This window comes from Chiroxiphia lanceolata, chromosome 6, assembly GCF_009829145.1.
Source record: "Chiroxiphia lanceolata isolate bChiLan1 chromosome 6, bChiLan1.pri, whole genome shotgun sequence".
NCBI lineage: Eukaryota > Metazoa > Chordata > Aves > Passeriformes > Pipridae > Chiroxiphia > Chiroxiphia lanceolata.
The window spans coordinates 52,901,291-53,117,244 of NC_045642.1; the positions used below are offsets into that span (position 1 = coordinate 52,901,291).

Genomic DNA, 215,954 nt, shown 5'->3' on the forward strand with positions numbered 1-215,954 from the left:
GCATCCAGGAATGAACCTCTCTGAATTTTGAGAATGTTTGGATCTCACTTTGCACCTGAATTTGGTAATTGTGTGCTCTCTGCCCCGGCGAAGTGCCCATGAGATTGTACAACTGAAACCCAACTGCAGCTTTGGCAAAATTACAAGTCATGTTGTTGTCTGAGAAAAAATTTTTTTAGAAATAAATGCATATATGTATTACTGGACATGGTACAATTAATGGATATAATGAATTCCTCTCAAGGTTGACTTTCACAAATCCTCTTGTGGATGTTTGTTTTCCTTGAAAAGAGGTAGTTTTGTGGAAAAGCCCACTGGAAAGCTCTAGAATTTCCAAGGGAAAGCTCTGAGCTGGACACATTCAGTGGGAAGAAATGACCACAAGACTTGCTGCGCCAGCCTTTAGCTCCAGACATGGCACTAACTCTCTGAGTAGAACGACTGGATGACCTTGAGCTCCTGAGAGGAGGATATTTACAGAGGATGTTGCCCCAGGCTGCGTGCCTGTTTAAGGAGGGCATCCTCCTCCTAACATGAAATCTCTGAAGCCACAAAGAGAGTGGGCCCCAGGGCAGTTGTTGCAACAGGATCCAGAGTTGCAGATCCATCAGGGTTTGCCATGCAGGAGCTCCCAGTCAGGAAAGACACAACCCTAGGGACCAGTTTTCTTGTGCAGGTCTTGGTTGGGCTGTGCAGGAGAGTTTTCAATTAGGGAGAGGTGCAATGGGGAGCAGGAAGACCAATGAAGCCAGCAGGGTGGAGATGGCCCTGGTGGGTCAGGATTTCCCTCCGGGCAAAGAGCAGGTGAATTGACAAGTCTACAGTCAGATGTGTCCATACAAATTAACAGCTTTAAGTCTCTTAGAAGATATAGTTCTGATTGCAATATAGTGTAAGATTTATCCCAACAAAATAATTATTACCCGATCCAGTCAGTTCGTTCTGTCAACACAGTGATCTGGTGGCCAATCCCTGAATGTTGATGAAGAAGCCTCAGGGATTCTGATTCACAAGAAAGATTTTTAACACTTTTCTCTCATTTCTGTGCCATTAGTGACCGGCAAGATTGGCATCTGTAACAGTGCATAAAATACCTTCTTCTTTGCTCTCTTGCTTCTTTCTGTAAGAATAAATGAAATGGGCAGTATAATCGACCAGTAACCTCACTGCATTTCTGCATCACTTCTCAACCACCTAATGGGCAATTAAGCCCCCCAGCCCTTTGCAAGGGTAGACACTGCACAAGTTTATGGGCAGCGAGATGTTGCAGCTTGCCCAGGGATGGTACCTGTGCTCAGGAGGCAGTGCAGGTACAGAGCTGTGAGTGGTATAAGTCATCCCCGTGCCTTACCCGGTGGTTTGCAGTTCCTCATGGGCAGCTTCTGGGGCTGGATGTGTCAGTGCTGGGGCATGTGGTGGCTGCAGTTTGAGCTCCTTTTTAGGACTCATGGCTCTGTCTGCAACATCAGGGGCCTCCTTACGCTGTGCAGCTGACACACCCAGAAGACATCTTATTTTAGTTTTATATCTCAACCATAGCATGATTTACATAAATTTCTTTGCCTGTTTGATTTGTGCCTGTGTAAACCTATCTTAAGGAAATTACATTAAAAAAAAACAGATTATCAGTGAACTCACATATGGATTTGCTATTTTAATCGTGTCTTAAATTCTAGTATTACCATGAAACTTTCTAGTTTAATAAGCATCCTCCTAGCCTTATGCTGTCTCCCATATGTTCCGTGTGCTGGTCAGTGACCCACACTCTAAAGGATTAGTCGGATGATAGTAATAAGAAAATAGGTTTTATTTTTGCTCATTATTTCTTCATAAGTTTGCTTCCTTCAGCAATCCCATCACAAATTATGTGGATGAGTTTCTCCAAGCCACTGTCACTTGGGGGAGACTGCATATCAGGTCTGTGGTCTGACACAGTTGTTTGTTTATATAAACAATATATATTGTGCCTTCTAGGAGATTTAGGGTAATTGCTCATAAGAAAGAACTCTAAGTTTTGGGTTCAAACAAATAAGGAGACTCCTTAGATATAGGGGGAGCAGCTTCTTTAGGGGACCCTCTCTGTCTGAAGTAAACTTAGATTAATTGGTGAGGTGGCTTGGGAAGAGGATGGTGCAGACTTACCATGGGACAAGGAAGGCACAAGCTGAGATATGTGCTTACAAGGCACAGAAGAGGTGGAGGTTCCCTCCTGGCCATTCAGTAACTCTGACCCTAATTATTTTTTTAACATCTTAATGATAATTGAAAACAGCAGTTATCAGCTATGCATCAGCTACCAAGAAACAAGCATGGCCTTGAATAAAAGGCATACACATTATTACTACCATGAGTTTTGTTGCTGTCATATTATTGTTATTGTTATATATTCTATTTGCTATGGAGCTGCAGTGGGCAGCAGCAAGGCTTGACAAGCCAATGGTAAAACAGCTCTGTAGGGCATCAAATCTATGGTCTTGATCTTTGCAACATTTATGCTTGTGGCACATGTTACTACTACAGTAAAAATAAGTGTTGTATTGGTGTGAGCATATAAACTTTTCAGAGAAATGGAAATAAAAATGTAAAGTATTTCTATTAAAAATGTTCCCCACTGCTTTGCTCCATACCATGCACTGTGGGCATATTCCCCTGAGCCCTCACATAGGCTCTGCTGTTGGCACTGCCCACAGCCCACCTTCCCCAGCCACACTGCTCGCACCTTCCTAAAACTGCCCCTGCACACAGAGACAGAGGCTACAGCTTCCCTGCCCTTGATGGAGGTGAGTCTCAGGGAGTGATTGGAGCAGTGTTAACTGGGACACAGACACATGGAGGGAGGGAGAGGGCCAGAAGCCATTGCTGTTCCAAGCACAATATGCACACACACACACCAGCTGCCTGGAAACCCACTGCTTTGCTGTGGGATTATGTGGTTGTTGGGTTTTTTTGTGTCCCAGTTGCGTGGTGCAGAACTGGGAGAGACCTGTGGGAGATGGACTCAAAGACAGTTTGAAGAGCCTTTACTTTCAAAAGTGTCAAGTTCTGGTGACCTACATATCGAAGACCTGAGAAACAACTGCAGAATTTTGTCCTTTATCATGCCAGATCCTTGAGAATATCCAAGTGATACCACTTTCAAGATAATCTTTTTCTAGTGGGTGGTGCATAGGAAGAGGCAGAGACATTGATAGGGACAAGGGAAGCTCCAGTCTCTGGACCTGGTGAAGATCATCACCCTGTGGTTCAGGCTGGACAAGGGAGCTGGTGGGAGACCAGATGTCTGGGAGAAGAGCAGAGTGTCAGGGACAGGACTGGGATGTGGAGTGGGGAGGAGAGTTGCATGGAAGAAGCAGAGGACTGGGAGGCAGCCCAGAGCTCCACGGGTGGGTATGGGGAAAGGACGAGGCTTGATAGCAGGGTGAGAGATTTCGCATAGGTGAGGGGGACACTCACAGGGACATGTGGGAATGGGGACGGAGCACGAAGCACAGCCGCCCTCCCATATTGGCTGAAAACACCATTCCTGCTCCTACGCCCTTCCACGAAGGCACTGGTTCTGAACGCCGGTGTACAGGACCCCCGCAGCACTGTGCAGAGGAGAGCTCTGCAACCGCGGCACCGCCCCGCTCCAGCCGGGCACAGGTCAGGGACCAGGTTCCCGGCACGGGCAGGGGAGCGCGGAGGAGCCCGGATCCGCCGGTCGGTGCCGCTCCCGGTGCGCGGCCGCTCCCACCTCACCTGCGCTGCCGGGGGGACCTCGGGCGGGGCCGGACGGGGCCGGGGGGCTCCCCCCGCCCACCCGCGGCGGGGGCGGGGAGGGGAGGGGCGGGGCGGGGGGGCGGCGCGGCCCCGCCGCGCGTGGGAGCGGAGCGGCGCGGGGCGGGCGGCGGCGGCGGCGCTTTGTCCTGCCCACACACACAGGCACAGGCAGCGCAGCCGGGCGGGAGCCGGCAACATGGCCGGGCCGGCGGAGGGGCTGCCCGCCGCCGCGCTGCCCGGCTAGCGCCCGGGGCCCGGCGCTGCCGCTGGGGCGGCGCCGCCGCCGGAGCCCCCACCCCGTCCCGCCGCCGCCGCCCGCCCCCGGCCCCGGTCCGGCCCCGGCCGCCGCCGCGCCCCGCCGGGAAGATGAGGTGAGTGCGGGCGGGGATGCGCCGAGCGCGGCGGGCACGGCGCCCGCGGAGCCCCCGCGGGAGGTGGGGGGGGCACGGCGGGTCCCCCGCGGTGGTGTCACGCCGTGGGGGGTGGGGATTTCCTGTGCGAGTGGAAGGCGGGGGAGAGGTTAAGCAATGCGGAGCTTCCTAGTCCTTCACCGGATGGATAGTAGGAGTGGGTGGTGACGTTTTTGGCATGTTTGACTGTCAGTGCCTAAGTCCATCTGACAGATTATCTCGCGGTTACAAAAGGCTGTGAGCGCCTGGGAAACGGAGCCGCGGTGTGCGGCCGGGATCCTGCCCGGTGCTTCCCTGCCCTGCAGACGGGGATCCTGCCCTGTGCAGCTGGGATCCTGCCCTGTGCAGCTGGGATCCTGCCCGCTGCTACCGTGCCCTGCAGACGGGGATCCTGCCCGGTGCAGCCGGGGATTCTGCCGAGACCCTCCTTGGGCGAAGGACGCTCAGGCGGGGAGGGCCGTGTGCGGGGAAGGAAGGGAAACGGGGAGTTCACCGGAGGAGCGGAGATGGGATATTTCTCGATAGCATCCAGCATGGGTCGTGCCGGATCTCCTGGAGTCTCTGTCTCTCTCATGCAGCGGGTGCTACAACTCTAGTTTACCCGAGGTCGGTTTGTCGATTGTGAACAGGAAAGGCAGAAAAGCCCCACCAACCCACAGATTTTCTGGTGGAAGGATGAAGGGGAAACGTTATTTGTTTTGGTTCATAATCCTCCAAACCTCTTGCTTTCCCCATTTATTCGAGAGATAGCTTGCTCTGACAGTATCTCAGAGCAACCCAGCCCCTGATTCATCTTTAATACTAGTGATTTTTTCCACTTAATTATTATCTTTAGCAAAGTAAAACTGCTTTGGGAAACCTTAAAAATGGAAATAACAGTTTGAAGCCGTATATCTTTCTGTGGTGCCTGATTCCTGAATTGCAAGGTTGGCACTGCTCCTAGGAAGTACAGTGGGAGTCCAAAAAAATCTTTGCCTGCATTTTCAGTTACATTTACTCCTGGCACTATAATGTGTCGAAGGCTTGGAGCTGCATCGGTTTATTTAGCCCTTTACATTGGCATTAGTTTTCTTAATTTGCTTAAAATTGCATCTTGGGCAGCACTAAAAGCACACAAGGCTGCTGTGTCATGTCTGGTGGCATGGACCCCTCCTATCTCCATACAAAAGGTGTGTCTGTATCAGTCTTACCTGGTCTGATCGCAGTGCTGTTGAGAGACCCCCGGGGATAAGTCATCAAACACAACAGATGGCAGTGAAGTTTTCCCTTGCTCCATCCTGTTCAGTCAGTAGCCCAGCTGGGAGAGCTCTTCCCCCATGAAGAAGGATTGAGAGAGCTCTTTCCCCACGAGGAAGGAAAGCTGACTGATTAGCACGTCTTTCACCCTGAGGAGGCACCATGGGCAGGTTTGAAGGCTGCAGCAATTTTGAGTTTCTCCCATTGAAGGTATCCTGCTCCATGTGAACTTCCCTAGCTGGTGGTTGTGCTTTTTGTTGGAAGAGGTAGCAATAGAGACCAAATAAGATAGTTGGTGAATTTAGGGTATCATAATGTACCCGAAGTAATCCCCACCATGAGACCTAGGATGCTCTCAGAGGAGGTGAACCACAGGGCATTTTGGAAAGAAAAAGCAGCTTAACTCCAGGAGAGGCTTCAGGACTTCCCCATATCCTCACTTCTGATGATGGTGGATGGGGTGCTTCTCTAGGTTGGACACCTAACACCAGGCTGCCTCTGGTCTAGTGGGGTAGCCAGAACCCAGAGCTGGTCTGTGTGTGCTGCTGGGCGTGTCCTTGTGCAGCAGCCCTTTCGTGCTTTCCCCATGTGACACTTGGCATCTGCAGGTGTATCACACCTAAAGTAGTCTTTTCTTATCAATACCACTTCTATACTTTTATGTACATGATTATTTTGGGGTTTTTTAGATGGATTCCTGTTTTTAAAGGCTTCCATTATCGACTTTTTTTCCTCTTGCATATACAGGCATTTCTGAATGGGTTGTGCTTGTCAGTAAATATATGGCTGTAAATCACCTAAAACCTTTTCCAGTAACAATTTGTGTTTAATAAATATAGGCTGTATAATTCCAAAAGATCCTGGCAGGCTATACAATCATTTAATAAAAACCTCCTTGAAACATTTGCTTAGCCATGTGTGTTTTATTTATATCGCTTTTCGTGGTGAATAGATTACAGTGCTATTCTTTGCATTATTGCATTTATGTGATGGTTTCCATTTTTTGATAATTCTTTATGTCTTCACTTCAAAGGTATGAAGTGTGTGCATAGTGGCTGTACCATACATCTTAGTAATGAACCAGATTACAATGGATGTTCTGTCTCAAAAGTGGATTAGGATCCTTGGGTGGAAAATGTCAAAGTGCAGAGGTGTTATTACTTTTTAGTACATAAAAATACTGCTTTAGTATAAAAAACGTAGAGGTTATTTGACAGCAGATATTAATTTATTCTTGGAAGTAACAGAATTAGCTTGTATTTGGGAAAATGTCTATGAATATCACTGTAGATGAAAATAAAATTTTTACATTCTGTCAGCAGAAGTGTAACCTCTCATTTCTTAGTCATACCTGTAGTTTATAAGGCATCTCTGTTTCAGTGATCTCTGTTCTTAAAAAGAAAAAACAGATATAGCATTTTGAGTGTATCCCTGAAAAAATCCATCTCTCTCTTTTCCATGGCTGTGGTGAGTGGACAGTGGCCTCTCTGTGCTGCAGTCCCAAGGCAGTGATGGGGGGAAGCCTCCCACTTTAAGCACTCCATTTTTTCTAAACAGAACATACAGTCAATATCCAGAGATGGAGCCAACCTCTAAACAGGATTATTCAGATTAAAACTATACCTCCTTACTCTTTTGTGGTAACATGTGCTTTAATCCAGGCTAAGGTAATGAGTTCAGCATAGAAGTTATGGGGGAAAGTGGTGTCACTGAGCACCTTAACGTTTGGCTAAAGTCAACCTTTTTGTTCTGACATTTCTGTATAGCTGCCAACTGGAAAACTGAAAAAGCTGTTGTGTTTAGCTCTAATTTAAAGGCATGGAGAAACACTGAGAAAAAGAGGACTGAGTATTCATAGTACAAACCTGTTTTAGTAACAGGAAGGTGTATACTTTTCTTAAGCCTTTTGTTTTCAGACATAAGCAAAGTCCTTACATTTTTACTCAATGTATTGAGCATTTCAGTATCCTCCACATTTTCTATTTATTAAGCAGTTCATGAGATAACTCAAGAGTCTTGCCAATGCTTTCAGTTTGAGTGGAGGGTAACTGGAGCTGTATGTATGCAGTGTTATTTTCTAACTTTTCTTTTTCTTGACTGTTTCTTTCTGTTTGCATCTGTAAAAAACTAGAGAGTACATGTCAGTTTTGTTTATACTGTCATCAAAGTTGGGGTTACCAACCCAACTGGACTAATGGTCCGTGTAGCCCAGTGTACTGTTGGCGGTAGAAAAGCAGGAGCAACCCCTGAGATGGTTAATAAAATCAGGTTGTCTATAAAATATCATTTAACCTTGTCACTTAGTGACTTTCTGAGCTGGAGCAATATGCTTGTAACTTACCTAATTTTTTTTTTTCATTTGAAAACTCTGTCCTGCCGTGTTCTGACTCCTGCCTTGGCATCGTGGTGTGCATGCTTGTGGATTCCTGGGGTCAGCTGGGAGTTGTCAAACCACCTTCTGCAGAACAAATTTAGGTTTTCAGCCTTTCAAACTGAATCTGTGCTACACAGTTCTGCCAACGTCACTCGATAGGAAAACACCCAGCCCTTTGGCTGTCATGGTTTTGTCAGCAAAATCCCAAGTGTGGATACTCTGCTGCTGACAGAAGATGACTTTTGTTAGCTCAACCTTGATCTTTAGAGGGCTAGTTTAGCTCTAGCTGCAGATAAACCCCTTGTCAGCAGATTTTGGACCTCTGCTGAAGGTTGCTGAAGGCTGTGGCCATGTAAAGGCAGCAGCAGTGGCTCATTGAGAACCGGGCGATGCTGGGTTTCCATCAGCAAACCCTTACTGTCAGGTCGTGGAACAGGCAGGTCAGTTGTGCCTCTTTCATACTAACTGTTATGCTGTATACTTAAAAATAAACATATTTTCCCCTCTCTAAAATAAAACGTAGACCCTGGACATCTTTTTTGTGCATTCCCTCCTTTTTTGAGGTGTTTTCTCTTGTATTTTTTTAGTGGTATAACTGAGGCTGAAGGTAATCTTTCAGATGTGTACAGGTCTGTTTAGCTCAATTGTGTGGTTTTGTGTGCTGTGTCACTTCTGTCCTTTCCTGCATCACTCAGATTGTGTTAAACAACAGACACTCTAATGCAGAACAGCTCCATTAGAAGTGTGTCACGATTAAAGGTGTCTGCTTAGTCTGTCTTTGTACTTGGCTGGGTACTTCCTTTGGGAAGTACAGTACTTCTCTCTTTTGAAGTATTTTACTTTAAATATTTGTATTTCTTGTAAGAAATCATCAAAATCTTTCCAAAGTGCAAACACTGTTCAGTCTCAAAAAATTTCCTGTATCCTGCAAGTTAGCAGTTTTGTGATTTCTTTCTTCTTTCTTGCTCTGTCATAGTTTTGCTCAGTTCTGAACACTGTGTAAGGAGCAGTACGGAACTGCTTTAGAAAATATTTCTAAAGCTACTGCCATAATGAATTGAATTCTAACCAGTTTTCAGTCCTAATAATTACGGAATTGGAAGAAAATAAGTTAAATGAACTACAGATTTTCTTTATCTGAGAAGGGCATTATACATACTTCAGGGTTCTTTGCTGAATCAGAATCTTATTATCATCTCATCCTCTCTCTATTTGAATTTAAAAAAATACTCACTGATGTTTTTGTATTGTCCTTCATTGCAGTAGATAAGCAGTAAAAGCTGTTCCAGTCTACATTGGTATTGCTCCCACATATTTCCAGTTTTCTTTATAGCCACTGCAGAACACTAGAGATCCACAGTGCTTCCCCTCCTTTTTCTCAGCCTTGTGCCTGGGCTCAGTTTCTCAGGAGCAGGGAGGAGAGGTGGAGTAACTGTGCCACTGTTCCTTCACCTTACCCCATTGTTCGCCCTCAGGCAGATTTCATCCTCAGTCACCTACCCCAGACTTCCATTTCATCTGCTTTTTGATCTGATGTGCCATAATGAGGGGAAGCGACTGAGAACTGCCCTGCTGCAGCTCAGAGCTCCCACCGAGGCACATTTGATGGGCACACCAGTAAAGCCCTTGTCCCTGTAGCAGTAAGGCTCTGATGCAGCCCAGGGAGAAGACACCAGACCTCCAGACAGGCTGCCAGGAGGCCCCTGGGGTGTAAATCAGGGCAGGACACAGCCTTGCTTGGGGTGATCTACCTTGTTCCTGGCTAATTAGCCCACGGGGAGCTTTGCACTGTAAAGGCAGGCTGTTTCCCAGAACTGGGCTGGTGGAGACATTTCTACCCTGAGCTGTAGGAACCTCATGGTTCAACCAGCAGGTTCTCATGGAGACAGTTCTGGGCTCGTGTGTGCGTGCACATCACCCAGTAACACTCAAAGTGTGTTTCAGTCTGGGTTGTGACCCTGTGAAACTGAAAACAGTTTAATTTTTTTTTTTTTTTCATTGCTGGGGTATTTAGCACTGCAGAATGTTCCTTCCTGTGAGACTTTGCATTTTTGCATTGAGCAAACGCTTGGAATAGTACTGACAGTCTTTCCAAAACTATTCATCATTTGAGAGTTATAGAAGCATTAAGGATATCTATTTTTATTAATCAGAGGAGACAGACTGGGCAAATCCTTACCAAAAATTTGAGCCTGGAAACCTCCTTGACATTTCCAACTATCCAAAGTGCCATTCTGTAACATCACAACAACCACTGAAGCATTACATTTCCCTGGATACTTAACAGTCCTGAAGTCACAGAGACATGTGGGGGCCAGAAACTTTTGATTTTCCTTCTTGATGTAGGCATTCAAGCCTTACATTTGTTTCAAGATCAGTGCTAGTTTATATATTTCTTTTAAGTTCCCATTCCTCTTCCTCTCAGCTGTGCCAACTTAGACACTTGTGGTTTGGTAGGGTGAACTGGATCATGAAGTCTTTACATAAAAAGACAGAAGAAAAGAAAATTCACACTTTCCATGTGCAAAGGGTGTATATATATGGTAGGAGCAAGCAGGAGGCTGAAAGGTTTAGGCAGTCCTCCCTAACACCACCAGAAGTGATCATGAAACAGTTTCTTAAGAGAATGCTATTGCTACAAATTCAAATTTGTCTTTTATTGAGATAGTGCTCCTGCTCTTCCTCTTATGCACTGCAGACCCTCCAACTCAGACTCTCAAGTGCTTTGAGCTACAAACTGTGTAGCCTAGCTGGTAGTGTGGATGAGCATTTTCTAGCCACATTCCCTGTCCAAAAAAGGTATTTTTTACCTGAGTTCATAGTGGAGGTGTTTTTTTCCCCCCCTGGGTTATGTATACTGTTTACCAGGAATTAAACACCTTTCTTCAAATCAATAAACCTCTCTCCCTGACTGAATTTCCTGCAGGCTTTCATGTGATCACCCTCATAGTCAGCACTGGGGCTGGTCCTGTTATGCAGAATCACAGAATGGTTTGGGTTGGAAGGGTCTTTTAAAGATCATCTGCTCCAACCTCCCTGCCATGGACAGGGACACTAGACCAGATTTCTTAAAGCCCCATCCGGGGATGGGGCACCTACTCTCTGGGCAACCTGTTCCATCTCATAAAGAATTTGTTCCATATGTCTAATGTAAACTTGCCCTCTTTCAGTTTTGAACCTTTGCCCCTTGTCCTTGTCACCACAGATCCTGGTAAAAAAGTCTCCTTCTTTCTTGTAAGCCCCCTTTAAGTACTGAAAAGGGCATTAAGGTCTCCCTGGAGCCTTTTCTTCTCCAGGCAACTCCCTTAGCCTTTCTTCACAGGAGAGGTGCTCCATCCTGCTGTTCATCTTTGTGACCCTTCTCTGGACCCACTCCAACAGGTCCATGTCTTTCCTGTGCTGGGGACCCCAGAGCTGGATGCAGCACTCTGGGTGGGGTCTCATCAGACTGAAGTAAAGGGGGAGAATCACTTCCCTTGACCTGCTGGCCAACCCTCTCTGATGCAGCCCAGGATCTGATTGGCTTTCTGGGCTCTGAGCACACAGTGCCAGGTCATGTCCATGTCATGTCATGTGCTGGTTTGTTCTGTGGAAGCCCTTGCCCACTGAGTGCAGATCTCATTTAGGTGAGCAGTTCATTTCCCAGGCAGTAGGTGTCATTCCTGCAGCTTGAGATCTCACAGTTTTATTTCTCTCTTTCTTCAGCTTCACAGAGGTGCCAGGATGGATAGACATGTTTTTCTATGAGAAAAAAAGTAAAAAAACAAACATAAAAGCAAGCTGTGTAGTACTGTGACTTGTAGCATGCCACAGGTGCAGACACAGGTAGATGCTCCAGCAGTTTGTGTCTGTTTCTGCAGCAAGGCCCAGTCTTTGTCATTGGGGTGAGCTCCATAGTGCAGGCATGCTGTGCTTCCTCAGCTGGTCTGTGGCTGCTAAATCTCTTAACCTTTTTGGCTTCGTTGCTTTATCTGCTGGAGAATGACAATATTTACCTGAGAGGGAATTAAGATGATTAAGTAGCTGGGTCTCAGTCTAGCACAGGATTTCAGGCTTAATTTGGGTCCTGTTAAAGGCCTTGCTTTGCTAGATTTGAGTCTCCTGTTCAAATTTCTGAGGATGACAAGCGTATTTATAATAAATGCTAAGCATTACAGCAGAGTTCCTTGTGTATTGTCATCCATTCATTCCTTCCTCCTCTTTCTTCTTTTCCTATTCCTATCATTTGCTGCTTCTTAGTCAGGATGTGTGTTGCTTCCTTCCTGTGCTTCCCTCCTTTATCCCCTGTCGGTAAGCCACTCCCTCAGTAATGAGGAGATCTAGAAAACACAGTGAAATGGCATCAGCAAGAAGCAGGGCTGTGCCCACCATGATCCCTTGAGTTGCATGCTGTATCCCTTTTTCTTCCATGGCTGTACACAGCTCAGGGGGTTGGCTGCAGCGATGTTCTGTGGGTGTGTACTCACCTGCAACAGGAACAGCTAAACACACCCAGGACTGTTGAATGCTCATGATGAAAGGGAGAGCTTAAAAGTGTACATTCAAGTGTAAAAGCTGTAATGGGAAATGTCTGTTACATGTGTGCTGGATGAGTCGGAATATGTCTTCAGCACTGAAAAGACCAGCTCTACTCAATTCATGGTTTGTGGCCCAGAGGACATCAAAAGAGAGATCAAAAAATGCCTACAAAAAATTTAAAAATCAGAAACGAGGCAGTTAAAATCATCCCCATATGCACATATTTTCGTGCAGTTTGTATGTGTGTAACCCATTCCTATTAGCTCTTTGCTGTTATTGCCCAGTTAAAATATTTTTGATACTAAAGTAATTATATTTTTAGTTGGCTCTGTTTTTTCTGTCAGTCTAGTTCCCACCTGCCAAACAGTAGTGGGATTTGAGATAATCTGTGAATTCCTTTTTGAAAAGGATTTGTGATTTAAAATGAGAGAAATACTGGACCAGCATATTTTGACAGAATGAGGTAACTTTAATATTATGGCTTTGTCATGAATTAGTGTTGAGTACTTCAACACATTAGCATGCTAATCTTTCTTTTAAATAACTAAATACATCACCTAGGTGAATCTAAGTCAATTTTTGATCCCACAACTGTTATGTTGAGAAGTAAGGGTTGAATCATCAAAATTAAGAGCCTTCTCAGGCAGTTAATTTCTTTGACTAGCCAGGTGAGTGGAAGAGAGAAAACATGGACTTATATATTCATTTCACCTGTATACTTAATAAAATATCCTATATCTCTCCTTGTTTGTAGTTTCACCTGTCTGGTAGTAAGAACCATCTGTGAGTAGGTGGAACGAGGAGTTACATCTTTTCATCACACTTTGGCACGTGCAGTGTTGTCCATTAGAGGAGCTGCCTGAAGTGCTGCTTTGTCAGCTGCCACCAAAGTGATCTGTAACTCCAAACACTGTCTTAGGACTACACTGGTGGCCCAGCATTGTGATGGATCCTCCCAGAGCCTGACCTGCTGCCGCTTGGCTTTGTATTTATTTGTTTTAATTGGAGCTGAACTGTCAAACACTAGTTCAGAGCTTGTGGAATCACACACAGCTGCCACCAGGACTGCCATGGTGAGGGGTGATGCCCAGGGATGTCTAGTTCATCACACACCCAGGAGCAGTCCAGAGGCACTCGCCTCTATCTGCATGGCAGCCTGGAGGCAGCCATCCACCTCCATCCTTGGGGATTTCAGCTGGCCACATCTAATGCTGGAGGCATGAAGAAAGCCGGCTGATGCTATGGCATTAAGGTCCTAATCTTGAAAAGACTTGAGCACATTCTTGACCTTATTAATGGGTCCTTGATGTTTGTGAACCTAATGGCCATTGTAGTAAGACCACTGACCGTAATAAATTTAAGTATATGTACAAGTATTGATGGGGTTGGGGTCTGATGGAACAGTGAAGGCTCGCTTCTTCATTCGAGGGCAGAACTCAGCACAGGAAATTTGTAGCTTTTAGGAAGGGAGACAAAAGCTGCCCTATTCCTGTCCTCTGTATGGAAGTCTTCACTTTTAGCATACACAAATAGGAACATAACTATCTCTCGTTTAAAGTACTCCCCAGCCCCCAATAAACAGTTATTAACTGAAGACCTGACAGTGAGTTAAAAAGAACCCCAATCTTTGGGGTAGCAGAGGAGGCAGGTGAATGGTACAAGGAGCCGGTTTGCTGGGAAACAGTGTGGAGGGCTGGAGCTGGTGGAGCTGTCCTGGTGAGGCAGGTGAGGTGGGTCCTTCCCTTTTGGGGGTTCACAAGCAAAAATGGAAGTAAAAAGTGAACAGAAAAGATGGTCAGAGTGTTTAGTGTAACTTGGGAGTGAATGTGTGTGTGTATGTGTGTGTGTGTGTGTGTGTGTGTGTGTGTGTGTGTGTGTGTGTGTGTGTAGAGGGGGGTCCTCCAGAGGTTGTTGTATTGATCCCAGGGAACACCCCCTCATTTTTTGGTCCTCAGGATGTTGCCCAGGGGGGAGCTGCAAGGACCTGCTTGTCTCTTCTGTCCTGGCTTGCTAAGCAAAAATAGTGCCAGAACTGCATGACTGCAACCCTTTGCAGGATCTCAAAAAAACCTGAGCCAGCACACTGTTTAAAAATTTCATGGTATTAAATATGAGAATGTTACAGAAATAGCAGAGGGGACACTGGGCTAGGCAGCAAGCTAGGGAATATGGGAACAAGTTTGTAAGAGCAATAATGCCCACAGGGACATTTCTCAAGCTATGAAGCATGTTCAGAGGTGTGCGGGGCGAATGCCTCTCATCATGCATTTAGCTCTTACCACCGTCCTGAGTACTGGTGCAGGTCTGGTTTGATCAGTTCTCCCAGTTTCCAGATGACTCAGTCTCCTGAACCAATTCACCGTGGAGCTGTGTAAATGTCTGTCAGCACCACACCAGTGGGACTGGGAGAGAGGGCTGTGGTGCGACCAAGGTGCACCAGGGCAGCCCAAGTGGAAATGATGCTCCATGTCTGATCCTCCTCTCAGTCGTGACTTCATACTTCCAGGAACTCACATTTAGATCACTGCATGGTCTGATTAACCCAGTGGTTTGCTGAGGATTTCCATGCTAAATTGCTGAAACTATAGTCCTTCTTCCTTACGCAGGAATGCTTTCTGTGACCTCTTATTTTTGACACTGGTCTCCAGACTCTGATCTCATTGTCACTTTGGTCAAAGTCTGTCACTGCAACCTTGGTTGCACCCTGATACCAGCTGTCATCTGTTGTTGCCATCAGGGTCTCTTCATCATCCTTTTGCTTCAGAGGTTTGGACACCTTTTGTGACCTTTAAAAGATGATAATCCTGAGTGGACACAGCAAAACAAACAATGCAGCTAAAGGCTCCCTTAACAAACATTTTTAGAGGTATGCCTGGGTATTAGAGACTGCGGTTAAACCTGACCTTGCTAGAGCCCTCGGCTTCTATTTGAATGCAGTGGGATTATAATCTAATATCAGTTTCCATTTCTGATTCCCCAACATCCATGTCAGTATGATAGGCCTGAACTGCAGTTCAGCTTCACAGATGGTACCTGCATCACAGAAAATATTAGATGACTGGTGCCCTAAATACGACAGAGTGCATTTGTCTACACATCTGTGTAGACAGAAAAATCTCTTTAATGGTAAAACACATAGTCACGTAAGAGGAATGTGACGGGAGTTTGCTAGAAGACTTGGTGGTGACTTTTTAAGTGTTGGAGCAGGATAAGCAACCTTAGAAGATCTTAAGACTGTGAATAAACATGGCAAGTGAATTTAGCACATCTGCCTAAAGAAGCAGGCTTTTATGATATTTTGTTGTTTTATTAAAAACAAGAACTTTGATAGCTGCTGTGTTTTCCCAATAGTACCAAACATGTCAAATATTTTAGTGACCTGATATTTAAAAAATAACCACATCAAATGCCTCAGCTTCTGTCAGGATTGTCTCATTTTCCTTCAGGACATGCATTTCTCATGGCCCATCAACATCTGTTCAGCTATTGCAAATGCAGGAGGATGAAGAGTTGCAGGGTCTGATTTTCTCTGCAGCCTCTGGGCACCAGAGGAACTTTAGAATAAAGAGAGAGACAGGGGAGAGCCTTCATGGAGAGTGCCCATGTAGCATCCCTGCCAGTGTGTCCTCAGTGGGATACACAGCTTCAAGTACCTCTTTCATGGGGAATGAATTCGTTGAAAGCTCAAAACTGTTGATTTGGGGGAGATTTTTCCAGCATCTCCTCTGTTTTTTTGCTGTCTCTCTCTATTCTAAAGCTGCCTTAACAAGAATGTGAATGAAAATTAATCCAAATTACCTAAAATATGAATGTAAAGTAAATTAGGTAAACTATATTAAACCATTGTATATATTCTCTGATTCAGCATTCAAGTGACCTTAATTTGATTAAGCTTAATTCACATCAAAGTAAATTATACTAAATATGAAATAGGGTTGATTTAATTAATAATGAGTGTGTCTGCAGGGATCTAATGTGGTTTGATTCATTACGGAAATGTTAATTCAGATTACTTTTCTAAAGTTTTCTCATGTAGATAAACCTTACAGGACAGTTTATTAGTTATGCCTAAACTGGTGTAATTGTGTGTTTATTCCCCCTTGACTCTAGAAGGACCTTCCCACCACTCTCCTCATATGGGACTTCATGAGCATTTTGTTGTGCGATGTTTTGTTAATTTGTTTATCCAGGCAAAGAAAATTCATCAGTTGGTTTAGTCACCTTTTTGCTTGATTTGTTTCTGCATGATGCTCTGAAGGGTAAAGACAGAAGTGTGAATGTGTGATCAAGGTGAAGAGGGTGGGGACTCGTTTCACCCCAGGTCAGCCCTTTGTGCAGGAGACACTCTGCTTCCATCAGTGCTGGAAACCCACTCCACTGGGTTACATAGCACATGGACAGAAGACATGAGCTTTGCTGAAGTTGTTTAAAGTCACATACCACCAAATTTCATTTTCTTGATCTTTAGGTACAACTGTGATGTATTGCTTGGCTTTGGCATGTACTGTTTTCCTTTGGTTTTTCCTCTCCTTGTGCCTATGTAGTACTACAGCTTGTACTTTCTGAACAGCATCACCTGAGTAGCTTGTGCTCTCAATATACACAGGCTCTACTGACCCACTTTCTGATTGCTTTTCTTCCTTTTCTGTCCATGGCTTTGAAGTTCTGTGAGTTTATTTTTTACCGTATGATTATTACAGGAATGAACACACCATAATTGCAAAGGTGGGATAGCTGGAGTGGCTGAGGCCTGTAAGTCTTTGTGTAGAGTGTTTTATAAGGATTGACTTTGTTTTCAAAGGATTGTGCAAAAAAATTCTGATTTCTTAGTGCTGTGCTTCAAGTGTAAAACTTGAACTAAAGCACCTGTCATCTTCAACAATTTGCCAAGCTGAAACTATCAGAGAGCCTTCAGGAGAAGAGCAGATAATAAATATGAACTAGATAGAGCAAAGATGGTCTAATTCTATAGCTTGGGGCTCTTTTTTCCTCCTTCTTTTTCGTTCTTTCTTTCTTTCTTTCTTTTTTCTTTCTTTCTTTCTTTCTTTCTTTCTTTCTTTTCTTTCTTTCTTTCTTTCTTCTTTCTTTTCTTTCTTTCTTTTTCTTTCTTCTTTCTTCTTTCTTTCTAGTAAATTAATATTGAAAAATAGAGAAATTACCCAAAACATGTCCTAAATTTCAACACAAACCCTAACTTAGATGCAAAAGTTTCTGAACTTTGGAAGGCGGGATGAAATATAATACTGTGCTTCAAAATTTATTGAAGATCTATCCCCAGAGTACTAGGAAATGCTGGCTGTGCCTGTTAGAATCTTCACGCATTCTAGGTTCAGTTTGAACAAGAATAACTCCAAAATAGTGGCCAGAGCTGTGCTTTCAGCCTCTAGAAGCTTCCTGTGGTTCATTCTGTCTAGAAACCAGACTTTGAAACCACGGAGCTGTGCCCATCTCATCCTGTTTTAGTATCACGTGCACCAAGACACATAAACAATGTGCTTCTTCATGAGGCAAGAAAAATCAATGAGGCTTTGAAGAGACATTGCTCTTTAAAGTCATGGCATTATTTGGGAAGTTGTAAGAAGCTTGGCTGTCACAAGAGAATATTTTGGCTCTGTGACAGTTTCCTTTGTACGGTTCTTCAGAGAGGAATCTCCTGGGTTCGCGCAGTGATAACTGCAAGTGTTGTGTGTCTTTTTCCCTCCCCAGGAATATCCTTGTGAGTCCCCTTCCAAACTTAGAATATTCTGTGATTTGTGGAGGGAAACCTGATATGTTGGTCAAAAGAGGCCAAAGACCTTCTTGGACTTCTTTCTTCGTCAAAGTATGTAGAGGAAAAAGCAGTTTTTCAAAGGTTAAAATGAAAATCGTGTATTTCAGTATTCCTGAGCAAATTCACCATGTTTTTGTCACAATTACTTCTCTATATCCTTTTTTTCCTCTCATACTCATTTGTTGAGTGCTGCCTTCTGTTATGTAAGTGTGGGATGTTTAGGAATAATCTGGTCTGCATCACACTTTTGATCCTTACACTCCTTGGGAAACATCTCCTTATGTCCAGTGCTTGGGAACTGTGGTGGGATAAAAGAGCCTGCATGATAAGATAAATTATAAACTGAAGGGAAAGTGTCAGAGACAGAGCATGTTAGACTTGGAGTTGTTTGAGGAGAAAGAGAGGGGAGAGAGAAGCTAGATTGTCTCAGCCGCATTTTGAACGGGTTTCAGAAGAGGTAGTTGAAAAGACAGAGGTACTTAGAGAAGAAAGGTGTGATTATAAGCTAAAAATCACTGGGCTGTTTCTGAATCCTCTTTCCATATGATACACAGGTGGAATATAAAATTACTGCAGAGACTAAGCTGCACAATTTAGTGAAGTCTGGAGAGGAAAAAAAGGACCTCCAGGCCACATTGATGTTGGGAGACCTGGGGCCACTGATGAGCAAAGCCATATGGATCTGTATAACATGGATACCAGGAAGGACACCCCTCAAGCATCGACAATACTCTTAAATAATCACAGGTTTTGGAGCAGTTGAGACGTCAAGGGGTGTGGTCTGGTTGTGAGACTAATACCTACTCTTCAGATTTTGCTCCTATGAAGGCTACAAAATACCCTTCTCCCCAGGATATTGGATCCTCCCTCCACATTTCCTTGCTGGGTTTCCCTTGACTTGTTCTTGCAGTTCCCTTTGTCGTACTGACCCGACATTCATTGCAGCTCTTTTCTGCTCTACCCTGTGCTTTTCTGTTCCTGAGGAGGTGAATAGGCGCTGTACAGACTGAGCTCTGTCCCCCAGCCCTACACTACAGTGACAAAGGTTAGTATTTGCTGGTGCTGGGTTGTCTTTGGAGAAAGGGCAGGTGGAGAGGGCAGTGTGCTGGAGCAGAACCCAACCCAAGGGTCCAGCATACTACTAATGTCACACTTATATTGTGTGCACCTAATAGCAGCGTGAGGGTAGCAAAGAGGGGTAGTGCCTGTGGCCGTGGATGGAAAGGAAGATACGAGAGAGAGCTTGAGCTGTTTGCAGTGAGTGTGGGGAATGCGTCTGGGAATGTGAGATGGAAGGAGCACGTGCCAGGTTGGGCTGATCTGTGGTGCTCTGAGATAGAAATGTGAGTTAAAAATGTTGAAGAATAGGGATTCCTGTCTGTGAGTGGAAACTTGGAAGGAATTTTTGTGAGCATAGGGGAATAAGTTTTGGATAGTATTTGAGGTTTTGTGATCATTTCTCATTTCATGAGTCTTTGTGAATTCATTTTCAGAGCCTTGCTCTTCTGTCTTCCTATCAAGGTCCTTGGGATGCACTGGTTGCTCTGTATTCACTTCATTAGAAATTAGCTAAACTGGGATTTGATGGGATGTTTATCTGGGATGACCTGACCATTTCCTTCAGGAAATCATTCTACTTGAAAGACAAATGTATCTCATGTAAAGGACAAGTTATGCTCACCTCTCTTTGCCTCAAAAGCTGAGGAAGTAGGATTTGACTCATGGATAAATATTAATCCTGAATGTGTAAGTCAGTTGTCTGAACTGAATTGGTGCCCAGTTCCATTTCAAATTATCTGGCGTATCCAAGTGATGGTGTGTGGCTGATGGCCATGGCCCTGTGGTACACCAGAGCCCAGCTGGATACCAGACACTGTACACATGCTTGGGACACCTGGGTTTGAACTGAAGCAAAGCTAGAATGGATTACAGTGGGAAATATGCAAATTTCATCAGTGAACACTGTTGGAGGAAAAGCTTCTGTTTTCTGCAGTTTGCTGTGGGTCTGGGTACAAATATGAGCCAGTGGAACTAGAGTCAGATCGTTGTGATTGCAAAACCCACTCTCTGATTTCCCCTTCTGTCCTGCCTGGTCCTGGATACCTTCTTTGTGCAATTTTGGAATGAACAAAAGTGTATCGCATTGCTTTTTCCAAGGTTGTGACCTGGTTGTGAGACAGATTGGATGTGTTCTTCATGACTTGCCTGTTTGTCTAGCCTAAGTGATGAAAAGGTCCCCCTCAGCACAGGCAGGGAGGCAATTGTTTGTTACTAAGCTTGATTCATGATAGTGTAGGGCAATTTGTACTACTGCTCCTTGCTTGGCTGTAAAAATGCTAGTAGCTCTACCATAGGTAGTTAATCACATTGTATAGCCTAAGTAGGTGTTTTTTTTAAAGGCAGAGTGAGAAAATGGGATCATTCAGTTGAGGAATGATAAGCCATACAATTATAGCTGGGCAAGTACCGTGCACGTGTGACCTCCTGCTCTGCTCTCCCTCCCAAGTCGTCCTGGTTTCTTCTGGTTGCAGGAAAGTGTCAGACCTAATACAGTTTCACTGAAGAAGCCTGTGGAACTTCTCCAAGGAGTCCTGCAGGAGAGCAAAAAGCAGAAACTGTGATATTTCTCATGTTCTTAAACAAAACAAAAAACCCTCCAGTTTTTCAATCTTCAGTCTTTCTTTATGTGATGAACAAATGAGGGATAGAAACACAATAATCCAACCAATACTTTGCAATGTAAGCTGCCTGCTTTGGTTTTGATTTGCCATAGAATATCATAAAACATGTCTCCTTGCTATATTCTAGCTCAAAATCGTTGGGTCGTACTGGTGCTCTGCAAAGAGATTGTTGAAGCTGGCAGATACCCACTGAACCATTGCAGAGGTCAGCATGGCCAAGCCACATGGATTTCAGAGAAAGGCATCCCTGAAGTGTCTCCTGGGTTGTAGAATATACTTCTGGCCACCTATAACTTTCCTCCAGCCTTAAAGGAAGAAGGCAGCATGAAGTCTCAATATTGTGGTCTAATTTTGTCAGTGGTTCTTGTTAAAGATGATGTACAATCTTCCTCCACTATGTGTTGCTTCCCTTAGGGAGCATGCGTTGTGAATACATAAATTCCACATGAGATACCACAAAGGGAAGAGGTTGTGGGAATGACCTGACGTCGCTTGTGCAGCAGTGGGTGTAGCAGCCAGCCACACTTTGGGAGCAAGATGTGCTATGCCCAAGGGATGGGAAGGTCCTGCTCACAGAACCACACAGAGGTTGTGGAGGTTAGCAAGGACATCTGGAGATCATCTAGTCCAACCGCCTGCTCATGACCTTGTCCGGTTCAGTTTTGAATATCTCCCAAGATGGTGATGCCACAACATCTCTGTGCCAGTGTTTGACCATGCTCAGGGTAGAAAAGTTTCTTCTTTTGTCTGAATTGAATTCCCTGTGTTTCAAAATTTGTACCTGTTGCCTTTTTTCCTGTCACCTTTCACTTTTGAGAAGGGTCTCACTGTCTTCTTTACTCCTCCATCATGTATTTTTACACAATGGTGAATGCGTCTGTAGTCGTGTGATGGGAGATACTGTCAAAAGCTGTACTGGAGTCAAGACTTGTCAGTGCAGAGTAGGCCAGAACCTGGCCAGTGTGATGATGCTGTCACCTTTCTCTGGGTAGAAGAGCCAGCTCTGGTGGCACCCACACACTAGCATCTTTCTCCTGCCAGCAAGGCCATTTGGGTTAGTGTGTAAAAATGCTGATGAGTGCTAGGATGTCCGAAGGAGTCCTGAAGAAGACTTGGAGAGTCAGAACTTTGTGTGTTCTCAGGGGAGTGAGAAAATGTTATTCTGAAATGCTACAGCTTAGGACTGGTGTTGCTGTCATAAGTTTTTTCTAAACAAAGAATTCCACAGTATATATGAATAATTCCTGCATATGCTTATTCTAATATCTTTTGCATCAGTTGCAAGGGAAAGAAAGTTTTGGTTTTGTTTGGAGTTTTTGTTTTGTTTGTTTGTTTGTTTGTTTGTTTTGGTGATTTGGTTTGGGTTGGGTTTTGGATTTTTTTGGAAGCAGGGGCAGAGTACATCTTAATGTGAGAGCAATGCAGCTAAGTTTTGGCAGATTCTCTATCAAGAGCACCTTACACTGCATAATTCCTACATATAGCACCTTCCAGTACCTAAAAGGGCTAAAGGAGAGCTTGAGAGGGGCTTTCTACAAGGGCTTGCAGCCAAGGGGGAATGGCTTCAAATTGAGAGAGGGTAGGTTTAGTTTAGATATTAGGAAGAAATTCTTTACAGTGAGGGTGATGAGGCACTGAAACAGGTTTTCCAGAGAGGTGTTGGACGCCCCATTCCTGTAAGTGTTCAAGGCCAGGTTGGATGAGGCTTTGAGTAACCTGGTCTAGTGGGAGCTGTCCCTGCCCATGGCAGGGAAGTTGGAACTAGGTGATCTTTAAGGTCCCTTCCAACCCAAACCATTCTGTAATTCTGGGTTCCAAATGAAATTCTGGGCCATGATCCGATCTGAGCTTTGACATTATGTCTATGTAAAATCCCTGTAAGCTAATAGCTCCTAAGACCTTGGTGCTGCAGAGCTTGCTCAACAGATACATTTTACCCACGGAGTTTTATCAACTGCAGTGTGGTTACTTTTCGCAGAGAGAAGCAGAGATATAAAACTTAGCCTACATTTTTCTCTTGTCTACATCATACCATTTAACTAGAGAGTTCAGAGGTACAAGAATACTCAGCAGTTACTAGCAGCACTCTCCTAATGTTTACCAGAGAAGATGTCTAATTGACACTGATATTTTCCATGCAGAATAACTTCTGCTTTTCCAATATTCTTGATAATGAGTCCCAAATTCAATAGGCATTTATGTGCTCATCTGTGTGTGGGAAGTTGTTTGGTTCATGTTGGCTGCTACTTTTGACTGCAGCCATGCCACTGTACAATTCAAACAGATTTCAGTTGTTTCAGTCTTATAAGATCTAGGTCACTGGCTTTCTTGAAAATGACGAGAAGTCAGGGTGTGTGTGGTGGTACCTGAATATCTGTGTTTGTATTCATGTCCGAAGCACTCTGGTTTGTGTTTGTTGAGATATGATGTATACATCCCACATAAACGTCCAAATGCTTTTTTGTCAAAGTGTGTTTTAGTGGATGAAGTGTATTATTCAGACACTGTTTTCAATTCCACTGACATTTCATTTGATAGTGGCGATAATACCAGTCTAGTTTTAGTCTCTTGCTTTCCTTTTTTCCCTACTTAATCCCTCGCAACTTGGAAAACGTCAAATTGACAGATTTCAGCTAGTTTTAAGAAAGTTTCCAAATGAAAACCTACAGTTCCTTTTATTTTCTCTGACAGAGTCTTCTATGTCTTTTTTTCTGTGTTTGTACAGGTACTAATCAGTGAAGCTGTAGCAGGTATAAGAAACTGGCTGTGAGATGACTATTGAGGCATCATCTTTATTACTACAGGGACTTCTGTGTGCAGTATGATTCAAATTTACCTGTGCTGAATTGAAAAAAACAATGGTTTATAATTGTTTATCTAGGAAAAATAATACTTTACTTCATTGCACTTCCAATTTGTATAGCCCTCTCCTTTTAGTTGGAAGGGATTTTTATTTTTTTTTTTGGCAGTGGCACCTTCCACTACACCAGGTTGCTCAAAGCATCCAGCCTGGCCTTGAACACTTCCAGGGTTGGGACATCCACATCTGGGTAACATGTCCCAGCACCTCATCACCTTCACAAAAGAATTTCTTCCTAATATCTATTTTTAATTGACCCTCTCAGTTAGAAGCCATTGGCCCTTGTTCTGTCACTACGTTTTGTATTGTTTTAAAAACTTTTTCATAAATAGGCAGGAATACCAAAATCTCGGTGATATCAGCTAACATTTGCAACCTATACAGGCTGGATCTTAATTTTTGGATGTTTGGTGGTTTGACCACATTTCTTCTTTTACTAATTTGATATTAATCTCAAATATCCTTGTCTGTTGCTGTTGTTTATGAAAACTGATTTTCCATTTTCAGCTTTATGTGGCAGTCAGCACCATACAGTCCTACACTTGACTGGATATTTCAGGCACTGTTGCAGTGATCAATAACTTAATAATCCGTATGGAGCTTTTAGTTTTCATCCTGACTGGCTCAGTTCTGTTGGATTGCAAGTTGTGACTTGGTGCTACCCCCAAGGGCTGATAGAAAATCAGTAAGAATCCCATTCTCTCCGGTTCACTCCAGTGCATCTTCCCTAAAGCACTAGAATAAGGCAGATGTGGCTCTATTTGGAAAAACATCCCATTTCAGCCCTGTGAGATGCTCGTCTGCACCTGGTACAGGATATCTGTTAATGAGAATGGTATGTGACACTCCCAGAATGATAAGAGTAAAGCCGTGGGAGAAGAACGTGGGGAAGACATCAGCCATCCCTGTGGTCAGGCCAAGCCTTGAGATTTGCAAAGCATGAAGCATATTTGGGCCAGATCTGGGAGGGAGAAAATTGATTTTCTTCTGTGCAGGTATTCATTGTGCTGTGATAACTTCGAGCTATATAAACGATGTAGGATTTTTTTTTTTTTTTTTGGTGAAGGTTAATGTCAGAAAATCAACCTGAAGACCTGGGAGTGAAAGGAGCAGTCTAAAATGTATCAGACTATTCTTGTGAATCAAAATTCACGGTGTATTTTAAGGCAACATGTAATAGAAATCTCATTGGTGAAAGGAGGAAAAAATGTTCACTTCTGCCCCCACCCACCCTTTCCTTTAACAGCTGAAGCTTTGAGTCAGTATTCTAATAATGAATACACCCTGGTTCAGTAAACTTTAGGGCACTGTAATTATTTTCACAATTTCCCCAGTACCTGAACAAACTAAGGCAACCATTCCTCTTCTATTTCAATAAACATTTTAAATCTTATTTTCTTAAGCCCAAGAAAGAGTTTTGAACTCGGAGACAATCCTAGGAGATTTTTCAGCATATTCTGGGATGCTGCCTGTGACTGCCACATCCTCCACTGTGCAGAAATGTTGGAGCTGCAGTGGATGAGCACCCATTAGATACGCTCTCGTTGGCTCATTTCCCATCTCCTTTCTGTTTTCTTCCTCATGAATTGAAGTGAACACTGAATTTTTCAGTGCTGTTGTGGTTTTTTTTAGAGTGGTCTGAATATCAGTTCAGCGTAATGATAATACAGGTTTAATGACAGAAGTCCGCTGTGTTAGTGGCTTTTTCCTTGCTTCAGCAGGGGAATAAGTAGTTGCCTCATTAAAATATCTCAGTCTGTTTATGATCAGATAATGTCACCAAGCATCTGCCAAAGGCTTTAGTGGAATCTAAGGTAAAGAGGACAAATACTGATACACTGCTATACTGAATACCAGTAATGCAAGATGTTATACTTGAGGAAACTAGGTTCTTAGCAGAGTATCAGCACAAGGCCTTTGGATGCCAGTGAAATACTAGCTAAAGCCAGAAATTTCACCATTATCCTCTGCCTTGTTCTGGTTTGTCATATTTCCAGGCTTTTTTTGCAACCTTTGTTTCTTTGTCAAGCTTTCATCAAGGATAACCACTTCTGTCACAGTCTCACTTGTTTGTTAGAGCCTGGCATTAAAATTACAAAGTGTTTTTCCAAAAACTACTGATCGACTTCAGTGGGAGGGACCCTCATTGTCAAGTCTTTTTGGCCTCAGATCAGAAGGTGGGGTCTGGGTCCCACAGTTCCTGTTACATTAATTGTCCCACCCAATGTTTAGTGTAATTTTTCTTTTCTGTGTCATAATTTCATTTTTTGGTAAACCGTGGGACATTTTTCGTCAAAGGTCTGACTGCTTATACAGTCAGGCAGGGAATAAACAATTCCTTCTTGTAAAAAATTTTGTTGCTGGTTGTGATTTCTGACGTAATCTCTGTCTGCTTCTCAAGACTTGCAGTCTGGCTCAGGGCACAAGAAGTTACAGTCTTTGCTAAAACATTATAAGGAGGCATTATAGCCCTGCATTTATTTATTTATTTATATATTTGGCCATTGCATGTGTTCATGTGATTTTCTGAAGCCCCTGTGAGTTCTGTTAGGTAATTGCATGCTGAGCCTCATTCATGTCTACAGTAGGACTGAGATCTTACTATGGAATATGGGAAGTCCAGTACTTAACCAGAAACAGGGCTATTGGTTGTCTCACAAGATAGAAGCCCTGCTGTTCCTGTCTGTAAAACTATCAGCTGTTGTGAAAGTGCTGGCTAAGAAAAAAAATTTTAAGTTAAAAGATGTTTTCCTACTGAAACCTTTCAGCAGTTGACCTCTACTGAATATGAAAGCTTTCTGGAGGATATTTTCCTTTCTAATCCTTCGCAGTGAACTTGTTGATGACAGAAGCCTTGACTTGAACAGCTGACTATTTATCTGCATAGTGGCTGTTGAGAAATTGCAGAAATTGGAAGATCAGGTAGTGATTTTGTCAACTTTGTTTTGAAAAGAATACTTAGGATCACAGTACTTATATTTGCTGTTAATTCTGTAGGAGGGCATTATTTTCTATAGCATGAAAAATAAACACTTTTCAAGTGAAAAAACAGCCTCTTCCACTTGATTCAAGTTAGAGGAAGATTGAGGTGAACAAGAAAACAGAAGTTCAGAATTCCAGCCTTCGCCCATAAGGAATCTTGGCTAGCTCTGACTTCCAAAGTAAAAAGACTGTTTCCTACTAAGTCAGTAGCAGAACACTTGCTTGCAAGGGGTACCTCACCCGTGCCCGGCTGCTTGGGTGCTTATGTAGTGAGCATACTTGTAGTGAAGTTCAGCCTGAATATGGAAGGTGGCTTTTCCTGATGGTTGCATTGTTGTCCTCTCTGGTAATTTGAATCTTCATTGGGCTGTAGCCAGAAGCACCTACCCTGCAGTCCTTCCTTTCTGGATGCTCGTGGAAGAATTAATTTCTGTCAGATGGTGTGACTGCATGTGTTTTGGTGTTCCTACAGTGTGCCTTTATTGTCACTTAACAGTATCAGATTGTTTAAAGGAAATAAAACAAAACCCAAGTCACTACTACATTAAAAACACCATGTCCCAAATAAACATGGATTTTCTTTATTTCCAGTGCTGGGATTTTTGCCATGAGTACCTTTTGCTTTCATTCCAGCTCTTTCTGTCTATATTTTTCAGAGCCATGAGATCAGATGCCACAGTTACCATGGCCTGTCCCTATCTCTGTGTCTAGGAGATGTGGCAGTCTGTACTTGGATGCTTTTCCAGCCTCCAAATCCCATAGCTGGGTGGGCCAGCCACTGCCTTAGAGCACAGTGAACCTCAGGACCTGTAGTTGGGTTCGGGTGTTTCAGACTCCAACCAAAATCCTCCATGTGAGAAACTGGAAACCAGCCCTAACAGTAGAAGTAAGAGGCAAGATGAGGACCAGGCCCAGAGGTGACTCTGAATTTGCTGTCTCTCGTGACTTGCCCAGGCGGCATGTTCTCCCACTGCCCCACTATCTCACCTTCCCATGGGTGGGGCTGGTTTTCCAGGGTTTGAATCTCCCTCATTTCCAGGAGTCCTCACATTTCATCTGCTCTCAAGCCAGTGGCCTAGTGGCAGAGCCTGTTGCCCATCTGCCTGGCTGATGCTGGCATCCTTAGGTGGCTGCACACTGTTGTGGCAGTGATGCTGAGGCTGATCTAGTGTGCACACTGTAAAACAAACCTTCCCTGTCCCTTCTGTTCACGCTGCCGAGTTTGCCTGGGGCTTCCAGGAGCCTTGGCAAAGTCTCCCCAGTCCCTCTCATAGCCAACACCCATGCAATCCCTGAGCAAACTGATGGTGGTAGTCATCCAGCCTTGCACATCCAGGATTGCCAAGGGGCAGCTATGGAGATGATGAGCTCTGGCTCCTGGTGTTTTGGGGTCTGTTCCCAGCACTGTGAGCTCTGTTTATTCAACCACTGCGTGCAACGCTGCCGGGCCATGTTATTTCAGAGCAGCAGATATGCTTCCCTTGCCAGGCTATTCCAGGAGCACTGTCCATGTGCTTCCATGCTCCATTGGTGGGACCTCCCTACGCAGAGTAGGTGCAGACTGCACCCCTGAGCCTGGGCTGCCTCGTGGCTCCCGGTTACCCTGGGAGCAGGTTTTGGCAGTGCAGGGTGGCTGACACTGGGGTGGTGTGGCCACTACAGTGGTGGTGTGGACGACACAGGGGTGGGTGACTGTCACAGGTGGTGTGACACTACAGTGGTGGTGTGGCTGTCACAGGGGTGGTGTGGACGACACAGTGGTGTGGACAATACAGGGGTGGTGTGGCTGTCACAGGGGTGTGGCAGCACAGGGTGGTGTGACTGTCACAGGGGTGGTGTGGACAGCACAAGGGTGGTATGGCCGGGCCAGGGAGGTTGGTCCTGTGTGTTGCCCCTGGGGTGCGCAGTGTTTGCTCTAACCCCACGCTCACTGCGCTGTTGCCATGGAGATTGCGTGTGCTGTTGCTAGGCAGCTGAAGCATCCTTGCTTGCACACTGCAATGCCACGAAACGTTCAACTTTCCTCATTCCTATCTCCCTTCTGTGATCTTGCAGATATGACTCCTTTGGCTCTTACCCTGCTTCATTCAGTTGTACTGCTGCGATTTCTTGATGTTAACCCTATAAACCCTAAAAAGCCCGCATGGCGCTGCCAGTGGGGTTTATGGCAATGAATTCAGGGCTGAAGGAGTTAAAGTGGTTGGGGATAGACTACAGAGGAAATGATTTCTAGCAGATAAACTACTTTAAATGTTCTGGCATTCATGGAAGGGGAGGTTTGTGGATGCAGTCTTTTGTTCCATCACTGATGATTTAGATGAATAAAAACACAGACTAAAATGTCACTGCAAGGTAAGAAAATCAGCTTGAATGGGCCTAATTAATCTCTTCGGTTACAATATATATTTAGTTTTTTTAGTGTCCTCTGCTTGCATTTGCTAATTTTGATGTGGCATGTGAATGATAATTCAGCTGTGAAGCCTGTCGTGTACTGTATTTGACTTATTTGGCTTGAATAATAAAGATATCAGCCTGTATTCTTGGAGTATACTGCATTAATCAGACTTGCAGGAATGATCACATGGTACTCTATCGCCTTTTCCTGTTAGCTGCTGCTTGTCAGCAGCTGGCTGAGCTGTAGGCTGCAGGCCAGTATCTGCATACCCTTTCTCCTCAGAATATTTCAAATATACTGTCTCGTCATTATGCATTTTGCTGCAGTTTGACAATCTAAATGGTCCTCCTGCACGTAAAGAAGATTATTTTAAATTTCAGAGCATTTGTATAGTTGCTAGGCCATGTATGCATTTGAAGAATTCAGGTAGGCTCTCTGTTTTATACATCAATGTGCTTGGTTTTTGTTCTCACAAGGTTTTTGCTGTGTAATGTCAGTCAGCTCTACAGTTAGTCCTTCAATGTGCAGATATTTATTGCCTTTTAAGATCCCTACCCTATGCATGGGGAAAAGTGCTTGAAGGGTACGATGCAGGTAACGGGAGCTAACTGCATGATGAAGTGCAAAGCTGGGTAATTGATTATATCTTGCACAAATTTCATAGCCTTGCAGCCAGAAGCAGCGAGTACAGTGTGGCTATAAATATAAACCAGAAACTGTTCTGTTTAAAAGGGTCTTTGCTATTTTTGGTTCTGGAGAATCTGACAGATGCTCCTTCAAGATAAAATACTGATGGTGATAGAGAAAATTGATACTTGGATTGTACACAGGATATATTTTATGCTGCTGCTGCAGAGTATACATGTCTTTTTCATAATTTTGTAGCTGCAGAATTCCTTATGAATTGCATTTAAAATAAGAATATTGTTCAGTTTGTTGGGGTTGGTTTGTTGTTTGCAAACATCTGAGCAACTGTGATTGTTAGAATATAAAATTAGCACCTTTTATTTGATATTGGTTCTGCTCAATATTGCCTCTGCCCCCTCTCCTCCTCCATCCCCACCCCCAATATAACTCCATCCTTATGTGAGTATTGAGGTCTGTTAAAACCATAACAGATTTTTGAAGACATGAAATAGAATTTCTACCTTCACTAACAGACTTAAGTATTTTTCTGTGTAATAAAACAGTTTAGGACTTGAAAAAATTCTGGTCAGTAGTTGTGGGGGAGGGAGCGTCTCACTTTAAAAAAAATTTTTTTTGCTTAGTGTGTTCAGTTCTTATAACTTGTGTTATAAAGTTGTCCAGATAAAATGATTACAATGTTGCAACAGCATTAGGCATCACCTCATGATGTTTGTCTGTATATAATTTTTATAATGTATCTTAAAAATACCCTTTCCTTTTTGGTTCAAAGGAATTGATTGTTTGACCAAGTATGTAACTAGTGGAGAGGATGGATTCTTTGTATACTCAGTGAGAATTATGTACCAAATATTTTAAAATTAAACTTTCTAGCCTCAGATTAAATATTTTTAACATGATTTTTGCCCTTTGTCAAGCATTGAAAATATTGGCAATTTCCATTATTTTGTGATTTGGTGATGGGTTCTATGTGTGAGTGGTATCAAAAGCAGTAAAAGCAGGTACAGGACACCCCCTGCCTCCGAAATGTCCTGATTCCAGACATGAGGGCTGGGGAGGTGCAGGCTGACTGTGTGTATTTCTCCTGTTGTGAAGTGCAGTATGATGCTGTCTGAGGGAAAAGATTTTACTGGAAGACCAGATAATGCTGTGTAACTGCTGTTGTCATAGGGCTGTCAGGAGATGCTTGGAATCTTGACATGGCTCAGTGTTGGCAGTACATTAAGGTGTAAATGGGCCCCAAACTTACCGTGCCACGTACTGTGCCCACCCAGTTGTTTGTATTTCAACTGGTTGGTTGGGTCCTATTCTTAATTGAGTGAAACTCTCAATGAGAATGAGAAAAAAAAAAGGGTGTTTTAAAAATTATGCTCTAAAAGCCTTAACTGTCTTTCAGAGGCTTTCCCAGACATCTTGGGCCAGAAAGACACCTACTTTTATGGAAGGAATGATCAAATGCTGATTACACACCCATTAGGCTTATTAAATTACTTGTCATCCTCTCTTGATTTGAAAACAGCATTAACATTTGATGTGCAGACAGCTAGACATTTTCTTTTAAATTTTCTGCACTGTTAGGGCTGGGTTTTCTTTATAGAAGGATTTAAATGGCATTTATTTTATTGGGCATTTCCATGGTGTTAAGGTTGTATCTGCATGTTGATGGTTTTTGTTATGGTGTGATTATTCTCATGCCCATGGCTATTTTAGATTTAGATGGGATCGGAACATATCTTGCAAAATAAAAAGGAAAAAAGGGTCTAGTTGAGCAGTGGGGTGGAAGTCTCCCTCCCATGGGCTCCTGGAAGCAAAGTGGATGTAGCAGCAGAGGGCACTCTTCTCTGGCCTACAGGCCCCTGCTCCATGGTGGCCCCACACTCTTCCATGTGCATAAAACACAGGCTTGGACTTCTCTCTCATCTTGACCTTAACCTGAAGCAGATGTTCATTGCATGTTGCTGTTTGCATCTGCCAGTGCAGCTACAGGGTTTGGGTACCCAAGTGTCTAGAGAAGTGGTGAGCCCAGTTCTCATGCAGACCTATGCATGACATTTCTGTATGTGTTACTCTGCTTTTTTTTTTTTTTCCTGTCTCCACACTGGGCCTTAAAGACCTGCAGGACTCCCCAGGTGGGTGGTGGGGACTGTGGCACCCTGATCCCATGTCAAGAGGCATCCCTGCAGTCTGGCTGCCCGAGTTGCCCCAGCAATTTCAGTTTGATGCAGCCTTCTTCACTTCCCTGGCAAAGTTGTGCCAGGTTATTTTTGTGAGGTGTTAAGCAGCCGCTGGACCTCTCTGCGGAAGTGTCTCACTTAAGGTCTGTAAGTGACCCTGGTGTGGTGTTTGTGAAACATTTGTTTGTAAAGGCCTTTGGGATGAAATCTTACCCCCGTGGTTAATGGCTGGATGAAGAGAGACTTAAGCCTCTGAGAAAATAGGGGGTAAATCCATTGAATAATCTCATAGTTCCTTATATTGGTCAAGCTTCGTTTATCTTCCTCTTGGGAAGAACCTAATATCTCCTGAAAAACTTTGATTGCTTGTGAAGCAGGGGTTAACGGAGCTAAGCCCCTTCTCAGTCCAAATGGGCTTCTGGTTTCCGTGTGATACTGGTTGGGCCCGTTTTGTTGCTGATTTTCAGCACCGTCTTCATAAAACCCCAAAGCTCACATACATTCAGTTTATAATTGGAGGTGAGATTGTTTGTCAGCTGTGCTTTTATGCTCTCCTGCTGACCGCGCTGTGGTAAGATGACTTTGCATGTGAAGCCATCGGGAGGATGGTGCGCTTGGCCGCGAGCACTACTCCTCATTTGGTATCTTCAGCCCAGATTTAGCTCTCTAGTGGCAGTACACAAATGCATCTTCTTTTCCTTTGTTGCCATGCCTTTATGTTTCTGGGATATTACTTGGTATTCTTCGCAGTGAGCTGGTGTCTGTCTATTTCTGCTACACCGCCCACCACGGCATCGCAGTATTTTTAACTGCATCTTCTCTTCCCCCATCCACCGAGCAAAACTGAGAACGCTACAGGAAGCAAAATGAGTCTCTCAAAGCGAGCTGGCTACGAAGAGAGGAAATGAAACCCACCCATGAATAGAAAGCAAAGTTCAGAATGAACATGAAGCATTTGGGTACCGTGGTGCATGTGGAACCTCTCACCTGCTGATCCCCAAAGCAGCAGCAACATCAGATGGAGTCTCCTGGGAGCAGGTGATCCCCTGTGTCTTTGAGCAGATGCAGGCATTGAGTTTACCATACCTATAAGTGTGTCATGACTGAGTTTAGCTGCACAACTGGATCAGCCCCCAGGGATTATGACATCTAAGTCTCTAACTTCATTGCTGCCAAGTGAAAAACTGAATAGCCCAAATTAGTGAAGAATTCTGGTTTTGATATGATTCTGCAAAAATCAATGCTGGCAGCAGTTGCCTATCAAACACCTGCTCTGACTTTGACTGTAGCATTCTGCTCTCTGGTGACCAACACTGGGACCCAATGAAATGAAGCTGCATCAGGGGAAGTTCAAATTGGACATTAGGAAAAAGTTCTTCACTGAGAGGGTGATGGGCCACTGGAACAGGTTTCTCAGGGAAGTGCTCATAGCACCAAACATGTCAGAGTTCAAGGAGTGCCTGGACAATGTTCTCAGTCATATGGTTTAGTTGTAGGTAGTTCTGTTAGGAGCAGGGAATTAGACTTGATGATACTTGTGGTTCCTTTCCAACTTGAGATATTCTATGATTCTGTGATTTCACTGCTGACATTTTAGGTACCTCTAGGGTAGGTGGTGTATTTATTAGAAAATAGTATAAAGGACAAGCATGATCATTTTGTAAAGGCAGACATTATTGTAAATGGCAGGTGGCTTTTCCTTCCCCCTTTCCCAAGAAACAGTAAGATGATCTATCAAAGGGACTAAACGCTGGTGCTCCGAAGGGAGGCAGGCCTGTCTCCCGTGGCTTTTCCTGCTGTTTTCCTAAGGAGGTCTTTTAAATAATCCTATTTTTCGGAAGTGCAACTGCAGTTTGAATAGACGAGCAACTTCAGGAAGCTGTAGGTGACATGATAGCAGACATGGCTTCACTAAGGGCAAATCATCCCCAAAAAATATGATGGCCTTCTGCAATGAGGTTACAGCGTTGGTGGATAAGGGAAGAGTAACTGATGCCATCTACCTGGATTTGTGTGAAAGCTTTGACGCTGTCCGGCACAACATCCTAGACTCTAAACTGGAGAGGCATGGATTTGACAGATGGACCACTTGAGGGATAAGAAATTGGCTGGATGGTGGCATTCAAAGAGCTGTGGTCAACAGCTCAGTGTCGAAGAGGAAACCAGTGGTGAGTGGTGTGGAGTGTTCCTCAGGGGACTGGCACATATTTATTGGCAACATAGTGGGACTGAGTGCACCCTCAGCCAGTTTGCTGATGACACCAAGCTTTGTGGTGCAGTTGACACACTGGAGAGAAGGGACCTTGACAGGCTTGAGAAATGGGCCCATGTGAACCTCATGAAGTTCTGCACCTGGGTCGGGGCAATCCCAAGAACATGAAAGGTGTCCCTGCCCATGGCACTGAGGTTGGAACTAGATGATCTTTAAGGTCCCTTTCAACCCAAACCATTCTATGACACTATAACAACAGAAAAGGATTGTTGTTCTTTGCTACAAGAAATATGATCATATTGAAGAGTAAGAAGCATCAAGAGAGTTGCCAAAAGACTTGTTCCAGTTTCTATAGGAGTGTAGCTTTTGTGTAGAGGTGTATTGGTATTGCAGCACTACGGAGAAATGGAACAAATTGTTGTTGCAGGTTGGTGACTCTGACCTTACAGGATAGATGGAGCAGCTAGCAAAAAACATGTCAAATAGCTCAGTTAGTCTTTTCTGACAAGAGGAGGAAAAATTTTGGAAGTAATTGTTCCGAGGTCAAAAGATGTGAAAGTGAAAGGGAAAAAACAAGTTTCAAATGGAGAAAACCCAAGGACGGTTTTATTGGCAAACCATAATGAGTTGCAGGATCTCCATCCCTTCTAACCTTCATTGCTAAACTCACCGATTGTATTCTTGTGTTCAAAATATCCTGTAGGTGCTTAATAAATAACCACAAATGTGGGAACCTGGAAGCTGCAGACCTGCCAAGTCTCTGCTTGCTCAGCATTTTCTCTTCAATAGACTATGTCCACCAGCAAACTAGCTGGCTGTATTCCTCCCTTTTGTCCTTGCATGGATACAGCCAAATTCGTAAAATCATGGAATGGTTTGGGCTGGAAGGGACCTTAAAGATTGTCTAGTTCCAACCTGCCCGCCATGGGCAAGAACATCTTCCACTAGACCAGATTGTTCAAAACCCCATCCAACCTTTCCTTGAACACTTCCAGGGATGGGGCACCCACAGCTTCTCTGGGCAGTCTGTTCCACTGCCTCACCACCCTCACAGTAAAGAATTTCTTCCTGATATATCTAATCTAAACCTACCTTCTTTCAGTCTGAAGCCATTCCCCCTTGGCCTATCACTACATGCCCATGTAAAAAGTCCCCCTCCATCTCTCTTTTAGCTCCTTTGGGTACTGGAAGGTGCTATAAGGTCTCCCTGGAGCCTTCTCCTCTCCAGGCTGAACAATCCCAACTCTCTCAGCTTGTCTTCATAGGAGAAGTACTCCTGCCCTTGGATCATCCTCATGGACCTCCTCTGGACTCACTCCAACAGGCTGATATCCTTCTTATGCTGGGAGCCTCAGAGCAGAACACGAAACTTGATAAAAATACATTGTTGAGACAGAAGTTTTGGATTATCTGCAGGAACTGGCAAGTCTGGTTGTTCAGTTTGCAAATGTGAATATTCCATATGATGAATCTCATCAGAGAAAATGCATGTGCCTGGGGGGCAAGTTATGGTTCCTCTTAAGATCTATAATATCCTTTGCATCATTCCTCACTTAAGAGTTCACCATTTTGTGACTGAGAGGCTAAATTTTATCTTTTTCTTTTCCCCCTGAAACAAACTTGCACTAAATTAAAAAAGGAGGAAAAGGAACTAGTTCTGCATTTTTCTTTTCCTGAAGGTGGTTGCCTCAAATCTGCCCTTTGATATTGGAAATTGATTTTAGATCCTTGGATTTTGGACAGTTGTTATTTATCCACACAAGGCATACACCCTGAGGAAATGTTGCTTCCTTAAACAGCAGATTGAATCAAATGTTTTTGCTGACATATTTTTCCCTGTGCAACTGACACTGCAGTTGCCACATATTTCAGTGGTTTAGCACAGAGACATTTGAAGAGGAGAGAAATGCTTCTAAGGAAGTAATGTGAGAATGCTGTTGCTGGGAATGAAGATAAGCACGTACTATTCTCATAGTGGCTATGTTGTAATATTTCTCCTGAAGAGGAAAATAGCTGGAGATCCTTTGTGAGAGATGGTGGAGTCAGGTTCTGGCCAGATTTTAAGGGAAAATATTCTGATGCCTGGGTGTATAATTTCAAAATATAAATATGAAAGAAGGAGGTTTTTCCCGGGATATTCACTGGATTGGAGGAGCTTCACTATCTATGTTAGGAGGTAATTTCCAGTCACATTAAAGTCAGTGTAAATTGTCTGTGATGTGTGTATTTAGTGGGTGAAACATGGGGCTGTCTGTGGAAGTATGGAGTGTTCCCATGTTTTCTCAGGTCAAACTGTACACCCTGCAGAGCAGCAGTCTTACTGGTGCCAAAGGCTTGGTTCAGCTACTTGAGATCTACTGCAGTGTAGTTAATTTCCAAAAGCAAGGAATTTCCTCTCGTTCCCTTTGCCTTCTAGGCATGGTAACCTGTTTTAGCATTCTCGTGTTGTCTCTCTCATCTCTAAAACATGTTTATCACCTCCATCCCCTCCTCCCTTTTTTTAACTGTCTCTCTCATCTCCAAAACATGTTTATCCCCCTCTCCTTTCTTTAACCAACCTTGTAGTAAATATTAACAAACAAAAAGTGGCTGCTGTTGTTTAATGAGGATCCAGACACACTTTTCAGAACTGAAGGTAGTATCAAGACCATGGAATAATGATGTCAGCTTTAAATGAAAACAAACACGAGTACAGATGGTTTCTTTAAAGAAGAGAATTTGTGATAATTTTTAAATCCACCTATGGGTATCCATTAGAGCAAGTCATTCTCAGTCCTGTCTGCATTTTCTAAGCCTTAGTGTAAAGTCTATAAGATGATGAAGCACTTTAGCTGAACTTTCATGGGAAAACAAGGCTGCTACATACGCTTTTACTTGCAGTTCCAGGTTTGTAGGGGTGGATGCTTGATTTTACTATCCTGCTGTCTTCCAGAGATCCCTGGTCCCTGCTCTAATTTCAGCTACGTGGACAGTGTGAATGTCCAACTTCCCTCTTGCCTTTCTTGTGCACCAAGGCCAAATGGATCAAATTGCTGGTCTTGTTATTTCTACTATTCCTGTGGTAGATACTGGATAAATGGGCTTCTTCCTATGATACATTTTAATCCTTAAAGGTCATCCTTGCTTTTTAAGGGGAAAACACTTTTTTCTCCTTATTCTAGCATGAGTTGGTCTGGACTCCTGACCTTGTTCTCCTGGGAGCTGGTTTGATTACTGCAGGAGTCAGGAGTACAGAGCTGAATGGGGTGACCAGTGCCTCTCTGTACACAGGAGGAAGGGTAGGACCTCCCAGCATCTGCTGCTGGGAGAAGCTGACTGCACAAACACCATCCTCAGAAGCTGTATGTTCATAAACTAAAGGTGGATAAGATGTAGTGCTTATGAGGAGAAAAAACACTGACACAAAAGGTGATGCTTCATTACTAGAATCACTTTTCATCTGAGGAACTCACTGTTCTTTTAAGGAATTAGCCTTTTACTTTCCCTTCGAGATTTTGTGCAAGAATAGGCAGAAGCCAGGGAAAGTTGCTCCCCGCCATTCCTACACAAGAGCCTGTGCCCAGAGCTGTATCTCAAACCCTCCTTCAGCTGTAAGATTTCTGAAAGCCTGGTGCCATTTGTCCTTGGAGACTTTCTGCATGAGGTGTGTCTGTTCACTTATCTCAGATTGGGATCATACAAACTTCTGTGTTTTAGATCAGCTGCCTGTAAAAAGAGGTTTAAACCCCCATGATTTAAGTGGCTCATACAAAGCTTCATGAAAGTTTGTTAAAGCACATACATGGGAAAATAAAAAGGAGGTGACAGGATAGATGAAAAATCAAAGTTCGAAACAAATGTCGAAGTTTGGTCGTATTAATGTGCTTCTGTGTTGGTGCATGAGATTACACAGAATTAAAGTCAAATGTTTAGAGTTTCTTCCCTTAAAAGTGATATCTATAGCTGCAGATTATTTGCTGATCAGAAGGTGGGGAGTTTCTTCATGCCACATTGGGAGAACATGGGTTTAGTTCATGCTTTGGACAGCACAGCAGACTGGGTCTGTCTCCTTTAGAAACCATTGACTCCTCCTGCTAGACAATAACATGGCTTAGGTAAGGTTATGAGAAGAAAAAATGTCCATTAGATGTTTGCAGTATTACCTTTTAAAATCAGGTAGAGAAAGCTGACACTTCGTTATTCTTTGTTGCAGCTAGCATAGGGAAGGGTGAAGAGTCTGGGAAGCAGCATATTTCTTTCTGTCTAGGGGCAAGGAAAGCAAAGATGAGCTCTGAAGAAGAAAGGAAGTGACCTGAGTGAGAGAAATGTAGAGGAAAACTTTCCCAAGCAAAAGATGCATGAAGCAGATGAGTTGATGTTGCAAAGTGCCGTTAAATTCGGGGGGATAACGGCCCAGCAAAGATTGCTGGCTGGGCTCAAGGATGATGGCTCTGTTTCACAGATATAGAGCTGAGGGATTGAATCCGAAACTGAATGTGGATAAAGCTATTCCATTCTTCTTTGGTGAAAATACACACTTTGGTACTCTGTTTTAGTACGATTGTTTTGTTGTGGATGGGTCAGCAGTGTGGTGTCCCCTTGTTGGGGGGGAAGGCTTAAACTGGAATTCTGCTTTGTCTGATTCTGGATTACTTGGGATGAAAAACTGTTCTTGCATTCATACAGGGTTGGTTTTAAATCCAGATTGTCTTAGGCATTTAGCTACAGAGCATGAGAGATTGTGCTGTCTTTAGGGATACTAATGTATTTCCATAAAATATCTATCCTAGTGCTGTTGTAGTGATCACAATCTAGGGATATAAATGAGCAGTGTTTGAAGGGAGAGGGAATGTATTTATTAAACCCACTTCTATAACTTGCAAAACCAGGAAGATTATGGTTACACAACCCTTTACAGATCTGCAATGAAAGTTTCAAACAAAGAAATTAGGAAAATATGAAAGCCACCCAGAAGAAAGGCAAATCTCTGAAGTAAAACCTCTGCTTTTCTTTTCATTTAAGTATAAATTGTTAGCAGTGGCATAAAGCCTCAGACTAGTTTCCCATTAAATTTGTCCATGGGAGGGAAGGAAAGTGGGGAAAAGCCAGGCTTAAAGGAAATAAAAGGAGAAAAAGATAGGTAAAAATTTAGGGGAAAAGATGATTGAAACTTTTTTCCCAGACCAAAGGAGGGGTTTGTATCAGAAAGCTTGTCCTTTCCTCTGACTCTAAGAATTGTCTAATAAAAGAACTATTCCTGCCGACCTGACCTCCACAGATTGTCTTTGCTTGATGAGACCTCACTTTTTGATGCCATTTCATGTAGTTAACACAGTTCTGCCCAGCCATCACATCTTGGCTGCTGTTTGGCAAGGGCCTGTTTCTTATAAAGTGGCATTAAAATGAAAGTAACAGATAAGACTCTTTTTGACATCCATTGCAAATTATTTGAGATCAAAGTCACATTCTTGTTTTAATTGGGGAATGGAAATATAAGAACCATATTTCAAAAATCAAGAAAAATTCGTTTTACATGGATCACATTTTCACAAGAGGATGTATCTGCTCTGATTAGTCCAGGGAGGAGGACCAGCTGGATGCTATTTATGTAGAAAATTTGCCTTTGTCTTTAAAGGCTCACATAGACATGGAATACTTGAATTATTTGAAAGTTTATGTTTGCTTTTCAGTGCTAAAGAATGTGGAAAATGTGATTCTAAACTTGTCTGTGCGTATGGCAGAATGGAGGGAGCAGGCATTTTGACTCTAACATTGTAGAAGCTGCTATTTTCTTACATGTATGATTTTTCTTACATGTATGATTTTTCAGTGCATCAGTTGCATCAAGTTAAAGGAAAACAAACTAATAGATGAAGACATCTTCCACAGGAACACAGTAAAACTGGCAGGCTACAATATTTCCTGCAGGATTTCTACATCATCAGTAAGATGTATCAGTACGTGTTAGCAATTGGCAGAGCAATATAGGTAGGTGATGGTGGTCAAAGCACATACACAAGAGGGATAACGTCAAGAAAAAATTCACTTGTACCCCAGAAGGATGCTGTTAGAGCAAATGAAATGCGTTTTGCTTGTGACTCTGTCACCAGAGAAAGAGGTTCTTGCCTAGAGCCTGTGCCTTAGGTCACACACTACTACTGTAGTGCTTGGGCATAAATAAATGCATGTCCCAGTTAAGCCAGATAATTGCACCATCACTGTTTGTCCTTTAAAAATAGAGAATGCAGCCCAAGCTTCACTGTGCTTTAAAGCAAGTAAGGCAATCTGTTGAGTCAAATGTAGGTGTGCTGTATACCACAGCTGGACTGGTCCTGTTATGGTATTGGGACATTTCTGTTGCAAGAGGAACAGCAAAGGATTTATGACTTCTAGGTACTAGTAATGTAAAGGATAGGGAAAAACCCATCACCACCTTTGGAAAAGGATGGCTCTCAAAGCTTGAGGATGACACTTCAAAGACTGTACTGGCTTGTTAGGCAAGATTATTAGTACTAATAGGAGGTGATGCATTCATTTCAATAGCTCCCCTATAGCAATTTTTAGCTGCTCTGTAGAACTAATGGTATTTTCAAAGCTCACTCACACAGCACAAGTTCATTAAACAAAGATAGGCATTTATTTAAATGATTTATAAAAGTGAAGTGTGAAAAGGAGAAGAAAGAAAACGTGCTATTACAGAGGAAGGTGAAAATGAAGTACCCACAGGGTATAGCCCATGTAAGGTATCTGGGTAATTTGACATGAAAACAATCTGATTTTTGAGGAAGATCTTGACACTGCTGACCAAGATGTAACAATATCCTAGTTTTGAAGGTTGAAGTGAGAGGAAATCAATTCTGAAATACAATGTGATTTCCTAGCACAGAGACTTACGAAGCAGAGGGGTTGTTCGGAGGGGACACAGTGAACTTGGCATCACCTCAGCTCCCACTGCAGTTCTGCTCCTTTCAGGTACAATTTTCTTCCCCCAGAAGAAAATCACATCTGTGCCTGAAAGTACACAATCATTGGGGGGGGGGGGGGGTGAGCTCAGTCCTTGCAGCTTCCCACGTTCCTTCTCAGCTCCAGGCACACTTGCATGGCTCTGAGTCTGCATCAGGATAACCTCGTTTGCCAAATACCGGGGATTTCAGCTGGCTGCTCTTGTGTGTGTGGGTGAGGGGAAAGCAAGGGGTCAAATAGGGACCAGTTTTCCCTGTAGATGCACAGTTTGGCTCCTGAGGTCTGGAATGTATTTTGCTTCGCTTTTTTTGATTTATTCTGTCTGAAGTATCTGAGGTCTGGCTGGCTGGCCAGGCAATGCTGAGGATGGCAGCCCCAGCTCAGGGCTCAGGCAGGAGCTGGGCAGCCACTGCCTTGCTGCCAAACACAGGGATTGCTGCTTTTGGGGTCCCACCAAGCTCAGAGAACCTGCTGCAATTTTACTTCTTGGGACTTTCCCCACCACTTTCCCCGATATGTGTTGTAATCCAAGTACAGCACTGAGCTGCTTGTGCTTCGCCAAATTAAAGTTTCTGGTCCTTTCCCAGGACCTCTGAGGTTTTAAAATCTTTATAGTCAGATTGCATGCTTGTAAATTACATATGTTTAAATTAAAACAACTAATCTGTAAACTCAATCAGGTCTTTTAGTTGTTTCTCAGTATTTTAAAAGGCTTTATGGTGGGTACCGTGAATAGAAACTTGAATTTTAAAAATGCATTTTGAGACATACAAACCGATTCATATTGAGTCCATCTGGGAGAGGAGCTATTGAGAAAATCCAATGCAAGGGAAGCAAAACCCTGCCATTGTGTTGCTACAGTGGAAAAATGCACACCATACTGCAGCTTTGCACTTGTGGTTTAAGATGATGACGAGCAGAAAGCATATTTTCGGGGCTTTCTGTGTTGAGAAGATTACTTAAACCTAGATTCCTTCAGATGTCTGAGCTCAGCCATGGAAGCATTAAGTAAAAAAGTTAGAAACTTGACTAAGACTGCTCACTGAAACCATTATTAAACTTTAAAGAAGGCAATGAAGCAAGGATTAGATGTAGCTGGGTGTGGAAAATAGCTGTGGAAACAGGTGTTGCTTGTCAGTTTGAGTTTTACTTCGATGTTCAAGCAAGATGAGGCAAGCGAGGACAGAGCTGGTGAGCAAGTGGAGCAGTGCAGGTGCACTGAGTTGGCTGGAATTGCAGCCTCTCACACCAGTGCTTGCTGCAACCCCTAGAAATGTGCGTCACTGGAAGCCATCTCTCCGGGAACATGGGCTGGAGGGGTCATCTGGTTTTTCCTGGTTGTTGTTTAGCGTGCATACTCTAGTCTTGAGTAAAAAACCTCTGTAAATTTGAGAGGGGCCAAATCTGACGGTTGTGCCAGAGAGCTGAGGATTTGTCTTTAATGCTTAGATTTAGTGCAGATACTACCAGATGTGGTACATGTGTGCCTGCACACACGGGGCACAGCGCCCCAGGCTGTGAGCAGTGCAACAATGTACCTGCCAGGGGCTCTGCCTGCTCCTCACTGAGGGCAGCCCTGGGCCAGGGCTGCAATCTCAGGGGGCAGGGCAGCTCCATTTAAATGAAGTGCAACAAGGGAAAGTGCCAGATTCTGCACCTGGGGTGGAGCAACCTCAGATGTTCATACAGACTGGGGAATGAGATGCTGGAGAGCAGTGCCATGGAAAGGGATCCAGGTGTCCTGGTCAAAGGCAAGTTGAATGTGAGTGAGCAGTGCCCTGGCAGCCAGGAGGGCCAACCGTGTCCTGGGGGGCATCAGGCAAAGCATCACCAGCTGGGTGAGGGAGGGGATTGTCCCACTCTGCTCTGCGCTGGGGTAACCTCACCTTGAATATTGAGGCAGTTTTGGGCATCACAATATAAGAAATATATTAAGCCACTAGAGAGTGTCCAAAGGAGGGCAACAAAGATAGTGAAGGGCCTTGAGGGGAAGTCGTTTGAGAAGCAGCTGAGGGCACTCGGTCTGTTAATCCTCGAGAAGACTGAGGAGAGACCACATTGCAGTTACAACTTCCTTGTGAGGGGAAGAGGAGAGGCAGACACTTCTCTGGGGTGACCAGTGACAGAACCCAAAGGAATGGCCTGAAATTGTGTCCGGGGAGGTTTAAGCTGGATATTAAAGAAAAGTTCTTCCCCCAGATGGTGGTTGGGCACTGGAACAGGCTCCCCAGAGAAGTGGTCACAGTATCAAGCCTGACAGAGTTCAAGAGTGTTTGGATGATACTCTCAGGCACACTCTTGGGGATGGTCTTGTGAAGGGCTAAGAGTTGGACTTAGTGATCCTTGTGTGTCCCTTCCAGCTTGGCATATTCTGTGATTTCATGACACAGAGGCTGCAGACCAGTGATGTGATTCCCAGCTTTGTGGGGACAGGGAGAAGGTCATGTCGTAAGGCTGGTGGGAAGCTGGTCTCTGTTACTGTCTGCAGGCTGCTTTGGCTGCAGTGCGTGTCCTCCACACCATGAGTGTGGCTGCACTTGTCTGCCACAGCACACACCCTCCTCCGGAGGTTTTCCTTGTTGTCTCCTCCCCCTCAACACGGGAATATCCAGCCAGCAGCCTGCAGGCTGCGGGAGCTCCCCCTCTTTGCTCTACGCAAAGTGCTGGGCAGGATCAATCCTGTGGCTTTTCCTGGGTAAAGGTACTATTTGACAATAATTAAAATGAGCAGAAATGTTTTCATCCATAAATGTGAAAGAAAAGGGAGGTTGCTTACTAGTCTGTTAAAGACAGAGAATGGAGGTAACAGGGTGTCCCAAATCGTGAGAGTGGCACTGATGAGTGAGATCCAGGCACTGCTCCATGGGTCTCTCTTGTCCAAGGATGCCTTCCCTCTGAAACGTGACATGTGTGTATATATTCATATGCGTACTTACATACCTGTTTACTTTTGTGTGTTTGTTTCTACACTGTTCTGTAGATGAAAACCATTTTCAGATTAAAATAAAAGTGTTTGTATTATGTGAGCACTTTCCTTGAACTTTCCCTGGTGGGTTTGTGAGAATAGAGGATGGAGACAATGACACTTCATTTTAATTTCTAGCCCAAGTTATTGTACAGTGATTCAAGTGTGCCTTCTAGACAGGAATTATTCATATTTGTCCATTAGATTTGGCTGCAGGTTTGTTTACACTACTGCAATTAAAATCTATTTGTCAGCTACACTTAATGGCAGAATGTGTGGGGTTTTACGTATATATATATATATATAACTATATATAGTCATATATAGGCAGAAAACAAAGAATTCTTTTCTCATTAGTATATGATTATAACAGGCAACAGGAAAAGGGAACATGCTAAACTTGAAAAGTGTCAGGTCAGATGATACAAATCCCAAATAGCCACAGAAATATGACTGAGAAGGACTATGCAAAGAAAAGCACGTGAAAATTAATGTCAGCTGTTTTAAAGGTAAATTTCAGATAAATATTCTCTTTGTAATGGTAATCATGAAAGCGTTCATATAATAGTTAATAGTATCACTGGTTTGGTGAGGAGCACAGAAAGTCCAGAACACTTTAAAGATCAGTCATCAATAATGACAGCATTGTTGCAGAATTGTTATAATTTATCCCTAGTTTTCTGTTAGTAAGAAAAATGAGGTTAAATGACATGCCAAAGGTCAGATTCCAGATTAGATGTAGAGCTGGGAATAGGCATCATGACTCAGGCTCTTTAAACCCATAGTCTTAATTTAAGTGCTTGAAACAGAAAGAGAGACCTTGCCTTGTTGGGAATTCAGATTCAAGATCACTCTTCAGAAATCAGATTGTCTTCTACTTTTTTTTTTTTTCCGCAGTGGAAATTAGCCCCACTTTCAAACCATGAGAGGATAAGTAGTGCTGTGAGTGCAGTTGTGCAGATGTCTGTGTTGGGCTTCATTTCTCCTAACTCTGACTGTCTACATCCCTCCTGGTCTCTGTAGGCTCCTTGTGTAATCAATGGAGAGAAAAAACTGCTGCTGCCGTGATTCATCTGACCTGTTTTAGCCACCTACTTTAGGAGTAAATGAAGCATGCTCTAGAAACACTTGTATTTCTTCTGATTTTAAGGGAGTCCAAGTGAAGAACTGACAGAGATTGTCTGGACTGGGCGAGGTGAAGCACAACTCGGAAGAGTGTAAGCGACTCCAATATGTCCTCTGGCTCAAATTGTGGCTTACAGGAGTTTAGCTCTTTTATGGTGGGGTTTTGCATGTGGCACTTTCATTTGTCTTCTTTACCTCAGCACCTGGCCCCTGTGTTTTAATGTCCGTTAAATTCAATTTGTTTTAGAGTACAAACATGGGAATGGCTCAGGTACTGTCTCATTGACTTGGGCAAGACCACAGCTTTGAATTTGGTTTATTGCTTGAATGCATCCTTTTGTTTCAGGAAGTGGAGTAAACAAGCTTCCCTATAAAATGTAGTGTTAGTCAAGAGAGAACTTGGCTTCTGATTGGGGTAAAAGCAGAAAAATAGAGAATGGCTTCAGTGATACTTGGGCTGTTTCCCACAGCTGATTGCACCTCTTCCAAGGATCACCTACTGCCCTCTTGTAGGGAACATTTAGTGGTTGTGTTCATTGTTATCCTGATTCTTTATCCCCTGGGATATTCATGTTCTTTCAGTTTACTTCAAATTCTCCTTGAAATATATTTCAAATGCAGTGCCTGTGATGGTTACACAGCTATCCAAAGACCACTTTCACAGGGGTGAAAGGCACTACTGCATTAGTATCCTCAAATTAATTTATCCCAACTGATATTGTGCGCCCACATATATTCATACAGACTATTAATAAAAGCCTTCTCTGTACGTTAAGTTGTGTGATGTGCCTTGTGGTTTGCTGGCATTTTGTTGTGCTCTGGCTCTATAATGTACGTGTAATAACACTTAAACCACAGAAATGTCTGTATTTAGGTGTCATGAAGCTTTCCACAGGAAAGATATGTGTAAAAGTCCAAAGAGCTACCTGTTCCTGGGTAGTAAAACCTATCAAAATGAGGAAGAATGAAAATAGCTTCCTTCATGATCTACCTCTCTGCCCATTGGGATGCTAGAGAAGTCATGGAGAGAATTGCAGGGGATTTCAGAAGGTTCCTGATGTAGTAAACACTTGAAACACAGAAGCGGATACGTTAAAGTGTATCTGAGCTTCTTCTCGTCTATCCACTACACTGTCAGTGTACCTTTTGTCATCTCAGTTGGGTGTTATTGTCTTTATGCTTTTAATCAATTAGTTAATGAGGCTGGGATAGCTGACATTTTCCTGAAACCACTTGTTTTTCTGGAGTGTTTTGTTTTAAATGTCATCCTAGACCAGCCTGGTTCCACTGATGCAGTAGTTTGCAAATACTAGAAAGGAAATTCCCTTCAAGAAAATAATCTCTGTGCTCCTGTTTATGTCACCTTGTCAAAGTCTCAAATTGTTCTGTTTTGTGTAGAGTAGCTGGGGATTTTCTCCATGCAGTACTACTTTACTCCTGCACTGGGTCTGGCTTATAATTCATTAACCAGTGAAACAGCAGGTAATAATGAAAGCAAACAGCTTAAGCATGGAGCTTAAGCATGGTTCATACTTTCTGAAAACTTGGGCAGATGGGCCCATTTGATGCAGTTTACATTTTAAATTCTTTGTTATAGAGATAACTGATAACTTTTTGTTTTAGAAGCTGAGCTCTGGGACAAGAAATCTCATATCCATTCTTACACCTGAGTAAGCTTTTGCATCTCACTACTCTGAGCAATACTGCTGTGCGTTGAAAAGCACATGTGAATATCTGGAGCCAATAGTTACACCAGCCAAGCCTATGCTGAACTAAAGACTACAAATCATGTGTCCCAGGAGCTGATCTCTTCTTCCCTTCCTCTTGCCAGCTGCAGTGACTGAATTTGTGTGTTTCCAGGGGCGTGCTTCCAATGTCTTAGCAAATATTAAGCAGAAGAATATGTAAATAATTTTAAATGTTTCTGTGCTAACATCTGTGTCACAGTTATCAGGTGGTAGTTGCTGTGCCTTTAGTAGGAGTGGTTTGTTTTTTAGTGTTTTGTTTAATTTGGAAATGAATTGATAATTCTCTTCTTGCCAACTATGGCACATGAGAGAATGAACTTCATAGTGAAATTTGACTATAATAAAACACATAGTCTCTTTGACTTAGTTTTAAAGGAGGCAGTTGTTTAAAGCAGCTGGTTAAGTACACAGATGTTCTGGTTGAGGGCAATCCAATATTGAAATGGCATAATGTGGCAATAAACTCTCATTTTAAAATGAATGGCTGACAAAAGAAATATTTAGTTAAGCACCCTACGCTTAATTATAGTGGCAGATATTTTTCTTCTGGAAGCATGTGCCTGAAAGGTGCTGAACAACCGAGCCTTCTTTCTGGCAGAAAAATGCTGTGTTGCAGTTCCTTAAGAAAGAAAAGATGCATTCACTGGCTTGCTGGGCTCAATTCCCCTCTGCAAGATTGCTGCTGCAAGTGAAATGACGATGGTTATGCAAAGAGCCTTCATTCATCTACAGACATAAGAAGTGTTGTGAAGTCATATAAGAAAAGAAAACTGAAGGTACTATGCTTGTGTCAGGGTCCTGCTTCTCTACAGGGACCAGTAGAGTTGAATTTTTAAGCTGGGATGGAGATCAGCTGCCTCAGTGAGTTTCCTTGTGGAGACAGCTTTTGATCATAATATTTTACTCATCTTCATGAATGCCTGCCCAGTGAAGCATGGGAAGTGTTGGGCTTTCTCTCCCCGCTGCAGCAGGAGAGGTCAACTTATGCAATTTCCTTGCACTTCATTTCTTTGAATTTGCACAGCTGTCCTCTTGGGATTGCAAAGTCCCTGGCCCTAGGGCCTGCCAGTTTTGGAAGCTCCTAAATGTCAAGTTTAATCTCACTTTTCATTTTAAAAAATACAAAGTTCCTTGACTTTTTGCTTGCAGAGAAAATGGAGCAATTCCCAGTCAGTCAGATGTTGGTGCCATTATGTTTCTGGGTATGAGGTAGGAGAGAGAATAAGATGTGAATATTCCATATTCCTATAACAATAAAATGAGGCATGGTGCTTTCAACTGCGCCAATTAAATAGTAACTTTCTTCCTTATCACAATGCCCCTGCTTTACACATTCCTGTTCTGTTCTGCAGCCACTAGCATCAGGAGCTCTTTGTAGCCTGCCCTGGCCATTCAGACACCATTTGCCTGGTATTGCCTGGTTCCTGAGGTGAGAGTTCCCCACAGAAGACACCCAAGAGCCTATGGGAAAAGGGGGGACTAGGGGACCAGAGTAGCTGACCCTGTGGGAGTAGAGTACAGAAGAGAAGTTGTGGGTATTTTCCCATTCCCTCTCCTGGCTGCCCCATTTGAAGCCATTACTGGAATAAGGCCCCAGGGGTCTAGACAGAAATAGAAGCTAGGTAGGTAAGTGGCATGAAAAGCTTAGCCTAGGACTGAAAGCAGGAAACCACTCTGCCCTCTTCCATGGCCTCCCCTGTGTGAGTCTCCAAGGCTTCCTCCCTTGATGCAGATAATTTTTTATCCCTCCCTGAGCCCATCCAACTTTTAGTTCACAACTTTTAGCCCCAGGGCTGTAATTTCTGCCTACCTTCCCTCCCCATCAGCTATCTGTCATTGACTTAAAGTGCTAGTAAGACCCTATGCAGCTGTCAGTGGGGATGTAGTTGCTGGTGTGTCAGGCTGTTTTTGATGCTCCCTGGCAGCGTGGGGTTATGCAGAGACTATGAAACTCATCTGGACAGAGAGCAGTCAGCTAAGCTGAACCTGGTGTCTGCACTGGCATGATCACGGCTTTATTAGTGCCACGATAAATTTTAACAGAGTTGTATGCACAGAACTTGAAGTCAGACTTCTTGTTTGCAGGAGAGGCGCAGTGTTTGTCCTTCTGCCAGCCTTGTCAGTGAAACAATTTGTCTTTCCCGTACCAGTGTGCGTCACCCAGTGTTGTTTTGATTAACTGCTTACATTTTCTAGAATTCATCATCACAGAGAACGCCCCTGTGTCTGAGTACTGTAACCTTGCTGGCTGCTTGCATGGTCTTGGAGGCACTGATAAGAAGAGCCTTGTTCTTACAGTGTTGTGTCTTGGCCCAGCCTTTAGAGAGCATGAGGTATGTATGGCATGTAGGAGCACTCTGAGCTGGAAGGATGAAGGTAGAAAGCATTGAACTCAGGAACTTCACCATTTTAGTGCAGAACATTGTCAGATTTATTCTGATTCCCACGCCTGTTGTAGAGACCTGGAGTCAGGATGGATTTCAGAAAGATGGTGGAATGTGATGGGTGGATTGGGAACAGGGCCTGGGGAGATCTGGGGTTTCTTCCTAGGCTTGTGCTAAAACTGGGGTGACTCTGGGCAAAACAGATGCACTGTCTCCAAAATGGGGATATTGAGACTCCTGGAGTGTAAACCTGCTAAGTTGTGACACTCTTCTTTTGGAAACAGCTCCTACTTAGGTGTTTTTCTTTTGGATTGACCCTCCTGGACAAAGTTACATATATATCTCTGTGTCACACAGTTTTATAATGTGACTTCCTAGCAAAGCTGACCTGTGTTAGGAGGTGAGGATATATTGACTTTAACACATTCATTCAGATTTGACTGCCTTTCCAGGAAAATATTTAAAAGTACCTTCTCCAGATAAGAGGTTTTCTATTGCTAGATGTCTTGAAAATGAATGTGCTACCTCAGGGCAAGTGCAATATCTTCTCATTGCTCATAACATGATTACTTTAAATCTTCTGCCTTTATTGAGAAAATCATCATCCTTGTTGAGGATCCCTCCGTTAGTGTATCAGGAAGGCTGCTAGTAGAGAAGTAGATGAGTCATGTGAAGCCTTGTGTCTCCTAGTGCATGTTTACAAACCTAATTTTAGTCAGTCTACTCTGTTCTCCTCTGCCAAAATTAGATAACATTGTTACAGCTATGCAAGTGTTTAAATAAAAAAAAATTCTCCTGATAAATATAATTAGGAAAAGTGGTTCCCTTTAGCTGTATTTAGCTGTATTCAGTCATGCGTCACAAATACATCCTGTTTGGGTTTTTTTTTCAAGGTACCTAAATTTTGGGTTCTAAGACTGCTCTCAGACCCACTGGCTTCATCAGGCTTGTGCTGCATCCTTGACTGTATATGCATCCAAATTTGTGTCTGACATTTCCCGTGTGTCCTCTTGCTTAAAAGTGATTGGTACTACAAGTGTGTTCTGCATCTGTTAGATTGGTATTTGAGCACCTCTTACTAATGAACTTAACTCCTTTGCCCCTGGGAAGCAGGGGATCTAAGCCTGTTAGTCTTGCTCTCTAGCTGATCAGTTGGCCTCCGTGAATTTGACGCTGGGTGAGAAAAGTTGGATTCAAATCAAGACGTGGACCCCAGTTTAACAGAGAAGTTGTGTGCGTACTTCTTTTCAAAGTGTGTACTTCAAAGCTTTTTGATAAGTTTGGAGTTAAACATGTCTTCAGTTCTTTATCAAACTGCATTTAGCTAATTTACAAAGTTATGCCTCTGTTGGACTGTTTTGCTAATTTGGAGTCCTGCTTCAGGAATCTGATCTGGTGAAGTTCACTATTGCTGAGGTTTGGTGGTAGAGGTTGGGTAGTAGGCACACTTGTATATCCAGATAATTTGTGGTATTGTGTGTTTGCTTTCAGAGATGTGCATCTGCCACAATCCAACACTGTGAGTAAACAAACACCCTGGAGAGTTTGTTGCTGTGGTAGGTGAGAGAAAAGGGGGAATGGGAGACAGACAGAGGTGTTTGTGTGGTCACAAACTGAAGTGAATATGGACTGAGACAGGAGCAGAAACTGATATGAAACATCAACAAAATGCATCCGAAAAGGAAGAAAGAAACTGATAGCCTTTGCAAATTGACTATTAAATGCTACATGTGATGCCATTGCATCTGATGCCATTTTGCCATATTAGTTACTTCTGATTAGATTTGTGAGATGCACTAGATGACAACAGTCTATTTAAACATCTATTCATATTTGTGCTAATGTGTTTTAGAGTCCTATGTGTATTATATTTGGAGTTGTGAGGACACACAGCCTCTGTTCTTTCTTCCTGAAACTCTCGCTCTGATCTTCGAGCCCATGGCACGTTGCTCCTAGGATCTCCTTGCCTTTTTGTCTAAAAAGGACCAGACTTGGAGTCTCTGGACTTGTGTTTCTGTCCAAATGTTTGTGTTGGAGGAATGAACCTAAGTCACAAAATCTTCTTTACAAGATGAGACTTCTTGCTCCTTCCTCATCTGTCTGACAGCATATGGGTTATGTCAGAGCAAGGTGCGCTGCCTGCATGTGGAAAAGGTAGCTAGCTCCAAAGTGCAGCGAATGAATGTAGTGGTTAAAGAGAAGAAACAAGAGTGGCCTGTTCCCTTGTGTGCAGCCTGCATGGGGAACAAGTGACTCATGCTTTGGACGCCCATTTCACACTTCCCTGCAGCTGTGCTGCATCTCACATGCCTACAGAGCTGTCTTGCAGGGCTTCTCACAGCTTGGGATCCCACAGTTGCAGCTGATCTGTGACCAGTCATCCAACGAAGCTGGAGTGTGGGGCCATGGAGCAGGAAAAATGCTGGGACATGGTCCAGAAGGAGACTACTGCACTGGAAAATCTCCTAAAAATGCTTAGCAGGATCTTAGTACTAAAGAGCACCATCTTATCTCACAGTCGGGAGTGAATGTGGGATCTTGTCCTCTGGGGTAAAATGGAGGTGGGGCAGGGAGGTTGAAATATCTCCTCCTTGACCTTATTGATCCTTCAGACCTGCCCTCTCTTATCCTGTGGGGTTTTCCCTTTCCTTCTGCTGCCAGCACCATGCTACGTGCTGAGGGAGGGCAGAGCCCTTGCTTCCATTGCACCTGTTTTCTGGGTAAACAGATTCACTGCTGCTGACATCGGTCCACAAGCCCCTACAGTCTGTTGAAGTTCTGTTTAAATAAACAAAGCATATTTTTGGTTGTACGCAATGTTTGGCTGTGGCAGCAGAGAGCTCTAGCAGGTGTCTTCAAGGCCTCTAGAAATGAGACAACAACCCCCAAGTGGAATATGCAGTGGGCTGCTGCTTAGCTAGTGGAAGCTCGCCAGCCTCCACTGGATTTGACCCAGGATAACTAGATTAACACAAAAACAAAAAACCCTGCTTGTTTTCTTTCTAACAAGCAATGTCCCCTTCATTTCTATCTCTCACCAATCTGTCCAGCCCCCTCATGCTGCATCTTTCCCCAGCTCTCTTTTCCTGATCTTCTCCCTCCTGCCACAGAGAGCAGACCTACAAACGTACCAGTCCTGTTGCTGGAGTAACCCAAGAACAGTTTTGCCTTCCTGCCACTTAGATATTCCAGAAAGCAAATGCTGCCTTTGGTTTTGCAAAAGGCTGGTGGGAAAACTTGCAGGAGGCAGGTGAGCTTCTGTAGCACATCAGCTGGCACCAGCAAGTTGTGTAGGAGAGGTGTTGGGATGGCACTGCAAGAGTGATCCTGTGATGCTGGGCTGGACATGAACTTAGGAAGAGCTTGAGAAGCACAAGACCCTGGAGCAGCACATTTGCAGGTCTCATTCCTGCACTGCATGCAGTAGCTGGGTATTTGCCTTCTGGTGGTGAGGGTGAAACTGTCTACATCCTATTGAAGGGCCCATTAGAGTTATTTCAGGCACTGGTGGTGCCTGCACAATCCTGCATGTCCATCAAGTGTTTTGCTGCATGAAGGATGTCTTGAGAACCTGCAGAGTCGGGAGGGTATCACCTGGCTAACATCAGCCAAGTTAAGAAATAAAAAAAATAATTCTTTATTCTCAGGATTTATTATAAATGGATAAAAAATGAGCAGGCAGTTAAAGAAGGCATTTAAGTGTGAAACAAATAGAGAAGGTAATGGAGTTAACTGGAGATTAAAATTGATCTTTAATAGTGTATTTGTAATTATTTGTATTTATCACGATGTCTCTGTTAGTGGGGTATTATTAATGGTATATCAGCAGGCTTGGTTACAATGAGGACTTTAAGCAAACAGCAGCATCCTTTATTTAAAAAGGAGTTTGAAATATGAAACACAGCAGGAAAAACAGGTGTTGGGAAAATTGGAGGCCAAGAAAGCCATTATTAGATTATTTTCTGCCTTCAGTGGATCTGATTATGTAATCATTATTCTGAACACTTTTTGGAAAACATGGGAGGTGTGAGAGATTTCTCCTTGAAGTCTTATTGTAGATGTTGATATACATGTTTTAGCTACTTGTCAAAGCATGGCCAAGCAGCTTCAGAGACTGGGAGAAGGTTCTACTTTATTAGAAGCAGAGGTAGAAAATCATGAACAAAATTGGAAATCAGTACCTTTGTTAATTGCGAATTATGGAAATGAATTAATATATAGGTCTCATTCTGAACCAAGAGAGAAAGCTATTATCAAACATATGCTATTATTAAAACTAAGTAATATGGAAATTCACCCAGGGTGGAGGACCAATGCAAGAAGGCAGCCTAGCAGAAGGATTTTGGGGTTGGATTTTATGTTTGATAAGCCACAAATATACAAAAGGTAATATATAACTGCAATTTATATTTTTTAGTCTGAGAACCTTTGTCAGTGTGTACCACAGCTAATTGTTTGGCTGGATGAAGGTTTTTCTTTGCTTGTTTTGTATCTCTAAAAAAGAATTGTAAAAATCTACTTTCATTTAAGAATATTTTAGTCAGTTCTTCATGCTGGCTCTTGAAGTTACAAAGAATGTCTGCTCATAGAAAAGGTGGAAGTCAGAAAGTGGTGTTAAACCACTGTAGCCTCTTCCTGCAGAAGTATGGAGAGGACTGCATTCACTCCTGTTAGTTCTCGTGCACCAGCTGAATAATGTAAATTCAAAATTTGGAGACTGAATAGAATGAGCATAAAGTTTTTGGGTTTACTTTCTCTCCCCCTCCGTGTTCTAATTATGAATGGAATTATGAATAAAAATGTAATATACTAGCACTAAAGCTGTGGAGGAGACCAAGCTTAAAGTCTGTCAGCTCAGTATTATGGCAGAGGATATTTTATATTTATTTTGTAATATTTTTAAAGTTAATATTTATATGGAACTTAGGCAGTTATGTAAGGTTATTCTTACTGTCAATTAGAATTCCAATTTCCATCACTACACAGTCTGGCAAATCAAAACCAGAAAAAAAGTCTATGAAATGCGAAATGTACATAATTAATTTTTTACCTGAGTTAATGTCAAAATTAAAATTCTGAATAAAAGTATGGTTAATCCGTGTAATTGCTTATTGTGTTTTGATACTGAATAATGTATTCTCATGATCACATGAGGAAGCACCAAGTTTCTTCTAACCAGTAAGAGTTTCCTTTAGGAAAACATCTTAAAAAACCACAAATGCAAACCAAAGTGGAGATAGTGCAGGACACCCTATATTAATTCATCTTACCGATTTAAATCATAATGAATATCAGTGATACAAATCTACCTGTGTACTTATTGCTTTTGCAAGAACAACCTGTGGGCCCACTTGGAAATGGATGTGGGCTCGGGAGGAGCCTGGACAGTGGGGAGGGAGGTGGTGCCCCAGGCAGTGCACCCCAGCTCGCTGCACCTCTGCATGAATTTCTCACTTCCAGAGAAGAGAGTTGGCCAGGACAGGGATCTGCAGCGCAGACTCAAGGCAGCTTCTGCAGGGGTTGTGAAATCACACTCTTCAGTCCCCCTATGAAAGTAGCCTTTGCTTTTGTTAGAAAGTTTTTTAAGTATCCCAAACTGCAACACAATGCTTACTTAGTAGATTAATTTGAAATAAGAGGTTTGCTATAGCCAAAAATTATGATTGTCGTTTTGTTCATCCATAACAGTTCAATTTTTCTGTAGGAGAAATAAATCACCATTATGTGCTGATTTCTCTTTATGCTTGTTTATTGTAGTGTGATGGTTTGTTCTGCTTTCAAGTGCCATTAATCCCCAAGAAGTAAATCAGAGTTTCTGAATAAACTTTTTTTAGTGTCAGGTTTGACTGGGGTTTAATCCTCAGCATCATTAAAAAGGCTTTTCTTTTTGTGGGGGAGCCTTGTTAGGAATTACAGCATGCAGATAGTAAAAGTTCAGACATCATAGTTGTCTCCTGTTAGTACCTTTATTCTTCTTTTTCCCTTCTTCTGCCATATGTAGCTGTCTGGGGCTTGGGGTGAGGTTTCCTACAGATGTAGTGGTTTGACTGAAAAGGATGAGCAGAGGAGGAACTGTGTTATCTGATTCTGGCTTTGCTGCTCACCTTTGCAGGCTTTGGGTGAGTTTTCCGGCATCACCACCTGGAAATAACCACATGTAGCGTTTAGTCTTGGGTGGTGTAGTCTCATGTCTCTGTGCAATGGAAAGTTTGAGCTTTCTGTGCAGGTAGACTCACTTCGGAGCTGACAGCAAGACAAAAGCGACTCATTAAAACAAAACAAAACAAAAAACCAGCACTCAGTAACGCAGACGTGCCAAGAACTACCACAAACGACGTTTCCTCCCATGCTTCTTTACCTGCTTTTCCCAAGCAAAGACTGTAGCATATCAGCCAAGAGGCAAATAATTGCAAGCATTCCCATACTGTGTCCCTGAGACGTGTCAACAGCAAGGAGTCCTGTTTGATGGATGAGGGTGCCTTTGGGAGAGGGGGAATGATTCTCTTCTCTATTCTCTTCCCTGTTTCTGGAAAATGCTACCAGAGTATTGTGGGCTGATCCCAGTTTAAATTAAACAAAATTGAAAAACTGAGGCTGTGTGTGCAGAAGTTGTTTTCACTCTAGTCAGCTACAAAGAAAAGCTCCATCAGGCCATCAGGCACTTGGAAAGGTTTCATACCTTGGAAGATTGCTGGTGGTAGAGTTCCTGTTCCGTTAGAAGGATGGGATGCTCTGATGGTATTTGAGGCAGTAACAAACCCATACACAGAGTGGCAGAGGAGCCCACACAAAGAGGACAGCATATATTAAAAGACTTAAACTTTCACAGGAGGAACTGGATTTTTTTGTAGCATTGTGTAAATTTTACTTTCTCCTTGATAAAAGCAGCTCATGACCTCTACAATAATAGTTTTTTGCAGTTTAGGGCTGGTCTTCACATCTCACAATGATGATGCAGTACTGTGTTTTTTTTTCTGGATGTTTTGTTTGTTGCTTTATATCTAAAATTTCTACTTAAATTTAGCTTGATGAAAACTACCATTATCCCTCGGTTTGGGAGAGTGGGAGAGCCTTTCTGTTGACTGTAATATGATTGAGGTGCAGGTTGAGACACTGAATTTGGTGTGGGTGTGTGAGGTGGATGCAAAATGAATGTGTGAAGTGGGCAAAAGGATATCAGAGAAGAAGAGCTGGATACAGAAAAGACATAGTTGGGGATATCTTGCAAAATCCTCACAAGTGCCTCATGCAGGAGAGATGTCCTTGTTGCTGGATAGAGTTTACCATTAGATTTAAAGAATGGTTATTCACACTTTGTTTGAGACTACTACAAGGGATAAAAAATTGCACATCTCTTTCATGCTGTCCTGAAATGCACCCTCCGATCTGCAAAAATAAAACAAGAACTGATGACTTTTCAATATGTGTTTATATCTACTATAGCACTGTTTATATCTACCATGCATAGAATAACCTTGCTGGAAAACTCCAGAAAATGTAAATGATGTGCTATGAATAGGCGAATGATTCCTAAGCAATAATGTGAGCTAAATAACATTTGTACCTTAACAAACTGCCAAATCTGCAGTGAAATCTGGTAGCTGAATAATGCATTGGGTTTGATGCTGCACCTGGCTCTGGACATAGAAAGCAAGATTATTGAGCCCTGAAGTGGGACCGCTCTGTGGAGGATGACATTGGAGGAGGTTCAACCATAGCATCTCAGTGGAATCAGAAGGCAAATTTTCACTACAAAGCCGTGCTCAGGACAAGCTCATTTGGCCTTCTCTAGTCCTTTCATATTCCTTTTTCAAAACAAAGCAGTCTTTCAGGACCATTTGTTGAAAGCAGAATGTGCCACCGCTGCTGGCTTGGGCTAAAAGGCAAACCATCCTCTTACAATGAAGAGCGCACTGCAGTAGTGCCTACCTTAGATGAAGGAACACAAACATAACTGTTTGTCTTATTATGGCTTTTGAGTGTTTCTTTTCTACTTGTTTCTAATTGAAGAATTGCAGTAAATCATTATAGGATTAATATATCTTAAGAAATAACTCATTATATATTTTAAGGGCTACTTTCTATCACTCTCTTTGTCATCAGAGCTGTTTCAGAACATATTTTCAGCTGTATCAACCACAGTGGATATTTTAAAAAGTGCTTTCTTATTATACCATTCTGCTATTGACTCGAAGAAGGGAAAGGGTAAGGCCAGCTTTCCAACTGGTGCATACTCTGTCTGCTTCAATGAAATCCATATGTTAGTCTCCACCTTCTCTGGCCTGGGGTTATCTTTGTGAACTTTGTATCAGAAGAACATCGCATCATTACAAGCATTTGAAAAATTATTCCCTAAAACCAATGTTCTACTTTCTCTTAAACTAGCATTTAAAAAAATATTCTCAACATTTCTTTCCTCTAGAAAAGTTAGTGGCTATTACTTGTGAGAGAAGTACATGTGAAATTATTTTCCCCGGTGACACGGTTTCATCTGTACTACGGTCCACATAATTCTGTTCTTACCATAAAGACATTCCAGAGGTTACACCCAAGATAAATTTATCTTGATGTACGCTGTATCCATGGAAATATGGGGGCAGGGTGAGTGAGCAAAATCTGGCTGCTGCTGTGGCTGTGCACATGCTAGAAAATCTGCTGGCAGCAAATGCGGCACATGGCGAAAAGTTAGTTGCCCTTATTCTGTCCTTTCTAGAAAGTCAGAGCAACGAAGGCAGCCCTGGATCCCCTGAACCGCCAGTGCCGACCACAAGGCACATGGGTGTGCTCTGCTTGCTCGTGCAGCTGGATGGAGCATGCAGTGCTCCCCACGCAGCACCAGCCATCACTCTTCATAATGTCAGTGTCTCACGGGAATGATTTCTCACTGAGCTGGACAGTATTTGAGTGGAAACACAGCGCTTCAGAATATACCTTTGGTGCTACACTAAAGGTCATCTCCGCTGTCGCTCTTCTCGCTTTATGTAACCCGGCGTTGAGAAAAGCAGCTGCACTGGTGCTGGGGCCAGGCAGCTGAGAAACACACTGTGTAGCTATAGGAACAGAAACACGTGTGTGTCCCTCTAATACCCAGGTGGTAACTTCAGAACTGCTCAAGGGTCATATCTTCATCCAGCGAACTGAGAAAAATTGCCATCCACTCTCTCTGCTTCCCTCAGCAATTGCTTGTTGTGGACTTTCTACATCTTTCTCCAACAATGGTCTGCAACCTTGAATCGTGCTAACAATACACATCAGATTGATGGTCTTGCCATGTGTGGTGGTTAGCAGGGGTGCTTTAGTGCAGCCACCATCCTCCTCACGGAGATTACAGCCATCAATTTCCATCTGCTTTGAGCCTCTACAACATGATTCCTGGCTATAGGAGCGTCAGTTGGTTCCCAAGGCTGAGCGGGTTTTCGTTTGGCAACCATTCCTTCACCCCCAGCATCAATGCTATAAAGACATCAGCAGCAGGTAATTTGCCTTGGCTCTATAACATATGAGCCTGCAATTACATATTTTCCTCTACTGCGTTAGTTTGGTACCCAGATTGGTACCTTTTGAGACTTCACGGATGCCTTATAGCCTTCGGTCCAATAGCAGAGTCATCTCATTTGCTGGTTAATTGTAAGCATTATTGTTCAGCACTGGGTTTTTGAGAAAAAAAGGAAAGCTTCAGATGTTAACTAAGCATGGTGTGAACCAAGCCTGGAATTTCAGGAGGACAATGGGAGAAGCAGATCTGTTCACAGGACAGTAGGCTCACAGCCTCAGCAGCTGTGAAGCAACATCCCTTCTTGGCATGGCAGGCTTAGCACATGCAAAACTTTATTGTCTGATTTTGGAGGCCTCTTGAAACTTAAGCCATGTGTTACTGTCACCCTGCACCCCATCCAGCACCAGTCCCTCCTCCTTAGCCATGTTTGCTCTGCTCAGGCAGACGCTGAACCCCAGTAGTGGGTTGTGAGTGTGCAATTCTGTCAAAACACTGGCTTCCTGGTGTGGGTTCCTGTAGCATTCTTTACATAGCCCTTTCCATTACTGTGAGCACAGTCCCATTATGAACACTGGAAGTTAAAGAGACCTAAGAGATTTCCCAGTGGAAATCCTGAGAGCTGTGAACACTACTGCTTCATGTACGTGACTGGTGTTAGGGGGAAGCTGTGGTCTAGTCCAGGTCCTCCAGATAAAAAAAAATTGGATCTGAAACCCTGAAGTTGTTTCTTCATCTGTGTTCCCTCCACCCCCTTTCCACGTAGCTGCAGGTCTCCATTAGTATGTGGTTCCCACTTCATAGCTGAGCTGGTCTGCAAGCACACAGAGTAGGAGCTGCTGCACATTAATCTGGATTTGAACATTGATTTCTGTCAGGGAAGACGTGTTGCCAGGATAAGGAGGAAGGAATGGGATCCTGACAGGGAAAGGGGGCACCCTTGATGAAACAGCTGGGGACTGTGGACTTGAGGCTAATCCCTCTTGAAGCGTCGGACACTGTAGGCTGCAGATACGTCTCTGGTGCAGCAGTAGATCCCTAAGCTAAGTAGCTTTGAGGCGAACCTTGTGAGGGCTTTTCAAACACTCCTTCTCAGGATGTTTCTAAACAATGCCTGTGATTACTCCAGAGCCATGACTATAACACTTGGAGGAAGAAGAAAGGCTTAATAAACCCAAATGTGTTTGTTAGCAGTAATTCACAGCAGGCTCTGTGGCTGAGCCTGCCAGCTGCCAGTCTGCACCGGTTTCATTTAGCCAAGCCTAAAAGCAGGAGCAATATTGGCTCTGGAGGAACCTACTGCTCCCTTCTATTGTCTAGAGAAATAAATTACTTTATAGTAATGCCTGGAAATTGTGTGCCAGTCACACGCTAAACAGATAAAGAGGAAACAGAGTACAGATTTGTTCAATGAATTTGCAAAGCTTTCTCACTCAGATGCTGTACTATAACACTTGGCTTGTGCAAGTGCTAACAGCAATGCTGGAAAATAGAGTTTATTTCTTTTTACCATAGTGTGTTCTACATCCATTAGGAGCTGCAAATGTTCTAGGATAAATATAGCTTGTTCCTTTGCTAATGCTGAGCCTGCTATGGCTATGAGAGATCTGATTGCTGACATGTCAGAGATGGGTCTCAGACACCATCATAATGCTGTCTAAATGTCCTAACTGAGCCATGCATGATGGCATTACATGGGCTGATTCGGTCCTTTCACAGGCTGCTTCCTGGAAATGTTCAGGGAAGATATATACACCATCCTTAAGTTGTGTCCTGCAATGCTCATCCACAGTTTTCCATCCAAATCTTCTTTCTGCTGGCTCCAGAATGGTTGTTGCTTTTGACCCCTTCTCCAAAGACATGGTCAGCTCTGTTCTTCAGGAGACCTTTCTCTGCAAGCAGACAAAGGACTCCATGGACAGCAGCAAGAACTTGGCATTTTTGAACTGACTTTTCTCGTGTCACTTATCCAGTGACACATCTCCCCTTTAGTGCCAGTGTACCTGCTGTGTCACCCTCCTCAGCTCCCTTCTCTTCCCAGCCAGCACTAACTGCAAACCATCTGCTGCGGCCTCGTGTCTTGTTGCTGCCATGTGTATGTCTACCCTAGGCTCTGGTGTTTGTTGTTTCTGCCTCTAGAGTCCCCAGATTACACTTAAACAGTCTGACTTTTGGAGCAGGGAATTTCGGGGAATGGAATGGAATTTGTCCTTGCAAATCAGGAAAAAACCTCCCACAAAATCAATGGATTTCTGTCACTATAAAACAAATTCAAGGGAGAAGAATCTCCTTCCTTTCTTTGCATGCCTCCATCTTTTTCCCCAAAGCATTGTAAACAGCAAAACTGCTTCTGGTAAGCACTGTCCTGGCGCTGGGAATGGCTTTGTGTATCTACTTACAATTACTGTGGAGATCGATAGGGAACAGCACCAATTGTGCAGTGAAGAGCAAATGACATGGAGTTAACTTTCCCTCCCCTGCTGGGATGTGTAGTGTACTGTGGCCGTTTCTGTATCTTCTTTATACAAGAGTCATTTCAAGCTTGATTTCTCTTGATTAGCAATAAAGAAGGTACAGATTTTTCTTTACTGAAGCAACCCAGAACGCTGCTGCCTTTCAGAGGTGTGTCTCCTTGTAATCTACCCTCCAAGCATGTTTGCAGGCTCACAGATCCCTTCACCATAATGCATTTTAAGTTCATCTCGTTACCTTTCATATATGTATATATATATGTCTATGTGCTTTGTTTGCAGCTGTATGGGGAAGACAGATGATCTTCATGTGCCTTCCCTTGGAGCAGTGCTGGCCACATGGGATGTCATGCAAGGAAAGCAGAACAGTCTTAAAAGATGGGGAAAAAAATTAAAAGTATTAGTAAAGGAATGGGAAGCATTTTGTGCAATCTACATATAAACAAAATGTATATCGTTGTAAAGGGGTATTTTCTTAATTTTTTTAAGCTTAGACAACATGATGCCTGCCAGGTTAAATTGTTTCCTTCAGAAGTCATTGGCAGTAGCAATTGAATTGCAGTGGTTTCAAAGGCTGGACTGAACAGTGAGATAAATAACGGTTATATTTTTTGTTTCTGCATTATCATATTGCTCTAATTCAGCTTAATGAGTCAATTATCCACTTACAGAAATTAATTGCAAAACAGGCTCTAAAAGTGTCCAGGATGGCTTCTGTCAAGCCAGCATCCTGTTGTGGGATGTGATGAGTGACACTGAACCTCTCTCTATCTCTGTGCCTGTAGGAGACTTCTTTCCTTGGGGTACAGGTGGTGAAAATGGAGAACTTCAGTCTTGGATTACAGTACAAATCCTCCTGTCAGTCTGTTGTGCTTAATGTTCAGCTTCGCCTTGGGAAGCAGGCTTGGGAACATCACATATTGGGGAAAAAATCTGTGAGGAGCTTGGAGCTAATGGAGCTACAGCACTGAGGACTGGCTGTCATTCCAGAGAACTTGGGTGCTCACAGAGAGGATTTGCTGCAGGGGTTTTGATCTGTAAAACATGAAGTGCCTGTCTGCAGCAGTGGTGCGGCTCCCTGTCAAGGGAATGGGATGCAATAGATCAGAGTTAAATTAAAACTCATTCATAAATGAGCAGTGGTATCTGTTGTCATGCTTAGGTGAACTTGACACATATGAATGTCCGAACCACAATCTCTGCTGATTGTTTTTATTTTAATAGTAAGTGAAAAGCCCAGAGAGTATAAATTGCTTGTGTTTCTTCATGGCAAAACCAGATTACATACAACCTGCAAGGAAGTACTATGCTCGGCTGAATAAAACTGATTCATGTGTTGCCTGTTAATCCTTCAACATTAACAGACTGAAGCTGGGGTTGGTTTTTACTGTGGTTTTTTGGGTTTTGGTTGGGTTTTTTTTTCTCCTGATTTGGGAGTTGTTTTTTATTATCAGTAAAAGAAGTTAAGCATTGAATTGATTATCTGAATATTTAAAGGCTGAATCGTGCATCGCCATGAATGCTGTGATCTTTAGAGGCACTGACAGCTTTCCCTCTGGCTGTTAACATGTCTGCTTTATACAACACAAATGTCAACATCACTACTCCTCTAATTAGAGCAGTAGGTCAAACAGTGTCTTTGTCTGTAGAGGAACCTGAGCCATTAGCCATGTTAAGAAGAAACCCCTTTGTTAAGCTTGATTTATCGTTTTGAGATTTGTTTTATCCTGTGGCAACCTACAAATGCTGTTTTTCAGAGTGGGGCATTTTTGCTTTCTGCAGAAAGGGAAGTGGATAGAAGAGGTTGTCCCTCGACCCATTCAGCCTCCACCTGAGCTGCAAAGCAAACCTCCCCCAGCAATCCCAGCTCGCCACAGGTCTGGCCTGCGTGAGAGGGTGCATTGGTTTAGTTCTGTTCAAACACAATAAGTGTATGTTCCCAGAGACGGTTTAAGTTATAATAGTACTGTAAGCTGTAGAAGCTTATAAAGGTAGAGAAATACAGTGCTATCCCTTTTCTGTAACTGTTGCTAGGCAAAATTGCCAAGACCGTGCTCGTTGGGATCGTTCCCTACTGGAGGGACCAGATTGGTTTTGCCTTTTTGATTTGCTTTAGGTAGAATTTAGCATCATTTCCATAATGATAAATCTTTCATTTAAGACCAAGAAACCAGTGTTGCCCATCTTGAATATCCGAAAGATGTAATTGGTATTTACAGTTCGTTCCATTTGTTTTTCTGACAATGTCTTTGATTGCTTCTCTTTCACTGCACTACACATCTTGCTAAACTGAAATTGCCTTATAGAAATAGCTTGAAAATTACTTCAAACAAGACATTGGGTTTAACACTTTTATTTTAATTCTTTGAAAGTATTTAAATTTTTTTAATACATTCTTAAGAAATTCATTTTTATATAATGTTTTTTATTTTTGTTATCTTGATTTTTGGTGGCTAAGTAGTTGGTGAGTCTCCAGTGGAAATCGTCAGATTTCAGAATTGCAGGATTTTTCCTTAGAGTAATTAGTAGTCAAATGAACTAACAGAGGCATGAGCTACCGTATATGCTTTAATTCAGCGAGTTGTTTCTGTGGAAGGAGAGTGCCAGCAGTAGACAGGAGGTCACAAACATCTTTCTGCCTTAAAGAAAAACGTACTGAAGAACAGTGCCTAGGAAAGATGGACAGTGGGTGGTTTGGGTGTGGTTTCTCTGGTTTATGTTCTCGTTAACATATGGCATAACCACTTGTGTTTCCTTTCCTGCCCATTTCCGCTTCCCTACAATGACCACCACATGGATCAGGGTGGCTGTGAGTAACTCATTCGCCTGTACCCTCCAGCAAACCTGAAGCACATGGAAAACACAAAAGATAGTATTCTATTATCCATCCCCTAACCCATCCTGGGGCACGCAGTATGCCCAAAGCCTTGTGGCACTGGTGGGCATCACTTGCTTGTCTGGGGCTACCTTCTCCAAGGAACTGCCTGCAGTTGGTCCCTGGGGTATGGATTGGGATATGCTGCGTGCTCCATCTGAGGATGGTGTGGAGGGGTCTGCCTGCTGCCTTCCCTCAGCTGGTTGCCCAAAGCACTGCTCAAATGCTTTGCCTCTCCCAGGATTACCTTGGAAAGGAAACCACCTCCTGAACACCCCTGCAGGATGCTGAAACATGCTTTTAACTTGTGGGGGGAAATCTTGTCATATTGAATTGGTAGGTGGAAACCTGAAATGGCTGAAAGTGCTTTCAATGCTGCAGTGAAAAAAGTCTCTCTCTCTGCTGTGCCCCCCAGCGCAGCACTGACACGCTACCTCAGGGAATTTGAAGTTCTGGAGGTTTTCTGTGTGTTAGAGGATCTGTGCTTTGCTACAATGGCTCTTTGGTGGGTTTTTTTGTTTGTTTTGGTATGGTTTTTTACATTTGCTCAGTGACTGTCATTCTACAGAAGATTAAAGCTGTTCATTATCCCAGATAGAAGCTGTATTCGCAGATTTATGTTGCCCTTCTCTGAAGAGACACTGCTACTTCTGCCAAATTAGCTGCAGCAGATCTATGACCTGGAGGCTGCTCTTCAGTAGGCTGGAATTAAACCATCCAACACACATCCAACATAAACACTGCTCCAATAAAGAAGCTCAGATGGAGGATATTGGGTGCCAAGTCTCCCTTGGATTTAAGAGTGGTACCTGAAGTATATTTAGAAATACCAGTCTTAGCCTTAAAAAAACAAATGAAACTGAAGTAACAGAATTGTCCTTAATTTGTTTTCACTATTGCAGGACATACCTATCAATTTATGACTTTCAATTAGGTTTTCCACTGCTTATTGGATATAAATTGAGAGACGAAGGCATACTATTTCCTCTTTTCTGTTTCAGAATAAGAATGTCCTCATATGTGCACCATAACATTGCAATCGAAAAGGATGAAATAATTTTGACTGTTGTTTGTGTGTAAAACAAGTCTAATATGGAGATCATGCATAAATGTACCGGTTTCTTAGTTTACATAATAGTTTAGCTCATATGACTCAGTACAAGTATGTCCTGTGGGCTATCCTGGCTCGTGGTCAAATGATGCTCTCTGCGCTTTTGAACAGAGGAGGCACAGAGAGGGTCACAAATGGCTACCAAGTTGGCCAGTACCTTTAGAAATGAGCTGGGGAGCTCTGCTGTTTTGGAAACGTGAGTCTCTGCAGCTCAGGCTGAAGATACCGTCTTACCCACCTGGTTATCTGCGAGTAACACTGCTCAGCAGGAGGCATTCCTCTCTCCTCGCCCTGCAGTGCTGGCTCTCATGCACCTCTCCACGCAGTGTCTCTAAAGGCACACTTCATTGCACACTGTGCTAAGCTTTATTATAATGAGCTGAGTGCTCATTAAAGCTTCACAGTTATAAACAGAGCTATAATTTTGCTTGAGGAGCACCGTAATATTAGTTTGGCACCTGGAAACAAACCTTATCTCAAGCTGGGTTATGTCAAAATGTAAGTGATGGTACTTATTTGTAACAGCTGAAGTGGATGATAGAATTGCAAATGTTTATAAAATGTACAGCTGAAAAAGCAAAGGAAAATGTAATTCTACAAACCCCCTGTCATTCTCTCCAGCCATTCAACCAGCCCTCTGCTTCCTGGCTCTTTGATGTCATGGCTGTACATAGGGACTTATGCCTGCATACTTTGGTTTCAGAAAGCTTCCATCCTGATAGAGAAGACTCACTTACCAGAGACCTCCAAGGGTTTTCATCATACTCCCTTTTCCTTTTGTGGGTTTAAGCAACCAACTAAATCAAGAAGGCATTCTTAATTCCTCTTGATAAAACCATGGTCTGCCTCCCTTCTTTGGAGTTGTAAGAGTTGCTGTGGCAAAGAAGTTACCACACCATTTCCACCTGCCTGTGCAGAGAGAGCTCTGTCCATGGTTTCTGCTGCTCAGGGCAAAGGGGCTCAATCCACTGAGCTCCATAATGTCTCTGGTCTAAGACAAGCACAGATACATTTAAAGCATGAGTCCATTTTTGACATGTGACTGCGATTGCCCCAGGCTGATGCTAAGTTTGAAAAGACTGAGCCCCAAAACCTGTCTTAAAAGGATACTGGTAGAATAGAGTGGAATAGCACCAGTAAAATGGAATTTGCAAGAAACCCCTGTCTTTTCTGAACCTTATGCTCATCCAAAGGTTTTTTTAGTTGACTCAGCACCAGCTAGGAAAGCAAGTGTGGTACTGATGTAGGAGGGAATGGTGGGTCCCAGGGCCAGTTTACTGAGTGTGGAAGTATTCTGCCTGTTTTCTAGGGGGGTTCTATTAAAAACTGCAGTGCCTTGAGACTCCACTATCAGAGCTGGGCACTGAGCATGGCAACACTGAGCACAGCACCATACATCTAAGGGCTATCAGTAGCTACCTCAGACATGGCACAGACCAAGAGAACCTGCATAGAAAGCAAGATATGGAAATCCTGATGTATCTGCATGTTTTATTCTTATTCTCATTTTTAAAATGGTGTGAACCTAACTCTAAGTGGCAGTGGAAGTGAGAGACTGAGAGCAGTGAGGCATCTGGCTGTGCTGGCACACCAATTTATGGCTGTTGCTTTATTCTATTTTCCCTTTTGTCTTAATCTGAGGCAGGCAGGAGGAGTCTTGAAGAGCAAAACTCCTGTATCCAGAAAAGATATGGGGGGGTGTGGAAAAGCTGGCAAATGATAGAGTCCTCTAGCTGTGTAACATCAAGCTGGAAGCTGGGAACCAGTCCCTATGCAGGCTACTGCACTGTCAGAGTGAGGCGGGGAAGTTTTGTTTTCACATCACATATTTCAGAAAAGCATTCCCCAAATCCATGGTCTGATTTACAGCTGTGGTTGTGTTATCAAATAAATAAAGACTATTGTTTGGATGTTAGAAGCCAGTCAACCTAAGCAGAAAGAGGTGAGACAGGCAAGGAAGGCAGAAATATTGAAGAGGAAAGGTTCATGGCAAAAAACGGAGGCAGGTGTTAGGAAAACGGTTCTTTGAAACTTATGCTCCTTAACCCAGTTCTAGTGCCCTTCATGGGGACACAAGCTGGATTTGATTGAGGCTCTCAGAGGTCAGTGTTTTTTATCCATTAAGCTGTAGCTGCCTAAACTGAGTGTGCAGCCCAGGAGACAATTGAGAGCTTTGCCCGGTTTGTATTCTGTTTGCAGTTCGGGGAGTTGGTTTCAGCAGACCAAATAACACTGTTACGCTGCTCAGCTGATAAAACACCAATTATAAAGTTCACTGTGAGAGATCTTGCCGTGAGCTGACTGAAGGGTTCTGTATCAGTTTAGATTTTGGTTAGTTCTTCAGGGTGTAGAGAGAAGTCAGCATGGATGTAGGGCAAGACATCTGAAGCTATGGCAACTAAATCTTTTAAAAGTGTTGTGTTGGTTTTGTTTTTTTTTAATTAACGATTTAATCATAATGGAACTTTGGATACTGATTTCCATATTCTTGTTGGGTCTGAGAAATAATGGTCGCTGCACTTGAAAGAGGAATTTGCCTTTTGATCCCGCCTGGCTATGGCTGTTGGCATTACTGTGGAGACTGGGCTGCCTTAACTTTGACCAGGAGAAAGATGCACTGCGAGTGGTATGCTGCTCCTTCTTAGAAATCCTCCACCACCTCACTTCAGTCCTGAATTTGTTGTCTTGGGAGGTGATGGAGCTGTAGAATGTTCAGAAAGCCATTAATAGGAAAGGCAAGCTGAGTTACGCCTGAAACTTTCCGCATTCTCTGTATCCTTTCTCTTACCTGTCCTTTCTGTAATTTGTTGACTTGTGAGTGATTTTTGGTTGTCTTTTTAATTCTTTTTTCTGAGACGTTGTATCAGTTATGCAAAAGAACAGGTTAAAATATTCTAGTGTTGTTACAGTAAAACCAGGGTGCTGTTATGAAAAGCACATCTTGACACAGAGGCTTTTGAACACTCCCAGTCAGTGTAATGGCTCAAGGGCTAAACTAATATGTTAAGCTTTGGGTGGAAGGGTTATCTTTTGACGTCTGTCTGAGGTGCTGACAAAAATCCTCCAAGTTTTAGGCAGTGAAAAAATGCCAGACAACTAGAAAGCTATACTTTTGGAAAATGCCTGTAATTCCCACTATGAAGGAGAGAGCAAGATGGGGAATACAGGAACGCTAAAAAACTTTTACCTGTATGAGGTGTGACTGTTTGCTGCTACTTACCAAGTGTAGATTTGAAATCAAAGGAATTTATAGAGTCCTTTTTACTGAGACTTATATTTCTCATGGTTATTTAATGTTGATTTGGTTCCTTATTCTTAATCAACATTTACTTGAGGAAAATTCATTTCATACCCCTTTAAACTATTAGAACTTTCCAAATTGGCAGAGGGACTTTAAATTTCTAGTATACAGTTCTGGAAAATTTCCTTACCTTAGACATTAGATCATTTTCTTTTTCTCAGTAGTTTTTCAGTCATGATACATTCCACACTGCTGGACACTGGTTCAGTAAAAATAAAGGATGCTGCTTCATAAAGTCCTAGACCTGCTTCCTTCTGTGGCTCAGAATGATCTGTATTATTTGTCATCTTAGGGTGCAATGGTCTCCAAAGTGAGCTGTGTATGACATAATCCACTGAGGTATAGGAAGAAGATACTAAAACTTCAGTAGTATTTGTATATAATTTATAAGGAAATATATGGTGCGTGAAAGTTTTTCTGATGGGGTGTGTGGTGAAAACACTTTGGAGACCATTGTTCTAGTGACTCTAGCTCATCTGCAATAAATGTGGAAGAACCTTTGTCAACTCTGACTTGTGAAAGCTGTCACAGAATGTGTTGTGTGTGTTGTAGACACGAGTAATTTCATGGCAACCTGTGACATAACCTGTGAGGATGATGATGATCATTCTTTGTGCTGGTCCCAATGCATCCTTTGTGATTGAGTTCCAGCATTTTTGTACCTTCAGGTTTTGTTGTTACAGGGAATTGCTTTCATAAGGTTTAATGAAATCAGCAACAGGACACATGTAGCCAAAGTGCCTAAAATGTACTGCCTAACATGCTTTTAATAGAAGTTTAGTCCTGGATACTATTACTTATCAACATCAGCAGTAAATTGATACTGTGTTTGTCAATAGCCTGACACTGATTTTGAAAGGGGATGTGCATGCCATTGTGGAGGCTTTGGTGGTCATCAGCTGCAGATGGACAAGCTGATGAGGGCACCAGTGAAGGTGAGCAATGATTCTTTGGGAGACCTTCCCTACCAACCTCTCTTTAGTTTGCTTTCCTAAGGAAATAAGATTTACGCAGTTACTTCACCTTTCTGTCTGCCTGTCCTTTTACTTCTCTCTACCACCTTCCCAGTAGCTGACCAGCAGATTCAGAAGTATCAGTCTAGTTTGGCAGAGAAAGAAAATCACTGTTTTGTGAGACTCACCAAAAAGGAGATTGATTCAATCTGGAGTCCTTTGTGAAGTAAAGGCAGGACGTGGTCAGTTTGACCAGCCATTTGCTGCCAACCTGCAGGTGTTTAGTAGATGCATAACTCCTGAGAAGTGGCACTCTGTGGTGTCTCTGCATGGTGATGGGAAAGTTACAAGGTACATAACAAAGTCAAGAAAATAATTTTAGAAGAGATAAGGAAGGTTGCTAGGAGAAAAAGGGTACAAAGTCACAGTAAAGCAAGAATACTTCTGGCTTTATTTGACAAACATTGCACACAAACAAGTCTGGTGCACAAATGTGCTCAGGGATCCTGTTTCAGTTTTGGCGCTCAGAAAATGTTTTTATCTGCTAGGCAGTGAGGACAAATCTTTGCCAAGAAGTAAGGGAAGGAGGGAATGGAAGGGGCTGCCAGGATAATTTTTTTTTTTTTCAGTAAGTATTGTCACTAGTTTTGGACAAAGGATTTGCATATTGCACATCTCCATTCTCTAGCTCTCCTTGTGTTTACCAAAAGTAATCTGAAAATTATTCTTCCTGTGAAATTCAGGGGACATCCTGCCACACTGATTACCACATGTAATAGCCTCTAATAGAGATATTTGAGTACAGTGTATTTACATTTGGTGCTGTTTTATACCCGTCTTGAAGAGGGCATTACCTTTTCCATGATGGAAAGCTACAGACAGTCAGATCTGCAATGTTCACAGAATGAAGATAGTTAATCTGAATAGACACATAGACACTGTGACTCAGTTGTGTAGCCTGTTGTTTGTGCCCAAGAATGATTTGTTATTCCTCCCAGATGAAGCATATCTGCAAATACCAAGGCCACATTCATTGTCCATCAGTGCAGACATTGGATTTAAGATGGAGTTCTGATAGCCCAGTGTAATTTACCTTGTTTTACTGCCTGACTGATGACACAGATGTATAAAAGATAAGTTTCTGCTGCACCTAGAATGGCTAATTGCTAATGGGACTCTTTCTACCTACTTCAACAAGGATAGAACAGGTGTTGAGTCATGCAAAACTATGTCAGCATCCTGTAAAATGTTATAGGGGATTATTGTAAGATGTGAAAAATGTGGAAGGAATATGGATGCATTACTGTTGTCACAGGAGAGAGCTCCCCTGTGTGTGTGCACCACTGTGTGTTACATGGCAGTGAAAGATGTGGTGAGTTGACATGACAAACTGCTGGCTGTACCCATTCCACCTTCAGGGATCCTTCTGCAAGTTGAAGTTTCCCTGTGCCTTATTATTTCCAACCTGTCCTATTCCAAGAAGCATAAACATCAGAAACAAGGTCAGAAACAAGGCCAGGCATTCTTCATCTTGGTGTGAACTTAGTCCTCATCCTTCTAGAACCTGCACAGCCTTCACTTTGAGCCCTGACTTCTGAGGGATGGTATTGCTGTCTTGAAAAGTGTTTTCTCAATTAATATCAAATTATCTCAGGCTGGCAACCTGAACATCAGACAAGCATGTGCCTTTAGAGAACTGCAAGTGATAAAAATACAGTTAAATGTGATTTCTGGTTATTTTTTGGTCAGCTGCTTCCCCTCCAGTCTCTTAAGTTGTGTTCACATGCGTTTTCTTCACTCCAGCATCCCTTACATCAGAACCCCCACCTTATTTTCACACCTGCTAGGCTGTACCTCTCCCACCCATGTGCCTCTAAAAAGCTTATGATAGAAACACTTCCACTGGTCATGGTGCCCACAACATGATGTAGAGGTGTCTCATGATACAAGTATCTTATTTGTTCAGTAAAACATGATTTTCGAATTACGTTACTTAACGATGGATAGCATTAAATAACAAAGGTTAGTACTAGAAATGAGCAAGGGCTAACTTTGAGTGAGAAGGTTCTGGTTTCCCTTTGGGGCTATAGTGAAGTTAGTATTTTTCATTTCAAATCCAAACCCCAGAAATTTATATGACCACCCCATAAGTCAAGAGCTACAAAAAAAGTGATGTATGCAGTTGAAATGACCACTGCCTACAGCTGCTGAAACCACTCATCATAATGTTTACTAAAATCTAAGGAAAAATGCAAACTGAAGGTGAAAACACATCAGCTGTGGAGCAACACTGGAGGACAGCATATGCTTGGTGACATAAATATGAGAATGTTTTTTAACTGGTACCCCAAATAAGTTTATATTGGCACTCAGATCATTTCTAATGGCTCTTTAGATCAAGGGCATTGCTATGCTTTAACATCAAAAGAAAGTTATGTGGAGAAGCTAAGTACACCTTAAAATCTGCAGTACAGAAGAGGGTTTACAACACTCTAATTCTCAGCTTCTGGAAAAGACAGGAGATAGTACACCTCATCTGAGGCTACTGATGGGAGCAGTCACTGATCTTTACCTGCTGCTGGAGGAGCTGTGGGTGGTGTGGCTGGTTCTAACCATAGGTACAGAGGTGCCTTCTGTCTGCAGCAGGGAGATGCTGATGCTGGTGGCTGCAGTGAGATTGCTGGCATGAAGGCTTAGAAGATACAGTCCTTGGTGCCACTGGCTGCCATGAAACAACATGAAAATGTTTGTTTAATAAGGACTGTAAAATGTCCCCAGCACTCAGGACTCAAGTACTTTAATAATTTCAGGGGGACTTTTCCTGGCACACTTTGATCATATTAAATAGATTTCCCATGATATCATAATGCTCCATTTGTTATAAATGTGCTGATTTGCGGATGTGCAATTAGCTGACTCAAGCCAAAAAGCATTGTAGATATCCTGTGTATGAAGTGGCAGTTTATTTCTCTCCATATGGTCTATAACTTGTTCCATGCTGCTTACCATGGGGTCTGGGCTTACTGCCCATTGCTCATCACAGTTTATAGAGAGGAAAATTGAAGGCAGCCATGGAGTTAATTCTTTGCAATACAGTTATTTCCTTAAGGCAATACCTAAGCTGTTTGCATCAGCCAAAACCATCCCCTTGAAAGCAGGTGAGTCCCGACTGTTCCCTCTGCGGAGTGAGGTTTAGAGATGAAATTGTCTTAGCAAAGGGCACTGCATGAATTCACAGCCAGGGGCTTCCTGGAAGGAAAAAATAGGGCTCCCCAAATCCTGCATAACTCAGGTCCTTCAAAAGACTTTTTTTTTCTGCCATATGTTTATTTATCACTACTTGAATGGATCTATACCAAGGGTTAAATCTTGTCCCTCTTAAGTCCACGAATAAACTTCCTTGGACCTCAACCATGATGGGATTGCATTCTAAAGTAATAGTCTCAAGGAGACTCTCGTTTTCAGCACAGGAACAATTGTTTTGCTGTCAAAGTGGCAGTAGGAACCATACCTCACTGCACATTTTTAACTCTTCTAATACTAAATAAGTATATTCTGCTCTCCTCTCTGGTATCTCTCTTACTCCTTTCAAAGGAGTGGAGAGAATGGAAAAAAAGAGATTTGGGAGAGCAATAGCATATATTAACATACAGGGTTAAACTTTCTGAGGAAAAGGAATTTTTTTGTCTCATCAGCATGTTTAACAGTTGCAAATCTCTGTGTATGAGGAAATGTCTTACATTCAAAGACTATTAACAGCTGTGAAATTAGATTTACAAATCTGAATATATATATGCATATTTTTATGCTGCTGCATAGCATTTGTGCATATATTCATGAAATCGTGTTGTAGTTTATGAAATTCGAGTGTGCAGTTTCAGTGTGAACTTTCAGATTTCTTAATCATGAGGTCGGTAAATGAAAGACTTGCCATCTGCAAATTTTGAAATTTGTGCAATATAATATGATGCTTTTGGAGAGAAACAGAATTAAAAACAACAGATATAAATGTATAAAGTTATTTGGAAGGTGTGAAATGCATATTGTGAAAAAAGTGGTTTAATGGTGTCTACTCAAATAAGTCTTAGGTGGGTACAGTTTTATATTATGATTGTGGGGGATTTTTTAATAGTATGCACAACACATTACACAGTGCTTCATTTCATTCTTAAAAATTTTCTGGGTTTTGTGTTTGGAGATGAGTCATTTTGAGGCTGAGATGCTCACCTTTCTGGGTTCAGCTTATAGCTCTAAGGATTGAAAAATATATGACATTATTATCTTATACAAATTACAATTCATCTGGTAATGAAACTCTTCAAAAGAAAGCAAATACAATACTTGGGTGTCCTTGGAACATGAAAGCCTAGTACATGGCCAGTAGACGTGCTACTCAGAAACCTATGGGAATATTCATTTAATTGCAACTAAAGCTTCGCTTCTGTGTTTAGGAATCCTGATCTGCTCACACAGATCTCAACACATGACTGAAATAATCTGTTTATCCAGCATATGGTCCTTTGTGAGGACTGGATAGAAGTCAGCTACTCGGTCTTACGTGTCATTTGTCACAGAGTCTTTTCCTTCTAAGTGCTCCCTTTCTAGTCCAGGGCCATGGAGGCATTTTAGCAATGCAAAGAGGTGATTAGAGGCACTTCTGCTGGAATGTATGCTGCAGTGCTTAATGAAATTAATTTGGCTTATCAAAGGGGCACGGAGAGGCAATGCTGGGCTTTGTCCTCCTCACTGTCACTATTTCCTGGGGTGACATTGGATGTGTCAGTAGTGCTCTTTGCTGTACTTTTGGCATGCACGGTGCTAGCAGGAGCTGGGGGGAGGCTGGGAGTTTTCAGGTGTGCTCAAAGGTGTTCAGGAGAAACAAATCTTTAAAACCAGGCTTTTCTAGCTGATATTATTGTAGCTGATGTCTGTGAGTAAGGAGAATCATATCTGCTTGGTTTAGCAGGAAGACTGTTCTGACTACTAAGTGCTGTCTCCTTCCCCCCAAATCAGTGACCGTATCTATCTCAGACACAAGACATCAGAGAAGTAAAAAGGCTCCTCAGATCTTTGTTTAGTCCATCTTCCTGTATCCTTCTGTCTAGAACAGTGGAGACAGTGTGGCTGATCTGGGCAATTAGTGATTTTTGTCCATACTTATTTGGAGATGCGTTTTTCAGGTTATATCCTTTTCTAATACGTGCAGTAAAGTAGTATTTGCACTGACAAACTCTACAATAATAGCCTAAGCAGTGTGTGAGCTCTACAGAGAAGATGCCACTTGACTCCAAATGATGTCAAATTTTAAATTCATGAAAAGCAGGATTTTTTGAGTAAAACAAGGTAGTGCCCAAAATGCACACAGATCTCAAAGCAGAAAGGTGTAGTGTCAGGAAAATGCAGCCAAATAGAAATCCCAGGAATATGATAATAAAATGCTTCATTAAACAGAAAAAAAAATAGAGCAAAAAATCACAGCAGAAAAATATATGCTTGAATGTCAGTAAGAACTTCATTTCATGTTGATTTTAAACTTCCCCATCAGTTGAAAAATAAAACTCTTCAGTCATACAGAGAGTTTCTGCAGAGGAACCAGACGCTACAGCTGAATGGGCCATGCACTGCCAATCATGAGAGCAACCAGATTTTCACACACATGTTTTTACTAGGTGCCATTTCACCAACAGTTTCTGTAGGTCTTTCAGTTGAACCATGAAAGTAATCTCTTGTAACAGGAAAACCAGCGAAGGTGAAAAACACTCTGCTCCTCTGCTCAGATGGAGCAGTGTTTGCAGCCCTTGCTCCCCGGCAGAAACTGCACTGAAGGGTTTATGTATCTGCCGTGCCTTGCCAAATTCAGCCTATTTCTTACACTCCTGTCTTCTTGATGTACTAAACAGGGATCTAAGGCTATTCAAGTGTATGTTGCACTCTGCAACCACTGCAAGGATGTCAGGAATTGTGCGATCTCCTGAGGACTGGTCTCCTCAGGGCTCTGCGGGTTTTGCGCTCATTAGTGGAGACTTCAGAGCGTCTGGTGCTGACTCCAAGAGAAAGCCTGTGTGCCTCCGTGGTAAAATCATGGGTTCTTGCTGTGTTTCCAGCAGTTCTTCAAGAGCTGAGCAGCTCTGCAGTTTGTGGGGTGCTTTGGGAAGTTACCTGGTGTCTGCTTGCCTCTGCTCCCTGTCAAGTTCGGGCAGATGGGCAAAAGGCATCAAAGTAGGTGAGAAAGATAAAATTTTGCACCATGCTGTGCCAGTTAAAAGTTTTGGGCTGGAGCTGGACCCCAGCCAGCCACCAGGATCCCAGGTTGGCTACAAGGTGGAATGGGGCCCTTGATACCACTGGGGCCTCTGGGTTTGGTTCTGCACTGTGTAAACGCCCATGCCATAAATGAATAACAGCAATTTTTTTCTGGGTCTGAGCTTTGTTTGCTTTTGCTTTTACCTGGACAGCAAACCCGTTCCTTGAGAAAATAAGCGAAAAGTTTTTAATATCTGTGCCTCCAATGAGGCAACGGTGGCGCATCTAATCTTAATCTATATTGTTTTTACTTTTGTTTGATAAAGCAGCTATAAGAAATAATACATTTCTTCTTTAAAGTCCCTTCCCCGCCCCTTCTTGTATAAGTGTTACTTCCTGCCCTTCTGCTCTCTCAATAGTGCTTCCCTTTCCTGTTTTGGTTATAAGCCTTCATAGAGACTCCTGGCTTGTCTCCCTGCCAAATTTGTCTTCTCCTCAGGTGAAATAGACTGTTTGGATTTAGGCACACGTGCCGGATTTGAGTGTGTACTCCTGTGGGATTGCCTGACCAGATCCCCCTCGATGGCAGGCACGTAAGTATCTGGGGACCATGCACACTGGCAGGGAATTTGTTGACCAGACTTAATGTGACTGGATGGGAAGGAGAGCACATATCGTGATAAACACAGAAGGTCTGTGTTTTGGTTATAGCCTTGTAGAATAATTTATAATTGTATAAAATGGTAATTAAGTTTTTATGGCAATGCTACATTAATATGCATCCCCTGGCAGTGAGGGAGAAGCTGACTTGATGAAGCGAGCGTCCTTCATTCCTGGTCTGCCTCCATCAGCTCCAGGGGAGTTGTCACAGGTTTATTTGCATTTCTTCTGGGATTGAAGGGAAATCAAGTCAAAGCGATGCCAGCTTTAATGAAAGACCTTTATGCTGATTTTGTCTATTTATTTACGAGTCTGCCTCTCCTGGTCATTAGTTATGATTATGATCTTTCAAAGCCTTTTCAAAGCCCATGAGTGAGAGCTTTCAGCCATGTATTTTCACTTGACAGTCCAGTTTCAGGTTTTGCATAATGTGTATTTTACCAGATTAGTTACTTCTCATTTTTATTTCTGTCATTTAAGGGTAAAGAGAAATAGTTTGTATTAATAGCAACCTGGTCCAGTCAAGTTGCTTTTTTATTGTTTTTGCATAGTGTTTCTCCAGGACATTTACTTGACTAATTTTTAGGAACTTCTAAACATTTACTTGATGTTTATTTTTAGGAACTCCCAAAAGATATCTTCAAGGTGGTATGCAAAATCTGAAAGTGAACCACACTTCACTGCAGAAAGAAATGCTGTGTGAATCAAAGCATTAATGGAGCAGTAGAGTTTCTCCATTAGGAGACAACAGTGACACTGCCTTGTTGGAAATTGGAAGAGAAAGGTTCCCAGATCATGGCATGGCTCTGGGAGTCTGGCTACCCAGCAGCAGTGGCACTTCTCTTAATCACACCACTTCCTCTGTGAAGTGCCTTTTGCAAAGCAGATCTCTATAAGCATGTTTTAAGATGCTGAGTTGAGATACTGGTGACCAAAGTTCCCCTTATAGTCATTTGAATTCTTATGCTTCAGTTCGCAAAACCTACCAGAAGAGTGATGGGTTAAAATTAACAACACCACATAGTTTGAAAATCTCAGCAGCAAAAAGTAAGCAGATGTGCCAGCTTACAAGGGCATCAATCTGTGGCTGCTCTGCTGGCCCCAAATCTCCCCTGATTGGCAGATGTGCTGTTTCAGTGTCGCGGCGGACACCGAGGGGTCAGGGCTCTCCACGGACTTTCACCGGCAGTGCTGAGGACTGAGTTGTTCTGGACTGACAGTCAGGCCCAGGTGGAACATCTGTTCTGCTGCTTTAACATTTTGCATGCTGTATTTATTTTTTGTATTTCTACTCACTTCTCCTGTGCTCGAGAGCACTGAGGGGTGACAGAAGGTTATGCAAGTTTCTCTGGTCATGCCAGGATTGCGTGCGTGTTCCCAAATTTAGCAACTCATCTGCCAAAGTTCTGGCGTAGTGTGAGACCTGGATGCCTCATAAACTCTGGTTTCCAGCTGACCTGTCTGCAGCAGATACTGGACATGTCAATTCCCACTGGGTATGCCTGTGTAATAAGGGAGAATTCAAAATTAATGTCTTATTCCTAGCAGAAAGAAGAGTAATTCTTGATCCTTTTTCTTGTGGAGGTGAACTGGTGTTCATCATAACATTGTAGGTTATCAGTATTTCCATTTACTGCTCTATAAAATAAGGTATTTGTCTTGCAGGTATGTCGTGACTTTTTTTAACAGCATCAGTCTTTTTGAGAGCTGCTTCTGAAGGGAGCTTCGTGTTTTTACTATTTTCTTCAAATTATTTAATATTAAACTCTTTAGATGCTGGAGTTTAACAGTGGAGAAAGGTGATGGCCTTGCACCTGCAGCAGATGCTCAGTGCAAAAGGCTCATCTCCCACTGGCAGTGCAGCCAAACCCCAACACCAAAGGCAGATCTTCAATGTGAACAGGCAAGCTGAGCAGGAGACCAAAAAATAGCAGCTCCTCTGGGAACTGGACTTCACTTCAGGCTGACTGGGGCAAGGGCAGCATTGTTGTGTAGGTCTCTGCACAAGTAGGCAACCAGGAGTGAATGCAAATTGAGAACTTCTGACCACTGGTGCATGGGTTGGTTTTTCAAGGTATGCCAGGAAATGGACATAGTCATTGTGGCACCTCCATACTATATATGAAAGTGTGACTGCTATTATTCTAAATATCTGCTATAACATATTCAAGCATCTGCATGTCACTGAGGATTAAAAGCACCTATCTGGATGTAAAGTCCCTGTGGAGCTGCTCTTGTGTGATCAAGTGGCTAAATACTGTATTTTCTCTATGAGGTCTTGCATTGCTGAGGAAGTTCTTCAGTGCTCTGGGAGGAAGGAGGGTGTACGATGGTGACACCAGCTGTGCTGCAACTTTGGTTGCAGAGGGAAGTAGACTTTGAAAAGGAAGTCCCAGAAGGTGGGAAGTCACAGCTATGACTGACAGGGAGAAATAAGGCTTCCAATGAGAAATGTGGTCATGAGCAAAGCTGGCAGTGAACCTCTGGTGGGAAGGCTGGAGAGCCACTGCACTACAGCAACTTTATCTATAATGAGTTCAGATCTCAGATACAGTCTACATGGCCAGAGTGACCTGACTGCCTTGTGTTCAGAGGGTGTCTCAGGTTTTTTTGTTCTCTAAATCCAGTGGTCGGAGAGAAATGTCCACCTGTTTCAGATTACTACTGAAACACCCTGTCTCCCAGTCATTATTGTATTTGTTATAGTGAAAACAATTAAAATGTTTAGCAAATTAGACCATTAGAGTTTGAAGTACGCTTTAAGATACTGCAGGAACATGAATTGTAGCTTAGTAATTTTGAGGTGTACTGCACAGATCATACATCTCCATATGCAGGATTTTGAACTTATATTAGCTGTTTAAGCTGATATGGAGAATATTCTGTCAGCTTCTTAAATCAGCGTGACAGCAATTTCTTGCATGTCACGTTTAGCCACACAAGTGTGACTTCCTGTGGCAGCCTCAGTGGACAAGTAGAGTGAGATGTGTTAAATGGCTTGTGCGTTATCTCACACATTCTATGTGCTGAGGTTTTGTTCTCAAGTAGGACAAGCCTGGGGCTAAGTAATATTAACAATTTCTCACACCAATAAGAATTATTAGATCAGCCCAACATAATTTTTAATTATTAATCATTTAAAGGTTATGGGGCAAATGTATGGGAGATGGAAATGAAAAATGTTTGTGAAAATAGCTGTTTGCATTTCCTGTGAATGCCAGAAAAGAGTTTGTTTGAAGGTGAGAGAATAATAAGCAGCTTGAAACAAAGTAGATCCGTAATAGGTTCAAAGCATGAGAGCTTGATTTCTGTCAGGGAGCTTTCACAGTTTTTGCTAAAAGAGCTTCTGCCCCAAGGACACAGTTGCATCTGTAAATATGAAGGATAGTGGAAGTATCCAGATCCACCTGGCATGCTGGAATAGAGCCCACACAATTAGGTGTTTCATCCTGAAGTTAGCTGGCCGTGGATATTTGTTACACCTTTTGTGAGCATGATTTGGTGACCCTCCAAAAGCTGTATGACGTTGTCCTGGCTCTAGGAGAAAGTATTGTAAACCTCTCCCGTTATCCCTTGAGAGGTGACCTCTGGGTAGGTTGGTGCTGGACAAGGGGTCCAGGGTTGGGCTGGGATAACCCTGGTCCATGGCAGGCTCTGCACAGGCCAGCTGGTCAGAGCTGGGCTCAGTGCTTCAATACCATATTCTGCAAAAGTTTTGTTCATAAGAAGATAACCTTGTAAGTAGAGAAAACAGGTCAGTGAAGGAGCACATTGCAGCTTGGCCACTTGTCTTTTTCCCAGTCGGGGACAAGAGAGGAAAGTCTTGGATACCTTTCAGAGCCAAAGACTTGCCTCCAAACATTATAGTTTGCTCTCTTTTTCCTGTTTATTCTCTATAACAGGTTTTTTGTGGTTCCAACCTGAGATTTTAGCTCGTATGTTTGGATAACCCACTGGTCTAGGCAGAGTGAAGCAGGAGGATTTTTCTCTGGTCCATGGCTCCTCCATTACCAACCTCCATAGAAATTTCTGTCATTTGCTTCACCCTCCACCCCTATATTTCTTCCTGCTACTTAATCGTTTGTAGTCAGACAGGTAATGTCAAGCCATGGCACTAAGTCTCGTGTGATAATTCACAAAAAAACCCAGATATTTTCCCAAAGATTCCCTGTGTTATCTTTCCTGTACTCCTTTGTGGCTCTTTTTTGGCTGTAGTTCTTGGTAATCATACATTTACTAAAAGCCAGGAAGAAAGGGCTGCATTTTTTTCAAGTTCTGCACAGATGGAAGAAGAGAGGAGTGTTATTTCAGGATGAAGGCACCTCCTCTGCAGCACTGCCTCGAAGTGCAGCCTCATTGCTACTCCTTGACTGTTCTCCCCAAATACAGTAGTACCTTATCTGGTACCTTGAGTTTCACTTGACTCATTTAGGGCTGGCAATGCTGCTGACACCAAAGCAAGGGGGATATGACAAATCTCTGGGGCCAGCCCATGCGTGTGCTTGGCTGCCCACACTCACCAGGGTTGGGCAAAAAGGGTCAATGCTGACCCTTTCAAGAAGGGCTAACTCCAAATTGGCCAATCTGCTAATTTTTGAAGATGAACCCTAAACACAAGAGACGGAAGAGAGTGGATGAAAATGGGTTACACAGAATGAAACAAATTGTATAATCTGCAAACATTTTTTTTTTAATTTATGGTTTTGTAATATTGAAACAATATTCTGTAAATCTCAACAACGAACACTGGATTTTAGGTACCCGCTGTGAATGAAGGATTTCCCAGTGCAGCCTGCTTCTATCAGATGGGAAGTTAAGAAGATTTGCTTTAACTTCAGGCAAACAAGTGGTACTGGTGCAGATGTTTGCCATCCCACAGACATAAAGCACTGAGAGAAAATGCTTTCAGAATAAACAAAGGTGAATATTTGGATCCCGAGGAAGAACCCCTTCCCCTCTACATTTAAATAAGATATCTTAAAAATGGCTCAGAGTAAAGCGTAGAACATTGGAGTAGATGTTATGAGCAAATCTGAATGATTTTGTAATCAAGACCTATGTTTAAATTTTTATATTTTTTATACATCATTTCCTATGGTGGGAACTCAGGTGGATGAGTCTGACTGCACGTTAATGTAAAATAAAAAATCAGTAGGGGAATTAGTAATATTTGATGTGGTATGTGAAATTTAACGGACCTCCATTTTTCAGTAACTTTTGTGTATTAGGAAAATAAAGCAAGTTCTAGAAGTCTCTAATCATAATTTTATGTATAAATGCTAATATCTAACAAACTCTTCTCATGGAGGAGGAAAGTGACTATGCACAATTGTGCAACTAAGACCCATATTTGCTACCTGTCATGTAGTTGACATAAGTATAACCAAAAAAAATAATAAATAACCAAAACTTTTGCTGGACTTTTGTGAAACTACTGATGCTTGATTTATATTTAAAATAATGTACTCCACAGAGAGTAATAGAGAGATTCTCACTGACCTTTCTATGAGCAACATTTTCTGAGCTGTTTTCAGGGAAGTCTCTTAAAGTAGCAGTGGGACAGTTGTGCCTTTTATGTGTAGGAAGAGTAAAAATCTTCAGGATAAAGAGTTACATCTCCATTTAGAGTGAGACAGCAATCTAGCAATGGGTCCCTGGGAGCATTTTGGGTGTTGAAAAATTGATGAAGTGCTTTGCAAGAATGGATTCCCCTTGTGCTGTACTTGTTTTATGTTTCTTCCTGTTATTTCACTGGAGGCCAGATAACAGGCTTAATCCTGTTTCCATTTAAATGAATGATGAAAAACTTCCATTGACTGCAGGAGAGCAGGGATTGAGCTCGATGTATTGGTGCTTTATGTTACAGTAACAATTGGTCATCATGCATTAAATGTTGCTCCTGAGGTCTATATCTGTGTTTCAGTCATGGGGCAGTAGCAGGTTCTGTGCTGTCGATTTTAGTGACAGCAAAGGCTGAAGGCAAAGTTGCCATATCTACTGGAACCTGGATATGGCATTATGAGTAATGCCATGTTAAGGCCCTGCTGTCTGTATGGTTAGGTGTATTCTTGTTGTTGTATGGAAGGATAATTTAATTAATTTTGACTAATTAAGAAGCTAATGGTAATTGTAGGTTCCAAAATTCACCTGAAATGGAGACAACATTGGATCCAAGGCTTGCTCTGATTGAAGCCACTGATGTGCTCTTGCTTACTTTAGTGTACAGTGAGGCTTGTAGTGACTGGCGAGGCTTGAGGGGAAGAACATGGTGTCACACTGGCTAAGTGTGACTCTCCCAGGGATAATGTTTTCTGGGATCCCACGGGCTCACTGGGCAGGGGCTTACTGTGCCCTAGGCAGCTGATGATCCCCTCACCGCTGGAGCTGAAGATGGAACCTCATAGCACAGACAGGGGGTCACCATTCAGCCACACGACTGCACTGAGGATTATTTTTGGCCATTCTACTTCCACATGGCAAAGCTAATCCAGCATACCTGCCTTTTTGCTGGTATATTTCTCTCCCATTCTCCCCTTCTGTGAATCCAAGACAGACTGGGCATCCCCAGGCAGGTCTGGAGGATGCAGGCAATGCTGCCACTGCTGCCAAGCTGTGGCTCTTGCACCAGCTGGAGGATTAGGCAGGCTGGAGTGAGCTCAAATCCCTCAGCTGCTAGTGTCAGATATGGAGGAGCTGCCACAAGACATTAGCTTACCTTAAAAAAAAGAAGGGAGAGGTATTTGCTGGGTAAGTAAATCAACAGAGACACAGCTGTTCTCCAGGTATCTCTCGTAACAAAGCAACAGCAACTGGTGGATGAGCTGAATTTTATAAATTCTGAAGAAGAATATAGATAAAATAATGTTTAGTCTTTCTGATCTGAATATATTGCTGCAATAACAGAATTTAGCTGTTTCCATGCTACATAATAAAAATACAGTTTATCCTGAATTTTCTTACATTGTTCTTTATGGAGATGTCTGCCAGTGTCATTACTCCCTCTATAAATGCTGTGAGGAGTTTTCAGGCTCTTACCTGCAGCCTGGAGGAGGTCTGTGGGCTACCTGGAAGCTGTCTGAAGTGACTGATAAAACAAGCCAGAGTCAGTAGGCTTTAGTGTACCATGAGGGATGCATCTGCCTTGGCAATCTTTTTGAGACCCACAAATCAGAAAAGATCGAAAACTGCTGCTGTAATCTATCCAGATCCTCTTAATACTTGCAGTAACGTGCTCCCTTTCATTAAAATGATGACAGTGATGGGGTCAGGCGGCTTTGGGTGTGCAGCAGTTGATACAATTTACAAGTGGTGTAATTTGGCGTGGTGGCAGTGCAGCAATATGGTTTAGCATCACCCAGGAACTTCTCCTGTATTTGTGTGTGTATGCTAGGGAGGTAAAAGCAAACAAAGAAGGGAGGAAAAAAAGATTTGTGTGCAAAGAGGATTAGTGCTTGATATTGCATTGTGGAAAATTATTTAATACAGCTTGGGCTTAGGAAGGGAGGTATGTGTGTGTATATGTGTATATATATATACATATATACATATATATAGGTCTAAAGTTAAGAGGACACTCGTGAACTTGAAATTTTTGCAGGACATAAATCCTAATAGTTTCATTTAGGTCTAAGATCTTAGGTCTATTTGCTTGTCGAAAATCCCTGTTACATTAAAGATCTCACATCTTCAAAATTTGCAGGATTTGCCTTTTTTTCTTCATATTAGGAACTCTTATTTCCTCTGATATAAGAAAAGTGACTGGGATGTCAAGAGAATTGAAATCCTGATCTATATTGACATGTCACCTCAACAGCATTTGCCAGTGGCATCATTTCTTGCTCATGATGGGTGTGTTTTATTACCATTCCAGTATGTTAGTCAGGATATGCAAGTAAGAGGTAAAGAACTGAGGAATTTCTGTGAATCTAAAGGAGAAAAATAGTTATTAATGCTATATGAAGTGTAGGTACTTCTTTAATGCTGGAATGCAGACATTCATGGATTCCCACTTTTTCTTTGCTACTAGGATGAAGGAAAAAAGAGTTCTTGTGTGTTTTGCACCGTGTATTCTGGGACCTCTAAGTGCGTCAGCAGGTCTGGGTATTAGGCATCAGATGGATTAACTTAATTGATTTCTTCAGTTTACCTAACGTGGCTTCTGGTTCAAGGTCTGTTGCTTCCAGTTTTAAATGTATAACTCAGCTGTGGATGTCACGTTTGTTTTGTCAGGAAGCTGTAAAATATTGGTAGGTTTTCATGCAAATGTGAAAGGCTTCACTTGCCAATAGGTACATAAAATAAATGGAGCATTCATACTGTTGGATAGTTTTCATAACATTTATGTGATGCAGGTTCTGTCTCAGGGCTTAATGTTTTATATAAAATAGATTATCAGTTCAAAGCAGCAGCATACAAGAGGCTTTTTAAGTCTATGAACACATACATGTCAGCTTTAATTTAACAGATCACAAAGGATTCACAGATCTCTTACAAAACATATGTTGTAAGCAGTTCTGATAGTTTCTCTTGGTTTCTTCTCCTTTACAAGTTTGCGGTAAGAAGCAGCAAATTCACTGCCTTTTTTCTTGTTTTTGTTGTTTTCGCTCTCCAGTGAACAGAGTATTTGCCAAGCCCGAGCTTCAGTTATGGTCTATGACGATACCAGTAAGAAATGGGTGCCAATCAAACCTGGACAGCAGGGATTCAGCAGAATCAACATATACCACAACACAGCCACGAACACCTTCAGGGTAGTTGGAGTTAAACTGCAGGATCAACAAGTGAGTAACTGTATCAAGTTTCCTGTAAATTAACCTTTGATCTCCTTTGGTAACCTCAGTTCTACACCCAATGCAACATTTCCTGCTCCCTGCAAGGTACCTACAAGTCTGTTTACTCCAGTCGTTCAGATTTTGTACAATTTTTTGCACACAGAATGAAAATGAAAAAAATGAAAAAAGAAATTTTGGTAGATGCCAGAGAGATTTTACTGTTATTCTCCTCTTCCATTTTTTTCTTGTGAAATGACTCTTGTTTCATTCTGCGGATTTTGCTCTCAGCTCCCCCCAAATTACTTTTTACTTGGATTTAGTGCTCTAATAAAATATTATTTTATTTAATTTTCTAAAAATGTAATATATTATATTAAAATCCACTGCTGTCTCACTAAATGTGATTGTTACATTGCTGTGTTAAGTAATTAGTTCCTTGTAATGCACTTTAAAATCCTAGGTGCACACTGTGATCTGATTTACAGCAGCCTAATTCTGCAGGACCTCCTCGGGTATTAAAGGAGTTATATGGGATTTAGATTACCAGAACTGGGATCCGGCCCCCAGTCTGATCGGCCCCCAAAGCCCAGTGCTCAGCCCAGGGCTGGCACGGTGTAGCTCCGGGCAGCCTGACTCGTGGTGTGCCGGGCAGTGTGTGCTGTCAGAAGCTCCCTAACCAAATGTCACAATTATACCCTAAGCAAAAGTTTACTTGGGTGGAGTAGCAGTGCAGCACTGCAGTTCCATCTGCGTTTTAGAGCAGAAATTTCAGAGCTGGGGGCTCCCTCTGTGTATTGGCATGAGGCTGGTACGGCAGTGACAGCTCAGCCTGCCCAGGCTGCCCACCTCTTGTGCTCACCTTGAGCCCTCTGGCTGGCAGCAGAATGAGGAAGAAGTGGGAGATTGATTGATTGCCTGTTGGCTCAGAGAGTGTTGTTGCCTTCTGGGAAGGTGAGGTGAGCAGGGCAAGTCAAGCCAAGTCAAGCTAGTCCAGATAGCAGGAGCCAGGGCACCTCTGAGCTGCCACAAATGTTGAATTGATTGATCTGCTTACGGAAATGCAGGTGATCTCTCTCAGCTGTCAGCTGTAGTGATGCTTGGGCCAACGGGAAAAGTTAGTTAGGTTGCGTACTGGAAGAGGCGATGACTTTGCTACATTGTCCATATATAGAGTCACCACTCTGAAAAAGGAAAAGCAGAACAGAAATAGGTGGGTTTTGAGCACATTGGTTTTCAGCTCCTTGCAGTACACTTTTGAAACATCTGTCAGAAGTTTTGCAACTGCTTTTATGCTTCTCAGTAGAGTGAAGGAATCATATTAATTCTATTAATCCCATTCCAAAATAGAAAATATTTTCAAAACTAAATTAAATACAATGGCTTCTTAGGCAGTTGTGAAAGCCAGTACTGCTTTGTACAAAGCTATGCCAGCTGTTTATTTTACATAGCCAGCAGGTGAATGTAAATGATTTTCATGTGACTGCAATCTACGATGGGAGTGAATAGCTGGTGTATAACAAGCAGAAGTCATAAAGTCAACATGCATATGCAAGGGAGATACTTAAGGGAGACTGTGTACCAGAGTTCTGTCTCAATCAGAGTATACAATTAAAGAGTAGGACATCTTAAAAACTCAAATCTTGAGCTGTACTTTAAACATTGCATTAACATTCTATTTGCTTTCAAATGTTCCAACTTACGAAGAGCCTGCATGCTGTCTACAAATCATCTCAATTAAGAAGGAAGCACATAGAAGAATATATTTTTCTAAAGTTTACAGACTAAAAATCCTCCCTCAAACAAACAGAAAGTATAGGTTATTACCTTAGTCATCTAAAATGGTCTAAAACAAAGTGTTCACCTTATATATGATTGCAAAAATCCAATATAATGAATAAAATATATTCAAGACAGCATGTGGCATAGTAGTATTCAAAGGAACACTGAAAGTCTCAAGATTCAGAGTTTAATATATTTTATATAAGTCTCACATGGAATCATAAGCTTGCTAGACTTGCTAAATATTGGCATTTAGTGAGAAAAAAATGAATTTCAGTAAAAGTAATTCTCTGTACAAGCCGTTTGTGCTTGCTCTCAGGCTGTGTTAAATCTCACTGAAACTGAGGTTTTGGCAAAAGCTGTTGATTTCCCAGAAAAGACATATTTATCTGAAAAGGACCAATCTTCAGCTAACATGTGATTTGGCATATAGTGAAGCTAATGGAGCTACACAGATTTCCAAGAGTTGAGAAATTAGTTTAAAATCGGTAACACAACAATACCATGGGGGAACAATTTCAACTTTTATTACATACTGTTTGGCAAGGCACAGACTAGAATAATCTTCATGGCTTCATCCCTGCCTACCTTTAGTATTTCCCTTTTAATTTTTGCTCTTTTATATTACACCTATAATAACATCATTCTTTAATTTTCATCCTCTTTTTCATTTTTCACATATATTCTTCTGCAGACTCCTTTTTTTGTCTTTGTCTAGCTGCCTTTCTGTTATCTAGCCCTTTTTTGGTGAATGTGTTGGAATTTACAGCACTGTCTGCTTATCTGTGTTCATCTTCTTCTCTAGCTGACAATGTCTAAAAAGTTCACCGCAAAGAGATATGGCTTTTAGAGCAGCAGAACTGGAGCATCATTCTCACCACCGGGAAGTGGTCACCAGACCTCTTGTTCCCTTTATGTGTCTGGGTGACACGCTCATTACATGCTTTGCTTGTAGCAGCAGGACTGGGTTACAGACCAGCAGGACGTGAATTCCCTTTTCTGCTCTGCACAGAGGTGCAGGTTTGCACAGACTCATGCTGGTGTGAGTGGTAACCTTCAGAAAACCACAAGCAGACTCTTGAAGCTTTGGAGTAGCCACAGAGGCCAGAACTGGTTTGAAGCTAAGGCCAGATCAGTATTACAATCACTTAACATCATGATCTTTGATGTTTCCTTGTAGCCTTCATCTTGGACTCAATGTTCGTAGAGGTCTTTTCCAACCTTGACTGTTCTATTATTCTTGAAGCCCAACAGTCATAACCACATGCTTTACCCCCGTGTTGCAACTTGCCAACTGTTGTTGTCACATGGGCTGTTGTAAAGGTGACACGTGTGAGCTTCAGTCACCATGCAAGAAATTCACAAAGCTAATTGTTTGAGATATAAACTAACCACAGTTTTTGAAAAATAAAGAACCAATTAATCACTGCTGTAAATTACTAGAAGTTCATCAGGTTTGGGCCTTCCTTCAGGAGTAAAGAATCTGGCCTAGCTGTAGCAGTTTTTATATCCTTCCTGTTTCAGCAATCCTGTCTGCTCCCTATGAGATGAGCCTGAGTGCAGGCAGTGTGGAAGGGCCCAAGTCAGTAACAACCATCTGAGCCATTTCATGCTCTGGAGAAACAAACAATTTTATTGTCCTGGTTCAATAAGCAAGAGCACGGGGATGAGACTTGTGTGGGAGCTCTTCCCGTGATCTTGGCTGTGTTTACACCTCAGGTGCTGCCCTGAAGCTCATTTAATCCCTTCTAGCCCTGTTCCCATGAGTCCCATTGGCCACCACCATCATCACTGCTGACAGCTCACAACTCAGCAGCCAAAAGGAAGGGCTTCTCAGTTTTGAGTTTTTTATAGATCCTAAAATTCCCTGCCTGTCTTAGGGAGCCTACACTTTAAACTGAGGTGAAAGGGTGAAGGAGAGAACCAAGCAGAAGAGAAGCAAACCTTTTTTTAGCATTACAGCAATGGGAACATAGAAAGATGTCAACTTATTAATGCTGTGCACACCTGGTCTGTCCTTGCCATATTAGATCATTGAAATCCAGAACTTAACAGGGTTCAAAACAGCACAGACGTTTATAACAGTAAGAAGACTACTTTGTTTCAGGATATAAAATACCAAAAGGGTGTTGAAAAGAAAAAAAAAGGCATTTAAAATGTTGTGTTTCAGTTTTTAAGTCAAATTCTAAGTGAAGAGTTATAGGAAGAACTGTTTGTCATGAATAAATCCATTACTTATTTCTGCAAGATTTCTAGTAATCTTCTCCAATTCACCTATTGTAGATTACAACTGAAATTTAAAAGATGAACTTTTGGTCTGCTCCACCTGGCAGATGCCATCTTACTGACATATGAAGCTTTAGAGTAACGATCCCTTAGAAGCACCTGTAAAAAACCCCTATGCTTCAAACTGGGAGACCTTTATGTTAATTACTGCTCTGAAGCACTTCGTTATCATCATGTGCCTTGCAGAGTCTCCAGAACATCTGTACAAGACACCTTTGTGCACTCAATCTTAACAACAGCAGGAGAACCCCTTTTATTTTGTAGTATTTTCCATAAACATGAGCCAAAGGAGATAAAATGAAATTCTGGCTATTTTAATTTCCCAGTTTCAAACTGTCTGATTTGAGTTTGAAGACAAAAGTATTACAGGTGTAGGCAAGCTGATGATTACTGAAGGTCAACATTTGAATTCTGTCTTTGTTCGACTAAAGGGATCAAACCCTCAGAACAGAGCAGATTCTCGGAGTTCCTTGGGTCAATGTTCTGGGGAAGCAGGTTTTGAACAGTTTACCTGACTTCTATTACAGAATTTTTGGCATAGGTTTTTACAATTTCTGCCTTTCATTATGCAGCTACATTCATTGCACACTCTGGTGCTCTTTGGACTTTGATAGTGGCGTCCTTTGAAACTCAAGTTTCTTTTAGTAGGTGAGAAAGACTCACTTTGAAAGCCTTGTAGAAACTCACAGTCTTTTTAAACATTTCCTTGAAGATACTGACTGTGCCTTCCCTTGGTGAATTGCTCAAAAATGATTGGAAAACTTAAAAATTGGTCCATGTTAAAAATTTGGATTAGTAATCCAGGCATGAGTGTACTTGATGCTCCAGAAACTCCTTGAGTGTGACCGACATCGATACAGGCTCAGTGGAAGAATGGGGGTGATGTTACCAGCTTTCAAGAAAAAAAGGCAATCTAAGCTGTCATTTATAATGCAAGTACAGTGCCTTTGCTGAGACCAGTTTCCACTTCATTCTGGTTGGTGTGGGTGCATTTCCACACAGCATGCTGGCGATGTGGTTCCCATTTTCAGGGTACTAACCCTTTGGAGCCTGTGTACCAAATGTAGGCTGCATCTTCCTTTGGCTCACAGGTCAGGAATCTCTCAATGAAATGTGTCAAAAACAGCAGTGTAGGTCTGATTGCTTCCCAGTGCATTTGCATGAAACCTTAATAATGACACCAGTTTGAGTGCAAAAGTTGGGCTACCATATTTATGCCTAAAGCTAGACCAAGTATTCAAAGACTGTCTGCTATGTCACTGTTTAATGATGGCTCAGGTGAGTAAATTCATTCTAGAAATAAGAGTCTATCTGTAATTATCTAGTGGCGTAGTGGCTTCTTTGCTGGTTTCCATAATTTTTTGTATATTAATATGATCATGGCTGGGCTTCGCAAACGAAGATTTGGGAAGGGCTCTACCCACGTTTGTTGCAAGTGCGTTGGTGGCTAAAAAGGCCAATACCAGATAGGCATGACTGGTTGCAAAAGGCACAGCAGAAAGACTCCTTAGGTGGTATATTCCACAAGACACGATTCTTTCTGCATTGCCTTTTCTCCTCAAGGGTGATCCTGCGTGCTTTCTCAAAAGCATCAACAGCGTTATAGATGGTGTGTCTCCAGGCCTCCCGATTTGAGGCCAGAGTAGACCAGTTATGATGATCAATATGGCCAAGGCTGAGATGTTGTTTCAGGGAGTCCTTGAATCTTTTCTTCGGGGCTCCTCTCTTGCGGCAGCCAGTGGCAAGTTGACCATAAAGCAGGATCTTAGGGAGGCGGTGGTCCTTCATCCTTGAGACGTGCCCTGCCCATCGCAGCTGCGTTCTCAGTAACATGGCCTCAATACTTGTGACTGCTGCATGTTTTAGAACAGGTTTATTAATGTTTATTAATATATACATCTGTTAACTATATCAATGAGACAGTGTTATCCTTCAAAAACAGGAATGTGTGTAAAACAATTTGTTGCTTATTAGGTGTTCATCTAATATTTTTCTGCCAATTTAAACTGGCAATACACTGAAAATTCAGAACTCAGAGTTAGAAGTCATTAGTCTTTGAAATTAGTTTTAAAAATCTGCCTTTATAATTAAGAAGAATTGTCAGTCATCTAATAAAAATGTTGTTGGACTAATTAAATACACTGGAGCTTTTTAATTGCAACTGTAGTGTTAGTAGAAAACTTTCCAAAATGCTGATCAATTGGACTGCATAAAAAATGTATTGGTAGGTTTTCTGGTGTGGGGGATCCACCTCTAACATAAATATTGTGTACAAAGTTGACTCATTACTGGCTCTCTCTTCCCTTATCTTCAGTTGTTTCTCCCATCTTACAAAGCCCAGGATGGGAAGACGTGTGCTAAGAGTGAGCTCCTGGACAGCATGCACAAAAGTCCTCTTCCTACTCCTGTAAACCAGTGTCCAGCCCATTTAATTTACATGTGAGCCACACAAACTAGTGAGATGGAGGATTTCCATTGATTGACTTTCAACGAGGGTCAGAATATGTGGGATTGTTCTGGCTCTTGATAAGACTCCAGCCAAAATAAATCCATTTGCAGGGGCAATCTGGAACATTCAAGACCAGATTTGCTGTATTTAAATAATGAACTTTTCCTGCTCATAATTTCAAGGTTCTCTGTCCCTGGTTCCCTTCTGTCCCCAGCCTGTGTGAGCTGATGAAGGGGGAGCCTCCATCTCCTACAACTTCGTTGTTTTCTGCTGGCATTTTGTTTCTTAACTTTGTGTCACAACAGAGTACCACTGCCAGTGCACAGATGGGTATCTCAGGGATGTTGTCTGTGCCATCCGTCCTTCTGGCCTGTTAGTGGTGCAGGGGACACTCCTGCCTCTCCTCCTTCAGCTAGACCAGGTCACACTTTTAGCATTGGAGGTTTCTGGTTGGATCCCAGTTACACTGTGTAGCTGGATGTCCCATGTGCCCTACCCAAGGATAAACAGGGCATTGTATTTAGCAGATTAAATCAAAATATACAGAAACATCCTTCTGCTGCAGTCACCCCTTACCTGGAAAATATCACTCATACAGCAAGGGAGGAGGTGGGAGCGGAAATATGTGGTTGTCTGGTTTTGTCATTGCCTGTCTGATTCTAGAGGAAAAACTCTCAACACAAGAAGCTGGTGGTGATCAGGTGCATGGGAGGAGAAAAGCAGAGCTGGTGCAATGAGTCAAAACATTTATCTGCTGTAGGGCAGGGTTGGTGCCAAGAGCTCTGTCTGGCTCTTTTTCTAACAATTGTGCATGATCATCCTCCAAAAGATGGCAACAGCTGCTGGCACTGGCTCCTGACAGCTGTCTGCAGCATCTGCACAGCTGCATCCTGTGGAGGTGCTGTAGAAAACACGAGCAGGTAATAGATTTTGCAAAACTGGCTTGCAAGTCCCCGAGGCTGAATTGAACTGTCGTAAATCTCACCCTTAGATGTGGGTCTTCTGTCACCGGAACACGCTCTGCCTTACCGTACAGCCATGTAGGAGCTGCCAAAGGAACTGCCTCTACCAATTTAGTTAACCTTTACACAAGGGTTGGGTGTTTTTTTCCCCACTGTAAACAGAACTATTTTTAATCCTTATCCCTCTCTTTCAAACCACAGGTAGTGATTAATTACTCAATTGTGAAAGGATTGAAGTACAATCAAGCAACACCTACCTTTCATCAATGGCGCGACGCACGGCAGGTCTATGGCTTGAATTTTGCAAGCAAAGAAGAGGCTACCACATTCTCCAATGCAATGCTGTTTGCTCTGAATATCATGAACTCACAAGATGGAGGTAAATGAATCTGTATTAATCTGTGACATTTTACAATGTTTGTTATCAATCACCTAGTGCAGTTGTATTGGATAGTATGCCATTATAAAACATGTTATAATAAAAAAACTTAACCTCTGGTAGACAGCCTTTAGATCAGCATTTGCTGTAGTATAAATTGTACATGTTTTCAGGTTTTGTTTCCATTCCTTCTCATTTTTCATGGTGCCTTAACTCACCATAGTTATTTGGGAATGCCTCAGCAGGCAGGTAGGCACACTGATTTATGTGGATCTGTATATGTGTTACATGTAAAAAGGCAGAATATAACTTTAAATAAACAGAAGCTAGAGCAAAATTAGCAACATTTTATAAGATAGAACTTGGAGCTGGTATTTCCAGTGTGTTGAATGTCAGCTCCAGCCAATGCATCAGCTTTCAAAAAGAGGAATGTGTGACACCTTGATTATTTCAGAAGGTAAAATGTAAAGGCTTGTGCTCCGGTCGTTGATTGATATCCCTCAATACTACATTGACTGCAGAAAAAATTTGTGGTAAAGTTTGCTGTTCTGAGAATTTGTCATTGCACTAGCTTGAGAAGGGCCCAAAATAACATCCTGGTTTCTCAGTGGAAACCAGTTTCTGGTCTGTGGTATCTGGATGAAGTACTGCCCTCAGTACACGCTCATGACCTCTCTGCAGCTCCTGGGCTGGGAACAGAGCAGTCCTTGTGTGGTGTCTTTTTTTTCCCTGTAAAATACACACCACAGCCCTATTTTCCTTTTGCAAACACAGTGAGTCAAGGTTTACATCACCTGCTGCCATCCGGGTTTCACTGCAGTGTTCACTGGCGATGGACAGCAGCTCTTTAGAGAGAGGTTGTCGCCTGACAACCTTCAATGCACAAATATGTCTTACTAAAAGGTATATTTGTAATATAAAAGTTCATATTTTTTATTCTGCTATTTCTGACCTATTAAGCTGAAAAATGCAAAAGTCATCAAAAATCAAGAAGTATTTTAAATTCTGAGCTATATTTGGAAATACTGAGGACTTAATCCTGCTTTCTTCAGATTGAACATTTTCAGCTGTAGTTGTGCCACAGCAGGAGACTTCATGAGGAAATCTGGCCAAGATTCAGCAGTCCTAAATTTATGCAAATCTGCAGAGTACAAAGCTCTTTGGCTGCTCAGATGCTCTCAGCCCCTGTAGACCACCAGATAAGACTCCGAATTTGGATACTTTGACTGTGGTCTTGGTGTAGTGATTAGTTTAATGCCTGTGATGATTCTACCTTTCTTCTGAAAGTCCTTAAGTTTGGGTTGGGTTTTTTTCCCCATCTGTCTCTTCCTGTCAAAGGGAGTGAGGTTTTTGCAGGATTTTGATGTTGTTTCAGGGAGGTACCTTTTGGAAACACAGGGCTCAGGATGAGAATTTATTGCACATAGGCTAAAATGAAAGAAACTGTCTTATGGTTGATACTTTAATTATGTTAGCTACTCTTAGCAAAGAACAAGAGGTATTTTAAGAAAGTATTTTTGCGTACTTGAAAGCCTATTAAATTTCTGAGAAGTTTATGAATATACAGCAAATAATAATTTGCATTTTGCATTTTTTGGGGTATTTATTTACTTAGTGCACCAAAGGGTGCTTTAGATCCTTTACAGATTTAAGATGCAGCCTATGCTGAAGAGGTTGCGTTTAGAGTTCGTAGTTGTCACATACACAGACATGAATTGGGTCACAGATGAAAAAATTTCCTACTTTCTTTTCTGTAAAAACAAATGGTCTGGTAAATATTCTGTCTTCAACAACCCCTTTTCTCTCATACATAAAGTGTTAGAAGTTTCAAAGATTTCCAGTCGTCCCATTCTTTACAGCTGAGCTTATCAAAAACTGAAATTTGGTTTAAAGATAATTTCAGCATTTGAGGTTTTTTTAAAAAATCTCTGATTCTATGAAACAAATTCCTCAAATACTCATTTTTATTCATTCTTTTTAATTATGAAATTTATTTCTATAATTTATTTATGAAATTTATTTCTATAAATATTTCTTTTTTATTTATATTATCTACAGATTGATAATAGATTATATTGAGGACTTTTATGTCATCATAAGTTTCCCAGTTATTGCAATGATCTCAGCATGCAAGTTGACAGCAAAAGTCCATAATGGATATAAGGTATAAGACGTTTTTTCAGGTCTGCTCTTCCAGGCTCCTGTATATATTTGTGAGTATGAATTAATGCAAATAGGAATTCACAGAAACACACATATCCATGTATCTTTTCAGGCACAGCCACTGCCTGCATACTCCATCCATTCTGCTGCCTGCATACTGCATTAGAGTCTTCTTTTTCATATGGAAAAACCATTAGGAAAAAAATGCATTTATTATATCTGCGCATCCATGTGTTAAAGTTGCTCATGTGCTTATGCAGATGGATAGCAGCTTTAAAGGGTGCATTTGTATTCACAGAACTGCTCCACACACTAATAAAATGCTCTACCAAAACCACAGTGTTAAACAGAGATTCCCTCTGGCACATTCATAGGACAGCACACCCTATCTGCTAACTCTACAGCTTGAAATATGCTATGTGCACTGCTTGGGATGTGCTATTTCTAATGTTTAGTTTTTTCATATATTCCCTGCTGAGACATTATTATGTTTAGGAACTTCTGATCTTCCCGTAGTTGAATAGATTCTGGCTTCCATGGCTGCTTCTCCCTTCATTCTACCACCCACTTCCATAAACTAAAATTAATCATGGTAGACTACAGCAGAAAATGTGAGACTGCATCATATCTTCAGCAGACATGGAGTCAGGATCTGTAACTTTTGGGAAAATAACTAGTCTTGGCACAAAGCAATGGTGTGGGGTTTTGAGTGGTGAATTAGTTTAAGAAAATTATAGCAGTTTTGGGGAGTTGGAAATAATTTTTAGGTAGTGCTGACTTTCACATTACTGGGTCACTTTAAATGAACGTACAGTTATGAACAAGTGATGAGAATTACTGTACTGTCCCTCCTCCTCACAAGAGAAACTTGCCTTAAGCAGAGGGCTCTATTGCTGAGTTAATCATAGTTAGAGGTCAGCTTCCTTTTCTGACTAAGGGAGAAGTTGGAGGAAAGCATGAAATGGTAGGAGAGAGGTTTGAAGGAAATTATTAGTGATATATTTATTTGTTTATTTCTTGTAAGAAAGCAATTAATAATGTTCTAAGTGTCTTAAAGACCACACAATACAGACTCAGGTCATGGAAGGTGCAGAGTTCAGCCCCATGCCTCCCCACATGATGCTTCGCAGACCCAGCCTTAACTCTGCAGGGAGAATATTTTGGTAGTGAGAAGGATTGCTCTTCACCCTCTTCTTCTCATTAGAAGATCTGCTGGCTTTTGTTTTCCACCACTGAGGATTATTTGACAGGTATTTCTCTAGCCACCTTTCCCATAAGTTGTATTTTATGAAGTTCTTCTGAGTTTGAGATATTTTTCCATTCCTTCAGTCATTCTGCTTTTAGCCTTGTACAGAAGTGACAGCATTTCTGTATTGCTGAGAGGAAGTTCCTTGGAAAGCACTTTGATCTCACCAAAATAAGGGGATAAATAACAGAATAAAGCATTGATTCATCAAACAGCAGATAAACTGGCAGAATATAGCATACATTCTCTCTCTTAGTTAGATGCCCTAAGTATTTGCAAGATTTCTATCAGTGAAGGATGTGTGTGAAGATTACAGTGCACTGGATTTCAGATGAAAGTCTACACAGGTTTTTAATACATTTTTCTAATGTTATATTTAGTTCATTTTTCATTAGAATTTTTCCAACTAGTGCCATGTCTCTCGGTTTTTCAGTGGCACCAAAGTGTAACTGCTGGGAAACTCAGTCAGTTGAATTCATCTTCTACAGTGCAGTGCCTGTTTTATTTGATAATATTGCCCCAAGACTTCCCAGCACCACAGAGGGACACAGTGTGGGAAGACAAAAGACTGCATCTTCATTACAGTGCTGCATAATACATAAAATCACTCATCAATAATGGAAGGGACCCACCAGAGAACACAATGCCCACTCGCAGCCAGCTGGTTCCAAAACCATACTGGTGTGAAGGGATCTGTGCCCCATGCAAGATGCTTTGCATACTGTGCTGCAGACTTGTTTCCCCTGCTATCAGGTGTGTTGGTGCAGATTATAAAGCACAAAGATGGTATATTCTGTGCACATTGTACTTTTAAGTGTGCTAATAACATGTAAAGGCACGTGTAACTTCTTATTCCATAGGCACTGCAGAACTGTATGCGTGCATCCTGCTTCAGGTCTTTGAGCCAAGTCATTCCACAAGTTGTTCCTATTTATAGTTTAGTCATAGAGAATTTGTAAGTAACAAACTTTTGAACTCGCTGGTGTAAATATGATCCATGTGGTCAGACACCTAGTGCTAGCCAAACTAGCAGCCCTCAGGCAATGGTTAATTGGGTGCATGTGAAAAATACAAAGCACTTTTGCTTCTTTAAAAAACAAAGCTTTCCCGGGGGAAAGAATCTTTTCTGATTGATGTCTTTCAAAAACGCCAGAGAAAGGTTTAGAGAAACACAGTTTTTCCAGCCTCATGCCTACCCCGGTTTCAGTATTAACTTTAGAAGCTCAGAAAGGCTCTGCAGATAGGGCAGTTTCTGTTCTAAATTGCTGTGCTTTGTAAGTCAATGAAGAGGGAGGGAAAATTCAAATAAGATGATGAGCTTTTTCCTTTCGTCTGCTGCATTGCTTTATCACTGGAACTGTTCCAAAAAAATTCACCTGACTTATACATAATCTTTCAGTATATTGCTTACTATAGAAATAAATTCATACTTTGCAAACTGGACAGAGATGAGCTGTTACCAGCAAACCAGGGGTGAATTTATTGAGCAACCAGTGAAGGGCACCCCCTAGCCAGTGCCCCACAGCATTTTTGACCCTCTGAGAGCAAGAGTCCCTTGTGAACCCAGCTGAAAAACATCAGCTCGGCCCACAGGAGCACTCATCATGTCTAGCTCCCAAGGTGTTTTCTTACTGTGCTGGTGGGGATGACAGTCCTCATATAAGCCCACTGCCCATCTTTCTTAAACAATTTCTCCACCTGGAATAAAGGCACTTACCTTGCAAGCTTCCCCTGCCTGCTCAAATGTCCTCTTCTCAGGTTAACCTCGGTTTCCTAAGTTGAATATATGACATTTCTAAGAACCTGGGTACACTTCACATTAAGAGAATCATGCTTAAAACCAGAACTGGAAGAAGTTGGCCCAGCCAGAAGAAGCAGTGAATAAAATTGGTTAGTCTTCTGTGTTAGCTTGGCTCTGTCTGACTGGAGCACAGGAGGTGAATTGCTTCATTCATGAATAGATAAACTGGGATTACAGACTCCTTTCAGTGTTAGAACTGTAAATATAATTGCTATTATTCATCTGTCAGGAAGTATCAAACTGTTATTTAATTATTCTGCTCTATAGAAGTAGGCATTTTTTCAATTCAGTTTTTCAGTCCCTCAGATGGTAGGGATCCATGGCAGAAAGTTTTCCAGGGCACTGAAGTGCTCTCCAAACGATATGCAAATAAAAACCCGTGACATGTTGCTTGTACACATCTTAGCCACTTTCCTGCAGGACTCTATTGTATCCCTGCTCAAAGCAGCAGCAGCAGCGCCGGAGCTGCTGTCGAACGTCTAGAACAACAAAAGGTGCCTCTGTTCTTTGAAGAGCATAATAAATCTAATGGCTCTTGAGTCTCTTCCTGATGTTTTTTGCTGTGCTGAATTCTTCTCCACTAAATGAAAACCACTTCAGGAAGGAAACTGTGTGTAGGAAAAAGAATTGTTGAAAGATTTAAGAGAGACTTGCACACGTTGAGAGCAAAGACTTGTGCTAGCAAGATTCCCTAGCACCATTGCCTTCAAACCCTTGTTCTTCTGAAAATGGTGCAAACTGGCAAAGTTCCCAGAGCTCAGTGGTAGGAGATTCAATGTGGCTTTTTCACTAGACTACAATAAGTGGCAGAAGAATATATTCACTTAGGAAAAAAAAGTAATTATCAAAATTTAAGAAGTCTAGTAATTTATGTGCAAGCAGTGTAGGCCGGATTTTGGCTGGTATTCATTTGGAGACCATTTATAGGGTGTTTGCTTGCTGAATACACCCCTTCATCAGCAAGGGCTTCTTTTTGGGGGTTAGTCTGGACTGTATATACATCATGTCCTATGTCAGCCAATGGCTGTGAGTGGAGCTCAGCCTTGAGCAAAAGTGCAAAAGCTGGTTTGCGCCAGGAGATGCTGTGACTCAGGAGCAGCTCTGTGTCACTCTTCCTCCTTTCCTTCCTCTCCTCTCCCCAGGGACATGGCAGGAGAAGGAGTACCTGCCCTCAGCCTATGCCAGCAGTGCACTGCCAGCACCCTCAGGCTCAGCTCCTCAGGTGGGCAGTGGTGGGCTCTGCCCTGCCCCTGCCCCTCTGCTCTGCACAGGCAGAGAGCAAAGGGGTGGGTTTACGCCTCACTACCTTCTAAGCTCCTGCCCCTAGTCTGTGCTTAGAGTCCACAGCTCTTTAAAAATCTGAAGCATATTAAGAACAAATGGCTTTTTGTGATGAGAACAGTATTTTTCTCTTTACCTTTTCCAATGCCATCCTTTGGCATGTTGAGTCTCAGTGCATTTTGTTTTGCTCACCAGTTACAGTCTATGGGACATCGATTTATTGATTATCTGATTTCTTTCAATGAAAGAGAAATTGCTTCTTGGAAGAGATTTGATTTTTTCACAAACCTTCTTTCAGTTTTGTGTTCATTTTCTGTTACTCTTAAAGTGCTTTGATACTTGATGTGCTGGGGTGTTCCCTAAAATAACAATAAAATGACTTTGTGTCAGAACACGAATTGCTTTTTTAAGGGAGTTTGTCTTCCTTTTCAGACCCTACATGAATTAGAGGTGCTGTAATTCCACACAGAACAGTACTCTGTTTACCTCTGCACATACACTGATATCTCACCCCACTCTTTGGATTGATTCACACTGTCTTTAGAGCCAAATATTGGCATAGTTCATAACATATAATGTCACAGAATAAGTCTAGAAGAACATTCTGTGGAATTTTTACCACTAGAAGAGGAAAAAGAATATTGAAAGTAAGTAGACTTTTCTAAATACTGTGATGGATGGCCTCATTCTTAAACAAACGAAAAAATGACCAGGCAGTGTGTTGCGGTGGTAGTTACACAGATGCAGGTTTGCAAAGAGTGATAGATGTTGACAGGTTCTCCAAGCTTGAATCAGCCAGACTAGACTTAATTTTACAATGGTGCTGTGCTTCTCCAAATGCTCTTTATTTTTGGAAAAGTGAACTGCAGAAACTTACAAGAGATTGTACAAAAAGTGACATCTCCAGCTTTCTACAGCATTAATAAGTATCTGAATATACATAACACAGGAATAAGCATTGTATTCATTTTGAATCATCTTGCAGAAATAGCACATTCTGATAATGATAACGTTGTCTAATTGTAGTGTTAGCCCCCTCCCACAATTACTTATTTTATAGTGTTCACAGGTACCCTATGTAATTGTTGGGTACTAGCTAATTTTTTATCAGCATTTAACTTGAACAGAGACACACAAATGTGTAGGGGTTAAGATAGGTTTTGGTTATTATCACAGAATGGTTTGGGTTGGAAGGGACCTTAAAGATCATACAGTTCCAATTGCCCTGCCATGGGCAGGGACACCTTTCACTAGACCAGGTTGCTCAAAGCCCCATCCCACCCGGCCTTAGCTGCTGAGCTGGCAAGAAACTTGGTTCTTTTTTTTATTTAGAAGACTTTCTGCATTCCCAGCTAAGAACCAGATCTTGTAATAGTTTGTCTTCACACAGTAACGCACATACTCCCCTAGCTGTGATCCCACTCCTAACAAGTAATAATTGTGTGACCATGATCCTCCTGTTAACAGGAGTAGAAACATAGGAACAGTATCAGATGCTCCTGGGACAGTCAGTTATGTATTTTAGGTGTCTCTAAAGGCAAAATTCATCTCATTTTTCATCTCTTTTTCATCACTGACTGTAAAGGATTGCTGCTAAGAATGCTTCTTTGGTTCCTGACAATTTTGCTATGATCTTCTTCCAAACTTTCTAATTAATGAATTAATGATTTCTAATTATCATGTAATTAATTATTAACTACAATGATAATTACACCTCTAGTTTAATAATAATAAATCAGGGATCTGGAATATAATGCGCATAAGCTGTGTTTTTAGTGATGCTCCTGTGGATTTCCCTGTGACAGTTACAGAGAACTCACAGGAATTCGTGTGTGTTGTGCATATCCTTATGTGTGTGTTCACATGAGCAACACACATCACATTATCACTTTTCTAACTGCCTGAGCTCTGCAAACAGATGGGTTTTGTGCATGCAAATTTTTGGATTTTATACCAGAAGTGAATTCGTGAAGAAATTTATACATATATAGGTAGAAATCAAGAATAAGTTGCTGGGCTGAGAGGATTTTTCACACATAATCAAAATAAAATTGGTACTATTTTGAATTTTGTCTTTAAACTCTGCTTTCGTTATGTTCCGTGGTTCACTGAGCAAAAAACATTCACTAGAAACGTGTTTCTGGTCAAAACACACAGTGTTTAGGACCAGAGGACTGCGTGGGGACAGTCAGTGGTGCAGCTGAGGAGGTGGGGCACAGCTCTGCGACCCTCTCTGGCAGCAGGCTCAGCTGAGGGGAAAGTCTGCTTAATTCCAGCCACCGAGTGAATCGCCATATGCCGCTGCCAGCAAAGTATGTAGAGCAGCTTCTGCTGCTGGCTGGTAATCCCTGGGAAGCTCACAGAAAGTCTATTAATGGCCTTCTCCGGTGACTCTGTGCGGTCTCCCAGCATCTTATTTTTCACCAAGTCAGGGACTCGAAAGCTGTAGGTTGTGTGGCATTCTGCAAGCAGAATCTCAGACCCTTATGGCAATGACTGTTGTAATTTCTCCGGTTAATCCGAATGAAGCAATACAGCTGAAAATGGGATTCATTTAGCTGAACTTCAGCCATTTAAATGCTAGGCATCTAGTTTACAGTAATTGTACGGTTTCCTTTCCATGCCACAGAGCAAGGAGGGCTCACCTGGAGGTGATGAGTGTGTAGTCCTGCGCTGCTGGCTGGTGGCCCGGCAAGCTGCACAGTCCCTGCCACACAGCAGGGAGCAAACTGCAAGTGTGATAGAATGGAACAGTATCGTGTCATCCTGCAGTTCAGGAAGGAAGCAATCTGCTGATAGGTGATTTTAGTTCCCAAGGCATCCAGCCTTTGCCCTTGTACGTGCTCAGCTGCACAACTGAGCTGGAGACAGCGTGACTCAGGTCTTGAAGGTGCACTTAAAATTCTGCTCCACTTCTACTGACAAAATAGCCAAACCCTGCCAAGCAATAACTGTCAATCAGATTTGCATGGATTGCTTTATCTGTTGGTCTTGATTAGTATTCTGGAGAGCTCTATAGAAAACATCAATTTTAATTCGTTTCCTTTAGCGCTGGTTTCCAGGTACTCCCTCTGGTGGTTAGTGCAGCGCCTGGAAAGCTGTGAGAACATCATCTGTGTGAGACAGCACGCTCCAAGAGGTGGATTGAGAAGTGTCTTGGCTTTTTTCCAACCTTTAAAAATAAACTTGGGGTCACGAGTCATTGAAGTTATCGCGTCTTTTGACTGTTTGAACTTGTTAAATGTGAACTGCACATTCTTGTGAAGAAATTATGCATTTCCTGGAGCGTGGCAGAGCGAGGAGCAAGACTGCAGGTACCTGTGTGCTGGTCTGGTCAGGAGCAGGAGGCCATTCAGAAGGTTGGATATTGCCAGAAATCCATTTGAATATGGATTCTCCTGAGATTTAACAGATGTCACTTCTAAGGTGTTTTAGTTTATGGAATATATGTTTTTTCTTTTTTTTTTTGGAATAATTGACATCCACAATAGAAATTACTCTCTACATTTGAATCTGGGTCCTTGGGTTCTCCTTCATCATTTACAAATGCATACATTTCAGTTTCACTTCTCAAGATGCTTTTGACAGCAAATCTTATGGGATCCTTGCTAAATGCAAAAGGAAACACTCTGAATCAGCAGAACAGCAAGCCTAACTGAACTTGGACAAAAAGAGACTAGCCTTTTGGTGTCCTCCAGAGCCTGCCAAATCACTAAGTGCTGCTGATGACTAACAAGGGTGGTACATCTAATGCAAAGGCTGGCAAGAGTTAGCATGCACACTGCTACAGGAGGGGCACCCTTGATCAGGGATGGAAAGGTGGATGGCTGCAGGGAGCCAAAGGGCAACAACAGCATCCAAGCTGCTCCCTGCAGCACTCTGGAGATTTGTGGCTAAATGTGTGAACAAGTTTCCAGATCTGCAGTGGAGGCAGAAGGCACCAGGAGAAAGCTTTGTTCCTGCAGAGTCAGCAACAAAACTCCTGACAGAAAAATGAGTAATTTACCCCTAATTTGTGAAAGGAAGAGGGATTTGAAAAGTGTAACAAAGATGAGGATCCAAATGGAAGTATGCCTCGTGCTTCCTGTTGATTATTTAATTTCTCATCTCTCTGACCTTTCTGATCATTCTGAATATAATATTTACACTTCAGAGCTAAAGCTTGAAAATAGATATATGGCTCTTTGGGCGAGCTGGCATTTGATTTCTTTTTTTGCTATCTGCTGTAACATTCACATGAGCACAGAGTAACTGCATTTTTTTGACTGTTATTGCAATGATTTTCTTACAGACGAGATTGCCCCTGGGTGGCTTTGCATTATCTCATCATCCTGAGAGTGCACCCCCAAATCGCCTCCTATTGCTTATCAGAGTTTACTGCTTTGTCCAGAAATTGGCCAACTAGTGTCATGCTGTATATTTTTCTTGTCTTACATCACATTATACTGCAGTTACATCTGTCAACACCGCTGTATTTTTAAATAATGTTTTCCCTGACACTGCAAATGGTGCAGAACATTATAGGCAAACGAATTGAGCTGTTGGAGTTGGGGGCAGGGAATTTGGTCAGCAAGCCATAATACACAGGAAGTTATTTTTACAGTGATACAGTGAGAAACCATTGTAAAAGCCTCAACAGTGCAGAGATGTGTCCTTGGTCATGCTGTAAAGGTCAGCGTTGGTGTGTTGGGCGCATCGACAGGGGCTGAACATGCAAGTGCTGCACCAAAGTCTGTGTTGCAGGCAGCTTTTCTCATGCATTTCACTGCCATGGCTTATATTCATTCTGGTGTCTCTTCAGCTTCTGAAGTTTAATTGCAGATACAACACACAAAAGGTGTGTTTCTTCTGGAGCATTCTTAGGGTGCCTCACGCCTGGGCAACTCCCTGAGAGGTCTATGCCAGGCATGGGGCGGGTGCTTAAGTCACCATTTCAGCCATGATGGGAAAAATGTTTCCAAGGGTTTTCTTTTAACGGAAACCGAAACTTTTTCCCAGAAACATGTTACATCTGGTCGTACCTTTTATTTTACTAAAATCAAAATGGAACTTTTGACCTTCCTAAGAAGGTCATTCTTAAATTTTTTTCATTCTGAAATTACCTTTTGGTTCACTTTTTATTTCCAAATACACATAATATAAGTTACCATATTTGGTTATCATTAAGGCAATGACAAAACCTCAGCTTTCTGATTCAAAGAAAGAGGAATTCAAGCTAAACATTCTTTTATGTTTCCATTTTAAAGCTCAAATTCAAGGCAAATTACAAAAACATTTAAAAAATTTTTATTGTAAAGATGAAAGGAAACATTGTGATATTTTTAAAGAAAAGAAATATCTTCTAATGAGAATCAAAATCCCATACATTTCTGTGCTAATTCAGAACTTGTCTTAAATTTTTATAAATTTTTAATTAACCCCAACATTTTACCAAAAATTCTTTTTTTGTATCTGCACTAGAAACAGTAATGCAGCAATGAGTCCTGGTCAGCAGTATCTTGAATTATTGGATTTCACATTATTTTTATTACATTTATTTTTAGTGTTAAAATTCATTTATAGCTAATGTGAGAACATTAGCTATTTAAACAAAACTGCAAAACATATTGTCAGCTTTCACACTCCATAAATTAAACCAGTATTTGTTCATATTACATGAGAAACAGATACAGTAGGGTTTTTGAGTTTTTTATCATATCAAATCATTCTGAAAGTGTCTGTTGTGCTAATCAGCTGATTTGTGGGTTTCATTTCCATTGCTCTGCAACTCTGTGAAAGGGATGATCATGCCTTCGTCTTCTTGTACGTATGTGCTTTAAAATTGGGTGGGTTTGTTTTTTCCAGTTTAACCTTGGTTGGAGATTTTGAAACCTTTTTCCGTAGGCTTTCCTCACAGCTTTCTAACTGAGCTCAGTGCCCACGGAAATTACAGTTAAATCTTAGTTTCTTTCATTTTTTCAGCTGGAGAGTGTTCAGCCCCTCATGCAAGTTCCTGTTAATATGAGAACAATTAAGGATGAACTGTAGTCTCCAGGGTTTCTGCCATCATGACCCAAGTTGTTTGGGGTTTGTCCTCTGCAATGGGTTTATCAACGGGGGAGTTGGCCCAAGAAGATTTAAAGCATTTTTTTTTTCTTCCTGTCAGTAGTACAATGGTCTTCCAGTGCTTTTACTTGTGTTCTGGTCATGTTATCGATAACTTAGTCAATAACTTAATTTCAAAAAAAGAACAAACCCAAAATTCAACCTGAAGTGTAATGTCTGAGCTGACTTCATAGTGCACCGCCTAAAAAAGAAGAAACTGCTGGTTTGGGGTTGTATTTTTTCACAACATATGCAGTTCTCCTGAAAGGAGATGCTTCTGGAAGCACTAAGAATCAGGTGGTGTATTTTTATAGGGCTCAGTGTGCAGGGCTTGTAGAACATGGCATAAGAATTAAATCCCCAAAATCATAGTAATTTGGCCAAACAATCCAATAGCCAGGAGTCCTCAGCATGAAATTGTCTCTAGAAGAGGGCTAACAGCTGCACCTTGTGGGCTTGAAATGCCTTGCAGAGATAAGGGAAAAAAGCCCTTTGTCATGACACTGTCTTTCATTAAAGTCTTTCATTAACTGACTTTCAGAACTTATTGGTAGGGTTTTGTCTTATCAGAGTAGATCTTTATTTTCAGGTGGTAAAGATGAGGGCACGTTTACAATGATGACTATGTAGAGAGAGTATTATTTAAGGATTTATATTCATTTGCATGTCAGATTAAGGTTTTATGCCATTCTCTGTGTGAATTAAACACAGATAGCAGTTATGAGAGTCACAAGATTTTCTGATGGGTTTCTGTGCTGAATTGCAGTGAAATCTTATATTATCAGATGAAAGTGCCTACCCTCATACATTAATATCCTTTTGTATTTGGAATGGATATAAAAATAGATATCATACTGTATATGCGAATTATGCACAATATTCACATGGATTTGTATTTCAAAGAAATTAAAGGTCATTCTGTCTCCACAGGGAATAAAGTTTACAATTGATAAGACAAAGCAAAGATGCATATCCTTAATGTTACTGATCCCCTCGGGGAATGGTGCTTCATCTCCTCTGACTCAGGCAGCAGACAGGGTGGATCTAGCTTCCCATGCCACACCCAATCCCCACAGTTACAGAGTGCAAACCATGTGGCATTGCCTTGGCAGAGCCATCTCTCAAAACAAAAAAAAAAAAGTTAATCAAGAGGAAGATGACTAAGAGAGAGAAAGAAAACTCAAGAAAGGCAAGTGATACAAACAAAAACCATTGCTCAGCACCGACCAGATCATGCCCAGCCAGTCCTCAAGCAGCTTCTGCAGGCCAACTTTCTCCCTAGTTCTGTTGGTGAACATGACACCATACGGTATGGAATATCCCTTGGGTCAGTGGGGGTCAGCTGTCCCTGTTGTGTTCCCTCCCAGCTCCTTCTGCACCCCCAACCTGCTCTTTAGTGGAATGGGGTGAGAGGCAGAAAAGACGCTGCGGAAGTGCTGCTCTGCAACAACTTAAACATCGCTGTATTGTCTACATCCTTTCCAACACAAATCCAAAATATAGCCCCATAGTATCTACTGTGAAGAAAATTAACTCTATCCCAGCTGGAACCAGCACACCAGCCTTCTACAAAGTGATCATCACCCAGCAGTGTAAAAAACTTCATTAATTTCTTCCTGAAAATCTACTGAACATCAACACAATATATGAACATACAGAGATTTTATTCATAGAATCATAGAATAGTTTAGGTAGGAGGGGATTTCAGTAGATCATTCCTTCCAACCCCCTTGCTCTGTGCAGGGATATCAAGCATTGGAACAGGCTGACCAGGGAATTGGTGGGAGTCACCATCCCTGGAGGTATTTAAAAGACGTGTAGATGTGGCGCATAGGGACATGGTTTAGTGGTGGACTCAGCAGTGTTAGGTGTACAGTTGCACGGATGATCTGAAGTGTATGTCATGATTTAACCCCAGCTGGCAACATAAGTACTGTCTAGCAGCTGCTGGCTCGTTTGACCCCCTGGTGGGATGGGGGGGAGAATCAGAATAAAGGTAAAATACATGGGTTTAGATAAGAACAGTCTAATAATTGAAATAAAATATAGTGATAATCACAACAGCAGTTAAAAGAGAGACAGCAAAAAGAGAGAAATAAGACCCAAGAAAGACATGTGATGCGCAATACAATTGCTCACCACCCACTGACAGATGCCCAACCTGTCCCCTGGCAGTGATTGGCCCCCTCACGGTCAACTCCTCCAGTTTATGTACTGACCATGACACTCTGTGGAAGGGAATATCCCTTTGTCCAGTTAGGGTCAGCTGTCTGGGCCATGTTCCCTCACGGCTTCTTGTGCAGCTCCTCGCTGGCAGATAATGGGAAACTGGCAAGTCCTTGACTTAGGGGAAGCACAGCTCAGCAACAACTAAAACATCTGTGTGTTATCTACATTATTCTCATACTGAATCCAAAACACAGCTCTGTACCAGCTATTAGGAAGAAAATTATTCCATCTGAAGCCAGGATAGGGTCTTTTCCAACCTAAATGGTTCTATGAATCTATGACCTTTTGCTAGCTCATGTTGCTCAAAGCACCATTCAGCCTGACCTTGAACACTTCCAGTGGTGGTGCACCCACAACTCCTCCAGGCCACGTATTCCAGTACTAACTGAGTGCACTGAGCTGCAAAGTCCCAGTTGTCAATGTTGTTTTTTAGGATTCAGACCCTCCCCTGCTCATGCCCAGTTCAGCCTCGTCTCCTGCAGGAGGATTTTCTGAGGAAGTGTTTTAAGGGAAAAGCTATCTTGTGCAATATTTCAGTAAGGAAAGAAAATTTCTGTGAAGGAAGTGGATTTTCAGCTGTTGGACTTCACATCAAGAAGAATTATTAAAATGTGAAAATAATGTTCAGCCAGAGGGTAATGGGATGTCCTGATGGTATGAAGTAGGCTTCATGGTATTTCAGTGAGAGGCTAGCTCTCACCGGTAAAATGTGTTAGAAAAGGAGATCAAATGCTCCCACATCCCCAAATGTGAGTCAGTGTAGGGTTTATAAACATGATCAGAGCTGTTTTGGTTCTGACTGATGATAGTAAGAGACTGTTGTGACCCTGCTACTTCACAACATCTTTATTTAAAGTGTCAATGTATCACTTTTTCACAATATTGTGAATCTGTTCCCCAGAATTCCCTTGAGGTTTATTCATGGCTGCTTTCTCAGTTTTTCATCTCAGCAAATATGATTGATTAAAACCCAAACAACTGTCTTATAGGTATCCCTTGGCTCAGTTCTTTTGCTGAATTGCTCTTGCCTGGTCTCCTACGCTTGCTACAGATATAAATGATCCTGGGATGAGGTGTGCTGCTACCACGAGTATTTGCAATAGGGATGTAGCAAGGGGGCCTTCACTAGATATTGAGGAAAATTAGCACTGAGCTGGTAAACCCAAACATGTAGACAAGAAACCTGAACATAATTATTCTCTTCTAATATAGCACGGCACATGTTGGAAATATATATAAAAAAAAATTTACAGAATTTTTCATGCGAGGGTTGCAAAAGATGATTTATTTTTAAACTTTCTTTTAAGGGAAAACCTTCAAAAGCAACCAAGTTTTGACAAAAACTGTTCAGCAGGTGCCTTTGTATTTATGTATTGGAATATAGTGAAAAAGCAAACCAGTTATTAAATATAAAGTAATGCTTGTCTCTAATAATATGTTTTAAATATACATCATGTTATTACAGAAGACATGAATATTTGGTGCCCCTGATGTCTTGGGTTTAAAAGGGTTCTATTACTAAATTTTTAATACTACGTTACAATTTCCTCTCTGTTTGTGAGGTGATCATGTTATTACTTTGGCGTAAATAGTGAAAGGTAAATACCTACACAGCTGGTGTTGGTGGCTAGGGAGTGACACAAGTAACCCAACCTGCTGTTCAGAGACATCAGCTTGGACCTCAGAACTGCTTTGCTAAAATGGGTTGAGTGAATAAACCCTTCGCATCTCACCAACTAACTAAGAATTGCTGTAGAGGACATCTGACCTGAGTGAGAGGTTCAAAAGAGCTTCTGTTTTCTGGTTTTGTTGTGGCAGCTGCTGTGGAGCCCCACGTTCCTATGCCATACCCATATGCTCACTCCCCATCTGAGATGTGCACTTTCTAAACTTTCAAGAGGTACTACCCCTTGCAAAGTGATATCTAACATTGAAACTGAGAAGTTTTATCCACCACGTTGGTATTTCAAATGCTGCTTAGCAAATCTTTGATTGCGGACAGGCGCGATTCCCACCACTGTGCCAGGCAGGTGGGTGACTTGGGCTGTGGGCAAGGGGTGAAGCCATCTTCTGCTGCAGGCTCTTCATGGTCTGCCTGATCCCAGGATTTGTGTTCTAGGGGAACTCAGGTACATGACCACTTCTTTGAGCAGAGACACAAACCAGCCTCAGGAGACGTGAGATTTTGTGACAGATTTGAGGTGACATCCCATTCTTCACCAGAGTGTTCTTCATCCCACAGGATGTCCCTGGTCACACTGGGTTTCTCTGGATCTGTGTTTGGGTTTCAGCTTTTCCCCAACATCTCATTTGGACACTGTCTGACTGTCTAAGTTGACCCACAGGATTGGTCAATGTCTCTGTTCATGCTGCCACTTGGGAGGTGGGTTTTTTTTTAAATATTGGTCTGGCTGGCTCAGCAGCGTCATCTATAAGGAGTGAATTGGGCTACCATCAGCCCAAATACTCATTGGAAGAAAAACCATCATGGATTATGGTATTTACAAGGCACTTGGCACTACCCCTGCCCTGCCTTGAGCATCTGCTCTGGGATTTTCAGTATCACTTCTTCAAAATAAAGAAAAACTGGATGTAGCCCTCAACTGTTTATATCTTTAAACTACTCTTATTTAAAGTGTAGTAATGTTAGCTATCACTTAGACAGCTACATGGTTGCTAAAGCACCTGTCATTACTTTCCCTGGGAAGATTTAAAGAGGGGATTACAGAATCATAGAATGGGTAAGGTTGGAAGGACTACAGTGGGATAAAATATTTGTACATCCAGAAGAAGTTAGCTGATATTAATTCTGAGTTGTTGCATGATAGCCAGAAAGGAAATTGCATTTTTTTCTCAGTTGCTTTATATTGTAGATCCTGCAGGTCTGCTTCTCTTAGATGGCCTTTGTAAAATACACTGACTTTATGCCGTCACTTCTGATTTATGTGTTTGGTGGAAGCCAAATCTTTTGAGACTAACAGGTTTATAAAATGCTACCTATTCCTATTGAAGAGTGAGAGTAATACATGAGATGATCATAGAATGTGTGTTTTTCTTCTGAACGACCTGTTCTAAAGCTTCTCGCATGAAAGGCTTTCTCCACTTGCTAACTCAGCTGACCTGTCTGGTCACCTCCACCTTTCTCTTGCAGTTGAGCTTTGTGAAGAGATTCATAGAGCCATTAGAAAATTAATTTCAGCATAAAAGAAAGCAGATATGCAATTACACCTATATTTTATGTTATTTTCCAGTTGTAAAGTGTGTTATTTTTGCTTATTTCTTCTTTTTTTTTTCTGAGAAGATCCAGACACAAAGGATGACATATTTCAGCAAAGAGAATTGGTGATGATTTGTTGTGCCATCTTAGAATAAAGGCATACTGCAAGTTTAATGGTCCAAGTTGCATTTAATAATTGGTTTATTAGAATATTCTGATATTTTTGTAGCGAGCAGGCAGCAGAACTGCTGTGGGCTCTAGCAGCATTTTCTCTCCTCGTGCTTTCTTGAGAATGAGGAAAGATGTCTTTAGTCTGTGGTACCATTTAAAGCCAGCTTGGTCATGTATGTGTAGAATGTTGCTTAAGTGTATGTAATGTCTTATGGGATGGAGCAAGTAGCTGCTGAGGGGACTAGCAGAGGATGGGGAACTTTTCTTGTTTTTTTCTTCCTTTGCTCCCTTGTTAAAATTCCAGTTGGATGGAAGTCCAGTCCAGGAGTGAGCAAGTGATGGCTGTGCAACTATTTGAGAAGTCCTGAGCAGCTCAGCACTTTGCACTGCCTCAGGGAGTTAAAAGAGTTCCATGTCCTTCAAAAGCAAACCCTGTCTGCCTTTTTGAGAGCCTGGCTCTCCGTCTGGCTCTGGCTGGTCCAGAGTGTACATCCAAAAATCTGTCCCTGTTGGTCTCAGAAGCCGAAGTACCTGCCATGTGGATTGTCCTGATTTCTCGTTGTAGTTGATTTAAAATTTTTTTTTATTCTTATTTTTATGGGAAACGTGAGCAAAGTACATCAGCTAGTCAGGATGCAGAAATGTATGCACCTATTCCAAATCAAACCTTTTCAATGAGGAAAGGATAGGCTTTGGTTTCCAATCTTTCAATTCAATCATCCTTAAAACAGTAGACGTTTCAGAAAAAAATTAAAACATTTAAACAGATTTATTATTCTGCCAAGATTTATTTGAATTAAAATTCACCATTTGGAGGGGGGAGGAGGGAGGGAAGTATAATTTCATTTGCTAAATAATACTGAAAGATTCCTGGTGAATTGAAAAGAGACTGAGGGGAAAAAATTCCTGTCTTTCATTTGATCCTTTTTTAGGACAGTGAGAGATGGCAGGTGGAGAAAGTCTGACAGAACACCTTGTGCATTGGCACAGAAGCAACATAAAGTCTTTCAGACATCCGTATTCTGAAAGTTAATTATTTTCAACTGTTACGGTGGGAACACAATAGAATGATGTTTCCAGGCCTGCTGTTAAAATGCATCCCTTCTATCTGTTCACTGCAGCCCAGGTTCAGGACTGCAGCTGACTGTGTGCGTGGCAGTGACCGCTTCAGTCGTCAAATGTGAGGGCTCAGAGATTTATGTTTAAACACATGCTGGCCTACTTTGTTGTGGTAGGATCCCAAGTGGTGTTGTAGTATCACAGTGCAAAAGAGCAAAGTGTTGGCATCAGGAGCTTGGAGAGGACTCACTGTGCTGCCAACTCCTGTCCCAGGTTTCCTAAACCCCCAGGGCAGGAAGGAGATGAGCCAGGAGACCTTGTCTCCAGCAAGTCTACACAGCGTGCTCCTGACATGAGCTGGACCACTCAGGGCACGGTTGTGTTACCACAGGTAAGAAGTAGCTTATAAAAGTGTTTCATTGCAAGTGAAATTGTAGCCTCAGTGGTTGTGGTTGTTACTGAGGAGAGTGTGATCTCTGACAGGGAGAGAGAGACCTTTATCATCAAGGGAACTTTTGATTCTGTGTTTCCTTGTAATTTGATATTTCTTGTCATTCGCATCTTCAGTCAAACGCACCTTTGTTTATTCTTCAAGACATCATGCACCAGCATGACAGCTGTGTGTGGTGTGTTTATCCATCAGGAAAAAAGACCACAAGGAAGGATACTCTCAAGAGAGAGACAATTTGAGATCCCTCTCCCTGAGTGCAGCCACATCTGCAGCAGCCGGGCAGTCTCTCCAGTGCAGTCCTTCACCCATCCTGTTGTCTCTCCCTATTAGTGCCCCTGGCAGCTGAGAGCCATGACCCATTCACTGTTTTGCTCCTTACTTTCCCTCTGGGCGTAGAACCTGAGAATAACATCTCTTTTTTTCGCCTTTTCATCCTTTCAGAGCATGTCCCAATGTATTGATTCTTTCCTCTTATGTTGTCCCTGAGTCGGAGTCTTTCGCACGCACCCTCTCTGAAGCTCTTGCAGGGCTGCTTGGGGTGTTCAAGGCGGAGATGCCTGGACTCCAGCACTGCCAGCGACATATCCAGACAGGCTCCCAGAAAACCCAAATCAGTGGAACATCATCACAATGGCGGATGCCTGCTTCCTTGGCTGTCACCATTCTTGGCCCCGGACCCTGTGTCCCCTCTCTGAGCAGGCACATGCTTACCTCATCCTTGTTCATCTTCAAATGGGCAGCAATGTTACCCACAGTCAGCTGGGAGGGCACGCAAGGGGAGAGGTGAAGGACATCTGCCATTTCAGCTTGGCAGATGTTCCCCAGCTTCCCTTACCATGTTGCCCCCCTCCCTAATTTCAGAAACCAGAAGGGAGTGTAACTCACTTCATTGTTCAGACAGAAATCCGAAGCATGGCAGCCTATGGAATGCTATGAAGAAAGTGAACCCCATCCCGGTCAGAACTGATACACAACCCTTTGTGCAGGGATGCTCACAGCTGGTCACATCTGTGCCCCAGACAAGGCAGGGCTTGGGCAAGGCTAAGCACACTGGGCATCCAGGCAGGCACAAAGCACCAACAGATGATTTTCTGATGGCAGGCGGCCTATGCAGTGAACAGTGATGGGTCCTGGAGACAGCAGTGCAGTATGGAGATTTACAGAAGCTGCTGTACATTTCCATGGAACAGGATGTCATGCAAAGAGGTGGCAGGGGTAGACAGAGCAGCTCTGTGTTGTATTCAGTCATATTCCTTAGAGGAAGGAGATTTGCTATGCATACACACACACACATTTTTTAAACAGGCAGAGAGGAGGTATAGAGCATCAGCTGCTCCCTCCCCCTGTGTGGGTGGCCACTCATCGCAGGTCCTGAGCTGACCCCTGTGGAACTACTCACATTAATAATCTCTCACCAATGCGGACAAGGGATTTGTAGCTGATCCTATATTTTCAATTGGGAGTTTAAACTGGAAAAGAGCTATAGGATTTGTCTGATGTACGACTGTATGTAAATTGCCATGGTAACCACAGCATTTCATGTGCTCAGGGCATTTTCTGAAATTCTGCAAGAAGCCATAGCTGTGTTTATGCAGCTCAAAGTCAAGTTTCATTAAGCCGCTAGCTGCTTTGTTTCCTTAGTATCTCTTTTCCTTTTCTTACCACTATCCATTTTAACTGTGCATTTTTCTTTTCCTTTCCAAATATGAGTGATGTTTTGAAGGAGGCCCTTATCTGTACCAAATCTCCTTTTAATTACAAGAGCAATCACAAATTAGAACAACTCCACCTTGACAAAGGAAGAGTAGAGTAGCACTGGAGGAGTTGTCATCATTTAGCTCACTTAACCTCACTCAGAAATTTTGAAGTCTGCAGACAGTGTTCCAGGTCAAAGTTCCTTAGTTCTCACAGTCTCGTGAAATCATTTATTATTAAATGAACATAAATCTCTTAGCTTGGACTACTTTGCCATAATTATAGAATAGCATTGTGTCTTTTAGGGGTTTGGTGCTGCTAGGAATTTTAATACTAAGCCATCATCTTCCTTCTACTTTCTCGATCCTTGTTTCATACAAAGTCATTTGTAAGAGCAGAGTTCAAATTCAGGAAAGCATTTAGGAGATTATTAAGTATATTTAAGTATTAAATGCTGAATTATCTGTGAAATAAGTACCTTAATTAAGATCTAGAAGCTGCTCAGTGGACCCCAGGGCATTAACAGATAATTCATTTTGCAATAAAAACCATGGTCAGATGAAGTTCCTTTATTTGCTTTCCATATGCTGTGGATACTAGTGAGACCTGCTTCCTTAATTTCCCCAGTGTTTTCAGGCAGAGTAATTTAGGGGGCTCTGGAGAACATCTGGTCCAGGCACACCTGTTTAAAGCAAGACTAAATTCAGAATTTGATCAGGTCGCTCAGGGCCTTGTCCTAGTGAGTTTTGAAAATCACCAGGGATGGAAACTTCTCCACATGGCCAGGCCCTTGTTCCAGGTCTGTGCCTTTCCCATTATGAACCAGTTGAACATTGGCACCATAGTGATACTGGTCCTCAGCCTTTCCTTCTCTGAGCCGAACAAGGTGACTCCTCTGGCCCTCTTTCAGTCTGAAGCCATTCTCTCTTGTCCTGTCACTTTACACTCTTGTAAGAAGTCCCTCCCTAGCTCTCTTGTAGGTTCCCTTAGGTACTAGAAGGTGCTATAAAGTCTCACAACCTTCTTTTCTCCAGGCTGAACAACCCCAACTCCCTCAGCATGTCTTTGTAGGAGAGGTGTTCCAGCCCTTGGATGACCTTCATGGCCCTCCTCTGGACTCATTCCAACTGGGCCATGTCTTTCATGTTCTGCAGGCTCCAGAGCTGGACACAGTACGTCCAGCTGGAGTCTCACAAGAGTAAAGTAGAGGGGAAGAATCTCCTCCCTTGATCATGGCTCTATGTCAATAGTTCTCTTGCGTTAGTGTCTGGAGCTGGCCCCAGTGTTTCAGGTGCAAAGCTGACTTGAGGTCAGTTAGATACAGAGGAGTTATATTGCCTTCGACCTCAGCTGTCCTACTTCCAAGCCAGCGGTTAAAACATCTTGTCAGGGTGAAAACATCGAAATACGAAAGTTTCAATATTATGCTCCACCTTTTAAAACACGGGGGAGTCAGCATCTCCCAGGCTCAGTGCAGAAGTCAGCACGGGAATAAAGCACAGCCAGTGGGGTACTGTCCTTACCCTGCACCTAGCTCGCTTTCCTGGACTGCTGTGCCACGTTGACATGGCCCCACTGCGTTGGGTAGGCCCTAAGGAGATGAAACAATTGGCATTATTGCTTCATGAACAATAAATATTTCTTTTCATTTAGGCTGCATACTACGGCTCCAAATCACAGCTGTGTTTTCTGAGAATATGTAGTGTGAAGGGTAAAAAGTCTGGTATCTTAATCTAAGAACAGCTGCAACAATGGGAAAACTGCCCATTTCCCAAAGAACCTGGGAAGCAAAGAGCCTTGTAGTTTCTCTGCTCACGGTCAAAGTAGTGTTGATTATGTGTTGAAACTATTGAACTTCACGGTATTTTAGGGTCCACGGATTACATGCAAATTGCAAATATATTTTGATGATAACAATCCTAGAGGTTGTCTAGTTTCTCCTTAAGTCAGTGGAAGGATTTCCATTGGCTTCTCTTGAGGGTTTTGTGTAATGAGTCTCTGCCATTATTGTATTGACTTGAAGGTTATTTTTTAAGTAGTAATAGAGTTTTAGATAAGAAATGTCAGATTTGTTTATTTCTTTCCATCAGTGACATTTCATGTTCATTAATGATACATCTAAACCAGAGAAATAGAAAGGAGAGCAAAGTGTATTGTTAAACAGAAGCTGAGTTAGCTATCAGGAATATGTTGACACGTCTGCAAAACTCCACTGAAATTCAACAAGTAATTGAGCTTATCTCTTCAAACATAGGATACTATTATTAGCAAAGCATTTAATTAACTGTCTTTTGCATTAGAGCTGAAAGCCAGCCTCCTCTGGCATTTCCCAAGTAGCCTATCTGTAGTTTGCAGAGCAGCACTTCAAGACTGTGTGACTGAATAAGATTTTGCTGCAGAAATTTTTATTATAAACTTAATTGTATTATTATTAGCAGCCAAAAAAACCATCTTTTTAAAAAAATCATAAGGCAAAATTATGCTGATCTGGCTTTGACCATGGAAAGAAGGGTCTAAAAAATGGCCCAAGAAAGTGCAAAAGTAATGTAAACCTTCAGGACACTTTAAATTGTCCCATACCAGTGTTCCTGCCCCTGCTCCAGCACAGCTAATGAATGAAAGAGGGGCTTAAGTAAAGGCTCTTAAGCAACATCCTCCAGATACCAGAACTATTCTAGATAGGATTAAGTTGAATGATAAGGAGGACTTGTGGTGGGACTGATATAGTAGGTGCTGACTTCAGCACATCTCAGGAACGCGCTCTTGACTCCTTGCAAAGCCAGGAGGTTCTGGCACCTCTTATGCAGAGCTCAGCACTTTGCAGAATTGGGTCCACCTGCCTCTTGAAGCCTATCATCCCAAATCAGGCAAGCATATGACTATTTAATAAGATGTCTTAACTGTTGCCTTCTTCCATGAGATGAAAGCAAGGACTGTGATAGAGACAGGAATTTTGCTATGGTTGCAAAAGCACACAGCCAGCCCCAGTGTTGTTTTTTGGTTTCATTGAGCCATCCCTGGTGTATTTTGTGTGTCTGTCTCACAGATCAAGGCTCAGGACACCGCAAGGCTCAGGGTTTGGCAGTGCTCCTCCCCATCTGGCTGATGGAAGATTCTGGCTAATGGGAGTACAGCTGGAGGGTGTCCCTGCATCGTAAATGGGAGTCCCTTTATTAGAAAATCAAGACTTACTTGCCTAGATTACGATCTGTCTAGGACGGGGAGTAACTTCATTCATGCCTTTGTCAGCACCTGGCAAACAGCATCAAAAAATAAAACTAAGGCATTAGTGACAGTAGCCCCCAAGTAAAAGTGTTATTAATATGGATAAAAATGTTTATTTTCATAAATTTATTTTTTCATAAATTAGCCAAAATAACTGGCTTAATATTAATTATCCATATATATCCATATATATTAGTAATCTGCTTTTATTCAGTAGCATGATAACACTATTTGTAGGAGACAATATGAGAACTGAAATTCATTAGGGAAACGTTTTGCACTGCAATTAGATCTGATGTTACTCAGTGTGGGGTTTCAATTTGTTTAATTCACGTTAATGTGCAGGCAAGACTGCAGAACAAGAAAAATACAAGCATACATTTAACATTAGTTACTCTGCTTGTTCATGCATACTTTATGTAAAGTCTTGGTGCCATACAATTTCAGTTTCTTTCCATGTGTCCCTGATCAAATATGCATGGTTGTATTCACACTTACAGTATGTTTCCTCCGCTAAAGAAAGGATTCTGAAGACTACCTTGAAGTAAACACAGAGAATAAGGCATATGTTCAGTCCAGACTTCAGTCTTGCTTACGTACATGAGCTCTAGCAACAGCTACAACCAGGTACATGTGTGAAAATCAATGGACAAATGTTGCTTAGGCACAACGTTAGCCATGTGAACTTACTGGACTTTCTAGGACTAAGAACATGTGCAGTCTTCATTTGCCATTTGAGCTAGGGAATGAGAGAATATATTTACCCAAGAGGACAGATCCACACAGAAAACATCCATCTTCTACATCCAATTTAGCAGGAAATGATGTCTGTTGGGTTTGATGGAGTAACAGCTGAGGGGCTGGTCTTCAATAACAGGTTTCACTCTTCATTTCTGTTTGGGGAAGAAGCGCAAAAGTGACTATCTTAAAATATAGTACAAACATTTAATTCTGCTTATTTAATTATTAAGGAGTAATAAATATCACTAATATCAACTTTCACATTAATAAAACTGTAAAAGTTTACTAATATGCAAATATGATTTTTTTGTCAATGAAACAGGAAAATATAATTTGGTGTAGATCAAAGTAACTTCAGAAAGTATCAGTTTGAACATGAGGCACGTCTAAAAAAGACTTCGTAGCATCTGTCAAAGTTATTTAGCTCCCTAACTTTGCCTGTGTTGAGCACTTTACTCTTGTACAATCATTTTAATGTTTGTACTATGTTCCTATATAGGTTGCTACTGTAAGAAGAAGTAAATTTCTTAGTGCTTTTTATTATTTATGTGGCACCCTAAGTAGAAAGAAAGAAAACTGACAAGATCCAACCTTACCTTCATTTTAATTCCTCGGGAAGGACGTTTCATTATTTTCTGCCTCTTTGAAGTACCAGGTCTCTGAAATCTCTTTTTAATGATACAGATGAAAAATAAATACGTAGAGGAAGGAGTCAGTGTTCAGAATTCAAAGAATCCAAGACATTTTGAGGCTGTGCCATGCAGGGGGGTGGGAGCAGCATCTCGGTGTGGGAGGGTGTGCGTGCCGGGTCCTGGGCTCCCGACGCTGGCTCTGGTTCAGCAGCCAGGCAGGAGTTTCTCTCGTCAGTGAACCAGCTGTTATGGCAGATGATCGTGCTGAATTTCAGGTCATTTGATAACTAGGGCAGGCAGCCGTGTTTTGCAGTTCAGCTTGGGTGACATGTAGATTAAGACCTTCATCAGCACAATGCAGAATTGCTCACCTTTCTCAGGGGCTCAGGTGGGCTTGTTCTGGGGGCAGAGAGTGAGTTTTCAACCAGGTCCCATCCTTGGCAGCCAGACAGCGAGCCCTGTCTCCTGTTTGACACTTCTGCATGCAAGAGAAGTGTGGTATTATGCTAGTTTTTCAGCTTTATGATGAATGATATTCCATTCTTATTTCAGCTATCATTTAAATCTGCAAGCTCTTTGTAGGCCTGGTATGCTCTGCTTGGTCATCACTGTGAATTGTGGTGCCAGATTCAAGACTTTCAAAGAATGTCAGGGAAGGGCAAGGAAAGCTTCCCAAATCCTTTGGTGGCTTGGCAATACCTGAGAGCAGACTCATGGGCATGGGGGAGCCCATAAGGAGCCACAGAGAGGAACAGCAGAGCAGCCTAACCAAGCTCCTTTCTTAAGCTGCTCAGAAGAAAAATGGCAAGGCTTGCTTCGGGCCAGGGGGATGATTAATGTAAAATGCTGGGGAAAGCAGTTGGAAATATAATGGTAATTTTTTCTACGCTTGGCAAGCTTTTAAGCTTTAATGGATTCCCAGAAGAGTGAAGCAGATCTTTGGTGTAAAGAAGCTGATAACCAATGATGCTAGATTCCTAGACTTTTAGAGTCAGAAGAGATCATTAAAGCTACTTGCTCTAACCTCTGTGTTCAAACTTAGGGTGTTCTGACCACAAATTCTTTACCAAATTCTTTACATAATGCCCTGTTTGTGCTCAAAAGGTGTACTTTAGAAAAACCACTGTCCTGATTTAATAACTTCATGTGATAGAGAATCTACCACTTCCCAACTGTCTCATTACCATCACTGATAAAATACTGTTTCTGATGCTTGGTTTCCAAACCAGACAGTCTGGTCACTACAGTGCTGGGTGGGATGTGGGCAGCCTGTCCTCCACCTGGGCGACAGGCACAGAGCAGGGCTAAAAAGAGGGTGCTGGGGAGCTGAAACACCACTACTGTAAGAAATGTGGGAAGAAAAGTAGGGCTGCAATAGATTTCAAGAAATAACCTTGAAGAGCCTTTTTAGTGTGAAAAGGGCTGGTTTTAATGTAATTTAGAAGGTTGTATCTGCCCTCTCTCCCCCCAGGCTTCTCATAATGTGCTGAAAAGCATCTACAGTTTGAAATGGTAAAAATTTAAGGGGAAGAAGAAAGAGCAGGGCATTAGGTATTTTGGCAGAAAGCAGGCTGCTGAAGATGCCTGTCATATTAGAGGTGGCAGCTCAGACTTGTTTTCTGTGTTTCAAAGTGAATGCACCCTTTAGGCAAATCCAGCTATTTTTAACTTTCATTCTGGGAAGTCCTTTTTCTCTGTGGGAGGAGAGATACGTGCTCTGTTCCACAGCTGTCTCACAACCACTTACCTCGCTGGTCTCAATAGCGAGAGACAGATAATAGGACACAAAGTTGGTCCCCCAAGCTCAGTGATTAATAAACCTCCACTCCTCATTCTGGGGGATGAGCAGGGAGGGGGGAAGCCTGTTTGTCATGAGTTTTGTCATTATGGATGGTTAGGCAGAGACAAACAGGTATCTGTTACTCACTACAAGGAGCATTTGCCCGCTGTGCCCCGTGCAAGGCTCACTCTGGCACACCCAACAGTGAGTCACCAGTGGTGAGCCAAGATCCAGAATGGTATTCCATTTTCTAAACCCTCCCTGAATCTACGGGTAGTTTGGTAGAGTTTGTGGCTTAGTCTCTTGGGATTGGACTCATCCCAACTGTATTTATAGGACTGAAAGTCTGGCACAGAGTCTCACCCAGGCTTCTCCTGTAATCAGTGGAGAGACACACCACCAGGGAGGATTCATCCCTCTTTTAGATTGGCAACGATAACTGAGGAGGTTTTAGGAAATTGGTGATGCAACTACAAGTTTGCAAAGTGGAACTATTTTTGAATTGTGCTTGCTATCCTCTTTACAGGAGTTTGGGGCTTTTTCTTGGGTCTCAGACTTTCTGCATCATATGAAAAGTATGTCATGGTCTCCCGCAAAATGCCTGTTCATACTCTCAGGGAACAGAATGCACTTTCTGAATATTTTCAAGTGAATCATAATCAATTTGCAAGTTTAAATTAATTAAAGTCGAACCCTCTGAGAAGTATCAAATGCATGCCAGCACTTTCTTTATACCAAATGATGTTAATAGCAGTGTAGCAGACTTCAAATTTCCCCATCAGTTGAACTGATGGAAATTTTTTTGTAGAAGATGATTTAGAAAGCAATATACTGTAATATAGGTATTGTACTAGTGACTATTTAATTGTTACCATACTACAGCCTTCTGAAGACAGCAGCTTAAATAACTTGCAAATGGGACAACTGTCATGAGAAATTACTTGCTTACCAGCCTTCATCTTTCCTTTGCAGCTATTTTGCTCCTAGCAGTGCCTTGCAAAGAAAAGATATGTAAAGTGCGAGTATGTCTTTTAAATGTAGTTTAATTTAATACCACAAACACTGCCATGATTTAATCATAGCATATTATTAGAGAATGGCATCAGTACCAGATGCACCAATGCAGATAATTTTCTGGTAGCTGTAATCTTTACTTGAGCTGACGAGGGGTTTCTAGGCTCGGTCTGTGAGACTTGCATTTGCCTGGAATGCTTCATGCTCTCTATTTCTTGGCAGAAACTTATAATCTTGCATACTATTTAAAATTGTTTGTAACTGGAAATATATTTTAGGGTCTAGTTCTTAAATAGATGCAGTGCCAGGTGGGTCTTCTCACTTCCACGGATGAGCCTTGATTCAGGCACCTGAATCTGGGCTGTCTGTGCAAGCACTGAAGGATACGTGCTGTATTCCTAGGTTGGTCTCACTCACTTGTGCCCGTACTGAAGGCACTGAATTTCGGGAGAGGATCCATCAGCTTAAGAGTCCTGACTCAATATGGGCAAGTCTCCATACAGGGAGCAGCTCCAGAGGGACAAAATGTAGAGCTGAGCAGGCTGCTTTCTCCCAGGTCTTAAATCTGTTCCATACAGCCTTACTCCAACCAAATTGCTATGGTATGTGGATGTGGTGTCTGTAGACCAGCAGCCGTCCTGCAAGCATCATTTTCTGAGGGAAACACTTCAGCTCTTCTTGGCACAGTACCCAGGAGTACTTTGGAAGTGATGATGGAAATGGAAGTTGAGGATGGAGAAAGGCAATATAAAAAGATAAGCCTGGTTCAGTCTAAATGGCTTCTATAGGTGTAACAAAACATCCCATAATAAAAGAAACACTGACCCATAATAAAAGAAACTAGTTTCCATCTTGATAACTACAAAGATCTGGTCAATGGCATGACAGTGGCTTTTTTAGTGACTCTTGTCTGGCTGAGGAACTTAAAAGTTCATTGTTCTCCTTCTTGAGTGTTTTCCAGAGCTCTCTAGAGTACAAACCTTCTCTGAGTGCCAGTTGATAAAGACACTACTTAAAAGAAACCAAGCACTCGGTTCACTTCATAGTGTTATTTCAGTTTTGGCACCGTCTGTGGGTTCTTAGCCATCTAATGTGCTGTTAAGTACCTCCCCAAGCATGGATAATATATATTAGGAATCAAAAAGGAAAGCAACCTTTTCAATTAAGGACAAAACGTACAGAAAGTAAAATGACATGAGTTGTATCAGCTGCATATTGGCTCCTATGCACACAGTCTCCAGATACAATCAGTAGCTGCTCAAACAGATAATTACAGCCTTCCTGCAAAAGGCTTCATGTAGAAGAGTCACCTGCCTGCCTGCTACCACTTGCAGGATCAGAGCTATCCTTTATTTTTACTGCTGCAGATTGTGGAATTAGCTTTCAAACTTCCATTTAAAAAAGAAGCATTTCTCTAGCACATCTCCTTTCAGCAGACTGCTGCACCAGGTAAGTGCTGGGCATCAAGAGGGATTTATCAGCCTTTTTGTCAGTAATGATTTATATTTGTCAAAATGCAATTTGTCCAATTGATTTCCTGTTGCAAGGATTACAGGAGCAGTTATTTGGGGGAGTGTTTGCCTTCCAGCCAGCTGGTATTGGTTCATGCTCAAAGTGAGGTCAAGGTTGATTTTTATACAGGAGTAAGAGATGGTCAATTGAATTGTTACTTAAAACCTCTTTAGGTGCACAGCATCTGCAAGTGCTGCTCATTTACAAATCTTCTGTGCTGCCACAGGCAAGCTGGCCTGTAACCTTTGTGAAAGTCAAGTAATGATAATAAGAAATTATAAGATTTCGGGGGGGGGGTTATGCCCAGTACCCTGTGTTGCACGATATAGTATCCCTTTTAAGTGACTTGCATACAGCTGGTAGCACATGTACCACAGCTCAGGAATCCCAGTGTAGGTATTATAAAAACATTTTCACAATCCTTTTGGCCACACCTGAATTTTTTTTCTTCAAGCTTGGACCAACACTGATAGTGTCTGGCAAGTCATAACTTAGTTTATCCAAAGTAGAAAGCAAAGGTTATGTTGTACTCTCTGAGGAAACTGCTTTTCAGGGTCTTTAATTATTTTTCCTGAGGGCCATGCTGCTGTTTCCACTTTGAAGGGGTTTCTCTCTTTCTGATAGGACTGTGGGTACCAATCTTCATTTCAGTGTCAGAAGTGATGGTGGAATCCCTGAGGGAACCTATTTCCAGTTCATATGTGCTCTCCTTGCAGATCTGCACCACTTACTCAGTCACATGGTGGCCCAGGCTCTGCTGCCCTACATTGTGCTATTTAAAAATATTATGTTAATTTTAGGATTAGGGAGAGGGAGGAGTTAGCACACCCACTCACTGGTTTCCTGGCTCCATGGCAGACTTTGTTGGCAGGGAGTTTGCTGTGCAGGTGGTAAGTCTGCAGAAGAATCTGTAGGAATTTGTTAATCTCTATTAGATCAATTTGAGATTCCCTGAGATGCTGTTTGGCCTCGAAGGATGTTTTTCAGCTTTTTATTAGTCACAAGCAGATTTAACCCCTTAGAAACCATGACCTTAGAGGGTAAGAAATAAGTGTGTAAGACAATAATAAAGAAAATATGGGGTATCACTCTTGACCCAATAAGTCACTGGAAGAGTTAGAGGCATTCTTATGACAGAATGAAATTGTACATCTCTGAGTTTACATATTCCCTCATTAGTTTGATACGTTGCTTTAAATTGCCTACATTTGTGTAATATTGGGTTTTGGGGTTTTTTTTGAAAGAGCAGGTCATTCCAATGGTGTTACAGGATAAGTGAGCACTTTGGGGATCCGAGCTGATATTTTACACGCCAGGTGCTTCCCTTCAGTGTGAGATATAGGAGGAAAGCACAGGAGAACAAAAAGGATTTGAGGCGTCCTCAAAACTGAGAATGCAATGGTTTGATCATACTGTTTTCTCTAGGAAAAACTGGAGTTCTGAACACAAAACATAGCCTACAATTTTAAAATTTTGGTGCCATTTTTTTCATTTAAATATATTTCTGAATCTTCTTAAATCCTCAGAATGTAATGACCATTGGCATCTATGGCTGTGAGACCTTGAATTTACACTTGGGTTTGAATGTAATATTCCTGTTGCTGGTGTGCCTCTAATGGCTTTATAAGCCAGCAGGCAGAAAACAATAAGCATATGCAGAGTTTAGACCATCTGTGTGCCATAGTGAAAAAGATAGTTTGCTATTAACAGAGTTTTTGCTGTCTCAAATATTGATTAGCTAATGCTTGTTTCACTCCATCTGATAGTGGAGCATACCTGAGAGGTATTGATATTGTAGACTTAAAATGGGACATAAATAATTCATAGCAGCAAGCATTAGAAAACATACGATAAGCATCTTTGGTATTAGAATATCTACATATCACTCCATCATTCTGAGAATGTTGTGGGAGGCAGGTACAGAGAGTGAGCAACTACCCAGTTATGCTGCATAAGGATTGTTTGAGAAGGGTAGGAGTGTCTCTGATATATTGCAAGGTAGTTATGAACCTGCCTCCACGTGGGTTTCACCTGGTGTAACCATAGGAAGAGGCTTATAGTTCTTATTCAGCATATTCTAAAAATCAGATATTAGATAAAAGACTTACCTACTGAGTTCAGTGGGTCAAAATACTATTTGATCTAAATCAGAGTAGTGTCATTGAAGCTATGGAGATATATCTCCTAAACCAGCTATGAATTTGCTTGAGGAGTAGAGGATCGGGCTGTGTGAAGTCCCCAGTAGACAGAATAATGCAAAAGCAAGGAGAAGGGAAAGAAGTGGATCAAAGGTGATCAGGCAAAGATGAACAGGGAATAAATATTCTGTTTAGCCTCCTCATACAGACTGTCCATTAATTTCAACAGGATTGCCTCTGCAAGACCCGCCATACTTAAATATAGAAGAGGAAAGTGATTGGCAGGCAAAGTAGAATGGGTGAAGTGTTGGGACCAGAGGAGATCAGGAATGATGGGGTGATGAAGAGAACTGAAAGACAGTAGTTGGGGATTTTAAGCCATATGTGCTTTTTTCTCAATCCATCTTGTTCACACTTATATTTTAAGACTACTGCTCAACATTCATCACTGAACCCCTTTGACTTCAGAAGCTACACCACCAGTGAACTTGATCCTGCATGTTCATTTGCAGCCATTTTTTCCCCTTGTGCAAGCTAACTTTCTGCTTATTCACACTTTGCATATATTGTAGTTTCTTGCATGTAGGTGAACATATGGTGGTCTGACCAGGGCAGGAGGCAGAAAATGCAATTTCTTTCTTACTTTCACGACGTTTATTATGTGAAAGTCCAGACAATGGAGTCTGGCTTCAGACACCCCGAAGGCTTGTGATAGGTGAAGAAAAGGGTCCAATTAAATATTTAAGTGGCCGGGCCCACTTTGCTGCTGCAGCAGTGGATAGATTACACCTGGTGAAACCTGGCCTGCAGCGGGGCGGTCGGTAAGTGCTGGGCATGAGGAAGGTGCAGAGAGCAGTGCACTGAGGAGGCTGCTGCCATACTATGGTCAGCAGGGAATGGATTTGGCACTGCTTCTGCCTCTGCCACTGTGACTGCATCATCCTGTGCCGAATGTCTTGTAGGTGATGGAAACCTCCCTGCTACCTTGCATGCCGTGCTCCTCCTGCAGGAGCCCTCCCCGGCAGGGGGAAGGGATGTTTGTGCCAGGGAGTTTTTGCATGGAGATGTTCTGTGCCGCCGTCCTGTTGTGCTGGGAAATCGCTTGCAGTTGTAGCTCATTGATGGATCGTTTGTCTTTGATTTGCTTTTAATTCTGCCAGGCAGGCAGTAGGAGGCTGAGATAATATTTGAAAGAAATGACCCATTGGGTTCAGGAGATGGTGGCATTAGTCAGGGCTGTTAAATCAGGAGAAGTTTTTACAGCAAGAATATGGGATGATGACTTCGGAATCAATGTGTTGGATTACTTTTATCTTTACTTGCTGGTGAATAGCATCTATACATATGGAATAGATATTGGTTTAAAAAAACCAGATATGAACAAGGGCAGCATTTTATACCTGCTGTAGTTAACGGGACATTTACCTGTTTTTTCCTCCGTAATGACTTGCCTGTGACTGTCAATTTCTGTTAGCACTTCTGGAAATGAGGATTTGCAGAGATGAGTGGGCCTTCCTAGTTAGTGGGACTTTTGCTTCCCTTAAGCAGAGAGCTTGGCTTTTGGTGTGAGTGTGAATGGGATCAGGTGCTGTATTTGAATATTTTGTTTATCCATTGAGTTTATTAGACTGTGAGTTAATTATCAAGGAGTCCTACCTATTTCTAGTGATGTTTTTTCATGTGGATTTTTGTCATAAATCCCAAAATATATTTCCATTTAGTTATGATTCATAGAAAAGTTCTCTTCTGTCCAGCACTCTATCCAGTTACAGGTACCAATCTTTGCTGCCTTACAGGAGTGTTGAGATTTAAATCTTGGTAAAATGGATCTTGTCTGGATCTTAACCGTGAAATAGATGCAGACTGTGTGTTTATAATGTGATGTTTTCTATGTGTACATGTTGCTTCAATGCACAGATGGGGCCCTGCTGTTCTCTACATTGTGGAAAAGACTGCCCTGAGGGTTTTACTGCCTCACCAGTAGTGAAAAAGGAAGGAGACACTTAAAAATGGACAACCTTACCTTGCAAGGTTGTATGCGAAGTTGGGCAGAGAATAGACCATTGGGTGCTCTTGACACCTTGGGTGCTGCATCAGGCTACACTGTGCATATAAATATTTCTGATCTAATGTGTTGTAAGTCTGTTGTTAAACAAAACTAGAGATGACGTTTGACCAGCTAAGTGTGTAAATATCAGCTGATTGAACTGCTGTCCATGCCAGTGGCTTGGTTCTTTTTCCCCTGTGACCTCAAAGATTTTCAGAGATTCAGTTTGTCCAAAAAAAAAAAAAAAAAGGATCAAATCCCTGCTTTTTATTTGATGTAAAGAATTGTAAGTGTGAAGTGGGTATAAGCAGGTGTATGCACTTACTTGGATGCAGAAACACACACACTTAGCTAAAAGAAGGTGCTCAGTTTATATTTCAAGAACAGATGTGTGGGGCCTGAGATGTCCATGGGAAAGTGGTTTCTGAGCTCAGCAGTGCTCTCAGTGCAGAGCAGGAGGTCAGCATTGCCAATGCTCCTGTCTCTTCAAACCAAATTCAGGAAAATATCTTAAAAGATAAGGCATATCTTTAAATGGTGTATATTGATTTACAGCTTCTTTAGAGCACCTACTGCCTGGGCTCTGGCATTAACTGAACCCCCATACAGTGGTGGGGAGCTGCTCAGTATGGCAAATGCTCTTGATTTTAACAAGAGTCTGATGGTATTTGGTGTTTTTCTTAAAGCTCCATTACTGCCTAGAGACACAAGATTATGAGCTAATTTTAACCTTTATTGAAAAGTTTCAATCTTGGATGTTCAGGAAAGTAGGCTTGATGCACATTCTGGAAAACAATCAAAAAAAGGAGGAAACTGAAGTGCTTTGGAGCTTGTTTATTTGATACTAATAGTTGTCGAGTTTATTTACTTTTTTGTTGTTGTTTTACCTAATCTCATGGTTCTGAATTTTATGGATTACTTTTTCACTGCTGGCACTGATTGACGTCTTCTCCCATCATCTTCCCCGTGTGTGTTTATAAGGCCAGCAATATTGGAATCACATGCTTAGAAATCCAGTGATGCCTTTCTTTTTTGTAATTAAAAGAACTATAACTATTCCTATGGCTTTATGTGCACATAACATTTTTCTCAAAGCCAGAGGCAGTTCCCCTAACAGAAACAATTGGTCATGAACTAAGCTGGATGCTTACTTATCATGAAACTGCCTGCAGAAACAAGGCTGTTTCTCTAAAAGCATCAGAGCTCCTGCATCAGCCCCTGCCAAGCTCGGTGCTGCCTGGCAGGTGGCTGCCTCACCCGCCTCTATTTCATTAGCACATAATTGAGCCATCGCTGAATTAGTTCTTCCTTGCTCAGAGCTCAGCACAGCAAACAGAATCCCCCTGGGATGCTCCAGTTCCATCTTTTTCTGTCCTGCGCGGGGGTTTCCTGTGCTCATCTTGCCAGGTGTACTCTCTCTTTCTTGGAAAGCCAGCACTGCACAGGGTCTGGTCCTGTCCCGGCACATCCACTGGGCTCCTGATCCAGTGAGCTGTGGAGGCATCGCCTCCTGCTTTGCTGCCATCCTGAAGGTCTGGTGCTCGAAGCACTTCTCTGGGAAGTGGGGAACCAACGTTCAGCCACTTCCCTTGCCCAGGGGGAACTTTCCCAGGGAACAGCTTTTCTTGTCCACCTTCCCCCACCCCGACAAGCTCATGCTATTCTAGATGAGTGTGCATTTTGTTCTTCTGTTAGAGCTGAGCTGCTGAGAGGAAAATAATTCCCAGTTCTTACTCAATTTTTATATTTTATGTTAATAGATATAGTACAGGGAGTCCCATGCCAGACACGTCAGTGTCCCACCCCTGTTGCTTGCCCTAACCATGGGGATGCAGTCTCACCCCTCCAGGCTGCATTCTGGGGCAGATGCTAAACCCCAATAGCCCTGGAGTCATCTCACTGTGGAAGGTTTCCTGTTTGCATGGTCACCTATGCATATTTTTAAATCTTTTTTAAAGTTGGTTGTGCTGTCTTCTATGTGAGAGGTACCACAAGCTGTGTTCCTGAGCTGAGGCACTGACACTGAGATAAATGCACCTGAGCCACGTCCTTTACATATTTACTATGACCCATACTGCCAGAGTGCAGTTGCTTACTGCAGGAGCTGCTTTAGCACTGTCTCATCTTTATTGCATTCAGAATGAAAAAAAAAAGTTTTTTTTCCACCAACTCAACCGAGACACCAGCATGAAAAATTGTCAAATGCTGTACCAGTACCATGACAGATAAACAGCCAGGATGAAACAAGTGCCATCATATTTTATGCAAAGTAACTGAATTAACAGCTTTAGCAGCTGAGTCAAAGGCACGCTGGTTTCATGTTGGTATGCTCAGTAGCACTTCTGATTAACTGAAGATTATTTCTTTCTAATCATCTTGCAGCACTGGGTCTTTGCATGGCCCTTCTATTTGGTAACTCCTCTCTGGATCTCATGTCTTCCATCTTGCTCAATACACATGCACAGCTGTGTGGTTGTGTATACAGGGATGCCTGCAATTCCATTTGTTGTTTTTTCCTAAAAAAAAAAAAAAAAAGAAAAAAAGAACTGCTCAGTGTACACACCTGTATATATTTACTTGCAGGAGGTGTGAACTAATGCTAGGGTAGGGCACTCCCATGTTAAACACCAGGCTTGTTTTTCCAGCTCTGTCACTGTCCTTAAATCTTATCTACATCAGAAAGTTTCAGCAGTGAATGTTAAATCAGTTTTTAGTTCAAATGAACAGACTTCACACAGACCCCCTCTGCTCACACCCTTGTTTCACACTAAGCAGGGCCTGTTTCATGTTAGTTTAAAGTAATCTTAGAGGTAAAATATAAAAGCAAAGCAATTGCAATCTTGGGGATGGTGCTTTAAGAGCTTCTAAGCTCTTCTGCAATTCAGCTGAGAGTTGGTACCTGTATAAAAACTGCTCCTTGTCCAGTGCAGTACAAGGTAAAATGAGGTTATGTAAAACTTTGCTGGGGATGGTTTTACGAGGGTGTGTCTTACTTTGCAGTGTCACAGGCTTGCAGCACTGTTGGTCACCAAGGGACAAGGAAAGAAGGTAGAGAAGTTTTCTGGCCCACAGTTGGAAATGCTCCTTTTGCTGCACTGTACTTGCCTTAGGTCAAACCAGATTTTGTCTGCATCAGGAGTGCCTTAGGTGACCTTTTGCATAGGTTTAACTATGTCAGTAGCAAATCTCACCCGTAGGTAAATTGGTGCAACCAAATTTTATTTGTGCAGATATGGCCTGAGTGTAATCAAGTCACTTCTGCCTCACAGCATTGGTGGAGCTTAATTAAGGCTGATAAAGTTCTTCGCAGTTCTCAGAGGAAAAGTTTGGTTCATGTGTAAATGTTATTATAGAAAATATCTAACGTACTCTGTTATAAATGCTGCAGAGGCACCCAGCCTGTGAATAACACTCTCTGAAACTCTTTCTATTTCAAGTTAATGTGTAATAGGCATGAGGCAAACTGCCTGAAAGCACACTGTGTGACACTGTACCCAAATCGTCCCTTTGGTGGGTGTGTTCCTTCTCTCTGCCAGGCTGATTTTGCTCACAGTGATTCAAATGATCCAACAGGATACTGTATGGAGCAGCAGGCGCCCTGTCACATACTTAACAGCACTACAAAACCCTAATGGCATTAACATTTTTAAAGGTGAGCCGGTAGCGACCTGCAGACAAAACTGTCCCATTCCTCTCTCTGTACTTGGCCTCAGCCCCTGCATCCCTGTCAGACAGACCCTGCCTGCAGAGTTCCTAACACGTGAGCTGTTGCACATCAAACCAAAAAAGGCAGGACTAGGACCCCAGGACCAGGAGTCCCAAACATATGTCATGGGAATGTCATGGCAGTGTGGCACCACAGTTGAGGGGCCCGTGGCTCTGCCCAGCTGCAGCGATGGAGCACAGTGAGCAGAGCAATCCCTCTTCTCAGTCCTTCAACTCGCCATGGAAATTTAGGTGTACCTGACCTGCAGTGTCATCCAACTCTGGTTGTACTAGCTAGAGCTCCAGTAATGGTGTAGGCACCCTGCTTTATCTACTGGCTTTATCTAGACTAGGTAAATAGGCGCCCTTCTTTATCTCCGTGCTAATTAGATCCATGCTTTGTCCAGGATAATTGTCTCTACTAATGCATTTAAGGGAGCACTAGCACAGCACTGATGCTCCCGTGGCTCCCACTCCCTGGATAGGTGCTGCATCGTGGCGTATGGCTGTGCCAGGACATCTCCAGCATGTGCAGTCCCCACCAGGAGAGGGCAAGTTGAGGTCCTCAGGGCAGAGGCAGGTGTTTAAAGTGCTGACCAAGGCTCTGCAGCTGCAGCATGATTGCCCAACAGCGGCAACAATGCCGCAATAATACCACACATAAAAATTACAGCCAGGCTGTGAACAGGGGAAGTGGTGGTGTGTGGGGTCACAGAGAGCTTCCCGCTCTGGCTGAAGTGAGAACAGAACCCACTGGATTTCACATCTCATCGTGAGGCTGGTCTGCCTGAGGGGCACTCAGGGGAGTCAAGGCAGCAGCACAGCCAGGAGCAAGGAGCCCCCAGCTGTGTGGGGGTGAAGGGGAGGGGTTATGGTGAAGACAGCAAAATACACTGTCCAGCTGAGTCCCGGCGTGGGTTTGCAGGCTGGCCCTGGGAGCTCGTGGCAGCCTGGCCAGGACTCGCTCTCCAGTGCCCTGTGTGGGGAATGGTGGTCCAGGCTATACCTGAACAGGGACGAACAGGGACACTGGGATTAACATCAGTCAGAAATGCTTTTGACAACTAAGGGGGGGCAGGGTGTTCTGTCAGAAAATGCCAATTTATTTGAAAGATATTGCAGTGGGAAAGAAAAGCTTTGCAGAAACTTGTAGTCTGGAAAGATTTCTTCTATTCTCGTCAGGATAAGCAAGTGTTTATGTCACATTCCCAGGATATAAATGACAATGGGTTAGACCTGATGGCTGAACCTGGTTTCCCATAATCCAAGTATGTGCTGAAACCATCAAGCAATGAGAGAGAGTTGTTTGTCTGTCTCACACCTTTTTTCCTCCCACAGTCTGGTGGGGTTTTTTCTTTGTTTGGGTTTTTTTTTTTTTTTTTTTCACAAAATCATCATGTTCTTTTCATATGCAGAACAAAAATTTTCAATATCATGGATTTAAAGCCCATATATGTTTCTTATTCAGCTTTGACTCTGGACCCTTTCCTTAGTCCACCACATTCATCACACTGGTCCATAAGAACCATGGAGGCTTACAGGGGTTGCAGAAACCCCAACCAGGGGCTGCTTCCAGTGTGTATAATGAATGAAAGACCTGCTGTATTGAAGAAGCTCAAAATCCTGGTTGTTCAACAACATAAATGGTCCTGTTTTGGTACTTAAGTGTATGCAGTCAGTGGTGCTTGAAGTTGTAGGGTAAGTGAAAGAGGGAAAAGAAACATCATATGGAACTGCCCCAGCAGGAGAGAAAAGATGACATTGTTGCTGTTTATTCGTGCTTTCCTGCCACAGCTGCACCAGAGTGGAAGCCAGGGCATGGGTTTTTTCCTTTGGTGACAGCTCTGGTGCTATTTTATGGCCAGCTGTTGTTCCAGACACAGACATCTCTGTGCAGTGGTGCAGGAGCAGCCACCAGCACATGGAAACCATCACACCCACCGTAAAGCAGTGCCCTGTGCCAGGAGTTCCTCGTTGCTGTCTATAAGGACAGCTGGAGAAGGACAGAGAGGGTGCTGGGCCGGCTGAGCAGGAGGAGAAAAAGCAAACATGGAAAACATCTGTGTGCTCCCAAAAGCTGCTTTTAGCTGAATCACAAGATGCTTATATAAAAGTGTGGTTAATTATTGCAAAGCAATGAAGCGAGGAAACAGACATTCACAGAGTATCTCCTCCGTTAATTAGTTGCTAAAAATGTAGACCACAGCAGCTGTGGAGCTGCAAACGGGTCACTAGCAAAACTGTTTCTCCTGGTTATTGTGCTGAGGAAGTGTACTTCTCTGTGAACTGTTCCCAAAGGCTGTCAGGGTCAGAGGCAGCTCGCAGGGTGACTAGAGAAGCATGTTGAAATGAACCATCACCAAGGGCACTTACTGTTCGTGTCTGCTCCGGTCTGAGAAATATCTAAAAATGTGGAGAGGAATTAAACCCAGAAATCCTCTTGAATTTAAAAACCTTCAGCCACACAGATGTGTGCTGTATGTGCACTGCAGAGCATACATGTATGGAACCAAACATAAAATTAATCCCTGCCTTCCATACCTATGAGGATGGCTAAGCATGCTAAAAGCCATCCCTGTCTTTGTCATGTATAGTTTCTGAGAAGATCCTTGTTACACCTTAAACTCCCTTCACATGAGCTGCCTGGTCTCTGCTTCCCAAATACTTCCTAAGTTTTTTCCTGAGGCTTGCTTCCCAAAAACAATCACCCTCTCCTTCCTATTCATTGTTTTGGATGATCTTTACAAAATGTGGCGTTTCTGTCTAAATAGTTTGCCAAAGGCCTGTGATAAACAATATTAAGTTGTCAGTCATGAGTCATTAAAGAAGTGAACTGTCTTCACTTCATACCCAATCCTAAGACATTTTTGTCAGAGCATTTAGCTTAGTGGTTGTCACTGGCTTCAGTTTTGGGAGACCCAAAATTGGAACACACATGCCTGATTTTCAGAAAGTGCTCTATACCCTTTCTTCAAATGTTAGTCCTTAAACATATTTCAAAAACATGCACAATTTCTTCTGGATCAGTCAATGCTCTGAAATTTCTGACTACGATGCATTTCTGCCATCTCTCCTGTTTTCATGCAGTCATACTTTCTAAATTGGTTTTCAGATGACATTCAGCCTGGCAGTAACTTATAAAGAAAATAGAGATAAATATCCTTAAGAATTTGAAATTGATATATTTAGGTTTGTAAGTGTTTCATTCTGATTTGCTCTTGTTGGAAAACTTTTAAAAGGATGAAATTTTACATTTGAAAATGAAAAAAATAAAGCAGACATAATCATTTCCTGCATATAATTGATCTCCCTCTTGGTTTATCAGGAAAATTGTTGTTGGATTTAATTATTTCTTTCTGAAAATGGCATGTAATGTCAGTGTACTTGATACAGAGATTAAATGATGAATCAAGAGAGGAGATGTGACTTAAACGGTGACATTTGTTGGTGAATGCCAATGAAAACTCAGCTTGATGTGGATCTTGCAGAAGCAGAAGACTAACAACATTGTAAAAAGAAAAGCCACCTTTGTAAAAGGCTCGTTTAATTTAGAATCTCCTTGCACCTTCTATCAGGTAGCTTCTTGAAGCTAAGCCCAGCATCAGAGCAGCACTAGTTAGTATGTGTGCTCACAAACTCAGCAAGGTTCTTGAATTTCTGTGCAAGCACAAAATAATCCATGAGAGATAGATCTGAACTGTGTCAAAGCTTGAAATGCATCCCAGTATGATGGTCTGCCCTTCTATGGGACATCTTTTGCAACACCACACATCTTCACCATCACCAAGGGATTAGTATGGAGCCTACAGGTACCACGGTGCCAAGTTTCTGGACAAATCCGCTCCCACATTTAGCCATTGGGTTCTCCCAGTGAGACTAAAAATGTACAGGAGGCAATGATTTATCTAATAGGAAAAAAATAATTAAAAATAATAATAAGGCAAAGAGAAGACAATAATGCTTGAGGGCCTTCTGTCATAGTAAGACAATTAATCTGAGTGGCACTGTTGTTTGAAAAAGTCAGCCCCATTTGCTTTCCTTATAACATTCTCTCATTTTCCCTGTAGGTCCAGCTGCCCAGCGCCAGGTCCAGAATGGTCCATCTCCAGACGAGATGGAAGCACAGAGAAGGTGAGTAAATCATCTATGGCAAAGTTCTTGGGTGAACATGCAGTCCTTGTTCACCAATAAGCACTGTTCTTTTTACTCGTACCTCTTTTAAGCCGGTTCTGAATGTTTTGTAATTATTGCTAATGATTCTGTAATGATTTTACAGTTTTAGGTAAACTTTTTGCTTGATAGGGACTTAGGAGTCTCTCTTTTCTCCTCCAAAAACTATAAGGAAATGGTAGGGAAACTAGTTTCCTGCGCCTTTATGAATAACTATGAATGAGCTGAGGTTGAGTAGGGATTTGCCTATGACTGTTAAGTGGGTCAGCAGGTGATGATATTTCACCTGAGATTTGTGAGATTTACTTTGGGATAGCAAAGCTGTCATAAAGGTCAGAGAGCCCCTGCTCACCCAGGGGCAGGTGATATTGCCTGTCCCTCTGCTTGGCTGAAAGACCTGATCCAGCTCTTCCTTTAACCAGTGAAACTCCCTGATTCTGCAGACCATACGTAATTCAGTCCTCAAATTTGGATGTCTGTTCTGTACACATCAAGTGTAAGCAACTTAACTATGTTAGAATAAAAATATTTAATTTATTCCTTTTTGTTTAGAGACAGCCTTTTGGGTAGGTATTATTTGACTGCTACTGGGCACATGGTTCTGGGAAAGCTTCTTTTGCTCCACTGGAGTGGAATAAGCTATGCCAGTAGATGCACTTAGATATTACTGTATCTGCACTAGAGGACTTTCAGCTTTAATTATGCTGATGCATTCTTTAAGTCTAGAGCAGACCTAATTTTAGGCCTATGGGTTTTTTTAACATCTTGTAAACAGGCAAGGAAACTGATATGGTATCTACGATGAAAATTTGTCTGTTTTAAAGGTTTTTTAGAGACCTTTACACAAATGTTAATGTATTTTTAAGTCAGAGTGTAATTTGTCCTCTCTTCTGCTTTAGTCCTTGCATACTCCTTAAGTAGCCTTGTGCCAGTCTCAGGCTTTATTTAGTTTGACTGGAATAAATTTGACTTCGTAAGAGTTTAAGAACTTCTCCTTTTAGCTTGTGTGGGAGGGTGCATTCAGCACATGTAACCTGCTTCTGACCAAGGGCAGAAGGGGCTACTATGAACCTCAGTGACTTCAAGTGGCAGTGGTTGACCTTTTTTGGGGAAGCCCCCCACACCTCTATCTGTTCTGCAGCAGCTCTAATGACTTGGAGATGTTGTAAGACATATTTCTTTCCTGGTCTGTCAGACTCGAGTTTTCCAAGTCTGTTCTCTTGATAACCCTAGAATTTCCTCCAGGTTTAATCGGGAAAATGTATGTGTCAAGTTGATCTTCATCATCAAATTTCGCTAATAAATGCCAAGCTAAGTTAGGGGACAGTATGCTTGGAAAATTCTTAGTACATGTGTTTACAGTTGAAATTTTAGCAGTGTAATTGATGCTGTTGCATATGTATTCAGCCCATAACTACCAAGGAAGAACCAGGGTATATACTGAAGTAAAGATTTCTATTTGTTTGGTTTAAAGTGTCATAGCTTAAATGAAAGAGTTGAATCAACCAGCTAAGATTTTCTCAAAACTGTTTTCCTTTTGCATATATGATAATTTTCTAAGATGCCTCTAATGATTTTCTAGAAATTGCCTGGATTGCATATCCTGAGCATAAAAATCAGTTTAAGATTGATCCCTCTGCATCAAAGGCATGGATTTTCCTTTCCCATGTATTGAACTAGAATTGAAATATGGGAAATTTGTTTTGAAAACTAAGATATTCTTTTTTTCTGCGTAGTGTAACTTTATTTTTTTGGACATTTTTTCTAGAAAGCTTCTATTGGTATATAAATAAGATAGAATTATTTAACATTGCAGACTCTGGAAAGTACACGTGAAAATGTAACAGGGAGATCATATAAGGAGTTAAAATAGAAATGTTGCTTAGAGGTAAGCTTGCCTTAGTGTACAGACCAAGAAGTAAAGCTGTTGCAGAAAAAAGAAAACTGTGCAATTAAGACTGGCCCAAACATAAAGGAAACAAATTCAGGGCAAACTCAGCCTAGAAACTGTGGAAGACAATTGTAATAAACTTTATTACCAAGTGCTTCAGCACTAATTTCTAATTTCAAAACTGTGTTTTAATATTGTTGAAATCTTTAGTCCATATCCATGCACTTGGCAAAAAGCCTAGCAAATAGTCTAGGTTTTAGCTATCAGTCTTTTTAAGAGGAGCCAAGTGAGGGGGGGTTTGTGGCAGAGGTCAAGGAGCTGGAGTGCTCCTTGCGGCAGGAGCACTCCAGCGTTCGAGAGCAGACCCCTGCTGATGGGCCCTTGGAACTGCACATTCCCTGCGGACCAGCACCTGTAACAATCCTCTCCCCGGAGGACACCAGGCCTGGGTAGCACAGGAGCTGGCAGCTCCTGGGGTGAAAGGTGCCAAAAAAGCAGCAGTGCAGTGTTGTGATCAGCATTTGCAGAGGAAACACAGTGGCGATGGTGCTGCTGGGGGTGCTGGTGGCACGGGGGCAACTGTGCTGGGGCTGTCAGCTGGACTGGCCTGTGCCAAAAAGGGCTTGGATGTGCACCAGGACAACAGAGGCTTTGTACAGTCAGCCCCAAAACACAGATCAAGCTTTGTTATGTTTTCATTTTAACTACAAGTGCTTTGGGCTCCTGACCCATAAGAGGCTCGGGGCTGTGCCATTCTGAATATTTCCTTCCCTGGAGATATTCAGAAGCTGTCTGGACACAACCCTGAATAACATCCTCCAGGGGACCCTGCTTGAGTAGGGAGGTTGGACTAGATGGCCTCTAGTGTTTCCTTCCAACCTTACCCAATTTATGATTCTGTGATTTTATGCAAGATGCCACTTACTCTTTCCTTGCAGTGCTCATGCACTTCAGGTTAATGGCATGCATGGTTGCTGTGCTCTCCTGGGCCTTGGGCAGTGACTATTCCTTGTGCAGAGCTATTGAGGAGTTATCTTAAGTGGATCAACCAACCCCTGCAGTGTCTGGTGAATGCAGGGCAATGTCCTGATTAAGTTTCTCGAATGTATGAAATGGCACTGCTGCAGCCAAGGCAAGTGAAATCAGACCCATCTCCGCCTCACCAGATCAGGGTTTCACCCAAGACATACAGCTTGAGTGCTTCTCAGGGTATAAAGGTTGTACTCAAAATTATAAAGAATACATAATAACCAAGAGTTTTTTTCATTACTGTTTTAGACAAGTGATGGAGCAACAGCAACAGCGCCAGGAATCTCTGGAAAGAAGAACCTCTACCACAGGCATGTATCAAATCAGGCAGATACAGTCTTTCCCTGATTGTCTCCTCTTGCTTTTGGTGGGATTTGGTGGGGTGCTATACAAGAGCTACTCCACTAAAAGTGGTTATAGTTTTGAATAGATTTTAAAGCATTTTCAGCTAGAGACTTACATGCATTTGGGCATGGTTATGTTGTTTTGCAGAGGCTCAGTTCTGGGGCATTCAGGTGATGCTAGGCAGGTTTTGCACTTGGCAAAACTTATACAGCTGAGCGGCATTTTAGATGTACCAAGGAGGCCTGGACATGCTTTTTCCACATCCATGAGGAGAGCAGATAGCACAGCCACTGCTAGAGTGACTCCACGTTTCCAGGGGATGTCAGCACAGAGGCGTTGAAGTGCTGGATGTGCTCAGGCAGTCCACATTGTTCTGCAGCACAAAGCAAACTACAGCACAGAGGAAACTATAGCTCTAGATGCTCATCAGTGGGGATTTTGTGATCATGAAGTGAGGAGTCTTCTGTGGACTTTCTTAATGGAATATATATATATATTTAATGAGCTTACAAAAATCCTCTATAGCATATTAAGTTGCACTAAGCTGAGAGAAAAGATGACAGGAATAGTTTATAACTACAAAATATGGCTTTGCTTCTCTGAAAGAAGGCAGAGCAAGGAAGCCAAGATGGCCATCTTATGTTTGGGCTTTGGTTTTGGGCAAGTTTTTTCAGTTAATCTGAAAATCATGTTTTTCCTCAGCTGTTAAAACTTTTTAGTTTTTGACTTGAAACCATTTCAGACATACACACACACCTTCAGCGACAGAAATAGTTGGACTTCTCTTTCAGCAGAGATTAGTGCTATTCTGCATAAGAAACTTGGCCAAAATCCTGCCTTGGCATACACAAGGAGCCATACACATGGCTCCTAGGGGTTGCTGACTGTCCCCTCTCTGGCTACAAGGTGGCCAGCTCTGTGTTCAGCATATCCCTTGCAGCTGTCCTGGTGCAAAGGTGATGCTCGTGATCCTGACTCAGTTTCACGTGGGGCTTGGAGGAGCCTCACTGTCACCAGAGCATGCAGCCCATCCCATGCTGCCAGGGTTCTGCTCCACACACCCCTCCAGCTCTTCTGAAGGCTGGAAATCCCCAAGCTGGTGCCTGCACCATCTCCTCTTTGCTTTGTTTGAGTTTCTGTTTGCGTTTACTTCACGGTTCCTTTTTCTTCGTTCCACTTTGCCTTGGTTTCATTCCTTGCTGCATACCCACCTTATTCTTTGCATTTGTCTTTTCTGTTCTTTTAGTTTCCACCCTTCAATTAAGTCTGTCCTCTCCCCTCTCTCAGCCCCAGTCTCCTCCTCCCACCTCCAGTAACTGCGCTGCTCCTGCCTCTGGTGTTGTGCTCCCCCCACTACCTCATGCCAGCACTGTCTCTTCAGAACCCTTTGGCCCTGAGCCCGGCAGTCAATCCCCTTTCATATCCCAGTGGAGAGCCAGAGAGCCCCCGCAGTTCCTGCACAGGCACTCGGCCTCTGAGCTGCCAACAGCCCCAGGTTCCTCCCCTCCCTCCTGCCCAAACGGCAGGACTGTAATGCCAGGCATCAGGCGAACCTCGCTGTCTCCACCCCCTCTCCATCATTCCCATTTTCCCTTTGCCTCTTACCAGCCTCTTAGGGGCTCTTCTCTTTCATGCTCTCCTTGGTCTTCTGCTCCCTCTGCCACAAGTGCACCATCTCTGCAGAGGGGTGATGTCCTGCAACCACGTAGTTCCACCATCCTGCCCGCAATTCCTGTCCCACCAGACAGGGTCAAGGGACCCACAGATAAAGCAGGCCAGGAGACCTCAGCAAATGTACCCCTGAATGGCCATCCTGAAGAACAAATTGCTTTAGGCTCCTCTGGGACCCACGTGAAAAGCGTGGATGGGTCCTTCTTGCCACACCTAGGAGGTGCACCCTGCTCCCCGCTGCCCACCATCACCAGCCCCCCCACCTCCTCTGGCCAGGCTCCTTCCCCATCCTCCCATCCATCATCATGTCCTCCACAGCAGTGTTGTCAGCCCATGTCACACTGTCTTCCATTGCCTCCCCCCCACGCTGCTGTGTCTGAGGTGGCTATGCCCAGGAGGACCCCTCCTTACATGACATCACCAGCCATTGCCCACTTGAGTAAGTACTGATTCTGAGTGAGTTGTGACCTGTGTAAAGCCATAGCTGTCAGCTGTTTAAAAAGCCCTTTTGGCACTGCCTGTAACCATTAGAAAAAAGGCTGAGAGACCCAAAGCTACTCCTGCTGTATGTGATTTCTGAAACTGAGATGGAAAAGTACCCAAATCACTCAGGACTGGTCCAGGGACCAGGCAAAAAGTAAGCATTACAGAGCCAGGACCCTGTAGCTGGGTTGTTGCAATGCATATTCTTACTGTATTAGGCCAGATGGAGATGTCATTCAGCAGAGTCAAATTGCTTCAAAGAGCCTCATATAGAACCTGTTTTCAGCTGGTCTAAACATAGCAGATGGGCTCTTCTGAAGCTGGAGGCCAGGTCTGTGATAGACTTCTTGTCAGTGTAGGAATACTGGTAGAGGTTGTGATTTTTACTCTTTTTCTTAAGTGGTATTTCTGTTACCAGCAAAAGATAGAAGAACATGGATTTTGGTTGTTACCCAGAATCCCCTGTGCCTGTGTAATTTATTTAATTCTCTTCCTGGTGTAAACTGCATTTATAGTTGTGGGCTTGTCACTATAACTATTCCAGCAAACCTTTTTCATTGAAGACAGATCAAGAGCTCGGGTCTGGCCACTTTGCATATGGTTTTGATTTCTAGTGCCTACCTAAAGCCTGCGGAGTTAGAACACTTGCAAGTAGTGCCTATTTGCAATTCAGAGCATAAGTTTTGTGACTTGGATCTATTCATGTTTATAACCACATATAATGCTAAGGTGACATGCCTGGAAGAGGAAGAAAACTAAAACATTTCCTTTCACTTTCTGCTAAAAATATTACTGTGACCACTGAAGGCTCAGTCCTTCAGCTGATACAAGTCCTTGAAATCTACTTAGTTCAATAAAATTTTAGACTCACATCAGTCCATTATTTTGACTCAGTTCAATTTTTGCCTGAGGCTGGCCTCTAATTAGGTGGGTGTAGCTTTGCAATTACAATTAACTGTACCCACAATGAATTACTAGCTATTATGTTCATGAACGAAAGAGGGCTTGAAATGTTTAAAGTATTTCTAATAGCAGCTATGGTTCATTTCAAGAATGGAATTGGGAGTGTGAAATAATGGCAGAAGTAACCACAGAAATAAGGCAGTATTGTAAGAAAATCCAGATAAGAAGAAGAACAGGCTGTTAATGTTAAATACAGTTTCCAAATGTTTCTCGGTCAAAACCCACCTGTCTTTCAAAATAACACTTACTGAGCAACTGAACCTGTGATTTTGCACCAGGAGCAGCCTGTTCTGACAGAGTGTACATGGGGAAATACCCTTGGGATGGTGTATTTGTTCAACTGACCTGTTACAGACAGGGAAAACACTGCAACGGAGTTACCACCATCAGCCCCTCCAACAGGCTGCTGCTGCAGTGAGGAGCTTTGCTGAACCTCGGAGTGCTTGGAGCTTGAGTCTCCCCTGATTGTTTTGCAAAACTGGCTGAGGCCACACACCTTCTGTTCGACAGAAAGGAGGATGTGTCGCTGTAACCCACGATTCTTATGAAAAGCTAATGTTAACTGAAGTCCATGGAGTTTACTGATGTAGTTTTTTATCTCCATGTAGAAAGCTACGGGAGAAGCAGAAGGATATGCCACTTATGAATTGGAAAGCGTTGTCCATGTTTTGATTTTGACACAGAATAGAACACTAGCCCAGCCAGGGAGAAGAGGGAGAAGGCTAGTTTGTCAGTGGCAGGGTCTTGCAGGAGGACATACCTGTAGCTGACTGACCATTGATACAAACACCATTCCCATACCTCCACATGCATGGTGCTTCCTTGAATTAATCACTCGTCCTGCAGTCAGGTCATGGCCTAGGGGGTGGGAACATGACCTTGTCTATGGGCTGGAGGAGACAGTGCTTCATGTCTAATTCCTATTCTCTGCATTTCAGGCCCAACACTTCCACCTGGTCACCCCAGTGGTGCTGCTGTGATCCCTGCTTCATCTGGGGGGCCCCCACCTCCGCCACCCCCCCCAGTCCCTCCGCCACCCATGGGAGCTGCGCCCCCCCCACCGCCCCCGCTGCCATCGGGCGCCGGCCAAGGGGCTGGCACTGAAGATGGGTCAGTGTCAGGGCTCGCAGCAGCTCTGGCTGGTGCCAAACTAAGGAGAGTTCAACGGGTAAGGAGGTGCTACTGGGATTCCCCAAAGGGCTCTTGTCTGCTGCAGGAAAGCCTGGCACAGCTGGGTGTAACGGTCTGCAAATCCAGCTTGAAACATGGTGAAACACGCTTCAGCTGACCGCTGGGTGGACTTTTAAATGTGAGTTTGCAGTGAAAATAAAGCTGAGCAGGATTTGTCTGCTGGAGTTTACACTCTTCAGAAAATATTAATTAGCAAATGGGTGCACATTCTGACATAGCCAGGATTTCATTACTTCAGCAAAGTCCACCGTTGTACTGTTTGTTAGTGTTTTCAGTTTTTGTAAGTGGTTAGAACTACGCTATGCTTACAAAAACCAATGTAGACTTTTGAGGCCTCATGTCAATAGGTGTCCACTTAGGTAAGGGTTGCTTAACCATGCATAAACATAACCGTGAATAAACAGCACTGTGGGTTTTTTCGTCGTTTGCCCATATAATTGCCTCACCCAGACCATTTTTTTGTTTTAGTAAGGGTTCATGTGGGTCTTCTTCCCAAGGCAGAGCACATCTTTATCTCTGGCTTCAAGCTGTGATTGTGATCACTGTTCCTAATACTTAAGAAAATTAATCGTTAAGGGCGTGGTAAAGGAAACCTTTCATTAATTCCAGTGTTGATTTCTGTCTTAAGCCAGAAGATGGTTCAGGAGGGTCCAGCCCCAGTGGGGTCTCTAAGAGCGATGCCAATCGAACAAGTAGTGGAGGAGGTGGAGGAGGACTAATGGAAGAAATGAATAAATTACTGGCAAAAAGGTTTGTACTTACACTTCAAGTAAGCCCCATGAGATCTGCAGCAAATTGTGGAACAAAGTGCTATCATTTTGGGTTAGCAGGTGGGTCACTTTGGTGCTTCTTTGCAGTTTGACAGGTCCTGCATAGATGTTGGATGCCAGTATTACCTGGCCTTTAATATGAAAGGTGTTGCAGCAATGATACCTGGCGGGGTGTAGCTTCTGGCAGATCCTGCAGCATGGTAGCTTTCAAAGATGGTGATAAATGCATCCTCTGGGCTTTTGCCGTTTTACTAGATCTATTTCAAAGTTACGGTTTTCAGTAAGAGTAAACTGTGAAAGGAACTTAGACAAATCACTCTTTATGTCACACATTCGGGATGTTGAGCCCAAAAATAAAAACACAGTTGTAATGAAAGGACAAGACTTTGGCAGGTAAACTATTATTAATTCTCAGTGTGTTTCAGACTAACCTAGTTATTCTCCACTAAAGCAAGTTGTGATGTATCAAGCTACCAGCTGTTAAAAGGCACTCAATTTTTCTAATTTTTTTTTCTCTTTTCCCCTTATTCCATCACTAATGTTCTGTCAGACTCCCAAGTTCCTAGTGTTAGATGCTTTATTTTTAGATCTAATTTTTTTAAAGTTATGAACAGTGAAGGAAAAGTATGAATGAAATAGTGAGGGGTAGGTATAGTTGTAGAGTGTGCAGAGACGGAGTTTTTAAATAATGTTCTCTAGCATAAAGACAGTTCCCAGCTCAAAGAATTTGATTCCAACTTTTCTCCATGTCCTGTTCATTTCAGAAGAAATTCTGAACGTGGACTTCAGATATAATCCTTTGAAAAGTATTAATTAAATACACAACACTCAAAAAGTTCAAAGCAGTATAAAGAAGCAAATAGATAATTTTCTTTCTTTTCAGAATTAAAATAGCTTGACAACTTTTAATATTTTTTTACTGGTTCTTGGTCTGCTCCATATGAAGCAGTTGTCTGAAAGCAAAGTAAGGTTTGGTGACTAGATGCTGGGGCAGCTAGCTCTGTTCCAGCAAGCAAGCTGAATGGACATCTCATATGTTTGGATATAGAAATTGTACACACTTCTGTGGTTCTAGTCAAAGGTGTATGCCAGTATGGCTTTTGGCAGTGGGATCTCGTGTCTTCAGGTATTCAGGGTCAAATTTCCCTGATACCTTAACAAAAGCACTCGCACTGCTGTGAGCACTCTGCTGCTTCTACACTGAAAATAACTGAGCTGCAAATACTTTCCCAGGGAGTTGACAGCAGCAGAATTGTCCCCTAAATTTTGCTTCACAAAGCCGTGGAAGTAATTGGAAATATGCAAGTGTCAGTCAAGGGTGCAATCTGGGCACATGATGTTAAACTGATACTGACAGGACTTCTTTTGGCTGCAAACCCCTTTATATGCATGATGACATAAAGGAAGAACCTGGCACTGTGTTTCAGGTTGTTCTTACCTGCCTTACTAACCTACTCTTATGAGGAGGTAAAAAAAATGTTTTTTAAGCTGAGCATGTTCAGTACAGAAATCACAGAGTAATGAGCATGGGATCTCAGGGGGCCTTTTCTGAGCAGTAAACCCCATGCTCAGAAACAGGGAGTATGTCTAATGCTCAATAAGTAACTGAGGAAAACGCTTTTGAGAGTTCAGGTGCTATAAAATACCACTCTCTAGATTTAGTGGGCCCCCTGAGAGCAGCCCTTTGCCTCAGGACTAAAGTGCAAACAGCATAATGAACTCACAAACCACTGTCATTTCCAGCCCAGTTAAGTTTGTTGCAGGACATAAATCTAACACTGGTCTCTCACCCTGGCAAATATTTCTCTCACTTAGATTTGTAATAACTATAGTTTTTTTTGTTAGAAGAATCAGGTAAATATTAGGGAAAGACTACAAAAATTATTACCAATCTAATAAACTTATTAATGCAGTTGAATATCTGGAAATAATTCCCACAGAGCACAGTGTCCTACAGAACATACTCATCTGTTTGGGTTTTTTTGGTCAAATTTTCATCAAATCCTCCAAGTTGTGTATCCAGTGTGGCTTTTCTCAGAAACCTTTCTTAGTGCCACTTGGGATTTTTTTTAAATATGAGATGAATATTGCTCTCTTCAGAAGCAAGACTAAATGAAAAACCTGTCATATTGGTGTTTTAAAAAACATCTGCTAAGGGTAGTGTTCACAGGTGGATAAGGGTAAAGTTCAGCACAACCAAAATCCATGTGGAGGCTTGAGCTGCAGTTCCCCTAATTATCTAAAATGGAAAATTGGATATCTGGAGCTGACTGAGAACAGTGTCATCACTGCAATACCCATCTGAGCCACCTGGGAGGGGCGAATGGGGGGATGGCTGGTCCTCAGAAACCCCTGTGGGGGTTTGAGTTGTTCCTCCGGTGTAAGACCCAGGAGACACAACTTCCTGAGTCCTGGGGAGAAACCATCCCTTTCTCACCCAGTTTCATACCCAGCTGTGCTTCCTTCCTCCACTTCAGCACATTTCCTTCTGCTCTGCACCCTGTGTTCCTCTGTTAAACACTGCCTCATAATATTGCCCCTCTCCCCAAGTTGTATCACTGGGGCCTGGATTGCTCACCTCCACCCCAGACCTACACAACCGAACACATCCAGCCATTCCCTAGGATGAACAATATAAATAGTAACTCCCACCAAAGCCTGAATCAGTCCTCCCACACGGATGTGTTTCTAGTGGGTTGACTGCGTGTTCTCTCTCATGTTCCTTTGCAAAGGAGGAAAGCAGCGTCGCAGTCAGACAAGCCAGCTGACAAAAAGGAAGAGGAAAGCCAAAACGTAAGTGAAAGACTCCTCACCATTGTGCTCTTGCAAACTCCTTGTAAGCCAAAGTCCTGTGCTCATTCACTGTGTGTGATCCAGGAATAGATATACACATGCAATCAAAAGCTGAATATAACTGCTTCCACCTTTCCTGGGAACAGCACCTTATAAACAGGAATTGTCGCTTTATTCATAGGCTAAATCCAAACCAGGCACTTTCTCGTGGTCTGATCCGAATGTTGTAAGGGGTGGTAGATTCTTGCCCTGTAAGAAGATGCATTGAACCTCCTGGCAAGTCAGCCCAAGATCACGTTCAAGTTTCTTATTTTACGTTTGAGGCTTCAGCTAAGCTGAAGTGGATCATCAGCCACGGGGTGTAACTCTGGATTGCCAACCTCCACACAAAGTGAGAATCAGCTCACTTGAGACCTGAGTGCACAATGAACATGTCTGGGAGGGATGAAGGGTAAACAGTGTATTAACTGTTAGACCATTCAAAAGTCAAAATACATGTTTATGATACCTACAGTACAATGACATCGAATTTGGACAATTTCAGGGAACTTTGATTCATTTCTATTTTAACTATTCTGTCAGTATATTGTCCACAAAAGCAGTTATACAGGAGGCTTTATTTGATACAGTCTGTAGGCTGAACTTGATACAGCAATTTTGAGTTCAACATGCAGATGAAAACATTTTTTTACCCATGGAACTAGTAAAGCATGAAAGATCTTTCCTGTTTCAAGAGAGGGCAGGATTTGCACTGTGTCCCTTCCCATGTGGTGCTTTTCTGGGCTGCTGCTCATTCAGCATTCCTGTTGCTAGCCAGTACCCTCATGAAGGCTTTCTGCCATGGCTGTGTGCCTCAATTGCCTATATAGAGATGTTCCCCCAAAGACAAAGTAACAGCTGCTCAGTAGAAAATCCATTCGGAAAATGTAGGTCTCGCTCCAGGCTGAAAGGTTTGTAGCAAGAGCAGGAATAAGGAGTTTGCTCTGTTTAGGTAGAAATGCAGAATGTTTTGCATGTTCCTTGAGGGATGCTTCAAGCATGGAATTTGCCTGTTGAACTCACTATGCAACCATTGCTCTTAATCTTGCCCCAGAGCTGGTTTTGAACCGTATACTTGGAGATGAAAGGCACCATTTGGCCTCTAACTATTCAGCCTCTGCTGTCTTTCTATCCCTTCTTCTCTCTCCTTGAAGCTCTGCATTAGTTTATATCCCCAATCAAACTTTTCAATAGCACCAAACTGTTTAGAAAGGTGGTTTAGAGTACATTTTGTGGTCAGGGTATCTTCTATCAGACTGGGTGCAATTCCATTTTACAATGCATGTTTTGAGGGCTGCTAAATGATCTTGTTATGTCAAACATATGGATGAATTGTTTATGATGTCACACATAAATCCCAAACAAAAGAGTACAATTCTGTGATAAGTGTTAAATCTTCTGCTTAAGAGTAATACTGATTGATTTAGTTACATTCTGCTAGTACCTGCACTCCTCTCACTGATACCAGTGGCTGTCCTGGGCTGAAAGGCTGGGATCTGAACTATTGTTCCTTCATATGGCTCATTATCAATATCTCAGAGAGTTTCTAAATTTGGGAAATGGATGGTTTGTACTTAGGCAACAGCAGACAGCACTTTAGAGTGATTTCAGCCTGGTTTGGTATATAGAGATAAGAGTGATCCTGAAAAGGTGTCCATATTAGCTAAAATTAAAAGGATGTATTTTGCCATTCTAAAGGGAGAGAAAAGTTAAAGTTTAAATAGCCTTGAGTCCATACCTTGGCAGCAGTGCCTGTTGGACATGGTTGGAGGAAACTTGCTTTTGTACCACACATGCTACCACTGATCTCCAGAGTAGAAGAGGACTCTGTGCTTCATCTCCAAAATTCAGTAATGTCCTGTTTTTCTCTTTATAGGATGATGCTAGCACCTCTCCTTCAACCAGTACACGAGGCTCTGCCCAGCAGCAGCAAAATTCATCAGGTATTAAGTCCAACTACTAGTGTCGTAATTGTCTTCATAATGCAGTCTTCTCCACCACCTCTAGGCTCTGGATTCATTGCCCTACTTCTGAGTGCAGCAGCAGTAACTAACAGAAAAATTCCTGAATAGTTATTGTTTTAAAAACTGTACTCAGCAAGAAATTATGATTTTATATGCTTCACAGCCAAGAAAATTGCAATACAGCCAGTTTAGTTATTGGGGTCCAGTCATGTAGCTGAGGATCTGTGTCTTCAGCATTGTGCACCTAAATCTTCTAAGAGAAAAAAGCTATATTATTATTTTACTTTCTGTAGGGTAGATGCCTTGATTGATACAGTTGAGGTTTGGATCTCAAACTGCTATCCTTCCTTAGCCTAGTAGCTTGTTGCAATATGGCTGATCCTGAGAGTTACTAGGTTAAATTAAGGAGCCCCCAAAATATGTTTTTCATGCAATTAATTGAAATAACTGTATCTGAGTAGATGAGCTGCAAGCAGTCACATTCATCATTGCGTCAGTCTTGGCTTTTATGCATGCTGAAAGAAATCTCTCCCAAGGGAATGAGTATTTAACCATTCCAGCTTCCTTTTGGAACAAAACCATGACTTGCGTGCTTTGCAAGGGAAGGACAAGAAGCCAGGAGAAAGGTGCATGTAAATGAGGAACAAGATCTAGAGATTTTATGGGAGTACCCATAATTCTTTTAAAGGCTTTTTCAGGACCTCACAGAGGAGCAAATCCTTGTATATAATGCTGTATGTTACTCAAGTGCCTGAAACAGTTCATTTTAGGAGGAGAATGGGACCACAGTAAGCACTTTCAGTAACAAGGGTTATGTAAGTGCAGCTTCTGGGAAAGTTCTGTGAATTAGAAATGAAGTCAACATTAACTAAATTCTCTGTGGAGATTTGCATAGTGGGATCTCACTGCCCTGTTTTTAGATACACCCGCATTTTCTACCAACTCTGAAGCCAAAAAACTAAGACTTTTTAACTTAAAATATAAATAAGTCTTGTACTGAATAAAATAAGTCTTGCAGCAAGTAGCCTGTATTTCCTCATAGAAGTGATTTATGCTTTTCCTCCTAGTGTTCCAGTATCGTGTCTTTTTAGTACTGTTTCACTATCCAGTCCCTAATTAAAGGGATCACTAAGCAGATTTTTGCCAATGCTTTCCCTATAATGTAGGCAACTGCACTCATTCAGCTATCCCACTTTCCTGGTTTTTCTAAGTCACTCATCCTAACTGCAGGAAAGCAGCTGTATAAGACAATCAACTTCAAGACATTTTTGTCGTTAGAGCAAAATAATAAACTAATTTTTCATGTTTGTTTTTCAGACTCTGGGAAGAAGCCATGGGAAAGGAGCAATTCTGTTGAAAAGCCTGTATCTTCATTACTTTCTAGGTGAGCTGCATGGGTTGTCCCTGTGGCTGGCTAGCAGTCGGGGTGGTCATGCTGTCCCTGTGGCACGTGCACAACTCATGTCTCGTTTCATTCCATTGCTGTAGAAATCCATCAGTGGCGAAGAGCTGTGAAGCTAAGAGCCCCACACAATCCCACGTGTCTTCTAGGTACTGGCTAACAGCCTGGCTTCTTAACTGTCTTGGCTTGTCCTTTGGCTAATCCCATCATTCAGCACTGATGTTCGTCTTCCCTCAAGTCTTTTACTCAATCATTTACAATGTGCTTTGTCTGTTGCTGCACAAAGTGTGAAGGTAGAGTGTGTTGTGTCAAAGGCTTGTTCCATGGAAAGAGCCCCCTGCTCAGGAGGGCACAGGCATCACAGATGTTAATCACACTGAAGCAAGTGCTTAAACCATCTGTGTGTGTGAATCAGAGACATGGGCTCAGTGGTGCTGTGCCATGTGGAAGGCAGGTTTTGGAGCATCTTTTTACAGCCGTTTCAGGATGACCCTGCCAATAGGTGAAGTTCTCATTGCCCAACCTCTGCAGAAGTAGAAATGCAAAAGCAGAAATGATCTGAAGAGTCTGCAGATGGGATAAGGGAAGTTATTCTTCCACCCATGCAACTGCAGTCGGTGCATAAGAAAGGAGAGCAGGGCTTGGTGCAGTAAATCAATAAAATCAAGCTGTAAAAGGCACAGCAACAGATAGGGCATTCAGACATATGGGGTTCAAAAACTAGCAGGTTTCAAAAGCCAACAAAACCTAAAGTAGGACTCCAGAAGTCCTTTCAGTCGGAAGAGCCAAGCTGCAGGATCAGCACCCATGTTTTTAGTCACAGAGATTGACTAAAGTTTGATGTTGGACAGCTAAAGAGAGGCTTGCTTCCAGTGCTGGTTGAGGGCCACCCAGTGTTACTGGACACTGAGATGGATGGATAAGCTGAATAGGAAGGTAGAACACAGGCTTAGATATGTTTAGCATTTACTGCAAAGAGATGTAAAATTTTATGTTATTAGGTATATGCTAGTGCTGACAGTCTGGAGAGAAAGTTGCCAATGGCAACTATCTGCATATGCTTGCTGCTGTGTTACAAATGCTGTAACACGCCCTGCCTAAACATTCAGAGGGATACATCCGTGTTACTATAGGAAAATACAGTTTTGCCAGCCCTCCTAAAACCAATGGAACATGTTGGTTCTAGGAAAATATGAGTTTCAAATAGATGCAGAAAGACTGTTCTTTCTCCTTGCAAATGGGAATGAAATGTGGGCTATTGAAAGCAGCCATCATGTTTCACTAGCTGTCTTCCATAATGCTATTCCATCCTGAGAGGAGGAGTTCAGTGGGAAAAAATGCTTTCCTAATTTAGCACCTGGAGTAGTGCTCAGCAGTAGTAGTGCTTGCTTGAAAAGATTTCTGTGGGGGAAGTGGGGCAGGTTTCTAAAGGTCTCGGTGGTGACCTCTTTCTGTTCCTGATCAGTTTGATGGCAATTGTATCTGTCTTAACTCCCAGCTTAGCTGTGTCGTGGTAGGACACATGTCAAGGTTTCCCAAGAAAGGGTTGCAAGACCAAGCAACCCTCAGGAGTAGCAGCATCTCTGCCAGCATCCATTTTAGGCTCAAAGATGATGGCAAAATTATTTGAAGCCTTTGTATAGTTTCATGGTTAGTTTTTAAAATGTTTTGGAGTTACTGATTAAATGAGAAAGGCAAGCAGCTTCTACTTCCTTAATTTATTTTATCAGATGTCATGAGAGTTCAGCCCACTGACTAATATGTTGAAAGACCAATAACACTCACGTGTACCAGTCATTAAGGCCAAACTGGCTTTGTTTCTGGGTCAGTAAAAACTGACTGTGATACATAATGCTATCAAGAAACCACACTTGACTAAGTCAGGTCTTCCAGGGAAAGGATTAGTGGCTTATTATTTTCCCTATTATATTTTTCTAACCTGTAATCTACTATTACTTCAGCCCCCAGTTAAAGCCTAGGTTGCCAAGACAGGGTTGCTGTACAGAAAACAGACTGTGAGAGAAATCCAGACATGTAGCTTGCAAATTGCAAATGCTGTAATAAAACACATTGTTCAGCAGGTTTTATCCCCTCAGCATTTTCTAGTCTGAAATCATTGAGATTCCCCACACCAAAAAAAAAAAAAAAAAAAATCGTTTCAGTGCACTCTTTGTGCTCCCTCCAATATGTCTGCAATGGGAGAAATTTCACAGCATCTCTGAGGGTCAGGTTGTGCATATGGGAGCAGTGCTGCTCCCTGGCTGCCAAATGCTCTTGAGCAGCATGATAAGGAGTCTCCTGCCCAGCACTGGAACACAGGAGCTCCTGCTCATCCACACCATCAGGTACGTGTAGCTTAGCACACATCACAAGGAACTTACTGGGTTTTTTAATGCTCTTCTTCCGTTTCTCAAGGATGAAACCAGTGAGCAGCAGCAATGATGTGGCTATGGATGCCTTAGATTTTGATCGAATGAAACAGGTGAGTGAAGAAGCCATTTGCACTTAAGAGATTCAATGAGCTACCCATTTTCCCCCATGCATGCGCTGTACAAGCAAAACAGCTGTTCAGTCTTCTGATTTCCTCTATAACTAGGTGCTTAGAGAAGGGCTAGCTGGTGAGCAGCAAGAGAGCACAATCTCACTGCTATTTCATCAATATGTCTGTACAGAAATGTGCAAATAAATATGCCAGCATCTTCTGCATCCGTGCCTGGGAGTGCAGAAGTAGCTGTTTGTAGTGCCAGGCTCTGATCGGCCGCGGAGGCGGGGGACAAGCACAACCGTGTTAAACTTGCATTTTCTTCCACCAGTTAGAAGGAAATTCTGAGCAGCTGACTTGTGTTTTGTCTCATCAGGAAATATTGGAGGAAGTTGTAAGAGAGTTACACAAAGTGAAAGAGGAGATAATTGATGGTAAGAAAGAGAAAAATTATTATTTTTCTCATCTTTATGACTAATTTCCCATAGATAAGATGATAGGAACTGCAGAGAGTTCCCTGGTGTTTTCAGACTTCTCTGAGCAGCTCTGATTTATACGACATTTGAAGAACAAGCATCTACCTTATCTGAGCTCTGACCATAACATTGTGTTTACATCCTTTATTGTGCTGTTGATGAGCATTTTTACCACCAACCTATGAGAAAATCACTGGCTGGTGTTTCTCACAGGTGGGAGGGTGAGAAAGGGCCTGCCCGTAGCCCATGGCACATCAATTTATCACAATTAGCAAGCGTGAAATCTTGTAACTAGCTGGCCACACAGGTCCGGGATGAGGAGGGTACAAAGGCAGCTAACTGAAAATCCTTCCCAAAAATCTTCTGTAGGCTTCCTGTGCTTGAAGAGCTAGTTTAGACCTTCATTTGGTCACAGCTTTCCAAATAGCCATGCATTTTTATAATTCATTGAAAAATACAGCAGCTGTACCAAATGTATCAGTACTTTTTTTATGAATTGCTTTGCGATATACAACTGAAAGTATTTTTCAGGGCCACTGTTGAAATGCTCAGTAAAATTCCCATTTGAAGCCCACATTAGGGCATATGAAGGATGCATGTCCACACACTGTACTCCCCACCTTAGATTACACGGAAGGGAAAAAGAGGAGACTGTAAAACAGCTAAAATCCATTCCCTGTCCCCTTGCTCTAGACCTGTGTGCTCACAAAACTCGGGGCAGTTTGCAGTTGAAGAGGCCCTTGCCCAAATGCTACCGTCCCAGCAGCTTGGCCCTCAGAGCCTCCCTAGTTCATTCCAGTGCAAAATAAGGCATTCACATACACCACAGATGCAACTTCTTGAAGTAGTACTGCAGTTTGCAAGCCAGCAGCTGACTGCTTACCCTTACTCATCCTTTTACCCTCCACTCATCCTTCTACCAGCGTGTACTTTCTGCAACCTCTATATGTAGCATTTTCCATCACACTGGATGTAACATTATGCACTAACTTTTTGGTTTGGTTTTCTAGCCATACGGCAGGAGTTGAGTAGAATCAGTACAACATAATGATTGCAAAGCATTTGGACGGTACTAAGAATGCTAGGAAGATCGGATCATTTCTAAGTGTACCAAGGTCATGCAAGATGGTGAGAGAGGACACCGGCACTGTCTTTGTTCTTACACCCTTTTTATTAGCAGACTCAGCACACTTTGAAGCTTGCTGCTGCCTTGGATTCGCTTCATTTTAAAAGTCTTAATCTAAAGATTATTAAATTTTAAATTTTCGGATTTTTTAGATTTCATCTGACACTGCACATTGGATTTGTCAGCCTTTTTTGTATTTTGTATTTGCTTATTTAAATGTATTACCTTTCTTTTTAGTAGTAGATAAGAACACACGTGAACCATTTGCTTTTGATAGGTGACTTCAAAGTAATTTTACTAGTAGTCTGCAATGTAAATGAAGATCCTTTGCCAACAGAAACATATTGAGGCATCACCAGAAGAAAGAGAGACATGTTTAGTTGTCAGCCAACAAGTTCTTTGTCTCAGAGTTATCACAATATTAAAAAATGGTACGTCAGTGCATCACAGTATCTGTGTTCATATTGGTAATAAACTGTTTATTGTCCACATGGCCCTGCCTTTCTTTGTTTCATTTGTCCCTTGAGCTCCCGCGCTTCTGTGTCGCTTGAGTTAATGATAAGGGGAAGGTGACTGAAGATCACTGTCGGGTGGCAGCTCTGCCTGGCCAGTGCTGCAGAGCATGAGGAGACAACCTGAGTGTTCATGGCTGATGCAGTGGCCACAGCCCTGCCTTATCTCACGGTGAGACGTGGCTCTCACTTGCCCAGCCCTCTTGCATCACTGGCTGAGCACCACCTCCTGCAGCCAGGCTGCCACAACCTCAGCAACTTTTTGCCAAAGTCAGTGAGGGACAGCGGCCTACAGCTCTTCTCAGGCCACCACCACCTGTCCCACTGCATCTTCAGCCATCACTGAAAAAAAACACAGGTCCTATCACCTGCACCTCCTTCAGGCTTCTAGTAATAAAAGTGAGGTGTTTATGCAGAATAAGGCTACCAAAGGGATTAAAAGGATGCAGGCTGAAATCACTGGCATAGCACTGCTGAGTAGAGGCATAAGGGGAGTCATTTGTTAATCTTGTGCAGGTCTTGAGCATTATCCAAGATATCCATACAGGACACCAAACACTTAACAGTGCATACCCAGTCATATCTTTCAGGTTATACAGTTTTTTTCTTTGCAGCCATTTTTTCCACCAGCACAATCTTAGGAATTTCTGCTTAATTTAATTTGGCGCAAGCTTTACGTGGCAGTCTTGATACCATCTTCTTGATAATTTTGTGCAAAAGGCAAGAGATTGGAGTTCAGCTACTGAAGTCTGTCAAATATTTTCCAAGCTCCTTTCCTTGCTTCAGGCTTTCATGAAGATTTTGTTTTAAAAGCCAGGCCCCAGAAATGGTTTTGGGAGCAGAGCCTGGTGCAGCAGCCCAGGAGGGGCTATGTTTGTCCACCTGCTTGAGTCCCCCAGGCCTCACGGAGCAGTGCAGCAAGCAGGAGGGACTGCTGGCCAGCTACCAGAGACCCAGGAGAGGAGGCAGGATGGGTTGTGCTTGGTAGTTTGCTGTAAAATGTTACCTGTGTTCTTTTGGGGACCATGGCATGTTCTTCAGTGCTCTTCAAAGCAGCCTGATCTGCCTTTTAGAAATGAGTCTTTTTTACCATGTGGTTGTGCTGTAATTAAATATGGGAGAAATGGGAGCAATCTGAGTTTAATGCAGTGATGAGCTCGAGTCTGAGCCTGATGTTTGTTAGATGTTTAATGCCAGCAGAAGGCAAGAGATAGGTTAAACAGTGGGATAGAGATTTCCACGTGGGAACTAAAGCAGGCAGACACCCTTGTGCACGAGAGTATGGGAACCCCAGGACCAAAAGTAGGAGTCTTTCCAGTATGAAGAACACAGACAAGCATCAGTAACAGCAGAGATTAGAACGCTCTGTTGTATAAATCTCTTACAGTAGCTCATGTGTTTACTAATTATAAACCCATTAATGGCATACCTGATGATGGCAAGCCCTTTTCAAAACTGCTGCCTCTTAGATCACAACCATTCTGTGAAACTGTCCCATAATCCTAATTAAGCTGCAGGAAGTTGGTGCCTGGCACAGTTCACATTTTCCCTTGGAATGTGGCATTATGCCTAAGGTCAGTAATAACCATGTTGTAATTTGGGCTGAGTGTGCAGCCTGGATATGTTGTGCCCCTCTGTTAACATCAGCCAGCTACTGTAAATGGTTTTTTCTTTCTTCCTCCACCTTTGCAGGCCTCGTATAATTAAGACATAATAAGCTGAAGTTTGCACAAGGCCACTTAATAACAGTGGGAGCAAGGTGTGAGGGGTGGAAGGGGAATCTTGGCAGACGGGCAGGGGAGTAGTCCTGGCATCACAAGCACTGTGCTGGTCACCAGTGACTTACAACTCCAATGTGAGGGATGCACAAAGTGGCTTATTTTCAGTAGTGGCACTGCCAGAGGACTTCCCTCTCCCAGACAGTAATTCGGTTTGCCAGTTGCCTCTGTAGAGAAGGGTGTCCTTTTAGAGTGGGTTTGTTGAGCCACTGCTACAGGGCAGAACAGAGGCATTTTACATAGCAGAAATCTAAGGGGAAATTAATCTCCACTCTGACCTGTCATACAGTTCCTTCTTACCAGAGCATTAGTGTGCCCACACCGTGAAGGAGATCTGGATCAATTTTTAAGCAAAGGGAATAAAACTATACACAACCCTGATGTACTTTTTACACAGACCCATATGCCCTGTGGTTATGGAAAAAAAAAAACTTCTGCCAACATTACTGCCCATGGAGAGGACAGGATCACAGCCTTCTCCAGCAGTACCCACACACACTGGAACTCAGCTCACACTGCACATCTGCAGGCACTGCAGCCACTTCAAAGTCCTGCTGAGATGGACAGTGACAATCAGGAGGGCTGTGGGGCTGCCCAGGCTAAGCAAGCTGGGACCATGATGGAAATACTGATGGGAGGCAGGTTAAGAAGCAGTTGACAATTTTGGTTGGCCCCTATTTGCATCACAGCCTCTGCGCCAGGCTAGGCTAGTAATCCATACACCACATAAGTGACTGCATCATGAAACAGCTGAGTAAGGGAACAACAGCATAAGGTCACTCATCAAAGAGGATAAGGACAAAAGTCAAATCAAAGAAGATAGCATAATCTTTATTGTGGTTTTTATATTAACTTGCTACGTTGGACAAGAGAGTTGAGGAACGGCTGCTAAGGACATGGGAAAGTTGAATACCTGATCAGAGTGCCAGCAGCACTGAAGTAAATTAATAAAAAACTAAGGTTCCCTGACATAAGCACTGATACAAATAAGGTAATGGAAGTTCCCACATAAACACCTCTTCCTTTGGGAGAAAAGCAGCTTTAATAATTAAGACATAATGACAACTATGTTCTTCACTGAGGAAGCCCAGTTCTTCTTATCCAAAAGCACAAAACCATATCTGTGAATAAACTGGTATTCAGCCCTGTATTACAAAGGATCTTGCTCTGCTGAGCATATCAGGATATTTATTTACCCATTTGCCAAAATCAGATGGGTGAGAAAAATGAAGGAAGGGGAAATGGAGGAGGAGGAACCCAAATTGCAGCAGGCTAGCTTGGCTGTATGCCAGGCTAGTGAATGGACACTGGCTCACTGGATACAGTGCTTCTGGAGCAGGGAACAAAATTGTGTTTATTGAGGAAATCAGGCTTTCCAGGTCTAATTTGAGAGACTGATGAGACTGCACAATAATCCTTTTCTTTGTTACAGCCATGGATTTCCAGAAGAAAAAAACCCAACTGTTAGGGGGCTAGAAGGCAAGAGCACCTATACAGATCTCTCTTTTAACCACTTAGTAAGGAAAGAAATACTTTGCCAGCTTTCCAGGGTGATGGGAAGATACTAGATGGCATCTGAACATCTGAATTCCTGACTCCCAAGATATCGTTCTGCTTAGAGAAATGTATGTTGATTAAGGTTTTTGATGACAGGGAATTATTGAGGATAGCCACAAGTTTACTGTTGGAGAGGACAGGCAGGAAGATTCGTGTCTTCCAGTGGGCAGAAATGACAGATGAAGGTCAATAGCACCAAGTAAGAGATGTAGGGAGATAAACCGCCCCATCTCTGCATTCCATCCTCTTAACACCATCAGTGACAATTTTATATAGCTGGAGTATCATATGCTTCCCAAATGCCAAGTCAGTGCCCCTTGAATGACAGAGGAAAAAAATTACCATTGTTACGAAAGCAGTTAGGAACAAATACCACCATAGCATCTCTACATCTTCACTGACAGACCTTCCTAAATCCTATGCACAGAGAGGGGTATAATACAGAGCAGATCAAGAAGGGTGATCTGGAGTGCTAACAATCTTGACAAGGAACAATTAAAACTAGAAACTCTCCATTCCCAGAAGGACTTACAGTGGGGAAATGCATGAGAAACATGAAGTTATGGATACAGTTGAAAAGGTGAATGAGAAAGGACCAGGCAGTTCCTCCAGAGGCACATCCATGCTGCTGCTCAGGGCAGCGGGTGGAAGACTAAAGGAAGGATTTCTCCCTGCCACAGTTCAGATCTGTCAGTTTGCTACAGTGAGTATTAGATCCTCATGGAAATGCATTCAGAAAAGGTTTAGACAAATCCCTGGAATAAAGATCAAAGAGCAGCTACTAAAATAATGATACAAATATACAAAAATATAAACATATTTCATTGCATATACAAAATCTCTGTTACTAGCAATTATCAGAAGATTATTAGATTAGACAAGACATTGAGCAAAAGGCACCCTTGTGTTCTCCAGAGAGTGTCATTTACTACTGCATGCCAGTCCTCCCTGCTTCCACAGTCCTGTGCACGCAGAGCATCCACTTCTAATCTGGCATCGAGAGAAACTAGTCCTCAACTATACACACACATGGTCACATGTAACACACAGCAAACATTCTCCACTGCAGACCAGGCCAAAACTCAGGCTTGGGCATGTGTGCCCCAGGAAGTTAATTCAAAGCCTAGACCAGAGGTTCACCTGATCATAATTCACTCTAACCTAGTTTCTGAGGGTTACATATACAAACATCCTTTATTAAAAAGTATCAGTAGTCTAAAATAGTGCATTCAATTGCTTAATTATCACACTCATCCTCTTGGTCTAAGCAGCATGCACCAACATTAATTCACCACACACAGAGATCCTCCTATTTCCGCAGAAAACTGAAGTCATGTGAAAACTGAAGTCAAGTGTGGAAAAACACACCCCACTGCCACAGGCGGACCAGCCCGTTAGCTTTCCTTTGCCAGCTTGCACAGTCTCTTAACCCTTGAGTAAGGACCAATAGAGTCATCAAAAACGAAGTCCCACAGAACTCGAATCCAGGACTGGTGATGTGGGAGGTTATCATAATACTCCGCTGCAATCTTCTTCACCTGGAAGAAGAAGAGAGAGAACGAGCTGTTTAGTTGCACAGTGTCAGATGTGTTTCAGCCTTCACATTCAGATCTGATAGCACAGCCATAACCTGAAGTTACCTGTTATTGCTTGTGAGCTTCTGAAGTTCAGCCAAATGAGATGTAGTTAAATGCATTTAGATACTTGCAGATTTCTGATGCAAGTTTTGCCTCACAGTGTCAGAATTTGAAAGATGTGGGATCGCTGCCTTCAGTCAGAACTATTTTGTCTCATTTTGGAAGTGGTGGGATCTCCACAGTGAGATGCCTCATCCACCTAATCAATTGCCAAGACTCCAACACACTGTATTTAAAGCCCTGTTTGCCACTTGTAATAGCCTTCTGTTGAGGGTTCTGGGTAAGAGAGAATTACCAACTGAGAAAATACCAGATACAGTCTTGCCTACACTTCATTTTCTTCCCTCCATTTTGCTACTGTGATGCAAATCCAAGACAGGTTCCTCCAGCAGGCAGAGGAAATCACAGGGATGGTCTGTTCTCCTCAGTTTGGCATTAAAAATGCTGCAAGATTCATCAGTAGATCGTAAATCTAATAAAATTTCATCCCTGTTACAAATCCCCAAATGTTAAGACTGCTGCCATCAGAGAAGCACTGTGCATCATTGGACTGGTGCTTGTAGTGGGAGTAAGGCCAGAACCAGAGGACAAAGAGGTTTCAAAGTTGGCAGGTTCAGGGGACTATGAGGATTCCCAGGTTATCAGTTATTAGTTATTATTCCTGCTCCACCGAGATGCTCTGCTTTTTGAACACACAAAGCAGCAGTCTGTTAACTATCATACACTTGCACCTAACTGCTTGGGCGTGTTTTTACTGCAGCTCCACCTCCTAGACAAACAAAGCTCTAGAATAGAGTAGTTTGTCTTGCTGGACAGCGTGACTTCTCTCTTTAAAAACCCAGCAGAATTTTAAAGCCAGCTATGCCGAGCACAGTGCAGAGTTCCAGTGAAGACAAAAAGGGTTACAGAGAAACTGTCACCCGGCAGGAAGGTCTCATCAGCACCCGAGGTGTAATGGTGGAATCTTAACACAGAATTGTGACTGCTTGTGAAAAGGTAAGAATCCCAGCAAAAGTTAAATTATAAGCCAGTATGGCTCACTGCTAATTATGTCATTAATTCAGCTTCCTGGTAGACACTCCTCTGTGAGGTAGGTTGGGTAACATACAAGAGTCATTAAGAACCTCTGCCCTGCACACTCCTTGTGCTGGTGGCATGGTAGTGCTGTGCTGGACATGGAAGATTCAGTTCAGGTCTGACTGTATTCTGTCTTTCACTGAATACCTCTGACTTCCTAATAATTCCCTCTGTCCTGCTTTAAAGTGTTACTTTGTACTTCAAAAGTAATTAATTTTCAATGGGATTCAGACAATATCAGGATTTCCCCTTAAAGGTATTTGTTAATGACTGGAAGAAAGGTGACTTCCAGGCAGCAGGTAACATCTCTGGAGATGCAGATTTAGTTCCCTGTGCTCCTTCTGTAACCACAGTCAGAAATAATTTATTGTGGGTTTATATCCTCCCTTTTCCCAGGTGGCAAAAGGAATAGCCAGAAAATTAGAGGGAGCACTACTTAACAGTAAGCTCCCTTGAATGAAGGCCACTCAGGAGGCGTGATGCAACCATAAAGGGGGTCTCAGATACCCAGCCCCAAAAGCTTCACTACAGCTCTGATATGGTCATTCCCTAGCATACTGCTGCTTGGACCTTCCCTCCTACCTCCATTTTAGAAGTTCTGCCTGAATTTTGACTTTCAACAGTAATTCAGCCCTCACCTATGCTAGTCAAGTTCATATGGTGAGTCTACCATTCCCCTCTTCTCCAAAGCCCCCATATATTTCTTGCCTTCTGAACCAGACATGTTTTCTCAGCTATTAACATTATTGTGCAGAGCTCTTGATGTTAAATTCTGACCACTACAAGAGCTTCAGCTTCATGAAGTGTTTCTGTATTGCCCCTTGGAAGTGGAAGGCTGGAAATCCATAGGAACCAATTCACTTCCTAGGAAAAATGTCTCAGGCAGCAGCTGTGTCCTCTGGCTCCACAGGCTAACTAAAAATGACCCCAGCGACAATGTAGGAAAAGATGGCTCAGAGAAGAGGCCAACAAACAGCCTGCCTACATTCAGCCCAATAGTTTCTACAAACGTGAGCAGCAGTGTAGTCTGGGCATACTCCTGAAGAGCTCAGGTGAACACAACATGTATGTCTGAAAACTTGCACTTCAATATATTCCATACACATATCGTGCAGTTGTATTACAGATTTAAAAGAGGCACCTAGAATACAAGTATTCTTTGACAATTAAGATGATTAATCAAAATACCCAGCAGTAAATTTTAAAGGAGATCCTACACACCATATGCTGGAGGCAGGCAGCCCAGCTATGGCTGGCAAGCTGCTGGCCAGCATCAGGTGGTGGAGCAGTTGTTTGTTCAGCAAGGGTACCTGTTCAGCACCTTCCCACAGAGCGTGGTGGTAGCTCATTTTGAATGAGGAGGTCACAAGAGATGACCAAGGGCTTGCACTGGAGCGTGTCACCCCAGATCAGCAGTAGGACAGTGATTCACACCTACATGAAGTGTTTCTTGGCTCTGCTTGGCTTCATGTCCAGCAGCACCTTGTGCAGCAAGGCAGGCACCACTTGCACCACTGGCAAGGTCCCTGTGCTCTGGGCAGGACAATTGTATGAAACATTCAGAAACACTGGAGAAGAGAGGGTAAACTGCAGTAAGGATTGGAGAAAAGAGAAAATTTAATGAATGCAGTTAGAGGGAGGACTTCTGAAAGATTTTCCTATGGAAAAGACAAGGAAATTTGTTCCCATTTTGCTATCATGTGGCAGAAAAGAATTTTAAAAGTGGTTTCTCTTGTATAATGGATCCGCAAAAGTTTCCCAACAAAAACATCTCATTTGTTGTAATTTCTTTCAGCATCTCCATATGTAAAACAGAATTATCTCCTTATCTGCCAGAAAATCTGGGTGGTGGAAGGGCAGAAAGTAATTGGGGTTTAATGCAGATTCCCTTTTAAATGCAATATCATATAAGGAGTGGCTGAGGAAGCTGCTGTTTGTTTATCCCGGAGAAAAGGACGCTCAAGGGAGACTTTATCACTGTCCACAACTACCAGAAAGGATGTTGTAGCAAGGTGAGGGTTGCCCTCTTCTCCCAGGCAACCAGCAACAGGACAAGAGGAAATGGCCTCAAGCTGTTTCAGAGGAGGTTCAAGCTGGATATCAGGAAGAATTTCTTTGCTGAAAAAGTTCTCAAGCATTGGAACAGGCTGGCCAGGGAAGTGGTGGAGTCACCATCCCTGGAACTGTTCAAAAAATGACTTGATGTGGCACTAAGTACTACAGTTTAGTTGATATGGTGATATTCAGTCCAAGTTTGGACTCAATGATCTTGGAGATCTTTTCTAACCTTAAGGATTCTATGATTCTATGACTTTATATCTATTAAGTATGTTTGAGGCTGGAAAAGTCACCCTTTGTGTCAGATTCTGGGTGCAGTACAAAACCTGAGGATGGCAATTTTCAGGTAGCAAGTGTTGCAACCAGATCATAGATTGTCTTAAAAGAGGATGGCACTGTGACAAAGTATTCCTAAATCCTGCTTCTCAAGCTCTCTGTATTGTACTGTAGATGGTCCCTTTCCTTCAGTTCCTCCCATCCTTCCTCCTTACAGATCTCAGCTGTAAGTCTTAAGTGATTGCTAGTTTGTGAATGGAAGTTATCAGGGAAGGATAACAAGAGATCACAAAGTCTGCAAGACAATTACTAGGCACTTAGCACCTGGTATATTGAGGCTTTTCTTCAAATAAGTCAAGGTGGTAGGGTAAGAAATCACATCTTTTAGACTGAAACTTTGCTTCTGGTTTTGTGCTTGTAGAGCACATTGACAGGACCCCAATCCTACTCCATCATATCTGATAGGCACAAAAGTTAAACCTAGCCTAGTATTTCAGCACAGTTGTTATAGACTCTTTGTCCTGGGGCTATACAGAAACTAGAGATCCATACAACATGAAACTGTAGAATTATGTTTAGAATTCTAGAAGGCATATTACAGGAGTTCCCTCTACAGTCCTATAACCCCACCAGGGGCTGGAGGGGCACTCAAGCCAGCCCTCCTGGGCACTGCAGGGTTAATGAAATCTGCAATTCAAACCCAGCACATCTACCATGTTTTCCAGTCTTGTCTGTCCAATAAATCTGGTTTCATACCATGTCTTTTCCTTTTCCCACAAGCTTAATGAGTAACTAGTTTGCCTCTGGTAACACTGCCACTTTTATTGCAGCTTCTAAGATCAGTACTGAGTTCCTGCTCCGTCTCCAATCTCCTGTCTCCATAAGTATATTCAATCCTTCATATAGTGAAGAATGGATCTTTTGGTGAATAATGCAATGTTTTATAGTTATAAGGCTTCATGCAAAGACTAAACTAGTTCTAAGTCTATAGGGGTAGGTTTTTTTAGAGCAGGTCCTTCATTACCATGTTAAATTTCATGGTCTCTTGTGTAATCTCTTATTATACTAGAGAGACAATTTCTTACTGCACACCCATGTCACTCATCTTTAATATCCATAAGCTTATGAGAGCAGCCTGATTATTCCTCTTTCAAATCTGTCATACTCCTAGGGTAAAGGTCTTTCCAGCAGCAAACACATTACTCAGAATGTTCTGAATGACACACCTGTAACAAAGGACAAAGCTGAATTTCCTTTCTTGATAAGCAAGTTGAAGAGCTAGTTACTTTCCAAGATTAAGATCCAGTTATTCTCTAATCCTATTTCTCCCCTGCTCTCAATCATGCAGGAACCAAATAAAGATCTTTATTCTTCTTTCTACTTGTCAATGATTAAAAATAAAAATAGCCTCACTGAGAGGTCATCCATATTACACAATTCAATTATTACAAGTTCAAGTGCCTAAAAGACAAGATCTGAAAAAAACTAGACCTTTGCTGAGCGAAGAATTTGCTGGGAGGTTAAGTAGAATAGAGCAAGGTGAGGTTTTTTACCCATTATGAAGTTCAAGGTTGAAAGCTAAGCAGCAAGGATCTGTTTCCTTATTTCTTTCCACCAAAGAGGTAGAGATTTTTTTTTTCTCATTTTGCAGAAAAGAGTAATCAACTTATTTTAATGGACAAAGGATTTTCTACAGTAACTGTTTTGCCAAAGAATTTTCACTTTTTGATAGAATATTTAACTATAATTAATCACTTGTCAAAGACTTCTAGTTTTCAATATAATTCTAGAAGGTAACAGTGATTGACAAGTCTGGTGTGTCCTCCAACAGCAGGACAAGCCTCTCTTTCTCCAAAGAGCAAAACACACATGAACAGAAGCCCATGAAATTCAACTAGTAGCTCTATCTTCTTTACATGGGAGGGCAGATACTTCCAGCTGCTGCACTGCCTCAAGGAATTAGGCTGAACTATTTGTGGTGTGGGTGGAGAAGAGCTTTTCAGGTCTCAGTCAGGTCTGGAGCAACAGTCCCAGCAAGTTCAATTAGTCACTCACCTCCCTTGTGCAGGATACAGAGCTAACCTTCTTCTCTTTCTCTATTTACATTTCAGTAATCTAAGGATCTAAGCCTATCTGATAAGTTTGAACATTTGAAACTAAAGCTAAGCCCATGCACTTCCCAGCTGAACTATCAGGTGTATCAGTGATGGGAGTGCCTGACAGGAGAACTTCACATCTGAGTGTGGGCTGCTGTACCAGCTGCTCTGTGCCTCACCAGGAAGAGGCAGCTCCTCCAGGACAGACCTCCAGCAGCAAAAATGGTGAATGAAAACAGAACTGCAGGCAGAACTATAGAGGCTTCCCACTCTCTTCTACGCCACAAGAAAACCTCCCCTTGATTTGAATCTCTTCTCAGACAGCACTTCTGTGATGAAGAACGTTACTCCGTACAGCAGGGTTTGCCTGGATATACCATCATACAAGTTGTACATCCTATTCAGTAGCGGGGAGGTCACAGCTACTGAACCTCAGACTCCCCAGCTCTACCTCCACCTCATGAGGATACTGCAGTAGTAGTCCCCAGCTTTGCATCAGCCCAGAGACAGAAGATGTTTCCTTCCTACCATGCCAGAGAATTTATATGCAGGAGTAATACTCCGAAGTCACGTACCTCTAATCCTGTGAGCACCTGCTGTGGAACCCTTGTATTAAAACACACAAGAGTAGCTACATACCTGGAGGGAGATTGAAAAGCTTTCCTAGACACCTGGGCTTTGCAAATTTGATTCCCACAGCTGATAAAACATACGCAAAAAGGGGTTTGCCTTTCAAAGGAGGAAAGCCACAGCACTTTCCCAATGACAGACCAGGCCTCTTCAGTTTCTGTGGGTGGGGCAGCAGAGCTAAAACGACTCATGGAGAGCAGGGCTTTGTTTTCTAGAGCCATTTGTGTCAGGCTGGAACATGCCCCAATGCTTATGTCATCTCAAAAATAGAAAAGCTTCTCTTTGATGTTAATCAAGCAATATAGGTAGCAGATTGATTATTAGACAAATTTCAACTAGTAATTGCCACCTGTCTCCCTTTAGATGGGCCTTTAAACTTTCAGAGTTGCAACTTCTTGGTTGAGAGATGTAAATGGAGAAATTTAGAGCCTTGTTGGAGGATTTTATCATGCAAAAAGTATTTCTCAAGCCCTCTGAGGGTCAGATGTTCTAGTTTGCATCAAATAAACTAAATATTACAGCAGTTTGACAGCCATTTCTCTCAATCTCTGGCTTAAAATTAATTAGAAATCCAAAAAGCTTTCTTCTTTTTTTTCCTTTTTTTTTCTTAAATTGATCAATTGCTATGATTTGGAGTGTTTTCTTCGGGGTGGTTTAGCAGCTTTTATAAAAATCTAACTCATGCATACTTATGCCACACTTACCATGGGCAATCTGCATCCAGGAATGCTGGGGAAGTCATGATGCTCCATGTGGTATCCTACATTAAAGGTGAGCCAGTTCAGAGGTCCATAATAAGAGTATGTCTCATACCCTTTTAAGAACATGTAGTGTTCTGCTATGAAGTGCCCAGAAATGGGATGTAAACCCAAGCAAAGAAGCGTACCTGCTATTAAATAAACAACAGGTTTGAGTCCCCAAAGGTTGTAAATGATAAGGTTTACAGAAAACTGTACAAGAGCATTGAAAATTTCCATCTGTGTAATCGCTTTGGGGTTCACATACAGTGGCCTCAGACTGTAGAACAGAGGTTGGAGGATAAGCCAAAGCAGTTTCCGAAGGGGTGTACAGAAAAACCAGCCTTCAAAGTCCGTGGGAATGTCCACATCCAAGCTGTCCCCTCCCAGGTACCGGTGATGGTCAATGTGGTATTTCTTGAAGGAGGCAGAGTAAGGGATGCCAATCGGCAAGTTGGCAAAGATTGCGAACCACCGGTTCCACTTGGCCTGCTTGTTCCCAAAGGCGACGTTGTGTGAAATATCATGGATGGCTAAGGTCAGCGAATGGTTGATGCAACCCCCAAAACCATAAGCCCAGAAGAAAATCCATTTCCAAGATAAATCTTTCACCAGGTAGCATGCCAGAAGCTGTACGAAAACCATTCCAGATACAATCCACTTTAAATGTGGATCAGGTCCCATCAGAGTCTTGATCTCCGGATACTTTGCTAAAAAAAAAAAATGCAGAGAAAAACTTCAGTAGATCATGGTTAGGTAAACACAATCACCACTGGGACTCTCTGTTCTTATCACACTATATTTCAGGCTCTAGTTTTATGAAATCGTAATTCGAAAGTAGAGTTGCCACTATGATGAAGGCTTTACTAACATATGGGCTCTATTCCCACTTCCAGCATCATGTCCAATTGTGATTGATATCGATATATATAGATATATACAGACATATAAAAAAAAAATACCCTGATGGTCAATCTGTGGCATCATGTGCCTTCACCACAATGAGTATTTCTTCACATTATTAGTATGCCAAAACCCACATGATTTAAGCGCTAAGAAGCACCTTCTGTCAAGTTTATTACTTCCTTTTGTATTTTGCTCAGATCAGATGTTTTTTTCCACAAAAGGGATACAACTGTCTTCTTCATAGCCCTTTTCACACTGCTGCTTCAAACATATTAGCAGAGGAAAGACAGCCAAGCAACAGGCTCACCAGGTTTTGCTCTGTGGTTAGATGACAAATGCAGCATTTAAAAAAAAAATTCCTAATTATTTGAGTGTTTACCAGTGCTCACAACACGTACAACTCTTCACATATGGTAACATCACAATAAAGTCAGTAATATTATCAGGATTTTGTAAGACACAGAAAATTTTTCTCTGTTCCCATTCCTCAGCCTGTTCCCAAGTCACATACCAAAAGCAGGCATAAAAGCCACAAGATAATCACACAACAGCTTCATGAGGTCTCACAACTACTGCAGTGTCAAAGAGACATGGGCTAGGCTTGCCAGGTCTGACTCACATCAGGCCAGGACTAGCTTACTTATCTTTGGTTCCAGCAGCCATTCATATTCCTTTTAAAAGAAAGAAAATACAGAGTACAGCTTATCCTCTAGGTGCTGTTCATTGATACACATCTCCTCTTTACAAATCCACACTTCTCACTCCTAGTATTAACTTGCACATAATTTTTTCCACTGTTTTATGACTTTTACCTACCTACTGACCTCCCTCCTTTAACTCATACTCTGCATTTCTCAAAAATTACGCACAGATAAGTGCGTAGACAAGTCACTCGCTCTGAACCCTGAGGTTACACAGTGTGTCCTGTAAGTTTGATAGGCCTGTTTTATGCATAGAAAAGTAAACAACATCTGAGTGTCACAGTATAACACCAATGCAATAAAATCAGATTACAATGACCAGCATCTATGCAGCTGTATATGCTATAAACAAATGCTGGAGACAATACACGTAGTTTATGTGACCTTGAAAACAGTGGCAGGTATGGAGTGCTGAATGCAGAGAAGACTTTTGTAGAAGTGAAACCTGAGAAGTTTGCTGAAGTTTCAGAGAGATGAAGTACTACTTAAGGAAGCAGATTGATGTGGTCATGCTTTGTAACCATTCCAACAACCTTTGAGCCTGTTAGCCAGCTTCACCTCAGCGTGACAGAGATTAGGGACAATAAAGACTAGACAAGTGCTGTGGAAGATGGTGAGAAAAGAGATATTCCCAATTCTTCTTGTGAGGACAAGGGGGCCAATTCACCATGAGGAGTATTCAGGCAAAAGAGAGATTTTTCTAAGTGGTGGGAAATCTCTAGTAAAAGTTCGTATCTTTCTAAAGTCAGTCAAATTTTTTTGATAAAAATCTCAGGAAAGTCCAAAGGGTTTCTGTTTTGCTGTTTTGCTTTCGTTCTTGTTTTCACAGTTTTTTAAAATTATAGCTTTCACACTAGAAAAATTAACATGCTAAAAATTGTTCCCTAGTACCTGAATATGTACCAAAATTCTACATGAAGTGCTGCTTATTCAAAGTCCACTCTAAAGAAACACTTGATATAATGACCTGGTCAGAAAGACTGTTAAAGATATGCAATTTTATATAATTAATTAATCTCCTGCTTAGGGGCCTCTGTCCAGAACCCAGAAAACTCTTTAATAAATCAAACCACCTCAATTGTTCAGTTGCACAGCTGGTAGATGTAAGTTACTGAAGTGAAAAAAAGAGATGAAGAAATGTAAAACAACCAGATCTGTTGATCAGCTTGGTCAAATTAAGGCTATATGGTCTTAAACTCTGGCAGGGAGGTTTAAGTTAGATATTAGGAAGAAATTCTTTACGGAAAGGGTAATCAGGCATTGGAATGGGCTGCTCAGGGAAGTGGTGGATTCTCCACCCCTGGAGGTTTTTAAGATGAGACTGGATGTGGCACCTAGTGCCATGGTCTAGTAACCGTGCTGGTAGTGGATCAAGGGTTGGACTTTATGATCTCAGAGGTCCCTTCCAACCCAGCTGATTCTATGATTCTATATTCACCAAAAAAAAAAAAAATAATTAATGGAATGGGAAAATTGCTTAGAGATGCTTTATATTGTCATTTGAGAATAATGGAAGTTTTGGACCTATTTCTTTCTGTAGCAGTCAACAAGGACCACAGATTCCATTTAAGAGATTTCAGAGCAGTTGCTGCCAACAGGCAGCAACAGTGTGTGCAGGCAGCAATGCAGGCAGGTTGCATTTGTCACAGGTGACAGCTATTAAGTAACTTGCTAGGGTTTAATATTAAATTCAACACATGATTAACTCCTCTCCAATCTTTCCTCAGTTAATCTTTGCATACTAGTCAAACCACAGTAGTGTGGCTATTTATCATTAATACTGATAAACCTGTCCCATTTCCACGGCATGGAGAGACCTCAGGTTTCTCCCCATGAAGAAATCATGGCTTGGGCAGGGGTGTGGTGCTCGTAAGCTCACTGGAGGCTAAAAGCCCTGCTGGTGGAGTAGCCTGCCAAAGATCTGTTCATTCAGAGGTGCTTCAAATGCAGAATGTTGAATACTGACCCTGTATAGAATTGAGGCTAAGCACTCCTCAGTGAGACACATTTATTCTCAGATTAAGTGATCCTGATGACTGCAGTTTATGTATAACATACTGACACAAAGATGTGATAACACAAATATTTATCTCCTTTTTCCCTCACGTTCATGCCTTGCAGTTAGCTGAAAGACTGTAGGTGCTGTACAAACCAGTCATAACCTATCTGCATGTCAAAAAGGAAACAGAGAATCAGAGGCAGGGTTACTGGCAGTGATGAACCAGGAGGCACAAAGGACTATCAGACCCCTGGTAGCCAGCCAGTAAAGACCACCTTTGTTTTCTACACATTGCACTTTGCAAAGTAAACAGACACCTACTCCCCAGTCTTGAGACTGCTGGAGTTTCACACGAGGAAGCATCTGAAGTGAGCTTCTCATCATGCTGCTCTTTCCTGTATTGCTTCCATTTTGGTCTTCCTGAGAGCTTTTCCATTATAAGAATGATGAGCTTCTATATGGCCAGAGTCCATTGCTTCTCAACAAGCACGATGGCAGGGCTAAAACATGATGTAATCTAGAGCTAACTCTTCATTATGCAAAATCATGGCATGGAGAGGACACAGAAAGAGGATAAAAAAAACAACCTCATGATTCAGCCCTTCTAGATAAGGCAGCTGGAGTTCATGTGTGGACACATGCCCTGTGACAGGGCATGACACCCACAAATTTATATGACTATATGGGACCAGGTTTTGCCCTTTAGAGTTCGATGAGAACAGCAGAGCTCCAGCTACTCTAGTGTCTACACGGCACATTTTCCAGCCTCTGGCTTATTGAGAAAGTCCATTAGCTCAGCCTGGCCGACAGTTTATCCACGTGTGCTGCTTCTAGTTGTCCAGACAGATCCATTGTACTGCCTTTTGGAGGGTGGGGATACTGGTGTAGATAAACAGCAGTGCAGAAGCAGGACTTTTCTGTCTCCCAGGTCAGCACACTGCAAAAGCAGCATGGGAACTTTAGCAGAGAAGGTAAGTGTAGTTAATAATTCTGCTCAGCCACCTCCACAGTCTCTATACATAACCTCAGAGCAGCTGAAAGCTGCTCCATGATGATGAAAGACATTTCCCACTTGTACAACAGTGTGGATGAAAGAACAGCAGTCAAGAGAGAATAAATGCTGCAAGAATATTTTCAGAAGCGTTCACAATTCTGAAACAACCCATTTACTGAATTAATATTTCAGAGAGATCACACTGTTGTGTGTAAGCATCAGTCACATTTCTAGAGGCAGGTCACACTCAGCACAAGTTTCTAAACTGACAAATTAGTCTGACTACATGTTTTTGACTTGATGTTTTTCTCTGGAGATCCAGGAACACTCACCATAGCCCTACTGTGATCCTCAGTTAGTGCTGGATCAGTTGTTCCCGGAGAGGCCATTGGTTGCCAGGTCCTGGTGTTCCTCCTCTTCAGGAGACAGCAAATATCTTGTTCTGAACCCTCACTCAACCTCCATGCTACTGACACTGTTCCTGAGGTAACTCAGAAGAGCCCCAGTGATGGTACCAAACACAGTTTCTTGTTGATGTGACATCACATACTTTATACTTGCACATTTTGGCATACATGGGATCTGGAAGTGAACAAGAACAGGAGCTTTCCATAAAGACAGTGATAGAGGTTTAAAGGAGCAGCAGCCTTGCCTACATCCACAAGAAGCTAGTAATAACAAGAGAAGAAATTTAATTTCTTGATTTTCCTTTATTTTGACCACAAGTGCAACATACAGATATAGTCAAAGTGGAGATACCATTCAGTATAAGGCACTTAGGAGGTCTGTTAAAGACCTCTGTTAAAGAGAAGAGTTAAAAAAAACCTCTGTGACACTGCTGTCCTGGACTATGTTCTGTTGACTATGAGTCCCTGCCAGAACAAATAAGAGACACCAGGCACAGGATGTAAGCTTTACTACCCCATGTCCTATACTGGAGCTGATATTTTTACCAAAAAAATTAACAAACCAAAAGAAGACAGTTTACTGGCAGGACCATGTTTTGCCTCATAATAGCTCAGCTCGTGAACATGCTCATAAGCAGGACAGCACACCTGAGTCCTCAGTGAAAGACATGGAACTGTTGGAGCAGGTCCAGAGGAGGGCCACAAAAATTGTCAGAGGGCTGGAGAACCTCTCCTGTAAGGAAAAGCTGAGAGAGTCAAGAATTGAGGCTCTACCACCTGGAGAGGTGAAAGCTCTAGGAAGACCTTATTGCCTTTTAATATTTAAAGGGGGCTTATAAGAAAGATAGGGACTGACTTTTTAGTAGGGCTTGTTGTAATAGGACAAGGGTTTTGAACTAAAAGAGGAGAGATTCAGTCTAGATATGAGGAAGAAATTTTTTACAATGAGGGCAGCGAAACCCTGGCATAGGTTGCCCAGGGAGGTGGTGGATGCCCTATCCTAGGAAACATTCAAGGCCAGGTCGGATGGGGCTCTGGGCAACCTGATTTAGTTGAAGACGTCCCTGCTCATTGCAAGGGGGTTGGACCAGGTGACTTTTAAAGGTCCTTTCCAACTGAAACTATTCTATGATTAATTCAAACCATACGTGGACCAAGACACAGGACACACAGAGGACAACAGGCATGACAAAAGCTTCTGGCTCTGTATAGTCTCCTAATCCCTCCAGTAGGCAAGCTAATAAGAAACCTTTTTGCCCAGCTAATTACACTGAAGTTTTATATATCCACTGTGCAAGGAAAAATGTCTTAATCTTGTACTTGCCAACCACAAGCCTCTGAATTGCTTAATGCTGGCTGGTCCAAGGGAGGAGGCTCACTCAGAAGTGCCACCAGAGGGAAAGTACCCAGTGGTGCCACACTGCTGGTGTCAACAGAGATAGATGATGTCAGCACATCACTATGTCAGCACATCACTATGACAGCAGCTATAAACTTGCTTACACTTGTTTGCTAGCTAGTTCAGAGGAAAGGGATGTAGGAATGCTAGGAAGAGGACTTCCTAGCTGCCTCTGAAACAACAACCCACAATATGGAGTAGGCTGAAGCCTTTGGTTACACTTAATACATTTTCAACAGAGGACTACAAATGCCTAAACCAGTGACTTTCTGCTCATGTGATTTATTTCATAGGTGATGCCCACAGGGAATTGGCATGAGCACTGAGATAGCAGCTATTCTGGATGTGCTTGTCAGAGAACAAGCACACATCAGTGGCAGCACTGAGCCCACATACTGCAGAATAAAGGGGAAACAAACTCAGTTTCTTTGCCAGAAGCACATGTAATTCAGAGCTTTCATTTAAGCTAAGGAGAGATGCCTATGCATATTTCAGTAGGTACAACTTATCAGAATTTTCATAAATGTGAGGTTTAAATAGGCAACAGAAGAGACAGCTGAAAGAAACAGCAGATTAAATAAGGTACAGCTGAAAGCTATACTCAGACCAAATAACTGCTAAAACAAAATGTATTTTTTGCTTTTTTTATTGTGTTTTACCCCTCCTCATAGGCTAATATCTCAGCCTTCCTACAGAATAAAGCACACATAAAATGCTTGCACCATCTTCACTCCAAAATAACTTGGCAAAGAATTAATTATATCATTATTAATTATTCTTATATGTTAGATCATATTCAGATCTAACTGGTCTACCCTGAGCAACAGTGAGTAAGCCCTCATCCTCAGCAGCAAACAGGTGCTTCCCTAAGGATCCTGTGAGGCAAGACATTTTCTGACCAACAGAACTTTACTACAGTAACTTTAAAAAGTTAGATCCAACCCATGGCACAAATATGATCGCATGCTTCCCATGTCACAACATACTGCTCATTGCTTGCATTTAGGAAACTGTTTGCAGGTGAAATAACCATACATTTTGTGCTTATGGTGTTACCTGCATCTGAGCAATGCTTTTTTCATCTCTCAAGAGTGACAAATCACCAATACTTGCCACTGTGCAAGACTATAGTTCTTCAAGTGTTTTGATCCAAAAAATCCTTACTGACGCTAAAGTAGAAATCCTATTTCTACTAGAAGTAGATATCTCCTCTGTGTTGTACCCTATATCTCCCTCTAATAGCATTTTTATAACTATACAGAAAGGCTAAGCAGATCTAGATGAAAAAACCTTTCTTCCATCAGGAAGTTTTTAGCCAGGTCTTTCCCTAACAGAGCTCACTGCAGCATTACACAAATCTCAGCCCTGACACCAGGCAGTAACAGGCTTTTCATAACCAAGAGGGCGAGAGAATAGCAATGAAACAGTTCCATTTCATAAACTGAAAAGCGTGAATAACGTGTTCAGGAACACGTACAATGTGATATGGGTCGAAGTGCCAGCTTGGCAAGGGACCTCCCCCGTAACTTAGAAGCAGTTGGCACCTAGACAGTACCAAACACAAGCTACATTTTAATACCTAGATTCTAAGAGTAAGATACGACAAAGAGATAACAGAGAAAGGATTACCTCTCCCTTGCACAAAACCTTGATCTATTTGCTGGTATAATTATAGCCATTAGGAGTCACACCTCTGGTAGGTTCATCTAGTGCAACAAAGTCCTGCCACAAGCTACCTCCCAGCCAGCCCAGTTGATAAACACGGCTCACAGCTCTGCAGCTCAACTGGAACAAGGTGCCCACAGGAGTTGTGGATGGCTCATCCCTCTTAAGTGTTCTAGGTCAGGTTGGATGGGGCTGTTAGCAACCTCACCTTGCGAAAGATGTCCCTACCCTTGGCAGGGAGATTGGACTCACGGAATTCTCCTTCAGACACGTTGTCACTGACTACAAAAGTCTTACAGACACCTAGGCTACTAAGTCACAACTTTGTGATGGACCATTTTTACCTCTCAGTTGTTCTATCGGAACATTGAGGCAACAACCCAAAGAAAGAAACTGCCCTACGTGTTTGTCAGTTTGCTCATTTTATTTTTCTTAACAGATAATTTCCACTTGCATTTAAATCCAAGTAGCCATGCCTGAGAGAGACTAACATTTCAGAAAGCTGCAGCATAAACAGAGAACAATCAAGTTTCAGTGCTTAGCAACTAAATCATTAACCTATTTGGAGGGAAATACTTCCTTTACCAGCATGGAATGTTGTCCCCAAGGCATTGCTGTATAAAACAACAGAAAATACATGGACTTTTACAGATATTTGTTCATATGCATGTAAGATTCTTACGGTGTTCTCCAGCTCAAAGGACACTAGACATTTCGATAAGTACATACTTTGGGTACTAGGGGTTCGCTGATCCTCAGGCTTTGAATAATACAAGTGAGGACCATGATACCAGCATCATACAGGATACCATGACAGCTTCAGTAACTTTTGGTAACATTTTGGTATCATGACACTAGTGTCATGATCCATTCTGCCTTGATTGTTCTGCCCACATCTTTCATGTCTCTCTTCCCATGTTGTATTTCTCTATTCCCCTCCTTCTGCTCCCACAGCTGGGACAGCGGGGGCTGCAAGGATGGACCTTGATTCCAATCACTTGTTCTGAACCCAAAGGAGAGGTGGGTAAAACCTCTGCAAGTGTGCAGTTGAAAGATCCTAAGAAGAGTTTGTTGCAGCAAGGGTAAGGGTAAAGTACTCTTTACATAATACAACTTCATTGTGGTCTGCAGTCCCCATTCTACAGCACAACCAGAAAAGTAAAAGATTAGTAAGGGTAGAGACCCACCATAGATACTTCTACCCACAGCTCACAAAATGTAGTGTCCTTGACTAAAAGGATGAGTAGCACATCAAGAAGCATCATTTTCTATAATAATATAATTTGACTCTCTACCTTGATTACATAGTAAAATAATTATTATTTTCCTGGGTGTAATTCAAACCTGTACCAGGATATTCCACCGTGCAACTATACAGGAAATGTTTTTGTAATTTAGATTAATCCTGGATTAATCTATGAGATTGTGGAGGACTTAAAATACTGCACCTAATTAGCATATACCCTATGCATACGCACCCTGAGCTGCTACTCAGTCACAAGTTTTCCAGTGCCCTTCTTTATAAAAGTACTTTAAAAACTTTATCCTACTCATTAGAGGGGGAAAAAACAGAACAACCAACCCATCCAAATAAAAATTGAGGAAAAAATTAAAAATTTTATTTATTAATAAAAGGTTGGAATTGTACTTTCAGGAGACACGCAACAATACTCTGCAACAATTCTGAACTATCAATTCTTCTCTGAAACGATCTTCAGAATACCCTAAAGCCCCAAAGCAGAATAAACCTCCCGACCCAACACACTCCTGTGCGCAGTTAACACGAAAATACAGACGCGCACCTTGTCCCTGACAAGCAGCGGGAGACTAGCGATTGTTCTCTAGCAAACCTCACCCACACCCCCGTTGACTTTATTGCGCTCCCAAGATACTGGGAACAAGTGCCTTCGGGAGGGCTCCCAGCCCGCAGTCCGGGCAGCCTGGGAAGGGCTGGCACCCGCCGGGATCCCCCGACGGCAACCAGGGCGCGGTGCGGGCAGGTGGGCGCAGCTCTGCCCCTCCGGTGAGCCGACTTACCGCTGCGTCCGGAAGGCAGAGAGTCGGGGGAGAGCTGCACCCCTCGGGGGAAACACCCCTCCGAGCCCACCGGGCCGTGGCTCTCCACAGTCTGGACACCCGCCCCGAGCCGGTCTCGGTACCGACACAGGCGGACCTGGCGCCGATCCCTCGCCCCACCCGCCCCGTCCCGGAGCGCAGCCCTGCCCGCCCCGCCGGCGGCCGCTCCCGAGCGCCCCGGCGTACCCAGGATCTCCTTCCTGCGCTGCGTATGGGGTTGCTCCGTGTAGACCCACTCGAAGTCCTCACGGGTGACGCGGTTCCCCATGGCTCCCGCTGCGCCCCGCGCTGCGCTGCGCTGCCCTTATAGAGCTGCGCTGTTCTTATAGCTCCGCGCCCAGGAGGGGCGGCTCCCCTGCCCGCCGCCGCCCCGCAGGTAGGCACTGGGGCTGCGGCTTCGCTCGGGTGTGCAGGAGCCGCGGGAGCTGCACAGCCCCGCCGAGGTGTGCAAGGGAACCCGGGAGAGAGAGGATGCCTCGGGGCTGGCTCTGGGTGCAGCGGACGGGCGGCCGAGGTTCGCTCTGCTGCAGGGACCTCGAAGGCAGGCGGGAGAGGTGGGGGGGGGGGGTGGGCGTGTTCGCAGGGCAGCAGGTTCCCCATCGTGCTGCTGCCACCACCGGAGCTCAGCACAGCCACTGCATCCATCCCCGCCTGGGACGGCTTCAGAGCAAAAGGGGAACTGCAGAGCTGCAGGTTCCCGGGCGCTTCCAGACGTGGCTTTTGGAAAGCAAAGGTAGTCCAAACGCCATAAATCCAGAGATATGGCCCTAAGCAGAACGTGGCTTAGGGCAAAGCCCAGTTGTGTGAGCTCCTCCCAGGGGTGGAAGACTTGGGACGGCACAAATGCGACCAACGCCTGACACACATTTCCTTGCCGCCCTGACACATCTTCATGAGCTGTCCCGGTAGAATCCAGCCCTTGGCTGTGTCACACTTCACCCCTGCAGATCGGCGGCCCATTTCCCAGGTACCGTCCCTGCTGGAGCAGCAGGAAATCACACTGCTCCCTTGGTAACAAAGCCAGGCAAAGGACTAGCTAACCTTAAAACTGACATAACCTTACTTACCTCTCTAGCCATTCTGATTCACAGGCAGAGTTACACATATTATATAGTGATGTTTCTAAACACACACAACCCAAAATTAAAGTGCTGCCCTTGTTCCCACTATGTTCTTTTGCAAGTCCATACCTGACCTGCTGTCCATCTTCACTCACTATCCCTGTCATTAGTCCTTCCATCGACAGCATCACATATGGATCAGCTGCAATGTTGTTTCATTGTGTTTCAATATGAATGTCTCTAACACCCTTCACAGCCTCCTACCCTAAAAAAATGCCTATCACAGCTGGCAGTTAAAAGGGGGGAAAAAGCAGCCTTGAAAATGTGAAATATCAATATTTTTCAGCAATAATTGTTGCCTACAAACACAACTTACTTTAGTCTACTGGAACTATTTAAGATTTTTTGGTAGCACAGTCCCATATGGGTTAAAAAACAACAACCACCAAACAATCCACAAACCCAAAATGCCGTAGGAGGCTTTTTTGAGTTTGGTTTTTTTTTTTTTTCCCCCTGAAATGGTCTAAATGTAAACCCCTGAATAATTAAAGGTCCAAAGCATTTTGAGTGGAAGGACTACAGTGTAAAGGAAAGCAGCTTTACCCACAGCAGGAGCAGGAATTTAACCACTTTACTGTTACAGGTCAGCTCTCTGTAAGAACAATGTTTTTTTCACCATTACTCCAGCACGAGGCAGGTGCTCTCCCACAAAGTTGCACGGTCCAACCCAGTAATGGACTATTAATCCAAGTGAAAGATATTACGCATTTCTAGAAGAAACTGATTGTTCAGAGAGCAAATGCATTGGTATCTCAGCCTAAACTTTTAATTGGCTCAAACGTTTTGGCATGTTGACAGTATCGGTGGAGAAGCCAAAGACATTATGAACGTGATGACACCCTTCTGTCACTTCCTGCTCAGGAGTGCTTAAGGTGACTAAAAAAGCAAATTAGAGAGGCAGTCCATGCAGTTACAAAGAAAACAAATATGACTTCATCCCAAAAGTTTGTCCAATAGGATAGTGCTATTGCATATTGCAAGTTACGCATGGGAACTTAAGTATCTCCTTTGTAGGCAACAGCATCTCCTTTATGTAGCTCATTACTATAGACTCGGCCTGACCACATGAGAAGAACAGAAAGCTTTTCTGTCTCCAGTGAGCTGGCATCTGTTTTTGAGAATAGAATTTCACACTTTCTATTTCTATAATAAGCCAAACAAATCATACTAATTCAAGAGTAATTGTGGATGCCAGACAAACAAGAAACGCCAGCTTCAGACCGTCTTCTAGAACTGGCAAAAGTATTATCTAGTTCTGAACCTTTGGCATCCTTAGCTTTACAGCATCCTAGTAACAATCATTCACAAAGGAAAAGTAGGGATTTTAACGTCACACAGCAATAATAGCCCTTTTAATGAATATCATGACTGTGAACTCTACAGATTCATGCAGTCACTACACTTTATGGCAGTTCAAATGTGCATGGTCAGGTTCTCTCAGCTGCATCCTTCCTTTCTTCAGCAATTTCCTATATTTGTTCAGGATTTCTAAATATTGGCAAGCCTAGCTGAGAGAAATTCCAAACACACTCAAGGGGAAGAGCACAGTTGCTGATTCTGTGCAGGGTACCATCAAAATATCTTGTTTATATAGTTTTAAGTATGCATCACACTCACCTCCAGCATCCCAGGGTAAAAAAGACAAAAATCCTTTGCTTCACAGAGGACATGACCTAGGATATACAGCTCTGAAGCAAGACATATTGGTTCCTCCTTCCACACACCCAGGCAGACTCATACTTTTCCACCCAAAGCTGCTTTTCCACCATGAATGTATTTCTGCTACACAACCCAGCTACTTCCTCCTTCTGCTCATTGAAAGAAGAGGTGACAGAATAAATACAGCAGTAACACCTGCACACGTCTCCTAGTGACTACTGCCAGCGTGCAGACCAGGCTTGTGTGTTTGAGGTTATCTTAATTCTGCCCTGGTGTGCAGGCCTTAACTTCTCTTCTTCTGATTTTCAACAACGAACCTTTGTTAAAGTTGATGTTCTGGAACTAAAATAAAGTTGTCTGGCAATTTTATCTCTAAACAAAGTGTTTTCTCTTCTGCACTAAGAGCTCCATATCCCATGACAGACTTGTACTTTCAGCTACTGCATTACCTGCTTTCTTCTCTGCCTGTATAAATTGGACCTTCCTTCACTACTGGAAGAAAACACAGCTGTGTATTTGCTTGTTTATAAAATATTTTGCAGTCATTTTGAATTGGATGTCATGCTCTGACTTCATGTAACTAGCGCCAAGGTTTACAACCTGACATACTTTATCGAACAAAGTCAAATTTTCATAGGCAGCACAGTTTGTAGATGAGCCATGTCATCAACACACACACCGAAGTTAGCTTAGGGGAAACAATCTGCCAATAAACCCTACTTGCTGCTTCCCCCTCTCACCTGTGCTGACCCTTCCTGGGATCATTCTGGATTTCTCTTTCTAGTGGGTTAGCTCTATGCCAGAGGTGTGAGTTGAACTGACCAAACAAAAGTGCTGAGGAGCTGATGCAAAAGAATATTAGGGCGATAAAACCATGTTTCTTTTGGCACTGGTAGGTTATTAGATAGACTTGTTTGTATTATGCGTAACTCACCTTTCATACAACATGGCGCGTTCAAACCAAGGCTGCCCAACAGCCCCGTTTGCCCAGCGCTCGGCGAGCTGGCTCATGGCATCTCTGCCTGGGAGCTCCCAAAACGAGAAGTGAAGTTCAAAGAAGCAAACAGCTCCCTAGGAAATGAGCTCACTGCTGCCCAGCTTCGCCCCTCCTCCCCTGCCGCCAGCTCTGCCAGCTCTGCCAGCTCCCCGACTTGTGCGGGGCGCGCATCGCTCACTCCTCGCCTCTCGCAGCCGGCCCCGCGGGGCTGCGCACCGTGGGAATGACCACTTCGCAGGCCAGGAGCAGCGGGGAGCGCTCAGCAGAGCAGCACGGGCGGGGGAGGGCACTCGCGGCATCCGCGCCCTTCGCCGTGCGGATGTTGGGGCGGGGGGGCGGCTGCGCGGCCCAAAGGCTCCACGGCACAGCGCCGCTACAGCCGGGGCTCGGGGAGCGCCGTCCCGCGGCAGTGCCCGCGACAGTGCCCGCAGCGACCGCGGGCGCGCCCGGGGCGGGGAGCGGAGCCGGGATCCCCCCGGACCAGCGCCCGCCCCGCTGCTGCGAGCGCTGCGCGCCCCCTGCCGGCACCGCCGCACCGGGCTGCCGGCGGGGAGGGACATCCCCGGGGGCACGGACACCCCCCGCCCCGCTCCCCCGCCCCGCTCCAGGGCACAGACACCCCCCGCCCCGCTCCCCTGCCTGCCCCAGGGCAGGGACACCCCCCAGCCCCGCTCCTCGGGAGTGGCCGCTCGCCTTGGCCTCGGCTCCGTCCTCGCTTTGCCTCAGAGAGCGACTCTTTGCTGTTTCCTTTCATCCCAGCAAGCCCGACCGTCTCTCTGACGTAAGGGCAATCAAGGGAAGGATGGCTGAGGAAGCGCTCACTTCGGTTGGTTTGGTAGCTTCCAAGTGTTCGCGCTTCCTTTAGAAATATGTCCTTAAGGAATTTAAAAATGTTTTTCAAAATGTTTTCAAAAATATTTTGTCTGAAGACTGACAAATGCAGCGCTTCTGTAACTAACGACGCCGCTGTGATCCGGTACACAATGTATTTAGACAGACCGCTCCCGCAGAATTCACATGGAAACAATTTCCTCTTCTACGTAAATATTTTTTCTCGTAATACATTTGACCCTGCTTTTCAGCTTTTCCAAAGAATCGCAATCTTTCTGCAAAGTAATTTATTCCACAGAGTGCTTTATGTTGTTCAGAGGATTTGCAATTGCTTTCTCTCACGAGATGTATTTGCTGTTACACACCATAAATACTTATCCCATGGATAAGCTTATGCTGCCCTCCCTGCAATCTTGGCATTTCAGGAACAGTTTTACTAGGATCCTGGTACAAACACCTGTGTGGTAACTAGACTTCTATTCCACAGCAAGAATGTTATAGGCAAAAAGCAGCAACGCTTGTAATCTATCCAAATGTGAGCATCTAAGGGGTTCACTGTCGACAAGTGTCAGGATTATGAGAGAACTTGGGTTCTGTGAAGAAAGGTACCAGATTACACTGGAATTTCTATCTTATCCTCTAAGCATTGATGCAACTCTCCTCTAAAAGCCCCCACTACTGTACATTGCTGGTCTGGCAGTGCTCTCTAGACTGCAGCTCACCCTCGCAGATCTGCTTTTTCCGAACGTATTTCCCGATACTCAGGTTTCAACCTAATGCACTTAAAACCTTTCATTTCAGGGCTGCTGCTCACTTCTGACAATAGAAGTCACGCGGGGTTAAGAGGGGTACTTTGTTCAGCCTCTCGAAGTCAGAGACTAAACTTTGAGTGGAGGAAAAAAAGCCACTTGAAAATGGCTCGCTCTGTGTGTGTTATGTGTGTATGTGTGGACGTGTAGGGAGAATTTCCTCTGCAGGGAATAGCTGGAGAGCAACTTTGATAACCAACAGAGCTAAATTCCAAAGATATGTCATACAGGCTCTTTTCACTTTCGAAAAATATTTTTAGTTAGTATTTATATTGTAGCAATATGTAGAGACCCTCCAAGATGGACTAGGATTTGACTATAAAATCAAAAAGTAAAATTACAATTTTTCTCTGATGAGTTACAAACCCTTCTAATATAAGCACGCTACAAAATGGATTAATCAGCTTTGATTACACCTAAGGAGGATGAGGTTTTACACCCATAGTTTATCAAACTCTCAGTTGAGTCACAGTATCTATTTCCTCCTCATGGAAACCTAGCTAAGTTGGTTTAATAAACAAAATAGCTGCCCTTGGGCTTTCATTGAGACTGTGGCAGTTTATACTTCTTATTTTTTTTATGTATTTAGCCTTGTTCATTTCAATCTGAGACTATTTTTCTTTTAAAATGTAACATTAACTTTAGGGATAAATCTTGCCTAGTGCTACTGGGATCTGTCCGGTGACTTCAGTGGAAGCCGAGAGCTCAGCACTTTCCAGCATCAGGTCTAGCGTCTGTAACCCAGGGAAATGCATATGCAGGAGAGCTAGAGAAGCCCTGCTATTTGTAGGACAATCGGCATGAATAGGAGTTGCAGATTTGTTTCCTGGCCCCAGGGAGCAGTGAGAGCAGTTAGGACACGCATTCACAGTCATTGCCTGTGCTGGCAGGTGTGAAATCGTACCATGCTGGCTCAACTAATAGGTATTACCTCCCAGAAGTTTCTACTTCTTGTGTTGCCTATAATTCGCAAGATACGGACTACTCAGATGTCCACACACATCCTATGTTGATAGGTGTAATGTGACTCCTTTGTAAAGGCTGAGGATTTTTGGAACGGTAGTTTCATACCCTCAGCCATGAAATCGGGAATGAAGGAGAAAACCTTCATTTATAATCATCAGCTTTAAAACTCAATAATAATAATAATTTGTATTTTCCGTGCATAATTAAAGGGCTAAAGATTTCTAGAGTGAGGATTAGTCCCACTGATTCATGCATCCTTTCAGACAGTAAGAAAAAGAAATTGTATGATCTTGTCCTAGCAACAAAACCTGTTTAATGAAATTGGGGTGATTAATGACCATAACTTAGAAATTAGTTTGGAATGGTGGCAGTGCAACTCCCTCACTCTGCAAAATGACTGATGAGAGAAAATCCTTCCTTGCTGTGCTCAGTCTCAAAGACACAAGCAGATGACAAATGGAGGAGAGCACTATAAATCTCACCAAATTAATTGGTGTAGCTTTGTTAGCTGTTTGGTTTTCTATTCAGTGGAATCTGAAGTAGGATGTGATACAGCAAAGAAAACAATAATTATTAAAAATACCAGAAACTGAAACATAAAAAAGAGGTGTATACAGAGTTCATTGCTTGTTCCTAGTCAGGGTCAGCAAGAAGAACCTTATGCTCATAATGAAGCTTTAAACGCCTTTTGTAGGAGTCCATACACAAATTGGGATCAGGGATTTCACTCATGTTTAATTGGCAATCTAAGGAGAGAGGACAACATTTGTGGCAGAAGCTAGTGGGCCGTAAAGGCCAGGCATGGTGGCAGTTATATTAGATCAGCTGGAGATGAGGAGGCTAAATTATGAAGGAGGCTAAATTATGAAGGACTATAAAGGTAAAGTTAAAACCACATTTCGTGCAGAGCTGCAAAGAGCTAGGACAAGGACTCTGGGAAAGGATGACACAGCTAATTAACATTTTAGTGCATTTTACTTAGTGAATTACTTTAATGGAATTGTAAATCCCAGTTTAGATTTCTTCCTGAGTTCTTTTTTTTTTTTCTCTTCAAGACCTCACCTGTTTTAATTGATTAATAAGGCATTCTAAATGAAGATAACAAGGAAAACCTGATATCTTGAATTGGCAGAACTCATTCATTAGTCCTAGATAAGTCTTTTACAGGTGTTAGCAAGAGAACCCTTTATTATCAACTACTGATTTTCTTTTCCTCTCCGGTCTTCTTTACACAAAAGCAAAAATACCTTAAAAGCAATCCATGTCACATATTTAACTAGATATGTAAACATTATCAGTTTAGCAATCGGTGTTGGTTTACAATGGGAGGGCTAATCTTTCTTCTTAAACATTAGACAAATAGTTTGTGTGAGAATGAGAGGAAAAAAAATGGGATATCAGAAGTTTCCAAATCAGTGAATTTGAAAGGCTAGGTGAAACAAATCAGGAAGAGGGTGTGTTGACCCTGCTAGAGGCAAGAGAGAAGGCTGTAGATGTTGGCTGTAAAAAGCACATTTGTTTCACAACGTTCACACTTCAAATTTCTTCCTCTCATTTTAATGTAAACTGGAGAGGGCAGGAATAGGACTAAAAAATCTATCCAAGATTTAGAAAACAAGCGTTGATCATTTTGTTCATTCATTTGTACTTTGTGAAAGATTAACTTGTTTTGTGTGACCTTCCTTTTCTTAAAATACAGCACCACTTTTGTATTTGCTAAATAATTCTTTTTAAAAGAGCAGTTACTTAGTTTTGGCTAGATGCAACTGAGATAAGGGTCAGGACAATTAGTTCTGTTGTACAAAATGAGAAACAGCTCTTTATATAAATATCATGCAACCAAATACTATACACGAAGTTGGATTAGTACAGCAATGAAAACTACGGTTCCTGGAAGCTGCTAACTGTAGGAGCCGTGTCCCAGGGGCAGGGGAACCAGGGGACATGCACAGGGATAGACAACCCCATTGGTTAGAAGGTCACATGGTTTTAGGGGATAAAAGGAAGTGCCGAATTTGAAATAAACCTCTTTGATTTCCACCTCACAAAGAGCAGACTGCATTTCTTTATCATATAAAGACTGCGACCCAACTAGTTCATCACAAGAAAACAAAACCCACACAACAGTAAAAAGCACAATATTGATTGAGTGGCTAATGATCTTGAGTACTGACCATTATCTGCTGATGTTATATGGAGCATATCTGAGAGATGGGTTGCAAGAGTTCTCCAAAACCAGGGTGCTACAATGCCTCAAGGATCCTGTGTCTTCCTGTGCTATAAGCAGCACTGCTGATTTCAGACTGCATTAACAAATACTTGAAGTCTAATAAGGACACTGAACATCCCAGGAATTGCAAAACAAAATTACAAATAAAATTTAAAAAATAAAAAAAAAAAAAAAAAGAAAGAAAAGATGGAGCCATGCTCTTCTAGTGGTGCACAGTGAAAGGATTTGAGGCTACAGGCACAAATTGCAATACATGAAGTTTTACTTAAATATAAGTAAAGAACTTCTTTTGGTCAAATATGGGAATAGGTTGCTCAGAGAAGCTGTGCAGTCACCATCCTTGGAGATATTCAAAGCCCAACTGAACACAACCCTGAGCAACATGCTCTATTTGACCCCACTTCTCAGCAGGGGTTTGGACTAGACCATCTCTAGAGATCCCTTGCAGCCTCAGCTCTTCTGTGGAACTGAAAAGATCAATGTCTCTCATTCAAGGCCCAAGTTTAGTATCCTTTGGGGTAAATTGAAACAAAATGTGATTTTTCAAACTATCCAGGTATGTCACCTCTGTCGTGGTGGCAGTAACCTGTCTGCAGAACCTTCTACTACTTACACTGATGTAACTCTTCACCCTAAAACAAGTACCCAGCACATACAATCTCCTGTAGTACCTGGCACTAAGTACACAGAAAAATTAGAAGCTGAAGGAGGTTCAGAGGAGTAAGAAATGTCTTAGAGAGCATGCATCTTATCTTGTCTTCTTTTTCCTTCCTCTTCTTTACCTCCTTCCTTCTCCTTCATTTTTCTGTGCATGGTACTGATGGCTCAGGTAAATGTGGACGGTGCTGCTTTTTTTACAAGACTGCACCAAAATGAAAAGAGCTGTCAGTAACCTATAGCTTTATAACTTGTCCAAATGACTTCTGTATAGAATCACTATACTTTTTGAGCTGGCTTTGAAGTTGCCATCTCTTTGAATCCTGAGGTTTTCCCTGCACGCTGAGGTGCTGAAGAAAGGCAGATGCATGAGACAGTTCAATCCAAAAGAAAGGAAGGCTCTGAGGACAGTAGAAGCTGGGGTTGTCAAGAGAAAACCCAGGAGGTTTTACTCTTTCAGTTAAGTGTGTTCAGGACCTGAAACTACCACCAGGAATTTTGCAGTGGCAGAAAAGGAGAGTGGAGATAAAACAATGCTGGTGGGTGTGTGTGAAAAGTTAAAAACAGGTTGTTGCAGACTGATGATGGACTACAGATTCCTGCAGTAGATTTTATGGAAAGAACCAGAGGAAAACACCCCAAAACAGCTAAATCTGAGGCATCTAGAGCTTGTTGAGCTTGTAAAATATATTCTTTAAAACTTACTTGTTATGGATGCTTAAAAGTATCTTTTATTTCCAATGGAAGGTTTAAAATTTTTAAAATTCCCCCTCACCACCACTTTTTAAATGTGTCTAGAAAACAAGCTGGAGCTCTGAGCATGGGGAGCAAAATAGGGTGCATAGCAAAACCAGGCAGGAAGATAAGACATTATCAAGGGGGAAAATTTTGCTGCTAATTGGACAGGAGACAAAGTTTTCTTTTAAATACCTTTTCACCAGGCAGCTTTCACATCTTTATTTTTCCTTATTGCTGTTCTTGTCAAGTAGTTAATGAAAAACAATGTTAGTTACGCAAACCATCTCATTCAGGATAAAGAGAACTGTATAACGAAAAAAAACACAGAGATGATGAAGAATATTTGTATCATGTAACATTTTTCACAGAAAAATAATGAAATATGAATGTGGCAGCAAAACATTAAAACATTGGCTTTAAGCCAAAGTATAGGGAAAAAGCAGAAAACATTCAAAATAAGGTGGTTCTGATGATTAAAAACTTAAAAGTGCCTTTTCTGTCTGATATTGTATAATTGTTTGCAGAAAAAAACCCAACCGACAAAAAAAAAAAAAAAACCAACAACAACCAAAAAAAAAAACAACCCCACACCACAAAAATGAAATGAGATTGTGCAAGATTATTAAACTATTATCATTGACCTGGGCCAAAAATTTTATCTTGATAAACGAAAGAGACTCGTGACTTTGTTCCTATATTTGACAAATACACTAACACCAAAATAAAACCTTCACCCTTCACCCTGAGGGCCTAATCTCACTTGCTCTGAAGGCAATGTCAGTTCTGGTGGGAATTCAAGAGCAGGACTCAGTGCAATATGTAGGTGACATTAATATTTTCCCTATGCAAGCTTACAATACAAAGTATAACTGAGTTGTGCTTTTTTCCACCCCCCCAAAAAAAAGACAAGAAAAAAAAGAACTCCATAATGACTCACCGTGTTTTTTATTACATTTAACTTTTATGGAGGGGCTAGGGAGACTTTATTCTAATTTTGAAATCTTATTTTTAAAAGCTACAGAACTATTTTCCCCACACTGTTATACATGTCCTTCCAACTATAAACAGAGGGGCAGAATTTACATGTAAAGCTCTGGAAATCTCTCTAAAGGAGCTAAAAACTGCCTTTCAGTTTATGCGAATTTTACAATGTAAACTACATCTTGTAGTTTTCTTAAAATGGGAGTGCTAAGTATGACCGGAGAGAAGGAATTCCGAGATCTCCACAAGTTATGTAAATTTGTTGCTATTTCTAATACTTAATAGGAAAGTATTTCCTAATCTCATCACTAGGCCAAAGCTATTGGTGTCTTGAGACTTGGGCTAGACTAACTTTGAGAACACTTGATGCTGAGGTAGAAGAAGAAAGTGTTTTTTAGCAGGAATCTTTGATCAGTTTTTATATCGTGGCAATTTGGGATATGAGCAAACAAAGCAGTGGTGTAGTGAGAAGTGAAGGTAAAAATGGAATGTATACTTGCAGCAGCCTTGGAAATACTTATGAGGCAAATCTGTACTTGTAGTTAACCTAAAACAGGAAGGAAAGCTGATGTAACAGCAGAAAAAAAAGAAGGAATAAGGAACAGGAGAGGATCTTGTCATGAGTACAGAAGGGCTATGAGACACGTTTTAAAATCCTCACCTTCAGTAGTACTTATTTTGTATAACCCAAGACTTTTTCGGTTTGGGGTTTTTTTTTAGACATACATAGTTGTAGAGCTACCAGTACATTAACCTCTGACTGAAGATAATATACAGTCCTTTTCATCACTACCTGTAGAGAACATTTTATAATTACTGTAGCTCTGCATCTCCTATTTATAACACTTCCACATCTGCTTGTTCTATCAAGACAGAGATCAGTTTCTTTGCAAATACTGCTCCTGATTCATACGCACACAGGCCTGACCCTTACAAAGCCAATAACCAAACGAATGCAAAATACTAACGAGTGGTACTTCTCCCTTGGCACCTCTGCAGGCAGGGAAGTTCCTTGGCAGGGTGAGGAAGAGATGTCCTGCGGCAGTTGGCAGGAGGGGAAGTCAGTGGAGTGTGACTGGAGCAGGGAGCTGCTGCATTTGCAAAGCACGTACGGCTGTGCTGTTCGAGGGCGTGAGGAGTTTGGGGATGGAGCGGTGCCTTAATAATTAAGGTAAACACCTACACCTGATATTTTAAATGAGGGGATCGCTTCACGTACTGGAATTCCGTGCAGTGACTGAATAGCAACGCATCGATTGTTTTAAACGCTGTTCTGGGTGACCGAGTTCGCGCACTCGGCTGCTGATCGCCGCCGCCGGCCGTGAGTGGGGGCCGGGCTCCCGCCAGCACTGGGACCCGGCGGCCCGCCAGCTACCGGCGTGTCCAGGCGCATCCCGAGCCCGAGCGCGCAGGAACACACCGGGACACCAGTCCCCGGGATCCGCTCGCAGGCCCCGCCCGTTACCAGCCGCGCTCCGGGGCACCCCCTGGCGGCCGCACGGCGGAGCACGGGGCCCCGCGCGGGCCGCGGGCGGTGCTCCCGCGCGGGCAGGGGGCGGTACCGCCGCGAACCCATTGGCTGCTCCGCGTCCCGGGGTGCGCCCCGCGCTCGCAGCGCCCCACGATTGGCCGGCGGCCGCCAAAGGAGGCGGGGCGCCGCGGCACGGCGCGCCCCCATTGGCCACTTCACTGGATTGGGCGAGGCGGGCGCGGCGATTGGCTGTGCAGGTGGGGAGGGGGCGGGGCCTGGCCGCAGCGCCCTCCCGGGGCTGGGGCCCGTCGCGGCGGCAGCGGCGGAGATCTCGCGAGGGAGCGCGGCCGGGATTTGGCGGCGCTGCCTCCCTCCCTCCTCCCTCTGCCTGTCGCTGCTGCTCGTCTCTGGTGTTTGTGTGGAAGGGGGAGGAGGAGGAGAAGAAGGGCAGGCGAGAGGAGCCCGAGCCCCACCATCCGCCGAGGGGAGCGGACCGGAGCCCCCTCGCCGCCCGCGGAGCTCTCTCTGCGCCCCCTCGCCCCGCCATGGCCTCGGGAGACACCCTGTACATCGCCACGGACGGCTCGGAGATGCCGGCCGAGATCGTGGAGCTGCACGAAATCGAGGTGGAGACCATCCCGGTGGAGACCATCGAGACCACCGTGGTGGGCGGCGAGGAGGACGAGGAGGAGGAGGAGGAGGATGAATGCTGCGAGGAGTGTGGCCCGCACCACCCGCCCCATCACTACCACCACCACCAGCCCATGATAGCGCTGCAGCCGCTGGTGTCGGACGGGGACCCCAGCGGGGCGGGCGGCGGCGCGGCCGGCGGCGGCGGGGGGCAGCTCCACCTGCACCACCACCACCAGGAGGTGATCCTGGTGCAGACCCGCGAGGAGGTGGTGGGGGGAGACGACTCGGACGGACTGCGGGCCGACGACGGGTTCGAGGACCAGATCCTCATCCCGGTGCCGGCCCCCGCCGGGGAGGACGAGTACATCGAGCAGACCCTGGTCACCGTGGCCGCCGCCGGCAGCAAGAGCGGAGGCGGCGGCTCCTCCTCGGCCGGCGGTGGAGGCCGCGTTAAGAAGGGCGGCAGCGGCAAGAAGAGCAGCAAGAAGAGTTACCTGAGCGGGGGAGGCGGCGGTGGGGCCGAGGGCGGCGGCGGCAGGAAATGGGAGCAGAAGCAGGTGCAAATCAAGACCCTGGAGGGGGAGTTCTCGGTCACCATGTGGGCCTCGGGTAAGTGCGCGCCGGGACCCCTCCCTCCCCGGGCCGCGGGCCCCGCCGGCGGCCGCACGGCGCGGCCGGGACAGTTTTGTTTTGAAGGGAGGCCATGTTTTGGTGTGTGCGATGGGCGCCGCCATGTTCATCGCCAGGGCAAGTATGGCGGCTCCCCGAAAAGATGGCGGGGTCTGCGCTGCCGCCGCCGCTCGGCCCGGCCGCGCCGGGGGGAAGGAGGCAAACATGGCGGCGGCCGCCAAGATGGCGGCGGCGGGGGGTGCGCGGGCGGGCGGGCGGCAGCGCCGTCGGCTCCCGGGCCAGGCCGCAATGGCGTAGTTTCTGCAGCAGGGGGAGGCGGGGTGCGGGGCGAACCTCCCCGCGCTCCCCCCGTCCCCGCCCCGCCGCCGCTCCCCGCGGGGCCCGCTCCGCGCCAGCCCCTCGCCCGCCCTCCCCTCCCCCGGCCGCCGCCGCCGCCCTCTGTCCTCGTTCTCTCCCCCCGCGTTCCCCAGCCCGCCGCCCCTCCCCGGCTCCTCTCCCTGCCGGCCCGCTCCTCTCCCTGCCGGCCCGCGGCCCCAGGCGGAGCGTGTGCGCCGGGCCATGACCGCGATGTGCGGGCACAGACCCGCCCGCCCCGGCCCCGCGGCTCCCCCGGCGCGGGGCGGCGAACCCCGAAATACCGTGCACAGCTCGCCCGGGGGCCGCCCGGCCCCGGCCCGCTGCGGTGGGTGGGGCGTTCCCGCCCGGAGCCGGCGGTGCCGGCGAGGGGAAGCGGCTCCTCGCCCCCGCGGGGCTGCCCGCGCCTCCCGCCGGCTCGGAGGGGGCGGCCGCGAACCACCGTCCCTGCGGAGCCCGAGGGGAGCCGGGGGTGACAGCCGGGAGGGGCGGCCCTGGGGCTGACCTCCGTCCCTGCGAGCCGCGGGCAGGAAAGGGGCATTTGCTGCTTGGCGCTCGCAAACCGTCCAGCTTTTCCTTCGCCTAGGTCTGAAGCTTTAAATAGGCGCAGAGAGTCCGTGTCGTGTGAGATTGTGTTTTTTTGAGAAGGGTTTTTTCCTTTTTTTCCTTTCTTTTTTTTTTTGTGGGAGTGTCCTTTAAAGGGAATAAAATCTTGTTGAAGGGGTTTAGTATCTGTGGGACTTGGAGTGAACCTGACTTTGGTACCTGCCCTGCCCACTTAGTTTTATTTTATTTTTTCTTTTTACTAAAATATATTGCTGGCAGTAAGGTTCTGTCATCAGTAGTTCTGTCCTTAAGTTATGTAAATGCGGAAAAAAAGCGGTCAAATAGTATGAGTTCATGTAACGTTTAAATTGGTGCATGCTCTTTGAATAGTGGGTTGGTAATCTGTTTTGCATATTGTAATTTTTGTGCTCTTTTACATTTTTAAAAGTGTGTAGTGATGTCTAAAATGTTTGCACTCTGTGATGTTTGCAAATGACCAGTTGTTGTTAGAAAGGCAAGTGTAGAAGAGAAAACGTATTGGATGACTGAATTCTCCTGCCTGAAAAGGTGGCAGGCATGGTGGTTCAGATTTTTACTCTCTTTTTAAATACAGGTGATTACTTTAGCAAGTGTTTAGTCAGTTGGTAGCCCGGTCAGTTTAATCAAAGTTCTTTGCTTCCTGATGAACAGGAAAGAACATGCAAGAGTTTCCCAACTAATGTTTAGTTGGATGGTGTTTTGTATGCTTCTGTGTCACTGTGTGAAAACTGAATAAATTCCCTTGCTGGTATTTTTCTTAGAACTCACCATCCAAGAAACATAAAAGATAATAGAAATTAATATAGTTTTCTGACTTGTGGATGCTGCCTGAGGTAGCTGAACGCAAGTGGCTGTATGACTCATGAACTGGCAGGATATAGGACCTCGCTGAGATCAATTGACAATTTCTAGCATGCATTTACACTCGGAAATTCAGAGTGCCTGATAGGATGCTTCCTTAGACCTTCTGCATGCTGATTATTACTTGGCTGAAGTGAAGCATGTGTGTAATCAATAAACTTGCTTCTCTTCCCGTGTACACAGCTTTTACATTAGGGATAGCCCTGTTGATATCGGTGGTTTTGTTCTTTGTGAGCATGACCATGCGAGCTCAGTGGGAATGATATCTGCTTATAATTTACTGGAGATTGAATTGCGTTGCTGTATTCAACTCAATTATATCCATGGTGCAGGAGAATGAATACCTAGTCTGATTTCAATTCCAATGCCAAAAAAGCCCCTCCAAAAGCAAAATCAAATATATGGGCGAAAGCAAAGTCTTAGAGTTTGACCTCCCCTCCTCGTGTGTGTGCATGCACACACCCCCAGCTTCAAACAGCCTGATCAGTTGAGATCTTGTGAAATTTTGCTGAGCATATTGGACAGGTTCTTACGCCTCATATGTAACTTACTTAATGTTACAGAAGTGGCCTGAAGTGGTTAAATGCTGTGGCTTTATCTTTTCTTTCCTGAAATTTCAGAGGGCAAATCCAGAAAAATTTCCAGAAAAATTGCAAAAGAAACAGTGCTTGGGACAGGGGGACACACACACATGCAAACCCCAAAAAACCCCAAGTACCCACAAAAAACCTCCAGACTAAATTAATGCAAAAAAAAAAAACCAACCAAAACTACTGACTTGTAAAAAGGTAGTAGTACTAAAGTTTCCCTGCAGAATCAGGCATACTTTATTTTGAAGAAAGATAGCAGTTTTGCATCTATATTTTAACATAATTAAAGACTTGCTTGCACACTGATGTAATGGACTGGTTTAAATGCTTAGCAAGAAGTTCATCAAGAGACAAACAGTAAATAAGACCACGCATTAAGATACAACAATGAGCCCCATATTGCTGTGCATGGGTTTTTGAATCAGGAACCAAGGGCACTTTGCTCACCACAGTGTGGGAAGACAATGTGAATTAATTCCTTGTTACTGTTTGCTGGTGCTACTGTATTAGCTTGTACATGGGTGGTACCAAATTTAACCAATCATAAATCTTTGTCCAGAAATTGAGTATAACGTGTCTTGTAACACCTTTTGAAATGTGTAGAAATAATCTGTGAAATATATAGCAATGTGACTAAAGGGGACTACTTAGTCCTCGTCTTGTTATGTGGTTATTTAGAAATTGCAGTACTGTTGTTGGCAATGATTTAAACTTACCATAACTTCTCTTATCACCTTGGTATCTATAGTGATATCAAACTTGTGACCTATAATTAAAGTGTTTAGTTTGAAACAGGAATGCTTTGTTCTAGTTCAGATCAGCTTTTCAGATCTTCAGAATAGAATTATTTGTTTTTCTTCATGTGTGAAAATAAGAAGTGAACAAAGGTGCTATATTTCGGAAAGAGTTGAAGAGGTGTATCTGATGGATACTTCAATCATGTTCCTGTAGTGTGTTTATACTGTCCTAATATTTGTCAGAAAACTGTTTAAGCTTAATGGTGCTCTCTAAGAGAGACATCCCAATTTGTATTAGAAAAATTGTTTTTATCAAGTGGAATTTATTTGTGCCTTTGCTGGATTCAACTTGAATCATTGTCTCTAGTGACTTTCTCCAGGTTGGGTGCACAATAGCAATGGGGGTGGGGAAGGATTGTGAGAAATCATTTTGTCAGATGGTGCTTGGGAAACTGATTCTTACATGCAGGAGCATTTGGAAGGTGGTGCTTAAATGCTGGCTGCACCAAATACTGAAATTTCAAGCAGTTGGGGCTTAATTTTGAGTGGGGAAAAAGTATTAGTGTAACTACATCTGCTTCTAGGTAATGACTGTCAAGCTTTCAAACCTGAAATAGGTGTTGGCTTAAACTATTATTGTTAGCATAGTCTGCAAGTTAAAACTGAAATAGCACAACCAGACATTGTCCACAGATGTTAAACTGCTCAAGTATCCTATCCCTAGATGGGAAAGACAAAGATGCAGAAGTTACGTGCAGGGTTTGAAAATTATTTTTGATCATCCAGGAAGACTGTGCTGTGGACCCACATTTGGAAGCTTGGGGAGTTCATGTTGGATTTCTAGAAAGTTTTTCAAAACCTCTTAAAAAAACCTCAATGTCTCAAAAAATATAGGAGGGTTTTCATTTTACTTCATCAGATGGCAGGGGTGAGAAAAATAGCCATCTGCTGTCTGACCAGTTGTCTTATATAGTATAAATGATAGATGACTCATTTAGTTCAGTTGTGGACCTGTATCAAGGATGGCCAAAATGCTTTACGATGACAGATAGGTAATGAGATTCTTATATGAAAGTTTTTCATAATGGAGGCAGAAAGTGATTGATTCCTTTAAAATATTAAGATGACAATCTGTTTCTCACTCTGATTAAGACTATGATACAGGCTTCTGGTATCTGTTAGTACTGAGTCTGCCCTGATGTTTTTTCCAGTGATAAGATGGACCTTTTCCTGTATCTATTTTAAATGTATTTTCAGTTTTGAAAGTGAAATACATGCATGTGTTTCACCATCTAAAATAACTCTATTAATTTGCCTCTTAGCCCACCTTTCAAACTAGAATCCTCTAGCTTGCTACTGGATCCTTCCCTGGGATGCTTGAGTTGCTCATATGCTGACCATTCAGAAGGTCATAGTGCTTCGGCACAGCGTCTCATAAATGCTGAAGTCAGATGATGACTATTGATATATGCACTGTTTTTGTCAGTTCATGTCTCCGTGGTGTGAAATAAGAGATGGGTGACGGGGAAAGAAGAACCTGTTCTCCATCTGTATTCAAGGCACGTCAGAGGGAAAGTAACCTAGCAGCCGATTAGGTTAAAAAATGACATACTGTGCAAAATAGAATTTTAACGTTCAGAAGTGTCTGCTAAATAACTGTATTATTTAACAAGCTAATTACAGTTCTTTGCCTCCAAACATGACCAATGAACTAATTTGCCTGGGGAGATTGCAGTGTGGTAGCAATAACCAAGCTGTTATGACAGTGCCTTGGTACTGCTCAGTTGCCGAATACATCCTTTATCATGTAGTTGCTTCTCAACTGTTCCTAAAAGCCAATGTGTTTAACTGTGTGATCATAAAAAGAAAATTTAAGCTTAAATGTTGTTCATCCTTTTAGCTGGTAAGTAGAATGTCTTTTAACTTGGTACCTTGAGGAGGAAGCTATAGGATCAGGTCTCATTGCTTTGCTGCCAGGTGTACCTCCTGAGTTCCCTTTGGCACCCTGTTTTCCACAGTGGAAAACTGATTGAATAGTAGTGCTTTCTCTCTGCTTGGTAATAGAGGAGGAGAAGGATGGCTCAGGATTTGGGGATCTCAAAGTGGAGTACGATGGCTAAAATCAAGAATAACTGAGGCAAAAATATTGACAGGGCTCCTTGGGTTGAGAGTTAAGAGCGTCATCTTAGAAAGCTGGGGAGTTCCAGAACCGTCAGCTGGAGCTAGCTGTTAGTCTAGAAATGCATGAAATAGTGGGGTTCTGAGGTGTGTGGATTTTCTGTGCAACAGAAAAACTGCAAGAGATGGAGAAAGCATGGTAATAAGAGGCAAAGCATGATCAATAAAGTCTTGGGAAACAGATTCTGCCATGTTTTGTCATTGAATCTGCAGTTACTTGTTTTATCCCAGTAATCTTGCTTCTTCCTACTTCAGTTGATACTTTTAGTTCTCTTAAAACCTCTGACTGTTTCACCAGTAGTCAAAAGACATGGCTTGCTAAAACAGTGAACTTTCACTGATCTTAGTAAAAAAAATGTTGGAAGTAGTTGCTTTGAAGGACCTAAGTGGATCCGGTTCGACATGTGTACTGCCCGTATGTACGGCATGAGAGGAGTGCAGGAGGAAGGACACAACATGAAGACGTGTTTGGGTATGTGCTCTAAAAAGGGGCATAGAAAAACCCAGTTTAGACTAAGTACCTATCTTAATGTAATTTGGCATAAAAAGATCTAGGGGAATATCTGTGGTGTCTCTAACAAACCAGTGTTTTACAGCTTTATGAGGTAGGTGAATATTGGACGTAGCTGTTGCAGTGACTGGTAGTGAATGTTTCTGTGAAGATGGTGATTAGCTAGTTGACGTGTTCGGATCCTCTCTGTCTTTCAGAAGAGGGGGACTAAAATTGTGTTCCAAGTTCATAACAGAAAGCTGCATTAGATCTGTAAGAATAATGCTAGATACACACTTAGGCAAAATGCCTTATGTTTGAGCTTGCTCTGCTCTTAAGTGGTTTTAAGGGACAAAACAGTGGATCAGATAGTACATAGCAGTTAATTTCCTTTTCCTGACTGGCTCCATGGCTCTGTCCATATTTAGCTTGCATGGGTGGCATCCACATTAGGTTGGCTTGGGCATAAACTGCATGGAATTACTATGCCTTATTTGTACTGCACTTATCCAGGGGTGTCACTGTAATTTCAGGGTTGTGTCTGTGTTTTGCCTTGCTTTGGATGCAATATATTTGATTCTCCAGTGCTTCGTGAGAGGAAAAGCGGGAAGTAATTTGCCTGTAGTGGGCATCAGGATTTACTTGAAGGCAAAAAACATCAATCAACTTACCCAGTTTACAGTGAGAATTATTGGTTAACTTGTCAGCCTGAGTGAAAGTTTGCTTGCACTTTACCCTCCAGACTTTGAGCTGCCTAGTCCAGATTGGTAGGGCATCACAAATAAACTAAATTTATGCACAGAGGACATTAGTAAAGTTTTTCCATTTCCAGACTTCCTCCAAAGGGGAGTTTTTGTGTGTTGTTTTTGTTTTGTTTTCCTAGTGAGTTGATAATGTCATAGGATGGTCTGGATACTAAAGAGCTATTGAAGTCTGTTGTTACTTTTCAGAAGTATTAACCTGACATAAGACTTGAAGGTAACTGTTCTGTATTTTATTGCTTTGGTTTAAATTCATTTTTAGAAGTGGAGGTGTGTGCTGCTGTAGAGATGCAGTTTTTTAGTATAGAAAAATGTACTTGTTTTTTTATTTTCACATAACTGTCAGTATACTAAACAATAGTTTCTCTTATTTTCTACTCTATCAAAGCAGTATGTTCATAGTTTTTTGTGTTTTGCTCCAATAGTCTGTGGAATTAAATAGCTGTAGAACTGATTTCTGTTGGCAGGCTTTTGGGAAGTAAAGACACTGAAGGCTGACTTTCAGTTTGGTCCTCAAATAGCAAGGAAGCACTGTGGAATAGTGAGCCTTTACAGTAGGGAAGGAAAGAAGATCTTTAGGAATGTATACAAAATTTCCCTGTTGACTCGTGCATCTGATCTAAGGCAGGAAATGAAAACTTGTCTATGTTATGAATGTCATCAAACAGTCAAACTGCAAGTTCTGGGTAGCTGTTGAAATGGCTACATTGAAGGCAGCTGATCTCATTCTAGTCTACAGCATGGAGAAGGCATTGCTTTTAGCTTTACAGAAATTCTGTGCCCTTCTGGGCTCCATGTCTTTTCTGCCTGTATAGGCATTGATAATAATCTTTTTTCAAGTTTCTGTTAAGGAGAAAAAAATGTTGCCAAATTGAAGGTTTTTTGACTTGAATTTGTAACTCCTTCAGGTGCTGTAAAATTTAAGATATAATCCTCGCTTAAAGTAAATTCAGTTGCTTTCTTTAAAGCACTGGAAGAGGCTGAAACATAGTGTGGTGAGAAAACTAGATGAGAATAAAAAAGGTTCAAATAGTCGATTTTGAGGTTTATTTTGAATTTAATGCTGCAGAGAGTATTTTCTTATTTACACTTCTGTCTTTGCAGCGTTGGAGTCTGTTTTCTTCTTTCACCATGGAATATACATGAACTGCTATTTGATCTGGTAGATCAGATTAAACCCCAAACTAGCAGTAACATTTCTAGAAATAGCTCGGTGGCAAACCTTAAAAGCAGGCATTACAAATTGAATACAAATTTGTGCTTAGTATATGTCCTTTATTTGCGTATATCTTGTCCTCTCTCTCCTAGCCTAAGTTACTGAGTAATGACTAATGTTATTTCCTGTGTTTCTGTTTAGGGGAAAAGAACCCAAAACCTTTCCTCTTTTGTTTTCTGTCTGATGTTTTCCTATCTCTTAATAATTGGTGAAATACTATTTCTGTCCCAGCACCTTGTGTTTTCATTGCTTAAACACTACCCGTAAAATAAAACTTCCTGTTATTTTTGTAAAGCCTTTTGTGTATAAAATAATTTTCAGAATCTACCTCCCATACACGTAGTGGGAGAAGTAATGTACTGTCAAGTTTGTTACATTGAGCTGAGCAGTTACAACCGTATATACATCTCTTGCATTAGGTGTATTTGAGGGTGGAAAACAGGATAGGTGCTGTGTATGTCTTTCTCCTGGTGTGACACTTCAGTGAGGAATATAGGTGGATGTTTCTGTTCTCTATAATTTTTGTGTATTTCGATTTCTGTTACAAAAGAAATAGGAGAGAGAAAAGATTGTGTCTTGTATGTTCTAAGGTCTAAATGTGAGTAGACAGCAACAGCAGGTCTTCCACATGATTTCACTGCAGTCCTTGAGCACAAATTCGTAGGAGGAGCTCTAGAGCAGAGAAAATAGCAGTATCTTAACTGGCTTGTAGATCAAAGCTCTGAATAATTCCAGCCTGCTGTTTGCATAGTAGAGTGGGAAGGACCTTAGGCTGGCCTTTGCCACAGAAGGAAGAAGCCCCCTTGGGAGGGAGACACAGGATTAAGTTTTTGTTTTCTTTCAGACCAGTCTGCAAGTGTTTAAAAACCTTAATTTTACAAGCAGGTGCTGATGCACATTGGCAGTTATTTTTAAATTTCTTGTCCCTCTGTGACACTTCTGTTGGAGGTCAAGGGGTCTGAAGACTTGAAGTAAAGATCAGTAGTCCTGACATCATAGGGTGTCTGACACTCCTCTGATAGAATTCCAGAGTTACAGACTGCTGTTGAGTATCAAAGAGGGTATGGTGAAGATTAGTCTTGAAGAGTTAAGGGAATTGAATATTTAGGCACTGTTTCAGGAAAAGTACATTATCTTTCAAATGCGACCAATATTTATAGGATTGTTCTACTTATTTCTGTATTTGTATATAAGTAGATATGCAACTTTTGCTTCTTCTCCTCACCCACTGTATTCTTCCTGTGTTCTTCATGCTGTAACTGTCTTTTTGTTCTTCACAATTACGATGGAGATCTGGAAGTGGAGTGTATTCTTTTAAATGTGCAGCATTAGTGAATTTGTATTGAGATGCAGCCTAATAACTTATATGCTGTTTTGATCTTTAGTAAGTACTGAATTCAATATTTTGTATATTTCAGATGATAAAAAAGATATTGACCATGAAACAGTAGTGGAAGAGCAGATCATTGGAGAGAATTCTCCTCCAGATTACTCAGAGTACATGACAGGGAAGAAACTTCCTCCTGGTGGAATACCTGGCATTGACCTCTCGGACCCCAAGCAACTGGCTGAATTTGCTAGGTAAGTAGGAAGAAAGGAACTTTAAACTAAAATGGCTTTCTTTTCACAGGTTTAATTATGAAACTGTTAGGCAGAATGGTAGATTTAGTATGGCTTATTGTTCCATTTAATTATCTTCTAAAACAAGGGACTTAGCATCAGCTACTCTCTGAACTGAAGGAAGTGGGGTTTATATTCAGCAGTCACTTCTTCAGTGACTTCTGATCTTTAGTTCTGTTGGGCAAGACAGGACCTAAATACATTGATAGACTGCATCACTCTGGGTGAGCCTTCCTTGGCACAGGGGTTAGACTAGATGATCTCCAGAAGTCCCTTCTAACCCTATCAAGTCTTTGATTTTACATGACAGAACGTTTTTTTGATGTGAGTAGCCTTAAAATCCTGAGCACTGAAGGATCCAGTAAGTGAAATGCTACATTCAGGTTATTCAGTACTAAAAAGCTAGACTACAGTATTTAGTTTGTAAAGTCACTTACTGATTTTTTTTTTACCTGCTTCTTAAGCTCGAGGTCTTTAACAATTTCTTCAGAGTCAGGTGTTGTGCACTTTGAAGTGCCACTGATAATTGCGGTCACAATTGGTAACTGTGCTGCTTGGATTTTCCTCTACTAAGTCAGTATTGTCCTTCGTTTACATATCAATTCCTTGACCTGAGTGAGAAGGTGACTGACTGTCAAATGGAGGTGGAGTAACTTGTTCTGGGGGTCCCTAAAGTGTCCTCTGCAGGGCCCTGGCTCTGGTACCGGCTGCTCGGGGCCACCCGTGGCCACCAGAGGGCAACCGCGAGGTCGCTCCGGCCCCTGGAAGTGCCACACAGGGGTTGCCTTTGCAGCGCTGGCTTGTTCCCCTTCTGCTCTGCTCTGTGCAGGGGCAGCGTTGGTGCTGTGCCTCTACACATCTGAGCCATAGCTTTCTCTAGCTGCTGCTACGAGTTTTACCCATGTTGAAAGCAAAATGTACGTGTAAAGCCACACTAATTTTCATTTTTTAGCAGCTGGCTGTTCTTCAGAGCTCTGGTGCACAGTTCTGGCACTTGGAGCAGGTGGTATTTTTACTTCCTAGGTCACCTAGTACTGAAGTGTGCCTTTTTCCTGGTAGTTACTAGATGGCAGGAAATGTTGATACAAGTTCTGGTCTGGCTTCATGGATCTTGGTGTGCACTGAAACAGCATCTATTCCTGTTTCACCTTTTTGATCTTGCTGCTTTTCTACAAGTTTTTTCCTGTTACTCTGTAGTGTGTTTGTGCCAGAGGAATGACAGCACAGCCTCATCCCACAGTTATTTTCAGTATAGCCATTGAACAATGAAAAACAACTGAGAACAGGGTTCTAGCTAAAGTGATGGGTGGTTCTAGCTAATGATACGGCTCTTTCTTGTTTTACTGTTGTTCATCAAAGTTAATGTATTTTTCTCTCAAACCTGCTGAAAAGTTCATACACTTTTTTTGTGAAAGCAAATGTTTAAGTGATACTCCTGAGTGTATGTAGTGTTCTAATTCTAAAACGTTCCATATTTCTACTTATTATATGTTATTTTAAAACATGCTGAAACTCTTGGTTTTGTTACACACTGAAGTATTGAATAGCTGTCTTTTGTTAGGAAGTGGAAATAGTTTCTCACAAACTGTTCTCCATGTAGATACTGAATACTTTTTCTCCAGATTGGTTTGAATACTTGAAATGGTTGCCAGGATTTGGGCTTCTTGAAATGACCAGACTACTTCTATAAGATCTGTTAACATATTTCTGAATATTGTAAAATGTTGTAGTTAGTTTTCTAATTAAAACTTTCTAGTTTTTTTATATTCATAGTGGAATGTTCTAGGAATTTCCAGAGCTAGAATTTGTAGCAGATGATGGAAAGATTGAGGTCTGTGTGTACAGTCCCTTTTCTGTTAATCTATTTCTGTGCAGCAGATAAAATGTAATTCACTTCAGTGAGAAGTATATGATGATAGAACAAGCAACTTAGGGGGACATATCCTTTAACAGTATCCCCAAGTTGCTCAAAACCTAGGAAAAATTGTTCTGATAGCTTAATTTTAGATAAATGAAAATTTAATGCATTTTCTGTTTTAAGAAAAGTTTTTTGATTTCTTGGTCAGAATTGATGACTGTCAAACTTTCACCCTTGTCTTAACACACAACCATTTTCTTTTTAATTTTTTTTATGTTTTAAATTATTGCATTTGTTTATTCTTCTGAGAATAAAGAATATGGGTGTATTAGAATTTGAATATTGTTTGGATCTAATAAGATGAATTCAAGCACTCATATCTCCAAACCTCTGCTCAATTGTCTCTTTGATCTTCCTGTGTGCAATATCACTAGAAACATTGCATGCCAAGCTGGAAGAAAAAATTGGGTTTACATGTGTGGAATTGGGTTTGGAGGTTCGAGGAACCAGTTTTTCATGCTAAAAGAATGTGTTTAATGTAAATTTATCTGAAATTGTCAAGCATTGCTGGTTGTTTTACAGTTCAGAATTTCAAAATTCTTAGTAACTGTATTCTGAAAACTTTGAGCAGCACATGAAGTTGAAAGTTGTAAACCTGTTAAAGAGCTTCATGTGCTTGAGTAAAGTTTTGAATAAAAAACTTTGATTACTTGGAAAAAGAATTTTGACAGTCCTCATATAAGGAAGTGTGAACTGGCTAGTAAAATTGTATGCTAAGTGTGCTTTGTGTAGTTGAGAGAAAGTTATTTTGGGTTGCTTTCTTGTTTTCGTTAAGGTGGTTTAAAGAATCTCACCATACGTTTGTAGAAATTAGCTACTGAAAACCAGGCATCAATTATTAGGAACAAATTTCTGAGGTTAAGCTTAAACAAAGCTTGACTTCTAGTGGTAGTAGATTTTGGGCACGGTTTGTGTGTTATGATCATGATCTAGTAAGTGAAAGGTAGTGCAGGAATGGACTTGATGCTTGAAGTCATCTGTAGCTCTTCAGCCCTTAAAAAAATAATTTGGAACTGTAGTAATTGAGCATCCTGCAGTGACCATCAGTGCTCAGAGCTCAGTGGGACTCCAAAGCGAGCTGTTGACTGTCTGTTGTGATACAATTGTCTTTCACCACCTGGTTTAGTGTATTTGTCATTGAGTCACATAGCAGGAATCTGGATCTTTTAACTGGAGCTCTTACGGTTCTTCCTGGAAAAGCTTTTATGCAATCTATGATTCCGTTGGAAACATTGTGAATAAACAAGCTGTGTCAGAACATTAAGATGTGTTCAGTAATGCACAGATGAATTACCATAAGTTATACCTAGATGTGCAGTTTATCACCTTTTACAGATTATTTCATTCTGGTTTAGGAGTCATGAATTTTCTCTAGCATGCTTTAAAAATGCAGTTTAAAAAAAGGTGGATTTCTCTGAGACAATCATATCAAAATGTGAAATGTTAATTGTGAATGATGTGCTCAGAAACACATAAAGCCTAATAAGTTACCATATTTTCATTTCATACCTTTGACTGCGACAATGGAAATTCTTTCTAGTGGAATAAAATGTTTCATTCCAGTCTAAATTGATTACAAGTAATTCAGTAGTTAGTTGTGAAGAAATCATAACTACTTGGTGTTAAAAGCTTGGGAAGGTAGCAGGGATATTTCTAGTGGGGGCATGTGGCAAATTCCCTCAAAGCAAGCCACTAAGGACAACCGGCTGCACCCTGATTGCCCCCTCCCTCCCTCTTGTTCTCCAGGCAGATCCATGCTATAGAACTGGCTATAGACAGCAGGAAACAGACATCAGTAAAACTAAGAAATAAGGGAATATTCTGTAGCTGGGAAATTGGCACAGTAATGGGTCTTGATGGTAAAAACTTTATTCTCCATGGTTTTATCTTCTGGTGCTCTTGGTATCTTTTCTGAGGGAGAGCCATTGTGAGAACTGCCCTTCCTTTCTATCCACTTTCCAGACAGTTAGAAAGCAAAGGAGAGGAAACTGCGTTAGCGTTTGAAATCAGACACCCTTCTTAAAACTGACAAAGCATTCTGGTCACCCAGATTTATGACTTAGGCCTCTTTATAAGGTGTATGCTTTTGTGTTGGTTTTGTTCTTGTTGCAGAGAAGCTTAAAGGGCAGTAAAGTGACAATTGCTTTACCCAGAGTGCTCTTCTGGGGGAGGGGAAATCTTCTGCTCTGTACCACACTGTGAAGGTCACTCTCCCTGTTTACACATATGATATCCTTCATAGCTGGAACAAACCTAGTAATTATTTTTGCCAGAATGACGGAGTGAAAGAACTTTTTATGACGTTTTTCTGCCTAACTGACCGAAGCAAGGTTAAGACACTGGCTGTGGGTTTTTGGGTTGCACATAGATTGCTGGGACACCTTATGCCACTCCTCTTTTATCTATTTATCCAAAAGCCAGTCTAACCAGTTTCAGGAGTTCTTCAGCACAAGTGAACTCTTGCAGTAGCGCAGGACCATGATGCTCATGTTAGTTCTGCTCGGCAGGGCAGCACAAAGGGAATGGCATGAGGAGGGAACAGATCAGCAGTGGCAGTAACACTGCTGAGAGAGAATAATTTCTGCCATGTCTGACTGATATTCTTAGGGGTTTGGTCATCAGCACGAGTGAATATCACTACTTGTCATCAGAGACCTCTAGATTGTGTCAAAGGAGTTGCCTGAGAGAATGTAATGCTGTTTAGGTTAGATTTATGTATGGAGGGAGAAGAAGAGATGTGAGAACGCAGAGCTCTTAACAGTGGCAAAAAAAGAGATTTTGAAACAAGGAGGAAATTCTATACTGTTATTTGTTTTTTGAATTATATTTATTTTATTCCTAGCCTTAACACTGTTCCTGTGGTTAACTTTTAAAATTGGGTCTATGGACGAGCACATAGGTTGTGGAGATTGACAGGGGTGGGGATTGGTTCTGTCAAGGTACAGTACTTTCAGTTCAGATGTGTAGATGAAAGGAGGTGATTAGATATAACTTTCACATACTGCACAGTGACAATGTTGCTTTCTTTATTTTGAGAAACTGAGTTGTGATTTCACTCAGTCTTCCTTATGCATGGATAGGAGTGTGCACTTTTATGAAGCTTATTCTGTAAAGCTGTAAGGTTGCACATCTTCCTTCTCCCTCTGCTGTCACCCATTCCTTCCCTCCACCCACCCAGTACAAGTTAAGACTCAGCCTTTAATTGCAGTGTCCCACTGCCTTGATCCAAAAGGTACACTTCCTAATTTTCACAGTTAGCTGCTACTAGCATGGCCATGTAAATTCACTGCAGAAATTAAAATTCTGGTCTTGCCATGTAAATTGATTTTCTGCAAAGGAGAGTGTTTCAGAAGTTCCACCCCAGTATTAATGTGTGGGTCTGTAGTTGTCTTAAATAGTTATATTTGTTAGAGTTCTCTTTATGATTAATGTTTCAGGCTAAGAAAACTTGGATGGAGCTGGCAGAGATGCTCTACTTGGTGGGAGCCAAAAGTCTGACTGCCACCAGCAAGAGCTACCTGCAACAGTGTAATTAAGATCAACAGCCCAGATTCTAGTCTGGTCTCCTTTTGCAGAAAGTTAATTTTAAAGTAAGACCAAAATCTTTTTTTCTAATATGTTTGAGTTCTTTGAGGGATTGTCCATATGGATTCTGCAGCCTTGTGAGCAAGATGACATTGCTAACACAAGGATGTATCATAGCTGTGCCTGTGGTGTGCGTGCCCTCATGCCTTTAATCCAAGTGTGTAAAGGGCTCGGCAGTTTCTTGCTGCCTCTGGCACTGAGGTACAGCCTGGACACCATTTGCCACCTCTTCCTGTCAAAGTGTGTGCTTCTGTTTTGCTGATTAGCTTGGCTGTCTATGGAACCCTGTGCATAAGCAAAGTCTTGTTGCACATTTTAGGCTTAAGTTGCCCACTCGCCATGCTTCCATGAAAAATGAGGTGATTTAAAATCTGCTCGTTTATTAGCTAGAGCTTTTTGTCATTTTGTGACTAAATGTTCAAGTATACTGGCTGGACCGATAATCCTGAGTTTAGAAACAAAACTTGAAAATTAGAAAGTCATCTTATTCCAGAATGGATGTTTATAATGTTACGTACCTGCTCAGGCACTGAACTGAAAAATATAAGGTGTATATTGATGCTCCAGTCTGTCCCATGTCTGACCATCCAGTTCACCTGCAGTTGGTTCTTCAAGCTCCCTGACTACACTGGCCCAGGGTATTTTTCTTCTCACTCTACCTCAGCAGCCTGTTAGAGATGACACTGTTGCAACATCTCTTTCTCAAAGATTGACTTAATACCAGAGGCAAAATGCAAGAGTCAGGAATAGGATTTAACACAATAATCAGTGGGATCTTAGGAAAAGTGTAAAAATACGGGTGCTGCCCACTAAAGCTATTTGCCACATCTGTTGTTAGCAATCCTTTTTTGGTCTAGTCACTCCCTTTAAAGGTGGTCAGTTAAGACTTCAGAACAATAGTGGTTTTAGTCATTCTGATCAGTCATGAACACTGACCTTGGGTTTAGGAATTTTTTGTTTTTGAGGCTGGGGGAAGACTCAGACTATATTTAACAAGTTAATAGAAGGAGATGGTTTTGGCACCAACTTTGTTTCCTAAGGGTGTTTGTTCTCTAATCATAACACTGTGTTCTCTCATGTCCCGTCTTGTCAAATCATTCTGCTGTGTGACCGTTTTGACATTACAGATGCTCCTTTCTGTGTCTTTTCCTGTTTTTAAAATACACAGAGATGTAATAAGGACAATCCCATGCAAAGGGTAGTTGAAGCTTTCTGTAGGGGTACTGTAAAGAAAGCTTTTGTGTGTATTTTCCTATAGTCTCAGTACCTGCAGTACTATGAGTGTGGAACCTCACTGGAGAGTGTAGTCAGTTAATCCCCATCACTTGCTTGGAGTTAGGTATTTTAATACTTTACTCAAGCAGACTGTAAACTAAATGCAGAACAACCATTATTCCAATTGGATTATGTGAATTAAATCTAATCAATAAGATCAACTGAGTTGGTCTGTGGTCTTGAAAAAAGTAGTTGGAAGATTAAGATAATACAGAGGCTGGTGTACAGGAGCAGATGCAGTTTGCTGTGTTCAGAATGTTTCTGCCCTCAAATTGATGAAATCTTAGGTATGCTGCTGGTGATGGTGCAAGAGGAGGTTTGTCAACACAAATACCTTGCACACATTTTCAAGTTGCTGGTAATATCTGTAAATGTATTTTTAACCCTGCAGGGAACTGCAGAGTTCTCCAGTTAGCTCTGTGCATAGTCAGTGTAGTCTGGAGATGCTGAGCTAGCAGGAGTTTACCAAGTGTCCACTTAGAGAAAAGAACAAAAGCAGCCTCTAAACTCTTGCTTTTGAATGTCGTGTCTATGAAGTGGCTGTCAAGTGCTTTAGTCTGCAGGCAATCGCTGCACTTGTAGTAGTGAAAGGAGTCAGATTGAGGGACCAGTGATAGCTGGCAGAGCCAGAGGAGACTAGTCCATCACATATTACTCCACTGGCAATTCTAAGAATATTTTCCTGGGTCTTCAGGACTTCTCAGGTAGTTTTTTCACTGCTTTTGCCTTAATTCAGCCTTTCAAGACCTTTCATTGCTGTCCTCTCTCAGCAGTCCACGTGAAGGAGGCAGGTGAAAGAGCAGATTTCAGCCGTACACATGGGAGTGTGACAGTACCAAAGAAGATAGACCCTGCCTGCAAAGAAACAAATGTGGCCAGATTAGAGGGATTTTAGCTTATTTTTCCTACAGCTCTTGAGTGTTTTTTAAATGTTTAGAAGTTGCTGCTTAGCCAGGCTCAGATTAATTAATAAAAATGCATGGGAAAAAGTACATGTATACATTGCTTGGAAATCTCTTCCCCCAACCCTGTTCTTCAATATCAGTTTCCAGGAACTGAATTCATGGGGCTTAAAACTGTCTTGGGTAGCAACAGACACTTCTCCTTCTTAATGTTAAGAATAGTGATTCTGATTAATTCCAATTATTTTTTTTAATTTCAAGCCATTCATCTCTGTTTAGTTGAGACTAAAGTACACCAGAAAACCTTTTGTTTAACTTACAGATGTGATATGTAACCACCTTGTCACACAGAACTATCTTGTACTGTATTATCAGGAAAAGTTGTTCAATAACCCACATGAATAGACTAGCTCTGCTTCTACAGCAAGGTTTGGGAATGTGCAAAATTCATTACTTACCTAAAGCAATCTCCAGCTGTGTGGGGTGCATTTATTTACACCTACCTACCTCTACCATTAGGTGGGGATAAGCCTTCTCTTTTCGGTTTTTTTGGAGACAGCACTACAGGTTTGAGAAATAAAGATAGCTAAAAGTGCAGTTCAGTTCACTTCCCCAGAGTGATGTCACACATCTGGCTCTTCTGAATTCTGACAGGTGGTTGTTATGACAACACTGTTCTAAGATTTTTTTTCTACAAAGAGTCTTATTATGTATTAAATAGACCTAGCACATACAAGCAATAGTTTGCTGGGCTCCTTATGCAGTGAGTGGAGATCAGTGGCACCCAGAAAGTAATGCTGAAGATCCCTGTCAGCGACCAAGAGTAAGTAGGTGATTGATTGTCGGTTGCCAAGAGTGGAATCCGTGTACACAGTAACTTAAAGTAAGAATAAATGACTATTCCTGTGGTTGTAATGGTTGTCTACATTGTCTGTGTAGATTCCACAACTTGCCTGATTCCTGCTTTCCCCACGTCTGTAGAGTTTTCTTCTGAAGATTTGTGTGTGGTGAAAGTTCTGAAGAATGATTGCATCTACTCTCTCCTTCATGTCCTATGGAGAGGAGGTGAAGCTAAGCAGGCCACATGGGTACTGGCACAACAAAAATGGAGTTTTCAAACAAAACCTCCGAATTACAATTAGTATGAGTCAGGGAAAAACCTCTATTTCCACATAGAGGATTAAGAAAGCAGCATTAAATGTCTTATTCTGTATTTGAGAGGTCCTTCTGGAAAAGCAGAACTTTGCAAATCCTAAATTATACTGTTAGTATTATTATGAAGGTTTTAAAAATGTTAAAGTGAGTACCACTGATGCATGTAACACTAAGGGATAAATGTGCTCATTATATATGCACTTAGAGGAGAAGAGCTGTCTACTAATGTTTTTATACTGATGTTTGTTGGTTCTCTTTTTTATCTTTAAGAATGAAACCAAGAAAAATTAAAGAAGATGATGCTCCACGAACGATAGCTTGTCCTCACAAAGTAAGTGAAGTGCTCAGCTTATGAGTAGACAGTAATTTGTAGATCAGAATTTTGTATTGATGTTTTCTCTTGAGAATAAAAAACTAAAATATCTTTCTGTTAATAGACTACACTCAGTTAACTGTATTTTAGTTATTATTCTCTAGAGGCTTCCTTAAAAACCTTTCACTGAATAATATATTATTCCCATTCCTTGTCTTAAGGTTAGTGCATCCCTAATCTTCTGGTAACCATGATGCACAGCCCCTAACATGCTGGTTTTACTGTTGTGATTTCCCGACACCCAAGAATACATACTTGAAAGAATGTTCTGAAAGCTGTTCAAAGTACGTTCCTAAGATCTATATATCCTCTGCTTGGAAACTATGACAAATTTGGAGTCTAGATCAGGAATCAGCAATTTATGGTGCAGATGCCAAAGTCAGCGTTATTGGAAGACTGAATTACATTCCACAGAGCTGGAAGGTGCATCATCTTGAGAAGCAGGCATCTTGGAGATAACGATTCTGAACCACTGTCCTATTATTCCTTTGACTGCACATGGCTCATAGTATTAAGTGAGGAGACAGTTTGAGATTTTTATGTTTGGGATTGTGTTTAGGTATTTTTATCAGCTTTTCAGTACGATTCTGAACCACATTCAAGCTTCTGTCTTGAATAAATGTTGCCAGTCACCTAGATTGGTAGCATCTGTCTTTACTGCATTATCCAGCTTTTGTAGTGCTTCTGTTAGCTGACTTAGCCTGTCACAAAAAAAGACAAATACAATCTTGCTGACTTCTGGTCTAGATTAAGTGTGAGCCTAAGCAAATAATCAGGGCAGATAGCTACCTAATAGTACCCATTAGCATGAATAGAGGGCTACTTTCTGACTGCCATGGTGTAAGGAATTCTGAATTCCTCTTTGTGCTTAAATTGATTTCCAGTTCTCCACATTCTACAAGTGTCATGTTTTTATCGTAATACAGTATTCAGAAATACAGGAACAGTTACTCTTTACAATACCAAGGAATGTTGCCTTCATTTCTTTGATTTACTCTTTCATAGCTTCAACTTCATCTGAACAGGGGGAAAAAAAGAATGTTTTATCTTTCCATTTCCTCTCTTCTAGTGTATCTAGGCTTTGTGCATTTATGACTGCAGTTAAAAAAAGAAATGTATATGTAACTGCTGCTCTTGGAGGCAAGCAGGGACTTTGAAATAAATACAAGAAAAGTTGATGGTCTGTTAATTTTGATGCTGCTTTGCCACACCCAGTTCTGCTGCATGCAACAAATGATGGCACAGTACTTCAAAATTAGCCGAAGAAATTCTAGTCCCTGAAGGGAGAACTCTTCTTGAAAGTGGCATTTCACATTTTTTAAGAAATAAGGGATATTCAAATGTATTACTTTTGAAAAAGAAGCCTGCAGAATTTAATATGAGCAATTTAATGTTCCTTTAGTTCTGTTGTTAAATTTTATGCCTCATAACACAGTGATGTTGGTAGACTAGTTTTATGTAAGTCTAAACAGCATCACTTGTAGTACAAATAGAATTTATGGTTGTTAGTAGGATTTTATGAGGCATTTTGAACCTTGAGGAAGACGTTTCTAAAGCATATGATAGATATACTTATTGATTGTCACTAAAAGGTGAAAAAAAACAAGTAGAAGGATTAAGTAAAGAGAGCCCCGGGTCACTGCTGGCTTAAGCACACTCTGGAATCAAAAGCAATATTCCTGTGTTGATGCAGCATGGACCACAGGTTAAGACTTCAGATGCTGTAGCTGAGTTAATGTATTGTTTGCTTTTAGACTGAGTTGGCACTAACTCAACAGATTCTCTCACCTTATTCAGTTGCCCAGTATCATGCTGTAGGTTTAAACTGTAGTAGCAGTGGCACTCTGTCTTAAGGTGCCAGTGATCAGTCTGCTGCTGCCAATTTGGACAAGGTAGTTTCTCTAAGTTATGTGCTGGAAACCAACCCTCTTGCTCCATTTCTTCTCAGAAATGAGAAGGAAGACAACAGAATGTTGGGAGATGGAGTGGTGCACATACAAATTGGTACTAGAGAATAATTTGTAGTATATTAGATACTCTATAATATGTTGTAGTAGTACTCAGAACATAGCACATTGAAGAATACACCGTAGGTATCCATGAATTATCATTCTGTCTTTTTGGGGTTTTTTGTTGGGTTTTTTGTGTTGTGTTTGTTTTTTCCTCTAAAACAGTTGTGTGCTTTTGTTTGGTTTATTCATTTGCTTCTATCAGAGCTGCATTTTCTTCATGAGACTGTCCTATTATTCCTTTGACTGCACATGGCTCATAGTATTAAGTGAGGAGACAGTTTGAGATTTTTATGTTTGGGATTGTGTTTAGGTTTTTTTATCAGCTTTTCAAATGATTAATTTTCTTGTATTGCTTTTTTAAAAATAAATGTAAGGGATGTTCTTTTCAGGGCCAACTTATATAAAAGTGTTCAGGATATAAAAGCATTTTATATGCTTGTACTGTAGCAGATAAAACCTTCTTCATGAGAACTAGCTTATCTACTAATTGAGTTTCACTCTTCTTTTTAAGGGCTGCACAAAGATGTTCAGGGACAACTCTGCCATGAGGAAGCATCTGCACACTCATGGCCCTCGAGTACACGTATGTGCAGAATGTGGCAAGGCCTTTGTGGAGAGCTCAAAACTAAAGCGACATCAGCTAGTTCACACCGGAGAGAAACCCTTTCAGGTATTGTTCACCTCCAGGCATAAGTACCACCGTTTATACATGTAGGCTGTAACTGTAACCTGGCTTCCGTAGGACTTCGGGGATACTGTGTCTTACCTAAAATCAGATGAGGCAATGAATGATCACCTTGGAAACTGGAAGTCCCCTTCAGCTAATTAGTCTGTCATGTAACTGTTTCCATGGACTTCTCTTAGAAATTGCCAGATCATATGTACATGGGAGATGCCTTTCAAAATAAGATGTGAAGTTACTTTAACAATGAAGGTTGCAGTTACTGCTGAATTAAGAAAATGTCTCTTTCTCCTCATTGTCTTTTCAACTTAGTGCTTGTGGACAACTGAGACTTGGAGCTGTTTGCTCAGTTGACTCAGGATACTAATTTTCAGTAGAGGATATTAATCAGTTTTCAGCAAAATGATGGGAGTCACTAAATCTCTTTCTGTTTATATCAAGTCACGTGGGCTTCTGCCACCAGAGGTCCCCTGCCCTCTTCATATGATACTGTTTATAAATCTTTTCAGCTGTTCATAGGCTTGAGCATATCTCTGTTCTCCAATACACATTTAAGATATGTTATTTTTTAATTATTTTTAAAAATAAATTATTTTATAAACTTGATTTGCAGTCCTCAGGAATTCACTTAAATGTGTACACTGGATATCCTCTGTAGTCAATATAAGTATTTACTACTGAACATGCCCTCCTTTTTATTTCAAGCCCATCTTAAAAGTAAAGTGGGTAAAATGAGTAAATCTTTCAAATTGTCACTGGAAGGGGGAAATGCTGATGTGAAACCTTGTTTGTGTTTTGTAGTACAGTGTAACAAAGTCCTGTTTCAGATGCACAGGTGGTTTTAGTGAAAGCATTTGCTTGTAAGCTGGAAGTTAGTTATCTTCCTCTTTGAAAATAGATATACTTTGTATATATAATATACATAGTATACTTCAGTATCTATACCTAAATATTGCAGTTTTTGGTGTAGTTCGCAGATGATACTCACAGCTTCACTATAATAATCTTCAGCATCTGGCTTCATGTTTGTGCAGTCTAATGATTTGAAGAAGAATATTGCTCTAATCAACGATGGAAACGTGTACTGTCTTGTTAGCTAACGGAGTATATCTTTTCCTTTCAACAGTGTACATTTGAAGGATGTGGAAAGCGTTTTTCACTGGACTTCAATTTACGCACACACGTGCGAATTCATACTGGCGACAGGCCCTACGTTTGCCCATTTGACGGCTGCAATAAGAAGTTTGCGCAATCAACTAACCTGAAATCTCACATCTTAACACACGCTAAGGCCAAAAACAACCAGTGAAAGTTGGAGGAGAACATTCTTGAACTCAAAAGCGTCTTGCAGGAAAATGAATTGGAAATAAATACGCCTCCCCTTTGTATATTGTTTCTAGGAAAGAATTTTAAAAAAAAAAAAAAGAACCTTACAAACTAAAGGACGTGTTTTGATAAGTAGTAAATAAAAAGCAAAAAAAAAAAAAAAAGAGAAATCACACAAAAAAACTTTAAGGTGACATTGTTAAGATGCTCTACCTTGATATGTAACCCCGTTTCAAGAACACGGTGTTTTGTAAAGTGCGTCCCCAACTGGCCGGGTCAGCTCATGAACTTGCATCAAAAGAGACAATTCTTTATACAACAGTGCTAAAATTGGACTTCTTTTCACATTCTTATAAATATGAAGCTCACCTGTTGCTTACAATTTTTTTTAATTTTGTATTTTCCAAGTGTGCATATTGTACACTTTTTGGGGATATGCGTAGTAATGCTATGTGTGATTTTCTGGAGGGTGATAACTTGCTTGCGGTAGATTTTCTTTAAAAGAATGGGCAGTTACATGCATACTTCAAAAGTATTTTCCTGTAAAGAAAAAAAAAGTTATATAGGTTTTGTTTGCTATCTTAATTTTGGTTGTATTCTTTGATGTTAACACATTTTGTATAATTGTATCGTATAGCTGTAATGAAATCATGTAGTATCAAATATTAGATGTGATTTAATAGTGTTAATCAATTTAAACCCATTTTAGTCACTTTTTTTGGAGAAATACTGCCAGATGCTGATGTTCAGTGTAATTTCTTTGCCTGTTCAGTTACGGAAAGTGGTGCTCAGTTGTAGAATGTATTGTACAGGCACTGACCGTTTATTAACACCTGATAATATGTACATCCCCCCATGTAATAGAAAGGGCAACAATAAAACAGTGGTCCTAAAGAAAGAATCTGGCAGAAAATGATCTGTAAGCACAGTCTATTTTCTTTTGTTGTCCAGAGCAGTTCTAGTTCCTCTTGACCTCCCAGAAATTGGAAGCTTAATAAACTCAAGTTTCATTTACTTTGCATTCAATTACAGTGATTTGTGATGCAATTACATAATAACCACGTCAGGTGGTATATCTAAACAGAATTGCCGACTGTAATTCTGGTTTTGAGTGACCTAGACTTCCATTAACTGGAACGGTGGATTTGGTGACTTGGCAGTGTAGTGGGGAGTTTTCAGTGTGCCTGGACAGCAACTAGGTAAAACAGTGCAGTAAATAACTAAACAGAAACCTTTATTTAGTCAAGGTAAAGAATGTTGGAGGTTTAAATGCAGTAACAATAGAAAGTGGAGGAATGGTAGGGTTTGAGTGGTCATACCAGAAAAAAAAAAAAAAGTTGTCTTTTTCTTTTGGCTAACTTCTTTGACTGAGTGTAATGATAAAAATTCTTGGAACCTTATTTGACGCCTTTTGCTTCAAAACAAGAACTCTTGTTTCTAAGAGAACTTAAAGGAGTTGAGTTTTAATGGTCTGATAAGAGTGGTTACTACTCATTTGTTCAAGTGTTCAAAGAAAGAACTTAGCAGAGACTATAGTAAAATGTGACAGATTAATAAACAGGAGAAAATGCACAGAAATGCATAAGTTATTTTTTAGAGACATGTAACATATTTTAATGCAGTAAAAAGTGTTGTTAATCTTTTTCTGAATTCTCTTCTTACAAGGTTCATCAAAGTTTTTGTTGCTAATACTGTAAAACTTAATTTTGAGTCCAGTGTTGGTGGTAGTGCAAAAAACATGGGTAATAAAGAAACTACACTTATGACCAAGGAAATTTTCATCCAGACATAAATCAATTTGAACACTGCAACTCTAGTCTGAGGTTATTAGGGGTAGAAAGAAGGTTGGGGCATTTAATTGTAAAGTATGCGTTAGAATTTTGGCAGTATTTTTTCTTTTATATATAAGCAGTTTTTGAACAGGACAATATACTGAAACTTGTATAGTTATAGTTAAATTAAATTCTGTATACAGTTAAATTAGTGTCTATTCTTTTTGGAAGGAAATAAAATTAATTCAGTCTAGTTCTAATTGACCCTACATTTTTTCTTAAACAGTGTCTATGATGGTTAAGCTTGCACAGAAGTTTACTTTCCTGTGTTGTAAAGTGGTACCCGTTTTATTGAATTGCAAGGTGTCAGTACTTCATCCTTGAACACATATTTGAGGCTAAACTATGTTAAATATTGGTTTGAGGACCAACTGGGAACTATAACTTATTATTTCTGGTTATATTGTATCTGATTACAGAGAGAAATTTTCGTCCAGGCCTCAAATCAGTAGCACTCAATATACTCCTGAGTGTAAGTAGCAACACTTAGTAGCTTGAAAGGTCTTGCTTTGTAAGTAGTTAATTCCATATTGGATATGAATAAATACTTGCATCGAGCAGCTTCTATAAGTTATTTAAGCTTTTGAAGTATAATTGCCACACTTTGCTCTTAAAACATCATGCTTAACTAATCCCAGAGTTTTCCTTAAGGTTTTTCACTGAAGCAATTACAGGCTTTGAGAATAGGAAGAGTTGACTTTGAAACCACCTTTCCCAGCCTACTCTTCCTGCATTACACCACCAGTGTGTGAGCGAGTTCAGGTAAGGGGAGGAGAGTCTGAGGGGTGGTGGAAATGTAGCCGGTGGTTTTAAAACTGGCAAAAGATTTCAGTGCTTACTCATCTTGCACATTCTACTGCTCATATGATCGCACGTTTACCTTACCTGGTTCTGCTGCTGTCAGAGTGCAAGGAGGCAAATTCTGTACTCAGACCAACTTTTTAATGATAGAACAGACTACACTTCTCTAGCTGTGTCTGTTTATGGTCTGTCAGTAAATACAGGACATTGAACTTAAATACCTGTTAGTCGTGGAGAGTGTCTCTTGAAAAGGTGGTAGGAGGGGTACAGGTTCAGATTTGAAATCCTAAATGAGTAAATTCTTAATGAAATAGAACATCAGGGCCTCAGCTGCACTTGCACTTAATTTTAGTTATCTTCTGTTCAAAAAGGTTCGCTGTTGAATTGAGGTAAAGCATTTTAACTTCTTTTTCTTCTCCTTTGTGGCTGCAAATTACCAGTCAACAAAGCCAAATACTAAACACATTTTAACATTGTAGCTTGTCAGCAGTAGTATAAAGGCAGGTGGAGATCCTTTCCCTCCACTGATTCCATAGTAGGTAAAAAGCAAAAGTAGCAATATTTACCAGAAATG

General features: G+C 42.4%; 3 protein-coding genes across 8 annotated transcripts; 2 read left to right on the forward strand and 1 right to left on the reverse strand.

Moving 5' to 3' along the window:
- The first annotated feature begins 28,682 nt into the window (after nt 1–28,682).
- Nucleotides 28,683–154,392, forward strand: EVL (Enah/Vasp-like). Of its 6 annotated transcripts, none has more exons than XM_032691507.1 (14): nt 28,683–28,942; nt 84,899–85,067; nt 92,736–92,913; nt 135,172–135,235; nt 138,444–138,505; nt 142,595–142,824; nt 143,476–143,597; nt 146,350–146,410; nt 148,326–148,392; nt 149,731–149,797; nt 149,902–149,964; nt 152,231–152,297; nt 152,674–152,731; nt 153,784–154,390. In XM_032691507.1, the coding sequence occupies exons 2-14, from the start codon at nt 84,933–84,935 to the stop codon at nt 153,819–153,821; spliced, it is 1,212 nt and encodes a 403-aa protein (XP_032547398.1). In that variant the 5' UTR covers nt 28,683–28,942; nt 84,899–84,932; the 3' UTR covers nt 153,822–154,390. The 6 variants fall into 6 exon arrangements, with proteins under 6 accessions (XP_032547398.1, XP_032547400.1, XP_032547401.1 ...); XM_032691505.1 differs by lacking the exon at nt 28,683–28,942 and adding an exon at nt 29,209–29,411 and having other exon boundaries at nt 153,784–154,392; XM_032691506.1 differs by lacking the exon at nt 28,683–28,942 and adding an exon at nt 76,064–76,220.
- Nucleotides 154,393–157,007: 2,615 nt separating this feature from the next.
- Nucleotides 157,008–176,706, reverse strand: DEGS2 (delta 4-desaturase, sphingolipid 2). Its single transcript, XM_032692299.1, has 3 exons — nt 176,591–176,706; nt 166,225–166,967; nt 157,008–159,284 (listed from the first exon to the last, which is right to left on the reverse strand). Exons 1-3 carry the CDS (start codon nt 176,670–176,672, stop codon nt 159,141–159,143), a joined length of 969 nt encoding a protein of 322 aa, XP_032548190.1. The 5' UTR covers nt 176,673–176,706; the 3' UTR covers nt 157,008–159,140.
- A 12,425-nt stretch (nt 176,707–189,131) lies between these two features.
- On the forward strand, nt 189,132–214,772 carry YY1 (YY1 transcription factor). Its single transcript, XM_032692295.1, has 5 exons — nt 189,132–190,106; nt 199,318–199,480; nt 208,625–208,685; nt 211,251–211,409; nt 212,548–214,772. Exons 1-5 carry the CDS (start codon nt 189,410–189,412, stop codon nt 212,728–212,730), a joined length of 1,263 nt encoding a protein of 420 aa, XP_032548186.1. The 5' UTR covers nt 189,132–189,409; the 3' UTR covers nt 212,731–214,772.
- Nucleotides 214,773–215,954: the final 1,182 nt, after the last annotated feature.

Excerpts from the sequence above, each read along its gene's own strand:
- EVL (XM_032691505.1), top strand. The coding sequence starts at position 29,389 with ATGTATGCATTTGAAGAATTCAG. Across the intron at positions 138,506-142,594 it reads AAGAAGAACCTCTACCACAG|GCCCAACACTTCCACCTGGT; the intron begins GCATGTATCAAA and ends TCTGCATTTCAG. Across the intron at positions 148,393-149,730 it reads GCAGCAGCAAAATTCATCAG|ACTCTGGGAAGAAGCCATGG; the intron begins GTATTAAGTCCA and ends TTTGTTTTTCAG.
- DEGS2 (XM_032692299.1), bottom strand. The coding sequence starts at position 176,672 with ATGGGGAACCGCGTCACCCGTGAGGACTTCGAGTGGGTCTACACGGAG. Across the intron at positions 166,968-176,590 it reads GCGCAGGAAGGAGATCCTGG|CAAAGTATCCGGAGATCAAG; the intron begins GTACGCCGGGGC and ends TTTTTTTTTTAG. Across the intron at positions 159,285-166,224 it reads CTGGATGCAGATTGCCCATG|GTGAAGAAGATTGCAGCGGA; the intron begins GTAAGTGTGGCA and ends TTCTTCTTCCAG.
- YY1 (XM_032692295.1), top strand. The coding sequence starts at position 189,410 with ATGGCCTCGGGAGACACCCTGTACATCGCCACGGACGGCTCGGAGATG. Across the intron at positions 199,481-208,624 it reads CAACTGGCTGAATTTGCTAG|AATGAAACCAAGAAAAATTA; the intron begins GTAAGTAGGAAG and ends TTTATCTTTAAG. Across the intron at positions 208,686-211,250 it reads CGATAGCTTGTCCTCACAAA|GGCTGCACAAAGATGTTCAG; the intron begins GTAAGTGAAGTG and ends CTTCTTTTTAAG.